Source organism: Globicephala melas, chromosome 6 (genome assembly GCF_963455315.2).
Source record: "Globicephala melas chromosome 6, mGloMel1.2, whole genome shotgun sequence".
NCBI lineage: Eukaryota > Metazoa > Chordata > Mammalia > Artiodactyla > Delphinidae > Globicephala > Globicephala melas.
This window is the reverse complement of record NC_083319.1, coordinates 1,866,433-2,071,529: the sequence shown is the minus strand read 5'-3', so window position 1 is coordinate 2,071,529 and position 205,097 is coordinate 1,866,433. Positions and strand designations below refer to the sequence as shown.

General features: G+C 59.5%; 4 protein-coding genes across 12 annotated transcripts; all 4 read right to left on the bottom strand.

Moving 5' to 3' along the window:
* Positions 1–13,478: 13,478 nt before the first annotated feature.
* Positions 13,479–86,731, bottom strand: NACC2 (NACC family member 2). 4 transcript variants are annotated; one of them, XM_030838321.2, is made up of 7 exons: positions 47,892–48,037; positions 46,085–46,513; positions 45,565–45,739; positions 22,542–22,706; positions 20,314–20,419; positions 19,921–20,018; positions 13,479–18,456 (listed from the first exon to the last, which is right to left on the bottom strand). In XM_030838321.2, exons 2-7 carry the CDS (start codon positions 46,448–46,450, stop codon positions 17,951–17,953), a joined length of 1,416 nt encoding a protein of 471 aa, XP_030694181.1. In that variant the 5' UTR covers positions 46,451–46,513; positions 47,892–48,037; the 3' UTR covers positions 13,479–17,950. The 4 variants fall into 4 exon arrangements, with proteins under 4 accessions (XP_030694181.1, XP_030694179.1, XP_060156149.1 ...); XM_030838319.2 differs by lacking the exon at positions 47,892–48,037 and adding an exon at positions 86,614–86,731 and having other exon boundaries at positions 45,565–46,513; XM_060300166.1 differs by lacking the exon at positions 47,892–48,037 and adding an exon at positions 79,337–79,398 and having other exon boundaries at positions 45,565–46,513.
* A 17,515-nt stretch (positions 86,732–104,246) lies between these two features.
* TMEM250 (transmembrane protein 250) lies at positions 104,247–108,201 on the bottom strand. 3 transcript variants are annotated; one of them, XR_009564213.2, is made up of 3 exons: positions 107,848–108,201; positions 105,887–106,469; positions 104,247–104,603 (listed from the first exon to the last, which is right to left on the bottom strand). XR_009564213.2 is itself a non-coding variant. In XM_060300165.2 (2 exons), exon 2 carries the CDS (start codon positions 106,408–106,410, stop codon positions 105,967–105,969), a length of 444 nt encoding a protein of 147 aa, XP_060156148.1. In that variant the 5' UTR covers positions 106,411–106,469; positions 106,792–107,837; the 3' UTR covers positions 104,247–105,966. The 3 variants fall into 3 exon arrangements, 1 of the variants encoding a protein (XP_060156148.1); XR_009564212.2 differs by lacking the exon at positions 107,848–108,201 and adding an exon at positions 106,792–107,837; XM_060300165.2 differs by lacking the exon at positions 107,848–108,201 and adding an exon at positions 106,792–107,837 and having other exon boundaries at positions 104,247–106,469.
* Positions 108,202–166,927: 58,726 nt separating this feature from the next.
* On the bottom strand, positions 166,928–174,541 carry LHX3 (LIM homeobox 3). Of its 3 annotated transcripts, none has more exons than XM_030838313.2 (6): positions 174,454–174,541; positions 170,039–170,210; positions 169,265–169,467; positions 168,413–168,564; positions 168,141–168,312; positions 166,928–167,346 (listed from the first exon to the last, which is right to left on the bottom strand). In XM_030838313.2, the coding sequence occupies exons 1-6, from the start codon at positions 174,539–174,541 to the stop codon at positions 166,928–166,930; spliced, it is 1,206 nt and encodes a 401-aa protein (XP_030694173.1). The 3 variants fall into 3 exon arrangements, with proteins under 3 accessions (XP_030694173.1, XP_030694172.1, XP_060155885.1); XM_030838312.2 differs by lacking the exon at positions 174,454–174,541 and adding an exon at positions 172,382–172,475; XM_060299902.1 differs by lacking the exon at positions 174,454–174,541 and adding an exon at positions 171,456–171,462 and having other exon boundaries at positions 169,244–169,467.
* Positions 174,542–177,314: 2,773 nt separating this feature from the next.
* Positions 177,315–204,829, bottom strand: QSOX2 (quiescin sulfhydryl oxidase 2). Of its 2 annotated transcripts, XM_030838311.2 has the most exons (12): positions 204,499–204,829; positions 194,066–194,166; positions 192,460–192,508; positions 191,751–191,856; positions 191,526–191,616; positions 189,916–190,061; positions 188,507–188,641; positions 188,170–188,299; positions 186,053–186,175; positions 184,656–184,806; positions 180,819–181,007; positions 177,315–178,885 (listed from the first exon to the last, which is right to left on the bottom strand). In XM_030838311.2, exons 1-12 carry the CDS (start codon positions 204,827–204,829, stop codon positions 178,341–178,343), a joined length of 2,097 nt encoding a protein of 698 aa, XP_030694171.1. In that variant the 3' UTR covers positions 177,315–178,340. The 2 variants fall into 2 exon arrangements, with proteins under 2 accessions (XP_030694171.1, XP_060156147.1); XM_060300164.1 differs by lacking the exon at positions 204,499–204,829 and having other exon boundaries at positions 191,751–193,682.
* Between the last annotated feature and the right edge of the window lie 268 nt (positions 204,830–205,097).

Genomic DNA, 205,097 nt, shown 5'->3' with positions numbered 1-205,097 from the left:
GGAGGCTCCCCCTCCCTCCCGCTCCAGGACGTTAGCTGTGTGGGTCCCGGGGCCTGGGCAGTGTCCCAGCGGGCCAGGGCACTGCGGCTCCGGGCAACAGGTCAGCGACAGGACCCTGGCAGGGGCCTGCCAGCCCGCCTCTGACCTCCGACCTGACCTCTGACCCCTCCCCAGACTGAGCCCAGCATCCCACTGGACCCTCGCCTGTGTCTATCGAGCTGCCGGACATGCAGTGACAGGAAGGTCTGGGCAGCCCACCCAACCCCGTCCTCTGCCTCCCGGGGCTCGGGGACCCGCCGGCCAGGCCGGGCGCCGGGTGGAGTCTGGTGCTGGGCCCGTCTGGAGAGTGTCCGCGGCTCTTTGCCAAGTACAGGGAGGTTAATGCCTGCACCTCGTTAATGGCTCGCTGTGCTATAATGTTCAGCATAAACTTAAAAATTAATTGCCTCACCTTCCGAGGCATCTTTAACTGCTCCTGAAAGGAGATATGGCTAACAACCATCGCTTTAAAGTCAATTCTCGTTAGAAGATGATGTTGGACCAAATTTCTTTTGCTGGCTCATTATTTCACACTTTCCCCTCCCTTGCAAAAACCTCTGTACGCGCGTTTTGGCCTAATTTTTTAAATGCTCAAAGGAAAACAGCCAAGCCCTGGGCCTGGGGCTGGATCTGCGGGTGTGGGACGGGCTGTGGGCTCAGACCCCTGCCGGCCTCGGCCCGGGCGAGAGTGTCGGGGGCAGACTGACTAATGTCAGCCCCCAGGGACCCTCCTCCTTTCCAGGGCCCCGTGGAGTCCGTGAGGGTGTTGAGGCATGACCCCTAGGTCGTGGGACCGGCAGCCGCCTCCTATGGCTTTGGCGCCCAGGCAGGGTCCGCCTGTCTCCCCCAGGACCTGAGCGCCACGTCCAGCTCCTCTGGGCCTCACTGTCCGACACTTGCAAAAACTAACGGACACATCCTCTCCTGGCTGGGAGCGGGGGGGCTCTGCAATCGTCCTGTGCTGGACACACAGGAGACGTGGGCCTCAGTGGACCCTGCGGGGTGGCTCCCCAGTGACCTGGCTCACAAACCAGGGGCCCCAGGAGGCGGGCGCCCAGACACACTCAGGGAGGGACTGCAGGACCAGGCAAGGTGGCCCTGGCCCCGAGTGCCTGGCCAGTGGCTGGAAGTGCTACAAGGTCCACTGTGCGGGGGCGGGGCACATCACTGGCTCCTCCCGCCATTGGGCAGAACCCCCTCCGTCCCTCCCACCCAGGAGACGGGATAGGGTGATCGTCACCCCATTTCTGATGGTGGAGAAACTAAGGCCCAAGTGGGGCTCCTGATGGAAGAGCCAAGACTAACAGGCCCAGGACCCCCATCTGCACCTCACCTGCAGCACCTCCCCCAGCCCCAAAAGCCACCCTCCTGTCTTTTTTTTTTTTTTTAAACTTTTAAAATTATTTTTTGCGCCGCGCGGCATGTAGGATCTTAGCTCCCCGACCAGGGATTGAACCCGTGCCCCCAGCAGTGGAAGCGTGCAGTCCTAACCACTGGACCGCCAGGAAAGTCCCTGCCTTTCCGTCCTAATATGACCTGTTCCCACGCATGTGCACAGTCGGGGGCACACCTGGAGCCACCCACACTCTCTCGTTGAACCCTGAGCCCCTGCAGTTCCCCACCCCCTGCCCCTCGCTCTGCCTGTCAGCCCCCAAATGTCACCTCGGAGCCAAGGCCGAGGGTCCCCCGGCCAGAGAGGTGGGCGCCGGCCCCTCCTCTGGGCTCCTGGCTGCAGCTGGGGGCGAGGGTACCAGCTGCCCCAGGCTCCTGCCTAAAGCAGGTTGATTTTTATTACCCAGAGAGCAACAAATCACTCTCTGACAATCATCGGGATGAACAGACAATTATGAGGCCACGAGACAGCACGATTATTAATTTTAAATTGTGCAGCTCATTTCTGAAGACTGAGCCTGAGAGCTGCCGCGGGGCTCCTGGGGGCCTGGGAGCAGCTCGGAGGCTGGGGGGCTCCAGTGGGGCCCCAAAGCTCCTGCCAGCAGAGGGTCCGAGGAGACGGGGTCTGCAGGACCAGGTGTGGTCTGGGCACCGGGCCCCCAGAGGCTGCCCCGCCAGCAAGTACCTGGGTCCAGCTGGGGCGTGGAGGCTGCACGTTTCCCAAAAGGATGGGGAAAGCCCCTTCAGCACAGGCGTGGTCGGCCTGAGCTCCCGATGAGAAGGCCCCGGGACTGCACCCCTTCCTCTGGCCAAAGTGGGTCCTGGTATCAGTGTCTGCACAGGGAAAGGGACACCCCAGAGAACCCCAGGTGCTTGTGACCCTGATTGGCCACCAGGGGCCAGTGGAGGGGACCCGAGAGCAGACCAGGGCTGCCGGAGGGCCCGGGGCCCTGGCGCAGGGCTGACCTCAAGAGGCAGCCTGTCCCCAAGGCTCGGTGACACCTGCCCCTCAGCGCTTCCCAGATTTACCGTCTCCCCAGAGCTCTGGAATTCCCCCTACGGTGTCTCCCGGCGAGGGGGTGGTCCCAGATTCCTCCTGGGCCTGTGGGGCCTTAAGGACTGCAGAGGCCCCTGGGGGGACACGGGGGGGCTGGAGCTCCGTCACGAGGCTGCAGGGCCCCGAGTGCTGTGGGGACAGCCCCCCCCCGCAGCCAGCTCCCCAGGGAGCCCGGCGGGAGCCCGGTGCCAGGCCGGGCAGCTTGCGTGAGCCGGCTGTGAGCCAAGCTGGCGGCTGGCAGCGCTTGGCAGGCGGCACGGAGGAGCGGGAAGGGTTGTTTGCAGACTGCGGACGACAGTTTCCCAGCTGAAACCTCGCTGGTTAAACAGAAGAAGGGAGCAGTGCCCACAGCAGATCCCCGCAGGCAGAGACAGAGGGCGGGGCCAGCCTGGGCTGCGGGCCGGGCATCACCGTGGGAACCTGGGAGAGATCTGGGGGCCTTGGAGCCCTGTGACGGGGTTCCCCCAGGTGGACTCCCTGGCGGGGGTGGGCTGACCACCCCGTCCTGGGAAGGAATTAGAGCAGGAATTAGACCCCTTTCCTTCTGGGTCCCAGGAGCGGCCCTCACCGCTCTCCACCAAGGCCCCCATGGCGCTGCACGGTGGGTTGGTGGGTGCCCATTGACCCCCCCACCCTACGCAGGGGAGGGGGGTGCCTGGGGGCCTCAGTCTCCCTGAGTGTTCCAGCCCCTGTGTGTGTGTGTGTGTGTGTGTGTGTGTCCAGGTGTGGAGTGGCTCTGCCGCACTCAGACTGCCTGGGATCCCGTCCGAGCACTAACCTCCTTGGCAATGTTGGGGGGATGGGGGACCCCCTGAAGCTCCCTGGGGAGCCCAGAGGGTGTGGGACTCCAATGTGGAGTGGGGGGTGGAGTGTGGAGCAGAGGAGGAGGGAGAGAAAGACAGAAGGGGAGGCTGGGAGGCCAGACCACAGGGAGTGAAGGGTTAGCAGCACAGACGGGCGTTCCTGCCCAGGAGGAGCCAGATAAAATACAGAAGACCCAGTTAAATCCGAATTTCAAATAAGCAATGATTTTTTAAAGTATAAAGTATAGATACGTCCCAAAACTGCGTAGGACATACTTATGCTAAAACAATTATTTCCTGTGAGTGTGAAATTCAGTTTTAACAAGGTGTTATGTATTTTCACTTGATAAATCTGGCCACCCTAGCCAGGGGAGACAGACGCTCGGGGCGCCCACCTTGCTGCAGGGCAGACCCCCAGCTCAGGGGTCCTGCTTGGTAGACACCGAGGGCAGCTGCCCCCCTCCTGACTCTCCGGTTCCTTCACCCCACGGTCCTTTCTTGGAGGGACCAAGGACGAGAGGCCAGCGTCGAGCCAATCAGCCCCTTTCACAGAGGAAACGCTGGACCTAACTCTGTCCCTGGAAGCCCCACTCCAGGTGTCTGGCGCCCAGCACTGGCGGACCCGCTGCAGGCCTCAGGTAGGTCCCGCAACCCCAGCCTCCCCTCCGGGCCACCCACAGAGGCCGCTCCTGTCCTCCTGAAGCAGGTGATAAATGTTCGCTTTTAGGGCCAACTGATAGATTATTAGAGATTATTAACAGCGTGGCTGCCAGTTACAGGAAGCGCGGTGCGGGGCGTTAGCCTGGTGGAGGTCAGAGAGCTAGTTTCCTCCGGTGTGGAGCCCGGAGCGCCCTCCCTCTGTCTCAGGAGGGACGAAGTGACCAGATTTATTGCGGCCACAAGAGTTCATCAGGCACTTAGCGGCTTCCAGCCCCTGGTGTGAGGGGCAGTGGGGGGCTCTGGGGGCTGAGGTGGGAGAGTACTCCCGGAATTGCCCCTGCCTCTCCCATGGGGTGGGAGGGGGAGGGAGAGCCGGGGGAGGTAGGTGCTGGGGGTGTCCTGCTCCCCCCAGTGGCCCGTGCTCAGCAAAGCTTTGCTCTCCAGGCTCCGTGTCCACCCAGCCAACCCCCCACAGGTCCCCTCCCAGGCCCATCTCCTCCTGGCCACTGCGTGTCCCTCCCCGTCCCCTGCCCCCCCCACCCCGCAGCCAGCCAGCCACACAGAGGGGCCTGAACCGAGTCCCTTTCCCTCTCTGAGCCTCGGTCTCCTTTCCTGCAAAACGAACTAAGTGAGAGCTGCTTCTGGAGGATTCCACGGCTTCCGCCAGGCCCGCCCAAGGGTGGTAACTGCCGCACGTGGGGCTCAAGCACGGGAGCTGTGCTCAGCTCTGGAGCGAGGACGGGGGGACAAGGGCTTCGGAAACCGAGGGTGGGAAAGCCGCCCCCTTCCCTACACGCCCTCCTGAGCGTCCCTGCAATTAAAGTGGTGATTGGACGTGGTACGGCCGCACCTCCATACTCTGAGGATAATCAATGGGTCTTTAATTTCCAGACAATAACGCTCTTATTGAATCCAAATTTCATGTGCTTCTGGAATCATTGCAGTGTTGCTGCCCCACCGTCCGCTCCACTCTCAGTACAAACGCGGGAGCACGGGACTCAGAACAGCGACGTGCACCGAGGTGCTGGGGTTGACGGCACAGCTGCCCCTCCTGGGGGCGGCCCCTCCTCCCGCCCAGGCTGGCCCGCGGGTGGCCCGGCCCCAGAGCCAGCTGAGAAGTCTGACGGGAGAGACGGGTGTCGCAGGCCCAGCCTCAAGGCCACAGGAGCGTCCCGTCTCTCCAGGGCTGAGGCTCACTCGGCCACCGACCCAGCGCGGCTGGATCTGGGCCCCATCTTTGTTCAGGCCGTGCCTTTGCCCTCACCTCCTTCGGAGCCGCTCTGGGGCACTGCCGGCAGGAAACCTGTCCCGACCCACTGGCCACTGCCCAGGTCGCCCCCGGACCCTCTGCCCCTCCTCACAGGTGCCAGGGTGTCTCTGGGACTCGTTATGGGTGTCCGTGGGCGCTGGACTCAGAGCCCTGGGTCGGGTCTTGGCTTCTCCTCCAAACATCCATGTAGCTTAGACCCCTCCGTAAAGGGGACAAGACGCTCACGTCCCGGGTGGCTGGGGGGCTGGGGGGGGTGGGGGCAGCTTCCTCTCGCAGTCTGGGGGGCTGTGGTTCAGGGGTGGACGTGGGCTTGGGGGTGGGCCCACTGCGGACTCTGCAGTCGCTCCTCCCCTTCCCCTGCTACCTGGCCGCCTTGCCTCCACTTTGGTGGCCTGGCCTGCCCCTCAGGTTTCTAGAAGTTGCCCTGGAAGCCCCCCACTGCGTCCCGGTCACCCCTGGTCTGGAAGGGGGTCAGGTAGGCCCTCCTGGGATCAGAGCGCCCTGGGCCAGCCCCGGACTGCAGCACACTTCCCCTTCCTGGCTCCTCCCATGGTGACAGTGTCCCCTGCGTGGGCCAGTCACCTCCAGCCCTTTGTTTTGACCCCGAAGCTCTGGCAGAGCAGATCTCTCATCAGACACGAGCTCAATTAGTGCAGAAGCACATCCCACCTCCACTGGGCTGCCCACCTGGGAAGCAAAGTAACCCACTGTCCCCCTGGGGTCGACAGGACCCCCACCTGCACTCGTGAGGCACCCCACCTGCGAGGTGGGCCCCTGTTCCGGGGAGTGTTGGGTGGAGGGTGATGCCCGGGCCAGCCTGACTCAGCTTCCCACCTCAGCTCCGTCACTCACTGGCCGTGAGGATTTTTTTTTTAATTGTGATAACTAAAATACACAAAACATAAAATTTACCATTTTTAACCATAGTAACCTGAACGATTCAGTGGCATTAAGTACATTCCCTATGATGTTGTGCGGTCAACACCACTATCTAGTTTCAGGACTTTTCCCCCAGAATGAGACCCTGTACCATCAAGTAGTCACTCGCGTCCTTCCCTCCCTCCCTCGGCCCCCGGCAACCACGATCTGCTTCGCCTCTCCTGGGCATTTCACACAAACGGAATCATGCAATATCAGGTCCGGTTTCCTTGACTCATCTGTGTTCAAGGACATCCACGGGGTAGCGTGAATCAGCCCTTAGTTCTTTTTTATGGTTGAATAATATTCCATCGCGTGGAGGGACCACATTTTGTTTATCCTTCATCTGTTGATGGACAGGCGGCTTGTTTCTACTTTTGGTTACTGTGAACACGCTGCAGTGAACAACGGTGTGCGATTTTGTTTAAACATCTGTCTTCAAGTCTCCGCGGTGTAAGCCTTGGAGTGCAATTCCTGGGTCCCATTGTGATTCTATGTTTGGCGTTTTGAGGAACTGCCAGGCTGTTTTCCACTTTGGCTGCACTGCTTCAGTGTCACCAGCCGTGAGACTGGAGCCAGGCTCTGGCAGCCTTGGATTTTCCCATCTGTTAAACGGAAACCATCACCTCTCTCTCTCGGGCGTGTGAGGAAGAGTGAGGTGGGGGTGGTGTCTGCCACGTGGAAGGCCCTGTGCGCCTGCAGAGCGCTAGCCTCCTGTTCTTGAACGTGCCGGGCTGGTGCCCCCAGTGGACCCTGCGTCCCCCTTGGCCAGCGAAACCGTGAACACCGGAGCTCCTGTCTGCGGGCAACTGCCACGCACCAGCCACTGAGTTTGGTGCACCGAGTAGATGCTCTATAAATACTGAGTGGAGGGGTGATTTCTCCTTTCCATGACACCGCAGCAAGATAGAAGCTGTTCTCTCTATTTTACAAAACCTCACACAAGTGACTTAGAAAGTCCCCAGCCAGAGGATGGAGCTGGGAGCCTGTCACAGGCCCGTCTGGCTCCTGAGTGCAGGGCCGGACATCAGGTTGTTCACTGCACGAGGACATCCGGCAGGGGGGATGGACGGAGCAAGTCTCCTGTCCCCATTCTGTCCCCTCCATTAGGCACCCGGAGATCCGCACAGAGGCACTGCAAGGTCTGGTGGAGGCCTGGGCAGGTCCTGGGGGGGCCCACCCTGGGGGGGCCCACCCCCTGCCGGGCCACCCCCTGACACAGGCACAGCTCATCTCTGACGCAGGAGTAAGCGGAGGCCAGACACAGGCCCGAGAGGGCCTGGACCCCAGAATAGCCCAGACCCAGCCTCTGTGGGAGGCCGGCTTTCCCTGGATTCTTGGTACAGAATCACCAGCTGAAATCCCCCAGGGCTCTGAGTGTGTGCGTGTGCTGGGAGGTGAATTTCTGCTTTGCCCTCACAGAACCCCCGGGGCCAGCATTCCCTGCACATACACCGTGCACCAGGCACCAGCGTGCGCCCTGTGAGCGCGGCCCTTTGAGGCCCCCAAACCCTGAGAGGCGGCGTCAGCACAATCCCATTTTATGGAGGAGAAACCCGGGCGCTTACCGAGGCCAAGCAGGGAATGAGCTCGGGACCCCTCCACCCCTCCCAACCTGGGGTGTGGGCGGGGCTGGGGTGCCCCCCAGGAGGCCAGCCCTGCCCCCACCCCGCCCCCTCCCTCCTGGAGCCCCCCCTGCCCCGTGGGCATTTCCTCGGAGAGTTTCCCATGTTTTGCAGAGCTGGATGGCAGCCTCGTCCTCACGGTAATTGACTGCTCTCTAATCAAATTGATTTCCATTCCAGGGAGGCCTGCCGGGCCCCTCCATTCCAGGAACAGTATTTTGAGCACCGATGTATAATCAAATAGCAAAAAAGCAGAGGGCACCGCGGGCCTCGATGCCAATCGTATAAAAGCTAAATGGCCCGAGCTTTTAGGCCTAATCACTTCTGTGTTCCCACTCGGAGTGGGTCTGCAGCAACGCCCCGGCCTCTCCGGGTGGGGTCCGAGTGATCCACTTTCCCCGCCCCTCAGCCAGGCCGCCTTGCGGAGGCCAGCCTCCCCTCTGCTCTGCCCACTGCTCTGACTCCCTTCCCCTCCGGAGGGGCTCTGCCACTCGGTCTTGGAGGAACCTCTGGGGCCCAGCACTGGGGAGGCCGCAGAGCCGGGCGCGGAGTCAGCTCCAGCTCAGACTGCCTCTGGGTCTGCAGGAGGGGCATGTGGAGGTCCTGACTCGAGTGAGTGCCCAGGGCCCGGGTGGAGACCGAGCCCAGCGCCGAGCTCCACGGCCCGCTGTAGCTCCCGGGAGCCCCGCAGCCAGTCCCTGAGCCCAGAGGGGCCCTTACCAGCCCCGACCTCTCCATGCTTCTCCCTCACCCCGCCCCTCAGGGGGCTTCATCTCTCCCCAGCTGGGGTGGGCCAGTCCAAGGCCCGTGTGTCCCTCGTCAGGGATGGGGTGCCTTGTGGCACAGGTGCCCTGAGGCAGCGCCTTCGCTCGGCCCCCCTGCTCTCAGACCTCGGGGTTGGATGCCTGGTGTGGCCGGCAGGGGCTCTGTGGGCTTCCATGGGGCGGGGCGGGGCGGGGGTCAAGGGCATGGGCCTCCTTCCCACACCGCTGGCCAGCTGTGTGCTATGGCCACGCCCCTCTGCAGGCCTCGGGCTCGTCTGCTAGGTGTAACGGGGAGTGTGAGCATAGGCGATGGTTTCCTTGTCAGGGACGGGGTGACATGGATTTGGGGACCTCCTGGAACTGATGGGGGCCCTGGGGGCTGAGCGGCAGTCCTCAGGCCCCCACCAGAGGGACTGCTCAGGGTCAGAGCTCTGTAACAGATGCAGTGTTGCCCTCAAAGCATCCCTGCTGACCCTCGGCTGAAGCCCCAGCCTCCCTTCCGGCACTTCAGCTCTGATCCCAGAAACTGAAAGCAGAATGGGTGCAGGCATCTGTGCAGGGTCCCAGCTGAGACGGAGCTGCCCCACACCCTGGGGCAGAGGGGCGCCACGTCCCTCTGAGTCAAGGTCCAGACGCCCTCCCCTGGCCCTCGGCCCTGACCCTGTGGTCTCGTCGGGCCTGTCCTGCAGGAGGAGACGGCTCATGCCTCCCGAGGTCCCTGCAAAGCCCCCACTGGTGGATCAGCCTGTGGTGACACTAAGATGGGTCTGGGGCAGCCCCTCCCCAGGACCAGCCAGCCCTCCACCCGCCTCCGGCAGGCAGCTCCGGGTCTACGGAACCAGCTCCAGTGCAGCCACGTAAGTAAGGTGGTGGGGCCCCGGCCCTGCAGTAAATCCTGCTGCCGTAGTTGGCAGCCCAGTGGGGAGACTCTTCCCCGGAGGATGGGCCTTGGCAGGCCGGGTCCTCCCTCCCACCTGAAGGGCCCCCAGCTCAGCAGACTGGGATGGCCGGAATCTGAGTCTGGGAGGAAGCCGCCCGGCACGTTTCTGCCGTCCTGGGTGGGGGAGGACCGCAAGGCAAGTGGATATAATAGTTCAGAGCCTCTGTTTGGCCATCACCCACCCCCCACCCCCAAGAGAACAACGCCAGCTGGGGGCAGGCCAGTAGGCCTTTACACGAGAGCTCCTCGGATGCACAAGGACAAGGTAACCCCCCCTTCAGAAAACGGGCAGAGGGGTGGGAGACACCTCACCGAAGTCAGGGGTCGGTCGGTCGGTGGCCAGCAGACGTGAACGGGGCCGACACCCCGAGATTTTTAGAGCGAGCAGAGTGTGCTTTGCAGCCTAACTGATATGGCGAAAGTTGAAACCCCCCCCCCGTCGAGCCCCGGTGTTGGTGAGAAGCGTACCCACCCCCGCCCGCCCCGGGGGCTCCCGGGAGCCCAGCCTAGAGGAGCGGGCAAGGATGTGTGGCCCGCAGCAAAAGTCTGGGACCACTGCTGGGGACCCTGTCCGTCCCCTGCTCCACCAGCCCCAGGTGGGCGGGCGCCCAGGGCAGGGGCTTCAGCTCTGGGCCCTCGCCCCCCACAGGTGTCCCGAGTGGACCCCCCTTGCGGTGGGGACGAGGCTCAGGCCATGCACGCCACAGTCTGACTGGAGTGGCGGATGGACAGGTGGCACCTGGTGGTGGAGGAGCTGGTTCACCCTCTGCTGGTCCCGGCTGAGCCCATCCAACCTGCCAGCCTGGGGAAGCTCCCTCCCCTCAGCTAGGGGTCAGCCCAGTGAGGTCAGTCCAGGCAGGGGCCTGGTTCAAATGCTGGCTTTTCCCCCCTTCCAGCTATGTCCAGGTGACTTCATAAACTTCTCTGAGCCTCAGTTTCCCTGTCTGAAAAATGGGGCTGTGGTTGGCTCACTTCACAGGATTGTGGTGGGTCTCCAGTGAGGCCCTGCATGGGCAGTGGGCGGGCAGAGGTCAGCCGGGGTTAAGCTCCATCCACCCCTGTGAGGCCCGAGGCATGCTGGGCGGAGACAGCTGAGGAAGGAGACCCAGACCACAGGTCCTCTGGAGGTCAAGTTCCCCACTCCTGCCTCAGGGGCTGTCCCCAGGGGGGCTGCCTAGGGAATCCTGCCAGGAGGCCAGCTTTGAACACCTGCCATTAGGAGTGACTTCCCCTCCCCCCCTTCCCGAGTGCAGCCCCCAAGCTGGGCGCCATGACCTCTGCCTCTGCCCCTGCCCCTGCTCCAGGAGAAGGGAGGCTGAGGGCCTGAGTGGAGTGAGGGCCAGAGATGGGGTGGCTTAACCAGCAGCCGGGGCCTGTCTGGGGTACAGGTGCGGGGCACCCTGGAACGTCCTGGGCCAGGAGAGCTGCCTGCTGGCGTGGCGCCCTAGCCGCCCTGCGCAAGGGGCCCTGTGCTACCTGGAACCGGTCCAACCGCGGAGAGTCCACGGGGCAAACCTGGCTGGCTCCTTGCCGGGCCACCCTGTCCTCACCTGATGGAGCCCGGACAGAGCCACATACCTGGGCCAGCCCCGCCCTCAGGCAGGAGGGGAAACTGAGGCCCGGAGCCCAGTGCAGGTGGGCTCTGCCCCCGCCTGGTCAAGGCCTCTCCGCTCCCTACCTCTGACCGCCCTCCCTGGAGAATCAGGCTGCCTTTCCTGGAAACTGGGGCCTCCGCGGCCCTCCCCGCGAGGCAATGCGCCATCCATCTCCCAGCCCCACTTGTCTGGAGCTGTTAGTAAATTACGGTCCCAGGAGGCTGGGACCAGCTTCCCCTCCGCTGCTTCTCTGCTCAGCGAGGCCCGCTTCCAGAGGGTGGGGTGGGGGGGGCGGCTTTGGGTCTGGACGAGACCCCCAGCATCACCGCAGGACAGACTCCTCAGGCCCCCTCCCACCCAGCTCCAGGCCTGGCCACTGGCCACAGACACCCCAGGGAAGCCCAAGCAGCCGGCCCAAGGGGGGAGATGGCCACGTGGTCTGAAACCCCCACTCTGTCACAGCAGGAGTCCTGTTGACACAATGTCACCGAATCCACCTTCTGCTTATCTCCCACCTCCCATGTGCCCTGACCTGTGTGTGGGGGGGCCCCAGGTGGCCGAAAGGTCTCAGAGCTGGGTGCCCCGGGGCAGCACAGAGAGGCAGGCACCATCCCTCCTGCCCCGCGGGCTCAGGACCCCACCCCCACCGGGCTCTGACCCTTTGTTCCTGAGGACAAAGGGCTCCCGGCAGAGCCTCCGGGTCCTGCTGACTCCGCACCCCCTCCCAGAGCAGGACAAAGGGGTGGGATGCAAAGGTTCTGATGCCTCAGCCAGTTTCTGTGGAGGCTACAAGGGCAGGGAGGCTGGCTGAAGGACGGAGGCTGGAGGGGACAGAGCCAGGCTGGCAGGTGCCCGAATCCCCTCCTCCTAGGACACCGGGAGGCTCACATGGGGAAAGCAGCTGAGCTGGGCTGGGCGGCTGGAGCCAGAAGAACCGGCAGGACCCCTGGGTTCAGAGTGGAGCCCTTCCTCAAGATACCCACCTCCCCACCCCCACCCGGGCCCCAGCTCTTCCCGCCGCCGGGGGCTCAGGGCCCGCCTGAATGGGGGCGTTTGGGGGCCTTCCAGGGGTGCAGCCTGTGGCCCTGAGGTTGGGTGTCTCCACCAGCCCAGGTGCGAGACCCGGAACCCACTGATTCCGCAGCTCTGAGGTCCCGGGCAGGAAGGGGAAGGGGCTTGTACAGGCCCAGCTGGCGGGTGAGCCGGGCTCCGGGCAGCAGGGCGCAGCTCTGAACACAGGACCTGAAGCGCTCGGCCATCGGGGCTGGGCCCTGGGGTCGGCAGGCGCGCCTGGCTCTCTCCCCAAGCTTGCCCCTGTGTGTGATGTGGCCCCTGCAGGAGGGGGCGGATCAGGGCGACCCCAAACCAGCAGACCCACTGCTGCAGGGGCCCATCGGGAAACCACGCCCACCCGTTTTAGACTCTGTGTCTGCTCCATGCTGGCCATGGCTCCAGGGGACCCTGTTCTGGGAAAGTCACACGAAGCAGACCTACAGACCCCTGCCCCTGGGGGAGGCAAGGCAAACAAGTGAGCAAATAAATCCACCCCTAGCTTGGGCACAGCAGCTGCTACAAAGCCTGAGAAAGCAGCAGAGGCCGGGGATGCTTCTAGAAGCAGGTCAGATGTGAGCCTTCTGGACAAGACCTCGCAGCACAGAGCAGATTAGGAGCCCACCATCCAGGTGTCCGAGCGTCGGAATCGCGCGTGAGGGCCCCAGACCTGACCCGTGTCTGTGGGACACACTGACGCAAGGCCTCATCCACCGGGGCCCAGGGGAGCCCAGAAAGGTCCTATGGGTACAGCAGAGGAGCGCAGGGGGGACAGAGCTGCCAGGCCTGAATCAGAGAACCCCAGCCCTGGGCTGGCCTGGAGGGACGGTTCCAGGGACGGTCAGGGGATGGAGTAGCCTGGCCTGGCCCCGGGGCGGGGGGGGGGCGGAGGTTCCAGTCGAGCCAGGTGACCTGCTCCACCCATGTGCAATTTCCCCCTCCATCCACCTGGGGGCAGACCTAGCCCAGGAGCAGGGGAGGAAGGGGAGGGAGGCAGCCGCACACCTAGAGTGGCAGGCAGGTGAGCCAGGTGAGGTGGATGCCCCAGTTTGCAGACAAGAAAAAGAAAAGGAGAGCCTCACCAGTTCACCCGGAGCTCAGGGCCCTCCCCCAGGCACTGGACCTGAAGGACATCCTACCCACCAGCCCCCTTCCCTTGTAAGATACTGGGGGGGAGGGGGAGGTAAGTGGGGCAGGTGTGGATGGTGGGCAGCGAGGCTGGGGATGGCCCTTCCCCCGCCCAGGGCTCCCGGGTCTTGAGGGTGTCCTGGGATGGTTGACCACCCTGCTTCCAACAGCCCACCCCCTCCCTGGCTTCTCAACGTCGCCCCCCAACACCACTGGGCGAGCAAAGTGCAGGCAACCTGGGTTTGAACTGACTTTATTATTCTGTAAATGTGAATTTTACAAAGCGCTTTACAATGAACGATCACATCCTTTTGTTTGTTTGTAACGGATTTCGCCTCCTGAACCGGCTCTGAGCACACTGCAAGCCCTCGGTTTCCTGGTCGCTGGCGGACGTTGTCTTCTGAGTTACGATACGGTGTCAGCCGTGGCGAAAAAGCAACAGTCTGGACTCTGCCAATTAGCAGCACGGAAGAGAGGGAGGCGCCGGAGGAGCAAACAGAGGTTTCCTCCTTCTTCTTCAAAAAACAAAAAACAAAAAAAAAGAAAAGTAAAACAAACAAAAAAAGCCAGCCTCTTCTGCAGCTGAAATGGAACTCAGTGTTACCGTGAAACAGGCCTCCTTTATACAGCACAGGACAATTTATTGATTTATTTTTAACAGTCGTGAGTTACAGTACTACATAGCCACTCCACGGACTCTTTACAGCAACCGTCTCCTCGTCAAAAGTCTCTTTTTCCCCAAACATTCCATCCAAAGGATGAATGGTCTATTTGCACCCAGTGCCATCCAAGTGTTCAAGTCAAAAATATTTATACATTTTATATTTAGTTCTTTTATTTTTTTTTGCTAAAAATAGTATTGCAAGTTTTGGCTTCTTTTGACATAAAAATTACAATCATCTGCAAAACACTAACAGGGAAGCACTGACCAGAATTCAAGCAGGTCGTCCGATCTGAACGCTTTAGACACTGCGTCACTTTCCTTTCCGTTTTTCTCAAATAAACAAAACAACAAACAAACAAACAGAACCCACAAACCCTTGCTAGGTCAGAAACACCTTGTACCGAGCCCCCCGTGGTCTCCGGCCACCGGCGGGTGACGCGCCCGGAGCTGGCTGGATGACGTAACGACAGATTCATGCAGCAGCAACATTTGGAAACAGTAGTTAAAGCTCAGGACGGCTCTGAACTCTCAATTCTGTGTTTAGGGTTTACTGCTGGCAGAGGCAAACAGAGGTTTTCTCTGAGTTTTCAGCTGGTTAATGGGCCCTAGGCCTTTTTCTACTTGCAGCAAGATATTTCCATAAAGATAACCCGTTGGAGGGGCATCTAAGCCATCAACGGCTAGGGTGGCACGCACGGGGCCAGTGCTGGAGGGTTCCGGCCATCAAATGGGGACAGGTCAGGGCCGGGCACACAGCAGACCCCTCCCAGGGCGAGCCTCTCTCTGCATTCCTCCTTCCTCTAAGGCCGCCGAGGAATGCGTTTTCACGGAGGAGAAACAGGCCCGGCTCCGGGACAGCGGGCAGGGGCCAAGGGCTGCACCTCAGAGGCCTCTCCCCTCGCCTCTCGTCCACATTCAGAGGCAAGGAAAGCCAATCAAATCAAATGCAAGGTTAAGCAACCACAGAGGACTCTGGGCGAGACCAGGCATGTGCAGAAAGCAAGATGGGATTCAAGTACCAAGGCCGCCGGCCCCGTGGGCGGCCCCACCGAGCTCACAGTATGTCGCATCTTCCCGTCCCTTCTCCTGGACCTTTGCACTCGTCCCAGCTGCTTCCCCGGCACACCCCGGCCGCTGGGGAGGGCAGGAGAGGGCAGGCGGCCGCTGGAGCTCAGGCCAGCCGCCCGCCACAGCCGCTGGGACGGGCCCAGTCCTTCTCTCCTCCAAAGGCGCTGACAGGACTTAGCTCTATGTAATAGTCTCTATGTAGTTATATGCGTATTGCTAATAGTCAAGCTTAGGGATAAAGGTGCAGACATCTCATAAATACTGAGTGGCTTGTCTCTCGGTCTACAGGGTCTGGGTGAGTCAGGATCACGCTCACAGGACAGGAATTAGTCGTCTTGTAAACAGAGGAGGGGGAGGGTCTGGTTCTCTTAATTGGTTTTCCTTGGGAAAAATGATCAGAAGATGCTAAGGCACTCTGGAAGGCCCCTCCGAGCCCAGGCCCGCCGCCGCCCACCCCGAGGAACATTCAGGACGCAGAGGGAGCGCCCCGGCAGATACAGTCATCAGCCACGCCCGTCTGCAACGCTCCCAACCCACGTCCACCGCGGGACACATTAGTGCAAAACGCTCGGCCTGGCCCGCCCGGGGCGCAGGGAGAGCTCAGAACCCATTCACATTTGATTATTATTAAAGTTTCACCTGTAGCTCTTGCCTTCCTTACCCAGAACAACAAAACAGACGGCGATTATAAACAATGGAAGGACAGAGGTCACGGGACATTGTGCTAGCCTGAGCGGCGGTGAGGCCGTCTCAGGGAGGCCGCCGTCTCAGGGAGGCCCCCGCCTCCCCCGCTGGACCAGCGGCACCCCTCCTCGTCCTGGCCTCGGGTGAGGGCCGTGCCCACCTTGGAGTGGAGGAGAAGGGAAGAGCGAGCCCTTCTGTCAACAGCCAGGACGGGCAGCCAGCCCCCAAAGGTCCCCAGGGATGGTGGAATGAAAGTGCAACCGTGGGGCAGGGACAGATGAGGGGACCTCCGTCTGGAGCGGGGGACGGTGGGGTCTGCCTCACCCACCACGCCCCGCCCCACAGCCTCCTGACAGCTTAGGGGGTGTGGCCTCCTCCCAACTCCAGGAGGACTTGGTCCTGGCCCCTGGTGGGCTGTGGGCCTGGGGGGGGCCCTGCCAGCTCCAATCCCACCTGGGCCTGAGACAGAGGAGGCCCGCCTCTGGGCCAGGTGGTTGGTCCGAAGCCCCAGCAGGAAGGAGCTGCAGCCCCTTGGGCCGGGACCACAGGGCTCGGCCCTCCCTGCGCCAGTGCCCACCCAGGGTCCCCCGACCCCGGCCCGGAGCCATCAGCGCTCTCTGGAGGGCAGGCACCTGTGTGGCCTGGCTGGAAGGCGCCCCCGCCCACCCCCCCAGGTCTCCCCCAAGGGCCCTCCACAAGGGAGGGCTGCAGTCAGCAGGACGAGCCTAGCCCCCCGCTCTGTCCCCAGGCTGCCTCCCGCTGGGACCCACACGAGGGCGGCTCCACTTTGCGGGTCAGGAGGGTTGAGCCACGCCTGCCCGACAGGGGACGAGACGGGGCGGGGGGGGAAGCAGCAGGCCCGCTCAAGTCTGGGGGTGGGGTGTGCCTCTGGCCAGGCCTGGGGGCTGCCTGGGACTCGAGGGGAAGGCAGCCCCTGGACGTCTGGACACGAGCACTTCGGACAGCCTGCGCCCCTCCCCGCAAACAGCAATTAAACTTCACAGTGAGCTTTCCAGCCTCAAACCAACACTTCTACGCCCCCGCCACCCCGCCCGCCATGCATTCCAGAACCCGTGCACCTGCAAATCGCCCCAGCTCAGGCCTGTGCCCACCATCCACCCACCCACCCACCGCGTCAGAGGCGCGCATACCCCAGGGCTCGGAGCACATCCGAGGGAGCCCAGCACCGAGGGGCCTGGCTCCAGCCCCATCCCAGCCCCCCGCTCCCTTCCTCCGGAACACACCCTGGCTGCACTTCAACAGGAGGTGAGTGGGACCTGGCCGGGGCGGGCAGGGGGACATGGTATCCAGGTGGACCCACCCCCAAGCCGTAGTGGGTTGGGGCAGGGACCCCAATCCTCCCTAATTTTTTTGCTCTTTTGGGTCTGAAAGTTTCCAAACCATACATGAAATAGATCTGAATTAAGACGAAAACAAATAAACAAACAAACATAAACCCAACGTGGCTCCGGACTGCGTGGGCTGCCCCGGGGCAGCGGCCCCACCTCACAGGATGGTGGGCGGGTGGCCAGGCTGGAGCCAGCAGGTGCCAGGGCCGGCAGCCCAGGCCCTGGGTGCCAGGTGGACCGAGGGTCCATGGAGCCGCAGGGGTCGGGCAGACCCCGTGGGCGCGGGGCAGGAGAGCAGATGCAGCCCAGATCGCTTCCACCGCCCACAGTGACCAGCACAGCCCACCACTGTGCCGTCACCACCGCCCCCGCATACGCTCACACACGCTCCGCACACACACCCACACCCCACACGCACGGCGGACCCGGCGGGCCTGAGCCCCGAGTCTCAGGAAGAAGGGAGAACAAGGAGTTTGGCCCCTGGGGGCCCAGCCCTGGCCCGTGGTCCCGGAGGAGTGGGGGGGTCCCCACGGGAAAGGAACGAGGGTCCCGAGACACGTGCTCCCGCCCCACAGGCCCCTGGCTTCGCCCCAGGCAGAGGGAGCCGTGGGGGCAGGAGGCCGGGCACCAGGGTCTGGCGGCCTCTCGCCCCCTCCCCGAACAGGGGGAGGGAAAGCTACAATGTGGAGACTAACCTCTCGAATATCAAAAAGGAGCCCCGGGACCTTCCTCGCAACTAGGTCGCCAGGGGCCTAATCGTTTACAGTATAACGAATGCATTTGTTTCCTTCATGAATTTTAAATACAAGCAGAATAAAAATCACATTTTTTTCAGGCAACAGTAGCAGTTCAGTAGGTAAGTGGCTTGACCACATCTGTCTGTATTAGTAACGCATGCAAGCAGCTTCAGTACCCGCCTTGGCGCCCCGTCCGGCCTCGGGCCCCTACAAGGTCCCTGCGTACGGGCCCTCCGGTCTCCTCCCTGCGGCCGGCGTCGCGGGCCGGCTGCTGCTGGCGCTGCCCTGCTCGAAGGGCTGCGGGGGGCTCTGGCCCTCGGCAGGCAGCGGCTCAGGCGCGGCCACCTCCTGGACGACCGAGCCGGCCCCGTCGGCCTCCGAGCCGGCCTCGAAGGTGGGGTTGGCGGAGGTGCCCAGGTCGACATTCACAGCGTCAGTTCTCAGAGCCACGATGGCGGCTGCGTCGCCCCGCCGCTCGGCACAGATGCGCTGCTCAAACACCTGCGCGGTGGCGGGCGGGAACTCGGGGTCCAGGGGCGCGCTGGCGGCCGAGGAGCCCATGACCGTGCGGTACATCTCCACGCCCTCGGGCAGCATGGACTTGATCTTGGGCAGCCAGCGCTTGCGGACGCGGCGGGCATTGGTGCACATGTCCGCGGCGATCACGTTCATCTCGCTCTCCTTGAAGCTGGGGGCGAAGTTCTGACAGTACACTGCAAGGACAGGGCGTCGGGAGGTGGCGTGAGCGGCCACCCACCCGCAGGAATCCCACGATGCCGGCCCTCCGCCTCCTGAGGGGCCGTGGGACCGAGACACCCTGGACAAGCCAGGGGGCAGAGCACTCTGGGCTGGAGAGGCCGCCGCGGGGCCAGTGGGGCAGGCCGGGCACCTCCAGGGTCTCCTCCACTCTGTTCCCCTCTGGCAAGGGAGACCACAGGGCCACCGAGGCCCCTCCTGGGTCAGCCTGAAGACCAGCGGTCACCTTTCTCACTGCTGGAAGCCCCACCCTGCTCCTCTGGGACAGCCTGGGGGAACCTTCAGGGGAGGGGCAGTCAGAGCAAACAGGACCCCAGCCTGTGGCTCTAGCGGGAGCACAGAGGGCCCAGGGGGCTCTGGCTCCTCCGGACCACTGGCTGGCAGTGCGGCCTTGGGTGGGCCCCCATCTCTGGACCTCGCTTTCCCACTCTGTCCCACCCACCTTGCATCCTTGGTCAGACAAGCCTTTGAGAATCCCTGCCCTGGTGGAGTGGGAATCGGGGCAGGGCCTGGGCACCCACTCAGCTGTGAGGCTCGGGTCTCTCTGGGCCCGATCAAAGGGCTGGCATGGAGTGAGGAGGGGGCCGGCTGACACCTGTCTTCAGCCCAGTCCCCGGCCCGGAGACCCCAGCCCAGCAGTGGCATCATCACCCGCAATAAGAACGATATGCCCTCTCCCCCCTTCTCCTCTAGGAGCCTCACGACCCAGCTCTCCAAACAGCACGGAACCCAGAGGCGGGGCCCCCAGGGTGAGCCCCCTCCACTGCGAGCCCTGCTCTGGGGCAACACCAGCTGCACCCCCTCTCCGCATCTTCCCAGAGCCGCTGCCGGCACCCCACCCGTGCTTTGGGACGCGATTACTGGCTGCAAAGGCCCCTCTTTGCTCTAAAACAGAATTAGCCTCACAAGAGAGATTTTTTAAGCCAGAAAACTAAGACAGTGTTTCGCGTGCCGACAGCTACAGGAGGACGTGCTCTTGGCTGGCCCGTGCCGGGCACCGGTGGCTTCCTCCTCGTCTGGGGGGTGCAGGGGGGGACGGGGGCGGCGGTCTGCCACCGAGATGGACCAGACTCCGCCCCCACGGGCCCGGCAGCGGGAGGCAGAAGCGGGCCGAGCAGATGGCAAAGGCTCAAAATAACCCCAAAATGTAAATAAGCAGTTTTGTTCCAAAAGGAAAATTAGATCTATTTCACATATTAAAATAGTTTCGCAGCTGAATTCATCACGCTTGGAAACCTACCAAGAATGTTAACACCTCGAGACCGGGCCCCCGCGAGCTGCTCTTTTCTCCCCCTCGACCCTGCGGCCCGGCTTGCTCCTGGGGAGAAGCCACCTTTCCCAGGCTGACATCCGAGGGCCTGGGGGCTCCTGGAGCTCCTCGAGATGCCTCCCCACCCCCGAGACCCCAGTCCTCCTCTTACATTTCACAGCGTTCAGGACGCGGCTGTCCAGCGGCTTGCGGCTCGGGTCACTGGTGGACGAGCGGATGCCCGTGCCACAGCTGTTGGCTAGCGTGTTCCTGGAGGGAGGACAGGAAGGGGGGCAGCGTGAGGCCGCCGGCTGGAGGGGACGCACGGGAACGGGGTCCCTGCCTGCACGCCCCACCGCCCCTTAGGGGAAGGAGCCCCCCCAGTGGCGTGGAGCCGGTGTGCTTCTTCGCTTTGCGGGGACGGGGGTCCACAAGCCCTCCCCAGACCCGGGTCTGGCCGACGGCCTCGGGCTGACGCCTGTGAGGTCGGGAAGGTGGGGGAGCCTGGACGCACGGCCTCGTCTAGAGAAGATTCTAGAGACCGCAGGGCCCGCGGGGGACCTACCTGTCGAAGAAGGTGGCGAGGAGGCGCCGCAGCAGCACCTTGTGCTTCACCCCCGCGCACAGGTGGCAGTTCATCAGCTGGCCACGCGTGATGTAGACGCCGGAGCCTGCGGCCGCCACACACAGAAGGGAGGCCCTCAGCCCCAGACCCAGGGCCACGGGCGGCCCAGGGGCTGCTGCGGCCGGGGCGGGCGGCCCGCGGGTGAGGCAGGGTCTGGGGCAGCCCCCCTCCAGGCCTGGGACCCCACGCTCCAGGCCTTCCCCGCTGCACTGGGGCCCTGTCACCAGGAGCAGGCAGCCTTGGTCACACGCCTCAAAGGGCTGTCCCCGAACTGCCCTCCCAGCCTCGAGGGGATGGCCTGGAGCCGACCTGCGTTTGCGTTTGGGAAACACTCATCTTGCCTCTCAGTTCTCCCTGAACACCGAAGAGCCGTGGGCAGTGATGGGAGCTGGAATCATGGAGGTCGGGCTGCAGCTCCCCCCTGCCCAGCACTGACCTCTCCGGGTGCCGGGACGGAAGAGCCGGCCCAGGGCGGAGACGGGACCGGTGAGCCCCGCAGCGCTCTTCACCCCGCGGTCTGGCCAGGCCGGGCCCCCGCCAGGGTTCAGGCCAGCGAAGGACAGGGAGGACAGGAGCCTCGGGGAGGCCTGTTTACCCTGGACGCTGCCCGTGGAGAGGAGCTTCTGCAAGAGTCAGCCGTCGTGAAGAACACGGGCGCCTGCAGGGCCTCATCCGGGCCTTTGTCTACGATCTGACTTTTTACGGGGCACGTGCTGAATCTCCTCATGGGAAAACATGAACATGGTTCCCTTCTGGGCGGCGGGGGGCAGGGCAGAGATGCGAGGACCCCTGTGAAAGCTGCCACTCCGGCCTCGGGGGCCCTTCCCCAGCTTAACGTTTTGTTCCCCACGAGCCAGGTCTCCAGAGAAGCCCACAGGCACCGGTTAAGAAGCACGTGGCTGACTCTAGATGGAGACCACCATTGGGCGTCTCCGGCCACGACACACCAAGGGTCCCGCAGGGCCTCACCCCACCCAAGGTCTGCAGAGGCTCAAACCCAAGGGCAGGGCAGGTCACCCTGAGCCACACGGGCCGGACGGCCCCCTCGCTGTGGGGAGATCTGTAAAGGGGGGCTTAGAAGGAGGCCTGGGGCCAGGTGGGGCCTGGCCAGGGAAGGCGGCCGGCCTGCACCCTTCCCAACCCCAAACTGATAGACAGGCCTCCCTGGGGACCACACCCATCCCCAGGGCCCCGAGAACCCGGTGTAGCCTGACGCTGGCGCTCCCTGAACAGAGGAGCTGGGTGCTGCTTGGAACGATGCCAGGCAGCAGGGGCGGGGGGCTCGGGCATGGCCGGGGGCATCCCCACCCCACCCAGGTCCACCCAGACCAGCCAACACCGCCCAGCTGCCCTCCTGTCGGCTGAAAGGCGAGGCCGCCTGCGGAGGCGTGGTTCCAGAAGGGGGGACGGCTCAGGCAGAAGGAACCCCATAACGTTGCCCAGGCGCGGCAGGCGGGTGCCGGTCAGGAGTGATGGCCCAGCAGCTCACGGAGGAAGAGGCAAGGCCCCATCAATTCTCATCTTCCCGCCAGACAGCCTTAGAAGTCTACAAGGAGGGACTTCCCTGGTGGTCCAGCGGTTAGGGCTCTGCGCTCTCACTGCCGAGGGCCCGGGTTCAACACCTGGTCGGGGAACTAAGATCCCACAATCCTCACAGCACGGACCGAAAAAAATCTACAAGGAGCTGTGAGGCCGAATGAATCCCAACACTGAGAAGATAAATATTTCTGACAGGCACGAGCCCTAAGGGGCTTTGGACCCCACCGTGTTGTTTGTTTTTACAGAAGAAACAAGTCCATTGCTGCCTGGGAGCTGCCGTTTGGAAGCTCTGGTCACTCACCCCTCGAACGAGGCAATTGGACACTTGGGGAGCTGGAGGTGGGGTGGGGGGGACTTGGTTTTATCCCCGACCTAAATTAAAACACAATCATGATTGCAGCCCCTGCCAATCAGAAGCCCGACCAGCCCAGGGGATTCAATTAAAATGCTAAATTAATTCAATTGAATAACTCCTCTTAGTGACACATTCTTCTAAAAGGAAATTAGAGGAAATTTAAGATGTTCTTTTTTTTGACTGACTGGTGATGAGTCCATTGTTCACAGCTCGGAAGAAAAAATAAACGGCAGGGCAGCTGCATACAATAGACAGGGTGGGGGCGAGGCCTCACCTGCCACCAGCTCCAGCTTCTCGCCGGGGTCCCCCTCGGAGTAGAGCTTGGGGTGGCAGCGGTACCCGATCTGGCTGATGAGGCTGGCGGGCAGGGCCACCAGGTCGCGGCGGATGAGGACGCAGGAACGGCTCTCCAGTGGCACGGGCTCCGGCTTCTCTTGCACTGTGGGCCCAGAGGCCACCCAGTCAGGGACACAGCAGAGCTCCCCTCCTGCCCACCCAGGCCCGGACCAGGCCTGCCGCATGCCCACACTCCCCGCCCATCAGGTGCTGCCCCTGCTGGGAGGACCCGAGTGAACCGGAGAGCAGAGAAGGCAGGCGAGGGGCTCCCAGCCGGCCTGGGAGGCTCCCAGGGTGGGGATGTCCAGCAGGCTGAGGCCTGCAGGGTGAGCGGGAATGAGGGCTCCGGGCTGGGGGTGGGGGCAGGGCGGAGGTTGGGCAGAGTGGGGGAGGGGAACAGCTCTGTACGGTCAACCGCTCCCCAGCCTGTCTCCTCACAGCAGCCCCCCTGCACGCGGGCACCCCGCCCCCAGAGGCTGCACCACGCATTCCTGGCCAAGAGCAGCGCCATCAGTGTTCACCACCAGTAAAGCCAGGCGGTGGCGGCCGGGCAGCGCTGACGCCGTCTCCACGCCGGCTCCGGGCCTCCGGGCCGTCTGGGGAGGTTCCTGACAAACTACTACTGGGGGTCATCCAGGGACCCCCAGGCGCGCCAGCACCTGCAGCTATGATGGGGCGGGAGGACGGGGAGCGGGGGAGGCCCCCTCGGAGTCCCCGTGTCACACCCTGAGCCCGAGCACCACGCACGGGACACCCAGCAGAGCATGGCCTCGGCCCCGTTCCCCCGCCCGGCCTCCTAACCACCCACCTACCCACGGGCCCTCTGCAGGGGCTCAAGGCTGGGCTGGGGGTTACCTCTCGGGCTCATGGGGTGGGGGGGGCCAGTCTATCGGGCACTTGCTGGGCACCCAGCACACCCAGGTGCCTCCCCAGGCGCTGGGAGGCCGAGGGCCTGCCCCCTGCTTGCAGGGAGTGCCCAGCCCTGAGGGTTCAGCAGGTGGCCAGGCCGGGTGAGGGCAGCGGCCACGTGGAGGCCCCCATGGCGGGCAGGACCCCACCTCACCAGGCTCGGCGCCCCAAGACCCTACAAGCAGGCCCCCACTTCCTGCCCTGCGCCTGCCCCCTGTCCCCTCCTCATTTTCCTGCCCGGCGCCAGCAGCCCAGGCAGCATCACATGCCCGGTCCCCACTGCACGGTCAGCTGGAGGCCTGTACCCGGCCGGGCTCTACCGCAGGCCGGCCTCCCCGTTCAGGCTCACACACGGCCACCCGTCCAGCACCCCTCACCCTGCGGCCCGCACTCAAGCCATCCTGGCCAGACACAGGGCAGGGGCACGGCCTCCCTCCTGTGTCCCCAGCACATGGCGATCCTGGGTCACTCCTGGGAGGGCCACCTGCTCCCGGCAGCTGTCGTCGTTGAGAAATCACAGCTGCTCCAGGGCAGGCCCACGCCACACACCTGGCTGAGCAGCAGGGCCTGCAGGTGAAGGCCCCAGGGCCCGTCCCCCGGGCACCCGCCCGTCACGCGGGCACCCAGGCAGGGTCTGCAAGTTGGAAAGGCTCCGGGCTGCTCTGATGGCCACCCGGGGCTGGGTTTTCCTTGCTGAGGACAGCGGCTCTCATTAGCAGCCTCAGTGACCACTGTGGGGAAGAGCGCACCTCCCAGGGCTCAGACACCCAGAGGGCAAGGCTGGGCTGGAAGCCCTCCTCCAGCAGCCTCAGGGCAGGGGCTGAGTGGCAGAGCCTGTTGCGGCGGGTCCAGAGGCCACTCCAAGATGGTCAGAGGCAGCCCCTTGGGCTGGCCGGTGTCCCATCCCCTCTGCACTGACACCCCTTTGGGGTCACAGGGAAATTCTGCAGAGGCACCTAAGTCTGGGGGAGGCCAGGTGGGGCTGGGAGAAGGACCTGGAAGCCCTTCAGGAGGGGGAGGTTGGCAAGGAAGGGTGCCCAAGCCCCAGACCTGGCACCGTGTGAGCATGGATTAGCCCCTAGTTATCTCTGCACCAAGCTCTTGTGGGGGAAAGGTCAGGGCTGCCCAGTCCCTGAAGGGCCAGCACCCCCAAACCACAGGGCGAGTCCCGCGGGAGAAGGCAGGATGGTCAGTTCCAGCCCCGAGGATGGGTTGGGGACCCACCTGTTGCTCTAGCCCACCCGGCCTGGGTCTGGAATCACCCGCTCCGGAGTCAGCCCCAGTCCCCACCTGGGGACCCCCAGGCCACCCCTCCCCCTGTCCCGTCGGGGCTCAGCCGTTCCTAGGGAGGCACCTGTCAGCATGCACAGGGTGAGGGTGGCACGCGGTGCCTTCGGCCTGGCGGCGGCCAGTTCCAGTTCAAAGGAGGGAGTTTTCCTGAATCAGCCCAGCGCTGGGCGAGGCTGCAGCACAGCTCAGGGCAGAAGTCCGAAGGGTGGCCGCTCGGGGGGTTCGGGCAGCATTTCCCACCTGGCATGTTTGGGGAACGCTGACAGTGGGTGGGGGCAGATCAGCAGAGAGCCGCCAGAATCTTCCAAACCCGGAATTACCCAGGGGCTCAGGGAGCACAGGAAAAACAACCCGGATGATATTTTAAAACCTAATTACCCGCCCCGCCCCTCCCCCTCCCCCTCCGCCAAGTCTGCTGTGATTACACTCGCAGACGCAGACTCGGGAGCAGGGCGCCGAGCCTGGCGCCGTGGCATTTACATAAAGAGCGCTCACCAGCAGACATAATCCCCACGTACAACTCCTCGGCCTCGATGTTCCTCCAAACAGCAGAAGTTGTCTGTGCTCCACACGACGCCCGCCCCCCCAGCCCCAGCACGGCTCCCCGAGAGCCAGAGGCTGTCAGATCCAGAAGAGCCAAAAGAACCACTTCTATTTCTGCTCCGCCATGTGCCGGATACTCTGCACCCGCTAAAAATACCAGCAGAGCGGCGGCTCATCTGGAAAGGTGCTCCGAGCTGCTTCACGTGCCCCCGGCCCTCCCCGCCCCGAATTACCCGCCACGGCCCGGCCCGAGCTTCCAGCGGCCTCCTTCTAGGGAGGGGTGCCGAGTTACAGACAGGTTCTGGAAACCCAGGAGAGTCTGTGCACCATAGTGACGGGGCCGCTCCAGTCTCCCTGGCGGCCTCTGGCGGGGTCACTCCAGTGCCTGACGGCAAGGGTGATGGGAGACCCCTCGGGGGGCTGTGGGCAGGGGTATGGCAGCCTGCAGAGACCCCTCGGATCACACCCAGGTCTCCCTGCGCACGGGGGACCCGGCGGCCGCCTGCATCGTCAACGGCCCCGGTTATAACCCTTTATAACGTTGGTTTCTAGGATCGTGGGCTCCAAATACTCAGGCCCCGTGAAATTTGGAGAGAAGCGCGTGAAAGCAGTTAGCTGTTTGTATCAGGGGGTGAGCAATCCCTCTGTGTAGGGAAGGTGAGTCACGGTGGTAAAGGTCCCGATGGAACCATCTGGAACAGCAGCTAATCTGGGCAAACGGGCAGCAGGGACAGAGGCAGGCAGAAGCTTCCCTCAGACCACAAGGGCCGAAGAAGACACCAGTGTGTTCAGAGGGTGCATGGTGGGCCCTGCAGGGTCTCTAACTAGAGAGGAAGAGGGGTCCAGGCTGTGCCTTCGAGGTCCTGCTGCCCCTACCACGACACCTGCCTGAACCCAAACAGGGGAGACATCACACAAGGGAGGTGAGCCCGACACGGACGGACACAGCCTGCAGGACCCACTCGTGTGAGGTCCCTGAAGGAGTCAAACCCACGGAGGCAGGAAGTGGACGGTGGGGCCTGGGGCTGGGGTGGGGGGAGGGGAGCAAGTGTCGAGTGGGGACAGTTTGGAAGATGAGAAAGTTCTGGAGGTGACGGCGGCACAAGGTGCACGTACCTGGTTCTGTGCACTCAGAAGTGGTCTTAACAGTAAATCTTATATCAGCTACACTCTACCACAATAAAAAAAAATTTTTTTTTAGAAGAATGAATGGGGGACTTCCCTGGTGGCACAGCGGTTAAGAATCCATCTGCCAACGCAGGGGACACAGGTTCGAGCCCTGGTCCGGGAAGATCCCACATGCCGTGGAGCAACTAAGCCCGTGAGCCACAAGTGCTGAGCCCGCGTGCCGCAACTATGAAGCCCGTGCGCCTAGAGCCCGTGCTCCACAACAAGAGAATCCACCGCAATGAGAAGCCTGCGCACCGCAACAAAGAGTAGTCCCCTCTCGCCACAACTAGAGAAAGCCCACGCACAGCAACCAACACCTAGCGCAGCCAAAAATAAAAAATGAATGGAAGGAGGGAAACCGGGAGGGTCACGTTGACCTCAGTCCTGAACTTCCTCAACCTCCTGAGGGTCAAAGACTGGGAATCTGAAGAAATCACTGGACCCTCTCCTTGGGCAACACACACCAAGACACCCGACCACAGGATGCTGTCATGTCCAGGAAGCCCCAAAGGGCCCCTGTTCCCATCCCCAAATCCATAGTGTGTCCTAGGGAGTCACCATCAGAGACAGCATAAGCAGCCCCCGCCCCTGGGAGCCCCGGCAAGGTGGGTGACCACCGGCAGGTGCCCGAGCCGCCCTGGTCCAGCCGCAGTGTAGCTTTGCTGAGGTTGGGTGGGGCGGACAGGGGACAAAAAAGGTGATGCCCACTCCACGAAAGTGTATGCCATTTGTTCAGATGGCAGCATAAGAAACCGAACCCCTAGTTCTTAATTATATAGAAAAATACAACTGAAAACCAAATGGAAAGAAAAATGCTGCACCACACCACCCGACACCGGCTCCCCACAGTGCACAGTGACCAGGCCTGCCAGACACACAGTGCACGGTCCGGAGACAGACCCACACAGGTACGCTCGGCCGGTCTGTGATAAAGATGCAGACGTACCCAAAGAAGGAAGTGACAGTCTGCCAACAAACGGTGCCAAGTCACAGGTCACACACAGGCACAGACCCATGAGCCGAACCTCACACCTTACGCGAAGATGAACACGAGTGGGTCGCAGATCTAAACGTAAAACGCAAAACTACAAAACCTTCACCAGAAAATCTGTGATCTTGGCTTCAGCTAAAAGCCTAGACATGACTCCACAAGCACAATCCCTAAAAGAAATTAAATGAGAAACTAAACTTCATCAAAATGAAAAACTCGTGTCTACAAAAGACGAGAAGACAAGCCAGCTACCACCGACCGAGGAAAGATCTGCAAACCACGTGTCTCCAGGGAGGCCTCTCGAAACTCAACAGGAGGAAAACGAAAAGCCCAATTTTAAAAATGGGCCAAAGCAGAAAGTAACACACCATTGTAAAGCAGTTATACTCCAATACAGATGCTAAACGAAAACACATGGGCGGAAGATCTGAACAGACACTTCGCCAGAGAACACATAGATGGAGATGCTCGACGTCCTGAGCCGTTAGCAAAATGGAAACTAAAGCCGTGCTGAGATACCACCGCTCGTGATTAGGACGGCTCAGTGGGACCTGGGCGCAGCACGTGCCGGCAAGGACACGGAGCCACTGGAATGCTCGTCCCGGTGGTGAGGACACTGGAGACCACGTGGAAGTTTGTTATACAGTTAACCGTATGCACAGCTGAGCCAGCAATTCCACTTTTAGGTATTTACCCAGGAGAAGAAAGAGATGAGGGCTGGACGCGACGAACCCCGCACAGAAACGTCCACACCCGCTCTGCTCACAGATGCCCCAAACGGGAAACACCCAATGTCCTGCGTCAGGGGAAGGGACGGCCAGGAAGCCATCCACGTGACAGTCACCACAGGGCCGCAAGAAGGAACAAATTATTGATGCACAACTTGGATGGATCCCAGGTTCACTGCGCCCAGCAGAGGGGCCAGTGTCCGGGGTTATCTCCCGGGCAGGTCCGTGTGTCGGACACGCTCCAAAGACAGAGCCATGGGGACAGAGAACAGTGGCCGCCAGGGGATGGGGTTGGGGGGTGACTGTCGGAGCAGCACGGTGGAGTCTTGGGGCCCTGGGGGTTGGTTGACGGAGCTGTTCTGGGCGGTGGACACTCAGGCCACACCACCCCATGCCAGGTGGCCGCCTGGCCCTCCCCAGCCCCCTCCCGCTCAGCTCCGGGTGGCCTCCACTCGTGACAAACGCACCACGGGTGGGCGATCTAGCCCGTCTCTGCAGCTGCCAGCTCAGTGCCAACCAGACTGGCAGTTTTGAAAGGGCCACACCCGTGAAGCACATCTGTGCACTGAACACACCTGTATCAGCATCCCAGGAACAGGGCAGGTGGTGGTTCCTACAGATGCACTTGGGCCCAGGCGGCTGGGGGGGGGTCACCACGGGCATCATTCTGTCTTTTACGTGACACCAACGTAACTGTGATACACCACCGACTGTAAGATGCATCCCATTTCTTGGATCTAAAACGGGGGCACGAAATGCATCCAAGAGCCAATGCAATTTGGCATGTGGGGTAAAAAATAGCAAAAGTCTGGCAGGGAAAAGCCAGTAAGAAAGAAAAATAAAGGTGGAAACAGAAACACGCGGCCAAGAGCCGGGAGGACCTGTGTGTAAACCCCAGCTGCCAGGACACAAAGGGACACAGCGGGTCTCCAGGCCCCGTGCTCAGGAAGTTACAGGCGTAGCTGCTGGGGAAGACGCAGGGCCGAGAGACCAGACCCCGGACGGTGCTCCAGCAGGGCTTTGCGGCCAGTGCAAGCCTGCACCGCAGCCACCTGACCTGGTGACTGGCCCCGCGGGCCACGGCTCAGTACACTCGCAACTCCCTCTGGGCAGCTCCCCCTCCCACTGAATGGAAGCCCATCCCAATGAAACCTGGTGCTGTCCCTCCCCAGGCCCACGGTTCTGGGTTCTTCTGTCTCCTGCGCCCAAATCTGGCCCTAGGAGACCCCACCGGTCCCCTACCTGGTCTCCTCACCCCCACCACAGCGATCCCGGCAGCTCTTCTATCGCCAACCTGACCACGTCCCTTTTCTGTTCTCCATCCTCCTGTCCGGTGCTGACCTTGAGACGCTCGCAGCCTCCCTGCCCACCCGTGGATGCCTCTGGGGACCAGAGTGGGAGGCGGAGGGGCCACGTGGGAGAACGGCTTTTCACTGTATGATCGTTTTACATTCTTTAAGATAACGAGCACACGTGAGCTACACAAAAATACATGCACTGAACTTGTAAAATACCCCAGAGACGCCCACTGTGAGTAGGAGGCAGTAGCCAATAGTGGGCTGAGTCCCTCGGCAAGAACAACTCTAAAAGCTGCATTAAAAAAAGTCGCCCAGTCGAGAGTGTCATACTAAGTGAAGTAAATCAGAGAAAGTGGTATCATGAGATACCACTTATATGTGGAAACTTAAAAAATGATACAAATGAACTATTTACAAAACAGAAACAGACTCAACAGACATAGAAAACAAACTTATGGGGGCTTCCCTGGTGGCGCGGTGGTTAAGAATCCGCCTGGCAATGCAGGGGACATGGGTTCGAGCCCTGGTCCGGGAAGATCCCACATGCCACAGAGCAACTAAGCCTGTGCGCCACAACTACTGAAGCCTGCGCGCCACAACTACTGAGCCTGCGTGCCACAACTACTGAGCCCACGAGCCACAACTACTGAGCCTGTGCTCTAGATCCCGTGAGTCACAGCTACTGAGCCCACGTGCCACAACTACTGAAGCCCGCGCGCCTAGAGCCCATGCTCTGTCTGCAACAAGGGAAGCCACTGCAATGTGAAGCCAGCGTGCCACAACGAAGAGTAGCCCCTGCTCGCCGCAACTAGAGAAAGCTCGTGCACAGCAACGAAGACCCAATGCAGCCAAAAATAAAATAAATAAATTAAAAAAAGAATGTGGTGTCCCACGTATGGGCTGGACAAACACCGAGATTTGGGGCCTGCTGAGGAGGCGGTGCTCTGGGGAACACCCAGGCTTTCAGCCAAGACCTGGGAACAGCCAGGGCCCAGGAGCAGGGCAACCGGGAACGTCCAGCCTGACTTACTCCAGGAGGTCACATCACTGCTTGATAAATCCGACGGCCGTTCAGGCAAACCTCTAACAGGTTCCAGACCCTCTCTGGAGCAGCTCTGCTTAGAGCTTCCAAAATGTCTTCACACAATGTGAAGCATTCAATAAAAAATTACCAGCAATACAAGAAAGCAAAGCCAAATGATTAAAATAAAAAAACCCCACAATTTACAAAGAGACATTAGATCAGACCCGTGGGCGATCCGTAACAGGTTCAACAGGCAGACACCGCGTTTCAAATAACTACTCTTAATTTGTGCAAGAAATGTACAAGATGGAGAATTTCACCAGAAAACTAGAATCAATAAAAACAATCAAATCCTAGAAATATGATTGGTTGAAAAGGAAATTAAACAGAGCACATGAGAAGACTGGTGAACTGGAAAATAATTCAATCCAAAACTTCCAGGTTAAAGCAGCAGAAGAAAAAAGAAATAGAAAAGTCATAAAACAGAATAAAAGTCACCTGGAATTCCCAGGACGTGGTGAATGCACACCATGTGTGTCACGGGAGCCCGGGAAGGAGGGCGGGTGTGTGTGGGAAGCTATAATGACCCAGAGCTCCAAACCGATTACAGACATGAAGCCACATGAAGGAAGTTATCCCAGATAAGAGGGCGAGGGTAGGGAATTCCCTGGTGGTCCAATGGCTAGGACTCAGCGCTTTCAGTGCTGAGGGCGCAGGTTCAATCCCTGGTTGGGGAACTAAGATCCCGTAAGCTTCGCATCAGGTGAACATCAGAGAGAAGGGTGCCAGGGCAGCTCTGCTGATGTAAGACCACCCAGACTTCAAAGCAAGAAACTCTCCTGGTGCTACAGGATACTTCACGATGGTAAGAGGACCAGGTCACCAGGAAGATGAAACAAGCCTGCAATTGACAGGCACCCAAACCAACACTTCATAATAACAGGCAGAACTAAAAGGAGAAATGGCAAACCTATAAGCCTCCCTGGAGATCTGAGCACCCCATCTCTTGAGCCAACATAAGAAGATAAAACCAGATCTGAAAGAGTATGCAAGATTTGATTTAATTATTGGTGCACCATAGTTTTTGTCTAGTGCCTATGGGACATTTGCTGGGGCCCAGAGTCTCAAAAGACGTCAGAGCAATGAAGTGACCACAGGAAATTTAATTCAGAAATTACAACAAATAGATGACCGGAAAATCCAAAACATGTTCGAAAATTTAAGCAACACACCAGGACATAACCCAAGGGTCAAGAAAAGAAAAATCACGAAAGCACTGGGAAATATATTTGACTGAATGATGATGGAAACACGACATATCAAAATGGGTTGGGTAGAATTAAGCTGTGCGGACCAGGAAGTGGACAGCCCTGAAGTGCATATATTTTAAAAGGCTGAGAAATCAATCGATCAGGAAACTAGGAAAAGAATAGCAGATTAGGGCTTCCCTGGTGGCGCAGTGGTTGAGAGTCCGCCTGCCGATGCAGGGGACGCGGGTTCGTGCCCCGGTCCGCGAGGATCCCGCATGCCGCGGAGCGACTGGGCCCGTGAGCCATGGCCGCTGAGCCTGCATGTCCGGAGCCTGTGCTCCACAACGGGAGAGGCCACGACAGTGAGAGGCCCGCGTACCGCAAAAAAAAAAAAAAAAAAAAAAAAGAATAGCAGATTAACTCAGAGGAAGTAGAAATAAATTGAAATTAAAAAAATATATATGTAAGTACAGTTGACCCTTAGACAATGTGAGGGTTGGTGACCCGACCCCCCTGAGCAGTCGAAAAGCTGCATATAACTTCTGTCTCCCCCCTAAACTTAACTACTAATAGCTTACTGTTGACAAGAAGCCTTACATGTGCAGTCAGTTCACACACATTTTGTGTATGTATTTGTACTGCATTCTTAGTCAGCTAGAGAAAAGAAAATGTTAAGAAAATCATAAGGAAGAGAAAATACATTTACAGTACTAGACTGTATTCACCGAATATCTTAAGTTTACATCGTCTGTTTACAAGACGAATCACCTGTCGCTCAGTACCTGCATCAATATTGTCTTATAGGATATGGAACACTGTGGGTTCCAGCAGTAGACATCAAAACGGAAATGTGAAAAAGAAATGCCTGTTTACTTACAGGTACTGTATTTATTGCAAAAGATCTGTGTATAAGTGGACCCGTGCAGTTCCAAGGTCAACTGTACACATAAGAGAGAAAAAGCCAAAAGCTGGTTCTTTGAAAAGACTGATATGTGGGAAAAATCTCTAGCAAGACTGAATGAAGGATAATGAGGCAAAAAGACACAAATTAACAATATTAACTGTTAATATGATATTAACGTGACACAGCAGAGTCTGCAGAACAGGGTCTGGCAAACTTCTACCGTAAAGGGCCAGAGGGTCGTCAGTCTTTTAGGCTGGGCTCTGTTGAATGTCCTTCGTTTTTGCTTTTTCTCCTTTACACACCACTTGAAAAATATAAACAGCATCGCTAGTTTGTGGGCTGTACCAAAACAGGCCATGGGGCAGATCTGACCCAAGTCACAGCCTGCCACTTTCTTCGATAAACATTAGGAAGATTTTAAGAGGATATAAGTAGTAGATTCATGCCAATAAATCTAAAAATTAGATGAAACCTATAAGCTTGAAGAGAAACACAACTTACCAACACTGATACAAGAAAAAGAAATTTGAACTTGGACCTAATAAAGACATGAATCTAATAAACACCGTCCTGCAAAACACTCCAGGCCTAAGTGGCTTCACCTGGGCATTACTTCAAATATTTAAGAAATGGACTAAGGTTATACAAACTCTTCCAGGTCATTTTTAAAAGGGGGGAAGGGTGATAATTGTCGAATCATTTTATGAGGCCAGATAACCTTGCTAGCGAAAAAGGGAGAGATTACCTTAAAGGAAAATGAGAGGGCACCCTCTCTCGTCCACATAGTGGCAAAAATCCTAGAGAAAATATGAGGCAATATGAAAAGCACGGGCTTGTCCCACGCAGCCGGGTTGGCCCAGGCGCTGGGTCCAAACTCCCGCGCCTCTGATGTGGGTCTGGGGTACCTACACTGGCGCCCACACTGTGTGTGCCTTGTGTGGGTGGGGGGTATGCATTTAACAGGTTTCCCAATGTTTAGGCTGGAGCTCTGTGGTGGGCAGGGGGGCACCCCCGGCAGAAGCAGGGGCTCCGCGCTCAGGGTCCGGCCAGATGGGAGCGGTTCCCTCAATTTAGCAACTGCTGGACACCTGGCAACCCACCTGAGGCCTCCCTCTAGGAGATGAACACTGACTGGGGGTGGTCACAGCTCCAGAGAGCCCCCCCAAAAAGGGCAAAAAAATTAGGCAGTTGAACCCAGAGGGATGTAAAAAGGATACCACATCACAACGAGGTTGAGCTTATTCCAGAAACACAAGGTTTTTTAATATTCGAAAAAGCAATTTATAACATCAACAGAGCAGAAGAGGAAAACTATATGACCATTTCAATATTTAAAGAAAAGGCTGGGGCTTCCCTGGTGGCGCAGTGGTTGAGAATCTGCCTGCCAGTGCAGGGGACACAGGTCAAGCCCTGGTCCAGGAAGATCCCACATGTCACGGAGCGACTAAGCCCGTGCGCTACAACTACTGAAGCCCGTGCACCACAACTACTGAAGCCCATGCGCCACAACTACTGAAGCCCATGAGCCTAGAGTCCATGCTCCGCATCGAGAGAAGCCACTGCAACCAGAAGCCCTCGCACCACAACAAAGAGTAGCCCACACTCACTGCAACTAGAGAAAGCCCGCGCACAGCAACGAAGACCCAATGCAGCCAAAAATAAACAAACAAATAAATAAAAGGTCTCATTAAAAAAAAATAATAATAATCCACCACCTGCCAATGCAGGGGACACGGGTTCGAGCCCTGGTCCAGGAAGATCCCACATGCGCGAAGCAACTAAGCCCACGAGCCACAACTACTGAAGCCCGCGTGCCTGGAGCCCATGCTCCACAACAAGAGAAGCCACCACAATGAGAAGCCCACGCACCGCAACGAAGAGTAGCCCCCGCTCGCCACAACTAAAGAAACCCACACGCAGCAACGTAAGACCCAATGCAGCCAAAAATATTTTAAAAATCCCCTTTAAAAAAAAAAAAAAAGTAAATCTTGAGCCCCACATCACACCACATTAAAAAAAAATCAATTCCAGATATACTTACTACAGAGAGAAAAGCCTTAATAACAAAGCAGGGGAGTCTGAATCTTGACTGTTAGAGGGGAAAACAGACGTAAGGAAGAGAGGAGGCTGGGAGAAGCCTAGGACATTGAGTTAAATTTGGAGATACCAGTACAAACTCGTGATTTTTAAATATATAAATTCCTAGCTCTGACTACCAGAAGGGTATAAAAACAGCACCCTAGTAGCAATAAGCAAACGTAGCACCCAGATCTTGGTTCCTAAATACCATTCCCCACTCAGAGGGAAAAAAGCTGACTCCAGGGCTGGGGAACAGAAAGCATAAGATGAGCCTGGGATATTTTGCTGAAAAAGACAACATGAAAATGCTTAAAAAAAAAAAAAAAGTAACTTTATACTAACACCAAATAAACAACAACAATAAGTGAAGGAATAAAATAAATAAGTAGGGGGTCTGGAGAAGCTCTTCCCTACAAAAGACCACCAACTAATAAGTGTAGGAGTTACGGAGTTCTGATCACCACTTTGCAACCATCAGAGTAGTGATCAATCCAGGCAAGAGTCATCAACAAACACTAAAAGCGTTGGGTGAAGGCTAATGACACACCTTCTCTTCTCACAGTGACTCTACCTGGCAGAGATCACCTTGACCAAACGACCTAAGGGGCCAGCACCAACACTGAGCCAGACCAGGGTCGTGGCTGGAGAAGGACACGGCATTGCTCCTGTGGAATTCCAGCAGAAACGCACACCAGGCACCCAACCCAGCAGACCCAAACAGAGGGACCTTCTGCAAAACAGCCAGCCCATGTGCTTTCAAAAGGAAAGTCTCATGAAGGATAAAGGCTGAGAATCTATTCCAGAATAAAAGAAAAACCAGAAAGGCAACGTGTGATTCTGAACTGAATACTGGATCAGAAAAACCCACGTGACCACAAAGGACAATACTGAGACAACTGGAGGAATTTAAGCATGGAAATTTAAGCATCGTTGATTATATAGCAGTGCTGGGTCAAAACTGAATTTCCTGGGGACCTCCCTGGTGGTCCACTGGGTAAGACTCCGTGCTCCCAATGCAGGGGGCCCGGGTGCGATCCCTGGTCAGGGAGCTAGGTCCTGCACGCATACCGCAACGGAGATCCCACGTGCTGCAGCTGAAGACCCAGCACAGCCAAAAAAAATTTCCTGAGTTTTGAACACTGTCCTGTGTTTATGCAAGAGAATGTCCCGTTTGTAAGCAATGCTCAGTATTTTGGGGTAAAAGAGCATAATATCTGCAACTTGCCTTCAAATGGTTCAGAGAAAAAAAAAACAAACCTATACTTAAAAAAAGAAAAAGAATGACAAAGCAAAATGTGGCAAATTCTTACCAGCTAGTGAGTCTGAGGCAAAGGTATACAGGAGTTCTTTGTGCTTGTCTTGAAACACTTCTGTAAATTTAAAATGACTTCAAATCACAAAGACAACTTTAAGGTACACAGAACATTACACTGATCTGGAGGTAAAGGAAGATTCCTTTAAACAAGATATAATAGCTATTGATAAACAGAAAGAAGTTAATACACTTATTACATCAAAATTCTATTAAGAAGATGACAAGTTGCAGAGTGGGAGAAGATATTTACGACACTTGTCTGACAGAAGAGGTCTATTTGGAGTACAGAGAAGCTCACGAAAAGTTGTGAGAAAAGGACAGACAACTCACTCTACAAGTGTGGGAAAGAAGATTTAAATGGGCACTTCACAAAGGAAGACAGATAACCTGTCGAGAGTATGAAAAAACACTCAAAATCATTACTCATTATGGAAATCCCACTTAACTCCACTATGAGAGACTCAGGACAAGACTGCTGGTGCTCTACATCCACGATGTCCAGCACCTGTTACAAAATTAATAGATACGTGAAGAACCACAAAAAGGGGATCCCAAAGAGGAGAAAAATCAGTAGGTAGAAACACACCGAGAAATAACAAAGCGGACAGCATTAGCAGGCAAAGGCTTTAACACCAGCTAGAAAATACCATCAGAACTTTAAAAAAAATGGAAAAGCAGGAACTCAATGAGGGCAGAAACGGAACGTACAAATAGGAACAAAACGGAACTGCAGAGAAGATCGGCAACCATGAAGAAACAGCAATGGAAACGACGCCATCTAAAGCCTAAACAGAAAAAAAGGCTAAAAACTAATAAATAAACAGAGCCTGGGACCTCAGGGACAAAAACATGTTTAATTGGAGTTGTGGGGGGAGGGGCACAAGACATTTGAAGGAATAATGGTAGAAACGCACACGTCCAAAAAGCTCAATAAAATGTAAGCAGAAATAAAAGCTGCCTGAAAAGAAAAGACACAACTCGTACAGAGAAACTCAGAGAAGAATGACTATGATTTCCCGAGGAAAAAATATGCATTTCAGAAGACAAGAGAACGTCTACTGAAAGCAGAAAGTAACAGTCAGCCTAGGATTCTACATCCAGCAAAAACACCCTTCAAGAATGAAGGTGACAACTGTACAATGAAAACTGACTAATTTTATTATACATAAACTATACTTCAATAAGGCAGATTTTTTAAAAGGTGATGTAAAGACCTCTTTGTGATTTTTCAGAATCCACTACTAGTCCATCACTAGGTTGAAGGAAATTCTTCAAGCAGAAGAAAAATAACACCAGGTAGAAACTCTAATCTATACGAAGTATGAGGAACTGGACAAGGTAAATATGTGGGTAAACATAATAGGCATTTTTTCATATTCTAAATTTCTTAAAAAAAAATTAGACATCCACGTGGAAAAAAAATCAGAACCTCGATCCATGTCTCACACCTTATACAAAAATTAACTCAAAATGGGCCACAGACTAAATGTCAAACCCAAAGCCATAAGACATCTAGAAGAAAACACAGGGGAAAAAATTCTTATAATCTTGTTAGGTAAAGAATCAAATACACCACCAAAAGCATCATCTGTAAGAGAAATTACTGACCATTTAAACTTCATCAGGGGACTTCCCTGGCGGTCCAGTGGTTAAGAATCCGCCTTCCAACCCAGGGGACGTGGGTTCGATCTCTGGTCAGGGAACTAAGATCCCACATGCCGTGGGGCAACAAAGCCCGCGGACCACAACTACTGAGCCCGCACGCCGCAACTAGAGAGAAGCCTGCTTGCTGCAAAGAAGAGCCCTTGTGCCACAATTAAGACCCGACGCAGCCAAAAATAAGATTTAAAAATTTAAAGAATAAACTTCATCAAAATGTTAAAATGTCTATGAAAGACTCTAGTAAGAGAAAGAAAAGACCAACTGCAGTCTAGTAGAATATGTTTATGAGTCACATATCCAACACAGGACTTTCACACCTAGAATGTATAAGGAACACACCATATCAACCATACTCAATATTCAAACCACCCAATAAAAAGAGGGCAAAAGACTCGAAGAGGCACTTGACCAGAGCAGGTATACAGATGGCAAATAAATACACAAAGGGTGTTCCACATCATTAGACATTAGAGAAATACAAATGAACACTGCAGTGTGACACCACTATAGACCATGAGAATGGCTTTTAAAAAAAAGACAAACCCAAGTGCTGACAAGATCATGGAATGACAGGAACTCTCCTGCTTTGCTGGTGGCGATATAAAGTGACAGAACTATTTTAGACAAGAGTTTGGGCAATTTCTTATAAAGTTAAATATGCACTTACCATGTGACCCACTATCTCATTCCTAGGCCAATTTACCAAAAAGAACTGACAATTCAAGTGTGCACAAAAACCTAGATGCCACGTTTGCAGCAGCTCAATCCATCACCACTAAAAACTAGAAATAAACCAAAGGTGCTTCGACTGGCAACTAGATAAACCCATCGTGGGAATACTATTCAGCAGTCCAAAAAAAAAAAAAAGAACCACGAACTCACACAACACGAATGGACCTCAAACGCATTCAATCAAAAGGCCACACACTGTGTGATTCCACTGATGAGACAGAAAACAGACCAGTGGTCGCAGGAGCTGGGAGAGAGGAAGAAAAGACTACAAAAGGGCCACAGGGGGATGATAAAATGTGGGAGGTGACTGCTCTGCATCTTGATTATGGAGGCGATCACATGACTATATACATTTGTTTAAACTCAGAGAACAATTTGCCCCAAAGAGTAAATTCTACTCTATTTAAATTTTAAAAGTGACTACAAGTGGAAAAAAGACAACTGTCGGTTTCAAGTAAAAACAATAACATCACCATAAGGCTTATAGCCTACGAAGAAGTAAAATACGTGACAACAATTTCACTAAGGACCGGAGCGGGGAAATGAAAACACACAGTTTTGAAAGTCTGAGTTCCACAGGAGGGGGTGATATACCTGAGAAGGTTGATGGGATAAGTCAAATATTCATGAGTCAGCTCCAGACGACCAAAGCATGGCGGGGGTGTGGGGGGGATGTCTAACCACTGGGTCAACAGCAGAGCTAAAGAGAAACTCTGGAAAAATTCAATCAGAAAGTGGTGGAAAAGAGGAAAAAAAGAAAACATGACTAATAAAAAACTAATAGTGAGATGACAGACCTGAACCTAACCCCCTTGAAAATTACACTAAACGTAAATGGTTGAAAGATTCCCAATAAAAGATGGTCAGACTGGATAAAAAAGCAGATCTCAATCACGTGCTATCTATAAGAATTGAGCTTTAAGATACAGGTAGGTTAACAGGAAAAGGATGAAAACAGCCAACACCAGGTAAATAGTAAACATAAGAGAGCTGGCACGGCTATATTAATACCTGCATAGATCAGAAATGGATAAATTCCTTGAAAGACACAAATTACCATGGCTCGAGCAAGATGTGAGAGAAATCTGAACAGTTCTACATCTAAACTAACAGAATGTATAATTGAAAACCTTCCCATAAGGAACAAAAACAACAACAAAACTGCAGGCCCAAGTGGCTTCACTGGTGAATGAATTCTATCAAATGCTAAAGAAAGAAATAACATCAAACTTACACAAACTTTCAGAAAATTAAGGAGAAGAGACATAAGGTTAGCATATCCTCCTACAAAACCAGAAACAGATACTACAGGCAAACTACGGATAATTAATCTTCATGAACTAGATGCAAAATTCCTTAAGAAAACATTAGCGAATTGAATCCAGCAATATATAAAACAATAAAACATAATGACCAAGTGGGACTTATCCCAGGAGTTCAAGGGTGGTTCAACATTTAAAAATTAACTGATGATGGGCTTCCCTGGTGGCGCAGCGGTTGAGAGTCCGCCTGCCGATGCAGGGGACACGGGTTCGTGCCCCGGTCCGCGAAGGTCCCACATGCCGCGCAGCGGCTGGGTCCGTGAGCCATGGCCGCTGAGCCTGCGCGTCCGGAGCCTGTGCTCCGCAACGGGAGAGGCCACGACAGTGAGAGGCCCGCGTACCGCAATAAAAAAAAAAAAAAATTAACTGATGCAATACACCACATCAGTAAAATTAAGGAGAAAACCCACATCATAATTTCAGTAGATGAACAAAAAAGCAGTCCCGCGTGTACGTGGATGTTCACAGCAGCCCGATGATAGCGGCCACACACGACTGCCACTGGTGGCATGTCCACGGCATGGGAGAACACCATCCACCACAAGGACCAAGGACCCACACTCAGACCACACGGATGAATCGATCTCAAGATACAGTAAATGAAAAACGTCAAACATAGAAGACTCCGTTCTGTGTGATCCCACTTAAGGAAAAATGATAGTGATGGAGAGCAACGGGGGCTGCGGTGGTGGGATGGGGTGGGGAGGACGCGGGGAAACATCTGAGGGAAGTAAATTGTTGTGTATCTTGACCGTGGTACTTGACTGATTACAATGGCCAAACTCATCACCTGTACACTTGAAACTGGCACATTTTATTGTGTGTAAACACTTTAATAAATAAAAAAGGGGAGAAAAAGGTGGGACTGCCCACCCAGCACAGGCAAGTCTCAAACTCATTCTGCTGACGAGACAGCCGGACCAGAGTGCAGACAGCCTGACTCTGTTTACGTGACGGACAAAAAGTACCCAGAGGACAGAAAGCGGATCCGAGGCTGCCCGCGGCTGGGGGTGGGGGAGGGGATGCCAGCAAAGGGGCGCAAGGGCCTCCAGGGTGACGGACACGTCCTCCATCTGACTGTGCTAGTGGCGCCTCGCCCACATCTCAAATGGGTAACTTCATACCCGTGTCACCGAGGTATGTAAGTTACACCTCAATAAAACTGGTTTAAGAAGAACTCTCAGGGTGTTTGGGGGTGTGAGGGTTAAACGTGACACTGCATGGAAGCTGAGGCCAGGGAGCCAGGGGGCTGCGCCTGGAGGCCCTCAGGGATGAGCCCCGGATGGTGCCTGGGGTGCCCGGCCAGCCCTCAGGGCAGCCTCCGGGGTATACAGTGGGACAGACACATTGGCGTTGGCACCTCCTTCGCCTGGCCTGAGCTGCCAGGATGCTGCCTTAAAAGAGCGGGAACCCCCCGAGCCTGGGCAGGCCGCCCCCACCTGGGCACCACTGTAGGCAGGCCAGGGGTTGTGCTGGGCTCTAACGGTGCGGACGCTCCTGGCCCAGGGCAGGAGGCAGTGTGGGTGGCGGGGAGTGGGGCTTGCAGAACCCATCCTGACTGCTCCCTCTCTGTGGGACCCCCAAGCGACAGCTCGTGAGCTCTGAGCTGTGGGTGGGAGCAGCCGCCAACCCGGCTCCCCAGAGGCTCTGCTGGAGGGACGCCCTGCCGTGCGGAGGGGGGACGCTGCAGGCTGGGCCCGCCCCCCGTAAGATGGGACAGCAGCCGCGCTGACCTCACAGGCCGTGCTGGGAAGGCCTGGCCCGGGGCGGGGCTCTATCCTCCGGCGTGCAGCGGCCACCTGCAGCCTCTGCTCAGAGCGGCGGAACCCGGGAACAGACGTGGTGCCGCGTGCCAGGACCCCCTCCCGCGCACCACCAGGGTCCGTCCCACGTCCAGGCGTGGGGCAGCGGGCAGACCTGGAGGGGAAGGGAGAGCAGGGCCACACAGGGCCACCAGCTCACTGGCCACCAGCAGGGCACCCCGCGGCGGTCCCCTCCTGGGAAAGGGTGAAGGTGGAGGCTCGGGGCTGGTGCGTAAACACCTAGGCGGGCCTGTGGCTCAGACGCCCATAGGGAGCACATCCGCCTGCCGGATTCAACATCTGCCCAGTGAGGGGGGTGGGCCTGGAGGCCAGAAGGGGGTCGGAACCGCAGAGACCAGGGGAGGGGGCCCAGGTTGGCGTGGGAACCTCCCCTCCATGCCCTCTGTCGTCTCATCCCTGCACCCCTCAGCCTCACTCCCAGGGCAGCCTGCCCTGACAGTGGCCCCCCGCCATGATGAAACACCACGTCAGGGTCCAGTCTGGTGTCTCTGTGTCCACAGCAGGCAAGGGCAGGGACTACGCCCATCCTGGCCACCACTGCTCACAGCCTGTGGGTACAGGTGTGCCCAAAGAGAGTGAACAAGTAGAGACCATGGGAGCGGACCCCTCACGGCGGGGGGTGGGGGGGTGCCCTCTGTGCCCTGCCCACCCCCGGAACCAAAACCAAGCCCCCCAGACCCACGCTGCCTTGACGGGGCCGCCCCTGGCTCCTGCCCCACTCCCGGCTAGAGACTGATGTGCAGAGAGATGCCCACCGGCTCTGGGCCCCGCGGAGCTGAAGCGCGAGCTGCCCTGAGCCCCGGGGTGGGGGGCTGAGCCCACTGCGACGTGGGGTGTGTCTGATCGGCCCCATCATGGTTAGGGCCTTCCCAGTGGCACCTCTCCTAACCTAACCAATTAGGAACCACCCAATATCCTCCAACAGGGAAGTGGATAAATCAACCACGGCATCTCCACGAACGGACGATGACACAGGACTTGGACAGAATGGAGGAACACACAGCACGGAAACGGGAAACCACGCGGGCGCTGCTGGGGGGAGGGATCCAGAGCCCATCCACTCATCTGTAACATTCAATTCCTCGATTTCCCAACAAGAAGCCCATCACGTGGGAGCTGCTAACAGCTCTTCACGGGAATGAGGGTGGGGACGGGGTCTCCAGTGCAGGGCTCTGCGCCCTTCGCTTTCCTGCACACGGCATGCTGGAGAGAAGACCCCTGAGGGTCACTCAGGCCACCCCCTCCCTTGGCAGGTGGGGAAAGCGAAAGGAGAAGGGACTCCTGAGAACCTTATGCGCCAGTTCACCATAGAACCTTCCGGATTCCACCAGCTCGAGAGCCCTGCCCAACCCCTGTCCAGGCCCCGGCACGGGGCACCTGGCTATTCGGCTGCCCACGCGGGGTGTGAGGATGCCCCCTGGCCAGGCCAGGCCAGCACAGAGGGAGCCCGGGTTACGGGAAACCAGCGCCCAAGGGGCAGCCAGCCTTTGGGGACGGGCCCCTCTCTGCCTGCCCGGCCCCCACGGACCCTCCCCCCAACCCTCTTCCCAGCGTGCCAGGTGCCCAGTGATGCCAGCGACGTCACTGCCGATAACCTAGATTTTAACCAAGAAATCACACACCCCCTCCCTGCCCCACTTACGGGCTCAGGGAGGAGAAAACCCAGACCGGAGCCTCCCAAGTCCTGTTGGAGACAGGCTCCCAGGCCACCGCCCCCAGTCTCGCAGCTTCCCTCCACCCCGTCCCACCTCCGACGCTCCCAGGGATGTGGGATGAGGGGCTCACAGGCCTTGGCTGACCCGTGCCCGGCCCCAGTAGGACCCAGCAGCTGGTCTCAGTGCGGGAGGGGCTGGTGAGGAAGCCCAGACAAGGCAGTGGGGCAGCTCGGTCTCCCAAGCCACACCCCACGCTGTCCACGGCCACCTCCCTTGGCTCCTTGGAAAATCCAAGGGTGCAGGTGAGGAGGGGGTCCAGGCTCATGCAGCCAGAGGGGCAGGTGCCCTCAGACGGGCTACCGCCCTGCACCCGCACCTAGCAATTCCAACACCTGTGGTGTCTCTCACCGTCTCGTACACACCAAGGCCCGAGGCCACACTGGCGGGAAGGGGGCCGTACAGGGAGGACCCTGGGGTGACACGTGAACTAGGGTCCTCTCCTGGTTCGGCACTGCACCACCAGGGACCACCGTTGGGCAGCCCCGCCCCTGGGCCCTCAGCCGATTCTGTCCTGACCCCTCCATTGAGCCCTGTCCAGCGGCTGGCATTGGGGGGGGGTGTGGGCGGTCCTGCAGGGTTTGCCCTGAGCCCGTGTAGCCTGTTTTCCTGGGGGAGGGGCTTGGGAGCCAACCCAGCTCCCTCTGGCCCAGTCTGGGTGCCAACGGATCTTTCTACCCCCTGGGGGCTGTCAGGGAGATGGCGGGGTCAGGCAGAAGAAACTGCACACGGGTGGTTCCCGGGGTCCCGGCCAGGCCTAACCCACACCAGAGCCTGCGGGTTTCTTGGTGTCAGGAAGACCAAGCCCTCCCCGCTACCACTAAGAGGAAAACACCCAGTCCAGACGGAGGTGGTCTGTGTGCTAGTACCCTGCGCAATTCATACAAATATGACAAAACACATTCAGATAAAGTCATGAGCCCTGGGAAAACCAAGGCCCAGGGCCCCTGGGGGGAGCTGCCCGGGGCAGTGCCTCCCCCGCAGCTCTGAGAGGGACCCTGAGAAGGGCCCACGTTGGCCAGACCAGAGACCGAAACCCAGCCGCCCAGTGCCACATGGGGATCGGCTGTCCCAACGGCCCGAGCTGGCCAGTGCACCAGGCTCCCTCCGCTCCTGCCCCCCAGGACTGACAGACCAGTGCCCGCCTGGAGGCGGAGGAGTGGAAGGGGGAGGAAGAGGAGGGGCAGCGTCGGCCCCATCAGGGCGCAAGGACGTGGTGGGTCTCAGGGGCGGAAAGAGTCCCCAAACTGCACTTTGGGGCCCCAGCTCTGGGATGCCACTTCCCCCTGGCAGCGTGCATCCGGGCCAGTCACCGGACACGGGCCCCGCATGCAAATCAGGACAGGCAGCCGGCCCAGGCACACAGCCAGTTTTCGGGGAACACAGAAGGCAAGAGGACACCTGACCTGGGGCCTCAACTACGGGACCCTTCACGCAGCAAATCCTGAGCCATCTCTGGCGACTGTGATGCAGTTTACAGGCAACACCAGGCATCGCAAATCAGCGTGTGTTGGGATAGATCCCAAATGCGGGAGTTCCCCCCAGAATAAGTTGGGGGGCAGCACGTTCAGTTCAAGGGGCACTCTCTGGCCGGCCACTTGGTGCTAGCCCCAGGGAGACGGCCGCGACTGGGAGGGGCCCAAGGGACTCTCTGGCCTCCCTGAGTCAGAGTGAAGGCAAAAGCACACGGGTGGGGAAAGGGCTGAGGTCAAAGGCAGCGAAGATGGGCCTGCTGGGGCAGGCACCTCAGCGACAGGGACACTGAGGCCTCAAGCAGGTGAGTGACGAGTCTGGGTCACACACTGCCCTGTGAGCCCTCAGGCAGGTCCCTGGTCCACTGAGGCCCTCAGTCTCTTCATCAGTCCGGTGAAAGCCAGGGCTCTGTCCCACACGCTACGCTGCGGCTGAACTTTCCCGTGGCCTCTCATCTCACCCAGGATGAGTTTAGAGTCCCTAGCTAAGGCCCTGCAAGACGGACCTGGGTCCTGCTCCTGCCTCGGGTGTCAGCTCCTGCCAGCTCGTCCAGTCTGGGCTGTACAGGGAACTGTCCCTGTACACCTGCAGCACAGTGCCCCCGGACGTGTCCGTCTCCCTGCCAGGCTGTGAGGGGCCCGGGGTAAGGCCAGGTTGGCCTCGGTGCCCACACAGGAGGTGCTGGGAGGTCCACCGTGCCGGCAGGCAGGCGGCCGAGGTGGCGGGTGGGGATTACCTGCGTAGCTGCCCGCGGCCTTGACGTACATGTGGCCGTACTGCTCCTCCACCATGGTGTCGTAGGCCTCGTCATCCTCGTCATCCTCTTCGTTGTGGTAGGAGGTGGGGCTGTCGGTGGTGGGCAGGCTGCTGGCCCCCGGGCTGGTCCGCTCCCCCTGGGAGTACTGCGCCTGCTGGATGCTGGGGATGAGGGTGGCCAGGCTGGGCACCCCGTAGTAGGAGACCCGGGGCAGCTTGAGGGGGGCCGTGCCTGCCGCCACCGCGGGGCCCGTCGCCGCTGCCGCGCCGTCCCGGGCCCCTGTCTCCAGCGGGCGCTTGGGGGCCAGGCCTGGGCCCGCGGCCAGCGGCAGCTCCACGGCTTCATGCTTGACGCGGGTCAGCAGCGGGATGGGCACGGAGGGGGACACGACGTAGGGGGGCGCGGCGGTGACCGGCTGCAGCTGGTTGCAGGGGCTCTGGGGCTCGGAGCTGGCGTCCTCGATCATAGCGGTCTGCGAGTCGCAGTGGGGCGAGCTCACCTTGAACATGAGGTCCGTGCCGCGCTCCACGATGTGCTGGATCTGCAGGAAGCCGGCCGTGTACATGACCACGAGCTGCTCGCTGGCCGCCATGGTCAGCCTGCCCGTGTAGCAGAAGGACAGGATCTGCTGGAAGCAGGCGGGCGGCACGGTGCCCGGCAGCTCGAAGGCGCTCTTGCTGTTGCCGCTGAACAGGTCGCGGAAGTAGAGGCTGCTGGCGGCCAGGACGGCCCGATGGGCCTTGAAGGCCTGGCCCTTGACCACAATGGACACATCGCAGTAGAGGCCCAGCAGACGCTGCTCGTTGAGGCAGCCGAGCACGGTGTTCCCGAAGTTGGGGATCTCGATGTGCAGCATCTGCGACATGGCGGGCGGGGGCGGCGGGCGGGCCTCAGACTCTCAGTGCGGGAGCGGCCGAGCGGGGCGCATCTGCGGGAGAGAGGGCGCGGGGCGCCGCCGTCAGGGTCGGGCTCCGGACGTCCAGCGGCCCACTGGCAGGGCCGGGCCCCGCACCACCCTGCTCTGCCACAGTGCCCAGGCCCCCCTGCGGGGCACCCCCAGACCCTCCAGCCGCCACGAGCCACACCAGGTCTCGCCGCAGACCCGGCCGATGGTGGGACCCTGGCAGGGCCGTCAGTGCCGCCCAGGATACTAGAAGCCCCAGCTGGGTTTCCAGCCGGGGTGGGGGTGTGGGGGGCCCCCACACCCCCACCCCGGGACGCTCCCAGAGTCCACCCAGCAGAGCATGTAAGCCCTCGGGGCCGAGAGACACCCTGCCCTGGCAGAAGACGAGAACAGGCCTGCAGGCGGCGGACAGACGGGAGGACGGGAGGACGGGACGGGGCGGTCCACCCACAGCACTGGAGGGGCGAGGGCGGCAGGCCCGCGTCTGCATAACTCTTCTCCCAGGAAAAAGTTAGCAGCAAAGGAGCCCCTTGCCGCCTGTCCCCTGGGAGGGACCCGAACCCGGAGCGAGAGGCAGGGCACCGCGGTGTGTGTGGCGGGGGTCTCGTGGCGGGCGGTTTCTCGGAGGCTTTGCTTTCGGTTTGCTTTTCCCGTTTTCCCTAGAGCAGCCGTGCAGAGGGCCCGCCAGGGGGGGCATTCTGCCCCGCCGGCTGAGAAGCCGCCCCTTCGGCCCTCGGGAGAGGCGGGCAGGAGTGGTTGCCCAGGGAAGTGAGCTGAAGCTGGGAGAACTCAGCCTCTCCGCCGCCTCTGCTCGCCCTCCAGGCAAAGGAGACCTCGGGCCAGAGGTGCTCCGAGCCGCGCCCGGCTCCCCCAGCCCGAGCTGCCTCGGGGACCCGGCTGCCAGCCCAGGAGTTGGGACCCTGTCGCAGCCCCACCTGCGCGCCCTCCCGGCCCCCCAGCTCCCGATGCCGGCCGATCCCTGCTGGCTCGCTCCCAGCCCAGGTGACTAAAGGGGTCGTGGGGAGACAGGGGAGGGCCGAGCAAGGGATTGGCCGTGGTCGGGATGCCGCCGGCCCGCGCGGTCTGGGGATGGGGCTCCCGCGCTGTGGAGCTGGTGTCCGACTCAGAGAAGCGGGGCCGGGACGGACGGGCCGGAGAAGGCGCCGGCCCAACTCCGCGCAGCCGGCGCCCGTACAAAGGGCCGCTCGGTCCCGCGGGAGGAAAGTGCGGGCGGCCGCAGAGGCGCCGGGCGGCCGGCGAGAGGAGGGCGGAGCGCCGGCCCGGCCGCCGACAGGAGTTGAGCAGGTGGGCGGCCGCTCGGGGTGGGGGGAGGGCCCGCAGCGCCCCCGCTGCGGAGAAGTTGCCGGCCTGGCCGGTGGCACCGGCGGCAGGGGAGACCTACCTTTGGCCGCTGCCGCCGTGGCCCCGGCACTGCCCGCTCAGCCTGGCAGGGGCAGGCTCGCCCGCACACCGGCCGCCCGCAGCCGCCAGCTGCTCCGGGAATGCAGCAAACGGAGCGGGAGCCCTTGGGGTGGGGAGGGCGAGAGGAGCTGCGGGGGGAGGAGGGGGGAGGGGGGAAGAGGAGGAGGGTGGGGGGAGGAGGGGGACAGAGAGTCTCGGCTGGGCCGGGCCGCAGCTCAGCTGCACCCAGCCCGGCTCTCCGGGGCAGCGCACAGCATCTAAATGAAGAGGCCGGATGCAGACGGACATTCAGGCAGCTCTCGGGAATGAATAGCCGCCTTTGATTTGGGAGCCGAAGTAATGCCAGCTCCCAGCCCCGGCTTTAAAAACAGTGGAGTGTTGGTGCCAGAGGAATGCACGGCTCCGGGTGTTGGTACAAGACAGACTTTTGATGACTCACTGCAAATGCAAACAAAGATGGCAGCAATACTGTACTGTGCGCGGAGAGACGCTCGTGGTGCCGCGGCAACCGAGACGGCCTGGAAACGTATAGTGCGGTTCTGCATATGAATTACCCAGTAAACTACCACCCTGCCATCCAGTACAGCCCGAGTGTCAAAGCATTTAAACTATGCCAAACAGTCTGCAGGGCTGGCAGAGCGGCCTAGCTCCTGCAGTGCAGGCAGGGGGGTGCCGGGTGGGGGCCGGCGAGGGGGGCAGGGAGGCCAGGGGGTCGGGGCAGACAGGGCAGGAGCTGGGTGAGCAGGGGAGGAAAAGAAGGGAGATGAGAAAATGAGGCAGAGAGAGGTGAGAGCAAGGGGCCAGGGAGGAAGAGACCCAGCTCCCCTTCCCCCGGCGCCCTGCAGGCCCCAGTGCCCGCCTTCCCCCCTTCTTGGGGTCCCAGAGCGGCAGGCCCAGCTAGTCCGGCCCCAAAACCCCAGGTAATCACCCTGTACCCCCACTCCCCAGCCGGGGCAGCTCTCTTAAAGAAGTACAACTTTGTGATTACAACCGGGGGCCAGGCCCGTGGTGGCCAGCGACCAGGAGCCCCCCGAAGGACCCGCCCTGGTCCCTGATGGACCTGCCCCGGGGAGGTGGCAGCCAAGGCACCGCCCCCAGGTTACCCGTGTGGCCGGGCCATTGGTGCGGGGTCCACAGTGTCTGCCGTCTACTGAACCTCTCCTGGGCAGGGGCGGCCGTGCTGTGCACACTGCCTGTTTGGCTGCAGAGGATGTGGGACCTCGTTCTAGGCTCAAGCCCCCACCTGCTGGACAGCGTGGGCCCTGGGGCAAACCACTGGCCTGCCCAGCCTCAGTTTCCCTGCTTGCCACCAACCGTGGCAGCCTGCAAGAAGGGGCAGGGTTGAGAGTGGAGATGGCCAAGGAAGGTCTGTCTCCTGCAGCGCCCAGCGTCGCCACCATCAGGTGATGCTGGGGCAAGGCGGGGGTGGGGGGGGTGGGCTACAGGCAGCACCCCTCCCACCGTCCCTTCCGAGGCATCCGGAGAGAAAGAAAGAGCCATCTGGCGCCTCCCCGTTCACACACCGTGGGCTCAGCTTCCGAGACCAGATAAAATGCTGCGAATGGAGAGACGGAAGAAGTCCAGGTGTAGGGAAGCCGCCCAGCGAGCAGCGGCCAGCAGAGGCGGCTTGGTGCCTCCTGCACAGGGCTGCTGACAACTGGAGGGGTGGGTGACGGCAACACAGGCCCGCACGCGGAGCGCTAACAGAAATGGTCCCCGCTCGGCGCTCTGGGGACCCGGGGGCTGTGTGGGGAGAGAGAGCGGGGCTTGGCCGGCCTTCCTCCGGCTCGAGGCCCAGGTGGGGCGGCCATCATCTCAGCACCACCAGGTTTCACATCCTGGCTTGGCCTCGGCCACCAGGTGACGGACCGAGGGCCCTTACGCACCGCACTCTCGGGTCCACGTGGACGCCCGGGTCTGCACACCTCCCCTCACCCCCACTGGGTAGCCTTGCCAGGCCCCCCAGACTGGGCTGTGTCATCCTGGTGGTCCCCCTTTCCTGGGGCCCAGGAGAAGCCCTCTAGCTCCAAGATGAGGGACTGGGGCCTCGGGGGGTGGGGTATGCGTGTGCGGGCACAGCCCCATGTGCCTGCCCAGCCACAAAGGGGGGCAGACTGGGCACACATGGAGCCAGTGTGGAGAAACAGAGGGACACTCAGAGGCCCAAGGACAGTGGGGCCCGTGATGGGTAGGGAAGGGCAGGGGCCAACCCTGGCCTGGGTGCAGGACACCCAGCCTTCCACCGCCCGCCACGAGCTCTCCCCTCCGCTGTGCTGCACCCAGGCCCTCCCTGGGTGGAGGAGAGCGACCACCTTCAGGCCCCTGTTTCATTGCCAGCTCCGCAGGGAAGTCCCCCAGGTGCCACGCGGGAGCTTGCTGAGGCTGGGAGAGTCTGTCCGATGCCTGACGGGCGTTTCACCCAATGCTGGGCACAGCCAGGGAGGGCCGCAAGAGAGGGGCTGTGCGGCCCAGCGACACACAGCACAGTGGGGAGGGCCGCCACGGGGCCCCCGCACCCACCACCGGGAGCCTCCCAGAGAGTGAGGTGGGGCCTCCTGAGCCAGCTGGGGGCTCTCGTGCCGTGAGAGGGGAGGGGGTGAGCAAGCCTGGCTGGGGTGGGCGGAAGCTGCAAAGGTGCAGTGCGCACCGGCCCCCAGAGGGTCCCCACTGCCCAGGGCTGGGCAGGGAGCAGCCAGCTTCTGAACTGAGAGCGGGGGCCAGCGAGCTCTGCGGAGCCGACCCTTCCGAGAGCGGCTCCTGGGTGCCGCTGGGTACCACCCCACATGCCGGGCCCGGCGCCAGCCACCTCAAGTGCAGGTCCTATGGCCTCCAGCAGAGGACTCCACGTCTGGGATGCCCGCCTGGGAGGGGGGTCACATTCGCCCTCCGACGGTGACCACGGGGTCGAGGCAGACGATGTTATTAGGAAAGCGCTCGGCTAGAGACGCACACGGCTAGAGACCGGCGCCCGCCTAGGCCCCGTCCGTGCTTCGTGGGCCTGCCCCCGGGGCTGCGGCCAGACCGTTCACCCGGAGAGGGGACCATCCCCCCCTGGAAGGTGACGGAGCCGTCTGGCCCCGGGGATGGGGACAACCAGCCCTGTTGTTGCCGTGTCCTCAAGCCACCTGTGCGGGTGAGGCCGCCGCCCCACGGCCCAGCCCAGGACAGCCCAGCACGAGCTGGTTTCAGGTTGCTTTCTTAGAAGCGTCGGCCCGGAGCGAGAACAAAGCTGAACTTTAGGAGAAAAGAATAAAATAAAGGCTTGACTTACACACCCAGGACTGTGAAAGCAGGACGTGCCGAGGGCCGATCCGTGCGCGGTGGCCGGAGAGGAGAGGGGCCGGGGCCTGAGCTGGCCTCCCTGCCCAGCCCCACACGGCCTCCTTCCCCCTCTGTGCCTCTGTTTCCCCACCCCTGCTACCCAAGCAGCACCACCTCTTCTGTTTCCCTCCACAGCAAGACCCCTGTGCCGTCCACTCACGGAAGGTCCTGAAGAGCCGGGAGGAACGTCCGAGATCCCATCTTTGTTCATCCCGGCCGTCCTCAAAGCCACTGCACCACGGAACCCTCCCCCTCATAATGCCCTTCAGAATGGAACCCACTTTGGGACATAACAAAGCCAGAGTCCAGCCCCTGCAGCTGTGCTAGCCTCAGGGGAGAGGCCCTTTCCACACAGACTCTAGACCTCCCCAGGAAGAAGGGGATGGGGGGGTCTCTTCTCTGTGGACCCTCCCTTGGGAACGGCTGGGATTATGGGCTGTCCACCAGGATGCCTCCCAGCCCCCGGCGGGCCACGCACCCACAGGTGGCCGAGAGAAGGATGTGGGGCTATGAGCCCCCAGAGCTGCAGACACGCATGCACACAGGGGCCAGGGGGCGTCAGAGTCCAGCCTCCCCACGCACCCCAGATCCTCAGGGGCCTGCTACGGCAGGGGCACGGCGCCGCGCAGGGGCGCGGCGTTTAATTTCTGCAGAAGCACCACCAGCGGGGGAAGAGGAGGCGAGACAAATTAAACTAAATTAAATTAAATTAAATTATTTTGCAGGATTTAATTTCACCAACCTAATAAGCGGACTGGACCTCGGCAAACGCACAGCCATTAAACACACACCGCAGGGGAAGAAGGGGGCAGGTGCGCCAGGGAACATTCCGGCAGCAGAGAAAGGAGCCCCTCTCACCCCCAGCACCTAGCCCCCAGCCGGGGGCCCATCCCCGTGGCAGCCCCGCTGCCCGGCCGCCAAGCCCTGCCATCTCGGGACCTCGGGAGAAGCCGGCCCGGCAGCAAGGCCACCTCCTAAAAGGCAGGGCGCTCCGGAGCTGCCTTTTAGGCAGGGCCGTGTCCTGCGGGGAGGTGGGCAGGTTACTGAGTCAGCGTGAACACACGTGGGCGCGTCGGGGCATCAGGAATACCGCCCAGGCTGCCCCGCGGAGGCTGTCAGGAGAGCGTGGGCGGGACGGGGTGTCACTCTGGACAGCAGCCATCAGAGCGACGGCCTTGCTTTCCGATTACGATTACGGCGCAGGCTCCAGTTACCAGGCTCTCTGGCACCCCCATCTGCAGTCCCCCGTTCATGCTCTGGCTCTGCCGTGAGCTCTGCTCCTCCGAAGGGCAAGGGGGAAGCGTCTGGGGGTTGACCCTTCGGAGGTCCGGGTGGCTGTTTGAAGCAAGGCTGCTCGGCTCGGGCGTGCCAGGCCCCCTGAAAGCTGGGCGAGGCACCGGCCTGCCGGAGCCTCAGGTTTGCATTAAACTTTTAATACACCACAAAGCAGGGCTGGGCTGTCAGGGGGCCGGGCTGCTAATGGAAGGCCCCGGGCAGGGAACCGGGGCTCCAGGGTGGGGTCTCAGCTGCTCGGAGCCCCTCCCCACGGTCCCGACGTGTGTGCTCGCCTCCCAGCCCCACCCCCTCCAGGTGGGTGCAGAACAGGAGGCTGAGGTACCCAGAGGATGAGCTTCCTGCCCAGGCCTCTGGCCTGGGCTGCACCCAGTCACCACCCTCCCCAGCTGCCTGCTTTCAACACCCATGATCCCGGGCAACCGAGGTCATCAAGAGGGTGGGGACTGACCCTGCTGGGCAGAGGGACGCTGAGGCCTGGACTTGCCCCGGGCCTCCAGGACTCTGCTGCAGAGGTGAGAATTCCACCTCAGCCTCTGCGCCTGGCTGTCCTGGAGTCCCCTATGCCCAGGGCAGGGGGCGCACAGGCCTTCGAAACCTCAGGGCCACTCGGTCCCGGGCTGTGGCCACACCTCCAATACACCCCTGCCCCCCCCCCCCATCACCAGCTCACTGAGCCCCAGCCCGACTGGCAGAGGCAAGACGCCTCCGGTGTTCAGCCAGGCACCTGGGCAGCCTCCACCCAGACCACAGCCTGGACCGGCATCAGGCATAAAAGCCGTTTTTAACTGCACTAACAAATGTTTGCCTAGAAGCTTTTTTTTTTTTTTCCCCAACCAGAGAAGGGCAGCCTGCGAGAATCTGCAAATTCAAAGATGTGCTTATCAGTCCGTCCCCTGCCGCCCTGGAGGGAGCCACAGATGCAGGGCTGGTCCTCAGAGACAGAGCACACACCTAAGTTCCCTGCCGGCCCTCCACACAGCACCTCCAGCCCCCCCGAGGGCCCAGGGCCCTGGGTGCCGCACCCACAGCCTGGCCCCATCAGCCCCACTGGCCGCAGGACCGCGGGGGCTGGGCGGGGGCTGGGTGGACGCCCTCCCAGAGGGGACAGCGGGCCCTGCGTCACACAGCACGTGGCCCATGCGGTGGGCTCTGAAGAGGGTCCAGCCTGGGGGTCCGGGTGGCCCAGCTCATCCCATGGGCAGGGGGGAAACTGCAGCTGGGGCTCCTTCCAACATGCCACCGCCCACCAGGCATGACTGCCTGCCACCGCCACGCCAGCCTCTGACCCTCCGCTCAGATATTCCGTGCGGAGAGGGGGTCGGGAGCTAAACAAACAGGGCGTGAACCTAAAGAAACAGGAGCGGCCGGCCCAGAGGGAGGGCAGCGGCCCCCATGAGCCCACCCGCCCACCCTGCACCCACCACGTCCACGGATGAGCCATCAAATGGTTCCAGAAGGCTTGGGAAGAAGTGAGCAGTGTTTTGAACAGAGCCGACAATCTCTCTCGCCCGTGTTTGTAACTCAAATACCGTAAGCTTGAAGAGTGTGCCCCTCGGGCATCGTCTAGTAACTTAAAAAGGCAGACCCATGCCTGCAGACACCACCCTACTCCTCCCTCGGAGGCTGAAGCTGGGTCTCCCCCGCCCTGCACCCAGGCTGGGGGCACTGGGGGGCCGGCACTGAGAGCAGGGGCTGCCCGCGCCGGGCAGCTGGGCCCCTGGAGCCAGACTCGCCCCCCTCGGCCCTGCAGCACCTTGCTGTCCCCTCCGAGGGCTGACGGGGGTCCTCGAGGCGGCCAGGTCCCGGGCGGCAGGTGGAGGGGGCGCGCGTGCCAGGCCCGGCCGGTCCCCCAGCTCATTAGTGACGGCGCCTCTGCACACACTCACGTCTTTAATATTCATAGCTCTCCTCATCTGCATATCGTGCCATAAATAGTCGAGGTGAGACACAAAGCTCCCTGCATTTCTAATTATGCTTAAAAATCTAACGTAAATCAGACGACACAGAAATACCAAATCAGCTGCTGGGGTGGGGGGGGCACATAGGCTGAGACGGGTCACGGCACACCAGCTCCCACCTCCAAGCTCACGCCAAGGTGGTTGCCGGTGGGCGCCGGCCCAGGGTCCCCCCCGCCGGGAGCTGGGCGGCAGTGTCCCAGGCCACTCCCTAGCCAGCCTCACCCCCGCGGCCCTAAAGAAAGAGACAAGTGGGGGCAGGGGATACGCCCGCGGCACCTCAGGGACCCCGCCGCTCCTCCCCTGGGGCCGGCCAGCCTGTCCCACCTTCTCCCGAGGGGCTCCTGCCACCGTGCCTCCTTACCCTCCGCACTGGGGGACACCCAGCCACCCACCCCACCCAGGGGCCCAGTTCCTGGGCTCCCCTGTATCCACATTTAACCGGCTCTCCAGAGGGATCTGAGTCCACAGCAGAGGAGAATCAGAGCAGATGCGCCCCCAGCCCCAGGCAGTGCCCGACTCTGGGGATGGGATTTGGCAGGCAGGAGGCACAGCCGGAGCGCCAGGCCCCTGAAGGGCGTGGGGACAGGACTGGACGTGACAGTGGGCCCCTGACCCCCGAGGGGGCTCCAGCCCTGCACGGGCAGGAGAGGCCCGCGTGGGCCTCGCTCTGCACTCGGGTCCAGTCCCCCTGTCTGCGGGGAGACTCAGAGGAGGGGCTACAGAACTGAAGGCTCCGGGCAACTCAGAGCCCAACACAGCACCAACCCTCACGGGGGGCACCAGAGGGGCATCCGGGGCCCTGGTGGGCGGCACTGACACCAGACCTCAGGGTCCCTGGGGGCTGAGGTGCAGCTGGGGCGGTGGGGGCACCTGGGGGCAAAGCTGCTGCCCAGGGAGCCCAGGAGGTGCAGAGCCAACAACAGGTGACCCGGCCTGCATCAGAGCACACGCCTGTCTCCATTTCTTCAAACAGACCCCAGCACCCCTGGCCCCCATGTTCCCAGGCAGCCCCGAACACTAGCGCTCAGCACATACCCTGCCCAGCCCTGGCCCCAGCCCCCCCAAATGCAGCCTGGAGTCAGGGCCCCTGGGCTGGTGCACCTCTGCCTGTCCTGGGGTGCAGAGGCGGGGCCCCCAGAGGGACCCGCAGGAGACACAGGCCCAAGTGACACGGGGGTTACCCCGCTCTGCCTTTAGAGAGAGACGCAGAGATGCCTGCTGCCCACATCTGCCTGGCATCACGCCCAGACCTATTTTTAAGCCCATTTACTAGAAATCCCACAAATTAAAGGAAATACAGATAATGCAGTAAGAATCCTGGGGGCCAAATAAAAGCTGCACATAACTGTCCTCGTGCTCCAGCGTGAGAATCTCAACCACAAAACCAGATCTCCCCGAAGCACCCCTGCGACACGGACACGTCCTGGGTGAGGAGGAAAGTCCAGCGTGCAGGCTGAGGCCGCCAGCACGGCCATAAAAGGCAGTTACCGATATGAAAATAAAGACCATGAATACAAACACCCGACTGGACGGCGGGAATGCCGATCGCCGGCAGCTACTGACAGCATGCTGGGTGGCGTGTTCTCTCCTAGAGGCGGGTCCAGGCTGTGGGCGGGACCCCCCTCTCCTCCTCCCGTGGAGGCAGCTCCTCTGTGGGGCAGGCTGGGGCGGGGGGCGCCAGGTGGGGACCAGGGGGCCTCCCTCCCAGCACCTGGCCGCGGCCATAGCTCTGTCGCTTCCGCCCCCCAACCCACCGAGTTTCACGTGGTTCCCAAGACAAGCCAGGAGGTGGGGGCTACGGAGACCCAGATCTCCAGAAACCGAGGCCCACGGAGGGAACCAGCCAACTGGGTTTGCCAGGAACGGGGGGGAGGGCTCCGTGGGCACCCCGGGAAGGGCCAGGCCCCCCAGGACAAGCTGGTTGGCTGAGGTGAGAGGTTGAAAGGCCTCACACGTGGTCCCCCAGGGTCAGGCCCAGGCCTCCTGGCCTCCAAGGTCAAGGGCCGTCCTGTAGGCCCACAGGCTCGCCAAGGCCTCAAAGATGTGATCAGGACAGAGGACAAACAGTCAGATCGCTCCTGGGTAAAAAGCATCAAAGGCGCGTCTGGGTGGGCACCAAGCCCCTGCAGACCCTCAGGAGCCCCGGGCATGTCCGCCCCAGCCGTCCCCTGCTCGTTCCACCTGCCAGGTATCCAGGTATCCGCTATCCAGCCACCCCTCCACCAGAACCTCCCCCTCTGCATCTTGAAGCCCACCAGCCCCAGACACACCGGGCGCCCTGAGAGGCTGTGGGTGTCGGCGGGTGTGCACGGGTGGAAGGGGAGCCCGCGATGGGGAGGTGCATGTGTGCATCTGTGTGTGTGTGTGTGTGAGAGAGAGAGAGAGAGAGAGAGAGAGAGAGAGAGAGAGAGATGTCCCTGATCCCTTGGCCGGAGGTCACACGGTTCATCCTGAGCTGTCACTGGGTGGGGATAAGGCCCACCGGTCCTGCCACATTCTAGGATGGAACAGACCCTCCCCTCGGGGGCTCGGGAAGAGGAAGCAATGCCAGGTGGGTCAGCTCTGCCCCAGGCCTGCTCCCCTGACCGCCCTGAAGGTGCAGGAAGCCACAGCCACACACTCATATCCCGCCAGACGCTGGGTGGTCTCCTGCTGCCTGGTGGGGTGGGCGGTGCTCCCGACACGCCAGGCACACTGAAGTGGGTCACGGGTACCCCCAGCCACTGGGACCACAGCGAGGGCCCTGCGACCGACACCGCTGAGTACTGGGAACTCGCCTCACTCAGATGCTTCCCCCGCTCTACAGAGCACGAGGCTGGTCCTCACGGGGACCTGGCCGTGGAGGCGTCACCTGGGAGCCCAGCCTGCAAGAGAGGCTGATGGCAGAAAGAAGGGCAGAGCCCCTGCAGCACCTGCTCCAGCAACACCACCCCAGCCCCCGCCCCGACGCCACCAGGTCGGGAAAGGCCGGACAGAGCGGCTCTGCCTGCCCCGTGACGGGCAGGCAGCCGGGTGGGGGGCAAGCTCACGGGACACGCAAACGTCAGTTCCGGGTGGGTGGGCGACGGTTCACAGATTATTAGAAACTTGGAAATTCAGCAAAAAAATATCGACTGCTCGACCCTTCACCACCACAGGGGCTGCCCAGGGGATTATCCAAGGACGAGGACCACTCTTCTGCCCGTGCTCCACCCAGGCTCTGTCCAGTGACGTGCACACTCATTCATTTTTTTGTCCAGGAAAGATGCAAAGATATCTCTCCATAGAAGAGACACCCCCAAAGGTTATGGGTTCTGCCCTGCAGGACATCAGCCAGTTTAGGGTCGGGCCTGGCAGGTCCAGGACATCCCCCCCCCTCCCCAGGGGGCCCACCCTGCCGCTTCCTTCACGTCGACGTAGACACAGCTCTGACATGCACTCTCTCTGTATCTGTACGAGGGTCCTGCTTACAACCTTTAAACAACTATACCTGACAGGTACCCAGGTGGACTTGCCTGCAGGAACAGTCCGAGCTGGTTGGTGGCAGTCTGTCAGTCCACCTGTATCCTAACGTGTGGTTTGGGCCACGTCCCTTTTCTGCAGTGAGGACCAGGGATGGGCAGTTACCGGGACCACTAGGCTGGTCTCAGCCACGCTGTCCAGAGCACCCCAAGGAGGCGGCAGCGAGTGGGGAGACTCTGTAGGGAGGGTGACGGGGTCCTGTCTATCCCCACCGGTCATCTATTTGTCTATTTGTCAATCAAGGAAATAGCTCATGTCCCCTGCAAAGGAAAACATCTCTCGGAGACAGGGAGAAGAGACATTTTCCGTGTTTATTTCTGACCCATGGCTGAAGCGGAGGGTTCCCTGTGTCTAGACTCGAGGGAAGCCCTACCTTCACATTGAGGGTGGAATTTTTTCTTCCCTCTGAAGAGATTCCATGAATTACAGACTCTGAAGAGCTGCATCCTCGCGGGCTAAGAGACGAGCAGCTTTATTAGCGAATATTTTCAGAATTCCCGGAACATCAACGTAACTTCTAATATTTTAAATGACCCAGCATGTGAAGGGGAGGGGACCCTTTTCAGAGAAACCACTAGACCAAAAAGCACTTCCATGTAATACCCCAAATGCCTGCAGTCAGGGGAATCCTGGGCAAATCAGACTGCTTTGATAATGGGTTAAAAAGACAACACAACGTCTTTTCCCTGATTTGTAAATCCGGCACATATTTTATTTTCAAGATCCAGATGTGTTTTCTCATGAGGAAAGGAGTTAATCTGAATTTCCTAAACTCCATATACCGTTTCAACCAGAGAAGCTAGCATCTCTTTTCCATGATGCTCAAGGCCATGGAAACTATAAAAGTATAAAGTCAACTATATTGAAGAATTCTGACAAGCTGACGTCAAAGTTAATTGTGACTATGGAATACTGCAGTGTTGCTTTAAAACCTGCCAGATAAACAACAAAACAACAATACAAAAACAAACAAGACCAAAAAAACCTCTGTCGGACGATTCTAACGTCTTTCATCTAAAAACGCACAGCACGTAAATAACACATAAAAACACTCAGCACCTCAAAAATACTCAACCGGCTAGGAATGGGGGGAACTTCCTCAATCTGATGAAGGACATGTGTGGAAAACCCACAAGTAACACCATAGCCCATGGTGAAAGACAGGATGCTGTCCCACTAACCTCAAAGACAAGGCAAGGAGGTCAACATGGTACAAGTTCTACGTTTGAGTGAGGGAAATTAGGCAAGACAATAAAATAAAAGACATATAGTTGGAAAAGAAAAAGAAAAACTATCTCGATTCACAGATGACATGATCTTGTACGAAGAAAGTTCTAAGGAATCAACCCAAAGACTATTAGAACTAAGAAACAAGTTCAGCAAGGTTGCAGGATATAAGATCAATAGACAAAAATCAAACGTATTTCTAACACACTTACAATGAGCAATCTGAAAATGAAATTCAATAAGAAATTCCATTTATAATGACCACAAAAAGCATACAATACCTAAGAATAAACTGAACAAAAGTGGTGTAAAACTTATACTTTGAAAACTACAAAACTCTGTTGAAAGAAACTAAAGATCTAAATAAATAGAAAGGCATCCATGTTCATGGATTAGATCTAATATTGCTAAGATGGAAATACTCCCCAAATTGATCTACAGAACAAATGCAAACCTAATCAAAATCCCAGCTGACATCTTTGTAGAAATTGACAAGCCAGTTCTAAAATTCATATGGAAATGCAAGGGACCCAGAATAGCCAAAACAATACTGCAAAGGAAGAACAAAGTTAGAACACTAGTACCTCCCAATTTTAAAACTTACTACAAAGCTACAGTAATTAAGAGAGTGTGGTATTGGTATGAGGATAGACATTATAGATCAATGGAACAGAATTGAGAGTCTAGAAATAAATCCATGTATCTATGGTCAACAAGGATGCCAAGACCATCCAGTGGGGGAAAAACTGTGTTTCAACATATGGTGCTGGGACAACTGGATATTCACATGTTAAAGAATGAAGCTGGACTCTTACCTCACACCATACACAGAACTTAAAGTGAATCAAAGACCTCAATGTTAAGAGCTAAAACTGTAAAACACTAAATCTTTGTGACCTTAGACTAGGCAGTAGATTCTTAAACACCAAAAGCACAAGAAAAGAAAAAAGATAAATTAGAATTCACAAAAATTAAACACTTTTGTGGTTCAAAGAATACAACAAAGAGGGCTTCCCTGGTGGCGCAGTGGTTGAGAGTCCGCCTGCCGATGCAGGGGACACGGGTTCGTGCCCCGGTCCAGGAGGATCCCACATGCCGCGGAGCGGCTGGGCCCGTGAGCCATGGCCGCTGAGCCTGCGCGTCCGGAGCCTGTGCTCCGCAACGGGAGAGGCCACAGCAGTGAGAGGCCCGCGTACCGCAAAAAAAAAAAAAAAAAAAAACAGAATACCACAAAGAAAGTGAAAGAACAAAAAATGGGAAGGAATATCTGTAAATCATATTTCTGACCACAGACTTGTATGCAGAATATATAAAAAAACTCTGACAAACTCAACAGTAAGACAAATAACCCAATTTTAAAATGGGTAAGAGACATTTCTCCAAAGAAAATACATAAACGTCCAATATGCATATGAAAAGATACTGAACATCGTTAGCCATTAGGGAAATGCAAATTAAAACCACAATGAAATAGCATTTTACACTCACTAGAATGGCTATAATAAAAAAACACATTAAAAATGCAGGTGAAGATCTGGTGGGATTGTAAAATGGTGTAGCCGTTTTTGGAAAACAGTCTGCCAACTCTTCAAACGGTTAAACACAGAGTTATTACATGACCCAGCAATTCCACTCCTAGGTATCTACCCAGGAGAAGTGAATACATATACTCACGCAAAAACTTGTGTCTGAATGCTCACAGCACCATTACTCATAACAGCCAAAAAGTGGAAACAACCCAAATGTCCATCAATGGAAGAATGGATAAACAAAATGTGGTCTATCCATATGATGAAATATTGTTTAGCCCTGAAAAAGAATGAAGTACCGTCATGCTACAACATGGGTGAACCTCAAAAACATGATGCTAAGTGAAAAAAGCCAGACACAAAAGGCTACATGTTGTATGATTCGATTTATATGAAATGTCCAGAACAGTTTATGGAGACATAAAGTTGACCAGTGATTGCCTAAAACTAGGAGTAGTGAAGTTAGGGAGGGATGGAGGAAATGAGAGTGACTGATGAAAGTCAGGGGGTTTCTTTCAGAGTGATGAAAGTGTTCTAAAACTGATTGTAGTGATGGTTACACAACTCTGAATAGACTAAAAACTACTGACTTGTACACTGTATGGGTAAATTATATGGTATGGAAGTATATCTCAATAGAGCTGTTACTTTTAAAAAATACACTCGTGGCTTTTTGACCATCTAGAGGGGTGGGATAGGGAGGGTGGGAAGGAGACACAAGAGAGAGGAGATATGGGGATACGTGTATATATATATAGCTGATTCACATTGTTATAAAGCAGAAACTAACACACCATTGTAAAGCTATACTCCAATAAAGATGTTTAAAAATAATAATAATAAAATAAAAAACACAGACACAGGGCTTCCCTGGTGGCACAGTGGTTAAGAATCTGCTTGCCAATGCAGGGGACACAGGTTCGAGCCCTGGTCCAGGAAGATTCCACATGCCGCAGAGGAACTAAACCCATGCGCCACAACTACTGAGCCTGCACTCTACAGCCCACAGGCCACAACTACTGAAGCCTGCACGTCTAGAGCCCATGCTCCGCAGCAAGAGAAGCCACAGCAATGAGAAGCCTGCACACCACAACGAAGAGTAGCCCCTGCTCGCCGCAACTAGAGAAAGCCCGCGTGCTGCAATGAAGACCCAATGCAGCCAAAAATAAATAAAATAATTTTTTTTTAAAAAAGGAGGACTTGTACCCTTCTTAAAAAAAAATACAGATACATCAAAATAAAATTTTTTAAAATGTTCAAGTGACCCACAGGAAGGCAAGGAAAAAAAAACCAGAGAAACAATCAAGAAGAAAAAACAGAATCAAAAAATAAAATGGCAGGGCTTCCCTGGTGGCACAGTGGTTCAGAGTCCGCCTGCCGATGCAGGGGACACGGGTTCGTGCCCCGGTCCGGGAAGATCCCACGTGCCGCGGAACGGCTGGGCCCATGAGCCATGGCCACTGAGCCTGCGCATCCGGAGCCTGTGCTCCGCAACGGGAGAGGCCACAACAGTGAGAGGCCCGCGTAAAGCAAAAAAAAAAAAAAAATAATAAAATAAAATGGCAGATTTAAGCCCTGACATATCAATAATTCCATTAAATGTAAATGGCCTAAATGGACCAATTAAAAGACAGAGATTGGCAGAATAGATTTTTTTTTTAAAGACTCAATTATATGCTGTCAACAAGAAACTCACTTCGAACATAATGATAAAGGCAAGTTAAAAAAATATATATACAAATATATATGGCTGAATCACTTTGCTGTACACCTGAAACTATACACTTTGCTGTACACCTGGAACTAACTTGATTTAAATCAACTATATTTAATAAAACTTTGAAAAATTAAAAAATAAAAAAGGATAGAAAAAGATAAATCATGCAAACTTAAAAGAAAACAAGGGTTTCTATATTAATATCAAATAAAGCAGATTTCAGAGCAAAGAAAATTATCAGAGACAGAGAGGGACATTTCACAATGGTCAAGGGGTCAATCACCAAGAAGACATAGCAATCTTCTGTATGTGCCAGACAACAGAACAGCAAAATATATGAAGCACAAACCAGTAGAAAGAGAAAAGAGAGTTGGGGACTTCAAAACCCTCTCTTGAACAACTGAAAGAACTAGAAAGTTAATCAACAAAGATACAGAGAACTAAACATCAGCTAACAGGATCCAAAAGACATTTACAGAACCATCCACCACAAAACAGCAGAATACACATTCTTTCCAAGTGCCTATGAAACTTACACCAAGATCCTGGGCCAGGAAACAAACTTCAAGAAATTTAAAACAACCGAAATCATACAGAATGTGTTCTCCAACCACAGCGCAATCAAACTGGAAATTAATAACAGAAAAGTAAGAGGGAAATCTCCAAACACTTGGAAACAAGCAACATTCCTCTAACTCATCCATGTGTCAGAGAGGAAGTCTCAAGGAAATCGGATTAAAAGAAAATGAAAATGCAATATATCAAAACTTGTGGGACACCACTTAAGAGCTGTGAGGAGAATTTACAGCACTAAGTACATGTGGTTCTCTGAGATCAAACAAACTGACAAGCCTCTAGCAAGAGCGACAAAGATAAAAGAGAAAAAAGACTAATTAATTACCAATATCAGAAAGGTATTGGGGGTATCACTACAGACCCTGCAGATGTCAAAAGAATAATAAGGCAATAATAGGGACAACTTTAACACATAAACTTGACAATCTAAATTAAATGAACCAATTCCTAAGGGAGGAGGGGACTACCACAATGAACAGAGCATTCAAATAGTCTTATAACTATTTTAAAAATTGAATTTTTAGTTTCAAAATTCTCAAAAAAGAAATCTCTAAGCACAGATGGTTTCCCTGGAGAACGCTACCAAACATTTAAAGGAAAATTAGCACCACATATATACAATCTTTTCCAGAAAACAGAAGAGAAAGAAACACTTTCCAATTCATTTTATGATTTATCCCAATACCAAAACCAAAGATGATACAAAGAAAGAAAACTACAGACCAGGGGTCCTTCATGATATAGATGCAAAAATCCTCAACAAAATATTAACAAACAGATTTTAACAACATTTAAAAGGAATTATATACCATGACCAAGTGGGATTTATTCCAGGGATGCAAGCTGGTACAGTATCTGAAAATCAGTGAAACCACATGAAAATATCATTCAATGCATAAGAAGGATTTGACAATATTCAACATCCATCCATGATAGAAACTCTCAGAGAATTTCCTCAACTTGATATAGAGCACCTACAAAAATCTTACAGTTAACACTTTCTCCTCAAGATGGGGAACACAGCAAGGATGTCTGCTCACCACTCGTACTCAACACAGTGTAAGAGGCAAGAAAATGCACAGAGATTGGAAGGAAGAAATAAAGCTGTCCCCGTTTGCAAGTGACAGGGTTGTCTTCGTAGACAACGTCACAGGATTTAAGATAAACTGTATTTCTGTGTACTAGCAATGACTAAAATTAAGAATACAATACCATCTACAATCACTCAAAAAAAACATACCGACATGTAAATCTAACAAAACACGCACAGGACTTACATGCTGAAAACTACAAATTGAAAGAAATCTAGGTCTAACTAAATGGAGAGACATACCATGTTCATGGATTGAAAGACTCAACACAGTAAAGATGTCAATTCTCCCCAAATTGATATACAGGTTTAACACAATTCCTTTCAAAATTCCAGCAAGATTTTTTTGTAACCATAGACAAGATTATTCTAAAATTTATATAGCAGGGCAACAAAACTAGAATAATTAAGACCATTTTGGAAAAGAATTACATGGGAGGAATCAGTCTACCTGATTTCAAGACTTACTATATAGTTACAGTAATCAAGACTGTAGGGGGGGCCTTCCCTGGTGGTGCAGTGGTTAAGTGTCCGCCTGCCAATGCAGGGGACACGGGCTCGAGCCCTGGTCCAGGAAGATCCCACATGCCGTGGAGCAGCTAAGCCCGTGCGCCACAACTACTGAGCTTATGCTCTAGAGCCTGCGAGCCACAACTACTGAGCCCGCGCGACTAGAGCCTGTGCTCCGCAACAAGAGAAGCCACAGCAATGAGAAGCCCGTGCACTGCAACGAAGAGTAACCCCCACTTGCCGCAACTAGAGAAAGCCTGTGCACAGCAACAAAGACCCAATACAGCCATAAATAAATAAATAAATAAGAAATGGTAATTAAAAAAAAAAAGACTATGGGGATAGACAGACGGCTAATGAACAGAATAGATAACCTTAAAACAGACCCACAAATATGCCTAACTGATGCTTTACAAAGATGCAGAGCAATCAGTGGAGGATTGCCTTTTCAGCAAGTGGCAGTGGAGCAACGGCACGTCCAGAGGCAAAAAAAGTGACCCTCAAACTAAACTTCATGCTGATACAAAAATTAACCCAGAATGGATCAGAACCTAAATGTACAACTTAAAACTAGAAGAAAGTATAGGAGAATATTTTGGGGATCTAGGACTATGCAAAGAATTCTTCCATAAGGAAAAACTGAAAAATTTGATGATTTTATCCAAATTTAAAACCTCTGCTTGGAACCCCCCCCCCCCGCAGTGCAATAATGTTAAAAAAAAAAACAAAACAATCTGGAACAAGACAAGGATGCCCACTCTCACCAATTCTATTCAACATAGTATTGGAAGTCCTAGCCACAGCAATCAGACAAGAAAAAGAAATGAAAGGCATCCAAATTGGAAGGAAAGAGGTAAAACTGTATGCAGATGACATGATACTATATATAGATAACCCTAAAGATTCCACACAAAAACTACTAGAACCGATCAACAAATTCAGCAAGGTAGCAGGATACAAGATTAACCCACAAAAGTCTGTTGCATTTCTTTACAGTGAAAGTGAAATATCAGAAAGGGAAAATAAAAAAACAATCCCTTTGAAAATCGTCTCAAAAAAATAATATACTTAAGAATAAACCTGAAAGACTTATATGCGGAGAACTATAAAACAGAGGAAACTGAAGATGACTCAAAGAAATGGAAAGATATCCCATGCTCTTGGATTGGAAGAATTAATATTGTTAACATGGCCTTACTACCCAAAGCAATATACAGATTCAATGCAATCCCTAACAAATTACCCATGACATGACATTTTTCACAGAACTAGAACAAATAATCCTAAAATCTATATGGAACCATAAAAGACCCAGAATTGCCAAAGCAATCTTTAGGAAAAAGAACAAAGCTGGAGGCGTAACCCTCCCAGACTGCAGACAATACTACAAAGCTACAGTAAGGTGTTGGCACAAAAAACAGACATATGGATCAGTGGAACAGAATAGAGAGCCCCAAAATAAACCCATACACCTACAGTCAATTAATCTTCAACAAAGGAAGCAAGAATATACATCAGAGAAAAGACAGTCTCTTCAGCAAGTGGCATTGGAAAAGCTGGACGGCTGCATGTAAATCAATGAACTTAGAACACTCCCTCACACCATACACACACACACACACACAACTCAAAATGGCTTAAAGCCTTAAATATAAGACACGATACCATAAAACTCCTAAAAGAGGACGTAGGCAAAAAATTCTCCGACATAAATCATAGCAGTATTTTCTTAGGTCAGTCTCCCAAAAAAAGGAAAAATAAGTAAATGGGACCTAATCAAATTTATAAGCTTTTGCACAGCAAAGGAAACCATTAAAAAAAATGAAAAGACAACCTACAGAATGGGAGAAAACGTGCAAACAATGCGACCTACAGGGGATTAATTTCCAAAATACACAAACAGCTCATATAACTCAGTAACAAGAAAAACAATCAAAAAGTAGGCAGAAGACCTACATAGACATTTCTCCTAAGAAGATACACAGATGGCCAATAGGCACATGAAAAGAGGCTCAACATCACTAATTATGAGAGCAATGCAAATCAAAACTACCATGAGGTATCACCTCACACTGGTCAGAATGGCCATCGTTAAAAAGTCTACAAATAATAAATGCTGGAGAGGGTGTGGAGAGAAGGGAACCCTCCTGCACTGTTGGTGGGAATGTAAATTGGTGCAGCCACTGTGGAGAACAGTAGGGAAGTTTCTTAAAAAACTAAAAATAGAGTTGCCATACGACCCAGCAATCCCACTCCTGGGCAATATACCCAGACAAAACTATAATTCAGAAAGATACACGCACCCAACGTTCACGGCAGCACTATTCCCAACAGCCAAGACATGGAAGCAACCTAAGTGTCCATCGACAGATGAATGGATAAAGAAGATGTGGCACATATATACAATGGAATATTACTCAGCCATGAAAAAGAATGAAATAATTCTTCATTTGCAGCAACATGGATGGACCTAGAAATTATCACACTAAGTGAAGTAAGTCAGACAAAGACAAATACCATATGATAACACTTATATGTGGAATCTAAAATGTGATACAAATAAACTTATTTACAAAACAGAAATAGACTCACAGACATAGAAAACAAATTTATGGTTACCAAAGGAGAAAGTGGGTAGGGATGGATAAATTAGGAGTTCGGGATTAACAGATACAAACTACTATATATAAAATAGATAAACAACAAGATTCTACTATATGGCACAGGGAACTATATTCAGTATCCTGTAATAAAGCATAATGAAAAAGAATACGAAAAAGAGTATTATAGTATCTTGTAATAAGCCATGATGGAAAATAATACATATATATATATATATATATATATATATATCACTTTGCTGTACACCAGAAACTAACATATCATAAATAAACTATACTTCAATGAGAGAAAACTCACAGGAGAATATTGATAACATGAAAAGAATTTGCAGCATGTTAACTGAAGACACCAAACTGTAAAACCGAATGTATGCTCAGAACCCAGTTTTTAAAATAAATGACGTACATACACATGTGCTGGAAAAAAAAGAGAAAACTGGCTAAAGTCATAGACACTTCTCATGAAAGAGGACACACAGATGACAAATTAGCACATGAAAGATGTCCACCACCTTTAGCCATCTAGGAAATGCAAATTACTACAAACAGATGCACTACAGACCTATCAGAATGGCTGAAACGAAAAACAACAACGCACCAAACGCCGGCAAGCGTAGGGGAGAAGGACCGCTTCCAGAAACAGAGACCCGGGCAGTTACCGACTGTCAGAGGGGCGGGAGAGAGGAGGTGGGGGGCTACGAAAGGGCAGCCCCAGGGGCTTCCTGCAAAGGGTCCACCGCGTCTCTCAGTATTATCTTTCTTAATACCAGCTGTAATAAGATATAACTCATACACTATAAAATTCACCCATTTCAAGGGTACTTCACTCCTTCCTATGGTCAAACAATACTCCATCATAGGGATGGACCACTTCTGTTTATCCATCCATTCTGTACTATTCACAGCAGCACGTGAATCTATAATTATCTCAAAATACAAAGTTAAAAAAAAAAAAGCAAGGGAAGAGATATGGGAACATATGTGTATGTATGACTGATTCACTTTGTTATAAAGCAGAAACTAACACACCATTGTAAAGCAATTATACCCCAATAAAGATGTTAAAAAAAAAAAAGCAACTGTGTTGTATATCAACCTAAAATTCCCGAAATCCTCATTTACTTTAACACCCTACACTAATATTAAATTTAATTAACTACCAATGTTTAGATGGATGATTTGTAAGGATAGGATCCAAACACTGGTCGGTAAGCCGAGCTTTAACACACACACCCTGCTTCCCACGCGTGTTCGTCAGATTCCATGTCCACGTTCCCGGCCACTTTAACAAGGTGTGAGAGGCACGTGTGTGTGTTGGGGGGATGCTGACAGGTGTGCTCTGGGTTCGCCTGATGTGCTAAGACGTTTACGTAAGACAAGCAGGTCCCTATCGTGTCCCTCCTATCACCTGCAGCCCTCCTGATCAGGGAGAAGTTAGTTACGGGAGTTAAAAGGCGCAACTAATAAAATGGGGCTACTAGCAGCGCGGCTCACATCCAAGCACACCGAAGGGTGTGTTTCCTTATCACGGGGAAAAGAGGCATTCTGCCCTAAAGTGAAATGGTCTGGTTGCCCCAGCACGTGAAAGCGGATGGGGAAGATAAAACTAGGATGGACACAGGGAACGCTGTGGGAGGCGCATAGAGAGGAATCTTTATTTCCTTGGGTTTATAATACCTGGACATGACGAGTCTGAAAAGAAGCCGTGAAACGTTAAAATTTGGGCAAAATGTGCTTGGTTTTGATGGGCTTATTCATAAGACAATGTTTTTAAGGTGCCTATGGGTCCTTTACTGCCAAGCATTATATTTTGTAAAAGAAGAACCTGGTGTCGTGTGAAAACGGTGAGCGGTGCTGGTGTGTCGCGTCCGCATCGCCGTGGGATGAGGAGACCTGGGTGCTTCACCACCACCCTGACCACGCATCCGATCGCCCCAGGGTAACTTTCAGTACTTTGCACTAGTCACATCCTTGGTATTTTTTTTTAATTAACATCCTTCTCTCCCCAAGCAGTTAAGGTTCCTTAGAAAGGTGTTACTGATTTCTAAGATTATTTTGTTAAATGTGTTGGGGAATGCTGGATTTGCTGTCCTGCAATTCTCAACTCCACGGGAAGAACTGCCCAGGAAGAGGCGTCAAGTCCAGAGCCAGCCTTCCCGGGCTCAGCTTGGCCCATCCAGTGCCGTCCGTGGGAACAGAATCCGCACGTGTTCCCTTCCAGGAGCTCCACGCTGGCCTCCACCCTCACCGTCCATTTATGCTCTTAACGCTGGGAAACAGCAAACCCTCATGCTACGGTTCTGCCTGATGCCCCTGCAGGATGTCCCTGCCTCCAGGCTGGCACTGCTCGCTGCCCTGTGAAAGAAGCCGACCCCATCTGGTCATCCACAGGCGGCTTCTGCTCCCCGGAAGCTGCAGGCCAGAAGGGGGCTGTCCACAAAGAGGGACGCACTTGCCCACGTGCGCATCTCCTGAGGAGGCGCCCCGCGTGGGCTCGCCCTCAGACGGCTCCTACCCGACTACGGCAGGGGGCCAGGTCTCCAGATGTCTTTAGGTCCACGAAGTGATGGGCTGCTGCCCAAGGTCCATGCTGACCGCAATGACCAAGACCTAACTGCGGGGCTGGTCTTGGAATATTGGGGAAGAAAACCCTCCTCTTCCATCCCAACGCAGCTCGAGCCCTCCAGGCAGCAGATTCACTTCTGCAAACTACACAAAACGTTCTGTACACTGTGTGCCTTCTCCCCAAGGCCTCAGAATTCAGAAACAAATACTTTTCCGGAGTCTCTTTCCCTTTCATGGCAATGTAGCCATCTGCAGCAGTTCCATGGGAATCTGGTCTCTTTTACTCCCTGACGGAGCTGGACAAGCTGATCCTGAAGCCGGGGCCACCGCTGGCAACACGCGTGGGCTCCCAGGCTCTGGGGGGAGACCGGTAAGAGCAAAAACCCACCTCTGCAGTGAGCGAGCTTCTTGAAGATGGACGTGAGCCTCCCTGTGAAATGCAGAGAAACTGACCAGCTCTAGCAGCTCCCCCGTGCCGCACAGCTCCGGTGCTGTCCTCCCCAGGGTGCCCTCTTCCCATGGCGTGTGATGAATCAGAACACAAAACCCGCTTCTAAAAACTGTACTTGGAAATTACGATCACAGAGGGATGCTGAATGATTATCAAAAACTTGGAAATATGGTAAAGGGTGACTGTGCCCTTTCCATGTCACAGGAGGGACTGGCCACCGAGGCCACCAGGACTGTTTCATTCTCCAGGGGACTGTAGGTACCTCTGTTTGGTTTGCTCTCTGGTATTGATTATGTCCCAGACGCTGTGACCTGCTAACTCGTAAACAAGGCTGTGCCCAGAAGAGATGCAAATGACGATTTCTGCCCAGGAGCAAAGAGCGTTGCCCAAGGGGGCCGGTGCTCCTGCCTGGGAGACACCCAGCAATTGTGTAACTAACTCAACAGTCTGAGTGCAACGTTCTTTCTTCAGTGGCTATACATACACTCAGTTCCTCAAATGCTCTTTGATCGAGCTTTCCTGCTCAGACCATGAGATATTACTCAGCCTTAAAAAGGAAGGGAATTCTGACATGGGGTACGACAAGGATGACCTGGAGAACATCGTGTCCAGTGAAATACGCCGGTCTCCAGAAGACAAATCCTGTGGCATTCCACCCATGGGAGGACCTAGAGAAGTCAGCTTCATGGAGACAGTGGGGGCCAGGGGCTGGAGAAGAGGAGGGGCAGTGCGAGTTTTGTGGGGACAGAGCTTCAGTTTGAGAAGATGGGAAAATTCTGGAGACGGATGTGGTGACGGTTGCACAACGATATGAATGTACTTAATGCCACACTGAACTATACACTTAAAAATGGTTCAGATGGGGGCTTCCCTGGTGGCGCAGTGGTTAAGAGCCCGCCTGCCAATGCAGGGGACACGGGTTTGAGCCCTGGTCCGGGAAGATCCCACATGCTGCGGAGCAGCTAAGCCCGTGCACCACAACTACTGAGTCTGCACTCTAGAGCCCACGAGCCACAACTACTGAAGCCTGAGAGCCACAACTAGTGAAGCCCACACGCCTAGAGCCCGCGCTCCGCAACATGAGAAGCCACCGCAACGAGAAGCACGCGCACGGCGACGAAGCGTAGCCCCCGCTCGCTGCAACCGGAGAAAGCCCGGGCACAGCAACGAAGACCCAACGCAGCCAAAAATAAATTAAGAAAAAAAATACATCAAACTGTGCGCTTGAGATCTTTGCCCTTTTCTGTAGGCTACACGGCCAAGTGTGCTTAAGATATCCACTTACATGGTAATAAAAGGTAGGCGGAAGCAGTGTGAGAACTGAACAATGAATTTAAATATTAGTTTGTACTTCGTTACACAAAGGTGTGCTTTTTATTTTTTATTTATTTATTTTGTTGTTGTTGTTGTTGCGGTACGCGGGCCTCTCACTGCTGTGGCCTCTCCCGTTGCGGAGCACAGGCTCCGGACGCGCAGGCTCAGCGGCCATGGCTCACGGGCCCCGCCGCTCCGCGGCATGTGGGATCTCCCCGGACCGGGGCACAAACCCGTGCCCCCTGCGTCGGCAGGCGGACTCTCAACCACTGCGCCACCAGGGGAGCCCTATTAATAGTTTTTTGATCATAAAATTTTCAGTGCTGCATATAAAAAAATCCATGCACAAGTTTTTAAAAATATAGTGTCGGGGGCATAGGGGGCAATGCCTACCCACAGACGCTGTGTCCACAGGCCCAAGGCCCAGGCATGTGCCCCACCCTGTGGTGGGGCAGCCCGGGTCTCCCCAGGACCCTCACTCCACTAAGCTCTGAATCCAGAAAACCTCAGGTCCTTTGACCTCAGAATCCAGTTTCCTTGAGAAGAGCAGACATGTGTGTGGGGCGGGGCAGGGGAGGGGAGGCTCCCTAAATAATCCCAGGGCTGGTTTCAATGGCCTAAATTCCCACGTCCTGTGTCCTCTTTTAATTCAAGTTCAGAATAAATGCCATTACCCCATTTTACAGATTGGGAAACTGAGGCTCTGGGTGGGGCAGGAACTTGCTCACTGGCCTGAGAACTGGAGCCTGGGTCTTGAGAGTAGACATGAGACCTTTTCATCCACAGACAGGACTCAGGACAAAATGCTCCTGGGCCAAAAGCAGACACCAGAGAGAGGAGGACGAAGGCCCTGGGCGTTGGCCACAAGGACTGAGCAAAGCCCCGAGGAAAGAGCCACCACGGTGGGTGGGGTAGGTGGGGTCACGAGTCCTCAGGGCCACAGCACAGTCCCCTACCTGGTTTCCTCTGCCTCATCCGGGGCCCCTGCGAGCGTCAGGGGAGCTGCAGGGGAGGCTGGGGGTGAGCGCTTGTGAGAACCGCCTGCCCGGGAGGCCTGGAGAGCCGGGTGCCACCCTCGCCAGCAGCAGGCACTGTCACTGCACACTGCAGCCGCCGTTGCACCCCTGCGATTCCCTAACGGTTCCCCTGGGAGCACCGAAGGTAAATATGTTAATTTGACTTCAATCATGGCTTTTTAAAACAAAGTGCACACTACACTAATTTAGGGCACAACCTGAAAACTACTCATGCATGTGTCTGAGCCTCCCGTCCCGGGCGAGGGGGACCCCGAACGTGAGGGGGCCAAGGGGGCAGGGGGCCAAGAGGGAGGCCCAGCCACCAGATCCCCAAAGGCGAGCCGCAGCGGGGGCCTGAGCCCGGTGGCATCAGCCGGGGTGCCGCCCCTCAGCTTCCAGGCGGAGGACGCTCCCTACCAGCCAGAGGCCCGACGGCCAGGGCCGGGCAGGTGGAGCAGGGTCTGCAGACCTCGGGCTGCCCAGGACCCCTGGGAGGGCCCAGCTCCCTGGTTCCTCAGCCCGTGACCACATCAAGGCACAGCCTGGAAGCGGGAGCCCAGGCCCGCCCACCTCACCTCCGTTTCCAGCTTTGTGGGCTCTACAGCGGCCCGCAGGTCAGCCCACCGAGTGGGGTCTTAGACAGTGTTGTTAAGGTCACGGTCAGTGCAGAAGTGGCCCGGCCCAGACTGCACGGAATCAGCTGACAAAGGACACTGGTGCCCTTGCTCGTTGTAGTTTTCAGGGGGTGGCGCAGGTGGGGGGCCTCCTCTCCAAGCACCGGGGAGGGGGTGCCCTCCAATACCCCAAAGCAGAAAGGGCCCGGGGAGAGGACGCCAGCCAGACGCCTGAGCCAGGAGGCCTGTGGGCGGCACAGACTCTCCAGCATCCTCGGGGTCCGCCAAGCACCCTACGCACCTGGGGTGTCACATGTTTCCAGACGGTGCACTTTGGGGTGAGGGGGCTGGAAGGCAGTGAGAGAAACAGACCAGTTCCCAGCACTAGTGTTAAGACGACTTTAAAGATAAGTAACCACACCTGTGCTGTTCATCACCATGACGACAGCACTTCCGGGCCCTCCCGGCACCCGAGGTCCCACTGGTCCCTCTCCGTCACAAGCAGCTGTGACTGTGGCCCCAGGAAGGCCCCGTCTCCACGTGGGCCTGGGCAGGAGCCAGTGCCCTGCTTCTCCAGCTGCATGGGGGCAGCGGGGCCGGCCTGGGGGCCCGCAGCCCCTCCAGGAGGCACGGGGACGAAGGGAGGTGCTGGAAGAGGCTGACCTAGAAACACTGCAGCCCGGGGTCACGGGTCTCCAATAGTCTCGGGGAAAAGAAACAGTCTGTTCACACGTGTTCGTATGTTCTGGAACCAATGAGGGACACAGGAAAGAGTTCCCTAGAAGAGAGACCAAATCAAACTCAGAACTGGGATGGCCACCTCGGGACCCACCAGGCTCCCAGGCCGCTGGAAACCCAGAGGGAAGGGTGGCCGGGGGGGACGCAGGCCGGCCAGCTCCCAAGGGACTACCTTGGCCCACCTTGTTAACCAACGCCCTGCAAGCATCACTCCCCTGGCCGCCCGGACCAGCCGAGGCCAGGGCAACAGGCAAGCACCAGCCCTTCGTCCTGCCCAGGCCGGGCAAGTGCTCCCCCCGCTACAAGCCGTCGGGAAGGCGGTGCCGGGCACCCGCGTCCACCGCGGCTATAACAAATTCCCTCGTGAGGTTTCTTGGAAATCAGTGGCTGCAATGTAATCACAGCTGCCGGGACTCGGAATGAGCCCGCTCGGGGGCTCTGTGCAGTTAAAGTTATTACGAAAGCTCAGTTAAGAAACACTGAGGAAGGGCTTTCCTGGTGGCGCAGTGGTTGAGAATCTGCCTGCCAGTGCAGGGGACACGGGTTCAAGCCCTGGTCTGGGAAGATCCCACATGCCGTGGAGCAACTAGGCCCGTGAGCCACAACTACTGTGCCTGCGCGTCTGGAGCCTATGTTTCCGCAACAAGAGAGGCCGCGATAGTGAGAGACCCGCGCACCGCGATGAAGAGTGGCCCCCGCTTGCCACAACTAGAGAAAGCCCTCGCACAGAAACGAAGACCCAACACAGTCAAAAATAAATAAATAAACAATAAATAAATAAAATTTAAAAAAAAAAGAAACACTGAGAAAGAACTGAAACCTTCAGGAATACCCGAGAGCCAGGGGAGGGGCGACCCCTCACCCCCACCCCACCCAGGACGAGGACACGCTGCCCCTTCCTGCTGGTCCCTCGTGCGGCCATCCTCACCCAGGGTCAGTCTGTCCTGACCCAGCTCCGTCCACCCGGATGCACCTGGCCCAGGTAGCCGCTGCCACCCGGGGGCTCCGGCTGTCTTTGCCCCACCACAGCCCACCAGGGCAGCACCCTGGAACCCCAAGAAACCCACAAGTGGGCACAGCTATCACCACCCCCGGCTCTGCTCTGTGACTCACCCCTCAGGCCCCTGTTTCCTCACATGACATGAGCGGGCACAAGACGCTCTCCGAGGACGCTCGGCCCTGGCGTGGCCTGACGGCAGCTCTGGGCCAGCTCACCATCGGGGCAAGACCGTGACCGCCTGGGATTCCCCGCAGAGGGCGGGGCCAGGGGGGTCTGATGAAAGGGAGCAGCCAGCGGGGCCATCCCAAGCCTCCCCCTTGTGGCCTTGTGCCCGTGGCTAGACCTGCCTTCTCCCCGGTGCCCGTGGGGTGCCCTCACCCAAAAGGCATGGGGCAGAGCCCTCGGAGTCACGCCGAGCGACACATAGAGGAGCCAAGCTGAGGCCTCGTGGGTGCTGCGGAGCAAGGCCCCCCAGGCAGTGCCTCCCCTTCTGGCACAAAACCCCACTCCCGGAGCCCCCGGTGGGAGGAAGGCCGGGCCCTGCCCACACGCCTAGAGACAGGCCAGCGGGTGGAGGGGTCCCGGACCGCTATGCCCAACACCCGTCAGCGCCCAGCCGGCCACCGCAGAGCCCTGGTCCCACCATCCTCGTGCAGGTGAGGCCGGCTCGCAGGCAGAGCGGTCCCACCGGCCACTCCCAACCTGCAGGTGGTTCCTCCTGTCCTTCTCCCCGCAAGGAAAAACAGACACGTTTTGCCAGAAGCAGCCGATCTTATCTTGCTAACTGTACCCTCACATACGGACCACTTCTGACCAGGGTTTCATGCCGACTGCCTCGACCCTGTCAAACCCTGGAGCCAGAGGGCTGATCCTGTGAGTTTTGAGGCTGCGAAACTCCTACCATCCCTAACTCCTACTCCATGAGACATGCACGCTGACATGAAAGTCATCAGACCAACCCCCCCCACGCCCTCTTTCCGATGGAGAACTCCATGCGGGCAAACAGCCTTTCTGGCGCTGGGCTGGACACCTCACAACCCTCTGAGCTGCAGAAGTGGGGCCATCCCACCAGACAGGAGGGGCCTGGGCGCTCCAGCCATCCCCAAGAGAGCGGAGCCAGTGGCCAAACAGCCCGGCTGGGCGTTCTAGAGGACCTGCACGGGAGGTCAGAGGGCGGGGGGCCCAGCCTGAGATCAGGAGACACGGGGACAGTACGGCAGCTCCTTCCAAGACTGGGGAGGGGGCAGCAGCCATGGAGAAAAGGGAACAGGGGCAGGTAGACACTTTGGCCTTCACCCCTCCGCTGGGGTGAATAGGGTTCCCCAAATCCATGTCCACCTGGAACCTCAGAATGTGACCATAAGTAAACCAAGTTCTCTGCAGGAGCAATTAGTTAAGATGAGGTCTTAGAGGGTTTAGGGTGGGCCCTGAAGCCAACGACTGGTGTCCTAAGAAGAGGGAAACCTGGACACAGGAGAAGCCGTGCGGCCGGGGGCTGGGAGAGGCGGGAGGGAGCTCGGCCCTGCGATGCCTTGACGGGGGGCTCTGGCCTCGGAACGGGGGAGCGTACACCTCTGCTGGTTCAGTCGGCCCAGTTGGCAGGGCTGTGTCTCAGAGTCCTAGGAAACTCACAACCCCTGGCCCACTGACGCCGACCTTGACCTGGGATCTGAGGGAACAGGGACCTGCTGGTTTCGGACAGACCTGATCAGACTCAGACAACACCTGCCAAGTACCAGGATGGCCCCGGTGCGGCCCCGGGTCGGGAGATGGAGGACACACGGGAAACGGTGCTAGGGAAGCCGCTTCTCCCCACCCCCGCTTCTCCCCAGGGCTCATCGTGGGCAGGAGGGGGCCAGGCCTGGGTACACCTCCTACTTCATCCTCGCAGAGCCCCACAGCCCAGAGGAAGAGTGGGCCGGGGGCCAGGGGCTGTGACAGCAGCAGCCCAGAGCCCAGCTCAGAGCTTCTCCATGGGGGACACTGGAGGGACGTGGCCACTGACAGCCAGGACGGGACCCGCCTTTCTGGGAGCAGCTGGTGCTGATGAGACCCGACCTCTCACCACTCAAGAGCCTCCCGTTCCAGGGCCAAACACCCAACTCCCCCCCCCCACAGGGTCCTGTGCAGCCTCCCGCTCACCCCTGCCCCACACCCCGTATCCTGCCCTGCTCCCACCCCCCCAACAGGGTCCTGTGCAGCCCCCCACTCACCCCTGCCCCGCACCCCGTATCCTGCCCTGCTCCCACCCCCCCCACAGGGTCCTGTGCAGCCCCCCGCTCACCCCTGCCCCGCACCCCGTATCCTGCCCTGCTCCCACCCCCCCCACAGGGTCCTGTGCAGCCCCCCGCTCACCCCTGCCCCACACCCCGTATCCTGCCCTGCTCCCCCCCCACAGGGTCCTGTGCAGCCCCCCGCTCACCCCTGCCCCGCACCCCGCATCCTGCCCTGCTCCCCCCCCCACAGGGTCCTGTGCAGCCCCCCGCTCACCCCTGCCCCGCACCCCGCATCCTGCCCTGCTCCCACCCCCCCACAGGGTCCTGTGCAGCCCCCCGCTCACCCCTGCCCCGCACCCCGCATCCTGCCCTGCTCCCACACACAACCCTGGCCGCGACCCCCATGCTGGGGTTGCTTTAGAAACACACACCAGACAAATTCCCCCAAGTGACTGGACAAAATCCCCACGGGCCACCGCCAGCCGGCAGGACAGGGGCACGGCCGCAGCGCCGCTGTCCGAGACGCGCCCAGACCGGGGGCCTTCTGCAAAACTGGCCCGGGCTCTGGGGGCAAGGTCACAAGAGCCAGGGAAAGACCTCAGATCCTGCAGCGGCTGAAGAAGCCTAAGAGACACAACGAGACTTGGATAGACACGAGCACACCCGTGTTCACACAGCGCCATTCACAACAGCCAACCGTGGAAACAGCCACGTGTCCTCGGACAGAGGAAGGATACACCCAACGGGGTCCATCCACGCGGTGGACTAAACTCAGCCTTAAAAAGGAAGGAGATCCTGACACAGGCCACAGCAGGGACGAGCCTCACAGACATCATGCTGACCAAAGGCCAGACGCAGAGGACAAATCCTGTGTGATGCCACCCGTGTGCGGCCCTAGAGGAGTCAAACCCACAGAGACACACAGTGGACGGCGGGGCCCGGGGCTGGCGGGGGGGAGGGGAGCGAGTGTTTAATGGGGACAGAGTGTCAGTTTGGGAAGATGAAAGAGTCCTGGAGACGGATGTGGTGACGGTTGCACAACAATGTGAATGGACTCAATGCCCCTGAACTGTGTGCTGGAAAGTGGTTAAGATGGTAGGTTTTACGTGCAAGTAACTAGAATTTTTTTTAATTAAAATTTTAAAAGCAGACCTGACAGGTGCCTGGGACAGGAACTCCACAGTGACCCTCTGGCTGTACAGGGCCCAGGCATGGGAGCCATTGGGGCCGTTTGGTGACCGCTGGAGCTGCGGTGAGGCGGGCAGCGCGCAGCCCTCGTTTCAGTGGGTCACCCGGCAATAAGGGGCCACTACTCTCAAACGGTCTGGAAGAAGTTCTGTGTTCGGTACGCGCAGTTTCTCTGTAAGTTTAATATTGTGCATCTTTTAACCCTTTCCTCAGGCATCAGAACTAGCGTCCCCAGCTGCCAGCGCTGGGTAGAGGGTAGGGGCACCTCCACCACACTCAGGACCTGTGACGGTGACAGCGGGGCCAGGAGGCTGGAGGAAGCCACGTCACCGTGCCCCCACCCCGGAGAACGGGTGCCTAGTCCTGGGTAACGCCCACCCCCTGGGGTCCACCCCAAGTCCTGGCCAGACGTCCTGAAAACCCTCAGAAACGAGTTTCTGAACGTGGCGGGGACCCCCCTTCTGAGCTTGAGCACTGAGCAGCAAATCACGTCGCCTGTCCTCCCAGGAGAGAAGCCCCATGATGCCAGGCAGCTGGGGGGGACAGAGGAGCCCCCCAAGCAGAGCTGGGGGCCAACTCCCAAGGAGGCCTGGTGGGGGGACTTCCCACTTTCCCTGGGTTACCGAGAATGTGAAGAAAGGCCCAGCGCAAAACTGCACGGCAGCCTCCCAGGCCCTCAGGCCCTCGCCGGCCGGGCGGTCACCTGCACTGGGGCCACACTGGGGCCGCTGGGCTGGCAGAGCCGCGCGGGAAGAGGAGTGAGGGGCACCCGAGGACCCAGCTCCTCCTCCAGGAGAGACCCCGAGGCCCATGCCATGAGCCCCCTGCCAACGTGCCCCCTCTCAGCCCCGCCACAGCTGCCTGAGGTCTCGGTCCGGGAATGGCAGGGCCCCCGAGGTCTAGAGGCACAACGCCCGGGTGCCCCGCCTCACCGCCTGGACGCCGTGGCCTCCTCCAGACCCGTCCTGGGCACCCACCTCCTCCTGAGGCATCTCCGCTCTTACTTTCTCTTTGCCTCCATTTCTTGGCCATTTCTTCTCACGTCATGCCCTTATTTTTCTTCTGCGGGACGGAAGAGACACGGGGAGGAAGGACTTGGAGGGCCGCGGTGGCCCCAGTCTGCGCTGCAGTTTGGGGTCCAGCCCCAACGACTCCGCTGAGACCCACCTCCCTCTCCTTTCCAGGCTGCTTCCCGGGACAAGGATGGGCCGCTAAACTGGGTTATGACAATTAACACAAATTCTGCCTCCTGTCCCCAAACTTATGTAACCGCAGACACTCTTGTCTCAGGAAAATCCTCCTCTGTCGGTGGCCCCATTTCCCGCCCTCGACCCCGGCTTAGCTCCTGAGCCAAAGGTCCTTCCAGAATTCCCAGCCTGCGCTGGCCCTTCATGCCCGCGGTCCAGGCGCTCGTCGGGGCAGTGGCGACTGTCCATACGTCTGGCTGTCCACCCCCCTGGGCAAGCACAGGGTGGAGCCAGACGGCCAGCAAGGCCACCCCTACTTCTGAGACGGCCCCTCCCCTCCAGGCACTAAAGGGTTTCTGCGCCCACCTGGCCACACCGGGTTGACTAGGGTCCCCCCAGAATTCCTGCCCATCTGGAACCTCAGAATGTGACCTTATTTGCAAACAGGGTCTTTGCAGATGTAATTAGTTAATATCTTGAGATGGGAGTGATACGACTACAGGCCAAGGAACGTCCAGGATTGCCGGCACCGCCAGACGCTGGAAGAGGCCAGGATTCTCCCCTACAGCCTCCAGACGGAGCCAGCCCTGCCCACACGTTGATTCTGGACCTCTGGCCTCTAGACCGTGAGAGAGTAAATTTCTGTTGCTTTAAGCCCCCAGGTTTATGGTCATTTGTTACCCAACCCCAGGAAACTGATCTCACCCCCGCCCCTGTTACACGCCAGGGCGACTGCAAGGCTCACGCCCCTTCCAGCCTGTCCTCTCCACCGGCAAACAAACATCGCTGCCCTCCTGGAGCTGAAGGACCCCACGGGGAACCCCCAGAGCAGTGTTCACAAAATAGGGGGGATGCACCACCCTTGGTAAGGGAGGGAGCCACCTTCAGACTCGAGGAGGGGGCAGGTGTGAGCGGGCAGTCAGGGCCGCACGTCAATCCCAACACCGCTTTCCCACGCGTCTGCCGGGCCCGACATCGCGGCAACACTCACTCAACAGGTAGCACAGGGACCAGTGGCGAGCCTGGGGGACGTGAGCCTCCAGCCCCTACCCTGCCCAGAAGCCTCCACTGGGTCCATCCTGCCCCACTGCTCCCCGTGTCCCCCCCCCACCTCCTCCCAACGCAGACAAGGGGCGAGGGATGGTGTGGAGGAAGGGGACAGACTCGGCCCAGTGTCCTGAGACACGGCCAGGAACCGACGATGGCTGATGGGCCGGCCATGCAGGGGTGTGGCCCCGGAGGGACCCGCCCGTGCCGGAGGGACCCGCCCGTGCCGCACACCCCACGCACATCCCCATCCCGGCAGAAGGTTTCCCGGAGAAGCCAGCGGGCAATTTGCATAATATTCTTTGCAAGTTAGTATCAGCCTCTGATAATGATCTCGGCATAGCTGGAGCGCTGAGGCGGCTGTTACAACACTAAGTAATCATATTTTAAATTATGTTTCCCTTTACAGAAAGCTGTTGCAAAAACACACAGACATGAAATCTGTTACAGCCCCTGCCAAGCACCTGACCAGCTTCCCAGCGCCACGGCTGCCACTGCAGCACGGGGGCTGGCGAGACCCGGGCCGCCCGGGCCAGCCCCGCGTCCCACACTGCCCGGGCCTCACCCGGGCCAGGGGTGCGTCCCAGCAGGGGCACCGCCCAGATCTGAACCACCACGGGCTCCGGCCACGGTCAAGGGTGAGTCCGTGCAGAGAAGTTAACAGAGCACCTAGGGCTTGCTCTCATCGGGGGTCCCAACTCCCGTGGGGGTAGGTCAGGGGGGCGCTCCCCATCCCCACAGCCCCCAGCCCCTGCCTCGGGCTGGAGACTCCAGTGCCCACGCCACCAGACTTCCAGGCGCGTGTCGTGTGGCGGACGCGGGATCCTGAAAACTCAAAACCATCGGCGCTTCCAGAACTTCCCTGTTGCAGCCCCTCACCCAGCAGCTGGACTCGGGGACCCAGCCCCGGAAGGCGAGCTCATCCTTGACCCCTGCACACCCACAGCCCGACTGCGGCCACGGCACACCCTCCCGCCACGGGTGAGCCGGTCCTGGCATGGACGCAGGTCTGAGCACACGGCCACACTCGGTCCCCCTGGGGGCGCCGCAGGAGCAGGGCCTGCGTGGACGGTCACCCACAGGGATGCAGAGAGGACCGAGGCCAGGACCTGGAGGAGACAGGGGGCCCAAGGCCGCCACCAAGGGGAGCCCCTTCTCTCCTTTTCTCTTCATGCAGGAGCGGGGCCCACCACTCAATCTCTATTTTCTTAAAAGCTTTCTTTTTTTTATTAAAAAAAAAAATCCAATTATAGCACAAATCTCTCAGCAGGGGTCAGTGTGGAATACGAATAACTAAAGTTAATGGACATGACACAGGCAAGATTAATGCCTAAAGGGTTTCAAAAGTTGTATGATGCAGATTTCATTAACATTTTAATTGTAATGTATCTTTTTAATCTTCTCTCACCCTAATGGCTTTACATGGCCAAAAAAACTGCTGACAACAACAAAAAGTATCAATATACAAAATTTCACAAAGGCGCTTAGCAGTGCAATGGAAACTAAATTAAAGGAGCAAAACTATGTTAACACTGTGATTTTTAACAGCACAAAAGTCGGAACGGAGCAGAGGCGGCTGCTTCTCCTTTCTTGGTGCAGAGACTGGGATGGGCGAGTTAGGAAGACAGGCAGATGCCCAGGGCTAGGGTGGGGACCCAGGACAACCCGGGGGCACAGGGAGCAGACTTCCTGCAAAGACCACCGGCAGCGCGGGAACGCCCGGCCCCTTCCCCACTAGCTGGACTCCAGGCAGTGTCCAGGAGGCAGAGGGAGGGAGGCCCTCTTCCAGAAAATGCCGCCCATCTCTGGGGATGGGGAGGGAACATCTACGGGTGACACCATAATGAAGGGGGCATTTTGTGGGGCAAGGGCTGTGGGTGCAGACGAGCTGGCACCCCGCCTCCAGCCCACAGTGAGGGGCCCTCGGTGGCTACGGCCTCCAACTTTCAAAAATGGCGTCTCAAGACATACACTTGGCCCAGACTACCAAGTATCCAGGAGATTTTTATTTTCAATCAACAAACACTCCTGGAGCACCAAACCTGTGCCTGCTGCTATATCTGATGCTTCGCCCCAAATCGAGGACCTGGGGGCTGGGCCTGATGCTGGGCCTGGGGGCCAGCCAGCCCTGGGCCTGGGACACAGCCCCACAGCCGGCGGCCGGGCTCACTGCTCACCCCAGTGACTATATATGGGCACTTTCAGGCCCCTGCGGTCCCCGCCCCCGGCCCTGCTGCTTCCCAGGCACACAGGCAGACACGGGGCGGGGCCCAGGAGCTCCCGGCCCATCCATGGCCATGTGCCCTCCTGGATGCCAGGGCCCAGGGCCAAGAGGGAGGGGGAAGATTCCTTCAGAGAGACCCAGAGCCAGCCTCTCCTTTCCGTGGGACCAGAGACCAACACCTCAGAGAAAAGTATGCCTCCATCCGCCCTGGAGACCGAGAAGCAGCCTCCCCTTAAAGGGGCATGAACCCCTCACTGGCTCTGGTCCACCTCCAGGGAGGGGGCACCTCCACAGGGCCCCCAGGCGGGGCCTGCTCACCTTGGGCCTCGCAGCAGTAGCATCACGACACACAGGCCAGGGTGGGGCTCAGAGGGGGTACGTTACCCACCCAAGGTCACAAAGCCTTGAGCTGGATGTGACCTGAGAGAGACCTCCGAGGTCCTGCTCCCAAGGGCCTCCTTGCCCGGACCCAGGTCCAGCCAGCGGAAGCTGGGGGCGGGGCAGGCCCCAGAGAGCCGGCGCCGCGTCGGATTCCAGCTCCGTTTCTCCTGCTCAGACCGGCTCCCAGGCCCGGGCAGGGGTGAGCGGCCCCCACTGTCCATGTCCTCATGGGGGCTGCGCCACTCTGAGGATGCCAACCACAAAGGCAGCCACCAGGGAGCTCGGCTCCCAAGTTCACGTCCCAAACACCTCTGTGCCTGCCCCACCTGCTGAGACCCTCCCCCACAGGGCGCCTTCTTCCAAAACCTGAACTTTAAATGACAAAGGCCAGAGGCCAGGGCAGAGCAAGGCCAGCTCCCAGCGAGCAGGCAGCTGCAGGTGACAGACACAATGAGGGAGCCGGGGCCAGCCGGGAAGCATACTTTGCAAATGATCTCATCGAGAGCCAGGCCTGGTGAGAGCAAGGATTTGCTAAAAGAGAAACAGAGGTCGCCAGGATCCCTGGCTGCTCAGAGGCAGGGTGGGTGGCAGTGGCGCCTCGGGCCTCGGCCTCGCTAAGGGGACTGCTTCCCCCGGCCAGCGGGCTGGGTCCCTGGAGCCCAGGATGGCTGGGGGGGGAGGGGCTCGGGGGGGCGGGGGGGGGGATGTAGCCTCCCAGGCACAACCTCGGTGGCTCAGGACACAAGGAAAGAGGGAACGAGGCTGCGGCGGGCAGGGGAGGACACACAGGCTTCACCCAGGGCCACGGCGTGAGGGGGTCGCTCTCATCTCTGAACTGGGGCGAGGACACCAATGAAGATGCTGGCTCTGGTCCTAAATTCCGGCCCCACCTGGAAGTACCCGAGGGCCAGACGGCTCACCTCGGGGAGGACCAAGGGGATGCCCGGGAAAGCGTGCTGAACGCAAATGAGGCGTTCGGAGAGGCCTGGGCAGGATCTAGAACGCGGACGGGCCGGGCAGCGCTCTCTGCAGACCCGGCAGGCGGGCAGGCAGGCAGTGAGAGGCCCTGAAGCCCCTCACCAGCCCCCAGTCGGACCCCAGCCCCAACCAGACTTTACAAGCTCCTGAAGTGGGGCTGCCCACAGCCAGCAACAGCTCTGGGTCCGGCCAGGGACCGGCGGCCCCTGTCCCTGTGGAGGGAGACACCCCTCCAACTGTACCGAAGACATTGCTCCCCTTCAAAAGACCAGGCCTGAAGGCCAGGTTCCTTGGGCCGGGACACCCCTCGGGGACACCGGCCACGGGAAGGAGCCAGGCCCAGGCCAGCTAACACAATAGATCCTCAGCTGGAAGGCAGCTTGTCTTGTCCCAAGAACGCAGCCCGGGTCAAGTTCCCCAAGTGCGCCTGTTACACGGGGGTCTGCAGGCTCTTGGGAGAAACACGCTGGAGAATCAGGAGCGAAGGGCCGTGATCTGGGCCGCAGTTCCCGCTCAAACGGCTCAGCAGACGTTCCCCACCCTGCCCCCAGCCAGGGCAGCTCATCTCACCCCCCACACCCCAGCAGGACAACAGAACCCAGGGAGGGACCAGGTCGGAGAAGAGCCGGGCGAGACGGGACAGGGTCACCGGAAGGGGGCAGATTGGCCATGGGCTGCAGGGCCAAGACTTGCTTCCCCGGGGTGGAGGGAGTGAGGCCTCAGCTGCCTGAGACTCCCAACCCTACAGATGGTGAGTGCAGTGGATGGTACCGGAAGGCCCAGGGCCTGGAGGGAGTCCGTGTCCGGTGCAGCCCATACCTGCCTCTGCACTCCTGGGAGCACAGACCTCAGAGGAAGAGGCGGGGGGTGGAGCCCTGGGAACATCCTTGAAAGGGTCAAAGCCACATTTCTTACTTTCTGTCCCAGGAGGGGTCCCAGGCCCACCCCAGCCCAGGCTGCAAGTCAAGCACGCTGAGCCCTAGAGGCAGAGGTGCCCGAGGAACGTAGGCTGTGAATGTCAGCTCAGCACTTACCATCAGCACCGTCTCTCTTGTATGAATAATGCATCTCACGTTTTCGTTGGAAAACAGAGAGAGGCTTTAAGGGTTCTGTTAAAAGTCACCCACGAGCCCACCTCCCAAAGACAGGCTCTCTTGAGTGTCCCAGCACATCCAGGACAAAGAACCCAGACGCACTCCGGGCAGCCAGGGTGGCCTGGTGTCCCCGTGTCAGAAAATGCACAAGCTTTTTCTCCTGGTCCAAGATTCTGCAGGAGGCTCGGAACGGCTGCAGAGCAGAGGCCGGCCGAAGCCGGCTCCGACTCAGCGCGGTTTCAGACACCATGTCCGGCGCCCACCCCGCCTGGGTGTGACCACCGAGAACCGATCTCTGCCACTGAGAGGGGACGAGGGATATCCTGTTCTACTGCTGTGCCCCTTCCAGCCAGCTCACCGAAACAGCAGGGGGCCAACCACCCTGGGTCTCCCCCTCCCATCTCCTTCACTCAGGCTCCAGCCAAGGTACCAACAAACGGTGGCTTGTCCCACGGGAGAATGCCAGCGGCCTCCTGGGAGGGGTGGACACCACAGAGGGCCACGGGGAGAGGGGGAGGGGGATTGTTGGAAGGTGGAGGGCAGTGCCCGCTGCTTGACCCTTCACCTAACTCCTTGTTTCCTCATCTCTAAAATGGAGCCAACACTTGAAGATACCTCTCCTGGGCTCTGTGCGGGGCTTAGACGACACCCCGCACGGAGTGCTGAGAAGCACCTGCGCCGAGACCAGGAGAACCGCGTCCTTTGTCATCAGGGCAAACTGAAGGGGGCGAGGGGAGAGGGATCTGGAGCTCAAGAGGGAAGCGGAGGGGAAGGTGGGGGGATGGGAAGGGGAGACCTGGAGAGAGACCCGGACCAGACCAGACGGGTACAGGGGTGTGCGTGCAGGGTGCTCAGAAGACCAGCTCTACCAGATGGCCAGCCCACGGAGGGTGCTCTCCCCCCGCCCAGCCCCCCACTACACAGGACAGGCTCAGCTAGAACAGACAGCCAGGGGACACATGGCTAGGTGCCCAACAGGTCCCTCCCTCGGACGGCCCAGGAGGGAGGGGCGTGTCCCCGGGGCCGTGTCCCCAGGCCGAGCCCGCGCGGGTTGCCCACCCCAGAGGGCTGGGCTCCGTCCGTCCGGTCGGGGGAGACCTAGTGTTCCGAGGGCCCCGAGAAACCCGGCAGGAGAGGAGACGCTCGGAGCCCGGGTCCCCGCTCGGCGGGGCGGGGCGCGGCCCGGCCCGGGCGAGCGCCTCCCCAGGCCCGAACGCCGCCGGCCAGCTCCGCGGGCGGCGCGCGGCGCGAACTTGGGCACTGCGGCAGGCGAGGGCGGGCGCGCCGCGGAGTTCGCGGGAAGTGCGGCGGTGGGACCCGCGGGCGGCGCGAAGTTGGGGTACCTGCGGGCGCCGGCCCGGTCCGGCCTGCAGTAGGAAGTGCTCCGGCGGCCCGGCGCTCCGGCTCACATGGACTTTCTCCGGCCGCGCCCAGCACCGGGCCGCACCGCGGCGGGCGGGGCGCGCGGGGGAGGCGCCGCGGGCCGTTTAAAGGGACAGCGCGCCGGCCGCGCGCGCGCACTCGCCGCCCTGGGGCGCGCCGCCCCGCCGCCAGGTGGGCGCCCTGGGAGGGGCAGGGGCGGGGGGATCCCCGGCCCTGAGGTCCGGGGTTGGTGGGGGTGGGGGGCGGCCGTTCCGCGCCCCCTCCGTGCGCCCCCTCCGCAAACTCCTGGCGTGCGACTCTGCGCCGGGCACTGAGCCGGGGCCGGACGCGGGAAGGGCAGGGGCGCCGACCCACACCCTCTCGAGGTGTGGAGCCCCCGGTCCTGGGGCGCCTCCTCCCCGCGGCGGCCGCGCTTGCACGGGGCAGGCTCCGGGATGCTGGGCCAAGTGGCGCCGCCGGCTGGAGCGGGTACGCGGCCTCGGCTGCACCGACGCCCCGGAGGCCGGAAAGCGGGGACGTGGGAGCGCCCTTGGGCGAAGCGCGCGTCGCCGGCGCCTCCTGCGCGGATCCCGGTAACTGCGAGCTGCGTAGACGCGGCGGGGTCTGCTTTCAGGCCCGGCGTGATCCGGCCGCGCTGGCCGCTAGTGACTGCCGCCACACACCCCCCCGCCCCCCGCCCCCCGTGGCTCCCGGTTTGCTCGAGGTCACCCTCCTGTGGACAGAGGTGAGGTTTTAAAACAAGTGCGCAGAGATAGAATCAGCCACAAACCGGAAAGGACCCACAGAAGGCCCCTCAGTCGCCCCACCCTAACCTGAGGCCTGGGGTCAGGACAGGCTGCAGTGGTCCTCCAAGACTAGAGACCTCCTGGCTCCCTCACCCCTACAGGGTCCTGGCAGGAAAATGGGGGTGGCACCAGGACAGTGGTCCTGAGCATAACGTCACCAGGAGGACGGGGTTGATGTGAAGAGCAAGATGCCCCCCCACTCCCCCCCCCCCCCGCTGAGCACATTCTGGGCCCCTTGGGGGTCAGGGGCTGGGGCTAAAGCCCTGCAGGACAGTTGACCAAGGTCACTCCTAGGACAGTGCTCAGAAGCCTGGTCTAAGTACTTCTGTCCCCAGTCTCATGGTAGGTCCTTGACCTTGGTCGTGGACTGACCCCTGACCCGCAACGTGAGGGTCTGCACAGAAAGCTTCCACCCACCAGCTCACTCCTGCCTTGCCCTCTGGGCGATGGGTATGAACCCTCAAAGACTCCCTGGGCACACCCCCAGAACCCCACTTAGATCTAAGCTTGTCCCAGGTCCCACCCCCCCAGCGCAGCGCATGCCCCAGCCTGCAGGGCAGTCTGACTGTCCTGAGGGGCCTCTACCGGTTGCCGGCACAGTCCCGTGGATTGGCGTGTGGTCCCAGCCCAAGAGGTGCACGGAGAGAGTGACAGGTAACGCCACCTGCTCAGCTTGGGGACCAGCTGAGGCCCTGGGCCGGGAGGGAGGCCATGCGTTGGCCTAGGGCAGCTCAGCAGCCCCAAGGTTGCAGCTAGCTACTAAGTGTTATTTAGGATCTCGGGGCCCTGGGAAACCGGGGCTTCTGCCAACACCACCTGTGAGCAGAACATCTAGCTGCTTCCAGGCAAGGGGTCAGGACTCGAGAAGCCCTCCACGAGGCACCAAGGTCCTCCCCTGCCCAGGGCTGGGGTCACCGTGTGGATGGGGTCTAGAGGTGAGGATGGGCGGGGGTGCTGACTGTTGTACACACTCCCGGTGGGAACACACTCGCCTGGGGGGCTGGTCGCAAATCTACACGTTCCAGTTGTTTTCCTCTCTTGTTATTTTCTTATTAAAGAGATTCTTTCTTCTTTGATGAGGGACATTTGGAAAGTGTTGATAAGTTTTTAGAAGACAACAGATAACCAGAAACCCGTCCCAAGGATAAGGGGCTTCGGTGCAGTTTCCCTGTGCGTGTGTGCGCGTGTAAACCACACTTGCACACTTTCAACGCTACCGCTGAATACCTACTAAAATCCAGGCCTGTGCTACACGTTCTGGGTGTTATCTCACTTAATTTTCACAACAGTTCTATAAAGCTGGTTCTCTATTCCTGTTTTACTTACGAGAAGAATGCAGCTTAGGAAGAAAATGCAGCTGGGCTGGGGGTCCCTCACGCCGGGCCCCCCAGCAGGCAGGGTGGGGCGCGGTCCTGCAAAGCCCCCTGCCTCCGCCTGTTGACCCTCAGGACTCTCAGACGGTACAGACGATTCGCCTGGGCCGGCTGGTGTACAGGCCTGGCAGCGGCCCCAGCCCCTCTCGCGGGATCTGATTAGCACTGCAAGCCCCCGAGATGCCGGCGAGGGTTTTCTCAGCTCGGGGGGGCCTGGCCTGGCCTCTGGCCCTGGGCTTTCGTGGCCTGCAGCTTGAGTTTCCCCCTTTTATCCAGAGAGCGTCAGGCTGGGGAAAGAGGGTAGGCACGAGAGGGAAATCTGCAAACAAACTGCTGAGCAGGGTGTCGGGGGCGGGGGCTCGGGGTGCACTTGGGAGAAGGGCTGGTCACCTGTCTGTCCTTCCCTGGACGGTGGAAGCGTTTGGTAGCCGGCCAGGTGCTGCTTCGGCAGTCCTGCAGGTGGCCGAGTGCTCAGCGGAGGCCTGTTGGAGCAGCGGCCGGATGGAGCCGGGCTCCTGGGGAGGAGGGACCTGAAGGGACGCCTTCCTCCTCCGGGCTCCCCGTGTCCACACCAGTCAGCTGAGACCGCTGCGCCATGCACCCAGGCTCCGCTCACTCTGCTCTTGTCCTGGGCTCCGTGTCGCACGGGGCGCCCACCCTGGGGGCTGTGGTCATGCAGGGATCCCTGAAATCGAATGCAGACGGGCGGGTCTGCCCCAGTTGGCCTCACCAGTTCTGGGAAGAGGCTGCTTCCTCCACCCAAGGCTCATCTCGAAGACGCATTAAGACCCATGAAACACACCCAGCCCAAGTCTCACTTAGCCAGGCGCTTCCCCGCTGTCCACTTGGGTGGCTGATAGATGTCTCAGTGTGACACGGCTGAACAGACCCTGACTGTGCCCCAAAACTGCCCCCCGACACGCCCTTTGCCTCAGCAAATGACAGCTCTTCCTTCCGGGAGCGCCATCCTTCAGCAGCTCAGGCCAAGCTTGGATTCGCCTCACTTTTCTCACACCCCAGTCCTGACAGCTCTGCCTCAAGGCTGTGTCAGGGATCCCACCACCTCTTACTGCCCCCCGCTGCTGCCTTCCTGCTCTGGCCCCCCCCCCGTTCTCATGTCACTGCAACAGCCCCATAACTGGCCTCCCCGTCTGCTCTCTCTTGCCCCTGCCTGTGTCTGTCACCACATGGCAGCACAGAGATGCTTCTAAACATGTCAGATCATGACCTTCCCCTGCTCAGGTCCCTCGGTGGCCCCCATCTCACTTCTCACTCAGAACGCAAGTCCTTACAGTGGCCGGGACCTGGCTCCTCATGCTACACTCACCCCCGCTTGGTCGCTCTCCAGCTCTAGCCCCACTGGTTTCTGCATGGGTCCTCCACATGCTGGCATCCTTCTGCCCCAGGGCCTTTGCACCTGCTGTTCCCACTGCCTATACCTTCTTCCCCCAGTGTCTTTGAGGCTTACCCTATCACTTCTTTTGGGTCTCTGCCCAGATGTCCCTGGACCGTGGGCCTTCCTGACCCTCCCATATGAAAGAGCCAGTTGGGCCATCGCCAGTCGGCTCTCCCTGACCCAACCCTGATACTAATCCACTCTGACGTTCACAGCCCCCGTCTCCCCCTCGGGCACAGGCTCCCCGTCTCGTCCACTACCCCGGCCCTGGGGGGTACCACACACAGACAAGAGGCCCACAGACGTCTGCAGAGTGTGAGTGCCTGAGGGGTGCTGTGTGCTCACTGACGAGGGGCCGGGACCTCCCACCCACCTGCCTGAGTTCTCGGTGCCACTTTCCCATCCTCAGAGTGTCCACGGTGCCTGGTCGGCAGGAAGGGAAGGAGCAGGCGGGGAACCCCGGGGTCAGACCCTCGGCCAGGACTGCGGGGCTGAGAACAGACTCCAGCGTCAAAACCGGCAGAGCGAGAAAGCGGTGCTTCCCCACGAGGGTCCTGTCGGCTGCCCTGCGTGAGAGCCAGCAGCCCAGCGGAGACAGCGCCTTGGCCCAGGCGGCCCAGCGAGCAAAGGGAGGCTTGTCTGCCTCCTGGCTTGACCTTTGCCAGTGGGACACGGAAAAGCCTGGGGTGGCATGGCCAGCGTTTACGTCCTCAGGGGAAGCCTCTAGGTCTGGGGCAGAGGGGATACCTGACTCCAGGTCCAGTCCCTCCTTGGAAGCTGCCCCCAGGTGGGGGCTTCCCGGGCCTTCATCGGGAGGGGCTCGTGGGGGGTCTTCCTGCAAGCATCGGAGCATCTGTGTTCCCAGCAGGGGTACAGTCAGCGAAGACCCCCACCCCACACCAGGCGACTGTCAGGAAAGGGGTGAGGCTCCCTTTCCGGCTCCGAGAGGGGCCCTGGCCACCCCATGAGCGGCCGCACGCCAGCAGCCCACAAAGCGCCTCTTTGTTAGGACACCGCTCCGTGCCAACCAGGCCATCCACTCGCGGTTGGGCTTTGAGCAGGGCCCCCGCCCTCCCCTAGACCCGCAGAAGTCAGGCCCTCCAGTTTAGCTGCGTTTCTGCCCACCCCGTCCCCGGCTCGGGGTTCATCGAGGCCAACCCCTCTCTTAATACCAATCCTTGGGCCCACCTGAGGAGCCCCCCCAGGAAGTCTGCCAGGACCCCAAGGTGGTGACCACCCAGGCTTGGAGGGGAGCATGGGACTGCTCCCCATCACAGCCTCTCAGGGCGATGACAGCCCGGGACAGCGGGCACGGACCTCCCCGGCCACCCAGGGCCCAGGCTACCCACCGGCCAAAGCCCTGCACAGGCCGGTCAGGCTGGGCACCTCTCCGAGGAAGGCCCCAGCTGCCCTCCCGGGGAAACCATCTCTGCTTGGGTTCCTGGCGGAGCCTGGAGATCCCGTTTGCCCGCAGGGGCACATTGTGTGCGGATTCCAGCACAAGGGGCGGGACGCTGGGGAGGTGTTGGCTGGGGCATGCGAGTCTGAAGGGCTCCCCCGCCCCCGCAGATCCTCCGACAAAGTGGCTGGCAGCCTGGCCTCCTGGAGATAAGCCCCCCCGGCCCTTGGCCCCCCCCTCCACTGCCACTGCTGTTTCTCTGGTAGCTATTCTGGAGAACCAGGGAGACCCCTGGGGAAGGGCCACCCCCCAGGTGTCCCTCCACTCCCCTCTGGGGCCGTGCTGGGCCGCGGGCACCTGCGGGCACCTGTGGGCACCATGGGCACTTTTTTTTTTTTTTCCGGTACGCGGGCCTCTCACTGTCGTGGCCTCTCCCGTTGTGGAGCACAGGCTCCGGACGCGCAGACTCAGCGGCCATGGCTCACGGGCCCAGCCACTCCGCGGCACGTGGGATCCTCCCGGACCGGGGCACGAACCCGCGTCCCCTGCATCGGCAGGCGGACTCTCAGCAACTGCGCCACCAGGGAAGCCCCTGTTGGCACTTTTCAGTGTCATTGCTGAGCTTGCTCTGAAGCCTGGTGTGGCCTGCAGTGCCCAGTGGCACCTGGCTCTGCCTGCCAGGTGCCCGTCATCCCCTGCAAAGCCTGCATCAGAACTGGGACCAAGCTTGTCCTGCAGTGAATCTGGGAACAGACTCCCAGGGCTCCAGGCCCCCAGCCAGCCCATGTTCCCCTGTGGGTGGCAACTGGACCCCATGGAGGGGATGTGGTTCTTAAACTTCTGTGCATCCGATGGAAAAGTCCGGTTGTACTGCAGACACGGGAGCTGGGGACTAGGGTGATGCCCAAGGACAAAGTGTGGGGGTGAGTGGGGGTAGATATAGTGGAGAGAAAGGCTGGCGAGACCCCACTTTGTGTCTCTTCTGTGATCAGTGACGTCCCACCAGGCCACTCCGCAGCCTTGGTCCTCTTCCTACCCACGCACACTGTCTTCGCAGGACCCAGGCTGCCTGACTGTGCAGGCTGCTCCCCCTGTGCCTGCGGCCGCAGGGCCTTTGCACCTGCAACTCCCCTGCCTGGGACACCTCCTCTCCAGCGTTGGCAAGTGAACTCCGGCTGGTTCATCCTTCAGGCCCGGGTAATTCACCTGGGCCCTCGGGGAAGCCATCCCGACCCCCCAGCTGGCTCTCACAGTTCTGGGCCCCCTCCTCGCGGCTGAACTGCTACGCTTGTGAGCAGATGGTTTAATCAGGAAGAAGAGACAGGACTTGCTCAGAGGGAGGCTCCGGCAGCCTGGGTGGGCTGCAGGCGAGCGAGCAGGTACCTGTCTCCAGACATCAGGTCCTCCTGGAAGTCCTGCTCTGTGTCAGCCCTGGGACCTTGGAGAACGTGATGGGCCAGGGCTGCTCCCCTGGGGCTGCTGTCCTAGTCAGGGAGACAGACAGCTAAAAACCCCCAAAATATCACGGACTGAAAAGTGCCGTGCATGCAGTGAGATACTACTTCATCCATTAGGATGGCTAGAAAAAAACCCAAAAAGCAAAAAACCCAGAAGATAACCAGCGCTGGGGAGGATATGTCGGGAGACGAGGGTGCAACGCTGGTGGAAACTTAAGCGGTGCCGCTGCCGTGGAGAACCGTGGGCCGTTCTTCAAAAAATTAAACGTGGAGCTACCGTATGATCTGGCAACCCCCCTCCTGCGTGTGCACCCTGAAGAATTAAAAGTAGGGTCTACGAGAGACGTGTGCACCTGTTCACAACAGCCAAAATGTGAAAACAGCCTGGGTGTCCACAAAGGGATGAACAAAATGTAGTATATATGGTACTTTTGATGGAATATTGCTCAGCCTTAAAAAGGGGTGGAAATTCTGTACAGGCTGCAGCACGGATGAGCCTTGAGAACATTGTGCCGAGTGAAATGAGCCCAACGCAGCAGGCCAGGTCCTGTAGGATCCACTCACAGGAAGCCCTAGGGGAGTCACATCCACAGAGACAGAAAGGAGGGGGCGGGGCCGGGGCTGGGGGTGGGGGTGGGGCGATGGGGAGTGAGTGCCCAGGGGGGACAGAGTGTCAGTTTGGGAAGACGGGAAAGTCCTGAAGACGGATGTGGGGGTGGTTACACGACAATGTGAATGTGCTCGATGCCCCTGAACTGTATTCTTAAGAGTGGTCAAAGACGGTGGATTTTATGTTATGCATATCTTCCACAAGAAAAAAACAAAGGGCCGTGCGGGGCACTGAGAGGAGGAGGCTGTTGGCTGAGGAGACCTGGGGGCTGGGGGGGCAGGTGGGCAGGGCCGAGGGAGCAGGGATCCAGGTACCACCAGGAACAGGCTCCGAGAGGGCGGGGCCAGGCGGCGAGGGGCGGGGCCAGGACTCTGCCTTGTTCTGACCCGCCTGCAGATGAAGAGGTCTCCTGGCCGCTGGGCAAAGGAGAACGTTCTGCTAGACCCGCTGGGGCCTCTCCCGGGGTCCAGGGAGGGCTGAGGGGCATGGACTGGATCTGGAGGGGGAGCCAGAAGGACCGAGGGATCGGGGGTGCAGCGCTCAGACTGTTGCTGGGAAGGTGGCCCATGATGGCCATTTCCCCAGATGGGGAGGTGGGAGAACAGTTTGGGGAATCAAGCCCCCCGTGGAAATGACGAGTAGCAGTTGTTGCTCCTGTGTCGAGGCCCTGGGGAGTCAGACCAGGCTCAGCTGGGGGTCAAAGGCTCGGGGACGGAGGCCCCGCTGTCACCGGTGGTCACATGATCTGCCCTGACCTCTCGGCATCTGGCCACACGGCTGACCCTCCCTCCTCCTCCAAACACCTTCTAGTGGCTTCCTGAGCCACGGCTGCTGTCCTGGATCCCCTACGCGCTGTGCTTCCCCTCTGCCCTCCACCCCAGGCCCCGATACACAAATCACAGAGTGCAGGGCCCCAGGTGACAGGTGTGCGTGTTAGGGTCTGAGGTGCGCTTGTCCACGCTGGGGTCTGTGGGGAGCGTCCTGGGGCCGGCCTGGCCCGCCCTCCCTGCTGCAGGACCCGAGCCCTTGCCTGGGACTCACGGGCCCTGCCAGCTGTGCGCCCAGGGTACGCGGGGGATGGCTGGGAGGCTGGGCCGGGGAGATGCTCTGGCAGCTCAGACCCCAGGCAGACACACAGAGTTTGGTGTCTGCACTTGAGACAGCAGCTCACGCCCCGGGGCTTCCACCTGAGGCCGGCCCAGAGTGCTGGCCCCAGGATTTGGATCCCGGTCTGGTCCTGTGAGGAAAACCAAGTGCTTGGGGTCTGAGGCACATGCGACTAAAAATCATTCCTTCTCCGGGGTGATGGGGTCCACACAGGGAACTGAGGGGAGGCCCACAGGGCGTGGCCATCAGCAGAGCCTTCCCCGAAGGGCAGGGGCCGGACTCGCCCCCAGGTGCCCAGGGTCAGCTCTCACCCGGCCCGCTCCCCAAGGTGGTACTCAAGGGGCTGAATGCTGCCCCGGGCCCTGTGAATCGGGGCCTCCGCGGGGGGAGGAGGTGACATGTCCAGTTGACCCCGTTGGCCTCTGACCCTGCTGGACCATCATTCCCGTGCCCCTGGCTACACATGGGCCTGGCACCTCCTGGGCCTCTCCAAGGGCAGCCTCACCTGCTCCATAGGGGGTCATGAGGTTTGGGTAACAAAGTCCACGTGGCCATCTCTGGCCCTGGGAATCTTCCCCCAAAGCAGCGGCTTCACTGAACTCCTAACACCTCACCGTGGGCTGGGGTCATCCCTCGCCCTGGGCTGGGGGGGTCCCCATGGAGCCCTGCACTTCTGGGAATCGAGTGCCCAGCAGCAGTGCCCCCGTGATGGCCGAGTCACTCTCTGAGCCCCCTCCAGCTCTGTCTGCTCCTGGGCCCACCAGAGGCATGGCCTGACCCTGGGAGAGGGGCGTGGAGGGGCGGTGCTGCCCAAGCTGGCTCTGGGCCTCTGGGGATGGTGTGGGGCCTGGCCAAGGCCCGGTGGGCAGTGGGGAGCCCGAGGGACACCCCAGCGCGGCTCCGCCCCTCCTGCCGCGCCTGCAGGGACGAGCTGAGGCCTCCTGCCTGTTTCCCAGGTCCCACGGAGGGGCCGGGACCCACTCTCTGCTTAGGGGGTAGGCACAGAGAAGGGACGCACAGGGTCCTCTGCTCTCCAAGCCCGACCCAAGTGAGACCCTCCCACGCAGATCCTCAGGGAATCAGGGCAGAGAGGGGAGCCATGGCCCAACGCCCACAGCAGGTCACTGACAAGCGTGGCCCTGAGCCGGCAGGCAGGAGGATGGATGGAGGTGAGGTCCCTGCACTTTGAGGCACTGACTGTCTGTACCTGGGGCGCTTGGGATGGCAGGGATGACCGAATCCAGCTCTGCCCTTCAGTTTCACGGCCCCAGTCCCTGCTGGCCATTGCCATCCCCGTGTCATCTTTCTTTTACCCTGGGAAGTTCTGGGCAAGGACCCGGCAGCTCAGATCCGGGCTGCCAGAGCGGGGCGTCCAGCCTGGGGGAGGGGCGGGTAGGTCTTTTGGTCACCAGATATGGCCTTAGCTCAGGCCTGGGCTTTGTGCTAACAGCCAAGTCCCCATCTGTCCCTGGTCCCATCGCCGCCGGAGCCCGAGCCTCACCAGGGAGCTCCCGCCTCACGGCCGTGGATCTGCCAGTGTCCAGGGAACGAAGCCCTATGGGCACTTCTGTGCAGGAAAAGCCGATCCCGGGAACTAGGTGCCTACAGAACCACAGGAAGGGGGGGCTTCCCTGGTGGTGCAGTGGTTGAGAATCTGCCTGCCAACGCAGGGCACACGGGCTCGAGCCCTGGTGCAGGGAGATCCCACATGCCGCGGAGCAACTAAGCCCGTGCGCCACAACTACTGAGCCTGCGCTCTAGAGCCCGCGTGCCACAACTACTGAAGGCCGTGCGCCTAGAGCCCTAGAGAAAGCCCACTCGCGGCAACGAAGACCCAACGCAGCCAAAAATAAATAAATAAATTTATTTAAAAAACCCATAAAACACAGGAAGGGCCAGGAGGGAGGAGCCAGGCTGAGTATTGGCCACAAAGAGCGAGGAGGCTGAGGGTGCAGAGCGTGGCCACCTCGCCCTGTGTCCATGGGGACCTGCCTGCTCCTCTCACCCCTGCCCCGACCTGAGCAAGCCACTGGGTCGGGGGTAGCCTGGCCCCAGGCAGGCTGCAGGGGTGCCGACACCTGGAGATGGTGCCTCTCTCCCTGACAGCCTACCAAGCTCCCTCTTCCTTAGTCTCTACAGTGGGAGGGACCCCTGCCCCAGGCATTTTACTCACAGCTGAAGGACTGAGCAGGCACTGGGTTGAGTACCATTTATCTATCACGTAATCCACCGCCCTTGCCCTTCCAAACCCCAGGCAGAGCGGCGTTCCTTTCCTTCTGTTAGTTCCCTTTACAGACCGGGCAGGAGTGCCCACTCCTTTCAGGTCCTACTTGTGGCTCCAGCACGGGTCTGTGATGGGGGTACAGACTGGCTTCGGAGAACCGGGGATCCCTAAACACCCCTGGCAGGGACCCGGTGTCAGCACACAGACCCCGCTCCAGCCTGGAGGCTGAGTCAGGGCCCAGCGGGGTGGACAAAGCCAGCAGGTGTGAAGTCAAGCCTGCAGCTCAGGGCTGGGTCCCTGTTGGGGAGGGGATCCAGAGGCCCACCTCCTGCCCTCTTGCTGTCTTACAGATCAGCCCGCAGCAGCCGGGCCTGGCAGTTCCACTGAGGGTGGGGTCCTCATTTAGGGGCAGGTTGCCAAAGGCTACGCTGGGGATTAAGCCTTGCTCACCTGGCCCCAGACTCCTCCCCGAAAGCCCTTCTCTGGGGTCAGCCTCTGCTTCCACTGGACTGTCTTCTCCAGCTGGGAGCCTTGTCCAAGAGCGCACCCACAGCTGGGGCGCAGGAGTCCGGGACTGCTAGGGTGAGGCACCGCCTCCCAGACCCCGCGTGGCCTTGGGCTGGAGGTGCAGCTGGGGGTGGGGCACCTGTCTGCGCAAGTGCCTCTGGCCCCTTCCCCATCCCCTCCAGGCCTCAACCGGGCCTGCAGGGCAGGTGCACCAGCCAGAGTGAGGGGCCTGCGGTGCCCCGGGCCGGCTGAGGCTCCTGGGCAGGCGAGTTTGGGTCCTTCGCACAGAAGGAAACTGGGTGAGTATTCTGGTTTCTCGTTAAAAGCTGCAAACCCGTGGCTCTCTCTGCACGTGAATTAGGGCAGCACCGTTTTGGTTTCTGGATGCCTCCCCTCGGTTTAAATTGGACGCTCCAATCTTCTTCCTCTTTTGTCCTAAATTTCCCTCTAACATTTAGTGCAGCTGTTAAGCAGCTGCTGGCTGCTCCTGCTCCCGAGAAGGCTGAGGGCCAGGCGGCTGCGGTGACTCACCTCCTCCCAGGAAGGACAGCAGGGTCTGGCGCGGAGTCATGCCAGGGTGGGCACGGCAGCTTGGGGGGCAGTCAGTGCCTCCACAGGATGCAGGTGAGAGCTGGGCACAAGCTCCCCGGGGAGGAGGAGGACAGGATGCAGACAGGACTTGGGAAAGGCTTCAGCCGCTGCAGCTAGAGACACCCAGGTGAGACAAGCAGAAGGACTTCCGGGGGCCAGGTCCTAAACAGTGGGGCCGCCTTTCCAGGAATAACTCAGCAAAATGCAAGCACCCATGCCCGTGGGCATTTCTGGAGGGAGACATCCCGCCCCTGAGACCCAGCTTACAGAGGCCTTGAGTGACCCTGGACACCGTCGTTGAGAAAGTAGAGGGCCTACTGAGTGCGATCCCTGGGGATGCAGGGGCACCTATGGTCTGAGTGTGTGTGTGTCCCCCAGGTTCATATGTTAAATCCTAGACCCCAGGTGATGGTATTAGGAGGTGAGCCCTTGGGGAGATGACTAGGTCATGAGGGTTCCACCCTCAAGAATGGGATTAGTGTGGTGACCTCATAAAAGAGGCCTCGGGCGTCCCTGGTGGCGCAGTGGTTGGGAGTCCGCCTGCCGATGCGGGGAACACGGGTTCGTGCCCCGGTCCGGGAAGATCCCACGTGCCACGGAGCGGCTGGGCCCATGAGCCATGGCCGCTGAGCCTGCGCGTCCGGAGCCTGTGCTCCGCAACGGGAGAGGCCACAGCAGTAAGAGGCCCGCGTACCGCCAAAAAAAAAAGAGGCCTCAGAGACTCTCGCCCCCTCCACCACGTGAGGGCTCAGAGAAGACGGCGTCTGTGATCTGGGAAGCCGTCCTCATCAGACATCGACTCTGCCCACTCCAGGACCTTGGACTTCCACCCCCACAAGTGTGAGGACAGATGTTTGCTGTTTGCGAGCCACCAGGTCTGCGATATTCTGTCCTGAAAGGGCCGAGACGGGACAACCCCATTCACTCACCGCTCATTCCTTCGACCACTGCGTGCAGAGTGCCAGGTCCCCTTGAGAAGGGCCTTCTACAGGCTGTCCCCTTGGGACGTGTCTCTGAGGTCAAGACCAGGGCCATCCAATCTGCACCCCCCAGCAGGGCCTGCAGTCCCCACCCCTGGCTTTCGGCACCTTCCTGGAGAAGGGAGCCAGGAGAGCTTGGCCACAGGCCGGTCTGGGTCGCAGGGGACATCAGAGCCCGCTGCACCCTCTTCTGCAGCCCCCGCCCCGGGAGGAAATGCTGGCCTTGGGCGGTACTCCCCAGAGCCCTCTCCCCGCCCCACTGGGAAGAGCCGTGTCCAGCAGCCCCGTCCACTCGGGCTGTGAGTCCAGACTCCCCTTATCTCACAGGAGGAGCTGGTGGTGGAGAGAAGCAATCCCTCCCTCCCCAGGGGCAGGGCGCAAGGCCCTTCCCCACGTGAGTGGGCTCCGACAACAGTGACCAGCTGACCCCAAGCAGGAAAGGCAAACGGAGCCAGGACACCAGCCTCCCAGCTGAGTACAGCCCACTGTCTTCCAGGCAGGAGCACGTGGATAATGGCCATCAGGGGCCTCCCATTCCCGGGGGCCCGAGCCCCCCAGCGCTCTCCAAGAGCACCTAGAGGGAGCCCTGGGCACAGAGGGCGGCAGGGCCGGGACCCATCCAACTGCCCTGCTCAGAGCCTGGGTGAACAGGGTAGGGCCTGAAACTGAGGACACACACAGGCACGTACACGTGTACATACGCACACAACGGCACGTACACGTGTACATACGTACACACAGGCACGTGCACGTGTACATACGCACACACAGGCACATACACGTGTACATACGCACACACGGGCACGTACACGTGTACATACGCACACACAGGACTTGGGACGCACCGGCCAGCCGCATGGCAAGAGGAGGGGGGTGGGTCAAAAATGGCGGCAGCCGCTCCGCAGTGCGCCTCGGTGGCCCGTCTGCTCGGGACACGGGTGGGTATGGAGCGCGGGCTGAGTCAGCCCAGGCCGTGGATTAGGAAGATAGTCGTCTTCACGGGGCACTTTTAGGCATTGAGGGAGCTGGGGAAACAGGGTCATCGCAGTACAATTTGAAAAACATACAAATCATTCGTGCTACCATTACGTCACCATGCTGTGGTAAACGACGAATTCCCACTTAAAAGCCAGATTTCTATCATCGAAGGGCTGCCCACAGCCACAGGCGGCAGAAGCCCTCTCGGTTCTGCAAAGCAAACTCCACAGGTGGGCATCCGGGCAGCAGCCCAGGCCTGGAGGAGCCAGAGCTGAGCGGTGGGGCCAGGGGGGCCCCCGGGCTCATGGGACAGAAGGGACAGGGGTGCTCCGGGCCGGAGCGAGGCCCAGCGCCGCCAGCCAAGGTGGCAGCACGGTGGGCGGTGGGCGGAGGGGAGAGGGCGCAGGCACACACCAGAAGTAACTGGAAACCCGTTCTCTGGTCAGGTGAATCCCTTCACAAGAGCAGCCGGCGGTCAGAGTGGGCAGCGACATTCCTGCCAGCGGGGCCCAGGCTGTATGTGGGAGCTCCCCGCACACCTGGCTGGGCCCGGCCCTGGGCCAGACCGTCCGCCTCGCCATCTCGGCCTTGCCAGCCGGTGCCTGGCTCCCGACCCCAGTGAGGGCAGGAAGGTGGCCTCCACTGCAGGACGGCCGGCTCCTTCCGCACGCACAGGAAGGAAGGGCCCACAGCCCTGCCCAGCCTCCGGGGCCCTCAGCTCGGGGACGGGCCTGCTCCCGGGGCCACCTAGTCTGCACTGATTCTGTGTGAACATCCATGCAGCGTGCCCGCCGGGACTGGTCGTTGGTGTCTAGGGAAGCAGAATGGAGCACTGTCCTGGTCCCCTCGGGTAACGAACAAGGGTCAGACACTTGCTTTGGACTCCGGGGCTTTTGTCTGAAGAAGACACTCTCTAACCAACCACGGATGCACCGCAGGGGTGAACTGCGGTGTCCAGAGGGACAAGCTGGCGGGGGGCGGGGCGGGGGGTGGGCGCGGCTGCCCCAGGCCCCACCCACTCTGACCACACGGCCCTCCAGCCCGCACGTCCCCCACTTCCCGGGATGCTCGCCCCACTTCCATGGCCCTCCCTGTACCGGGGATGCTGAGGAAGGTCCTGCATCTTACGGGACCCACAGAGCTGGCACCTGCCTGCCCTGGGCTCAGGGCCTGCCCCAGCGTCCACCTGGGCCGCCTGTCATTCGGGGCCCTTGGGGGTCCTGGCTTATGCCCTGCCCCCTCTGGCCCAGGCTGCTCCCATCAGCTGGCCAGTCCGCACGGGTGGCAGTACCCGCCCTTTTCAGCCTGTGCCTGCCCCGGGGCTCCGGGTCACCTGGGTCAGGGTGGCAGGTGACCACTGTTGGACCAGCCAGAGGTGGGGGAACTCTGCCCGCCCTGGGCTCCTGGGAGCCTGCACGTGGCCAGGTTGGCACACTTGCCGTCTCTTAGGAGGACGAGCTGACTTCCTGGCTGTGGTGGCCGTGCCCTAGCACCCTCCCGTGAGCCTCTTCTGCATCGGACCGTGGATGTGCCTGTACGGGGGCGCCTGGCACACCGCCCGCCCGCCCGCGCAGGCCCTCCCGGCATCAGTCTGCCACCCCCACCCCCGCCCCGGGTGCAGTGCGGGCCACACAGCGAGAGCCACAGCAACCCTGCCTGAGGCCCCGGGTGACACAGCTGCCAGCCTGCCTGGGCATGTTGCCCGGCGGTGGCTGGGGGAGGGGCGGGCCCACGAGCACTGAATCAGCTGCTCCCGCGTGGCCCTGTCCCCTCCAGGGCAAGGATGCTGGTGAGGCGGGGGGAGGGGATGGGGGTGGGCCCTCCATCTTTGGGGAGCTGTCAGGCTGCCGGGGATTTTCTGGAAAGCCGCCCCTGCAGGAGCCAGGCCTCCTGGGGGATGAGAGGAAGGACCTTCCTGGAAGAGGGCCTTTTCCAAACAACACCAAAAAGGGAGAAGGGAGAGGACCGGCCTGTGCCGAGGGAAGGAAGCGCTGAGTCAGCAGCAAGCCCTGCCATCCTCCCTCCTCCAATCAGGCGCTGGAGCAGACAGGGACCTCTCAAGGTCAGGGAACATCAATGTCCACAGGCGGGTCCCAGCGGACGGCCCTTCCTCCGCAGCGGCCCGGGGGTCAAGCTCTGGTCCGGAGGTGGGCTGTGCCCGCCCTGGCCGCCCTCGGCGGGGGTGCTGCGTCCCTCCCGCTGGGCTGTGCTCCCAGGCAGGCGGGGCGGTGGTACCACCGGGGGACGAAGAGGGCGTCTTCGAGGGCACCTCGTCCACCCCTGCCCGGGGCCTGGGCGGCACCTGGACTTTCTCAGAGAACCGTGTGGCTTCTAGAAATTCCTTCTTGCCATTGCCTCCCTCCCACTGTTGGCTCACCTCCCACCGGCAGCCCCTCCCACCCTCCGGGCCGGGGTCCCTCAGCACAGGGAGGGCCGGCCCCACGGGCGGGCCAACAAGAGGCCCCCACACCCGGTGCAAAGGAGGCCACCACGAGGCCCTGTTCTTTGTTGAAGGGAAGCCCCTCTCCCCTCCTCCCCGCCCCCACCCCACCGCTGCCGGCTTCTGCCCCAGCCTTGACCTCCTGCTGCCCGGGATGGCCGCCCCCAGATCTGACCGTCCTCTCCCCAAGCCGCCAGGCTCCCAGTGCCCCCTCCGACTCTCCCAGGCCTCGCCCCGCCCCCAGCTCTCGCTGGGGCACTGCTCGTCCCCTCCCCTGGCCAGCTCCCTTCTCTGTGGTCACACTGCCTGCCCGCCCTCCCCCACCCTCCCCGACTCCCAAAATCAAGGCCCGGTGTCACCACCACCGTCCAGGTGCTGTCTCCCCCCCAGCAGCGGCGCTGCTCCCGGGGTCCCCGGGCTGAGACCCCTCTCTGGACGGTGCCCGAACTGGTAACTAGGGCACAGTCTGGGCAGAATGCCCCTGCCTCCCTGCGGTGGCCGGCTCAGCGTGCGCTCTTTGAAAATGGTGACTGTCCCCCCAGGGGGACATGGGGTTCGTTCAGCCCGGAGGACGGGCTGGTGGCTCCCGCACCAGACGGTGCAGACAGCACCCCCACCACACACGAGTCCTGCTGGACAGCGCCGGTCTAGAGACCCACTGAAGAAAACGCTCCAACCTGCGCAAAACCAGGGGAGGCCAGGCCAGGAGGCCTGTGGACGCTGCAGAAGGTGGGCAAACCCGAGGCTCCAGCGCGGCGAGAGGACAGATCTGGGGCAGTGCTGCCCACTGCCAGCCGCTCCCAGTGAAGCCAGCACGCCGGAGAGTGGTCTCCCGGCCGGGAAGCCGCATCCCCACCCGCTCCTCGGCCAGGCTTTGTGCAGCAAACCGCCCCTCCCAAGGGTCCTCTGCGACTGCTCGGGGGCCAACTGCCCCTCCCAAGGGTCCTCTGCCACTGCTCGGGGGGCCAACTGCCCCTCCCAAGGGTCCTCTGCGACTGCTCGGGGGGCCAAGGCTTTTGCGAGGACTTTACCAGCTCTGCCACCACAGGCTGAACCCCAAAAGGACTCGGACTGTTTTTTTCTGAAACGTCAAGTTCCACAAAATTCCAGAGATAGCAGCTACGCCGCTCTGTCGTGGACCCCCAGCTCTTCCGGGGCCACATTTCTGGCCACACTGGCTGCGTGGAAGGGCATCACCCTCATCATCACGTGGGAGGAAGTCTTTGCAAGGGAGAAACGTGAGCGTCCCCTGCACAGAAGCCAGGGAAGCCTTTCCACGATAGAGATACTAACTAATAACCTGTCACTCGTTTTCCAATTGCTTTTTGGTTACACAAGGATTCCTAACCCTGGTTTCCTTCCAGTTTTTCTCCTGTGGGTAAGCGTCTCCCCATCCGGCTGCCGTCCTGGCACTTGAGGGCGTCATCTGTCTGATAAGGACGATACACACTTGCCTGTTGGTTGAACTCAGCCCTCCTGGACCTCACCAGGCCCCCCGCTTGGCCAGCGCTGACAAATTCTCGCTGCCTCCCCAGCCAAATCCCCAGGACAGGCTCCAGCGGTGGGGCCCCTGGACTCATGGCAGGGTGGCCCTACAGCCCATCACACTCCTTCTCCAGCATGGCAGACGGCTGCTTTGCAAGGTTCGGATCTGACTCGTGAAGAACGGCATCTGTGGCATTTGGGGCTGCTTATATCCTTTAAAAAAGGTATAAACGTTTTGAGCTTCAAACAGTCACGCTGTCAATGTGTTAAAAAAATAAGTTTAATGCAGGTGGCTCACTTCATAAAGAATTTCACAGGCACTCAAGACACCAAGCAGCTTTGTGTCCACACCACCGTGACCCCCCTGCTGCCCCAGCCCCGTGGACACGTGCCCACCTCAGAGGGGGCCTCAGAGTAACATGAGTCAACTAACACAGAACAAAGCTTTTAGGAAACAGCATGATTTGGTGCAAAACGTCCTCTGCAGCGCCGAGAAGTGGGGTCCGTGTGGGTCGGCTCCTTGCCTGCCGTCCAGGTAACCGGGAGAGACTCACCCCCCGATTCCCTCGGAGGAGCTGTCCACTGACCTCGAGTGGACAATCGTCCGACAGAAGCTGGCTACAAATTAAAGAGCACAGTTTACAGCCAAGTGTTTTTTGCCTCCTTTACCTGATTTGGCTTTTTTTTCCAGTGGCACACAACTGCCCCGACAGCTCCCCCTGGCCACTGGGGGACCCGGCCAGGCAGGGTTGAAGGGGCTACCGCCCGTGCCTGCGGGTGTGGGGACAACTTGGGGTGAAGTAGCATCGGCCTCCCTGTCACCCTCAATATGGGGCCCTATGTCCCGCCTCTGGCTGTTGTCCCAGCTGAATTATTCAGTGCCCCTCGCCTGCCCACAAGGCCTGCGGCTACCCTGTCCCCATCTGATGGAGGCCACGGTGAGGGGTCTGGGCAAAACTGGCCCTCTGGTATGTTCTCTCTGCAACCGGAAGCACCCCTGGACCACTGGTTCTTTCCTGGCCCACATTCATTTTTGCTTTGTACTCCCAGCTGCTCTAACAACCGCCGAGGCAGGGACAAAGGGGCCGCCGAGCTCCTCACTCGGAGGTCCAGCCCTGGTGCAACCCTGATTTCCAAGAGGTGTTTCTTCCAACAGACACGTCTCGAACCTGGACGTTCCCTGAGGGGAAGAGACTGAAAGCCCCCTGAGGCCAGAAAGAGACTGAGTTGCCTCCCCAGAAATCCACACTTGAAGAGTGGAGCCCTGGACCCGGCACTCCCCTGGGCTGGCCCCTGATCTAGGCACTGACAGGCAAACCGAGGTGCCGCTGAAGCCCGGCCTGGGACTCAGGACCCCCACGCCTCTCAGGGTAACAAATGGAGGAGCGTCCGTGGGCTGAGTGAGGACTCGGTGGCCCAGGGCAGAGTGAAGAGCTTGGTGGCAGTGTGGTGCACCAGCTGGTGGAGACTGACGCTTCCCCAAGGCTAGGGCGGGGGGCCGGGCGTGCACAGGAGGGGGCTGTGCGGCCAGGAGGATCTCCCCTCCAGATCTGCACCTGGGTAGCACACCCCTCCCGGGGGCCTCCAACACCACTGGTGACACCATTGCCCTGGAGAGGGGACAGGGACACAGGCTCTCCAAGTACAGACTGGACCCATACCCGTCCCCCCCCGCCCCCCCGCCCCGGGAATAGCTTGGAAAGTGCAGGCTGGAACCACAAGCAGGTGGCGCAGGGGACACCGCACCGAAACCACACACAGAAAGGGTCTGAGCAAAGGCCAGCAGGAGGGAGGGCGCCAGTGTACCCTTCACAGAAGTCTCAGCCCTTTCCTGAGCCAGAGACGCAGGCGCCGGGGCGGGATTATGCCTCTGACACAGGGCAGAAAGGGCCCCAACCTACCGCGTTGAGAAAAGCGCCCACTGCAGGTGCATCTACGGCCGGGTCACCGGAAACCGTCCCCGGAAGAGCCCGCGGCGCCCTCACATGTCCACGAAGACCATGAAGCACCAGCCCAGGCCCCCGACCAGCAGCATGGTCACGTGGATGCCGTAGACCAGCAGCTCGTTGAGGAGGCGGAAGTCCACGCGCCGACGGCCCAGCAGCAGCAGCAGCGCCGACAGCTTGAGCTGGAAGCGCAGCAGGACGCGCACGCCCAGGTACTGCAGGCAGAAGAGGGCGGCCAGCGCGCCCCACAGCGCGGCCGTGAAGAGGCTGCAGCTGAAGTAGAGCAGGAAGCGGATGAAGCCGTAGAGCCAGCGTGCCCGGACGTACACGTCGAAGTTGTTGTACTTGGTGCGGGCCGGGCGGGAGGCGCGTGCCGGGCCGCAGGCGGCGTGCAGGCAGGTGGTGTGCGGGCCCTGGAAGGAGCGCACCCGCCGGGGGATGGGCATGACCGGCATTGGGCCCAGGGCGGCAGTCAGCATAGGCGTCGTGGGTGCCTGGGCCTGGGAGGCCGAGGCTGAGTCCCGGGGGAGGCGTGGGCCTGCAGGGAGAGCGACACGGAGAGGAGCCAGGTCAGCCGGGACATCAGCCAGCGCGGGGCCGCAGGGAGACCGAGTCTGGGACTTGGGATCCGCTCACATCCCCCGGGGTTACTCTTTTCATAATTGCTACCGAGGACACTCCAAAGGGAGCCCCAATCACGTGGGAACCAAAATTCCACCAGCGACACCGGGAAGAAGGGTCAGGACAGTGGCCGCAGGCCCCCTGGCAGTCAATGCCAAGACCCACGAGGAAGGGCCGACAGAAACCCTGGCTAACCGCCCCCTCCCCCAGGCTCGGCGAGTCCCCTTCACTGGACTCACCGTCCGGCTTTGATCTGGGATGCCCATGCCTGCCTGCGCTTCTGTGGCTGCTTTATCCAGGGCGAATAAGTCCCCGAGTGGCAGCCACACAACAGGACAGGACGAGGGAGAGGGTGTCCACAGGGCAGACGGGGGCCGTTCTCTTCAGCAACTTGACAGGCCAAGTGCTGGGGACCAGGCAGCCGGCACCGGGCTCTGGGCTCCCCTGCGGGGCCTGAACCCTGGTGCTGTCGTTCACCAGGAGTGACCTTTGCCAGGTCACCTCACCCCCCGAGACCGTCCCTGCTCCGCACAACGGGGATGTCGAGCGCTGGGCTCGCAGCGGTGCTGTGGTTATAGGCAAATGGAACGTTTCCGGGCAAGTGCTGCCCGTGCCTGGCGGAGAGGATGGCGGCCCAGGGCCAGTGGTGTTGTCGCAGGGCACGGGCCCTGTGGCTTGGGCCGCCACAGGAGAGGAGAAACGGCAAGTGCTTCTCTAGTTCTGCCTGGCAAGTGTCATTTATAGCTCGCCTGAATCGTGGCTGGAAACACAGAACTGGGAGTTCGGAAGGACGTGTAAAATCGGAGCAGCAAAGTTGGTTACAGGCTCCGGGGAGGCACTGCCGAGGGCATCTGCGTCCCATCGCATGGCTTGTAGCCTGAGGGCCTGCAGGGGGATTTCTGCTAGCTCCCTCTCCGGCCGCCCACGTGGTGCTCTGGCCGGAGGCGGAGGAGGGGAAGGCCGGGCGCGTCCACCCTCCCCTGCCCACAGCCCCAGCGCTTCCCACAGGCTTCGGTCTGAACGCGGTCTGACAGCAGCTAATGGCACTCAGATGTCGGTGCTCCCTTCACGCGGCGGAGTCGCGCCTCGGGCGGGCCGCTCGCCATCCTCCCATCGCCACCTGGCCGCGGGCAACGCATGTGCGCCACGGGCTTCCAGGTCGGGGCCGGGGCGTCCGCGCGGCACCCACGCGCTCGCTTCTGGGGGGTGCCGGGCCCCAGATCCCGGAGGCAGGGCCGACCCGTAGCGCCCCCGGGAGCCGCCCCCGCCCCGCCCGGGCACCCCCGCCCGCTCACCGGGTGCCCTCTCAGCGCCGGCGTCCCGAGCCGCGCGGCCCCCTGTCCCTCGGGGCTCCGGGAGCAGGGCGGCCGCATGGTGCCGACGGCGCGGCCCGGACCCTCACGCGTCCCCGCCCGGGGCCGCCCCGAAGGGCCAGGGGCTCCCGCGCCCGGTGGCCGGCGGCGTTTGGCCTAGCGTGGGAGCCGTAGCGCCGTCCCTCTGCGGCCACCGTAGGACTTCCCTCACGCCCCTCCGCCCGAGCTGACACGGAGAGCGCCTCCCTTCCCCCAGCTCCGTGCCGACACCGAGCGCCCGGAACTCGGCGCTTCCCCTGGGCGTACGTGCGTGCGTGCGTGCGCGCGCGCCCCTGACTTTGCCAGCCGACTACACCACCCCGCCTACGCCGCCGGCGCCTCGGCCCGTCCTGCGCAGGCGCAGATAGCGGACCTGCGCCGCGGAGCCCCCGGGCAGCTCCTCTGCTCATGCGCCGCCGCACCCGAGGCGGTTGGCAGTGCGCAGGCGCGGGCCCTACGGGCGCAGCTGTTCTTCCGGCCCTGGGAGAGCGCTTGCCAAAGGTCCCGGGATCGGCCGCGGTCCTGCGTGTCTGCCGCCCGGCGAGTCTGGAGCGGACTGCGTGACACCACCCATGGACGCACGTCCCCAAATGTAGGGAAGAGTGGCCGGCTGACCACCCACGGACACCAAGGTCCCCAAGTGTAGGGAGTCAGGGCGGGCTGGCTGACACCCACGGAGCCCTGGGGTTGCCCTTTGCCAGGAGAATGAGGATTTCCGTGTAGACGTGTTTAAACATTTTAATCCGATCGAGGTTAGGGTGGGGGAAACTTCACGCGCCTTGGATTTAGTCGGCAAGTTCTGTTTGCCTGAATTCTATCAATTGTGGAGAAGCTGCTAGTTGCACACACGTGGGAACGGCTGGTTCTGTTCCCCAGTGCCTGCGGGTCCTGGTCCTGGTCGCTGTTTTGGATACTGGACGCTCTGATAGAGGCCAACTCCTCGGGCATCCTTTACAGAAGACGGCTGACCCGCCAGGGCGGAGAGCCTCCACCTGCAGGAGCCCCTACCTGCAAGCACGTCACCTCCCCTTGCAAGTCCTGACCCCGACCCGCCCACACCCTCGCCCTGTCGTGTAGGAAGGGGTCAGATGCCTGCGGGCACGTGTGGTCCTATCCCTTCAGCTGCAACTTTGCTGGTGAGGAGTCTGGCAGGGTCATGCTGGAGAGGGGAAGAAGGGGCCCAGAGAATTTTGAGAAGTTTCTAGATCAGGCGAAGTGGCAGCAGGAGAGGATGGGAGAGAAGAGGGATATTTTAAGAAGTGATTCTTAAAATGCATCTTCTCTGCTGCTGGGTTTCCACAGTGGCCCCCCTGCTTTGCACCCTACCCCAGGGTGCTGGTTTTTTTCCCTAGACCCTGGTCCAGCTCTGTCCCCTTGAGATGCCCTATACAGGCCCCCCTTCCCGGCTCTGTGAGGAGGCCCCATTGCTTCTATCCATGACGTGTCCCTTCACACTTCCTTTTTCTGTCCCTCTACCTGTCCTCCACCCAACGAGCTCCTACTCACCCTTTAAGACCCCGATCAATATCCCCACCTCTGAGAAGCCACCTCCAACTGTGTGCCACCCCTTCCCCCGCCTTGGCAGGGGGGATTCTCAGTTCTGCCTTTCTTACACCCCGAAAGCTACCTTTATGGACCAGCCTCTCCCACTAGCTCAGTTTTCTTACCATGGCCCACACAGTCAGATGTATCTTTTCATTGTGATCTAGTCCACACACGCACATGTTTAAACAACTCCAGAAGCTTCACAAACAGTACTTCTTCTGACCATGCGCTCTGCTGTGTTCTGTTGCTTCATTCAGTAGCCCCGAGGACGAAGACAAGGCTTGTCCTCACAGCCAGCTCAGTGGCAGGGCCGGGGGAGCCCCGCCGAAGTGTGCCGTGTTTGTTCGCAGGCTCGGCCCGGTGTGGGGATTCAGTGGGGGTTTCCTTCATGCTCTCCATCCCCCCAGGCATCCCTCCCTCCCCTCCTGTCCCCGCCCTTCCCGTGGGTGTCCAGGCTGTGGGCAGTGGCCTGGCGCCACCTGCTGGGACGGTGCATGTGGTGTCGCAGAGCCGGCCGCTGTGATACCTCGTGAAGGGCCTGAGAAGCGCCTGAGTCCATCAGAGGCTTCGAGGCCCCGGCCGTAAACCAGGGCACCCTGGGCCAAATCGCACCCGCTCCCTGGTTGTCTGTGGCTGCTTTGGAGTTACCGTGGAGCTGAGTAGCCTCCTACAGCAGGCCTGATGGCGCACAAACCCTCTACTCTCTGCCTTTGCAGAAACCTAGTTTAAACCTGGTGGCATTTGGGATCTTAGTTCCACGACTAGGAATCGAACTCAGGCCCCCTGCATTAGAAGCTCGGAGTCTTAGCCACTGGACCGCCAGGGAATTCCCTCACCCAGGTTTAGACAAGCATTTATCACAGGGCGCACAGGGAATGCTGAAGGTGCAAACTGCCAGGTTTGGGACGGCTTTAGCCACCCACAAGCTCCACTGTGCCTGCACTTGCTAGGGAGTGAGGGTCCAGTAGAGGCTGAGTGACCCCAGACATCAGGCTGTCCTGCAGGTTTGGGTGTGGGGAGGGGCTGCCCTCTCTGCGGTCATTTTTTTTTTTAAAAACATTTATTTATTTGGTTGCGCTGGGTGTTAGTTGTGGCAGGTGGGCTCCTTAGTTGAGGCATGCTGGCTCCTTAGTTGTGGCATGTGAACTCTTAGTTGCGGCATGCATGTGGGATCTAGTTCCCTGACCAGCAATGGAACTCGGGCCCCCTGCGTTGGGAGCACAGCGTCTTAACCACTGTGCCACCAGGGAAGGCCCCGCAGTCATGTTTTAACTGTCCAGTCCTCGGGCAGGGCCAGTGTGACTTCCAGCCCCGTGACAGTGGGTTTAATCCTCACAAACGTCCCGACAACGGAGTCAGGCACGTTAGCGTTCAGCGACCGCACAGTCCTTGTAAACGGCCCTGCAGTCACCTCGCCATCAAGCGACAGACTACCATGTGATCCAGCAACCCCACTCCTGGGCATATACCCAGACAAAACTCTGGTTCAAAAAGATACACACACCCCTATGTTCATAGTAGCACTATTCACAATGGCCAAGGCATGGAAACAACCTAAATGTCGGTCGACAGATGAATGGATAAAGAAGATGTGGTACATATATATAATGGAATACTACTCAGCCATAGAAAGACTGAAATAATGCCCTTTGCAGCAACATGGGTGCAGTTGGAGATTATCGTACTAAGTAAAATAAGTCAGAAAAAGAAAGACAAGCACCATATGATATCACCTATATGTGGAATCTGAAATACGACCCAAATGAACCTGTCTACGAAACAGAAACAGACTCAGGGACGTAGAGAACAGACTGGTGGTTGCCAAGGGGGAGGGGGCTTGGGGAAGGATGGAGTGGGAGTTTGGGGTTAGCAGATACGAACTATTAAATATAGGATGGATAAACAACGAAGCCCTACCGTATAGCACTGAGAACTCTATTCAATATCATATGATAAACTGTAATGAAAAAATGTTTTTAAAAGGATGTAAAAAAAAAGAATGTAAAATGTGTGAAAATGATAATGTGCTCAAGGGAGTGAAATTGAAAACCACCAAAAAAAAAAAAAGAGAGACGGACTCGAATTCCCTCCCCTTAGCTTTGGACTGCCTTAGTGACCAGACCCTGAGGCCCAAGTGACGCCCGTGGTTCTGGGGCTGTGCAGCTTCGTCCTCAGCCTCCGGGATGCTCCTGGAAGCACCAGCTGCTGCGCTGTGAGATGCAGGCCCACGTGGGGGTATGTGGACAGCCTGTCATGGGCAGCCCAGCTCAGCCCAGCCTTCGGGTGTCCCTGGGCAGGTGTCAGACCTGCGAGTGAAGGGCCCTCCAGGTGACTTTGGCTCCAGCCCTCTGGGTCACCCACCGACTTTTGAGTCTTCCCAGCTGAGCCCCCAGATGGCGCAGAGCAGGGAAGCCCTGTCTGGGCCCTGTCCAAATCCCCGCCTCGTGGACCCTGAGGTTACTGCTTTACGGTACCAGGTTTGGGGTGGTCTTGTCACATGCCCAGATGGTTTGAGCGAAAATATTTCACATCCTTATAACCACCTTCAAGGGGAATAGTCTTGCCTCCACTTTACAGACGAGGAAAGAGGTTTCTGCTCAAGGCAGGCCTGACTCCCAAACTCCTCACCACCCACGGGTGGCTAATACGTGGCATGCATACTGGGCCATCTCCTCCGGACTCGCTGCAGACATCACTAGTTGATTTGGCACTCTGGCAAAATCCCTAGTCATCTCACCAACGGCTGTTTCCTTGCTGGTCCTCGGTTACAGAATCCCAGCCTATCTTTGGGGGGCATCGTGCCTGGCTAACAGATCACAGCATCTCCCACTCCTGATGTGATTCCTCCTTTAGCCCTGTGAGTCCAGAGAGGATGCCCTCTCCTCAAAGTGGATTCTCGGCCAGTGTGTCACAGGGGCCAGTAGGACCCCCAGAGGTCGCCACAGAAGCAGTGGACAGCAGTTACGGAAGGCAGCGCAGGGGAGTGGCCGGAGCGTGTGCTCCAGACCCAGCCTGCCTGGTTGAGCTCTGGCTCCAGCACTTTCTAGCTGTGGGCACCCCACTCTCAGCATGGTGGTGCCTGGCAGGGAGGCCTCCCGCCGCCCCCCACCCCACCCCACCCCTCTGGAGCTGGAGCTCCAGCCGTAGCCCTGGTACCTGGCACACAGCCGGCCCAGTACTACTTGAGTTGTTGGTTGGTGGGTTGGTTGGTTGGTTGATTAAGTGCCTGCCCTGTGCCAGGCATTCAGAACTGGGGGCCCAGGCTTTGGAGGGAAACAAGCCTCAGCCTGGCACCGCCCAGTGACATCCGCGGGCATTAGCTCGCCCGGCTCCAGTCCGGGCACCCTGGGCGCACGGTGCAGGGGTAAAGGGCGTGGGAGGGAAGCAGCTGGGGCTGCTTGCCGGGGCAGCACGGAGATCCCCGGCTCCAGGCTTGGGGGGTGACGCCGGGGGGTGGCCCAGGCAGCTGGACTTGCCCTGATTTCAGAGGTGTGTCCACCCTCCCTCCCCACTCCCCCCGGGCTCTGCAGTGGGTGGGCTAAGCTACGTAACCTCCCTAAGTGTCCAGCCTCCATCCGTGAGCTGGATGTCGCATCCCCAGTGGCTGTTGGTGAGGGTTTCAGAGTGTGGAGCCCTGAGCCAGGGCCGGGGCAGGATGCGTGCGCGTTAAATGCTGCCAGTGACCGAGCTCCCGGACCGGGACCCGGCCTCTCACCGTGGGAAGGAGACCACACGGCCCGTCTCCTTGGTGGCCCTGACCTCCTCCCGGGTGGCAGGCCCACCATCTCACGGACGTGCCCTCCTGAAACCCAGACCCAGGCCGCGAAGCGGGCAGGGGAGGCTTGGCCCCTTTCCAGCACCCACCGCCCCGCTCCGCGGCCCAGGTTGTATTTTCTCCTGTGCTAATTTCACAAAAGACACAACTCACACTCCCGTTGATTGAACAGTTTTGTGCTGACAGGAGGGAAGATTTGTGGCAGAGTCACCATCACCCCCGAGGGTGTGCGATTTGTCCGGCTCGGAGGAGACGGGCGGGGCGAGTGTGTTTTATGGCGCGCTTGGAAGAAAAACATAGGCATTTATATGTCACTTGTTGCAATATAAATGCTAACCTGTACTTCTTTCAAAACTTTTAATGAATTGTGTACATTCCGGAAGATTTATAAGGTGAACGCGATGGCTCAAAATGTTACTTTTAACATATTTGTCAGTTTGGCAACAGCACCAAAAAAATCTGGAAGATACCGCATTCAGAAATCATAAATAGATGCATCTTAAAAGAGGTTTATTTTGGTCGTTAATGGTTGATGGGCCCCCCCAGTGCAGGATTTAAAGGTAAATTATGCAAAATCAAAAACTAACCTTATAATACTTAATCAAACATGCATAAAACTGTCAGGACCAAATAAATCCTCTCAATTAACTTGCTTCAGATTGTGATTACATTCGCTAATTTAATCAGCCCCAGAATAATCTGGAGGCCGGGAAAGGATGGATGGCTGTGCGGGCACGCCCCCGGGGGCAGGGGCGGGGCTAAGCCGTAGCAGGACGGGGAGGTCAGGGCCCACCTGTCTCCACAGGGCGGCCCTTTCCCTCTCCCACTCGCGGAGGAGCCCATCACCAGGCGCTTGGCTGGATCCCCATCAGCTGCTGCCCTGGGGATGCAGCAGCCTTCACATGTGTCACCTGGATGGCCGGGCCTGGAAGTCACCATCTGGAACCAGTCCCACTCTGGGTTCGCTTGGCTCCAGAAGCCCTGGCATTCACATCGGTGTGGATGCCAGCTCCCTCCTGGTCTTTTCCAGAACAGCGGAGCCGAAATGGACTGGGAACGGTTCCCTTGGCGTCTGTCCGTTCCTCCCTCTGATTCTTGATTAAATGAGGGTTTTGACTTAAACTGTGTTTTGTCCATTTTGCGGGGGGGTGGGGGGTGGGGTGGTGGTGACAGGCAGTCAGGCCAGGGTGAACCTGCGCCTGGGCCTGCACGGGGAGGAGGTGGTCTCCACTCAAGGTCTGGCCCGAGGTGGGCACGGAGCCGAGCTCGCCCAGTGCACCCTGTGGTGGGGACCCAGGCAGTCCCATTGCCCCATCACTTTGCTTCCCTTCTGACCAAGGCTGTGTGCCCGTTTCCCTTGGTACCTGCTAAAGACCTCCCTGTCCAACAGGACCACCCAGACCAGCGCAAATCACCAAGGAGAACCGCACGAGGCTTTGTGCTTTAAGAAGGGAACCGAAGCTTTGTGAAGTGTTTCTTTTTGTAAAATCTGGCGAGTGTGTTTCAACCAGAACCGAATCTGCTTCCTGTGTAATTCTAGCAGAGGAGAAAAGGAAAACACACACGAGGAGGGAGAGACAGAGAGAGGGAGAGGGGAGGCTCACGTACACCTGGTCGAGCTGATCGGGGCGGTTGGGTCTCCGTGCTTCAGTCTGAGCTCCTGACTGCTGCGCGGATCTCGGGACCCCACCTCGGGACCCCCCTCTCTCCCAGGGCCCCTCTTTACCCCTCTCCCTACGTTTTGGTGGACGTGGCCTCTGCTAAGCCATCAGCACACACCCTGCCTCCGCTGCTTCCCCAGCTGCCCTGTGGGGCCCCTTGGGGACAAGCCCGGCTTTGCCCTGGGACGCGGGGGGGACAAGCTGTGTTCCTTGGTGTCTGCACTCCTCCGGCGAAGTGCTCTAGTATTGTATTTAATTGTCAAAGCGGGACTCTGTTGGGTACCTGGGTTTGCATTCTGCTCTCTCCCACTTGGCCTTTCGTAAGGAACGCTTTCCACGTCAGTGGACACTCTTCATAAACCTGGCCTTTGGGGCCACCTGTGTTCTGGTGCACAATGTCCTGTCACCTCATCATTCCTCTCCAGCTGGACACGAGCCTTGGTGTCAGTGTTTTGTGAGCATATACAATTCTGTGACGCGCACCCTGGTACACAGACCTGGGCGCGCACGCCTTTCGCCTCCCCTTGGGATGGATCGCCCACGCTGGCTAACTTTTTAAGGCCCCTGACGATTGCTGTGGCTGGACCCCTGCTCTCTCTGCTGCAGACAACGACTGAGGCGCGAGGTTCGGGGCTGGGGGGCGGGGAACTCCCCGCCTGCGGTTCTGCCTTCACACCCCTTGCCTGCTCTCGCTGGTACGGACAGAGCCTCCTGAGAACCGGCAGCCTCTCCTGCCAAGGGGAATCGTTCCTCCCGTCATTTGCAAAACAAGCCGCAAAGAGTGTCCATGCCTCTGAGAAGGAGAGCTGCGACCTGATCATTCTGGGGGCCTTGGAGCCATGGGCTTCCATGGAAGCACAGAGGCTGGTGGTCCGGGACACGGCAAAGGGGGACAGTTATTTGGAACACGGTGTCCAGGCTCAACATGGTCTTAGCCAGCAAATGCACTGAGGGTCACCGGGGCCAAAGAACAGCCTGTCTGCTGGACTGTCAGCCCATAGGGGCAGGAAGCTCCTTCAGTAAAAGGCAGTGAACCTGGAAAGCATCGCGCTCAGTGAAATCCGCCGATGCAACAGACAAGTACTGTGCGATCCCGACCATGTGAGGCCCTAGAGGAGTCAAACCCACAGACAGGAAGCAGATGGCGGAGCCAGGGCTGGGGGAGGGGAGGGGAGTGAGTGTTTAATGGGGACAGAGTTTCAGTTTGGGAAGATGAGAAAGTTCTGGAGAGGATGGTAGTGATGGTTGCACAACAACGAGAATGTACTTAATGCCCCTGAACTGTGCACTTAAAAATGGTTAAGATGGGGCTTCCCTGGTGGCGCAGTGGTTGAGGGTCCGCCTGCCGATGCGGGGGACGCAGGTTCGTGCCCCGGTCCGGGAGGATCCCACATGCCGCGGAGCGGCTGGGCCCGTGGGCCATGGCCGCTGAGCCTGCGCGTCCGGAGCCTGTGCTCCGCAAAAGGGAGAGGCCACGACAGTGAGAGGCCCGCGTACGCAAAAAAAAAAAAAAAAAAAATGTTAAGACGGTTAAAAAAAAAAAAGGTTAAGATGGTAAATTTTGTGTTATGTATATTTTACCACAATAAAAAGAAAAAGAAACGGGGGCAATAAAAACATACATTCCTAAATACTTGAATTTGCATAAAAAGCGCTGGAAGAGCAAGAAGGCTTGGGGTGGAGGAGCAGGTGAGAGGAGCTCTCCCTGTGCAGACGGTGGGGTGTGGGCCTCATGTGCCAGCTGATGGGACCCAGGCCTCAGCCCTCACACAAGCCGAGTGGGTGGCCTTGTGTGGATGTCCACTAAGGCGTGCACGCGTCCCTGCCGTGTTCACGCCTTTTCAACTGACCCGTCCCCTCCCCGCCACACTCTATATCCTTCCAGATGCTTTCAATGGTCCTCCTGCAGCTGCCTCCACTGGGACTCTGAGCTCCTCTTTGCGCCCCTAGAAGCTCTCCAGCCCGGCCAAGGGTCCTAGGCCTTCCGGCCCCTCTGGGCTTTGAGGGTTTAGTGGAGGGAAATAAACTAAACGCAACCCGGGCAGGGGCAGAGCGTCGGTCAGCACGTGCCCCTGGAGGGAGGCCGGGAGTGGGGGACTCCGGGCCCATCCAGTTTCCTGGCTGGCAGAGGCAGCAGCCCCAGCCTGGGCGGCAGTCACCTGGCCAGGGTCCTCGTGGCGTCCCCGCTCCGTGGAGACGCAAGGCCCCTGGACTCCGACATTCCAGCATGCAGGTGTCCTGAGCAGTAAAGGGATTCTGGGGGCTGGTCTGTTGACCCTCCGAGAAGGACAGCGGAATCTGTGTGCCCCAGTTTAAGTCATCTCAGCGCGCAAGGCTGTGGATGATGGAGCCGCAGCACCAGAAGACTCTCCCAGGACAGAGGCGCCCCAGCTCCGCGGCCCGGGCTCGGTCCGGCTGGTGCGCGCGGCAGCCGGCAGGGGGAACCCCCGGGCCGGGCCGCGCCGCGCACTCGGGCCGCGGCCTCGGTCTCTCCAGGGCGGGGCCGTAGGTCTCCCGGAGACCAAGCAGGCGCTGGGCGACTGGAGCCCGCCGAGCACCCCTGCTCACCCCCGCTCACCGCGGGGACCCAGGGGCACCCTTGCTCACCCCCACGCGCCCGGGGCACCCTGGCTCATCCCTGCTCACCCCGGGGCACCCCCGCTCACCTCCGCACACCCTGGCTCATCTTGGGGCACCCCTCCCTGCTCACCCCCGCGCACCCGGGGCGCCCTGGCGCATCCCGGGGCCGGGCTGGTCGCCCGCGCTCTCCGTGCCAGTGTCTTCCCCGGGTAGCTGGGCGTGAAACGGGCCGCGTTGCCGCCTGGCCCTAGTTCTGGGGAGTCCTCAAGATGAGGAGTGCGCTGCTGCGGGTCAGGGTGCAGCCGCGCCGGGAGCCCAGGCTTTTTTGGGTGAGCTGAGCGCTGATCCCAGGAGGAACTTGTACCCCCTGTACATGGGACCCCCGCAGCAGAGCAGGTGGGGAGCACCCGGGTATGGAGAGAGTGGACCGCGCCAAGAGGAGGGCTTTGTGTCCTGACCCGCCCACTCCGGGGTCCGCACCCGCCCACTTGACCGGCCGATAGACCTCACCCGGCAGACCCCACCCCCTCGAGGGGCGTGTCTCCCTCCCGCCGCGGGCGGGGAGGCTCAGCGAGGAGCCTGGAGCCGCGCTCCTCCAGCGGCGCTAGGGGCCGCCCGCTCCCTTTCCACCGGCTCCTGGGAACCCTGGTCCTCCTGTTCCGCGGGGGGGTGGGGGGGGCAGGCAGTGGCAGGACTCGCTCTGCAGCCCCATCCCCACCCCAGCAGCCTTCCTCCTGAAACAGGATGAGTCCTGATCAGGTGGGGCGTGGAGGGGCTGCAGGTGTTTCTTGCAGGGACGCACGGGATGGGGGATGACCCGCAGCACAGGCCTGGGCTTGTGTGTAGAGAGAAGAGACAGAGAGAGATGCATATACAAGGGGAGGAGGTGGGTAAGCAAATGAAGGTGCAGAGGTTAAGAAGCCTGACTCTGGACAGAGGTCTAGGATGGCTAAGGCCGGCACCAGACACCTACCCAAGAAACCCGGTGGGGTCATGGGTCCAGCAGGACGATCGATCACCCAGGCCCCTGCTGCCCGGGTGGGGCCACCCCTAGGAGATGGGCATTATGACCTCCCATTAAAGGAGGTGAGTGGGGCTGCTGGGCACTGGTTGGGCCCTCGGGGGGCCGCTGTAGTGCTGCGGAGAATGTCGAGGGCCCCGAAGACAAGCGCCAGCCTTGCGGGAGCCCGCCACTGATTTCCTGGCCCAAGTGTCTGGTGGGTGGTCAGGGCTGCTGGGCAGGTGCGGACAGGAGTCTCACAGCCCCGTCGACTGGCTCCTGCTCTCTTCTCCCCGGGGGTTTGGGGCACAGCCTGGGTCTGCCCCAGCCCAGGCAGCAGTGCCCCTGCCCACCGTGTCCAGACAGCTCCTCGGGTTTGAGACAGAAACATCTCTTGGGCAAAGGAGTCTTCCAGGCACAAGGGGGACTCGCGGACCCGCGAGCCTGAGGAAGCCAGTTCCTTTAGGTCTGGGGGGACCACCCGGCAAGCTGAGAAAGTCTTCTTCTAAGGAGTTGTGCTGAAAAAACGCTTAAGTAAAAATGGCAATGACCTCTGACGGTGTCACTTTAAATATGTATGTATAGACCACTTTTTTAGAGCAGTTTTAGGTTCACAGCAAAAGTGAGAGGAAGGTACAGAGATGTCCCCGTTTACCACTCCCCTCCCCGCACAAGCACAGGCTCCCCCATTACCATCCCCCGCCAGAGCAGTCCATTTATTACAATTGATGAACCTGTGTTGGCACTCGTAATCACCCAAAGTCCACAGTTTCGTATTCACGCGCTTCAGATGGGGAGACTCAGGCTTGGGGGTGAAGGAACGCACACCCTCAGGACCGGCCAGCCAGGAGGAGGACGGACCGCCGGCCTCAGCGCGCAGCTCCCAATGGCAGCGCCAGACTCCACTCCGAGGACAAACACCTGGGAAGCGCATCCTTCCGGTGGCCAGTCGGGCAGTGCAGTGGCGCCCCCTCCGTGGGCCACTCATGCTCCTGGGCAGAATCACGGCCACACTGAGCTGTTCCGTCGTCACATGCTAAATGGAAGAGCCAGGGCTGCCAAAACTGTAGGCCACGGGCAGGCAAGGCACCCGACCAGCTCTCAGTCAAGGGCACAGGGAAAGTCTACAGGGGGGTGTCACTCAGCACGGAGCGGGCAGCTTGGAGGCCGGCAATCTGCTCGCGTGTCCAGCGGCTCCCCCAGAGGCTCCTGTCCGGCCCACCTCGCTCACCGCTGTACCCCACGTTCTTTTGTCGAATGTGTGAATGATTCCACGGATGAACAAGTGCCTTCTTCCATGAATCGTCTTGTGCCCTGGGAGGAAGGGCCAGAGGCCACACCACCTGGCTGTCAGAGTCGCGGGGTCACTTATCTGCAGACCGGATCCCCACGGGAGCCAGAGCTCAGCAAGGACCCCCATTTGACCAGCCACAGAACACTCACCCACCTCATGCCAGCTCCAGGTAACAGTTGGGGACAGTCACCCCTGGTGGGGCCACGCCTTGCTGCTCTGGCCGGACACGGTCACAGGGGCGCCGTATGCATTAGCATGGAAGCAGTGTTGATATCAGCACTTCAGGGTTATTTATGAATTCATCTATTTGCAGGGACAGGCTTTTCTGCATTCGGTTGCCATGGTTGCCTTAAAGCCGGTATCTTATTAATTCTGCATGTTATGAAATAAATTTAGATCAGACAATCGCTGTGAAGGTTCTTTTTTTATTATTATGCCGTTTAGTTCTTGACGCCCGGGGTAGGAAGTTTCCAGCACAGAGAGTCACGTCGACACACATCCATCAGATTCTGGGCACCTGGGCGGGGTGCAGGGAGGAGGGGGAGGGGGACAGGATGCTGCAGGGGGGAAGGGTGAGGCCAGAAGGACCCAAGTGGCCTCAGCAGCTCCTGAAGGGGTTGCACAGTTGGATGGACAGTGCCGTCAGGGAGGGAGGCTGGGTTCCCTCTGGGGTGTCTCAGCTGCGATTGCAAGGCGGACTGCTGGGTACCGAGGGTACCAGGGTGAGGGGCCGCTCCCTGCCCTGGGGCTGCCTGGGACAGCTGGCAGAAATTCATCAGAAACAGCATGAGCTCCCAATGGGGTGAGTTTAGGCTGGCTTGGGAAGCCTGGCTGAAGCGTCCAGGAGGGGCCCTGCTGGGGTCTCTTTTGGCCAAACTGGCTGCGTTTGATGTAGTTTCTGTTCGTTACCTGCCCCGGATGGCCTTGAATCTGCCTGGCGGCCTCAGGAAACACCACTGTTTGACCTCCGATCTACAGAAGAGGCAAGAGGTCAAAAGCACACAATTCTGTGATGCCGGGACTGGGTGCAGGTCCGTTTACTGCCCACACAGGGCCCTCGAGGGCCCCTCCGCAGCTTCTGGAGCAAGGCCTCCCCATGAACCCTGAAAAGCCCCCAGGCCTGTTCCCCTGGCCCACTGCAGCCCGGGCAGCCACCGCATCCTGCTTGGCCACGGGGTCACCCCCATGGAACTCAGTGCGTGGGGCTGGGCAGCTGGTGGCCTGAGGGCCAGTGGGGCTGGTGCCCAGTGCCCAGGCCCCGGCACAGATGGCTTCTGTGGCAGCACGACAGCTCTGGCCAGGCCTGGCCTTTGCTTCCACTGACTGCTAAGACCCTGGGCTCAGGGCCAACAGGGCATGAGGAGGCCGGACGGAGAGGAGGAGGTACGTGGGCGGAGGGGGGCCCAGCCCGGGGCTCTGGAGGCGGAGAGGACCAGCCTGGTCGTGGAGTCCGGGCTGGGAGCTGCCTCGGCTGCCGCTGCTGCCTCTGCCCTAGGACACCGAGACCCCTGGAGCCGGGCCACCGCAAGAAGAGGGGGCTGGGGCTCGGCTGCCAGGTGCCCTAGGCCAAGTAGTGGGGAGGCCCGGTGCCAGCTTGCTGTGTGACCTCGAGCTGTCGCTGGCTCTCGGGGGGCCTCAGTCCCCTCTGTCGAATGGCTGGGCGTCTCCAAGGTCTTCCCAGCTGAGCCAGGAGGTGTTGACTCTCTGCAGGGTGACCCCGTCACGTCGCCACACCTGCCGTCCTGAAACACGCTACCCCACCCCCAAGCCCTGTGGCTGCGGCCCATCGATCCCCCTCCCACCAGCACCGTGTGGTCTCCTCGGATGCTCCGAACCCCCCAGGGCCTGATCAGGGCATCGACAGAGCTGGGCTCACCATTTAATTAAGCTGAGTTTAATTAAAAACCTGGGGTTCGTTATTAGACTTGGTAATTGATTTAATTTTCTGTGGAATCCAAGTGCCCAAATCCTCTATTCCGTGAACTCCCGAATTCTGGGGGGTGGAGTTGGACGGACCAAAAGTAAAAGCTTCCTGAAGTGGGAGGTTTGCTCCCACCCTCCGGTCCGCAGGGTCCCTGTGGCCGTCCCTCCCCCCCACCGCTCCTCCCCCCAGCACCTCACCTCCCACCACCTTTCCCAGCCCCCCACACATACCTTAGGTTTTGTCAGTTGAAGATTCCCACCTGGAGCTGCGGGCTCCCCTCAACCAGGCAGTTTCCCTAACAGGAAAGGTGGGCAGGGCCATGACCTTGCTGCCCGGCGGGGTTTCTGGAAACCCTGCAGCACAAGTGCCTACTGTGGCTCAGGCCTCTGCTGGGTGCCCCCAGCCTGGGGGATGGACAGGGGTCTCCTCGAGAGGTCCCAGCAGACAATGAATGACATGTGCTCTGATTCGGAGGGGCTCTGGATTGGGGGAACGGGGCTGCCCCGCCCTCTCTCCCAGTGTATGAGGGCCGAGTGGGCCTGCCCTCCGGAGACCCCTACTGCAGCGATCCCGCCAGAGAGCAGAGTGCCAGGCGGTGGCTGCACTGGGGCCTGATGGCCTAGGCGAGAAGGGGAGGCAAGAAAACCAGCGATGCTTGTAGCAGAAACGCCTCTGCTCATCCTCCGAGAGAGAAGGCAGGAGTTGTGGACCCTGAGGTCACCTGTGAGATTGAACGCCTGGACCGTCTAGGGCAGGGCATGGGGCAGCGATCTTTCATTACCAAACGCCTCGGGAGGACTGGACACCCTCCTGCCTGATACGCAACGGCGATCTTTGACCCCCGGGTCCTCCCTGGGCTGAGAACATCTTCTGTAAAGGGAAATTTCTCCTCCCTAATCATGGTGAATCCCGAAACCACCTTTAAAAAATAGAGGTTGGGGCTTCCCTGGTGGCGCAGTGGTTGAGAGTCTGCCTGCCGATGCAGGGGACACGGGTTCGTGCCCCGGTCCGGGAAGATCCCACATGCCGCGGAGCGGCTGGGCCCGTGAGCCATGGCCGCCGAGCCTGCGCGTCCGGAGCCTGTGCTCCGCAGCGGGAGAGGCCACAACAGTGAGAGGCCCGCGTACCGCCAAAAAAAAAAAAAAAATAGAGGTTGGGAGCAGCCTGGTGGTCCCTCCAACACCTGAACCTGGAGTGAGCGTTTGCCCCAGCGATTCCACTGCTGGGTCCACACCGAGAGGACCGCAAACACGCGTCCATGCGGGAGATGGTGCACGTGTGACCAAAGCGGCTTTATGCCTAAAGGTCAAAGGGGAAACAACCCAGATGTCCATCCCTTGATGAATGGATAAACAAAACGCGCTCCATCCACCGGATGGCATATTATTAGGTGATAAAAAGGGGTGAAGCATCGACACGTACAGCACGGAGGGACCTCAGAAACACGATGCCGAGTGAGAGGAACCAGACACAAAAGCCCGCTTGGGTGGGGTCCCGTTAATGTGAAGTGTGCAACGGACAGACAGTGGACCAGCGATTGCCAGGGGCTGGGATGGGGGGTTTGCGGTGAGAACCAAGGGGTACAAGACTTCTTTCCTTCTTTTACTTTTTAAGTTGCAAAATACACATGACACGAAATCCACCATCTTAACCACTCAAGGCATCAAAAAGCACATTCACGTTGTTGTGCCACCGTCACCACATCCGTTTCCAGATGGTTCTCATCTTCCCAAACTGAAGCTCGGGCCCCACTAGACACTCCCTTCCCCACTCCCCCGGACCCTGACCCCGCCCACCCGCATCTACTTCCTGTCTCTCTGGGTTTGACTCTTCCAGGCCCTCCCATGAATGGACACCATAGGACTGGTCCTTTTACATCTGCCTTTTTCACTCAGCACAGCGTCCTCCAGGTTCATCCTTCTCGGAGCCCGCGTCGGGATTTCCCAGGGTTTCTTTCCGAGATGATGAAAATGTTCGAAAATTGACCTTGGTGATGGCAGCACACATCTGTGAATATATTAAAAGCCACGGAACTGTACGCTGCAACTGGGTGAACTGTACGGTGTGTGAATTATAAATAGAGGTTGGATCCAGGCTGCCTGCCCGCCTTCCCTTCTCCCGTCCTGCAAGGGGCTGAGCTTGAGAAGCCAGAGGCCGTGGGCTTTGCAGCCACATCCTAGTGACAGGGGCACGTATGTGGCTCCCTGGTGATGAGAGGCTTCTGGAAACTCTTGGACTGAGGGACTCTGCCAGCTTTCTTCCCTGCTGGGACCTGTCCCACCCTGACACAGCCCCTCCATGCACCCCACCTGGAGCCTGAGGACCGCAGCCCCTGCGGGTCTCTGGCCACCCCAGCAGCATGGGGAGCGTTCCAGGGCAGCAACCGTGTCAGCGTTGTCACTGCCGCTCTCTGCGGCTTAATCCTGCCCTCACCTGGTCCCAGTCAAACGCCTGGTGCAGCTGTGCCCGGCGCCCGTCCCAAGACGCTCAGCCCTCTTCCCAGGGCTGTGACGGTAGACGCCCGAGTGGATAAAGCCCTGGCGTGTGGTGCCCAGTGAAAGGCGGGTCAGACCAGCGTGCAGCGGGGTCTCCGCTGGCCACGCCCCCGCCGGGCCTTCGGCTGGCAGCGAGGCAGTAGGGGGCTTGTGCGGTTGGCACCATCTGCAAAGCTTGGCGCACTTCCTGGGCTGAGTCACGCACTCACCTTCCCCAGACGCACATCCGCCGTTCGGATTAAAGAACTTTCAACAAGCAGAGGGTTCGACGGGCAGCAGGAGGCCCTAGGACACCCGGCCTGCGGTTCCGCCCGGGCGCCTGGCCGACCCTGCCAGCCCCACAGTTCCCCTTTGAGGTCAGGGAGGGTCCTCCAGGATGCCCACCGTCCCCCCGTGCGCCCGGGGCCCTTCCCCCAGCCTGAAGCCGGGCTGCGGTTTATTCTGCCTGTTTTACATCACGATACGGACGGGCTTGCTGTGTCCACAGCTATTGATTTTGCTCTATCTTCCTGGCTCTAACTTAATGACTAGAAACCCCAAACAAATAAAATTTGCTTTAAAAACTCAGGGAGATCAATGAGTGAGGGCTAGAATCACTATTCTGTGAGTCGAAGGGACGGTCCCCCAGGCCTCCTGGCGTCATCACTCATGGCCAGAGGTTCCCCAGGGAGGGAGTCCTGGGGTGACGACGGGGCGTGCGTGCCTGGGGCCTCCGCGCTTCCCTCATAAAGCCAGACCCCCACCTCTCTGCACAGTGCGGCTGTTTGAAGGCCTGTCTCCGGGTTGTAAAACTGGAAAAATCTAAACTTGTTATTCATGTTTCCATGAGTCCCAGGTGGCCTCCACCCTCGGTGACCTTGGAGGCTGGCCAAGGATAGAGATGGCCCAGGCCAGGCCAGGTCGCAGAACCCCCGGGGAGGAGACGGCTCCTTCCGAGTTGGGTTCGCCTGGGTGGCTGCTGGGCCAGGTCTGGGGAAGGAGCTGCTGGCAGCCCAGGAAGAGGGGCCCTGGTGATGTTTCCCTTGGGGGCAAGCAGGGTGGGAACCTGTGTTTGTCTTGTTGGTGCCCAGTGCCCCGCACCCCTGGCCCTGTGTGTGGGTGCAGAGGTGGGAGGCCTCCTGGGAAGGCCCAGCCAGAGTCACCATGAGGGTTCCACCCTCCCTTACTGATGGGCTGGGGGTGAGGGGAGTGACGGTCCTGCAGCCCGGGGATGGGGCCCCTCCCACTGCTCCCCCTACCTGGACTGGAGGCCGCCCCGTGGCCCGGCTGCCTTTCTGACACCAGGGTCTCCAGTCCATCTTGGGAAGGGGAAGCTGAGGGGGGACCCTGGACAGGGAGTCCCGGCTACACCCTCTCCCGTGAGGCCTGGAGCAAGGCCCCCACCCAGGGCCCTTGTGGGCGCTCACTTCCACAGATCCGTTTCCTCTGTGTTGACGTGTGGGCAGCCCAGCCACAGGGACCGACAGGGGGCAGGAGAAGAGAAGGCCCCGCCTCCCCTCTGCTTCCCCGATGTGCCCCAACCCTGCGGGAGGTGGAATGGCAGAACTCCCCCTGTGCACCGAGGGCACCCAGCCTGGCCTGTCCCAAGTCTGGGGCCCAGGAAGGCACCTCCTCGTCCTTCCCCACCAGGGGTCTGGGTCAAGGTCTGGGGGGCTTTCTTGGGACAGGCTCCCACCCCCACCACCCATGAGCATCACTTGGGAAGGTTTTGGACCAGCTGGGACCAGTTACTGGGAAATCGGAGTCCCTGAGCCTGGTGAGGCTGGCGGGGATGTGCAGAGCCGGGTGGGACCCCCCTCCCCCAGGGCAGCCCCCCAACCCCTTCCCAGGTGCAGGGCCAGGGGCTCATCTACTCTTTGCCCACCGACCCCAGCCCATCCCCTGATTGCCCTGGCGGGGGGTGAGTTCAGACAAAAAAGTCAGTTTCCATCTGGGGACGCAGAGTGTTTCTGAGCGGAGGCTCTTCCCAGCCTTTGGCGGGTGCCCTGCCCCACCGAGGTCTGAGCGCTGCTGCAGCCCGGGTGGTTCCCAGGTGCCCCGGGTCACAGGTCCCGTCTGGGGCAGGCTCACGGAGGGAGTTTCTGGACCCACAGGGATGCTGCCCCCACACCCCGCCCAGCTCCACAGTCTAGGGGCCTCTGCTTTGAGGGAGGTGGGGGGCAGGGCCACGTGAACACGGAATACCACCCCGCGCCCCGGGCAGGGTCAAGGTTGGCAGAAACGTCGACCGGAAGACACCCTTGGAAGTCCAGTAACTTAGGGACAACTAAGGGACGCTTCTGTAACGACGAAATCATTGACTTGGGTGGGGCTGGGGAGGTGGGGCGCACTTCCCAGGTGCGGGGTGCCAGTGGGCGGGGCTGCTCCTGCTGGGCGGGTCCTGCAGGACCCAGAGTGTCAGGTGCCCCCTGGCTGGGGCCGGGCTTGGGAGGCGGGGAAGGCAGGCGAGTGTCCGAGGCCCTCACTTGGCACTGGCTTGCTTATCCCAGCCACCCATCCAGGGCCCTTGGGCTGGGGATGCACGCCTACCCCGCCCCCCCAGCTCCTGCTCAACCCCAAACAAGGCGTGTGGCTGGCTTTGGGAGCTCTTCCGTTTCCTCTCCACAGACATCACTCCGAGACCTAGTACCTGAGTCCAGAAAGCCCCGGAGCTGGCTGCCCCCTCACCAACCCCCACCAGCCCACAGGTGCCCCCTGCCCTTCGGGCCTCCAGGCAGAGTGCGAGCGGGCTTTACACCAGCCCAGGAGGAGGATGCTGCCATTGACCGGGTGGGCACGGACCAGGAGCCCCCTGCCCGCCGAGCCAGCCGTCCAGGCTGCCAGGAGCCCACGGGACATGGGGGGGCGGGGCAGTGGGAGGTAAGAGTGAGGACTCGGGCATCGGGGCACCGGGTTTGGAGCTGGGCAGCATCGGGCAAGTCCTTCTCCGCCCCAGGCCTCAGTTTCCTCAGCTGCAAAATGGGATGATGCTGTTGAGCTGTGAGGATTAAACTGAGTGTAACGAGCGAAGGGGCCAGGGGGCCGCTCATTCCGTCCCGAGAGCAGCCGATTCAGGGTCAAGGGATTCCCTGTGCATCCCTCTGTTGGACTCTGATGGGTCTGAGAGAGCAAAGCCCTCGCTGGGGACCAGTGGTCAGCAAACCGCACCCCCCCGCCAGGCCCCAGGGGTCTGGCTGCCTCTCCGGCCCCTTGCCCCCAATCGCCACATCGCCCTGCCCGCAGCCTGCAGTCACCGGCCCACACCTCCACCCCCCGGCCCCTCGCACCCAGGCCTGCGTCCTAAGGCTCCCGCCCGCTCCGGTGCGGTCGGACCTCAGCAGGAAAGATGCTGGCCAGTCGGTCTGCCAGTTGCTGCTTCTACAACCAGGGTGCAGGACTGCCCGTTCTTCTTTCCCACCTCCAGGGTGGGGCAAGGAAGGAACTTCCCAACCTGGGCTGGAAGAGGTCCCTGCCGTCCCCGGAGCCAGCCGAGATGGCAGGTCGCCCTCACAGAGGGACTGTGCACGTGTATGTGGTATGTGCATCAGTGTAAGTGCACGCACGTGTGCAAGCAAGCACGTGCACACACAACCTGCCGTGTGCTCATGGGAAGTGTGCGTGCCCAGGCGTGCAAGTGCGCATGTGTGTGTCGTGCATGAGTGTACGTGTGACGTGTTTGCACGTGTGTGCAGCGTTGTGTACATGTGTGGTGTGTGTGACTGGTGTGTCTGTACGTGCTTGTGGGGGGTGAGAGTGTGTACTCGTGAGCGTCTGCCCCAGCCCGGGCACCCGGCAGCCCCCTTTGCAGAGGGACACCCCTGCCCCGGCAAACCCTATGTTGCAGAGAGGGTGCCCTGGTCGTGGGGGCCAGGCGGGGGCAGGGAGTGGGCACAGCTCAGTGCCCTGCCCCCCACCCAGCCAGCACCCCTCCTTCGGCAAAGTCAGTTGAACCTGATGCTGCTGCCTGGGTGAAAAGCCCTCCACCTGCCAGATGTTCGGCAGGGTCAATTGTTAATGCCTTTCATCAATTATTTAAGGGGAGGGAGCCCTCTTTTCTGGAAAAAGCAGCAGCAGCAGCAGAGGAGCAGGCTCAGGTTACCTGGCCTGCAGGTGCCCACGCGAGAAGAGAGCTGGGGGTGCCTAACCCTGGGCCACGATGGGCAGGCGCAGCGCCCCAGGAACTGGCAGGCCTGGGAGGGTTTCCTGGGGTCCTGGGTGAGCCCCTCCCCGCCTGGGTTCTCGCCTGTTTTAGTCCCCACAACACCTTTCCCAGCGGGACCCCTGGACCGAGAAGGAGGGGGCAGAGGCCCTGGCGGTGGCCACACTACAGAGGATGCCTTCTCTCTGCTCAGCTTGGCCACGCTCCCCGGGGGCCAGGAGTCTGGGGGAGATGAGGTTAGGGCAGCTTTGTGGTCCTGGAGGTTGGCTCCTCTGTGCCTGGCTGTCCTGAGAGCGTGTGGCCCGGCCGAGGTCCTGCTGGAAGCAGCCAGCTGCAGATGGGGTCATGCGGAGCAAGCGTGCCCCACGCCCCATTCTCTGTCCAGGCTGAGAACTCCTTGTGGTGATTATACCTGAGATTCAGGCCAGGACGTCCTGCGAAGGGTCAGCCCCTGGCCGGTGTCCTCCCTGGAGAGGGGGGCAGTGAGCTATCCCATCACCCAGTGGCCCGTGGCAAGGCCGGGATGAAGAGCCCCGAAGCCCGGACCTCCAGGGAAACCCACAAGCGTCAGGACAGAGATGCGGTGGCTGCACAGCGGCCCCTTGGAGCTGCTCCGTGGCCCCTTGGGGATGGCTGGGCGCTCTGGGTGCTGCAGACCGAGGTCTGAGATCTCATTTTAGAGTCGGACGTGAGAGGCCAGAACCACCTCTCCAGTTTCATCGAGCGAGAGGGCGTGGCCTGGGGAGGGGAGGATGTGCCCTGAGGGCCAGAGCAGCCACCCAGGCTCCAGTCCGGGTCTCCAGGACTCCAGCCTCGAGCTGACCAGGCTGCTGGGCCTCCAGAGGCCACGGCTGGCCGTGCCTTGGGGCAGCCCTCACCGGTGCTCATCCTCATGCCTTTCCAACCGTGAGTGGCAGGGCCTGCCCTGGGTCCATTTCACAGATGAGGAGACTGAGGCCTGAGGGCTGCCACCAGCAGGAGAGGGGTGGGGCTGGGGTCCGAGCCAACCGCTGCCCACAGCCCACTGGAGCAGCCCAACCCCTGGCTGTGTCTGGGGCACCTGCAGTCAACAGAGCCCCCCACACCCGGGAGACCACCCACACTGCTCCCTGCCCACTGTCACCAAAGCCCAGACGGGCAAAAGGACACCCGTCCTGCTCATCGCGTGTCCGATGTCACGACATCCGATCAGGCCCGTCGGGCCTCGTCAACGCTCGTTCGCTGGGGCCTCTCCAAGGCACCTGAATTATGCACAAGGCCCGGCCACGTGGGTGGCAGATGGAGACGCATGCGGTAACCAGAGCCGGGGGTGGGGGGGGATGGGGGGATGGGGTGTGGGGGGGTGTGGGGGGGATGGGGGATGGGGGGTGGGGGTGTGGGGGATGGGGGTGTGGGTGTGTGGGTGTGGGGGTGGGGGGATGGGGGTGTGGGGTGTCGGGGGGGTGGGCGGGCTGTCCAGGGGGAGGCAGGCAGGCCGCTCGCCCCCAGGACTCGCCGTGAGGGAGGGAGCCGGTCTGGTCCTGGGCACGTCGTCTCTGAGCCCCTGGCTCTTGCTGTGTGGATTCTGGCCACCAGGGGCCTGGTCCTCCCAGAGCTGCAAGAGCTGGGCAGCCAGGGTTGGGCTGCAACGGGGGACACAGGGCCCAGAGGAGCCTGGGGCGGGGGGCGCACTGCCGGCTGTGCCTGGAGCCTGGCAAGGCCCGTCTTTCATCGAAACACCAAGGTCAGGGAAGTTCCTCTGGTTACAGGAGTGGAGGCGTTGCCCAGGGGACCCAGAGGGGAGGTGGGCGTGCCGGAGGGGTGGTACCCGAGGGCAGCAGGGGCACCCTTGTCCCCAGGGTCTGGGGCCAGAGCTCACCATGGGGGCGCGGGGCAGAGATGTGGGGAGACCCTTGCTGAGGACGGGGCCTCCCCGGTCATGGGGCTCAGACCTTCCCCACGAGGCCTGTTCCTCCCCAACCCAAGGTGGACCTTCTGGTTCTCGCGTCTGTTGAAATGGCAGCCCTGAGATTTCTCGAGGAGTCACGGGGTATCCCTCAGCCTCCCCCACAGCCCCTGCCCCCGGCCCCAGGACTGGCCCTCTCACTCACCTCCCCAGCACGAGGAGGGACTTCCAGACTGAATATGCCCTCGGAATTGCCCATCATTCCAGCCCCAGGGCCGGCTGTGCCCGAGCCCTTCCCCAAGTGCCCCTGGTCCCCTGGGTGGGGTGGGCTGTGCGAGTGTCTCTCCAAACAATGATTTATTTCAGAATTAAGTGTATTACACCGAGAACTTGCCAGTTCCGTCCCGCCAATGTGCATAGGAAATCTGGCTAATTAAATATATTATGCAGTGTAGCTTTGATTGTTGGGAATGAATCAGTTTAATTACGGTTGGAATCACGCATCATAATTAACGTTATAGCTCTAAATCAGAGATGGGGCGCTTTCCTGCTCCCCACCCTGGCATGGCAGACATAGAGGGGCTCCCGTGAGACCCAGGACGCCCGGCACCCCCCTCCTGGTCTACCCACATGTTCCCTTTCGGGGAGACGGGGCCTGGGCTGGCGAGAAGGGCTCTGGGCCCAGTTCTGCCCTTATTAGAGGCGGGTGGCCTGTAAAATGGGGAAACAAGCCCCTGGGGCTGGTGGGAGGGTCAGGGAGACACACACGGGCAGGTTCCAGGACAGTGTCTACCGGGGGCTGAGTCCAGGGAGCCCAGCTCTGCTCTCCACAGAGTCCTGGCCTCATAGAGTCAGATGAAGCAGAACACATAACAGGGCAAGTCCGGGATGTCGGGATGGAGGCAGCCGACCGGGCTGATCCCTTCAGCCGCCTGGGAAGTGCCTGTGAGCTGATTCCTGAGTGGCAGGAAGGAGCAGGCCACACGAGGCCCCGGGGGAGGAAGTGGCAGGTGCAAAGGCCCTGAGGCACCCCGGGAGGCTGGGCAGAGGGCCTGGCCGCGCTGGGCCCTGTGCTGCGGGTCAGCTGTCATCCTGCACACTGCCCCCCCCCCGCCTCTACCCTCTGCCCCTCGTCATCATGATATATTTAATTACCCAGATTTCCTGCGCACGTTGGCAGGACAGCCCTGGCAACTATACCTGGTGGCCCCCGGGGTAGGTCTGGGCCTGAACCGTCCAGTTCCCGGGCGGCCTGAGTGGGGGCAGGGCACCAAGCGTGGCTCGGGAAAGGTTGACCAAGTACTTGGAAGCCACCCTCGTCCCAGGCACGTCCCATAGCCTTCCTGCCTCTGGGCGCAGCCGCAGCCTGGCTTGAGGGCCACGCAGGGAGGCACGAGGTCATGACCCGCGTGAGCCCCCCGGGGCCTGCTCTGGCTTGGGACCGGTGGCCGCTGGGTCCCCACCTGTCTGTACCATGGGACCCCGGGTGGCGGGGCCCCTGGGCAGAGGCTTCGGCCACAGGTCCCGCACCCCCTGTTCCCCAGCCTGAAATCCCACTGCCTCAGAGCCATCCTGGAGGGTTCTGAAGACCCCCTCCCTCTCCTGGAGATCCTCCTTGGGAAGCCACGGTCTGGCTGGCTGGGGGTCCGGGTGGGGATGGGGGTGGCGTCTCTTCTGTGTCTCCAGGATCCAGCGCCAGGCCTGGCTTGGGCAGGAGCCCTGGGCGTCCATGGAATGACCTGGGCGCGTGGGTGCAAAGGAGGAAGTTCAGGGGTGGGCATCGAACCCCGAGAGAGGGGAACTGCAGGCTCCCAGAAGCCCCCCTACTGCATTGTGGGGTCTTCCTGGGGTCCAGGGCCTGAATTCCTATCACGTTCACCAGTCAATCTGATTGGGGGTGCACAGACCACGGGAGGGGACACTTCAGGGACCTGCCTTCCCATGCCAGGGAAGAGGTGCTGGTGGGATCGACCCAGCTGGGAGGCCTGCGGCAGGCGTCCAGCACCCCTGCGCTCTCCGGAAGTTCTCAAGGTCAGTGCCACCCCCGCCCTCTACAGCGGGAGGCAGGGGTCAGGGGCCAGGCGGGCCTCAGAGAGCTGTGTCCAGGCGGACCCCAGCAGCTGAAGGGCAGAGCACGTGGGGCAGCCCCGCAGCCTCCTGGTTCCACTTTAATCTCATTTCCCTGATGAAACTGCAGGATCAATCTGCTAGCCGGTTAGCAAGGTGTCCCCATTTGCATACTTAAAAGATGCTGCTGGTGGGGGGCGGGCTGGGGATGGGAAAATGTGCTGAGGGCTGATTGAAGCCAGGCTTGCTTTGCTAAAGGGAATTTAATTTCCAAGTGCGCACCGCGAATGGATTGGGGCTGAGCCACACACAGGACGCCCGTGTGCCAGGAGAGCCACGGAGACAGCGTCTTTAGGGAGGTGATGAGCGTTTGCCCGTGTCACTTCCCCTCAGTGTCTCTGTCCGGCCCTGGGGTTTAGCTCGAGTTATTATTGATTTTCTAAACACTAGAGGTTTCCCAGCCTTCTGGAGAAAGGGGGATTTAGTCCCCAGGAAGGTGACAGATGGATCGACCCCTGGCTTCCCCATCTCCCCAAGAATCTGGGGTGCAAGCATCCCCCCATCCATCATACAGAGCGCCCCTAGCACTGGGGCCTGGAGAGGAGCCTGGACCCTGGGAAGCCACGCTAGACCCCGCTGCCGCGGGGCTCAGCACATCTGGGTGAGGGGGTGGGGCTCCCCTGGGGGTCCAGGCGGCTGCCCTCAGCCAGGCCCCCCGTCACGGGACGTGGCCGTGGTGCGGTCCCCAGAGCTGCCTCAGCAGAGGGGCCGTGACCAGGTGAAGTCCCAAGGGAGAGCTGGGCGGGGCCTACGGGGGCGGGGCGCTCAGACCCAGACACCCTGGGTCGCTCAGAGCCCTGCGGACGCAGCCTCGCTCTCCTTCAACCGCGAGGGGACCCTGCCCAGGCTCTGTTCAGGACAGCAGCCAGCGCCTTCCCCCTCCGGGATCTGGGCTCCGCCTGGGGCTGGCGGCTGGGCTCAGGGCCCTGTCTGCCCCAGGGATGGGATGCAGGCCCTACCCAGGCTCCAGGGCCAGACTGTGACAGGACTCAGGGCCCACTGCCCCCGCTGCTCCCACTGCCACCTCTTTGAAGGGCCACTTGGTCGGTGGCGGAGTAGCTGCCCCGAGACCCTTCGGCGAAGAGCCCAGTAGGGTTCTGTCCCGGCTAGCGTCAAGCCTCGGGGCAGGTGACTTCATCTGTAAAACGGGCGTAACAGCAGCATCTCCCTCATGGGCGCAGCCATCAGGTGAGCAACTACGGTTAGACGCTGAGAGCAGGCCTGGCGCAGTGAGGGCCGCGTTGGCGGTTCTGGTTCTGATTCTAGCTCGTCCACGTCCCCGCATGTCCTAGAGGGGGAGCCCCTTCCTCCTGGGACACACAGTGGAATCTCCTCTGGGACCAGTTTCGGAAGCTGGATCACAGTTTCCCCAGGACTGAGCCTGGGACAAGCAGGCAGCAGGCCAGCCCTTCCCTCCTGCCTCTCAGCCCCTCTCAGGGGTGGGCTTGTGCTAGCCGCCCCCCCGCCCCCCGCAGCTAGCACAGGCTCATCTGGGGGTTGGGGACTGGGAAAGCTGACTGTGCCCTTCAGACCGTCCAGGGTCAGCTGGCGACCCAGAGGGAAGATCAGGACCTTCTGTGGGTGCAGGTTGCTCCCAGGGAGGCCCAGGAGGTGGCCAGTCTGAGCCACACTCCAGGCCCCGAGGGCCTGTCCTGGTCTCTTTCCCTGGGCACTTAAGCCACTCAATGCCAAGACCAGGGCCGCGGCCCCTAAAGGGGGCTGAGCGGGAGGCTATGAAGGGGTGGACGGCACCTCCCAAGAGGCCTCTGCTCAGATGCCCCCATCATGGTGTCATTCTTTGTGCCCAGGAGCTCCAGGAAAGAGCAAATAGTGGGGCCTCCACTGCCCAGAGTATCAGAAAACCGTTTAAAACGACATGTAGGAGGGTTTTCACCAACACAGAGAAATATTTATGCTAAATATTTAACCACAAGGAGAAAAGGTAGGTACACAGCTGAGGGGTCTTGGCGGGCAAGGACGGGCCCCAAGCAGTCCGAGGGGAAGGCAGGCCTGCCTCCGGGGTCGCGGCTGGGGGCTTTTGTTTGCTTTGCTTCTTTCCACTTTTCTGAATCTTATAGATTTAGGGCAATGAGGACGTCTGACTTACATCATGAGGGAAAAGTGGAAAAATAAACCGCCAACAATCTGGCCGCTCCCCAAACGATGAAACACAGAATTACCGCAAGACCCAGCAATCCCACTCCAGGCGTGCACGTGCCCAAGAGAAATGATACCTTCCCTCCACGCGAACGCTCAGACAGACTGTTCAAGCAGCACTGCTCACGACGGCCAAAAGGTGGAAATGTCAACGGATGACGGATTAACAAAACCTGGTCCATCCGTTATTCACCCGTAAGAGGAATGCAGCCCTGACACGCGCTACAACACGCGTGCAGCTCGGACGCACGCTCAGCGGGAGTCCAGACACAAAAGCACATGCATTGCACCTCCGCTCACGGGAAGCGCCCAGGACCTGCATCCACGGAGACGGAAAGGAGTTGCCAAGGACGGACACGGGGGGAGGAGGGGCAACAGCTAAAGAGGAAAGGGCCTTTTTTCCTTTCCAAAAATAGACTTTATTTTTAAGAGCAGTTTTAGGTTCACAGCGATATAGAGCAGAAGATCCAGAGCTTTCCCACGTGCCCCCTGCTCCCACCTCCACGCACAGCCTCCCCACCCTCAGCATCCGTTTGTTACGACTGACGGACCTGCGCTGACACGTCATCATCACCTCGTTTGCGTTAGGGCTCACTCCTGCCCTACTTCTGTGGCTTTGGACAAAAGTACAATGATGTGTACCCACCATTATGGTATCATACAGAGCAGCTTCACTGCCGTAAGAGTCCCCTGCACTCCGCCAGTTCATCCCTCCGTCCCCTCAACGCCTGGCAACCCCTGACCCTTTCACTGTCTCCAGTTTCTCCTCTTCCAGAATTTCACACTGTTGGAGTCACACAGCCTGTAGTCTTTCCCCACCTCAGTTTTACTGAGACAGAATTGACACACAGCCTTGTATTAGTCCAGGGCGAACAACACGATGATTTGATACATGTATGTATTGTGAACTGACCACCACGGTAAGTCTAGTTAACATCCATCACTTCACAACCTTACAACTCTCTTCTTATTGTGATGTGAACTTTCAAGACCTACTCTCTTGGTGACAATACGGACAAGGTTAACTATAGTCGCCAGGCTGTACGTGACATCCCAGGACTTACTTATTTGTCTTATAACCAGAAGTCTGTACCCTTTGAATGTCTTCATCCATCCCAGACCCCACCTCTGGCAAATGCCAATCTGTTCTCTGCTCCTTTAAGTTTGATGTTTTAGTTTCCACATGTAAGTGTGAACATGACACTATTTGTCTTTCTCGTCTAACTTATTTCACTAAGCATGATGCCCTCAAGGTCTAGCCATCCAGACCACATCTTCTTCATTCACTCATCCGTCCACGGACACAAATCGTTTCCATGTCTTGGCTATTGTACACGTGCTGCAATGAACATGGGGCTGCAGATATCTTCTCGAGATAGTGCTTTCATTTCCTTCAGATAAATGCAGGCAGACCTGGTTTAATCGCACTTCACAGATATTGCGTTTTTTACAAACTGAAGGTTTGTGGCCACCCTGCGTTGAGCACGTCTATGGACACCATTTTCCAACAGCAGTTGCTCACTTTGTGTCACATTGCGGTAATGCTCGCAATTTTCAAACTTTTCGTTATGATTATATTTATTATGGTGACTGTGGTCGGTGATCTTTGATGTGACTATTGTAACTGTTTGGACATTTTTTAGCAATAAAGTATTTTAAATTTATGTGTGTACATTGTGTTTTAGATATAATGCTATCGCACACTTAATAGACTAGAGTGTAAACATAGCTTTTATGTATTTATTTATGTTTCAATATAAATTTATTTATTTATTTATTTCTGGCTGCATTAGGTCTTCGTTGCTGTGCGCGGGCTTTCTCTAGTTGTGGCGAGCGGGGGCTACCCTTTGTTGTGGTGCGCGGGCTTCTCATTGCGGTGGCTTCTCTTGTTGCGGAGCACGGGCTCTAGGCGCGTGGCTTCAGTAGTTGTGGCTCACGGGCTTAGTTGCTCTGTGGCACGTGGGATCTTCCTGGAGCAGGGCTCGAACCCATGTCCCCTGCCTTAGCAGGCAGATTCTTATCCACTGCGCCACCAGGGAAGTCCCTAAACATAGCTTTTAGATGCACTGGGAAACCTCCCCCCCCAAAAAAATTGTGTGTGACTCACTTTATTGCGGTGGCCTGGAACCAAACCCGTGACATCACCAAGGCCTGCCTGTCCCAAGGAGTGGAATTGCTGGATTGTGTGGTAATTCCACTTTCAATATTTTGAGGAACCTTCAGCCGCTTTCGCACAGTGGCTGCGCCCATGTACATTCCCGCCAACGGTGCGCAAAGTTTCTATTTTCCCCACCTCCTCACCAGCACTCAGGTCTTATCTTTCTAATAATGGCCATTCTAACAGGTGTGACGAGGGGGATAGCACTTGTGGCTTAGATCTGCATGAATGCAGCCTTTTCAGATTGGCTTCTTTCAGTTGCTAACAGCATTTAAGGTTCCTCCGCGTCTTTTCTTGGCTAGATGGCCCCTGTCTTTTTAGCGCTGGACAATATGCCATCATCTGGGTGCACCAGTTTATTTATCCACTTACCTACTGAAGGCCACCTCAGTTGCTTCCAAGTGTTGGCCAGTAGGAATAAAGCTGCCATAAATACACGTGTGCAAGGTTTTGGGTGGACATGTTTTCACCTCCTTTGGGTAAATACCAAAGGGTGTGATGGCTGGATTATATGGTGAGAGTGTTTTTTGTAAGAAACTACCAATCTGTCTTCAGGGTTTCCTTTCGGGGCGATGAAAATGCTCTAAAATTGACTGGGGTGCTGGTTATACAGCTCTGCCAATGCCCTGAGAACCCCTGAATCGTGTACTTTGCTGGGGGGAATGGTACGGGGCGTGAGTTATGTCTCAAGAAAGTTGTTGTTTTCTGTTTGTTTGTTTAAGCAGTAGCTCCCGCCGATGGCAAATCAGGGCAGCAGAGGATGGGTCCCCTCTCCTCCTCCCAGGGCAGGGGCACCCAAGGGGGGCGGCCGGCCAGATGGCAGGCCATCCCCCCGTGCCTCTGCCCCACGGGGCCCCGGGGAGCCAGCCGGGCTGTAATCAGCGCTGGTGACAGGCTGAAAGCCCAGATTAAAAGCACTGAAGGGACCTCCATGGGTCGAGGTCAATAAATCTTGCCTCTGCCGCCGCGGCCTCCCTCCCTTTCTGCTCAGCAATCTGTCCGGCCTCCTTCACGGGCCCAGTTGCTCCCCAGCACCTCGGGGGAAGAGCCACAAATCACTGTGACAGACCAATCAACAGGCCGGGAAATTTTTATACACGCTGCCTCTTGAAGGATGACCCTCCCTCAGCAGCACATCAGAATAAATCTCTTCAAAAACTTTCCGCGAGCCTCCTCTCCCGCTGCCCACCCTGCCCCGCGGCTGGTGGCCTCCGTGCGCCCTGCCAGCCCGTCCCATCAGCTCCCCACCCACCCAGCTGGGCCTGTGTCCACCCTGGGGCTCCGGTGGCTGCGGCCGCCTTGACCGGGGGCTGGGGGATGACGGGGACCCCCTGACAGAGAAGTCCGTCGCACACCGGGACTTACCAGGCCCTGCGGGTGGACACTGCCGGTCCCTTGGCCCACACCTAGGGGTGTTGGGCCTCCAAGCTGGGTCACCTCATTTCAGCAGAAGAAAGAAAGCTTTGCAAAATAATTCATAGGAAACTTAAAACACTCAGACACCGAGAAATTGCAAATGGGGAAATATGATGGATTGTGGGTTGAAAGAAGGCGACTTTTACAGGCAAAATTGATCCCTTGGAAAATGTTTTTGTCTGCAATGAAAAATGGACATGAGCTTGCTGGGGCTTGAGAGCTATAATCCCGAAAATAATTTGCTTTTGATTTCCTCTTAGTCTCTGCTGTTCCTCTCCCTCCTCGGGAGCCCCAGGCCTGCTGGGCGTGGGGAAGGCTCTCCCCATCTAGGGAGACCCGGGCTCCCTGCTCACTGGGGGGCTCGCCCACTCTGTGTCTGGAGGGCTACTTAGCGAGGGTCTCTCCTCAGTGGACACAGCCCAGCCCGGCCACCCCCCGTGGTCCCCCCAGCCCTCCCCCTCAGTATCCCCTGCGCCGGGGACTTTCAAGAAGAAGCACAAAAGCGAATCATTATCTCCTGGGAGAGCTTGTGGAAACCACACAACCGCTCCTCTCCTGCACACGCTGGACGCGATTCCATCAGCGGTTAGTCTCAGCATGCACCCCTCCCCCTGCAGGTGGGGAGGCTGAGGCCAGAGGGGAGGGTCGTCAGAAAGGGGCAGAAGTGGAGCTATACCCGGAGGGGGCGTGGCTTTGTGGAAAGTGGGGACGCAGTCCTGGACTCCAGCCCCGACGGTCTGCCCCCCGGAGCGTCCCCTGCCCACCTGGGCAAAGCCTCTGTGAGGGACGGGGCTGTGAGCCCTGGGGGCACCGGGCCAGGGCTACTCCCGCCCGGAGCTCGTGAGACCACAGACCCCTGGTCCACTGGGTCGGGGTCTCCAGGTGGGCAAGGCAGGCCACGCTCTCCTGGGGAGCCACGTGCTCAGCACGTACTGTGAGGACAACGACATCCCCTCACTGGACGTCTCCGTGGAGCTGCGGATGTCGGGTTGGGTCAGAGTCGCGATGAAGGGCTGCAGGTAATGGGGTCCAGAGGGGTGCTGCCTACGGCCTCCTTGTCCCTGTGGCAGCCACCACGTTCTTAGGGGCATGGGGCTGCTGTCTGTGGGAGGTATCCTAAGTGAGGGGCACGGGAGCCTGGGCCTCCGGAAGCAGTGCCTAGGGGTGGCTGGTGGGCTCACCAGGTGGCCTGGGTGGGCTCCCCCCTCCTTCAGGTCACAGGGTCTCTCCAACACCATCGTCCTGTGTCTTTCCTCTAGCGGGAAAGCATGCGACACAAGTCACGGGGAAGACATTCCTTGAGGAAGAAAGAGACGGGGGGCGGGCGGGGGGTGATGGACAGCTGCCCTGTGACCCTGTAAAGGCCAGGCCTCTTGCCTTGCTGGCCGGCCCTGCAGAGGGAACACGGGCAAACCCTGCTCTGGTTCAGTTGGGCCCAGGAAATGCTGTGTCTGCAGACGTGAAACCCGGGGACACACAATCCGTTTCTCTTTTTGCTTTTGCCGCCAGGAAGCAGAGCTATGTTCTTGACCCTGAGCTCAAAGCATGAAGTTGTCTCTGGAAAGAGGTGACTGGCTACAAACCTTCCAAGTTGTTCACCCACCAAGGTCAAGGGCCAGCCGAATCCTGACCGTCAAGTTCCGGCGAGGCCTGGACCAGGATTCATTCATTGACTGAGTGAACCCACCTCATGCGTGACACTGTAGAGACCCCCATGCAGGGGTCCTGGCCATAGCAGGGGGGCTGACCCTGCCACCGGGCAGGATGGGGGATTCCAACAGCCCCCTCCATTTCTCCGGGAAGGACCTGTGGTCCCCAGCAGCCTCCTGGGAAGACAATCTCCAAGGGCTGACGCTCCACGGCCGGTGGCTCCTTGCGTGTGTGCCCAGCTCCTCCTCACACTTGGGGTGGGGGTGAGGGATGCAGACAACCCCTCCCCCCGTGATCTATTTCCATTGCCCCCCCACCCCCGCTGTGGTCTGTTTCCATTGCCTCCTGACGATGGACTGGGCCAGTCTATAGCCAGGTGAGGCTGGCCATGCGCACAGGCTTAGTTTTCAAAAATCTGATGGTTTTCCGTGACAACCTCTTGGCGGTACATCACCTTTTGGTTGCCCTGCGTGACTCTGTCCCTCCTCCCACCTTTAACGGTCCTCACCTGAGGGGTGGAACCTGGAAGGCTCTCTCGAAACGACTAATTCTCGACTTGGCCGAGGTCATTGATCACAGTTGCTTTCAGACGTCAACTTTGAAGGTGAGGGGGGCGCTCGGAAAGCAGGCTTGTCATCAGGAAGCTGGGGGCTGGGGCACCACGATTCCACCCCCCAAAGCTGGCTACCTGATGAGCCCATGTCTGCCCACTTCCTGGGGAATTTGGGGCCCAGGAGCGCCACCCCTGGGTCTCCAGGTAAGGTTGCCTGGCCCCTGAGTGGAGCTGGTGGATGTCCCACGTGGCCTGGATCTGAGCAGGGGGTGCAGAGCCGTGGCCACCTGTGCCACCACCACCATCAGATCCACTTCATGGAGGCCCAGCGGGGTCCTGAGTGAGCCCATCCTGCCACCCCCTCCCCAGATCAGAGCTCCCCATCCACCCCCTGCGGGGCCTTCCCAGTGTGATCCGTCTCCAGGGCGTCCGTGTTTGGTGAAATCTCCTGGCAACTCTGCCCTCAGCCAGGCTGAGACCCCTGTCAGCCTCTGGTTACTCAACGTAGAAGGAAGATGCCGCCAGGAGCCAGGCACCAAGCTGCGGGGCTGCGGGGCTGCAGGGCTCGCGCGAGGGCAATCACAGACTCCAGGTCCCGGGGACCACAGGTACCCAGGGCTGGGGCTGCGGTTGTGGGGAGCAGGGCAGGAAAAACTGATGGGCGGAGACCCGGGCCGGGTGCAGGCCAGCTGGGAACTGCAGCGGCCAGAGGCCGTGGGTCGGAGCCCTACTCCCCACGAGCCTGTGGCTGGGCCCGGGGCCCGTGCTCACCTCTCTGGGGGTCCCTGCCGGAAGGCGGGAGGGCAAGGAGGCCGGGGTCAGCCCAGAGCTGAGAGAGGGCAGCCTCACTCTGCTTCCACAGATGGACCCCACGCCTCGTGAGCAGCTTCCCCTGGGGGTGGGGGTGGGGGTGGGGGGGCAGGCGGGCAGGTTCCCAGGGCCTGGGGCCGGCTGGTCCAGGCCCCTTTCCTCTGGACCGTCACCTGGAAGGAGGGGCTGCCTGTGGGGCGGGAGGCGGGTGGCCCTCAGCTGATTGTATTAGACAGACCATCATCGATCCGGCTCTGGTTTATCCCTGGTGCCTCATTTCAATAAACAGCAGTTGGAAGGAATTAGCAGAGGACACGGCTCTCTCCCCTCCTCCTTTCTCCTTGGCCCTGGGCTTCCTCTGGTTTGTCTGGAATGGAAGATTTATGAGGATATTCAAGGAAGATTCTCATTTGTCCCTGGGACACGGGATCCAGCGTACGGAGGGCACGGCCAAGCCCTTCTCGTTTTCATGCCCTTACATGGGGTCACGGGCAGGGGCTCTGGGCACCAGGGGACGCAGAGCGGCGACGGAGAGATGTCACCGAATGGGACTGGGTTGACCTTGGGAGAAGCTGGCAGGAGGCCGCTCAGGATGGGATGGAATAATCCCAGCGGCCGACTCGCGGTTACTGGCCAGCCCTGGGCAAGCGGCTGTCATACCCCCTGTGCCCTGTTATAATTGCATCACATGGTTGACTTTATTTCCTGTTTTTTACCCACTGCAACAGACATTTCCCCAGGTTATTCAACATTCTTTTTGAAAAATATTTTTTTAATGGCTGCAAAATGTTCAATGGATTGGTGGTAGCATAAAACTCCTAATAGTTTCCTTGACATTTAGACATTTAGGAGGATGCTATTTCACTGCTATTATAAATAATGTCGCTCAAATTGGCCACTCGGGTTGCAGCCCTGCAATTTCCCCAGCCTGCAGCCCTGTTTCCCTGATGCCCACGGAACTTCCTCCCCACGGCCCCTCCTTGAAGCCTCCTCCTTCCCATCACATCCATCCCCTCTTCCAATACTCTTCACAGCTTTTCCTCTTCATGGTCTCTTCTAGAAGGTGAGCTTGCAGGGCCCAGGCTGAATGTTACTTGCTCAGTCCCTGTCAACAACGGTGCCTGGCACACAGTGATTTTTAAAATTGATTATGACAACCATTGCCTTTTTCTTTTTTTTTTTAACTCTAACTTTTTAAAAATAAATTTATTTATTTATTTATCTATTTATTTTTGGCTGTGTTGGGTCTTCGTCGCCGCGCGTGCGCTTTCTCTAGTAGTGGGGAGAGGGGACTACTCTTCGTTGCGGTGCGCAGGCTTCTCATTGCGGTGGCTTCTCTTGTGGAGCACGGGCTGTAGGCTCACAGTCTCAGTAGTTGTGGCACACGGGCTTAGTTGCTCCACGGCATGTGGGATCTTCCTGGCAGGGCTTGAACCCGTGTCCCCTGCATTGGCAGGCGGATTCTTAACTACTGCGCCACCAGGAAAGCCCCACCTTTTTCTTTTAAACAGTTTATTGAGATATTAGTTTACATACTATATAATTCACCCATTTAAATTGTACAATTCCATGAAGTTTGTTACATTTCATTATTAATTTTAAAAATTGTGGTAAAATATATACAACATAAAGTTCATCATTTTAGCCATCTTTAAGTGCATTAATTGCATTCATTATTTTGTGCAACCATCACTACTATTTCAAAACTTTTTCATCACCCCAACCCCAAAGTCTGTCCCCATTAAACACTCACTCCCCATTCCCTGCCCCTAGTCCCTCATAACTATATTCTACTATCTGTTGCTATGAATTTGACTATTCTTTGTATGTTGTATAATGGAATCCTACAATATAGGGCCTTTTGTATCTGGCTTATCTCACTTAGCATGATGTTTTCAAGATTCATCCACTTTGCAGCATGTGTCAGGATGTTATTCCCTTTTATGGACCAAGAGCACAATCATTGTCTTTTAGTTGGGTGTTTAGACCATTTACATTTAATGTGATTATTGCTATCACTTGCTCTTTGTTTTCTCTTTCTTCCAGATGCTTTTTGTTTCCTTTTTCCTCTTTTTCTGCCATCCTTTGGATTAATCAAGTATTTTTACGATTAAAAGGGGATTTCATTTTATCCCCTTTATTGGCTTATTAGTTGTGACTCTTTATTTTGTGTTTTTGGTGCTTTCTTTAAGGATTACACATCTTTAACTTATCACAATCTACCCTCAGGTGACGCTAAACCCCTTCACATATGTGTAGGAACCTCACAACAGTAACCCCCTCCTGGCCTCTGTGCTACTGTTTCATACTTCCACATATGTCGTAAACCCCATGATACAGGGGTTTTTTTATCAGGGTTTTTTTTGCCTTAAACAATCAATTCCTTTTAAAGATTTTTTTTTAATTAGAAAGAAATCATTTTATATTTAGACATGCAGTTGCCATTTCCAGTGCTCTTCATTCCCTTGTGTAGACCTCTCTTTCCATTGGGAATAATGTTCTTTTTGTCTGAAGGATTTCCTTTAACATTTCTTGTGGGGTGGGTTTGCTCGCGATGAATTCTTTTAGCTTTAGTCTGCCTGAAAAGCCTTTATTTCACTTTCACTTTTGAAAGAGCCTTCAGCAGTCGTAGAATTCAATGTCGATGGACCCTGTTTTTCCTTCCAGAGCCTGAGGGACACTGCTCAACTGTCCTCCACCTGCATAGCTTCTTGCAGGTTGTTGGCTGTCCATCTTCCTTCCTCTGTCCCTTATGTACTTTCCCCACTAGCTGCTCTTAAAATGTACTCTTCATCCCTGGTTTTAAGATATGTAACATGCTTCAGTGTTGTTTTCTTCATATTTCTTGTGTTTAAGGTTTGTTGAGCTTCTTGGACCCATCGGTTTACAGGTTTTGTCAATTTTGGAAAGGTTTAGCCATTATTTCTTCGTGTATTTTTCTATCCCCCATTCTCTCTGCTCTCCCTCAAGAGCCCCCATGACAGGTGAATCAGTGCCACTTTTCCTGGTCGTTTTTCTCTGTGTATTTCATTTCGGACACTTTCTCTTGCTGTGTCTTCAAGTTCACTTGCCATCTTTTCTTCTTTGGTGCCTGCTCCGCTGTTAATTCCATCCGGTGTTTCTCACGTCTAGGAATTCGATGCAGGTCTTTTCTTATATTGTCCATGTTCCTCTGTGAGGAACTCAGTCTCCCCTCTACCTTCTGGGAGGAGGAAGGAGGGTGATAACACCTGCTTTAGTGGCCACGTATACTGACTCTCATCTGTGTCATTTCTGTGTCCTTGTGCTGAGTTTTCTCCTCATCGTGGGCCACGTTTCCCTGCTTCCTTGCATGCTTGGTAATTTTTGCTTGAATGCCAGACACTGTGAGTTTTGTCTTCTCGTGTGTTGGGTATTTCTGTGTCCCTGCAGCTCCTCTTGAGCCTTTTCTGGGGTGTGCTTACATTACTGGGAACAGTGTGGTCCTTTGGAGGCTGGCCTTTGATCTCTGTTAGTCTGTTAGACCACAGCACTGTTAGTTCGGGAATAATCTTGCCCCAAAGCTGAGGCAATGCCCTCTTGAGTGCCCCACCCAACGTCCTGTGTATCATGGGACCTTCTCACTCTAGTTGGTGGAAACATAAACCACTCTCAGGTGTGAGCTCTGAGGATTACCCTGTGTTCCTTTTCCAGTGTCACGTGCTTTCCTTACACACACGTGTGCTGTTCAATCCCCCTGGGACTTGAGGGGCTGCTCTGCAGCTCTCTGGAGCTCTCCGTGCAGCCCTCGCCCCTGTGGTACTTGGCCCTTGTGGGGTCACCTTGCTTGCTCCCCATCTCTTGGGGATCACTGTCTTGTGCTGCCTACATTCCAATGTCAGACAACCATCGTTTCATACATTTTACATACTTTGCTGTTGCTTCTTTTCCACATGAAGGTAATTTCAGTCCCTGTTACTCCTTCACGGTTAGAAGCAAAAGTCCTCCAATGGTTTAATTAATACTTCGAAGCAAATAAATGAATAAGTGAGTGAGTAATGCTCCAATTATACCTTTGAGCAGAAAGCCTTCCTCCTACTTAGGCTGGTTACTATTGCCTCAGCTCCATGAGGGCTGGGGTGTCCCGTCCGCCCCTGCATTGCAGCATCTGGCCCAGGTAGGCAGATGAATCGACCCCTGGAAGTGCAACCAGAAAGGTCAACAGGTACGGACAATTGTAAGGCCCTTGACCCGTGTGGCTAGTTGCCTCCCAAGTCCTCACGGAATGATCCCTACGTGCAGCCTGGACTCCTGTACTCGGGGGGCATGCGAGGAGAGGACGGGCTCTGGGTGGCGGTGAGCCCTTGCTGGTTTCCGCCTCAAGCCCAGGAAGCGGGGTTGAGAGCTCTCCCTGTCACGTGCTCATCTGTCCGGTGGGGACTATAGGCTCCCAATAGAGGGGCCTGGAGGCAGGCTGTTTGCAGGCGGGGTGGAGTTGCTTTATTTCCTCTTGACATGAAGACGACGGTCTGAGTGCTGCATTATAAAGGAATTACGGCTCAGGCTCTCCTGGGCCTGCAGGTTTCCCACGTGAGCGCAGGGCGCCACGGGGGAGTCCGGGGAGCACCCCAGCCTGCTGTCCCCATGCACGGCCCCTAGATGGGGGCCTCACCGGACCCTGTCCCTAAAGGGGGGCCTGGAGCTCAGCTCAGCACATTTAAGGTCCCGCCTGGGTCATAGCCCCTCACTGGGGGTGAGGGCAATAGTCAGGGGGACAAGGTCAGGGTGCCCCCAGTACGGGGAGGCCAGAGAGAGGAGGCTGAGAGTGGGGGGGCAGAGAATGGGGGGGCAGCCTCCGTCACATGTTCCCCCCAGCCCCTGACATGACCTCAGGGCCATGGCTCCTCGTGAGGAAGAGACCCCCAAAGTGTCCCCAGGTGCTGGGAGAGGGGGACGGCAGGGAAGGAAAGGTGAGTCACCGTGGAGCAGTGGTCCCGAGGGGCCCTGGTCCCCAGGGAAGGCTGGGAGGAGGGGGGGGCAAGGTGGGGGCTGCTGGGGAGCGGAGCCTCCGGGTAGCGGGCAGGGGGCCCTGTGCCCCTGGGGGTGGGCAGTGACCATCTAGATGATGGATCGCAGAGGCTGCCCTGATGCAGCAGATGCGGGGCTGCACTTGGCCTCAATCGCTCCCTGGGGGCGCCGATCGATGAAGACCTGCGCGCTGCCCGAGCAGCCTGTGATGAATGACTCAGGATTGATTTTCACTTAATTGACAATTTGGTGAACCTGTTTGCAAAATCCCAGGTTGGGCCCTAGACGGAGCCTCAGGGTAATGTATGGTGGGGTCGCTCAGGCCAGGGCGGCAGCCAGGGGGCAGCAGAGGCCAGCCAGCCACTGGGGGGTGGGGGTGGGGTGCGGTGGACACAGCTAGGCCAGGGCTGAGACTCCTCTGTGCCCACCCCGGGGAACTCACTGCCTCGGGCGGGGGTGTGTATAAGGCTGGGAGCCCGGCTACAATGGGGTCTCCCTCTCGGGTCAGGGACTCATGGAAGAGGGGGTGGGGGCCAGAGAGGTCACGAAAGCAGGTTGAAATCCCCAGGCCAGGATCTGATCCCAGCCCAGCCCCCGTCAGCTGCATCACCGGGCACTGCTTCTGAGCCTCTCTGACTCTCGGTTTCCTCTTCTGTAAAGTGGAGCCCATCCACCCGCAGAGCCCATCTTATGCCTCATCTCTGACCTCCCCTGCAGGCTCTCAGCTCCCTCTGTCCTCCGCGTGGGCGACCTCCTTCCCATCCCTGGGACGCTCACCCCACCTCTGTTTTTGTTTAAAGCACTTGTCGCCATTTGGCATATCTCCCAGCGTGTGGGCTTTCTCACCCACCTCTCTGCCGGGCCGTCAGCCCCACGAGCACAGGGACGCCGCCTGCCTGTAGCCTGGCCTGTGGGCTGACCGCCCTCCCCGCTCGGGCAGCGGCACCTGGAGGCCTCCCTGAGTCTGGGAGCGACCACGGCAGGTTGTTACCAGGACGACATGAAAACAGGCCGAGAGCTCACCTCTGCCGCTGGCCCTGAACTCATGAGCAGGGCCGAGACTTGGGAATTGTAACAGGACCCCCGGGTAATCCCTTCTGGGGGCCACCCAAACAAAAGCCAAATTAAGTGGACAGAACTGCAGTGGGGAGGCTGGGAGGCTGGAATTTACCCCCAGAGCAAACAAAGCGCGTCCCCTTCTCAGGTGCAGCCGCGTGGAGTCTGATTTCCATCCTGTGCAACTTAAAGCCACCCCGGGAACCCGTGGACAGCACCCCTCCCTTCGGGGCTGGCACCGACGGTCCCTGGCAGAGGCACCCCTGACGGGACGTGGCACCTGCACCGGCCCCTCGGGTGTTGGGTGGTCAGACGTGGCGAGGGGTCCCTGGGGGAGCTAGGGCACTGAGGGGTGCTGTGGGCTGTGGGAAGCCCCCTCCTCCCGCACGCAGCGCTCGGGGGGCCTCTGGAATCCCCCCTCCAGGTCGTGCCCTGCAGCCTGTCCCCTCCTGCTGCAGCCTCGGAGGCTGCCCCGGGGAGGCTGCTGGGGGCCTTTGGGGAGGCGCTGGCCACCCCAGGGGCTCCCGCTAGGCTGGAGGGCCTGGAGGATGAGCAGGCTGGGAAGCGAGCCTTTGCCGCCAGCTGGTCATGGCCTTGGGCCTGGCCCCACCCCGGACCCAGGCCCAGGAGCTACTTGTAAACTTGAGCAAGTGGCCTCACTTTTGGGAGACGCAGTTTACTCATCTGGAAGTGGGTGACAGTCCCCTCGCGCTGATGGTCCCTGGGATCGGCCCAGATGTCCACCAAGCCTGGTGCCGGCAGCGTCTGGCTGCGCGGCCGGAAGCTGTGCCTGGTGGCAGTGGTCACAGTGTCAGGGTTGGGAAGCCCCCATGTGCAGGTGAGGTTTCCGGGGGTGGGAATGGGACCCCTGCCACTGGCGCTGCTGGAAGGGCTGGAGGGGGGACGCCCATACCTGAAAGGAGGCATCGTCCTGGCCTCGCTCTGCGGCGACCACGTGGCCCCATGGGGCTCCGGCTTCTGACCTGGCTGAGCGCGTGTGGTGGGCCGGGTGGGGTCAGAAGCTCCGGGCCTGGGAATGCGGGGCCCCTCCCGCGGTGGTGGGCACACTGCAGGGCCTGAGCACAGCTTTGGGCCCCCATCCAAACCCCGCAGGTGAGATCCAGGTGAGCGGCAGGGACAAGGGTCCTGGTAAGGCCCCACAGAGGCGCCAAGCACGCCCCGACGGGTTCGCTATTGACGACACGAGCTCTTCCATCCCCCCTGCCATGGATGCCTCAACTGTGCAAACACGGCTGGATATTCACTACGATCAAGGGCTCCCCCGCCAGCTGCACCTGGGGGCATCCAGCGGACGTTTGGAGACATCCTTCAGACTGAAATCCTTCCCCTGGGAGAGCAGAAAACACCGCTGTCAGCTCGGCCCTGACTCCTGGGCCCTCTGGGGCATTTCTCTGGGTCCAGAGTTCAAGCAGGTGGGCAGGGAGCCTCTTAGAGTTTGGCCTCCCCCACGGTCCTCTAAGGGGGGACAGCCACGTCCAGAAGGGACACAGAGGCCGGGGAGGCTGCCCAGGGCTCGTTGTCAGCCGGTGAACAGCAGACCCAGGGTCTGTGCGGATGTAATTAGTTAAGGATCTTGAGATCGTCCTGGCTTAGGGTGGTCCCACATCCAATGACTGGCGTCCTTATAAGAGAAAAGCAGAGGAGATTCAAGACAAACCCAGAGGAGCCGGGTGAAGACAGGGTAGAGACTGCAGTGACGTGGCCACAAGCCAAGGACACCTGGGGCCCCCAGCAGCTGGAAGAGCCAGGAAGGAGCCTCCGCCGGAGCCTCCTGAGGGAGCACGGCCCCGCCCGCACCTTCATTCCAGACTTCTGGGCTCCTGAACCGGGAGAGAGCCAATTCCTGTTGTTTTCTGCCCTCTAGTCTGTGACAGTTGTTACAGTGGCTCCAGGACACTGATTCACGGCCCCAGGTGTGGCGACCCCGGCTATGTCTGTGCCCCTCTCACCCCGCCCCTCCTCACTCCCGTTGCTCCAGGAATCAAGGGAGGGACAAGTTTCCTCCCTGTCTTAGGGCCCCTGGCTGGGTCTGAAAAGTGAACTGACAAAGACGGAGGAACAGAGAAAAGCACACAGTCTATTTGGTATAAGTTTTACATGACATGGGGTCCTGCTAAGGAAGTGAACACCTGAAGAAACAGTGAGCCCCGGGATGCAATGGGGGCGTGTGTGATGGGGGCGGGCAGTCATGGAGGAGCCGGGAGGGTCAGGAGCGTGAGGTGAGCATGGTAAACGGGGCGCTTAGCAAGGCCCGCTGGTGAGGATTCCTCCCGGGTCCCTCGTCTTTAGAGATGAGGATGCGCCCGTCCTCCGGCTGCTGGGAGGGCCTATCTCACCCGACGGTTCAGGGGAGAAAGTGGGGGAAGGTCAGAGTGACCTTCTGTTTCCACAGTTTTCTCAGACTCCGTCAGCTTTAAACATTCGTCAAGTCCAGGTGCCGCGTTTTGGGGTAGTGTGTCCCAAACCCCATCACAAGCTCCCGCTCTGTCCCTCATCCACTTTCACTGGCCTCGGACATTTCCACTGTGACCCAAGGGGACCGGGCTCCCTAGCACAGGCCTGGACCACACTCCAGTGATTCCAAGTGGGGTGAGCCACGTGGAAAGGGCCCAGGGAGCTGGTGTGGGTAGCTGAGCCGATGTCCCATAGGCCTGGGGAGGGGGTCCCAGCGTACAGTTGGAAAGTGTGCCAGGCAGAAGACACAGCAAGTGCAAAGGTCCTGAGGCCAGAGACTCAGAAAGGAGCCGGGTCACAGGGGGCTGGAGTGGGGCTGGAGTGGGTAGGGCGCTGTCGCCAGCACTGCTGGAGAACAGGAAAGAGGGCCAGCCCCAGGGACTGCCCAGTCCTCTTTCTTACCTGGTGGCCCCCTGGCTGGTACACCTGCTCCCAGCTGGGAGCTCCCCAAGGGCGGGGCAGGACTGTGGGGCCCTGGGAGCCAGGTAACGGGTGTGAACAGATGCTTGTGGAAGCCGGGGGAGGGCCCTTTCCAGGTCACCACTCTGGGCAGCCCCTGGACGGCCTGAAGCCCCAGTCAGGAGGCTCCACAGGCTACCTGGGCAGCTGGTCCAGCCTTCCTGACCACCTGGGTTCATCCAGGCTGTCTAGTGAAGCAGCCATGCCCCAGGGCTGACCCATGGGACCTGGGTTCCCGGAGCCTGAAGATGGACCTCCCTCCTGGGGCAGCTCTTGTGGGCGGGGGACTGAGTTCCCCAGCGGGGGGCTTTGGATCCAAGGGACCTCCTGACCCTTGCCCAGGCCACTTCCTGCCTCCTTTTCCTCCCTGGGCTCAACAGAGACGCTATTGTTCAGACCCATGGAGAATGGCAGGCCTCCCACGCGCCACTCCTGGTGACCCAGGCTCCCCACCCCCTCCCAACCAAAACCTAAATAAAATAAATAGATGGGAATTCCGAGGGGGCACTGGAATGCAATCAACCAAAAAGGCCCGAGTGCTTCCGAAACGATCGGATTCATCAGCATGACGGCTCCGCAGCCCGGCTCTGAGGAAGCCGGGCTTAGCGCTTTTGTCTCCGGTGCCAGCGCCTAAGCTCCTGCCCGGGCAGGAATGTGGGCCCGACCGGGTCGCACCCTGAAACCCGACGCCGCTGCCCCGGTGACTCTGGCTCTGCAAAGGCCCAGCTCCTCTCAGCTCTGCGGGATTTTGTTCCCTGGCCGAGCAATTTCTCCAGCACTTTCCCTGGGATCAGCTCCTAACCGAGGCCATAAGTCTTTTTCTTCCAAAATGTAGACCTCATTCCTTTTGGTTTCTGACACAGACTTGCAGCATATTAGACCAGGGGGCCTGGAGCTGGGGGTTAAAGCCCTAAATGAGTTTGTGAATTGCTTCCGTGGCAATGTCGCCCCCCTCGGATGGCATCACTGCCGACGCGGACCCGCCTGGGGTCGGGGGCCCACCTCCACCCTCCCTCTGCCCGGGGCCGATGTCCTCGGTGCCACCTGCAACCCTGACCGGCGTGGGCTGTGGGTCGACCGCTTTCCTCGCTGGTTCTAGAAGCCTCTGCGCAGGTGTTTGGCATTCACAGTCCAGCCGTTTCTGCTCTGAAACAGTTAGGGCCGGCAGAAGTCCTTGCTTAATAGCAGTCTAGCTGGCCGGGTGGTCACTGCCTGCGCGGGCCGTGCGGTCTCTCTCAGGTGGCTGTGTCTTCATCCTACAGATTAAGGACGAGGCTGGGAGAGCGGCCGGGGAAGCCCAGCGGTTCAAGCCCAAGGCTTCTGTCCATCCCACTCCCGCTGAGGCCACCCAGAAGGTCACGCCTGGCACAGTCCTAAGGCCACCACACAGTGCGGGGCCCAGGCAGCACTCTGAGCTCTGACGGTCTTCACCAGCTCGGCCCCTGTCCACCTGCAACCCTGCCGCTGAGAAGGGCAAGAATGACTAGCTCTTTATTACTACAGAGATTTCTAGAAATTTTAGACCGAGAGCCAAAATGTCCATCGGTGGTGGAGGATGAGAAGGAATTAGCCACGAGTCGGGAGCAAATCCTCGCGGAGGGCCCGGCTCTGCTGCGACCCGAGTGTCCTCCCTGCCCGGCTCCCCCGAGCCGTCCCCTGGCCCCCAATCCCCACTACGAGAAAGGGGCTGGCGGGGGCGGGAACGGCAGCCTGGCTGGTGCCTCTTCTGAGCCACCCACTCTGGACAAACACCGTGACCTAAAGCAGAGCCGGGAGCGCCAACCTTTTCATCACGAAAGGTTTAATTTATTGCGAGTGCGGAGTCACAAATCATAGGCGGGGAGATTTATCACCTCCAGGAGTGGAATTGACCACAGAGAGAAGGCAACATTCCCAAGCTACACTCACTCCTTTAATAAAGTTGAAAATGTAAGATATGCCCGTCCCACCCCGGGAGCCATGGGCAGCGGCCAATGAGTTTATGGAGGGTAGTAACACATGACTGCTCGCCATTCCGTTCTGGAGAGACAGAGAGATGCAGTGGGGACCTCCCAGGTCACGCTGGGCGTCTACGATTTAGGGGTGATAGCGGCCCGGAGCCGGGGCAGGGAAGGTGGCAGGCCTGGATGGGGGGTGGCACAGGGGTTCCCCAAGCCCCCTGCACGCTCTGCCCCTGCTCCGTGCCTGGAAACAACCTTCCGAGCTCTCAGTGGAGATCCCCAGACCCGGAGGGTCTCCTGCCTGGGGAAGACGACACCCCTTAGGAGAAAAGCTAATCCCTGCCCCAGCCGGCCTTAATCCACCCCTCAGGAAATGCCTGATCCCCACGGCTAGACCTCTCTCCATCTGAGATCGGGGGTGTTTCCTGGCAAGGGTGGTGCGAGATCTGAACTGGCCCCTCGGGCGGGGGTGTCCAGACTGGGGCCCGGAGTCATAGGCTCTCAGACTGTCTGGCCAGCCACCTCTCTAGTTACAGCTGGGAAACTGAGGCCCAGAGCGGGCGGGATTCACTTGGGAGCCAACGGGCAGCCCCCAGCTCTCCCCAACAGACACAGAGACCCTCGGAGGTGATGCGCCAGCTGGGATGGGCCAAGTGTCCCCCAGAGACCCCCTGAGGCCCTGGACCTGGCCTCCTGGCCCCCCACATAACGCCAGGCCGGCCTCTGCCTGGGACTGCGCGGGAGGGCCGTCTGGCCTCCGTCGCCATCCAGGCCGCAGGTTTGCTTCCTGCTGCGGTATCAGACCCGGCCATGATGCTCTGCCCTTGGCCTGAGCCCATTTCTGTCAAACAGGGGCGCCTCCTCCAGTCACCCAGCAGTGCTTTCCTGCGGCTTTATCTAAATAAAAATGTAGAGGGTGTCCCTCTGCCCTCCGCCCACCCCAGGACACTGTGACTTTGAGCCCCTCTGGGGATGGGACCCTCGGTGCCAAGAACTTCCCTCAGCAGGGAAATCGGAGGCGTGGCTTTGAAGCAGGAGGTGGCAGGGAGGTTGTGGAGCAGCAGGTGTGCGTGTCTCTATGCACGTGTGCAGGGTGTGTGTGTGTGTGGGGGGTGCACTGTGGGCATGTGGATTCGGGCACGCGTGCCCATGCACGCACGCACGTGTGCACACACGTGTACAGCGTGTGCATGAGTGGGCACGACGTGGCCGTGCGCGTGCGTACCTGCAGGGGGGCGGGCAGTTGTACCTGTGAGTGAGTGTGTGTACCTGCCTGGCGCAGTGTGTTGATACCCGCAAGGGGGCTCACCTCCTTGGGTCCTTTCTTCCTTCACCAGGCTGATGCCCTGGGATTCTGGAGCCCTGAGACCCTGGGATGGGTATGACTTGGTACCCCCCAGCCCGGCCCGCAGCTGCCCCCCCTCACCTTGCCGAGCCGCACCCTGGGCGCCCCCCCCATAATTCTCCTGCCTGCCGCCCAGCGGCTCCGCCCCCGCAGAGCTCTGCGACCACCCACTTGCCCAGCCCCTGCTTCCCCGCCCCCAGCACTCTACTTAATGTCCTTCTCATAAGGAGTTTTCAATTATAAGCCTAAATGAGGTCTATAAATTTGACTTCATAAAATTCCACGCACGTCATTTTCCAGCAGAAAAGGCTCTCTAAGAAATATTTTCCTTAGGGCCCCTGCGTCCTCCCCCCGGGGCAGCATAACATTTATTCTAATATTAAAATGGCAGGTGTTCTATAAATTGAGGGTCATTAGCGCGCTTCATTGATTTTCCCGCAGCTTCCAGCCCGGGAGGAGCCACGTGTGAATATCAGTCTATTCGATTGAGATTCATACCCTATTTGGGGGTCAAAGAGCGGGACCCCATGAGCTTGAACTTCTATCAGCCTAAGGCGGATCAATACTTGGAGATATATTGGGGTTGGGGGCCGGCCGCTCGCACAGATTCAGTGGCCGTAGATATGAGGTGCGGGGGCGGCCGGCGGAGAGGAAGGCGGAAGATGGGGCCCTGCTGCCCGTCCAGCGAGGCTGGGGGCTCTCCCGGGCCCTGGTGGCGGGGGTCCTCAGGGGGGCTAGACCCAGAGGGGGGGCGAATAGGGTATGGCACTGTGATGCAGGGCAGGAGCTGGCATGCTCAGCCGGATGACCCCTCCGGAGGTGGGGAGGGCAGAGGATGGCCACTGGGGCCCAGGGACCTAGGAAACTGCAGAGACCCTGGTCCCGGCCCAGAGACCCGACCCACAGAGCCAGGGGCCCAGTGAGTTCTCGTGCTGGAGGACCCTGCCGCCCGGAAGGATACTCGGGGAGCGGGGCAGGGGCGTGCACCCTGTTTTTAATTGTACCAAAGGGATTCAGAATGTAGCTGCGGCTCTTCGTCCTGGTTTTGGGGTCTCCGGGGCTGTCCAGCCGCTTCCGCCCACACTCTGGCCTCATGCTTCCTCGCCAGGGCTGCTCCCTGAGTCGCACACGGGCAGGCTTCCCTGCTTGGCGCTCCCACGGACGCCAGCCATCCGGGCCTCTCCGCTCCTGCCTGGGACTCCAGTCCATTCTGCCTGGACCCCTGGCCCCTCGAGGCCCCCGGGTGACATCGTACACCCAACACCTCTAAGATCCCGCTGTGTCCCAGGCCGGGGAAAACCACTCGCAGGTCTGCGGAAGCCAGCGCTGACCCCGACCCCGCAGTTTACGGCGGGCACGTGGGGTCAGTGCTTGTTGGTGCCCCCGGGGATGGTCAGGCTGACCCGCCCCGCCCCCCCCCGCCGGAAGTGGCGGGCCCCCGGCCCTGGGGACACTGAAAAGGCACGTCCTTGCTGTGCCCTTGCGGTGGGGTCACTGCCGTAAGGATGGCCCGCCCCCTCATATATCACCGCCCACCCCGCGCCGCCCTGCAAGCCCCGCCGGCCTCGACCGCAGAAGGCAGGGGATCTGCTCAGTTATTAGGGAGATAAATAATTTGAACTCTGGCCTTTTACCTTTTCCCCCAGAGGGCGGGCCGCCCCCACGCCCCTCGGGCATCCTGCCTGGAGGAGCAAATTTCATTAGGAGTCCTGGCAGCTGGCAGAGGCCACCCTGCGAGGCCGGAGAATGGAATTTCTTTATGGAGATGAGACATAAGAATATGAAAATTTAAGCCGGAGCGGATGTAATTTAACTTTGCTTTATTTATCGGGGACACAAATCCTTTCTAACGTTGGCGGATTTGGGAGGGCCGGGCAGGGTTGCTGGGGCCTTTGGGGAGAGAGAGGGCAGCTGGTGGGCTGCTTCCCACCCTCTCTGCCTATACAAAAGTGATGGGGGAGTCGGCAGCACCGTTGGGCCGTAGGTGAAGTTGCAGATGTCCACACGGGATGGGCAGCCAAAGGGGATGGGCCCCGCTGCGGGGGGCAGGGCTGCGGGCATCCGGGGCAGCCCGGGTGGGGGGAAGGATGGAGGCCCCCTGGGGATGCCCTGCACCCGATTCTGCACCCAGCTGACTAGCTTCGCCCCCGGGCCTGGGGTGAACAGGACCCTGAGCGCCTCTCACCAAGGTCCTGAGCGGACTTTCTGGGGGCTGGTTAGCTCTGGACGCTGGCCTGGGGTGGAGCTGAGAATCCTCCCTGCAGGGGGCCACGGTGACAAGGCAGCACACCCTGGGCAGCGGAAGGACAGATACGTACCCTCTCCCAGCCCTAGAGGCCACAGTCTGAAATCCCAGTGTCCGCTGGGCTGGTTCCTCCGTTCCAGGCCCTTCTCTAGCTTCTGGTGGAGCCCGCGGTCCCCGGCGCCCGTTAGCTTGTAACGCAACATCCCATCTCTGTCTGTGTCATCACAGCGCCATCTTCCCCTGTGTCTCCCTGTGTCCCCGGGTCCAAATTTCCCTCTTCTCTGAAGGACACTAACTACTCAGGGTCAGGGCCCACCCCACCCCAGCCCGGCCTCCTCTTAATTTGATCACACCTGCAAAGACCCGATTTCCAAATAAGTTTCCATTCGCAGGTACTGGGGGTGAGGACACGGACACCTCTTTTGGGGGGACATGATTCAGCCCCCACAGCAGGAGCGGGGAGGGCGTCTGCCACCCCAGACCCGGAGGACGCCCGGAGGACAAAATAGCCCGAGTGCTATTAATTTATCCTGTGCTCTTGAATGTTCTCTTTTTTTTCCCATAAAAAAGATGATTCAGTGTAATCTGGTTTTTCAAATATTCAATTAACTCGAAACTCTAGTTGTTTGCTAAGTTTTTAAGTTCAGTTTACACATATAATTCTCTTATGAAGCTTAGCAAATGCTAAGAACAATGTTAAGGAACTTCTACAACTCAATGAAATGCCCTTAAACATTTAAAATCCACTTAACGACCTTCATATTTTGTCTCCTTGTTCATAACTTTAGTTTCTGGACGGAACAAAGAAAAATTCCCCAAAGCATAAATCATTGTATATCCAAAAAAACCACAGTAAACTTGGAAACACAGAGACTCTTATGTCTTCTTATGTTTCCAGTGCGGTTTACAAAGTTAGTAAGAGATTGACCCTGAAAGTTGGAATGGTTCATTTAATTAAACATATCAGCTGGAATCACAAGCTGATGACTAAAGGACCAGACGAAAACAGAAAACAGCAAACACACAGATTCCTTAAACTCCAAGTGGGGAAGCATCCTTAATTCTGCATTTTCCTGAGTTAAAGTTGCTTCCCTCCCCGCCGCTGCTCCCTCACTCGGCTGCTGCCCTGGGTCACGTCCCAGCTCTGGGCCAGCACTGCGGGGTGCGGGGACGGAAGGTCCCGCTGGGCCTGGGCACAGGAGGAAGGGGGCGGCTGTGCCCCCTGCGGCTGCCCGGGCTCCCCCATCCCCCTCGACCCCAGGCTCATTAACCCCTCTCCTGGCCAGCGGCTGGGGGAAGTCAGGAGACGGTTCCATTGAAAAATTCCTCAGCGGGTTTGTTAAAGGTGGTGACAGGAGGCCGGCCGGGTCTCTTGGGGAGGGGACTGCCGCCTGCCTAGACCTAGTGGGGCGCCTGCCCAGCCACCCGCCAACTGCAGCCAACACACAAAGGGCCAGATGGATGAGATGGATGGCCAGATGTAGGGGTGGAGGGTGCAGGCCACCGGGATGGGTTGCACAGGCCTCTTCCCAGGGGCCGGCCCTCTGGAGTCAGCCCCCAGCTCATTGGCCAGCTGGGAGGCCATACGCCTGCGTGCCTGGGCCGGACGAGGGGCTGGGAGCCGGTGGTGGAGAACACTGTCGGGTTAGGGATGGCACAGAGGTGGGGGACCCGGCACGAGGGGCCCAAAGCCTGGGAAAGGCGTGCCGTCTCTGTGGGAGGGCGAAAATGACACTTACAGGAACGGGCAATGAGGAGCAATGGCCACGGTTCCGGGCTGCCTCTGGGTTTTCCTGCAGCTCCACCCATCCCGGTGTGGACCCACCTGCTGCCCCTCCACCAGCTGCTCTCCAGGGCGTCCCCTCCAGCCTCAGCCGTCACCCCATCACCGTGTGCTCCAGAGACGCCCGGCTGAAAGCTGCCCAAAGCCAACGTCTAAGCGCAGATGCCAACCCTCCTCTGAATGGAACGATTCCACCCATTTGCTCCCGGAGAGAGACCCCTTGCGTCCCCTCAGTGCCCCCCGGACCTTCCCAAGCCTATAACCACGTCCACCCACCCCCAGGCCAGAGCCACCACCTGACACAATGCACAATGTCAAGCACTCGTGCAGAGCACCCAGGAGCTTCCGAGAGCGGGGGCCCTTGGCCGAAGTTGGAGAAAGTCCACAGGACCAAGCCAGCGGCCCCCCGGGGAGGAGGAGAGAGCTAGTGGTGGGGTGGGAGCCACGGAGATGGCTGTGGGCCCCCCAAACTGTGCTCAGAGCCCCATCAGAGACAGGGGGGATTATAGATGGGGGGTGGGAGTAGCTTTGGTATGGGAACCTTCTAGAAAAGAAGAGGAAGTCTACACAGGGTTGGTCCGCTAGGCCAGGGAGACGTCCCTGGAGAAGGAAGATGCTGACCCTTCCCCAGTGGGTCCTGGGCCAACAGCTCTGGACTCTAGGGCGTGCAGGTAGGGACAGGCTGTCCCAGCGTGTTCCCATCAGCCCGGTGAGCGGCCCCCTCCTGCCCAGGCTGGACCTGGTCTGCTCTGCCAGGAGCTGACACCCCCAGGAGACCAGTACAGACAGTAGGAGAGGCCTGAACGGCCAGTCAGACATCAGATAAGGCCTCCAGCAGACACATCTCAGAAGGGGCATTTGGTGGCCCAGGAAGCGGCCGTGGTGCGACACCCGAGAGAAGAAGCAGGTCACAAAGCCGTTGTGCACAGGTGCAACCCACCCAGAACATACGCGCCACGGCGAACAGTCTGGAAGGAGCAATACCAACATGGTCTCTTGGTTAGAGGACTTCAGCGCCTTTGCAGGTGGGGTGAAGTGTGTTTTTCTGTTTTCCAAAGTTTGCATGATGAGAGTATATTACTTTCATAAGAGGAACATAAGCCATTCGCATTCGTCTATAAACACTGACTGTGGCCTCTGCCTTCCGGGGGCTGTGAGCAGGCAGCCCCGGACCTGGGAGATGGGACCGGAGCGCAGGGACCCCCAGGAGACCCCAGGAGGGCCCCAGCAGCCACCCACCCGTTTTCCAAACACCTGGTAGGGCCCCGGGCTCAGGGGTCCCCGCTGGTGACATCATCTCTCCAGGCTGCGGTGTATCCCACGCCCCCATACTTTACCTCCCTGACAGCCTCCCCGCCAGCCAGCCAGCCGGCTCCTGCCTCGGGCTTCTGACGCCTGATGTCACCTGAAGGACTAGGAGAGAATTCCGCCCACCTAAGTTATGACCCGACGTGGAGCCGCCAAGGCCGCCCGTAAAATTTCCTGCCTCGTTATCCGTCTCCGTGTCCACCGGGCCAGCCAGCCTGTACCCAAATCCCACCCCCCACCGGGCTTCATTTTAACTAATAGGACACTTAGTTTAATGAGGAGAGTTTGCATAAGAGGAACTTGCTAATTAAAGTTTAAACCTTGTCATTCTAAAGATTAGCCAGAGCTCTGAACAAAGCCTTGTCAGGGAGACAGGGAGCCGCCCCCCCACCCAAGGAAAGTCCAGTTTAAGGTCTTGAGTGCAAACTACTGAGTGGCTTCTGCCTGACCAGCCGAAAAGGAATCTTCCGGAAGGTGTAAGAGCCTCGTGGCCCCAGGATGAGCCGGGCTCCTGGGGCCATCGCTGGAGGGGATGGTGAGGAATGCTCCCCCCACACCCCACCTGGGATGCCAGGCGCCCGACGCAGGCTGGTGGCTGCCCCCTTCCGAGGGCCGAGCGCCCGCCTCTCTCTTCACCCACCTGCCATCACCTGGGAACCGGTCCCCACAGCTCAGAGCTGGTGGTGGCTGGCTGTCTGGCGGGCCTCCCCTGCCCCCCAGAGAGGCCAGGGCGAGTCCCTCCAGTGCAGAGGCTGCAGGGGCCGCCCCCAGCGCTGGGCCACCTGCCCTGCCGGCAGCCCGCATTGTTCCCCCAGAAAAGAAAGAAAACGGGGCGGGGGCGGGGGGCAGCATGTGAAGAGAGTGTGTCACCACATCACCATGTCACCCGGGAACATCACAGGTCTCGACTTCTGACCTTTCTGGAAGTCAAACAAGGCTGGTGGTCAGGGCAGGCTAGCTTGGGTACAATGGCCAGGGGGCCAGGACACAGCCACTCCCCAAATGACCACCAGGCCCCAGGGGCTGGGGGCTGGAAATGCACTTTCCGCCTGTGCCAAGGGCCTCCCCCAACCAGTGGGGTCTCCCAAGCCCCCCTCCTCTCCAGACAAGCCCTTTCCAGGAAGGGGAGCGGGTCCTTCACATCCATTCCTGTCACTTGCTGGAAGCTGGTGACACCGGGCCGATGAACTTAGCTGGGGGGGGGGGGGTCCCTCTGCGGCCAGACTCCTGCCTTGCAGGTGGGGCCATGGACCCCACCACAGGTGCACCAGCCCCTGTCCCGGGGCAGCAGCGCTGAGGACCCTCTGTGCGCTCCACCCTGGAGGGGAGGGTCTCCCGGGAGGGGGGCTTCCAGGGACCACCCTGGGGAGGGGAAGCATTTGGAGGGGTGGGACGCTGATGCTGACTCCATGACCCAGCAGGGCGGGGGGCGAGGAGGGAGGGCTCTTACTGGTCCTGCTTGCTCTCCTTAATCACATGATTTCCTGTCTGCCGACAGGCTGTGAGCCAGGCCTGCCCGGGAGGGGTGAGTGGTGCCCCCTTTATAAAATTGAGGTGAGGGACTTCCCTGGCAGTCCAGTGGTTAAGACTTCGCCTTCCAAGGCAGGGGGTGCAGTTCGATCCCTGGTCTGGGAGCTAAGATCCCACGTGCCACCCCGGCGGGGGGGGGGAAACCAAACCATAAATCAGAAGCAATATTGTAACAAATTCAATAAAGACTTTAAAACAATTGCGGTGATATTCACATAACACAAAGTTAACCATTCTAAAGCCTACAGGCGCAGCCATCGCCCCAGACAGAAACCCCGGACCCATCAGAAGCCACTCCCCACCCCCGCCCACCCCACAGCCACGAGTCTACTTTCTGTTGCTGGGGATCCACCTGTTCCGGACATTGAATAGAAACTGAATTACATACAACGTGTGGCCTTTTGTGTCTGGTTTCCTTCACCCAGCACGACATTTCCAAGTGTCCCCCGTGTTGTATCACGTCCATGCCCCACTCTGTGCTATGGATGGACCACATTTTAAAATTAATTTATGGGGCTTCCCTGGTGGCGCAGTGGTTGAGAGTCTGCCTGCCGATGCGGGGGACACGGGTTCATGCCCCAGTCCGGGAAGATCCCACATGCCGCAGAGCGGCTGGGCCCGTGAGCCATGGCCGCTGAGCCTGCGCGTCCGGAGCCTGTGCTCCGCAGCGGGAGAGGCCACAACAGTGAGAGGCCCGCGTACCACAAAAAAAAAAAAAAAATTAATTTATGTATTGATGGACATTTGGGTCATTTCCACCTTTTGGCTGCTGTGAACATCCTTGTACAGGTGTTTGTCTGAGTCCCTGTTCTCAGTTCCGTTGGGTTTGATCTAGGAGTGGAATGGCCAGGTCACTTGGTGATTCTGTGTTTACAGCTTTGGAACCAACAGACTGTTCTCCTCAGTGGCTGCATTGTGAACATTCCCAGCAGCGGTGCCGCCGGGGCTGATTCCTGTTTCCCTGGGGCCGTGATCGGCTCCTCCCATGCTCAATGACCAGGATCATCCCCTTTGATGGTTGAGGAAACAGGGTTTGCAGAGGTGCTGAGTGTGGACCGCAAGCGTGCGGGGATGGACGTGGGCTTCCCTCCCGGGCCTCATGTTCCGGGATGCAGTCCACGTGGACGAGGACATCCTCCGGCCATTCCCCACCCTCCCCCTTCCCGCCCACCAGTGGGGCAGACACTGGCCGGAGCAGGGCAGATGGATGTAAGCGACCTCTGACCCTGTCTGGGTTCCCCACCCCTAGATTTGGAAATGCCCCATTCAGAAGCACGGGGCACACAAGGGCCCCAGAACCTCAGCACGGAAGGAAGCCGTGTTTCCCTCACAGCCACCAGACCTACAGATTAGGGAGAAAGTCCTGGGGCAACTTTGACCATGCCCCTGCCTCAGGGCAGGTCTGATCTAACCTGGCCGAGTGGGTATTTGACCTCTGTGACAACAGGCTAGAGGCCCCTCCCATGGTTCACATGTCACTGCCCTCAAAGAGCATGGCTGGGGGGTTGTGAGTGTGAGCTGTGTAGAGAGTGGGTGAATGTGCTCACGGGTGAGCGTGCCTGCGTGTGAGAGTCGCTGGCGTGTGCATCTGTTCTGCACGTAGCTCTGTGTTCTGAGTCGTGAGTATGTGCAGGTCCGGCGGGTCTGGCGGGTTCTGCCTCCTCCAGGTCAATGGGATTTGCCCTCAGAACCTGAGGAAGGTGGCTTAGGTGCTGCCCCGAGGTTTGCCGAGCGTTTCATTCATGCTTGTTTCCGGCTTTGCCTTGGTGAGTCTCCCAGTAAGCCTGGAAAGGAGGTTGCACGTGCTGCCCTTTGCAGGCTCAGAGAGGTTGAGCGGCTCACCCATGGTCACACAGCTGCAGTGAGTAAGTAGCACGGATGGGAGGGTCCCTGAGTCCATTGACCCAAGCCTGCGCTCTACCAGGTCCATAACAACAGACGTGGGACTCAGTGGGGAGCCCAGGTCATCCCTACCCTGTGTCTCTCAGGCTCCCCGGACCTAGCCTCGCCCCAGCTCTGCAGATGTCAGCTGGGTGGACCCCTGACAGGTCACATTCCACAACCTGGACGGGCTCTTGGGAACACATGGAACTGAGGGTCTGAGGGCTGTGTGAGTGTCTGGGGGCTTGTGACCACTTCTCCAGGGATGGCCTCCACACCCGCTGTGACACTCATACGCACTCCCCCACCCACACACACACGCTTCGCTGACTCTGGGGTCTGCAGAGTCTGTGCTTTTCTCCCAGGTTTGGCCTTGGACTCCATCCCTGTGATGCCCCGTGACGGCTTGCTTCTTAGGCTGGTATCTATTTTTGAACGCTGAGGGGGCTCCGCTGGTCAGGAGGGAATATTTTTATGGTGAAAAATGAGCCAAGTTGCATCAGCTCCGGGGGTGGCGGGGGAAGCCGTCACCGCAGGTCACCCAGGCAGACTGATGAAAATTCCGCTTATGAAGTCGCTGCTCCCCCATTAATTAGGGGGGAGGGGGCCCCTCCGTGCCACTGTGCACCTCGCCCACGGCCAAAAGCTTGTCAACACTTTCCACGAAGAATGAAAATGTAAATAACTTTCAGATTATTCAATGTCACCAAGGTATGGAAAAAGGTCGTCATGCTGGGTGTCATTTATCTCGTTGCGGATTTAAAGAGCTTTTTTCTATTAAATTTCTTAAAATTAATGTTTTATGTTGCTCAGAGTAATTTGAACAATTATGGGCTTAAAGAATTGATCATTACAGCCCCTGGGATTTAGCGCTCCAGACTGATTCCTTTGAAAACCCACTGATTTATCGTTTTGCTACTCAACCAGGCAAGCCCCCGGGGTTGGGGCCCCCAGCCCGCTCCTGCCCCAGTCGGGGGACCAGTCCCCAAGATAGTCCGCCCCCTCCTGCCAGCAGGTGGGGAGGAGGGAGTTAACGCAGGAAGGGGAGTGGCGCGTCCCCTGGTCTCAGGGAGAGAGGTGTGCCTCTGATTCCCTACGGTCCTTCATCCCCTGTGCAAATTTTATATTTAAAAGGAAAGAAGTCCTTTTATGTACTGGTCGAAATTATTATTTTTATTATTCAGGTATTTACGTTTGATAATGTATACAAGCGTCGGGTTCAAAAATTAACGACAATGTGTATGTCAAGATGAGTATTCTATGTTAAAATTTAATGTTCTAATTATTATGATAAAGAGATTACTGTTGAAGAAAAAGTTGACGAGCCCTAGCCCCCGTCCCCCCCTCCACGAAAAAAGCTCAAGTGGGTCCCGCGTGCCCGCCAGGGTGCCTCCCACCCCGAGCCTGCGGCGCCCCTCCCGCTCGCCGCAATTCGGTGGGGGTCCCGGGAGGGCGCGGCGCCGCCCCTCCCCCAACGTCCCGCAGGCCGCCCCGCCCCGCCCCGCCCCCGCCCGGGGCCCACCGGCTTCGCAGCGCCCTTTCCTGCTCTGTCCCTCGCGGGCGGCGCCCGGAGCCGGTTGGGCGGGGCAGTGGCCTGGCCCGGTGCGGCGCGCCCCTCGTGGGCGGGTCCCCTCCGAGGCCCCGAGACCCCAGGGCCGGTCCTCGGACTCGGAGCTGGGTCCCCCCCGCCCGGTTCTGCGGCGAGAGGGCGCGCCGGGAACCCGCATCCTGGGCTGTGACACCCACAAACGCCTAGACGCCCCGCCTGGTTAACAGGCTCCATCGTGGGAAATAAGTTGTGGTTTCCAGGTGACCTCCGCAGACGGGGCCCGAAAGACGGGGCGCCCACCTTCCCCTGCGGAAAGCCCGCAGCCCGAGGTCCTCCCCACCAGAGGTCTGCCCCGCCCACCTCCTCCCTGCGGGTTCCAAGCCTCGAGTCCGGGCTTGGGCCTCCAGTCCGAGGTCACGTCTGCTGGCCGAGCGGGGCCCGGAGGTGGGAGCTCGAGTGTCTGCCCGGGTGGGGCGAGCGGAAAGGGAGAACGCGCGAGCTGGCGCTCAGCTCAGATGCGGAAACAGACCCGCGAGGTGTGCAAACGGGCACTGTAGCGGTGACCGCGGGTCTGACCCAGCTGAGCCCCCGCCCGGCTGCCCGCCCGCCAGCCCCCAGTCCCGGCCGGGGCGCGTGGCGCGCGCGTCTCCTCCGGCGGACGCGGCCCCTGCGGCATCCACTCTCCTCCCCGCGCCGGGGGGGCTGGATCTGGGGCCCCGATGCCGCCCCGACGCGCCGCCAGCTGGAGCGAGCGCGGCCGGACCTGCAGACAGGCGGAGGGCCCCGAGGGGACAGCCGGCGCTTTATTAACCTGTCAGCGCCTGAAAGGTCCCGGGCGGCCTGGGGAGGTCTCCAGGCTGGAGGGGGGGGGCGCGATTTGAGGATTTATACCTCCCTCGGGGCTGCTGGAGGAGGCGGCGGCCGCCCCGCGGCCGCCAGGGCCCCCTCCCTAAATCCTGAATCCGACCCGGGCTCAGCCGCTTTCCGCTCGGGGTATCCGTTGCCAGAAAGAGTCCATAGTGGTTCCCCCCAGGAGCCCGCCCCACCTGCCGCTCGGCCACGCCCCTGGGAGTCCGAGACCCTTGCCTGGGACTCCTTGCACTTCCCGATGGACACCTCTGCTCATCATGGGTCCCCCAGTGGCTAATGCAGCCACCCACCCCCACCTCTGCTCAGCCGGCTCTTCCCCGGGCACTCCCCCCGGCTGAAGGGAGATCAGGGCCTCTGCTCCCAGCCCTGAATTTTCTCCCGAGGGCCTCCCCCATTTCCTGACCCTGGCATGCCCCTGCCCCACACCTGGGCCCCAGGTGTGCCTGGGAGATGTCAGCAACATTCCTCCTGGTGGGCCACAGGCTCTGGGTCCTGGGTGCTGGTGAGGGAGCTGTCCCTGCCAGGGCCAGTGGGACTGGGGGTGACTTGACCAAAGCCCCTTGGGCTGCCTGGCCGAGGGGACATCTGGGGAGCTCCCCCTCCTCCTTTCCCACACAGGGGACCCTCAGCCTGTCCCCCATCCTCAGCTCCCCTCCCCCCAACTAGGGGCCTGTTCACCCACCCAACTCAGTGCCCTGTTGTCCAGTGAAGGACTCAAGAGCCAGGCCTCTGCCCTCGGGCAAGGTTGGGGGGGCCCCAAATTCACTAACTCTCCTTTTATGTCCCCCGTTGGAGGGGGCGGTCACCACTGTCTCCACAGGAGGAAAGCAGGGCGCAGAGGGGGCAGGTCACTTGCCCAGGGTCACACAGAAAGTGAGCAGATGGCTGGGACTGGAATCCAAGTTGGAGAGACCCCCGTGACCACGTTCCTTGAATCTCCTGACTGGTTGACTCCAGCAGTCCCCCTCCCCCTGCTGAAGCCAGCTCCCAGCTGCGAGCAGTTTTGCTTGGTCTTGCTTGGTCGTGTCACCTGGCCACCCCGGCACCGGCCTCTCCCAGGGAGAAAGCGGGAAAGCCCAGCCCCTCCACCCATGGCTGGGCCGTCTGTTCTCTCACATCTCCTTCCAGTGCTCAGAAGCCTGGCTGAGATCCAGGGACAAAGGGGCCCCAGTTCACACCAGGTACCATCCCTGGCAAGGAGCCAACAACTACTCCAATGGGGCTTCCAGCTTTCAAAGAGCAGTCCCCCACTCCCAATGACCCCCTCCGCCTGCACCCCCCAGCATCATGAAAGGTACGGGCTTTCCAACGACTCTTACTGACAAATTTATTGAAGTCTGGGAAAGAACCAATGGTCAGAGAATAAATAAAAGACAGGGGACGGTCACAAAACCAACAGGTAGCTTGGGATGCAGGCTTGAGGAATAACTTGGATTCACACCCAGCCAGCCTTTGTGTCCGTGGCAGGCGGCAGGCAGCAAAGCATCTGTCGAGGAGGGCAGCGCAGGCTCCGCGGAGCCCCTGCTCCAGCCTTCTCCAGCGGGGCGTCCAATCCTCCGGCAGTTGGAGCCCGTGGAGAGGGGGAACTGGGGGCTGTTTGGCAACGGAAATCGGGGGCCTGGGCTTAGCCTGGACGCTGAGGGCCTGGGGGCGGCTGTGACTGGTAGGGAGCTCCTTAGGGGCTTAAGGAGTCCATCTCCCCCCACCCCAGGGTAGTGGAGCCCAGAAGTACGGGAATATCTAGAGCCAGTTGCCCCAGGGGAGAGGGGTAAGGAGGTTCCTGGGGAAGGTAGGAGTTGGTGGCTGGGAGGCCCCCAGAGGGACCAGGAAGGGCACAGGCGTGGCCTCCTGCCTGGCCAGACAGGCCAATCTCTGACCTAAAGGGGGGGGCAGGGGGCTATAGAACTCAGACATACGGAGCCTGGGAAATGAAAGCACAATTAATATGTTTTTTTTTTTTAATTTTAGAAATTAAAGCATCTTCCGGCCTGAGGGCTGTGCTGGTCGGGGCAGAGGCCCCAGAGCGGAGTGAAGGCCTGGCCTTGGGGGGGTGTGTGTGTGTGTGTGTGTGTGTGTGTGTGTGTGACAGCTCCTGTTTGGAAACTGCAGCGAGCACTCGGTTAATTGGTCGATGAAGGGAGAAATCTGCCTACAAAACAAGGCTTGCTGAGTGGCCACCAGGTGGGCTGGCCCCTGTCCCAGGAGGAGCTTCTCAGACGGGAGCCTGGAGAGTCCCTCTGCCTAGGGGAGGGGGCTGCGGGGGGGGCCCTCCCTAAGTCCTCATCCTGTCCCCCGCCGGTGGCACTGCGTCCTGCAGGGGTCCAGGGCTTTGGGGACAGGAGAGCTCAGCTCAGACCACCCCCAGCCAGGGGCCGTGCTGCTGCCCAGACCCCTCGTGTCCGGTGCTCGGTGGGGCCGAGGGTCTCAGTCAGAACTGAGCGTGGTCCACCTCGTCCAGCCAGGAGGCGGGGCTGGCAGGGAAGTCGGGGTAGCCCCCGCTGCTCCCCGTGGAGAGGTCAGAGCTGGGTCCGTTCCCTGCCAGCACCCTCATGGGTGAGGGCCCCCCTGGGGCTCCCGAGGGCAGGAGCCCCAAGCCGGCATCCGGGTACACCAAGCTGGAGAGGAGGGGCTGGGGGCCAGGGAGGCTCTGCAGGGCAGCAGGGGATGGGGGGACGCCGTAGGGGCTGCCGGGGCGCAGCTCTCGGTACTGCTCCGGGCCGGCCAGGCCTCCATGCTCCAGCGGGAAGCTGCCTGGGGCCCCCGAGGGCCGGCCCAAGGCTGGGGCAGGCTCTCCCAGGCTGCCGTAGAGGCCGTTGGCAGGGCCCATTTCGACCATGGCTGGCTCATCTGCAGCGGAAGCAGAGGGCACTGCTCGGTGCCCACCGTCCGCCACCTCTGGCCCCGCTCAGTGCCCCCTGCAGGGGTGACCTGCCCCACGTCACACGACAGCTCAGCCCAAGTCTCTCACCCCTTCCACCCCTGAGCTTGTTCAGCTCAATCCCACCTGATGCCTAAGGAATGGTGGGCTCCCCTGGTGGGATCAGGGCCAGGAATAGTCCAGTCAGCGCCCGGGGCTCCAGTACGATCCCAAGGTTGCCCAATTATGCAGACAAGTTAAGTCCCAGAGAGGCTAGGTGAGCAGCTTAAGGTCACAAATGCTGGCAGAGTCTCTTGCACAAACTCTCTGAGGATGGACATTAAGGGGGGGGGGGTCTTCCTGCTTTGGGAGGAGATAATCGGGTTCCGGAGAGGACCCTCCCCCAACTCCAAGCAGCTCGGACTTTTCATCACCCCCAAATTGTGCTGCCACCTTCCTAAAAATCATTGCAAGTGCCGCGGGGCAAAGACACCGTCCACACCCTCCCACCAGGACAAAGCCTGCAGAGGGACAGGGCCTCGGGTCACAGGGGTTCTGTCCCCCTCCAGAGGAACAGCAGTGGTCCTCAGTGGCCAAACCACAGGGCTTGGGGATGGGGGACCAGGGTCTATAAACGAGTGCTTTATAGGTGACGCTAAAGAGGCCAGGACCCAGGACGTTCAAATTTCCAGGCTCCCTACGGTCAATCAACCCAATGCTCTTCCCCGTTCGGGGCTGCCGCTCTGGGCGCCGCGGGTGAGGTGGCCGCCCGCGCCCGCCATACCGGTGAAGGAGACCTCGGCGTCGCTGTCCTGCCCCTCTTCCTGGACGCTGTCCTTGTCCGACTTCGAGCCGCCGCGGGCGCGCTTCATGTTACGGAAATACTGGCCCCAGCGCTGCCTGCCCGCGTCCTTCTTGAGCCTCTTTTCCTTGGCCCGGCGGTTCTGGAACCACACCTGGGGGCGGGGGCGGGTGAGTGGCCGGCGCCCTGGGACCCGGGGTGGCCCTTGTCGGCCAGCGGCTCGCAGGGCGGGCGGGGGGGCGCCGGGCGCTGACCTGCACGACGCGCATGTCCAGGCCGGTCTCAGAGGAGAGCTGCTCGCGCACATGGCGCGCGGGCTTCGGCGAGGTGTTGTAGGCGCTCTTCAGCGTCTCCAGCTGCTTGGCCGTGATGGTCGTGCGCGGCCGTTTGGCCGTGGCCTCGGCCTCTGCACCGCGGGGAGCCGTGAGCCTGGGCCTGCTCCTGCAGCTGCCCATTGGTCCCACCCCCCTCCAGGCGCGCGGACGTCGGGGCCACTGAGGCCGCCGCCGCCGCTGCGACAGCCCGTCTCGGCCGCGGAGGCCAGCGGGTTTCGCGGGACGCGGGCGCCGGGGAGCGATGGAGAAAACGCGGCGGGGGGCGTCCGGGCCCTGCGAGGGGCGGCCCTGCGGCGGCCTTCTTTAGGGACCCCGCGGCCCTGGATCGGGGCGCAAGCGCCTCCAGCCTCGGCCCCTCGCTGACAAGTGCCCCCCACCACCCCCCGGGTTCCTCTTTGTTCCAAGGGTGCGGGTAGGGCCGGATCTTCACGGTCAAGGATTTAGGAAGATAATTCAGACGCGGAAAGTTAATCCACATAATTCAGACCAACAGCCCTGCGCTCCCAAGGGCGGCGGCCACTAAGACCCCAGACCCCGGCTTCCCCGGGGCGGGTCTGATACTTGTTCCCGACAACTCCAGCTCCGGGGCCTGGGGGTGGGAAGGCGCTTAACTTCTCGCCCCGTGGTGAGTGCTTCGCAAAGGACCCTGGAGGGGAAGGATCCCTCCGCGCCCGATCCGGACTGGCCTTAGCCCCATTCTGCAGGCGAGGAAAGGGGAGGGTGGGCCCTGCCCAGGCCCATCCCGGGGACCATCGCCAGCCCCCCACTGACCTCGCTGCTTGGCGGTCTCGTAGTCTGCCTTGCACACGAGCCGGCTGTCCTCCATGAGGTAGAACTCGTCTCCCGTGGCCAGCTGCCGCTTGCACACGACGCAGGCGAAGCAGTGCAGGTGGTACACGAAGTCCTGGGCGCGGCGCACCACCTGCGTGGGCGGGATGCCCAGCTGGCACGCGGCGCACTTGGTCCCGAAGCGCCTGCGGGACGCACAGGGCGCGGCTCAGCGCGGCGGGCGGATAGGAGAGCAGCTAACGCGGCGCCTCCGCGCAGGGCGCTTTCTGGAGGGAGGCTCCCCCCGGGCCCTGCCCCTGGTCGCCTGCCCGGCAGCTCCAGCAGAGCCGCACAGACTACCGAGAAGGGGATCCGGAGGCCCCGGGGAGCACGGCGGTCCTCTGTGCTGGAAGGGGAATGTGAATCCTGGTAGGCGCCCCATCCCCAGCATTAAGGACAAAAACAAGATCAAGATGAAGAGGGAGTCAGTCCAATAGAGCGCTACAAACTTGGGGTTACCTTCTTAACGACTGCTTCAATGATTCACAAAATTAATTACTTTAAAAAATTGCTAATGTGCTAGCCCAGCTGCCATCGGAGAGGCCCCAGAGTGCCCTGCCTGGGGAAAAGGAGGGGTTTGGGGATGGGGGCTTTCGGGGCTCCAGACTTGGTTATTGTGGGGGCCGGGGGAGTCCCTCAGGGTGGCCCGCTCTCGACCTCCTTTCCACTGGGCAGCCTGCAGCCAGCCCTTCCCTCCCAGGCGGCAGCCGGGCTCACTTGAAGAAGTCGTCCTTGCAGTAGACACTCTCCCCGCGGCTGAAGCAGCGCTCGGCCAGCGGCGTGTGGCAGTCGCTGCACTTGAGGCACCTGCTGTGCCAGTGGCGGTCCAGAGCCTTGAGGATGAAGCGGTCCAGGATGTGCTGGTCGCAGCCAGCACACAGTGGGATCTCTGCAGGCAGAGGAGCCACCAGTGGTCATGGGCACCACACAGAGAGGGAGAGGCCTCACCTTCCCCCACCCCCAGCTCCCGGGACCGGGGCTGCCAGGAGACCCCCTTCCCCGCACACCCTCTTCCCCGGCCAGCGTGAGCGGCTGCCTAGCTCCCCAAGTTCAGGGAGTGCATGACTCTGAAGTCCACAGCCCGGCGCACAGTTGAAATTCACGACAACTGAAACTAGGTTTAGAAACCTGCCCATGAGCAGGAAGGTGCCCAGGCCATCCCATTAGGCCAGATACCTTCAACTGCAAAATGTTTCCAGTTCATGAAGGACGCACGTTGAGCTCAAATGAAACCCCCGCCCCAGGGGCTCTCTTCGAGGCTGGGCTGGAAAACGGGTCCTTACCATCACTGGAGGCCAGGCACGTGTGGGTCGTGGGGCATCCGCCACCCAGCTGCCCTCATCACTTGCACAGTTAAGCATCATGGCGGCTAGGGGGTCCCTGCAGGGGTGGCTGCCTGGCCCCGGGGCCCTGTCTGCAGGCCACCAGAGTAAACACTGCTGCCCTCCCTGTCTCTGGGCGGCTGTGAGGGTACTTGTGAGTGGATGGACACGTGGACCCTCTGTCCTCATGCTCAGACGTGGATGCCTGAACTCACAGTAGGCAGTTTGCCCTCCCCACAGAGACACTTGGCTTCTGCTCCCCTGGGCCTGCAGGCCTCCAGGGGAACCAGGCTGGGGAAACGCAGGGAGCCACAGGTCCACGAGGGGCTTTGCAGGGTGCTCAGGGGGTGAGGACTCCCTGTTACATTAGAAAAGGTCTCTGGAGGGAAGAGAGCCACGAGCAGGAACTGGAACATACAAGAATATAGCACCACCGCACCACGCTCACCTCACTGACGGCGGACTCCTCCGGCCCCAGGCTGGCCTGGCAGCAGCGAGAGGGCCGGAGAGGGACCTCCCTCAGCCCCAGGAAACCACGAAGGACGGGGTCCCGCGTCGGGCAAAACCGCAGCCCTGGGTGTGGAGCCTGGGGATCTGCCGCCTGCCCTGACCCCCCAACCCCGGGCGGCGGTGGCAGGGCGGCCAGGACACCCGGCACAGAGCTGGTGGCTGGACAGGCCCGCGCAGCGCGGATTCAGCACCGCGGCCCGGACAGCGCCCCGGCCGTGTTACCCGCGGAGCCCGCGTCGGGCAAAAGCCGCTCCCGCCGCGCCCCTCGCACTCTCGCGAAGCCCTGGCGACCCGGGCCTTACGTTGCATGGCGACTCCGGACTTGGCGGGGTCTCCTACCGTCCGCGCTGGCGAGGCCCAGCAGAGCCTTGCGCCCGCCCGCCGATCCCCGCCGGCTCTCCTGAGCCGTTTCGCCCAGAGCCCGCACCCCTCCCTTCCTCTCTCTCCGCCCTCCCGCCCCTTCCTCCCAGCCCCTGTGGCCACCCCTCCCAGGAACCTTCGGAAAATAAATAAATAAGTAAGTAGGAGGCGGATGAGACCCCGCAGCCTGGATGCAACCCCTTTCCCACCTGCTCCATCCCTGCTGCTCCCCGCCCCTCCAGGGCCACCTCCATCTCCATCCTGCGGGTCCCGCCTGCTTGGAAGCCCGCGGAGAACCATCCCAGTTCACAGGAAGCCAAGGCGCTGGGGGCGAGACTGGTGCCACCGGGAAGTTGGGGGCCTTCCTGTAGGAGGACCAGCCCCGAGTGGGCCAACAGAGCAGGTGCGTGTGAGTGCAGACCCCTAGACCCCAGCTAGGGGTGTCCTACGGCCGGGGTCCAGCTCCACGCGGGCCCTTGCATTTGACTCTCTTCCCCTGGAAAGTGTGTAGGGTCTGGGTGCAGGCAGCCTTGCTGCAGATCCTCCTACGCCGTCGTCACTGGGTCTCACGTTTGTTCTCTGTGCGATCTCCCGATTAGGGCGAGTATTTCCTGAACCGGTCCTGGGACCCGGAGGCCCGCCTCCCTCCCCAGCCTGGGCACCACGACCAAACATCCGACAACACAGCTCCAGGGGCCCAAAGGCAGCCTCGCTGCTGGGTCGTGCTGTGCTGGGGACCTAGCACCTACTCCTGCCGGCGTTCCCCGGCTCCCGCCGCCTCCGTGGCCAGGCCGGGAAGGGAGCGAGGACCTCTGGGTCTCCACGGGGTCCGCCCTCCCGGGTGCAGCCGCTCGGCCCGGGCACCCACCTCGGCGCAGGTCTTCCCTCCGCGCCAGCAGCGCCAGCAGCAGGTCGCCGCCCGCCGACTCCCGGCCCGGGACCAGCTCCCCGCGCGCCTCCATGGGTTCCCGCCGCCCGGCGCCGCGGCTCTCCGGCCCTGAACTTTCCAGGGGCCCGGCGAGACCACGGCCTCAAAGGCCCCGGGCCGGCGTCTGAACGACTCCCGGCGCTGCTGGGCGCTGCGCCCGCGGGCCGCCCAGGGGCCCGGAGGCTCGGGCCGCGGGGAGGCGGAGCGGCGGGGGGCGGGGCCGCGGCGCGGGGCGGGGCCGGGGTCGCCGAGACGCGCCGGTGGCGGCCGCGGACTCCGCGCGCCTTTGCGCGGAGAACTGCTGTGCCCAGACGCCACCCCGAGTGCCCGGCCCGAGGGTGGGGACGCTCAGGGGAGGAGCCGGGCCGGAGCTGCCCGAGCCCGGCAGCTTCCTGCCCCGGCGCCGGCTCAGGGCTGAGGCCTGGGGCTCGGGCGTGAAAGCCCGCGGGCAGGTTGGGGGTCAGGGAGGGAGCCGGGTCCTACCGCCGCTGAGGTTCGGACGTGAGAGGCTACGTACGAGCTGGGAGGCTTGGTCACAATGTCTGGTCGCGTGAGCGCGACCCAACACCCAGGGAGGGTGAGTGTGGCGTCCAAAGGGCTCACAGCGAAGCCACCAGGAGCTGGACCCAACCTTCCCGCTCTGAGCAGCTTCTGGGCCCCACCCTTGGAACTGCAGCCCACAGTGGGCGCAGGGAAGCAGGGTGAGTCTCCAGAGGGAAACCCGGTGTCCTCGGCTCAGACTCCAGGATGAAGCCAAGACTCCAGGTCAGGAGGGATGGAGCTGGGAAAGCCGGGATCCACTCTCACGTCCCTCCACCCGCCAGCACCCCTGCCAGCACAGGAGAAAGCCCCCATGCCCGATTTTCCCACACCCTGCCCCCAGTCCAAACAGGTGAGCTTGCGGGAACGCACCATCCTTGCAGGTAGAGACGCACCTACCCCAGAGGGCATCCAGCACCTGGCCACAGGCCAGGCCACCCCCTGCAGTCACCCACAGTCAGCACACAGCAGGGTGGGCCCCTGGCAGCGCAGGGCATGGCGAGGGCAGGGACCCCAGGAAGCCCTGGGGGACTAGAGGTGGACGCCACCCTCCAAGAAGCTCCACCTGGGAGTCCCGCAGTAATGCCCCATCTCACCCTGCCTCCGCCTGGCCTCCAGTGGCCCGGTCTGCACACTTTAATTTGGAGGCCGGCCTGGAAGGACCTGGGCAGGAAAAGCACAGCTCCTCTTAGCTCTGAGCAGACCCCATGTCTCCGTCTGAGCAAAGCCCCACGCCGCCAGCGCCTGCCCCTTCACTCTGTGCTGCATTTGCTCCCCGGGACAGAGAAGGAGCGTGCAATCTGGGGAGCTGAGCGGGTGCTGGGTGCGCTGGGGTGTCGGCCGTTGAGTGTCAGCTGCTGCAGAGGCCTGCCTGAGAGGAGCCATGTGTGGTCCGACTGGGGAAGGGGCGGGCGGGCCCATGCGCTCGGCATCTGGCCGGCTGGCCAACAATGCCTCCATTATTTCCCAACGTCCTTGCGATCGAATGGCCCTTGGGGAGGCGGTTTAGGCAGTGGGCCGACCTCGGGGTCTCGGTGCCGCGCGGTTGGGCCGGCTGGCGAGGCCCGGGCTGGGCTGTGTGTGGGAGCTGAGACGCGTGGGGTCTCTGGATCCACTCGGCGGCCCTTTCTCTGCCCATCCCCTCCCCACTAGAAATGCCTATGAGGTCCCTTCTGTTCTTGGGGCTCTCCGCAAAAAGCCACGGACACTAGAGCGCAGGTCCAGTCTTCCCGAACCATCGCAGGGAGCTCCAGGACCTCTGCCCACTCAGGGCTCTGCCAGCCTCCCGTCCCCTCACCCCGGTTCCCGTCTCATGTCCTGCCAGAGGTCTCCCCAGACTCTTTCCCTCCCTGCCCTTGGTGTGCTGCACCCATTCCTTCCTGCCGTCCCCGTTTGCCTCTGCCGACCCTGCTGTTTTTCCCCTCCGGGTCTTCCTGCCCAGGTTGGAGGCTGCGGGCAGGCGGGGCTCTTACCCCTAGTCCCGCTGAAGGTGCAGAGAGCGTCGGCTGCGGGGGGCCCGGGCCGATCTCGGTCGCCCTCGAGATCCGTTTCCAGCAGCATCGCGGCCGCGGGGCCAGGCCGGGCCCAAGTGGTGCGGGTCAGCGCTCCTTCCTCCTCCTCTGCGACCCCCGCCCCCGCCGGGAGGGTTTGGCCCTCCCCGCGTCCCTGTGCGCGCAGAGCGGCCAGACGCAGGAGCCTCTGGGCCGGGCGCTGTCCGCGGTGCTGAAGGAGGCGCGCAGCCGCCCCCCCCCCGCCCCCGCCCCCGCCCGCCGCCCCCCTTCCCAGGTCCCCGGTCCCTCGGCCCGCCCCGCCGCGTCCCCATCCCCTCCGCCGCCAGGCCTGGGCGGCAGCGGCAGCTGGCTGCGCCCTGAGCTCCAGGCCGGCCCGAGGGCTGGGGATTCGCCCCAAGCGGGTGCTCCACCCTGCCGTTCCTGCTCTTTCCTGCTCCCGGCCTCCTGGAAGGCAGCGTCCAGGCCGAGGGTTCTCCAGCCCCATCGGCCTCCAGACAGGCTCCTACTGAGGCTCTAGCTCCAGGTGCTGCCCCGTTCAACGGTTGCTTTAGGCGGGAGGAACTTTCTGCACGCCCGACCTCCCCAACACGCAATGCCCCCGGGTCTCAGGCCACAGCCCCCTTCCACTCCCCCAGGGCAGCGGGGAGGAAGGGCAGCTGGGGCGCCCCAACAGAAACTACTCAGAAGGACCCAAGAGCCATGAGCGCCAAGACCCTGGGTGACAGGGGTTACCCGATGGTAAGCCTACACCGGCACCACACAGACCGGGCTGGGGGGCAGGGTGCCTGCCGGTCACTCAGTGCCAGCGGCTGCCTGTGCCCTTTCCGGACGGGGGCACAGACCGGCTGGGAAGGTGAATTCACAGAAACTGCAGTCAAGAGAACGCCCCTGAAGCCGCACTCGACCAAAGCAAGGCGGGGGAGGCGGGAGAAGAAATCAAAGTAGTTCACAGGGGCTTCCCTGGTGGTGCAGTGGTTAAGAATCCGCCTGCCAATGCAGGGGACACGGGTTCGAGCCCTGGTCCGGGAAGATCCCACATGCCGCGGAGCAACTGAGCCCGTGCGCCACAACTACTGAGCCTGCGCTCTAGAGCCCGCGAGCCACAACTACTGAGCCCGTGCACCACAACTACTGAGCCTGTGCTCCGGAGCCCTCAAGCCACAACTACTGAAGCCCGTGAGCCTAGAGCCTGTGCTCCGCAACAAGAGAAGCCCCCGCTCGCCACAACTAGAGAAAGCCCACGTGCAGCAACGAAGACCCAACGCAACCAAAAATAAATAAATAAATAAAATAACTTAACAGTTCAGAACCGGAGGCAGCAAACAGGTGTTGGGGCACAGCCGTGGGCATGAGGCAAACCTGGTGGCCGACTGCGAGGCTGGGCATTCAGGCCTGGCAGGAGTGGGGCGGCCCAGGAGAGCGGTGCGCAGGGAAGGCCGAGGTCTGGCAGCTCCCTCACCTGGGGGGGGCCTCTCTGGTGCCTTGTGAGTAGGATTTACACCCATCGCAGTCACCATCCCGCCTCCCCTCTCGTGGGAGGAAGGGTGCTGCCCTGAGCCCACTCAGCCTAGCGCAGCTCCAAGAAGACCATCTATCCTTCATCATCGATCTCTTATCTTTCACCTTCCACCTGACCCTTGGGCCATCTTCCAAAGCGCCTCTGGTTCAATACAAGAAATTCTGGGATTTCAGACGTCCTGTCCACACACCCGAGAAGGGAGAGGAGGCTTCGTCTGACACTCCCGCCCGACACCGCATCCCTTGCAGAGCTAGTGCTCACTTCAAAAGAATTACAATTTTTCCAAACATCGGATTTCTTTATTCTTAAAATGTGCACGTTATAGTTTACTTAAATACAAAATGTTCATTTTCCTTGCAGGTAAGAAATTTCACCGACATTTCCATGTCCATTAGCTTCTTTTTAATCAAAATCCTTCCATTAAAAATAAATATACATTTAAATTACCGAACTATTATATTCATTAGTCTCAATACTTACAACTTCAGAAAACAGAACTTAACCCTTGCCTAGAGGGAGCGTCCAGTTCTGATCAGCGACGGGACACAGCGCCCGTGGGCCACCTTGGCATGTCCTCTCCCTGACCTACTGCCCCTCAAGCTGCAGCATTATTACAAACGCGGAAGCCAGCGGCGCCCTTCAGCTAGGTTCTGTAAAGTACGTAAGACGGGACGCTTGCAAAACCACCCAGTTCCCACTGTCGAAAGAAACTGCCTTTAGGGGAGAAAACGACGTTCAATACAAACCAAGAGGCAGTTTAATTAGCGGTTCCAAGCATTTCCGTTTCGCTTCTCTGTAAATCTGCCCGGTTTTCAAGTTGCAAAGAAACAACAGGTGTCTTCAGTAACCCAGGCACACAACTTCGCCACGAAGACAAGCTCCTGGCTTTTAAAACACAAAGGCTCCCAGGGGTTAAAAAAGTGTCAAACAAGAAGAAACCTCTCACGGCACAGAAGTGCAGGGGAAGCGGGGAAGCGGCGGCTCGGGAGCAGGTTCCTGCCTGGAGGCCTCCAGACCACGCCTCCCACTGAAGGTGACCACGCCTCCCACTGAAGGTGACCACGAAGCTCCTGCGAGTTGTCCAAGGAATCAGCCCCCTATTCTCCCTAAGCTGCAACGGTCACATCCGCGTTACATGGTCACATGGTCAACGGTACTTAGTAAACACACAACTGGAACAGGCAGAGTAGGAAACACTGTTACAACCATCATAGTCACACACACAGACACATACACACGCGCACGCGCGCGCACATGGGTACACCTGAGCCTGTGAGACAAACCAACAAAGCCACAAAGGATCTCAAAGGAACCGTTCCCTGCCATAGTTTGTTCTGTTTCTTTGTTTACATTTTCAGAGGCAAATTTACTTCCAAATGTTTTGGGTTTTACAAATAATGTGTTAAAACCATTCAATGTTAGAAAATTAATCATCGAAGCCTGGGGCACTGGGGCCCTGCACCAGGACCCATGGTGAAACAGCCCCAGGCAAATGAAGCTTGGCCCAGACCACACTCTGCCCCGGGCGCCACCGGCTCCCTCACACCGAGCCCTAGGTTCTCACGGGGACTGGCAGGTGCTGGAGGATGACGACACAGGATCTCTTCAGAGATCCTGAAGGCAGCCCCCTCCCCAAAGGCCCTCCCCTCCCACAGTGGACGCAGACTGGGATTCGCTTACGGCCTCTGGTCACCAGATTAACAAGCACAGACGATGCCCCTGGAGACTAGAGGGGCACCACCCTGCCCCGCAAACCCACCGGCCCCCCTTCCCCTCCACACTCTCATCTCCACGTCTGCAGAGCCCGGGACGACTGACTAAGGGGCTTCCCTTCCCCGGTCCGGAGCTGCCTTGGCGCCCGGAGATGTTCTCTTGCCTCAAGCAGAAACAATCAAGCGGCGAGTGAACCACTGAGATCACTGGCTTCGAGGAGCAGCGGGAAGGGGAGGCGTCCGGAGGCCCCAGCGGGGGAGGGAAGAGAGTGCGTTTTCTCCAGATCCCAGAGCGAGGCCTTGCAGTCTAGCAACTCGAGCTGAAAGCGGGCGGCAAAGCTCTGTTCGCGGGGCCTGGCCTCCCCACTTCTTTTTCAGACCCGGAAGAGTAAGGGCAGACAAGGCTTTCCGCTCCAGGATCTGTGCAAGGCGCCACCTGAGGGCCCCAGGAGTGCAGACAGTCTCGCCACGTGCCGGGTGCGGCCCCTGCAGGGAGAGCACGTGGGGGAGCAGAGGGCGCCATGGAGGCGACACCAGGTCCGAGTGTTGACCGAATCCCTGATCTGAAGATTAAAGCTGCAGGCTTTCTGAAGGCGGTTCCGCGGCCTCGCCGCGTCCTACACGGACGGGTGGTGGTGCTTGACCTTCCACCGCTTGGACCGCACCCGGAAGAAGAAGTACATTAACATGAGGAACAAGGACGAGGCCACGTAGAGCACGACACACAGGCTCATGTCCAGGCTGGAGAAGCCCGTCCCCAGGAAGGCCGCCCCCGCCCCCGCCCCCCGGCGGCCCTCGGCCCCGCTCAGACTCCCGAGCTTCACGTCCAGCGCCTGCTGCGACCTCTCTGACAGGCGAGGCCTGGGGGGCAGCACGCCGGGAGGACGGAGACTCTCGGCACCTTGGTCTGCCGGCGGCTGCCCTGGGGAAGCATGGCCCCCCGCCCGCTCCGCGCCCGTGGCCGGGGCGCCTTCACCAGCGTCTCCCAAGTCCGAGGAGTACTTGTCCTCGAGGTTGTCGCTGCTGTAGTGCTGCTTCAAGAACAGGAGCACCTGGCCTTCGTTCCAGCTGGTCAGGCCCTTGATCTCCTCATGGCAGGCCGGGCAGAGGTCCGGAGTGGGCCACGGAACCTTTGGGAACTTTGGGTCCTCACTCGGGTGGCCTGTGAGGAGGAAGGGCCACTGTGAAGAGGCCTCCCGGCCATCTGACCGCCCACCCCGGCGCCGCGGGCCCCCGTGCCTCCTGCCTGCCCACTACCGCCCTCTCCCTCCACGGTCTCCACTGCCACCGTCCAGTGGGGTCCACACGACGCTCCCCTCCCACGCGCCCTCCCTGCACAGCTGCCGGCGCAGCACCGCGCGTCCTCCCTCACGCCCTCTGGTGGATTCCCGGCCCACGGCACAGGGAGCCGTCCACACTCAGGCACCACCACTCACCTGGCCAGACCCCGCCCCAAACACCCAAGCGGGCTGGCAAGTTCCCAGCTCCACGCCCTTGACCTCGCAGCCCTGCTCGAGGGGCCCCCACCTCCGCTGTCCTCCCTTCCCTCAAGGTGCTCCCTCAGCATGCGGACGGGCCGAGGGGACCCTCTCCCATGCCCTCCCTCGCTCCCTCGTTCGACACCCATTGGCAGAGTGCTGCCTGGGCTGTCAGCCAACGACTGGGGGGCAAGCCCTCGAGGCAGAGCCACGAAGCCCCCGCACTCGCAGCTGCACTTCCAAACTCCTGTTTCTCTTCCACTTGCGAGGCTGTGACAGCCCCGGACCCCCGGCTCCGACAGGCCCCGCTGACAGCAAGCGTGGCCCGTGGCCCTCCGGGCTCCTGGAACTCGCTGACCCGACTTGGGGCTGCCTCGCCACCTCAGAGTGCTTCCGGAAGCACACGTAAAGGGCATCGGTCAGTCTGTGGGCCTCCTGACTCGGCAGAGGCGCCCTCCTCCGGCCCGCTCGCCGTGCGCACGACGGGCCGCGGCTGGGCAGAAGCTGGAGGGCAACGCACACCACTCAGGGCCTGGGCGCGCCCCTTTGGGGTCTGCATCCAGCGGGGGGTTTGGATTCACACCCCGAGACGGGAGGAGATGCCAGAGTGTGTCCGGCGCAGCACTGCATGGACCTCAACCCCGAGGCCAGAGGCGGGACCGAGGGGGCTGGGGGGACGCGCAGAGTCTAAGGCGCCTTTCTGGCGCAGCGCCTCGTGGGGCACAAGGCGGCGCCCGGACACGGCAGCCTGGCTGGAGTCTCGCCGGCTGCTCTGGGGCTGCGCACTGCCGGGACGGGGTCACCACGCAGCCCCCGAGAGGGCGGGCAGACTGACGCCCTGGCCGTGGAGCCGTCTGTACCAGGGCCACAGCGGAAGTGCCTTCACCTGCAGCCGAAGGCGAAGGACAAAGCCGCCACCGCGAGTGGCCGCGGCCACGTGACTGGAGCCGCGGCGGTCAGCTCCGAGTCCAAAGGAAAACCAATTCTCTTTAGTGCTTTAGCTGTAAGATGTTTTTATGATACGGTGGATTAAGTAAAACCAATAGTTTAGTGGCATTTTCTATTCATCTCTAGTAAGATTTATTTCTCAGTGGATTATTTTTAAGCCTAATTTTAATCTACCATTGATTTAGGAACAGTTTGAATTACTTAACTCTGAGAAAATACACGCGCCCTAGTTTTTTTTAAACAAAACCACCCTGAGGAGTTTGGTCTACGGTCTGAGAGCAGGTTTTAACGACGCTAAAATTTTCCTTACTGAAAATTAATTATATTCCAAGTCTTCCACTGTCGAATTTACTCAGGGGCCTAGCGGGCTACCAAGGGGGACAGACGTTTCCGTTTCCACGCAGCCTGGGAGCCCTGCAGTGAGAGAACAATCTGGAATGCCGGGGACTGGCAGACGGGAATGGCTGTTGTCTCTGGCAGCTCCCTGGCCAACGTCACCAGGAAACTGACATCTGGTCAGGGCAGACGACCCGGCCGTGAGCCCCGCGGGCAGGCAGGCTGACACGTGGCGGGCAGGCAGGGCAGTGGCGCAGCTCAGGTGCCATCCCCGCCACCCACAGCTCGGGCTCCGCACCCAGGCACAGGCCACGCGGAGTGGCTTCCGCTCACCTGCCAAGCGGCTGTTGACCACGTTATGCTTCTTCCAAAGCCAGAGGATTGCCTGGTCCGGGGTTTTCACGGAATCCATCGATTCTTTAGCCATTTCCTCAAAATGCTCACCGCATTCCTTACACCCGAAGAAGACGTGAACGTACCTCCTGATGGCCTGCAGCACTGCCTGGGGGTCGTCTTCAAACCCTGCGGAGGGACCAAAGCATGTCAGACTATTTCCACCAGAACCGCAGGGCCTGGGGTGGCATCGGGGGAGCCAGGGACGAGCTGAGTGCCTGATACAGGCCGCGGGCCAGCCCCCTGGGTCCTCGCACGGACACGGGAAGAGACGGCTCCTTCCCAGACGCCCACCGCGACCGCAAGATGGCTGCTGCCCCGACACCGCGCCAGATGCGCGCAACCCAAGAGCGGACGGCCGCCTGTGTCCAGCTGCCGGAGCCACTCCAGGACGTGCGCTGGCCCGCAGGAGAACGAGCCAGAGCCCTGGAGCTATTAGGTCTGCCAGGAGCCCCTACCCCACGTCCAGAGGTCCGGGCTCGCCCCAGGCTTGAGTCCCACGTGCGACTTTCCCCGCCCTACACGCGGACCCCGGAGCTCCTGCCGGGCGTGGCAGCCGCTCACTCGGAACCTGCAGTTGCTCTGCTTTGGGATCCTTGCAGAGCACAAGCCCGAGCACGAACCAGGCCTTAGGAGGGGCCTCCGGGCTTGCTGCCAGCCCCGCCCTGTGGCGGATCTTCCACGAAAGGGGCAGCGACGGTCACGGGCTGGTCAGCTGCTGGGGCTCCCTCTGGGAGCGACGGGGTGGCAGGCTGGTGAAGGTCTGCACTCTTTCAAAGAGGCCGAGCCCCTCCGTGTGAGGAAACCCTCCAGCATCTACCAGCCACACAGACGGTTTTCATCACCGGCTGTAAACACAGACCCTAACGGGAGGACAACGGGTGCCGAGTAAAGGCCCTGGGAGCGAGGGGCAAGACGTCTGCAGAAAACAATGTCCCCAAGAGCAGGACGACGCAGCCTGCAGTGCGCTGAAAGGAGGACCCCTGAGGACGGCAGAGGGGCAGCAGCACAGGCCTGGACCAGAGTCCTGTCCAGACACTAACACGGGGGACTGGGCGTGCGAACAAGAGGCTGTGAGATTAAAGCAGATTAAATGTCAGCACTGAAAGGAATCCAGCAAAATAACTGGAAAAAAAGAAGACGCGGTTTTGGAGGCTGAGCCCCTCTTAACGGCAGCCCTCACGAGCCACCTCTCTCTGTGGCCGGTGCGGTCCTGACGCCCGGGAAGCCGGACCCGCCCGGCGAGGCCTCGTGGGCCGTCAGCCTCGCAGTCCTGCTCGGGTCGCTCAGAGAAGGCCCGAAGCCGCACGCCGCCACCCGCCCCGGGCTCCCAGTGTCTCCCAGGGTAGCCAGGGGGCACCCAGCCCCGAGGCCACGCGCACATGCTGCGGCCTCACTGTCGGCCGGGCGCTGCTGTCCCAGCTGCGGGCCTGTGGCTGGCATCTGCCGCGCCCGGCGGGGTAATCCTCCTTCCCGCGCCCCCACCGACCCACTGCACGCTCGGGCCACCCTAATCTTTAAAGTGGACAAGAACCTAAACCCCTACCTGTGGGGGATTAGGGGCCGCGCAGGCTTTTCAGTCGATGGGGCTTAAGCGTGCAGCAAGGAGGAAAACCCTCCCAAGACATAATCCGGGTCTCAGTCTGACCCAATTCTTTCGGCGTGAGACAGACTCCTCGGATACTGCTTCCATTTGCGCGACGAGGAGAAAGCGCACTCGAGACCTCCTTCTTTGTGTGCTCTGTCATCCCGCTGCCCTCATTCTGCCGGCATCGGTGCTGCGGGACTTTACAGCGCGTCCCGGCGATGACCTCCTCCCTGCTGTCCCCACCTCCTTCTACGTGTCTCTCTGTTCTCAGCAGAACTTTCCGCACAACTGAGGCTCACGTCTCAGACGTGGGCTCCAGCGCCGCGGCCGGCGTCCCGCCGGGCAGTGCTGAGGCTCTGATCTCACCTGCTGTTGGGCTCCCGAGCTTTCTCCTGAACACACCCTACGTGTTCTGCTGTGAGATTCTTAAGAGAATTTTCGATTGAAAGCCCACCTCTCCCACTAGACCCCGGAGGAGTGGAAATCCAACGTCACCTGGAGCAGGGCCGGGGGTGGTAGAGATGTCTGAAGACGCCACATGCCCCTCTGCTGCTTCTCCCCGACAGGCGGCCTCTATCTCCCCACCATGAACCTGGGCTGGATGAGGCCTGTCTGAGCAACAGGCTGTGGCGGAAGTGATGCCCAGACCCCAAGGCCCCTCCCGGATGTGGCGATGCCCCGTGGGGAGCTGGCGCTGCCTGGGAGCCCGACCTTCTCAGTCTAGACCAGTCAGCCGCCGCCACCTGAGCGAGGCCACAGGTGAGCCCGTCCAAAGAGCCGAGCCCCAGAACCATGAGCAAAAACCTGGTGGTTGTTTTAAGCCACGGCGTCTGGGGTTCGTTTGTTACACAGCAAAAGGTAACTCTAAAAGAATTTTACAATTTTACTGGAAAGAATATTTGGACAGTGTGGGTCCCAAAACTTCACTTTGACTTAATGCAGACGTCAGTGAACCTGAATGATTAAAAAAACAAAACTAGGACTTCCCTGGTGGCGCAGTGGTTAAGAATCCACCTGCCAATGCAGGGGACACGGGTTCGAGCCCTGGTCTGGGAAGATCCCACGTGCCGTGGAGCAACTAAGCCCGTGCACCACAACTACTGAACCTGCGCTCTAGAGCCCATGAGCCACAACTACTGAGCCCGTGTGCCACAACTACTGAAGCCCGCACGCCTAGAGCCCGTGCTCTGCAACAAGAGAAGCCACTGGAATGAGAAGCTCACGCACTGCAACGAAGAGTAGCCCCCGCTCGCCACAGCTAGAGAAAGTCCGCGCGCAGCAACGAAGACCCAACGCAGCCAATAAACAAACAAACAAATAAATAATAAAATAAAAAATAAAATAAGATACGGAACTAAAAGCAGACATTCCCATGGCTGTCAGGGGCCCGCTGAAACTGAGAGGCATACACACAACGCAGTCCAGAGAGGATCCAAAAATCCAACACGTTTTTTAGCGCTTTGCGTGGGATATAAACGTGGTCCCACCTCCTGTAGCCACGTCTGTGTCATCGCCTACCCTCGTGGGCCTACTGGCTCACTTCTAACGAACAAACATGGCAGAGGTGACGGACTTAACACCACCGAGGGCCCCGATGAAGCCGGCTGCCTAGGGGGAGGCCACACGGCGAGGAAGGATAGCCCCCCATGTGGGGCGCAAGTGTCGGGAGGGTGTCTCTTCCTCTCTTCCCCACCGTCCCGGGCCAGCACTCTGCGCCCAGGCTCTGGGAGACCCAAAGTCGAAGACTCTGGTCAGGCCACACCTGAGCGCCCGCCCCACAGACGCCGTGAGATGAGGAGCGCGCGCTGCTCCAGGTGACTTGTTAGAAACACCAGGTCACCACACGCTTCTCCAAATGTCTTTCACTTACTCCCGTGTTCTTTAAAGCAAAGAAGGAGGCGCTGACACCAGAGGCGCTCCTGGCCAGCGCTCCCTCACCCCGCCCATGACTCCCATCCCCAGGGGTCAGCCAGGCCCTGGCCGTGAGGGAAGAGGGTGGGGACTCGGCTCCGGTACCCCGAGCCGGCACGGGGGCTGAGCAGACCTCCAGAAAAGACGCTCACCTCCACCCTCCTTAGAATGGACCCCGGGCCCCCTTAAGGCACGTCGCCCTCTGCGTGAGCTTGGGACGGCCCCGGCAGGCAGTAGCGCAGCACCCGTGTCGGGTGGCCCAGGTGGGGACAGCTCACCTGTGCCGTCCAGCGCTTTTGGATGGGTCCCAGCTCGAACAGTCAAAGTGTGGAACAATTTCCACAGAGAACATGTGTAGCCCCTCAGCTCTGGTCGGCTTCCTTGACATCCAACCCACTTTATGTGATTAGTAAGGAATATTCCAGAAATCTGGGGGGGGGTAGGAAAACAATAAGAGATAATTGAATTGTTAAAATTAGTTGGTGGTGGAATTCCCTGGCGGCGCAGTGGTTAGGAATCCGCCTGCCAAAGCAGGGGACACAGGTTCAAGCCCTGGTCAGAGAAGATTCCATGTGCCGCGGAGCAACTAAGCCCGTGCGCCACAACTACTGAGCCTGCGCTCTAGAGCCCGTGAGCCACAACTACTGAAGCCCACGCGCCTAGAGCCCGGTAAGCTGCCATGCACTGCAATGAAGACCCAACACAGTCAAAAAACCAAAAAAAGTTGGTGAATGTGGTCAGTCTTGATTGGGCGGTGGTTACACAGGGAGCACGTCTCTCAAAACTTCAACTGTACATCTCACCGTGTGTAAATTTAAATCCAATAACGAATAAATGAGAGAAAAAAAAAGTCTCTATTTTACTAAAAGAGTTCTCAAGATACGGAAACGTGGCCCGTTCTTTTCCAGTCCTTGGGGAGAAGGGAAGAGCTCACCTGTGTCCTCATGAAGCAGCCCTAGGCAGCATAAAGACACCCAGCCTTTTTGTTTTTTTGACACCCATTTTGTTTTAAAGTTAGAATTAGTTACAATGAGATTCATAGGAGAAGACTAATAACAAAAAAATTCAATTGTCAGGCAATTCTCCATCTGAATGAATAGGACCTTCACCTTACAAGCAGCGAGCTGAAGGCCGAAGGGCTGTAACAGCCCAGAAGTGGGGCTGTGAACTGCGCTCCGCGGGCGTCCCGGCCCCTCGGTCCCCACGGGTGACTGCACAGGCCCGGCCCCTGCGGGTCTGAGCCCCTGCTCTCGGCCACCTTCCCCGTCACACGGCTCAGGTCCCATGGAGCAGAGGCCAAGGCTAGAAACCGGCACCCACAGGGCCGCTGGAATCAGACCCCGGGGAGCCTACGCCCTGGAGCCTGTGGCCACCGACGCCAGCCCAAGACCCTGGCTGCACGCCCGGCCTGCACGGCAGCTCGACCCATCACCTTCATTCACTACTTTAAGTGTGAACTCTAGATGAGTTCACTAAAAAAACAGAAAACAAACCCTAATGCTTCACTGCCTGACAAAAGCCCCATCGTCTCGGTTGGCTGTCTGTCCCAGACCCAGGCAGAGGGAGCTGGAGGTTGCCGTAGAAACCGGGCTGCAGAACCGGGGAGGGAGACTGGCGGTGCATCGGCCGAGGGCAGGTGCGGGGTCCCCCATGCTCGTCGAAGGGGCTGCCTCACCCGCATCTTGTTGTTGACCAGGTCGAGGACGGCGTCGTAGGGGATCCTGTCCAGGGGCAGGCTGGCCAGCCACTCCTGCAGCGTCTCCAGCAGCTTCCTGACCGGTGGCCGCCCGGGGAACAGCTGAGCAGGGAAGACCACACTCAAGGACGGGTCGGGAAGCGGCCCCCACGGCGCGGCCTCCCAGCGGCGGAGAGCGGGCCTGCCCTGCCCTGGACCCACCAGCTGGAGGGAGCAAGCGTCTCCAGTCCACCCAGGCTCCGACGGAGAACAGGGGTGGGGGTCTCTGGGGGAACTAGAGTTTCCCCAGAACACAGACAAGGGGAAGCCCGCACTGGACCCCATTCCTGCAGCTCCACCACCGCCCGGCACCCGGGACACAGCCACGCGTCCTCAGGCCCGGCGGCCACTTCACGACAACGGACCACACGGCCGCCGGGGGCCTTATTCATCACGTTGTCAAGGGCTTGTGGGCCTTTCTGAAATCACTGCCTACTCATCCCACGCTCCTCATGGTAATTCACGCTAATCCCGCCCGCTGTCCTGACACTCCCTCGCCTCCCCCGCTGCCAGCTCTGACTGTCAGACTAACTGGAAAAGGTATGCACACCCCTGAGGCTTCCACGCAAAGTGCCACTGCTGGCTAACTCCACGTCGACACTCAGGCCGCGCTGGCGGCCCGGGAGGCCTCGAGTGCAAGGATCCCAGCGGTCCTGCAGTCCTTCTGTGATGAACTTCGATTAGATGCTGCCAATGAAATGTGCAAATTCAAGGCTGAAAGAGCTCTTAGAAACCTGGGCTGAGACCTTACTAACAACGGTGCTGAGACAGATGTCGCTGCCTCAGCTACAGGAACAGCCAGAGCGGAAACATCGCATCTTCAGCTCTGCAAAATCTGGGTCTTGCCAACATTGGTTCCAGGGCACCATGACCAACGGACCAGCATTTAAAGTTTAAGTAAAGGGTAGAAAAGTTATTCAGAATAATTTATGCTGATCTGACTCACAGGCTCTGCCCACGTGTGGAGCCCTCCAGCGTGACGCTGGACTGGAACGAGGGCAGAGAACGCGAGGCACGTGCGCAGCAAGACCCCTGTCCCGACGCGGAGGGCGGGGGGGGCGTCCCTAAGGAACGAGGACAGTGGGGGGCTCCGACCTCTGCGGGCGCAGCGTGAGGAGAACTCTCTAAACAGCTTCCGTTTATTCATTTGAAACAAATCAGGTGACTCCTTATTCCCTTAAACGTAAATTCGACTTCCTGAGTTTCTTCAAAGATCTTACAGCGTGAGTAAACCCTGACCAGCGGAAGTGTTGGCTGTGAAGCACCTTGTCAGGGACCGCACACACGTGGCAAGGGAAACCTTTCAGAATTAAGCTTCCTTATCTCTTAGGTAACAACAGTGTTATGAAGGGTGGCCTCTGGAGACAGCTGCCGTAGCCAGCGCAAGCCCAAAGGTGACCAAAGGAGACCAACAGCGCGCGGGGCGTGTCTAGGGCCTGGGCTACCTCAGAGAGACCTGAGAGAGGAAGGGCCACGGCCAGGGCTGCTGGGCCAACAGAACAGGGGCCCAGGTCCACTCCCAGGGAAGAGGGATGACCGACTGCTCCAACCTCTGCCCAGCGCAGGGGCTCTGGGCCCAGAAAAACACCACAAGCCTGGACTTGCAGCTCTGGAGCTATGAGTTCTTGGCAGGAATGCAACCCCGACAGCCGCTCCCCTCTAAACGTGAGCTGACACAGCAGCCACCGTGTGCCCCCCGCCCAGGGCCCACCCGACACGACACCGCAGGCCGCAGCCGTCTTCCTGCCCGGAGGCCCGCCGCTCCCCACCTCTCCTCCCAGCTTCCCAACGCACAGGCCTCCTGCCCACTCCCCGCTCGTCCTGCTGGCCCTCAGGCCTTCCCCGGGCACCGCTCACCCCGAGCCGGCAGGGCCCTCTGACCGCGGCGCTGCCCTGCCCAGTCCCCATCCCCCCGCCCCCCCCCCACCCCCGCCGAGTGCGCGGGCGTCTCCACGTGGCCAGGAGCTTTGTGCCCCGCAGGCCCCCAGCACACGGCAGGCGTCTGGGTGAGTGGAAGACGGGCGAGGTCGTGTGGTCAAGTCCAGACGCCCATGCACCTTGGCCAGGACGGTGACGAAGTCCTTGAGTGTCTTCAGCTCGGCCCCGGCCAGGGACCTGCGGGCTGCCAGCTCCACCCTCAGGAGGTGGTGCAGCCCCGATTCCAGGTCAGCCGCGTACAGCTTCGACCTGGGAGGAAACGCTACAAGGTCAGTGTGGGCGCCTCTCTCTTCACGTAGATTCCCGCATGCTGGCTCCTACCCCAGAGGGACGCCACCCCGGGGAGACAACGCGGAGAATCCCCGAGCGCTGGCGGGCGGCTGGCGGGCTTCTGAACGAGCGGCCCTGCAGTGACCCCCGGACCCCCAGCCACACGCTCCCGGCAGCTTCGCTCACCTGTCAAATTCCCTCCACACCACGGCTTCAGAGGTGTCTTCTTTGCTTGGTTTTTCAGGCAATGAAAGCGATTTCTTCCTCACATCCGGCAATGACTTCAAGTAAGAGGAGAAAAACGATCGGAGAGGCTTCCCGCTGCGAGAAAGAGGAGGGCAGGGCACGGGCTCGGAGGCGGGCTTCGGCGGGCTGGCCCCCGTCCGCAGGCGCCTTGTGGCCCCAGGGTCAGAGCAGCCCTCCCTCTGTAACTCCAGGGTGACGTGCACCACCCAGCCCAGCCATTCTCTGGGCATCTCCTGCAGGTTATCTTGGGCGGGGTGGGATGGTGGCAAAGCCCGGGCCTCGGGGAGCTGGCCCCTCACCTGAGAACGTAACATCCCCACCGAACAAAAATGAATCGTAGCACTACGCTGGTTTCGGCACCTGCCAAGATCAGCTTTATCCTGTGCTTCCGACATCCTCTGCCCACAGGCTGCCAGCTCCGCGTGGGCGTCCGGAGCCGGGCGGGGAGGGGGAAGGAGCGCCCAGCCCCTCCTCACAGCCCGGTGGCTCCTGGGCACTGCAGAGTGGCCCCTCCACTGGTGGAGAGTGGAGGGCTGTGAAGGCCGTTACTGTGCCCTCCCCAGGTAGCTCAGGGGCCCCCCAAAGGGTCCAGAGCTTATTTTCATTCCCCAAAGGAGAACGCAGCAGTTACTGGTAAAAATATCAACGTCACTTTATGTTGAGGGTGTAGAGATGACGCTCTGAATGTGAAAATGCTGAGGGTGTACAGATGACGCTCTGTGCTGAGGGTGCACAGGTGACGCTCTGAATGTAAAACGAGCTTTTTCTCCGAAACAAGATAGCAGTTTGCTCAAGGAAGGTCTGCTGTAGAGCCGGGCGCCCCCGGTAAGACCTCCTGGCTTACCCTGAGTTCCATTTTTTTTAAAGAATAGAAAATACACCCAAGGAACTACGGCATGCTTGAGGCTCCTGGGGGCAGCACCCTCGGTGCCCCAGCTAAACTTCCCAGAGACTGAGACAGGAGCCCCGAGGGAGGAAAGTGCCCGCCTTCTCGCCGCCGTGTCCACACGCGGTGCCTCGCCAAGAGCTCCGGGGCCGCGGGCGAGGCTGGCCTGGGGCCTCCGGCGTGAGGCTGGGGGGCCAGGCAGGCAGCTCACCTCCCCGCCTGTGACGCTCTCCCAGCCGCGCCTCACCTTGCTTCCTCTCCAGCCGAGCTTATCTTACGGGCGTGCAGGCACCCAGCGCAGAGGCCAGCGGCATTTTCACGATGGTGCTGCTGGTGTCAGCAAGGCGAGCGCCCGTGTGGGGCCTGCAGCCGGTCTCCCCCACCACCCCACACAGCAGTGAGCGCCCAGGGGCTGGGGGTGTCGGTGGCGTCACAAACATCCCTGAAGCCAGACTCTACTTACACGGTAACTAATCCGTGGGACCCGTTTGGGTAAATCAAGTAACACGAGGGGACAGAAGAAACACCGAGCTTCTGCAGAAAGGCTTTATCCCAGCCCAGCGCTCTCTTCACCTCGATGTTCTCGTAGGGAATCAAGTCTAAGATCACCTGGGCAACGAGAAAGTAGGTTGCTTCGCTGTGGACGGCAGGGTCCTCCGGAAACGGACTGACGAACGCAGCTTCTCACAGCATCGCAGCTCATCCCCTCTAAGCCAGACCACCGACATCCCTGTTCTGTGGCCCCTTCAGGCCCCCGACTGTCGCACGGCAGGAACTACAGCCTCCTCACCGAGCAGACCATCAGAGGGGTCTGTGCTGTGCTCCTCACACATCCTCCAAGGCCCTCAGTCGTCAGACAGGGACGGTCAGCCCCACGTAAGCTGGGGCCGCGCCCCAGCCTCCAGCTTCCCCTCCACCCTCGGGGCCTGCGTTGGGAGGCTGACAGCGTCCCCGGTCAGCCGTTCCTCCCTCCAGAGCTGCCCAGTCCAGGGCTGCTGAGGCTGAAGGCGCAGTGGTGGGGGGCAGTGGCAGTGGGACCCCCGGGTGGCATCTCAGGAGCTAGAAGAGAGTGAAAGACTAACAGCAAGCCCCAGGCATGCCACCCGGACAGTCGGGTGCGGAACCACCTCTCTCAGGAGCGACAGAGCCGTGTCCCAACCAGGGGCCTTGCTGAGAGCAGGAACCGGGCACCCACCTGGCAGCCAAAGCCCCACCGGGACCACCACCCTTCCTTCCCAGAGCCCCAACCTCGGAAGAACAGTCGAGAGGCCAGCAGAGGGAGGAACATGGCACCCGGGGCTAAGTTCCGGAGTGAGGTGTCTTCTCTCATCCCTAGGAGACCTCGGGGTGAAGGATCCCTGTCCTCCAGCCCGGCTCCTGGCACCTGGATTTTACTGAGACTTTGCCAAAGGCAAGGGCTTCAGACCCACACGTGTGAAGTGACAACAAAGCAAAGATTCACGACAGAAACACTGTTTTCCAGAACCTGGGATTTGGCAAAAAAGTTGGGAGTTCAGAACACAGCAAAGAAAAGATCTTGATCATGACGCCTAGGAGGGCTCCCCTGGTGGCGCAGTGGTTGAGAGTCCGCCTGCCGATGCAGGGGACGCGGGTTCGTGCCCCGGTCCGGGAGGATCCCACATGCCGCGGAGCGGCTGGGCCCGTGAGCCATGGCCGCTGAGCCTGCGCGTCCGGAGCCTGTGCTCCGCAACGCGAGAGGCCGCAGCGGTGAGAGGCCCGCGCACCAGAAAATAAATAAATAAATAAATAACGCCTAGGAAAGAGAGAATGCCCTCAGGGAAGACGCGCGTCCCGAGGGCCAGGTCTGCCGTGAGTCCCTCCTGGCCACCCCCCGGGGGACCAGGCCCCCCACCCAGAGGACCAGGCTGCACTCGGGAGCTGCTTCCTCTCCCCTTGGAGGCACAGCCTCACCCCAACAGGCTTCTCTGTAACCAGTGCGTCTGCTGAATAACACAAACGCTAATCCCGAGAATACGACAGATCAGGCGGACGTAGTTACTGCCTCACAGGAATCTGACACAGACCCGACACTGGAAGAGGCGCAGACAGTACCTCACGTCCAACGTAGGAGCTGTTGCTTTCAAATAAGACAGCCACGTAACGGCCGCCGCTGTTGTCAATGAGAGAAAGAACGTCCCTGGGCCTTTGAAGAGGAAAAGAGGCTTTCAGTGCTTTCAAGGCCATTGCAGACCAGTGCCCACGTCACTTAATGCAAGTCGCTACTTTACACAATTACACTCAGCTTGCAGCGCGCCACCTTTCTACAGCACTACGCACCGAATGGGGTTCAAAGACGGGCACCCGGGAGGCCTGCCTTCGTCCGTGTGGCTCTGCAGGAAGTCGATCATCGTGTGCCGCACCGTCTGCGGCTCTCTGTCCGGCCCTGCAGGGCGGCACCCACCGTCACGGCCGCGTCTGCCTGCCGAGCGCCCGTCCCACCCCAGGGCCCCGATAGGGCGAGCGCACACGGCCGTGGATGCACATGCCGGGAGGCCTCTCAGCAACCAGCGTGGGAATCGGTGGGCTCCAGGGACACACGGCCACGGGGGGGCACCCCCCCCCACGCACACGCACGCGGCCTGGAGACAGAGGCATGTGCCCATCTACACCAAGTTCAGAGGCAGGCAGACTGCCCTCACTGTGGGCTCCTGGGGGGAGCTGGGGGGGATCACTGACAAAAATTCATCGGGGTGCCCTTGTGATGTGTGCACTTCTCAAACTTTTCTTTTTTCCAGAAAAGTTTACTTAAGAAAATAAATTTCCCACCGTATTTGCCAAGGAAGGCAAAGCACAGAAGAAAGAATTCTCGCTGCAACTAGGACCGTTTGAACCCTTACAGGAAGGGAAGGGCCGATGTGCCGACGTAAGCGCGCCAAAGCCGGGGTGAGGGGCAGACCCAGCCAGGGCGCGTTCTCGCCCCACGTGAACAGATTCATCTAAGGGGGAAGGGGTCTAGGACGGTAGAATAGAACACTCAGGTCCTTACCTTTAAAATCTTCTCCAGTTGTAAAGTCCTTTGCAAATGCTTTAAAATACTAAGAAGAAACACAGAACAAATAAGCAACAGCCTTGCCTGGCGTCTGTGTGAACGTTTAACCTTTAAGCAACAAAACGACATCGTCTCTGAGAGCTTTAGTCCCTTTGTTCCAGACACGTGACGTTGACTGACGACGAACCACATTCCTGTGTGCTTCTGTGGACGCCAGTGCTTCCCTCCAGACTCGCGAGCGGCTGCTCAGTGCCAAGCGGAACCCCGCTCTTTAGGGCCGGAGCTCTGGCAGACGGCGCATCCCCTAAAGGCTCCTGGTGCTACATGTTCGCGGTATGTCCGCTCAACGACACAAAAACTCCTAGGGACGAGGGCAGGCACTATATCAAGTGTCTCTGAGCAGAACAAAAGGACTTTACATCAAAATTAAAAACTTTCTTCGTTAAAAGACACAGTAAAGACAGTGGAAACAGTGACAGGCTGGGTGCTGACACCCCCGGACACGCATAGCTGAAGGAGGGCGAGTGTCGGGAAGACACAGGACTCCTGTAAATCAGTCAGAAAAGCACACACGGGGGAGAGGAAAACGGGCAAATGATACCAACAGACAGGGCCACCCGCGGAGTAGTGATCACTCCCTGTCACCCGTCAGCAGGGAAGGCCCAGCACCGCACTCCAGGCCGGCGCCAGGCGGCACAGGACACACACACGAGTGCCCGGCAGCTCAGGGCCCGTGGCGGTAAACCGTGCTGCTGGCGGAGCCCAGCCCCACCCAGCGTGCGGGTGATTCTAGCAACGTCCTGTTAGGAAAGAGGCGGCCCGAAGCTCACACACAGCACACAGAGCCCTGTGTGTAAAGCTGAAACAAAGTAAGACAGGAAAATAAAAGAGTAACACGTTTCGACACGGGGCTCAAGGGGAGGGTGACTCTGGTGGGGCCGGGGCACCAGGCCGACCAGTGGGCATGGCCCAGCCAGGAGACGGATGCACGGCTGTCACCAGGTCAACACTTAGAGGAGAAGCATCTGACGCTGCACAATAGAGAGCGTGGGATGTGAGGGCTGAGAGGCTGGGGGGTCTCCAAGCTTCTCAGACGTCACTTCCATAGCTCAGCATGTTCCCTGAGATGTAAAGTCACCGTGATGCGCTCGGGTGCAGGCGAGTGACCGCACACGCGCGCACACAGACCTGGGTCTGCTTCTCAGCTTCCAGTCCGCCCCCTAGTGGGAGAGACAGGGACAGGCCTGTGTGAGGGACAGCCGTGCAGGCACACGGCCGGGCAGGCCGGCCACACGCCGGCTCCCAGACCCATCGCCGCCGCACACCGACACCTGGGGGCTTCAGACCGGCTCTCAGGGCAGCCCCCGGCCATTCCCCCACCCGCAGGCCTCACCCACCTCCCCTCGCTGGGTGAAAGCAGGAGCTGCGGGTACCGTCCCACCACGACACGGGCAACCCAGCAGGGTGGGAGGAGAGGCGCCCCTCTGCAAACAGAACCCCCCACGTTTCAAGACGCCCGCCCCAAATGCTGAAAGCGCAGCAATTACACAGCTGGTGGGTTTCAACCTAAAGCCGCCGCCACGCGCAGGGAGGAGGTTCTCACCCGGAAGGTGGGGTAGAAGTGGATCTCGTAGGCGCGGCACACCTCGTGGTTCTTCTCTTCCGCACAGTCCAGGGCGGCGACTCGGATGGCAGCGGCCCAGTCTGAAAAGCAGGAGTGAGACCGTCAGTGCGGGCCCGTCCCCACGGTCCACCCAGGCCCGCAGCCTCGCGGGCCATTCCGCAAGCCCGTCCACGCTCGGGACAGTCCTGAGCTGAGCTGGGAAAGAGGATGGGACCCTCATCAGCGCTGTTGCCTAACCTGCAAATCGCCCCGCGGCCTCCTCGGTCTCCTAATTAAACGACGCCGAGACGGATGAGAGCGCTGGGAACAGAGGGCGGCCATCAGCCCGTGGCCGGCCCTCCGTCAGGGACACCGAGCCAGTGTTTACAGTTTAACTGGACGCACGTGGTCCAGGCCATTTAGCCAGAACGTTCCCGTGTACTCACTCGAACGAAAGGAAAGGCCGGCAGCGTCTGGCCCCCGGTCTTTCAGGCCAGAGACACAGCTAGCTGTGTGCAAACACCAAGGAAGCGGTTCCGAACCCTTTCCCCGAGGCCCTTCCCACACCCTCAGACACTGCTGCCGTTCTCGGGAGTAGAAAAGGAGCGGTTTCAAATATCTTTTTTCCTACCTTTAATATCAACACTTAACCAGCTCACAGTTGAGTCCTGTTTCACTCAAACCCTGAGCCCCTTCCCAGCGGTGCCAAGTGGGCCTCCGCCAGCCAGTCGTTTCAACATAGCCGACCCCGCGCCTCCAAAAGGAAAGAGCTGCTTTCCCAGCACAAGCGTCCTCCGGGCGCCACACCAGCTCAGACCAACATGCTTCAGCAGCAACAAACATCTGGTCGGGAGTCCAATCTTCCTAACTGTCCCATTTTTGCTTACTTTGTTTAAATCGCGTCCAAACAAGGCCCGTCTTCTACACCCGCGGTCTCCCACCATCTGGATTTTGTGAGTGCCCCCTGCCCCCGGGGTTTTCTGTAAACACGCGGACCTAGATCTCAGCTTTGGGGGAGAACAGTTCCCAGGTGGTGTGGCATCCTTCCAACAGGAGATGGGTGACCTCTGGCTGCCTTCCTTCTTGCTGACACCTCCCCTCCCCCGCCCGCTGCAGGCCAGACGGCGGGCGGGGGCAGTTTGTACAGACGAAGCTGTGCCCTGGAGACCCCGAGGCGCGGCTCACCCAGCGGTAAGGGCGGAGCTCGTCCCTTCGGTCACCAGCTTCCAAGGAGCGGTCTCCCCAGCATCCTCCAGTGAGGTTTTCCCTTTAAAGATTTGCTCCCTTCCTCTGGGACGGTAAGATTCCCAAATGTTTCCTGGCTCCTTGCCTACAGGGGGATGGGCTGCAGGGGAAGCAAGGTGAGCTGGCGGCCTCTGCAGACACACAGAGGAGCAGAGAAGCACCCGGGCAGGACCGGCCGGAGGGGACGGGCCAGGGGCGGGGCGAGTCCCGCTAGCTGCCGTCTGCACCATGTGACTTCTGAGTGGGAACTGACAACGGTCCATCCCTGAGGCGCTGGTGAGTTCCGACAGACACCGCCCATCTAAACTAGTCATCTGGTTATAAATCACGCCAAACGGGTTTTCTCTGAGTGTTGCTATGACCTGAGACTCCAGAGGTTGTATTAAAAGCATGCCTGGAAGGAGAGAGAAAATGCTGCCCACCACTAAGTATTATGCAAACATGACGGCTTCTATATACCAGCAATTCAATCATTACTTTTTTTTTCCACCTCATACACTACTTTTGCTTAAAAATACATGCCTTTGGGACTTCCCTGGAGGTCCAGTGGTTAAGATTTCACCTTCCAATGCAGGGAGTGCAGGTTCGATCCCTGGTCGGGGAGCTAAGATCCCACATGCCTCAGGGCCAAAAAACCAAAACACAGAATAGAAGCAATATTGTAACAAACTCAGTAAAGATTTCAAAAACGGTCCACATTAAAAAAAAAAAATCTTATAAAAAAAACATGCCTTTTTCCTCTGTAATTATACAAAATATTTACCGACGTTAATATAATGCAAAGAATCAAGTAAAAAACAAAAAACAAAAAACAAAACCAAAGTTCTGCTTTCACAGTCAGTGACCGAATAGTGTTGCACTTAATGTGGCCTCAGTGAAACCGGTTCATCTCGAGGACATTTAAATGGATGGAAAACAAAAATCACAGAGCCCTCCCAAATCACAGGTCACATCTTTCTGCAGTCTCCAATTACAAGGACCTGAGGAAGAACAGTTAATACTCTCATCCACTTAGTGCGGCAGAGGCCCAGACGCAGGACTAGATGCACGGCTGGCAGGTTGCTGGGCTCCCAGGGCCACCTCCGCCCCAGCGGCCGGGCTGTGGGTGTACTCGCCACCGCGCTCCTGCTACCTCCTCCCCGGCGCACAGACACAGGGCTTCAGGGCTTACTGAGAATCTCCATGGCACACTTTCACTCCATCTTCAAAAAAAGTGCTCTAGGACCCAGACAGAAAGAAAACGGAAAACTGCTTCAAGAGCTGACATTATGCACACAAGGAAGCCAGCCCCGGACAGAAAAAGCCGTTCACGAGGGTGCAGTTTTCACGGTGGGACTTGGGTCCACTTTTTTGTTTTTCAGATTTTTCTTAATAAGCATGTGTTATAGAAATAAATGTAGAAAACTTGGGAACCTCAGGGTACCTGCGGGGGCCGCGTGTTACGCGTCTGTGCACCGCAGGCCGCGCGTCCTGTTCCTCAGCTCACACCTCCCAGGATTCCCGGTGCAGGAGGCTGCAGACAGCACCCAGCACAGCTGCCACGCGCGGCCGCAGGGAGAGGAGGCCGCAGGCCCGGGTGCCGGCCCTCCCAACTCTAACACGGCGCTGGCTTCACACACGGCCCCGCTTCAACAGCTCCGCGACCGCAAACGAGAACCGCGGGCTCCACGGGCTGCTTGGCCCGCAGAGCCGAGTCGGGGCCCGGTGCCCACCCCAGCCTGAGACTCTGCCCGGCCAGCGCGGGGACACCGGCCCCACCACGACGCGCCCGGCTCTCAGCCCACAGGACACAGTCCTCGGGCGGACGCTGTCCTCTGAGTGGCCGGCCACGTTCCTCCTCAGTGTCACACACGTCGCCTCCTCACAGGGGCCATCCCTGGCCCTGCCCAGGAGCGGTCGCCAGGGCAAGAGAAGCCCCGCCAGCCTCTCTTCCCAAGCGGAGCAAGTTCACAGGTCACGCGCTGTGGGGCCTGCCTGGCGGGCAGCTGGCTCTTATGCAGGAGGGTCCTGGAGCTCCGCCCGAGGTCCAGTCGGCTCGGTGGCTGCAGAGCCCGCGGCCCGCCGTCCAGGCAGGCAGAGAAGACGCCGCACCCCAGGCGCCCGGCCCACCCTCCACCGAAGCGGAGGGTCCCCCCAGGATCTTCTCCACGCTTGGTCCTGCTGCCTCCAGACAAAGACATGCCCCACTTCCAACTCGGCACCCCCCGACGCTGCCACCCTAACGCCCGCCCCCCCAAACCCTCAGACGGTCACACGTGGAATGAAGCAGCCGTTTCCTCTGACAACTTCTTTAAAAGGCCCTGCACAACGTGGCCCCTTCTTAAACGTACAGACAACCCTTGTACTCCCAACACATCTCACACCTTCTCTTCACTAGACGTGGGCCACCCCAGAGGGCAGGAGCCCGTTCGCGAGCGTGGCATCCCACCCCGACCACAGGATGCAGCCACGTCACGGGCCGGAACGCATGGACGGGGCCAGGCCGACCCACACGACGCGCCTGTGCCGCGAGGGCCGCTGTCACCTCCTCCCTCCTGCTCAGGACTCAGCTCTCAAGGCAGCTCTACTGCTCGCGACCCCGGGCAAGCCTCACAGCCAAGCCTGGGAGGCGACTGTCTCCCTTCCTGCTCTACCGGCGAGGAAGCGGCTCCAGGTCCCCACGGGATGGCCGAGGGGGGCGGGGCGTTCTGCCCTGGAGCTGTGCCGGGCCGGACCTCTGGGCAGTAGCCAGGAGGGCAGAGGAGACCGCCAGGCAGGGAACCTCCCCACCTCCTGTTACATTCATGACACACGGACCTCGAGCTCGCTTTTCCTTGCTTTTGGCCACATGGCATGTGGGATCCTAGTTCCCCGACCAGGGACCAAACCCGCGCCCTCTGCAGTGGAAGCGCAGGGTCTTAACCGCTGGACTGCCAGGGAAGGCCCAAGCGTGCTTCTCTACGAAGTCTCCAGGCAGGGCAGCCCGCCCTCAACTGGCAGGTCACCCTCGTCCAGCTCTGCATCAACTCGCACCTTCCCAGTGAAAAGGTGGAAAATTCTTCTTGGCCTGACGCAGGGGATGCTCGGGTGGGGAAACAGGCTTTGCTGGGGGTGGGCGCCCGCATGCACCGGCACCCTAGGAGCCCTCCTGGGAGGGAGTCAGTGTGCACCCACCATCCCTTCAAGCTGGGACCGGGCCGCCGCCCTGAATGGACCCCGAAGGTCCCCCAGCCTCACTGTGTCCCACCCCAATGCGGCAGGCAGTGCCGGACAGCATAAGGACACCCGGCCAGAGGCAGAGCGTCCGGCCCACACCCACTCTGCCACCAGGTTTCGAGGAGCTGGGAAGCTTAGGAGTCTCCTTGTGCCTGTGTCACCCCAGCTGTAAAACAGAGACTAGATTACACCTTCCTACTCAGGTTTTTGGCCTCCAAAGCGCCTTCAAGTGTCCCAGGCACCCAGTACGTAGACCCAGCCCTTCAAAATAGGGTACAGCTGCCAGTGGCTTCGAAATGAAAAAGAAAAAAAAGTTGAGGTGTTACCTGAAAAAGCAACGGTGCCTCAGGAGCAGTCCGGCCGCGCTGAAATGCTTTGTGGGACGTTTAAGAAAAACTTACACTGGCCTAGTCCTTTCTTGGACACCTCTAATAGATGGAATGCTCGGTAAAGTTACTAGCATGAGGGGTCCCTACACTGAGTCCATCCTAAGTCAGTATCAGGTATAAGTTTCAAAAAGCTAAGAGCATGACTCATACATTGCAGAGGGAACAGGTGTCACACATGCCCTTGACCTGGTGACTGAAGGACCCGTTCGGGGTGAGAGAGGACCAAGCACATGGCCACCAGCACCAGCCCAGCTGAGACAGAGCTGGCCAGCGCCAGCAGGGTTCCCTTTCCCACTGGACAGAAGGGATTTGCATCTCTGCCCAATCAGGTCTGTGAGTTCACTGAGGCTGGGTCTGAGCCCTGAACTAACAGTCATTAAGCAAAGGTCAGAACCTGGGGATGAGGCCACATGACACTGAGAGGACACGAGTCCCACCCTTCTGTCCAAGTTTTACGTGTGTCTCAACAGCAGGATGTGGAAGAAAACTAGCCCGACTGGGCAGTGCCTGGCCAAGGGCGGGAACGGCAGCTGGGCCCTGGAAACGAACACGACGGGGCGGCCACAGAGCCCCGTGCTGCCCGCTTTCTGTTCACTGTCCGCACCTCCCCCCAAGGACGGGGTCCATGGGAGGGGGAACGCACTTGGATTAATGCAGAGCCGGAGTCCGACGCTGCTCCGGCAGGGCGCACGCTGGCGGGCAGAGGACAGCCCCCTGCCCGGCCCGAGGGCTCCCGCGTCCACAGGCGGCCGGGGCTCCACTCCAGACGGCGAACCCCGTCGGGGGGCAGCCTGGGGCGGGGCCTGCCCACACCACACACGGAGCTGTGGGAAGGCCCGGAAGGAGGCAAATGAGGGAGAATTTCGGTTATAGAGGCGCCAGCAGCCACTGCAAGTATCCCAGCAGATGGACGGCATTCACGCCACACAAAAGGGAGACAGTCTATTTTATCAAATAAAATGCAAACCACTTCAGAGGTTGAGCTTCGGGGTCTTCGCCCATTCAGCTGGTACCCTCCCCTCCTCCTGCCTCTCCCACCTGTTGGGACCCCACCACACAAAGGAGAGAAGCGCTCTAAACCGAATGCAAATTGCCTGCTTTCAGGACGAGACAGCGTCAGCCACCCCCAACTAGACACGGGGGTGAAGCGCGCCAGCTGCGAGGCAGGGAGGCCGCCAGAGCCTCCACAGGGAGCAGTGGTGAGGCCCGCGCCCGTTCCGCACTCCCACTCGTGAGCCCGTCTGTTTTCAGTACCACAGGCTTAAAAAATACTCGTGAAACAATTAAGCTTTTATGCACAGTGGACTAAAATTTATTTCAAGTTTCCTTGTCAAGTAACCATATTACTTAACCTAACAGGATTAAACTTTTCACCGTTACTTGTCAAGTTCTAATAAAACATCTATAAAAGTCTGATTTACGGTTAAGCAACAACTGCTCTAGAAGATGATTACGGTGCAGATGAAGTGACCTCCGAGGCCTGAACGGGCGCAGCCGAGCGCAGTGCTTAAGGCCCGGCTCCATCCCGGCCTCCTCGCCCTCCTGGCCCTCGGCAAGTCAGGGCAACGCTGGCCTTTCTGATCCCACATTCCAGCTGCTGGAGGACGCTCTGGTCCCTGCACACGCCCCTTCCTGGACGAGCAAAGGGCTGCTTAGACAAGCTCCAAGTTCAGGCTGCAAACCAGGACACACAGGCCTCGGCAGAAACTAAGCCTCACGCTAAGGAGCACGCGTTACACACGAGCCCCCAGAGCAGCCTGGAGTTGGGCGCCCTGCCTCAGCCTCGCCACGGGGCAGAGGGCCGGGACTGGGTCTCCAGCCTCCTTTCATCCCCCGAGTTCACCCGGTGTGGTTAAGCTGACACTGTACGTGGTCCCGCAGGCTTTGCAGTGAGCCCACTGGACGCGGACAGGCTCCTGCTGGCTGGAGGCTGTGCATCGCGAGGCAGGAAAAGCCCCCAAGATGGGTAAGGTCCCTGACTCGCCTGCAAAGCCCAGGCAGGCCGGCGGCATTTACCACCAGGGCTCCTTCACTCAGTGTCGCGGGCTTCACACAGCGGCGGTGTCCCTCTGGACCTGGTCGCAATGAAGTCTGGGTCTTGCAGACAAGTCTTGGTGGCGGGAGCCCACGACAAGCTTTGCTGGGCCCGTAACGGGGGAGGGAGGGGGAGCACCCCTGCCCACCCACCTCTCTGGGGTCCAGGTGAGCTCCCGTTCCAACAGCACCCCCTCCTCCCTCAGTCCCGCCTCCTTCTGCGGTGCACAGGTAATGAATGACCCGTGGGGAACACCAGGTGGTCTAGTTCACGTCCACGAAGCCTGCGGCCACGCTGACCAGGAGACTGCTGGTGATGAAGAGCTCACTGGGAGGTGAGACCAAGCCCGGCAGCAAGAAGGGGCCCGGCTGTCCCCGCAGATGCCAGGAGCGAGCCGTCAGGGCTCTGGTGCCCCCGGCCTGCCACTCAACCGTGTGACCACACGTGGGTGACGGGAAGAGAAGGGGTGTGCGGCGGGTGCCTGCCTGCCAGCTCCGGGCGCCCCTCTGAGTCTCTCATCAAGAATTCTGGGGCCAATGACAGAAAACCTGTCCCTGCTTCCCTGGCGCTCTTCCCCAAAGACAGAGCGGAGGAGAGATGGGCCGGGACAGACACCAGGACCCGGTGATGATGACAGGGACACTCCTTGCCTTGACAAATCTCGGCGGTGGCGGGCTGCCCCCCACACAGGTGTCTCAGCTCCCACCTCAAGAGGAAGCGGCACCACCAGCTGAGCTAACATCACAGCTCTGGGCAAAAGGGTTTTCAGGGACGCGGCAGGGTTTTGTTTTGCGAAGGACTTAGAAGTGACAGGCCTGAGCCAGATCTACACAAACGCTGGGAGGACAGCTGGCACCCAACAGCAGATCTTCTGTTGGTTAAGCCATCTTCTTCGAAGGAAAAACAATTATTTTTAAACCTTGAAAATATCAGCGAAGAGCTAAAGTTCAATCCAAACCTTTTAGGAAAACAAAGGTGTCCCTAAGCTGTGCACAGAGAGGCCCTGCCGAGCGGAGGAGTCCCGCCTTCTGCAGACCCCCACCCACTCTGAGCAAGTGGAAGAGGCCACTTAGGAGGCGCTCGTGGGGGGACAGCAGGGGAAGCAGGTGCTCCTCTAGCTCAGCGACCACCCCCCCCAGGCAATCTCAAGCCAGGGAATAGAGGCTGTACTGTAACCACCCACCTTCTAGAAGCCACAGTGCTGTCGAGACTGGGGTGGGGGGCAGATGGGGCAAGCTGGCTGGACACTGCATTTCAAGAGGGGTGGGAAGAGGCACCTGACGGGCCTAGTCCAAGGCCTGCGTGCCCCGGGGACTCACCGGACACTCCAATTCACAAGTGACTGAGCCGGCCCAAAGCAGTGACAGCGGGAGTGATGACTGCGCTCAGACTGGCCCCTGTGGGCGCTGGGCGCCCCCTCCCCTGCGTGGCGGCCCGCGGCCAGAAGAAGACGCTGGGCAGAGGGGCTGCGCCAGCCTCCTCAGTGAGGGCGAGAGCACTTCTTCCCAACGCGTTCCACGGGGACTTCGCGGGAATGAGGCACCGGAAGGGCCCTGTGGCCAGTCACGTGGGACCCCAGGGCCAAGTAACGGGTTCCTTTACTGGGGAGTTCTCGTGTGTGGACAGCCACGAGGGGGGATTGCATAAGCCACGCTTCCGCCCCCTTTGGGCACAGGCCCATCCCTGCAGTTGTCCTGCAGGGTTACTGTCCCTGAGCACAGAAATCCTCCACCTCTGGGGCTCGTGCTGACGGGACGCCAGGCCTCACGCCCAGAGCTTCTGATCCAGCAGGCCTGGGCTGGGCCGACCAAGTCCCCAGGTGAGCTCTCTCTGGGGACCCCAAGTGCCAAGGCTCTGCCTCCAGTCAGAGCTGGTGCTCGGGAGCCCCCCGGGCAGTTTGGCTCTCAGGGCCCCCTGGCCGCCGCTGCCCTCACCCTGCCCCGCCTGCCCTGTCTTCCGAGCCACAGCTGTTTCTCACTCAGCCACATCTCCTGTCTCAGGCCTGCTCTTCCTGCTTTGACTTGTAGGATGTCCAACTCATTTAAGATAACCTTATTTAGCTAACAGTTAAGTTAATCACACCATTAGGTATGGGTTTTACTAGTTTCGGTTCCAAAAACAACTTTCCTTCTGAGTTCCAGGGACAATTTTCAAGGCTCCTTACATGCTGGTTCGACTATGAAATAGTTTGCGACACTCAAAGCTGGTTTATAACATTTATATTTCAGACACTAAACTGCAACAATCAAAATATGCACAGAATAGGTGACAAACGTCTTGCCAGAGCGACCCGCGTTTTAATTTACCTGTGTTTCCGCCGCCCAGTGACAAAAGAGAATTGCAAAGTCCTCTGTTTGGTGTCAAAGCAAAGGCTTAAAAAAAAAAACCTACTAAGGAGTAAAACGTCCGTTTCATAGTCTCTGATTTCAGTTCTGACCAGTGCCAAACACTAGGGACTCAAGAAAACATTAGATCAGAGAACAGACCCTTTAGAATCAACAGGCCCCAACACCCTAAGGCAAAAGGAGGCGCATCTAAAAATAATCATTTACAGTCATGCACAAAAGCCCTATTTAGACTTTTTTAAAGTTTCCTTATGAGTCTGTCTAGATATGAAAAAATCACAACAGGGTTGGATGTAAAACTAAAGTGCAGGAAGAGAACCTAGCAATTTGTTGCTCTCTTGCCCGCTGAAATACATAATTAGAGGTCAGCTCAACCTCAGCGAGAGCCCTGCCAAACCCAGCTCTTGCCGGAGACCAGCTCCCGCTGCAGAGCAATTCGCATTCCGTTCCGAAGCGCGGCCCGCTTGCAGGGAGGCTGCAGCAAACGCCTAACTGGCTGCAGCTCTGCCATTTAGAGCGGCCAATGGCCCCGTGACCGACCAGCAACTTGCAACATGGCAGAGGCGCCAACATCAGTAAACTGTGGGAACATGACCAGGAGTTTGGTGGGTGACAGATTTACCCAAGGTTGCACGTCCATGAACAAGGAACCAACCAATGAAAGGCTCTGAAGGTCTTTTTCTGCTTCTATAGAGAAGTCTCCAGCACAGTTGGACATCTATGTTGTGGACACTCTGAGTATCCACTATATATGCTCAGCTAACCAAACCTGAAGAGGATGAAGAAGGACTTACAGGGAAAATAGCTTGGAAGAGGAATGGGGATGCTCAAAGAATGAGTCGTCTAGGCACTGGAGTGGAATTACTGAGGATGGCGTGCACGTCGGGACACAGCTGGGATAAAGGCCTGGGGCGTTAATGAAGGTCTTAGGGGCTCAAAACTAGGGGTCTGGAGAGCTAGGCGATAATGGGAAGGCCTCCCTGTCCCTAGCTGTGGAGTGAGGGCTGGAGGAGAAGGGTTCTTGTCATTCTGACTTAAGACGACCGACTTCCCAAGATCTCACCGGTCAGATGGGAGATATACCCCGGGGTGCGGGCCAGCGGCGGCCTATGCGAGGTGCCCCCGTAGGGCAACGGGAAAGGGGCCTGAGAGGCTGCCGCGAGCCGGAGGGCAGGTGCCAGGCCGAGCGGCCGGGGTCGAGTCCCGCGCGGGGGCGCGCCTCACCTCGCACGTCCCCGGCCAGGGCCCGCCAGGTGGGCGCGTAGCCGATGCAGTGGCCGCACCACGAGGAGTAGAACTGCACGAGCCACGCGGCGGAGCTGTTGGCCGTGGCCCCGCGCACGCTGCCGCTGTCCAGCACCCACACGGCGTCCTCGCCCGCGCGGTACAGCCGCGCCGCGCCACCCGCGCCTGGCCCCGCCGCCGCCGCCAGCAGCACGAGCAGTGGGGGCAGCCGCGAGGCCCGCGCCGGGGGCGGGCGCCGGACTCGGGCCTCCGACCCCGCCGGGGCTCCCGGGCTGCGCGCCGCCGACACCGACGTCCCGGCCGCCGCCATGTTGGGAGTGCCGCGCCGCGCCTGACCTTTCACCCTGGCAACCGCCGTCACGTGCGCCGCGCGCGCCCGGCCCCGCCTCCAGCGCCCGGCCCCGCCCCCACCGCCGGAGACCAGGCCCCGCCCCCAGCTCCGCCCGCTCCCGGCCCCGGCTCCCAGGCGCCCCTCAGTCCCGGACCCTGAGCGCCAGGCACCGACTCGCCCCTCCTCCAGCCCCCTGGTCACGCCTCCTGCCCCGCCCCTGAGCTCATGGCCCCTCCCCAACCTCCTG

Bases quoted from the DNA above. Each gene is read 5' to 3' on its own strand.
- NACC2 (XM_030838319.2), bottom strand. From the start codon at position 46,450: ATGTCGCAGATGCTGCACATCGAGATCCCCAACTTCGGGAACACCGTG. The intron at 20,019-20,313 runs GTAGGTCCCCCG...TCCTCCCTCCAG, and splicing joins CTCGCCACCTTCTTCGACAG to GAACACGCTAGCCAACAGCT. The intron at 18,457-19,920 runs GTAAGAGGAGGA...CTGTCCTTGCAG, and splicing joins CGTCCTGAACGCTGTGAAAT to TGTACTGTCAGAACTTCGCC.
- TMEM250 (XM_060300165.2), bottom strand. From the start codon at position 106,410: ATGCTGACTGCCGCCCTGGGCCCAATGCCGGTCATGCCCATCCCCCGG.
- LHX3 (XM_030838312.2), bottom strand. From the start codon at position 172,475: ATGGAGGCGCGCGGGGAGCTGGTCCCGGGCCGGGAGTCGGCGGGCGGC. The intron at 170,211-172,381 runs GTGGGTGCCCGG...CTCTGCCTGCAG, and splicing joins GAGGGAAGACCTGCGCCGAG to AGATCCCACTGTGTGCTGGC. The intron at 167,347-168,140 runs GTATGGCGGGCG...CTTCCGCTGCAG, and splicing joins CGCCGAGGTCTCCTTCACCG to ATGAGCCAGCCATGGTCGAA.
- QSOX2 (XM_030838311.2), bottom strand. From the start codon at position 204,829: ATGGCGGCGGCCGGGACGTCGGTGTCGGCGGCGCGCAGCCCGGGAGCC. The intron at 192,509-194,065 runs GTGAGAACCTCC...GTTTCTTCTTAG, and splicing joins ACTTCTACCCCACCTTCCGG to TATTTTAAAGCATTTGCAAA. The intron at 188,300-188,506 runs GTGAGCGAAGCT...GTTTCCTCCCAG, and splicing joins GTGTGGAGGGAATTTGACAG to GTCGAAGCTGTACGCGGCTG.